We start from the raw sequence: 288,358 nt of genomic DNA, 5'->3' as shown, positions 1-288,358 counted from the left end.
ATCTCTATCACTATCACTATCACTATCTCTATCACTATCTCTATCACTATCTCTATCACTATCACCATCACTATCTCTATCACTATCTCTATCACTATCTCTATCACTATCACCATCTCTATCACCATCACCATCTCTATCACTATCTCTATCACTATCTCTATCCCCATCACCATCACCATCACCATCACCATCTCTATCACTATCTCTATCACTATCACTATCACTATCTCTATCACTATCTCTATCTCTATCACTATCTCTCACTATCTCTATCACTATCTCTATCACTATCACCATCACTATCTCTATCACTATCACTATCTCTATCACTATCTCTCACTATCTCTATCACTATCACTATCTCTATCACCATCACCATCTCTATCACTATCTCTATCACTATCACTATCTCTATCCCCATCACCATCACCATCACCATCACCATCTCTATCACTATCTCTATCCCCATCACCATCACCATCACCATCACCATCACCATCTCTATCACTATCTCTATCACTATCACTATCACTATCTCTATCACTATCTCTATCTCTATCACTATCTCTCACTATCTCTATCACTATCTCTATCACTATCACCATCACTATCTCTATCACTATCACTATCTCTATCACTATCTCTCACTATCTCTATCACTATCACTATCTCTATCACTATCACTATCTCTATCACTATCACCATCACCATCTCTATCACTATCACTATCTCTATCACTATCTCTCACTATCTCTATCACTATCACTATCTCTATCACTATCTCTATCACTATCACCATCACCATCTCTATCACCATCACTATCTCTATCACTATCACTATCTCTATCACTATCTCTCACTATCTCTATCACTATCACTATCTCTATCACTATCACTATCTCTATCACTATCACTATCACTATCACCATCACTATCTCTATCACTATCACTATCTCTATCACTATCTCCCACTATCTCTATCACTATCACTATCTCTATCACTATCACTATCACTATCTCTATCACTATCACTATCACTATCTCTATCACTATCACTATCTCTATCACCATCACTATCTCTATCTCTATCACCATCACCATCTCTATCACTATCACTATCACCATCTCTATCACTATCACTATCTCTATCACTATCACTATCACTATCTCTATCACCATCACTATCTCTATCTCTATCACCATCACCATCTCTATCACTATCTCTATCAATATCTCTCACTATCACTATCACTATCTCTATCACTATCACCATCTCTATCACCATCACCATCACCATCACCATCTCTATCACCATCACTATCTCTATCACTATCACTATCTCTATCACCATCACCATCTCTATCACCATCACCATCTCTATCACCATCACTATCTCTATCACTATCACTATCTCTATCACCATCACCATCTCTATCACCATCACCATCACTATCTCTATCAGAGATAGTGATAGAGATAGTGATAGTGATGGTGATAGAGATGGTGATGGTGATAGAGATTGTGATAGAGATGGTGATAGAGATGGTGATGGTGATAGAGATAGTGATAGTATCACCATCTCTATCACTATCTCTATCACCATCACCATCACTATCTCTATCACTATCTCTATCACTATCTCTATCACTATCTCTATCACTATCTCTATCACTATCTCTATCACCATCTCTATCACCATCTCTATCACCATCTCTATCACCATCACTATCTCTATCACTATCTCTCACTATCACTATCTCTATCACTATCACCATCACCATCTCTATCACTATCTCTATCACTATCACTATCTCTATCCCCATCACCATCACCATCACCATCACCATCTCTATCACTATCTCTATCACTATCACTATCACTATCTCTATCCCCATCACCATCACCATCACCATCTCTATCACTATCTCTATCACTATCACTATCTCTATCACTATCTCTATCTCTATCACTATCTCTATCTCTATCACTATCACTATCTCTATCACTATCACTATCTCTATCACTATCTCTATCACTATCACTATCACTATCTCTATCACTATCTCTATCACTATCTCTATCACTATCACCATCACTATCTCTATCACTATCTCTATCACTATCTCTATCACTATCACCATCTCTATCACCATCACCATCTCTATCACTATCTCTATCACTATCTCTATCCCCATCACCATCACCATCACCATCACCATCTCTATCACTATCTCTATCACTATCACTATCACTATCTCTATCACTATCTCTATCACTATCTCTATCACTATCACCATCACTATCTCTATCACTATCTCTATCACTATCTCTATCACTATCACCATCTCTATCACCATCACCATCTCTATCACTATCTCTATCACTATCTCTATCCCCATCACCATCACCATCACCATCACCATCTCTATCACTATCTCTATCACTATCACTATCACTATCTCTATCACTATCTCTATCTCTATCACTATCTCTCACTATCTCTATCACTATCTCTATCACTATCACCATCACTATCTCTATCACTATCACTATCTCTATCACTATCTCTCACTATCTCTATCACTATCACTATCTCTATCACCATCACCATCTCTATCACTATCTCTATCACTATCACTATCTCTATCCCCATCACCATCACCATCACCATCACCATCTCTATCACTATCTCTATCCCCATCACCATCACCATCACCATCACCATCACCATCTCTATCACTATCTCTATCACTATCACTATCACTATCTCTATCACTATCTCTATCTCTATCACTATCTCTCACTATCTCTATCACTATCTCTATCACTATCACCATCACTATCTCTATCACTATCACTATCTCTATCACTATCTCTCACTATCTCTATCACTATCACTATCTCTATCACTATCACTATCTCTATCACTATCACCATCACCATCTCTATCACTATCACTATCTCTATCACTATCTCTCACTATCTCTATCACTATCACTATCTCTATCACTATCTCTATCACTATCACCATCACCATCTCTATCACCATCACTATCTCTATCACTATCACTATCTCTATCACTATCTCTCACTATCTCTATCACTATCACTATCTCTATCACTATCACTATCTCTATCACTATCACTATCACTATCACCATCACTATCTCTATCACTATCACTATCTCTATCACTATCTCCCACTATCTCTATCACTATCACTATCTCTATCACTATCACTATCACTATCTCTATCACTATCACTATCACTATCTCTATCACTATCACTATCTCTATCACCATCACTATCTCTATCTCTATCACCATCACCATCTCTATCACTATCACTATCACCATCTCTATCACTATCACTATCTCTATCACTATCACTATCACTATCTCTATCACCATCACTATCTCTATCTCTATCACCATCACCATCTCTATCACTATCTCTATCAATATCTCTCACTATCACTATCACTATCTCTATCACTATCACCATCTCTATCACCATCACCATCACCATCACCATCTCTATCACCATCACTATCTCTATCACTATCACTATCTCTATCACCATCACCATCTCTATCACCATCACCATCTCTATCACCATCACTATCTCTATCACTATCACTATCTCTATCACCATCACCATCTCTATCACCATCACCATCACTATCTCTATCAGAGATAGTGATAGAGATAGTGATAGTGATGGTGATAGAGATGGTGATGGTGATAGAGATTGTGATAGAGATGGTGATAGAGATGGTGATGGTGATAGAGATAGTGATAGTATCACCATCTCTATCACTATCTCTATCACCATCACCATCACTATCTCTATCACTATCTCTATCACTATCTCTATCACTATCTCTATCACTATCTCTATCACTATCTCTATCACCATCTCTATCACCATCTCTATCACCATCTCTATCACCATCACTATCTCTATCACTATCTCTCACTATCACTATCTCTATCACTATCACCATCACCATCTCTATCACTATCTCTATCACTATCACTATCTCTATCCCCATCACCATCACCATCACCATCACCATCTCTATCACTATCTCTATCACTATCACTATCACTATCTCTATCCCCATCACCATCACCATCACCATCTCTATCACTATCTCTATCACTATCACTATCTCTATCACTATCTCTATCTCTATCACTATCTCTATCTCTATCTCTATCACTATCTCTATCACTATCTCTATCACTATCACTATCTCTCACTATCACTATCTCTATCACTATCTCTATCACTATCGATATCACTATCTCTATCACTATCTCTATCACTATCTCTATCACTATCACTATCTCTCACCATCACCATCTCTATCACTATCTCTATCACTATCTCTCACTATCACTATCACTATCTCTATCACTATCACCATCTCTATCACTATCACTATCACTATCTCTCACTATCACTATCACTATCTCTATCACTATCACTATCTCTATCACTATCTCTATCACTATCTCTATCACTATCTCTATCACTATCTCTATCACTATCTCTATCACTATCTCTATCACTATCTCTATCACTATCACTATCTCTATCACCATCACCATCTCTATCACTATCACTATCACTATCTCTATCACTATCACTATCTCTATCACTATCACTATCTCTATCACCATCACTATCTCTATCTCTATCACCATCACCATCTCTATCACTATCACCATCTCTATCACTATCACTATCACTATCTCTATCACTATCTCTATCACCATCACCATCACCATCACCATCTCTATCACCATCACCATCACTATCTCTATCACCATCACTATCTCTATCACCATCACTATCTCTATCACCATCACCATCTCTATCTCTATCTCTATCACTATCACTATCACCATCACCATCTCTATCACCATCACCATCTCTATCTCTATCTCTATCACTATCTCTATCACTATCACTATCTCTATCTCTATCTCTATCTCTATCACTATCTCTATCACTATCACTATCTCTATCTCTATCTCTATCTCTATCACTATCTCTATCACTATCACTATCTCTATCTCTATCTCTATCACTATCTCTATCACTATCTCTATCTCTATCTCTATCACTATCTCTATCACTATCTCTATCTCTATCTCTATCACTATCTCTATCACTATCACTATCTCTATCTCTATCTCTATCACTATCTCTATCACTATCTCTATCTCTATCTCTATCACTATCTCTATCTCTATCACTATCTCTATCACCATCACCATCTCTATCACCATCACCATCTCTATCACTATCACTATCTCTATCTCTATCACTATCTTTATCACTATCTCTATCACTATCTCTATCACCATCACCATCACCATCTCTATCACCATCACCATCTCTATCACCATCACCATCACCATCACCATCACCATAACCATCACTATCTCTATCACCATCACTATCTCTATCACCATCACCATCTCTATCACCATCACCATCACCATCTCTATCACCATCACCATCACTATCTCTATCACCATCACTATCTCTATCACCATCACTATCTCTATCACCATCACTATCTCTATCACCATCACTATCTCTATCACCATCACCATCTCTATCTCTATCTCTATCACTATCACCATCACCATCTCTATCTCTATCTCTATCACTATCTCTATCACTATCACTATCTCTATCTCTATCTCTATCACTATCTCTATCACTATCTCTATCTCTATCTCTATCACTATCTCTATCACTATCTCTATCTCTATCTCTATCACTATCTCTATCTCTATCACTATCTCTATCACCATCACCATCTCTATCACCATCACCATCTCTATCACTATCACTATCTCTATCTCTATCACTATCTTTATCACTATCTCTATCACTATCTCTATCACCATCACCATCTCTATCTCTATCTCTATCACTATCTCTATCACTATCTCTATCACTATCACTATCTCTATCTCTATCTCTATCACTATCTCTATCACTATCTCTATCTCTATCTCTATCACTATCTCTATCACTATCACTATCTCTATCTCTATCTCTATCACTATCTCTATCACTATCTCTATCACTATCTCTATCTCTATCTCTATCTCTATCACTATCTCTATCACTATCTCTATCTCTATCTCTATCACTATCTCTATCACTATCACCATCACCATCTCTATCTCTATCTCTATCTCTATCACTATCTCTATCACTATCACTATCTCTATCTCTATCTCTATCACTATCTCTATCACTATCTCTATCACTATCTCTATCACTATCTCTATCACCATCACCATCTCTATCACCATCACCATCTCTATCACTATCACCATCACCATCTCTATCTCTATCTCTATCACTATCTCTATCACTATCACTATCTCTATCTCTATCTCTATCACTATCTCTATCACTATCTCTATCTCTATCTCTATCACTATCTCTATCACTATCACTATCTCTATCTCTATCTCTATCACTATCTCTATCACTATCTCTATCACTATCTCTATCACTATCTCTATCACTATCACTATCTCTATCTCTATCTCTATCACTATCTCTATCACTATCTCTATCACTATCACTATCTCTATCTCTATCTCTATCACTATCTCTATCACTATCTCTATCACTATCACTATCTCTATCTCTATCTCTATCACTATCTCTATCTCTATCTCTATCACTATCTCTATCACTATCTCTATCACTATCTCTATCACTATCACCATCACCATCACCATCACCATCTCTATCACCATCACTATCTCTATCTCTATCTCTATCACTATCTCTATCACTATCACTATCTCTATCTCTATCTCTATCACTATCTCTATCACTATCTCTATCACTATCACTATCACTATCTCTATCTCTATCTCTATCACTATCTCTATCACTATCACTATCTCTATCTCTATCTCTATCACTATCTCTATCACTATCACTATCTCTATCACTATCTCTATCTCTATCTCTATCACTATCTCTATCACTATCTCTATCTCTATCACTATCTCTATCACTATCTCTATCACTATCTCTATCTCTATCTCTATCACTATCTCTATCACTATCTCTATCACCATCACCATCACCATCACCATCTCTATCTCTATCTCTATCTCTATCACTATCTCTATCACTATCACTATCTCTATCTCTATCTCTATCACTATCTCTATCACTATCTCTATCACTATCACTATCACTATCTCTATCTCTATCTCTATCACTATCTCTATCACTATCACTATCTCTATCTCTATCTCTATCACTATCTCTATCTCTATCACTATCTCTATCTCTATCACTATCTCTATCACTATCACTATCTCTATCACTATCACTATCTCTATCTCTATCTCTATCACTATCTCTATCACTATCACTATCTCTATCTCTATCTCTATCACTATCTCTATCTCTATCTCTATCACTATCACTATCACTATCTCTATCTCTATCACTATCTCTATCACTATCTCTATCACCATCACCATCACCATCTCTATCACTATCACTATCTCTATCTCTATCTCTATCACTATCTCTATCACTATCACTATCTCTATCTCTATCTCTATCACTATCTCTATCACTATCTCTATCACTATCACTATCTCTATCTCTATCTCTATCACTATCTCTATCACTATCTCTATCACTATCACTATCTCTATCTCTATCTCTATCACTATCTCTATCACTATCTCTATCACCATCACCATCACCATCACCATCTCTATCACTATCTCTATCTCTATCTCTATCACTATCTCTATCACTATCACTATCACTATCTCTATCACTATCACTATCTCTATCTCTATCACTATCTCTATCACTATCTCTATCTCTATCTCTATCACTATCTCTATCACTATCACTATCTCTATCACCATCACCATCTCTATCACTATCACCATCACCATCACCATCTCTATCACTATCACTATCTCTATCTCTATCTCTATCACTATCTCTATCACTATCTCTATCACTATCACTATCTCTATCTCTATCTCTATCACTATCTCTATCACTATCTCTATCACTATCACTATCTCTATCTCTATCTCTATCACTATCTCTATCACTATCACTATCTCTATCTCTATCACTATCTCTATCACTATCACTATCTCTATCACTATCACTATCACTATCTCTATCTCTATCTCTATCACTATCTCTATCACTATCACTATCACTATCTCTATCTCTATCTCTATCACTATCTCTATCACTATCTCTATCTCTATCTCTATCTCTATCACTATCTCTATCTCTATCACTATCTCTATCACTATCACTATCTCTATCTCTATCTCTATCACTATCTCTATCTCTATCTCTATCACTATCACTATCTCTATCTCTATCTCTATCACTATCTCTATCACTATCTCTATCACTATCTCTATCTCTATCTCTATCTCTATCTCTATCTCTATCACTATCTCTATCACTATCACTATCTCTATCTCTATCTCTATCACTATCTCTATCACTATCTCTATCTCTATCTCTATCACTATCTCTATCACTATCACTATCTCTATCACTATCTCTATCTCTATCACTATCTCTATCACTATCTCTATCACTATCACTATCACTATCACTATCTCTATCACTATCACTATCACTATCTCTATCTCTATCTCTATCACTATCTCTATCACTATCTCTATCACTATCACTATCTCTATCACTATCTCTATCACTATCACTATCTCTATCACTATCACTATCTCTATCTCTATCACTATCTCTATCACTATCACTATCTCTATCTCTATCTCTATCACTATCTCTATCTCTATCTCTATCTCTATCACTATCACTATCACTATCTCTATCACTATCTCTATCACTATCTCTATCACTATCTCTATCTCTATCTCTATCACTATCACTATCTCTATCTCCATCTCTATCACTATCACTATCACTATCTCTATCTCTATCACTATCTCTATCACTATCTCTATCACTATCACTATCTCTCTCTATCACTATCTCTATCACTATCTCTATCTCTATCACTATCTCTATCTCTATCACTATCTCTATCACCATCTCTATCACTATCTCTATCACTATCACTATCTCTATCACTATCTCTATCACTATCTCTATCACTATCTCTATCACTATCACTATCACTATCTCTATCTCTATCACTATCTCTATCACCATCACCATCTCTATCACTATCACTATCTCTATCTCTATCACTATCTCTATCACTATCTCTATCACTATCTCTATCTCTATCTCTATCTCTATCACTATCTCTATCACTATCTCTATCACTATCTCTATCACTATCTCTATCACCATCTCTATCACTATCTCTATCACTATCTCCATCTTCATCTCCATCTCCATCCCATTACCCCATATCCCACCGCTACACGGGAATGGGAAGAGAGTGGCCAAGTGCCAGAATAGGCGCATCTTACAGATGTGCCTTTTCTGGGGTGGCTGGGGGCAGGTGTTTTTAGCCAGGGGGGGGCAATAACCATGGACCCTCTCCAGGCTATTAATATCTGCCCTCAGTCACTGGCTTTACTACTCTGGTAGAGAAAATTGCTCGGGAGCCCACGCCAATTTTTTCCGCGATTTAACCCTTAAATTTAAGAGCTAGAGCGCTGAAATTTTGCACATACACACTGCTAACATTAGTAGTGTGGAATATGCAAAAAAAGGGGGATATGACATGGTTTACTGTATGTAAACCATGTCTCAAATCATGTTGGGTTTTGGCAGGAGAAATGAAAAGACGGTAATTGAATTACCGGCTTTTCTGCTATATCGCGCTGAAGTTAATATAAATATATATATATATATTGTAGCATGGCTAAAGGGTTTGTAGTCGATGGGAGGTATGTGCCACATAAGTGCCTGGTTGCTGTAATGTAGCCCGGAGTATTCCTTTCTTGCACATAATCTTGTATATGTGTTTCAGGACCTGTGGTAATGTCAGACCACATGGCTAATCATGTGATGGGTTACTGGGTGGGGTTAGCTCTTTATAAGACTGGCTAATCCTTTACACAGCAGAGATGTGTGGAGGTGAAACCCTCCTGAGTGTGTTACGGCTTCAGGACTGAGCCGGATGAACTGGACACTTGTTTTTCTTTACCTGAACCAAAGGCTATTTGTTTTCTGTTGTTTGCAACATGGTTTATGAAGCAATAAACCCAGTGAACTTTAAAGGAACACGTCTCCTGAGTGTCAGCCGTCGCAGCTGAGTGAGTGAAATCCCTACAATTGGTGGAGAATGCGGGCAGCATTCCCAGCGGAGACGTGAGTTTATTTTGAATGTCCTGGGTCAAGGCTGTTGCAAGCCAGCAAGCATTGCCGGAGAAAATGGAGGACCTGCTGAAACAATTGGTCCAGATGCAGTCACAGCAGGAGAAAAGGCAGCAAGAGACCAACAGGCTGTTGATGCAGCAGATACAACAGAGCCAGCAGGAACAACGGCAGCAGATGCAACAAAGCCAGCAGGAGCAACGGCAGCAGTTACAACAGAGCCAGCAGCAGATGCAGCAGAGCCAGCAGGAGCAACGGCAGCAGATGCAGCAGAGCCAGCAGGAGCATCAGCAGCAGATGCAGCTTCTGGCAACCGCCATCCAGGGCAAGGCGAGCGCCCCAACCCCAGGTTTGGCTGATGACACCCACGTCCGGAAAACGGTAAGACGCGCATTGCAGAAAATGACTCCCGGGGATGATGTTGAGGCCTTCCTGACGGTGTTTGAGAGGGTCGCTGAGAGGGAAAAACTTCCGCCAGAGCAGTGGGCAGAGGTACTTGCGCCATACCTGACGGGAGAACCCCAGAAGGCGTACTATGATTTGACCTTGCAGGATGCCAAAGAGTATCACAAATTGAAAGCCGAGATTCTCGCACGTTTGGGGGTGACACTGACTGTCAGGGCACAGCGAGTTCACTCCTGGGGCTATCACCGGGACAAACCACCTCGTTCCCAAATGTTTGATCTGTTGCACCTGGTCCAGAAATGGCTGCAGCCAGAGTCCTCTGCGCCTGCACAGATGGTAGAACGGGTGATGATGGATCGGTTTGTCCATTCCCTCCCGAGGCCTATACAGTCTTGGGTTGCCCAGGGTGATCCCCAGAATGCCGACGAGCTGATCGGACTGGTTGAGAGGTACCAAGGGTTGGAAGGCTCCTTCGGGAGGCAGCCCATGCCGTACTGGGGATCCCAGAAGGCAGCTGAGTCCCAAAAAGGGGTGGTGCGTCCAAGGTCACAAAGGGCGGGGGAGGTGGTGCCCAAGGTCCCCACGGGTGATATTATTTGTTGGAGGTGCCACAAGCCAGGACATATAGCTGCCCGTTGTTCCCAAACCACTGAGCAGATGGACTGCAGCATGGGACGCCGTTGTTCATACTATGCGTATCCAGCTTGCAGTGTGAACTCTCCGCCCAACGAGGGACCTCAAGCATGTCCCGTGAAGGTGAACGGTCAAGCAGTAACGGCACTGTTAGACTCGGGGAGCCTAGTGACCCTGGTGAGGGCCACTTTTCCTCTCCACCTGCTCCCGGGAAAGAAGGTCGGAGTGCGGTGCATACATGGTGATGCAAAGGACTACCCTGTGGCCAGTGTGAACATTGAAACGACATGTGGCACGGAGTCCCACATAGTCGGCGTCGTTCAGGACTTGTTGCACCCTATAATTATTGGCCGGGATTTCTGTTTGTTTTGGGATTTGTGGGGGAAAGGTTCTGAGCTCCCTAGCAAGAGTAGGGAACCAGTGAACCCGGGAAGGGTGGTGCCACACCCAGAGTCAGACAGATTTCCTTTTTGTGTCCTGGCTGGAGATGAGGAGGAAGTGTCCCCTGCATCTGACATTCTGGAGTTAGAGGTATCCGGTGAAAATTTTGGGACTGCCCAACATAGGGACCCCACTCTGAGGGAAGCCTTTAATAATGTCACAGTTATTGACGGGGTGGTACAGGAGCCGGGGGCAGACACAAGATTTCCCCATTTTCTAATGAGCAGGGAGTTGTTGTACTGGGTCACGAAAATAAGGGAGGAGTTGGTAGAGCAGTTGGTAGTGCCGGGTCCATATAGACAGAAGGTGTTGGACATGGCCCATTCACACATCTTGGGTGGACACCTAGGGGTGGAAAAAACGCAGGAACGGGTTGTGCAGAGGTTCTATTGGCCTGGGTGCCACCGGGAAATAGTGAACTATTGCAGGTCCTGCCCTACATGTCAGCTAACTGCTCCCACTCCTCATTTCCGGAACCCCCTTGTGCCACTGCCCATTATTGAGGTGCCATTCGAGAGAATTGCCATGGACTTGGTCGGTCCCTTAGTTAAATCAGCCCGGGGCCATCAGTATATATTAGTCATCCTGGACTACGCCACACGCTATCCTGAGGCAATTCCCTTGAGAAATTCTTCTTCAAAGAGTATAGCTCGCGAGTTGGTCCATGTCTTTTCCCGGACAGGTCTGCCGAAGGAGATCCTGACTGACCAGGGGACACCTTTCATGAGCAAGGTGATGAGGGAACTATGCAAAGCCCTGAAAATCTCCCAGTTGAGGACCTCGGTGTACCATCCCCAGTCAGATGGCCTTGTTGAGAGATTTAACAAGACACTGAAGAGCATGCTGAGAAAAGCTATAGAGAAAGACGGTAGAGACTGGGATTGTCTCTTACCCTATTTGATGTTTTCCATTCGTGAAGTTCCACAGGCCTCCACAGGTTTCTCACCGTTTGAGCTTCTGTATGGCCGACATCCACGAGGACTCCTGGATATAGCCAAGGAAACCTGGGAAGCCGAAGTCACGCCCCACAGAAGCGTCATTGAGCATGTGGCCCTGATGCAGCAGAGGATTGCAAAGGTGATGCCTATCGTGAAAGAACACCTTCTCCAAGCACAAGAAGCTCAGGCCAGGGTCTACAACCGGTCTGCAAGAGTGAGGCAATTCAATCCGGGAGACCGAGTTCTTGTGTTAGTTCCGACAGTGGAAAGCAAGTTCTTGGCCAAATGGCAAGGGCCATATGAGGTTGTCGAGAAACTTGGTGAAGTAAACTATAAAATTCACCAACCAGGAAGACGGAAACCATTCCAAGTATACCATGTCAACCTTATCAAGCCGTGGCAAGATAGAGAGCCGACAGTAACTCCATCGTTGTTAAGCAACCCAGAAGATGAGGTTGGAGCGGTTACTATAGCGGAGACGCTATCGGAGTCCCAGAAACAGCAATGCCGGGAGTTACTCCAGAAAAACAGGGACCTGTTTTCCGAGTTGCCTGGGTACACGAAGGTCATAGAGCATGAGGTCCTGACAGAGCCCCATGTGCGCGTGAACGTGAAGCCCTATAGAATTCCTGAGGCCCGTCGAGAAATAGTCTCCAAGGAAGTGGAGCGTATGTTGAAGCTTGGAGTCATTGAGGAATCCAAGAGCGGTTGGTCGAGCCCAATTGTCCTGGTCCCAAAACCTGATGGGGAGTGGAGATTTTGCAACGACTATAGGAAGTTGAATGAGGTCTCCAAGTTCGACGCATATCCCATGCCCCGAGTTGATGAGCTCATCGAAAGGCTTGGGCCCGCCAGGTACATAACCACCTTGGATTTGACGAAGGGGTATTGGCAGATCCCCATGGCACAGGAAGCCAAGGAGAAGACGGCGTTTTCTACACCAGATGGATGCTTCCAGTATGTCCGGATGCCATTTGGCCTACAGGGAGCTCCGGCCACCTTCCAAAGGGCTATGGATAGAGTCCTTGCACCCCACAAGGCATACGCTGCTGCGTACCTAGATGATATCGTCATCTTTAGCCCGGACTGGGAGAGTCATCTGGAGAAAGTCCAAGCGGTGTTTGATGCTATAAGAGAGGCAGGATTTACAATAAACCCGAAGAAGTGTGCATTGGGTAAAGAAGAAGCTAAGTACCTTGGATACATAGTGGGTCATGGAGAAATAAAACCCCAATTCAGTAAAGTGGAGGCAATTCAAACATGGCCAAAACCAGTTTCCAAGAAGCAAGTTAAAGCCTTCCTGGGAATCGTGGGATATTACAGGAGGTTCATCCCAAACTTCGCCACAATGGCGGCGCCTCTGACTGACCTGCTAAAAGGGACAAAATCAGTAATGGTTAAGTGGTCCGAAGAAACAGATTCAGCCTTCCAAGAAATGAAAGAGGCTTTATGTAAGCAACCCGTTCTGATGGCCCCAAACTTCAAGAAAGAGTTTATTCTTCAGACAGATGCCTCAGATGTTGGGGTGGGAGCAGTCCTTTCCCAAGAACTACATGGGGAGGAGCATCCTGTTCTCTATCTGAGTAGGAAGCTGTCCTCATCTGAAAAGAACTACTCAGTCGTTGAGAAGGAGTGCTTGGCCATAAAATGGGCAGTGGACACATTGCGGTACTATCTGCTGGGACGTAAATTTAGACTGGTGTCTGACCATGCCCCGCTTAGGTGGATGAGAGAAACGAAAGGAAGAAATGCTAGAGTCACCCGTTGGTTCTTAGCCCTGCAGGACTTCAGTTTCCATGTGGAACATAGGGCCGGAAAGCTGCACGGTAATGCGGATGCCCTATCGAGAATCCCTTGTTTAGTGGGGGAAAGTGCCAAGCCCCACGGCTTTAGGCAGAGGGGGGAGGTATGTAGCATGGCTAAAGGGTTTGTAGTCGATGGGAGGTATGTGCCACATAAGTGCCTGGTTGCTGTAATGTAGCCCGGAGTATTCCTTTCTTGCACATAATCTTGTATATGTGTTTCAGGACCTGTGGTAATGTCAGACCACATGGCTAATCATGTGATGGGTTACTGGGTGGGGTTAGCTCTTTATAAGACTGGCTAATCCTTTACACAGCAGAGATGTGTGGAGGTGAAACCCTCCTGAGTGTGTTACGGCTTCAGGACTGAGCCGGATGAACTGGACACTTGTTTTTCTTTACCTGAACCAAAGGCTATTTGTTTTCTGTTGTTTGCAACATGGTTTATGAAGCAATAAACCCAGTGAACTTTAAACTCCTGAGTGTCAGCCGTCGCAGCTGAGTGAGTGAAATCCCTACAATATATATATATATATATATATATATATATATATATATATATAACGAAACCCGACTTTTCACTTGAGATCGCCGACTGCCGACCCGATCAGAGTGGGATCGGGTTGGGTTTCACGGAACCCGACTTTGCAAAAAGTCGGCGACTTTTGAAAAGTGCCGATCTGTTTCGCTCAACCCTATTCATGGATAATAGCGCTCCTATGTTCTAATATGATCTGCTGATATCATTTCCATAATACTTGTAAATCCTCAGCCCTATTTCTCTCATCTGTTTAAAGCACTACTCCAACTTTTTTTGTACTCCTTTGTTAGGAATCACATTTAAGAGTTTAATGCATGTAGTTACTTACTCATCGGTAGCTGTCTTACCTGTTTTCAAGCCTGCTCTGGTATAACGTGGCTGCAGTTGTGACCTGTCAGATCACAAAGTAGTTGCTGTGTGAAGCAGAGTCACTTTTTAAAATCTTCTCAATACAAGTCTATGGGAATTCAGAACAAAGCTCTGTAGCCTTGTGCAGAGCCCCGTAGATAGTGATGAGCGAGTATACTTGTTGCTCGGGTTTTCCCGAGCACGCATGGGTGGTCTCCGAGTATTTGTAAGGGTATGTGCACACGTCCGGATTTCTTGCAGAAATTTCCTGAAGAAAACCGGAAATTTTCTACAAGAAATCCGCATTTTTTTTTTTGCGTTTTTTTCGTGGTTTTTTCGCGTTTTTCTTAGCATTTTGCAAGAGAAATTAGCTTGCAGAATGCTAAAGTTTTCCAAGCGATCTGCAGCATCGCTTGGAAAACTGACTGACAGGTTGGTCACACTTGTCAAACATAGTGTTTGACAAGTGTGACCAACTTTTTACTATAGATGCTGCCTATGCCGCATCTATAGTAAAAAATAGAATGTTTAAAAATAATTAAAAAAAAAAAAAAATGGTTATACTCACCCTGCAGACAGCCGATCTCCTCAGCGGCGTCCATTCCTATAGATGGTGTGTGTGTGCAGGACCTTCGATGACGTCGCGGTCACGTGAGCTGTCACGCGACCAATCACAGGACCACGACGTCATCGTAGGTCCTTCACACAGACCATCTATAGGAACAGAAGTGGCAGCATGCAGCGCAGAGAGGCGGGAAGACACCGGGGCCATCGGAGGGTAAGTATATGACTATTTTTTATTTTAATTCTTTTTTTTTTACTAATTATATGGTGCCCAGTCCGTGGAGGAGAGTCTCCTCTCCTCCACCCTGCAGGGGCGGACTGGGCCGGGTGGCAGGAATGCATCTGCCCCCCGGGCCGGTGCCTGAGCAGGTGCACAGGGCCGCTGGAGGATCGGCAGTGGCTTTAATGCATAGCGCGCTGCATCCCTCCAGCCGACCCTTTAGCCAGGTCCTGTGTGCGCACTTTGCCTCTCTGACAAGTGCCGCGGCGGCCCGCACTAGTGTGCGAGCACGGCCTCGGTCCTAGTTCCTGCGCGTGCTCGCTGGCCATGTCAGAGTGGGCAAGCAGGAGAGAGTAGACCATGCGCACACATATTTGAAAAAGTCGGCGCGGCGACGCGCATAGCCTGACTGGGTCTAACGCTGGCCAGCCTGCACCAGCGTCAGACAAGACTGCTCACCAATGCCTGAGAATAGACCATGTGCGCACATATTTGAAAAAGCCGGCGCGCAGCCTTACCCTGACTGTGTCTGACGCTGGCCGGCCTGCACCAGCGTCAGAGAAGACTGCTCACCAATGCCTGGGATCCTCTCCTCTTCACTGCCAACGCTGGCCAGGACCCGTCACCCGACCCACCTCAGCTCTTCATCCTCCCGACCTCCTCCCATCTCAGGGACCTGGGTGAGTCCCAAGATGATTTTTTTTTAATGTATATACAGCAGTTGCACCTATATAATGTGTATAGACTGCTATATATACAGTTAGGGCCAGAAATATTTGGACAGTGACACAAGTTTTGTTATTTTAGCTGTTTACAAAAACATGTTCAGAAATACAATTATATATATAATATGGGCTGAAAGTGCACACTCCCAGCTGCAATATGATAGTTTCCACATCCAAATCGGAGAAAGGGTTTAGGAATCATAGCTCTGTAATGCATAGCGTCCTCTTTTTCAAGGGACCAAAAGTAATTGGACAATGGACTCTAAGGGCTGCAATTAACTCTGAAGGCGTCTCCCTCGTTAACCTGTAATCAATGAAGTAGTTAAAAGGTCAGGGGTGGATTCCAGGTGTGTGGTTTTGCATTTGGAAGCTGTTGCTGTGAGCAGACAACATGCGGTCAAAGGAACTCTCAATTGAGGTGAAGCAGAACATCCTGAGGCTGAAAAAAAAGAAAAAAATCCATCAGAGAGATAGCAGACATGCTTGGAGTAGCAAAATCAACAGTTGGGTACATTCTGAGAAAAAAGGAATTGACTGGTGAGCTTGGGAACTCAAAAAGGCCTGGGCGTCCACGGATGACAACAGTGGTGGATGATCGCCGCATACTTAATTTGGTGAAGAAGAACCCGTTCACAACATCAACTGAAGTCCAGAACACTCTCAGTGAAGTAGGTGTATCTGTCTCTAAGTCAACAGTAAAGAGAAGACTCCATGACAGTAAATACAAAGGGTTCACATCTAGATGCAAACCATTCATCAATACCAAAAATAGACAGGCCAGAGTTAAATTTGCAGAAAAACACCTCAAGAAGCCAGCTCAGTTCTGGAAAAGTATTCTATGGACAGATGAGACAAAGATCAACCTGTACCAGAATGATGGGAAGAAAAAAGTTTGGAGAAGAAAGGGAACGGCACATGATCCAAGGCACACCACATCCTCTGTAAAACATGGTGGAGGCAACATGATGGCATGGGCATGCATGGCTTTCAATGGCACTGGGTCACTTGTGTTTATTGATGACATAAGAGCAGACAAGAGTAGCCGGATGAATTCTGAAGTGTACCGGGATATACTTTCAGCCCAGATTCAGCCAAATGCTGCAAAGTTGATTGGACGGCGCTTCATAGTACAGATGGACAATGACCCCAAGCATACATCCAAAGCTACCCAGGAGTTCATGAGTGCCAAAAAGTGGAACATTCTGCAATGGCCAAGTCAATCTCCAGATCTAAACCCAATTGAGCATGCATTTCACTTGCTCAAATCCAGACTTAAGACGGAAAGACCCACAAACAAGCAAGACCTGAAGGCTGCGGCTGTAAAGGCCTGGCAAAGCATTAAGAAGGAGGAAACCCAGCGTTTGGTGATGTCCATGGGTTCCAGACTTAAGGCAGTGATTGCCTCCAAAGGATTTGCAACAAAATATTGAAAATAAAAATATTTTGTTTGGGTTATGTTTATTTGTCCAATTACTTTTGACCTCCTAAAATGTGGAGTGTTTGTAAAGAAATGTGTACAATTCCTACATTTTCTATCAGATATTTTTGTTAAAACCTTCAAATTAAACGTTACAATCTGCACTTGAATTCTGTTGTAGAGGTTTCATTTCAAATCCAATGTGGTGGCATGCAGAGCCAAACCCGCGAAAATTGTGTCACTGTCCAAATATTTCTGGCCCTAACTGTACATTATATAGGTGATACTGCTGTATATAATCACTATACCACTATGATGTATGCATAGCAGTCTATATCCTATATAGGTGACACTGCTACTGATGCGTATATACCTTATATAGGTGATACCTAGGTGACACTGCGGTGTGTGTATGTTTATTATTATTATTATTATTATTATTTATTGTTATAGCGCCATTTATTCCATGGCGCTTTACATGTGAGGAGGGGTATACATAATGAAAACAAGTACAATAATCTTAAACAATACAAGTCATAACTGGTACAGGAGGAATGAGGACCCTGCCAGCGAGGGCTCACAATCTACAAGTTTATGTATGTATGTGTAATATATATATATATATATATATATATATATATATATATATATATATATATATATATATATATATATATATATATATATATATATATACACATACATATATGTCCATGTATACACAGCAGTATCACCTATATAAGGTATATACACATCAGTAGCAGTGTCACCTATATAGGATATAGACTGCTATACATACATTATATAGGTGGTATAATGATTATATTCAGCAGTATCGCCTATATAATGTATATACAGTGGGGCAAAAAAGTATTTAGTCAGTCAGCAATAGTGCAAGTTCCACCACTTAAAAAGATGAGAGGCGTCTGTAATTTGCATCATAGGTAGACCTCAACTATGGGAGACAAACTGAGAAAAAAAAATCCAGAAAAATCACATTGTCTGTTTTTTTAACATTTTATTTGCATATTGTGGTGGAAAATAAGTATTTGGTCAGAAACAAACAAACAAGATTTCTGGCTGTCACAGACCTGTAACTTCTTCTTTAAGAGTCTCCTCTTTCCTCCACTCATTACCTGTAGTAATGGCACCTGTTTAAACTTGTTATCAGTATAAAAAGACAACTGTGCACACCCTCAAACAGTCTGACTCCAAACTCCACTATGGTGAAGACCAAAGAGCTGTCAAAGGACACCAGAAACAAAATTGTAGCCCTGCACCAGGCTGGGAAGACTGAATCTGCAATAGCCAACCAGCTTGGAGTGAAGAAATCAACAGTGGGAGCAATAATTAGAAAATGGAAGACATACAAGACCACTGATTATCTCCCTCGATCTAGGGCTCCACGCAAAATCCCACCCCGTGGGGTCAGAATGATCACAAGAACGGTGAGCAAAAATCCCAGAACCACGGGGGGGGACCTAGTGAATGAACTGCAGAGAGCTGGGACCAATGTAACAAAGCCGACCATAAGTAACACACTACGCCACCATGGACTCAGATCCTGCAGTGCCAGACGTGTCCCACTGCTTAAGCCAGTACATGTCCGGGCCCGTCTGAAGTTTGCTAGAGAGCATTTGGATGATCCAGAGGAGTTTTGGGAGAATGTCCTATGGTCTGATGAAACCAAACTGGAACTGTTTGGTAGAAAGACAACTTGTCGTGTTTGGAGGAAAAAGAATACTGAGTTGCATCCATCAAACACCATACCTACTGTAAAGCATGGTGGTGGAAACATCATGCTTTGGGGCTGTTTCTCTGCAAAGGGGCCAGGACGACTGATCCGGGTACATGAAAGAATGAATGGGGCCATGTATCGTGAGATTTTGAGTGCAAACCTCCTTCCATCAGCAAGGGCATTGAAGATGAAACGTGGCTGGGTCTTTCAACATGACAATGATCCAAAGCACACCGCCAGGGCAACGAAGGAGTGGCTTCGTAAGAAGCATTTCAAGGTCCTGGAGTGGCCTAGCCAGTCTCCAGATCTTAACCCTATAGAAAACCTTTGGAGGGAGTTGAAAGTCCGTGTTGCCAAGCGAAAAGCCAAAAACATCACTGCTCTAGAGGAGATCTGCATGGAGGAATGGGCCAACATACCAACAACAGTGTGTGGCAACCTTGTGAAGACTTACAGAAAACGTTTGACCTCTGTCATTGCCAACAAAGGATATATTACAAAGTATTGAGATGAAATTTTGTTTCTGACCAAATACTTATTTTCCACCATAATATGCAAATAAAATGTTAAAAAAACAGACAATGTGATTTTTCTGGATTTTTTTTCTCAGTTTGTCTACCATAGTTGAGGTCTACCTATGATGTAAATTACAGACGCCTCTCATCTTTTTAAGTGGTGGAACTTGCACTATTGCTGACTGACTAAATACTTTTTTGCCCCACTGTATATACACAGCAGTAACACCTATATGTAACGTATATACACATCAGTAGCAGTATTGCCTATATAATGAATATAGACTGCTGTATATGTGATATATAGGTGATACTATCATTATATACAGCAGTAGCAGTATCGCCTATATAACGTGTATCCAACATTTGCAGTATCACCTGTATAATGTACAGACTAATGTATATACGTTATATAGGCAACACTGCTGTGTATAGTCGCACTATCTGTGTCTAATCTATATATATAATTGCCTAAGGGTTTTTCCGTCTTTCTGTCGGCAACTTCCGTAATGGAAATCCCGCATCGCTGATTGGTCTCGCCAGCTGCCTGTCATGGCTGCCGCGACCAATCAACAATGGGCACAGTCCGATTAGTCCCTCCCCTACTCCCCTGCAGTCACAGTGCCCACCGCCCGCTACATACTCCCCGCAGTCAGTGTCCCCGACACCTGCTCCATACTCCCCGCAATCAGTGTGCCCGGCGCCCGCTCCATACTCCCCGCAGTCAGTGTCCCCGGCGCCCACTCCATACTCCCCGCAGTCAGTGTCCCCGGCGCCCGCTCCATACTCGACGCAGTCAGTGTCCCCGGCGCCCGCTCCATACTCCCCACAGTCCGTGTGCCCGGCGCCCGCTCCATACTCCCTGCTCCATACTCCCCGCAGTCAGTGTCCCCGGCGCCCGCTCCATACTCCCCGTAGTCAGTGTGCCCGGGGCCCACTACATACTCCCCACAGTCAGTGTGCCTGGCGCCCGCTCCAAACTCCCGGCAGTCAGTGTCCCCGATGCCCACTCCATACTCCCCGCTGTCAGTGCCCGCTCCATAATCCCCTCCAGTCACCGCTCACACAGGGTTAATGCCAGCGGTAACAGACCGCAATATGGCACGGGTTCGCACTCCGTTACCGCCGCCATTAACCCTGTGTGACCAAGTTTTTACTGTTGATTCTGCCTATGCAGCATCAATAGTAAGATGTAATGTTAAAAATAATTTAAAAAAAAACCTGCTATTCTCACCTGTCGTCGGACGATGCGCTCGCGCCTGCCGCCATCTTCCGTTCCCAAAGATGCATTGCGTACTTACCCATAAGACTTAGCGGTCTCACGAGACCACTAAGTCATCTGGGTAATTTTGCAATGCATCCTGGGAATGGAAGATGGCGGCCGCATCACACAGCTTCGCTGGATCCCAGGGGTGAGTATATAACTATTTTTTATTTTAATTAATTTTTTTAACAGGGATATGGTGCACACACTGCTAAATACTGCGTAGGCAGTGTTATATACCTACCTGTCTTGGCAATATACTACATGACTGGGCAATATCCTACGTGGCTCTGTGCTGAATACTACGTGGCTGGGCAATATACTATGTCGCTGGGCAATATACTACGTGGCTCTGTGCTGAATATTATGTGACTGGGCAATATACTACGTGGCTGGGCAATATACTACGTGGCTGGGCAATATACTACGTGGCTGGGCAATATACTACGTAGCTGGGCAATATACTACGTAGCTGGGCAATATACTTCGTGGCTCTGTGCTGAATACTACGTCGCTGGGCAATATACTATGTGACTGGGCAATATACTACGTAGCTGGGCAATATACTACGTGGCTGGGCAATATACTACTTGGCTGGGCAATATACTACGTAGCTGGGCAATATACTACATAGCTGGGCAATATACTACGTGGCTGGGCAATATACTACGTGGCTGGGCAATATACTACGTGGCTGGGCAATATACTACGTGACTAGGCAATATACTACGTGGACATGCATATTCTAGAATACCCGATGCGTTAGAATCGGGCCACCATCTAGTATATATATAATGTGTGTACAGCAGTCACAGTATCACATACAATATAGAGGTGATACTACAACTATACACATCAGTCACAGTATCGACTATGTATTGTATATAGAGTACCGTATATACTCGAGTATAAGCCGAGATTTTCAGCCCAAATTTTTGGGCTGAAAGTGCCCCCCTCGGCTTATACTCGAGTCACGGTAGCGGTGGGGTCGGCGGGTGAGGGGCTGAGGGCGCTGAGGTATACTTACCTAGTCCCAGCGATCCTCGCGCTGTCCCTGCCGTCCCACGGGCTTCGGCGCTGCAGTTTCTTCCTCTCTTCAGCGGTCACGTGGGACCGCTCATTACAGAAATGAATAAGCGGCTCCACCTCCCATAGGGGCGGAGCCGCTTATTCATTTCTCTAATCAGCGGTGCCGGTGACCGCTGATAGAGAAAGAAGCTGCGGCACCGAAGACAGGAGGGGACAGCGCGAGGATCGCCAGGACTAGGTGAGTATAGCATATTCACCTGTCCTCGTTCCAGCCGCCGGGCGCCGATCCATCTTCCCGGCCGGCGCCTCCATCTTCCCGGCGTCTCTGCTCTCTGACTGTTCAGGCAGAGGGCGCGATGACGCATATAGTGTGCGCGGCGCCCTCTGCCTGATCAGTCAGAGCAGAGACGCCGGGAAGATGGAGGCGCCGGAACGAGACGCCGGGAGCTGCAATCAAGGGAGGTGAGTATGTGTTTTTTTTTCTTTATTGCGGCAGCGGCGGCACAAATTTATGTGGAACAGCTATGGGGCACAGTGAACGGTGCAGAGCACCGTATATGGCACAGCACAGCTATGGGGCACAGTGAACGGTGCAGAGCACCGTATATGGCACAGCACAGCTATGGGGCACAGTGAACGGTGCAGAGCACCGTATATGGCACAGCACAGCTATGGGGCACAGTGAACGGTGCAGAGCACCGTATATGGCACAGCACAGCTATGGGGCACAGTGAACGGTGCAGAGCACCGTATATGGCACAGCACAGCTATGGGGCACAGTGAACGGTGCAGAGCACCGTATATGGCACAGCACAGCTATGGGGCACAGTGAACGGTGCAGAGCACCGTATATGGCACAGCACAGCTATGGGGCACAGTGGACGGTGCAGAGCACCGTATATGGCACAGCACAGCTATGGGGCACAGTGAACGGTGCAGAGCACCGTATATGGCACAGCACAGCTATGGGGCACAGTGAACGGTGCAGAGCACCGTATATGGCACAGCACAGCTATGGGGCACAGTGAACGGTGCAGAGCACCGTATATGGCACAGCACAGCTATGTATGGGGCACAGTGAACGGTGCAGAGCACCGTATATGGCACAGCACAGCTATGTATGGGGCACAGTGAACGGTGCAGAGCACCGTATATGGCACAGCACAGCTGTGGGGCACAGTGAACGGTGCAGAGCACCGTATATGGCACAGCTAGGGGGCACAATGAACGGTGCAGAGCACCGTATATGGCACAGCACAGCTATGGGGCACAGTGAACGGTGCAGAGCACCGTATATGGCACAGCACAGCTATGGGGCACAGTGAACGGTGCAGAGCACCGTATATGGCACAGCTATGGGGCACAGTGAACGGTGCAGAGCACCGTATATGGCACATCTATGGGGCACAGTGAACGGTGCAGAGCACCATATATGGCACAGCTAGGGGGCACAATGAACGGTGCAGAGCACTATATGGTTCACACCTATGGGGAAATATGAACGGTGCAGAGCACTATATGGCACAGCTATGGGGAAATAATGATCTATTTTTATTTTTGAAATTCACCGGTAAATGCTGCATTTCCACCCTAGGCTTATACTCGAGTCAATAAGTTTTCCCAGTTTTTTGTGGCAAAATTAGGGGGGTCGGCTTATACTCGGGTCGGCTTATACTCGAGTATATACGGGTAGTTTCAATGTGATATATGTTCAGCAGTCGCAGTGTCTCCTATGTGATGTATGCATCATAATATAGTATAATGCTGTCTTAATTACCGTATATTGTAGAGATGTTTATATAGTGTAGAGATGTTTATATAGTATGGGGCTATGCATATAGTGTGGAATTCACACTATATACACTGCTGCCACATCTCTACACTATATAATATATGCACCGCTCTATATTCCTTAACACGGTATATAATATGCTGCTGTGTATATAATAGATTGTAGTATACCATATATACTCGTGTATAAGCCGAGTTTTTCAGCATATTTTTTTGTGCTGAAAACACTCCCCTCGGCTTATATACAAATCATTGTCCCAGAAAGATGGAGAAGGAGCAGCGGGTGACAGAGGCAGGAACCGGCGGCTGTGGCTAAAGCCTGTGCCGCTGCTAAAGAGAAATGAATATTCACTGCAATGGCAATGAATATTCATTTCTCTTATAGCGTTGACAGCCACAGCTTCAAGCACACATCATACTTACCTTCCCTGCGCACCCTCGCTGCATCTCGTTCCGGCGCTAGCAGCTCTTCAGGGCGACCGATCGCGTGTCTTCTGCTCATTAAGGTAATGAGTATTCACCCCTCTCCACTCCCATAGGTGTGGGTAAATATTCATTACCTTAATGAGCGGGGGACACGTGATCGCCCGGCCACAGGAGCTGCTGGCACCGGAACGAGATGCTGCGAGGGCATGCAGTGAAGGTAAGTAGGATGTTTTTTTTTATTTTTTGGGGGGAACCATGCATACATGAACAGGGATAAGGAGCCATGCACACAAAGACGGGGATAAGGAGCCATGCAGACAAGGATGGGGATGAGGAGCCATGCATACAGGGACAGGGGAGCCATGCATACAAGGACGGGGATGTGGGGACAATGCATACCCAGCTTATACTCTACTCAATACGTTTTCACAGTTTTTGCCTCGGCATATACTTGGGTCGACTTATACTCAAATATATACGGTATATTGTGGAGCTGTGTATACTTCTAATGTCCTGCACAAATGGTGTAATTCTCAGTATCTATTCTTATGTATGTGTGTATCTGTCTATTTATCACTCCGATTAATTATGAGAAAAGTAGTGGACTCTTTATTGGCCCATGTGGCAACGTTTCGGATCCATAACTGAACATTTCTCTGATATGGAAGTGAAATGTTGCCACATTGACTAATAAAGAGTATAAAAAAAAATTGGTTCCATTTTCTTCCACTTTTTTTGGTACAATCTTCTTCTCACTTGCTGTCCGTGTGCAGTCGTGTTTTTTTTTTTCTCAGCAGATGTTGCAGTCTGATACACAGCAAGTCAGACCATTGAGGAGATGGAGAAATTAATTTCTCCGTCTCCTCCACACCTGTGCGGCGAGAGCATTGGAGCACGGACACTCTGATCACGCTCACAGCAGAGCAAGAGCCGAGTATGATTGGCATATCACATCCGATGCCATATGCTAGTGTTATTCCACCCTAATGAGCACCTGTATTAAGCCCACGTTCACACGGTCAGTATTCAGTATTTTCATCAGTATTTGTAAGCCAAAACCAGGAGTGGGACAATCCAGAGGAAATGTACAGTAGAAACATATGCACCACTTCTGTATTTATCACCCACTCCTGGTTTTGGCTACAAATACTGAGGTCAAATACTGACCGTGTGAATGTGGCCTTATTCTGTATCTATACACTGCACAGTACCACTCCTCATTATAGAGTGGGGCTGTGTGTCTGTCACTATACAGTGGGGCTGTGTGTGTCATTAATTATACAGTGGGGCTGTGTGTGTGTGTGTGTGTGTGTGTGTGTGTGTGTGTGTGTGTGTCATGATACAGTAGGGTTGTGCGTGTCATTATACAGAGGGGCTGTGCCTCTGTATAATATCTCTATCTATCACATGCTTGCGGTCACCAGACCACCTGTTCCCGGCGCCGGCACCAGAGAATCATCACAGCACACAGTGCGCACGATATGAGGATTCACACATAGTGACTGTAGACATGTAGCTTAAGATCCGACAACTCCTTTAAGGATGGGCCGCTACTCATGGGCCACTGCTTGTGCTTGCCACCCGGGCTAAAATTTGCCAGCCAGCCCCTGCCACCCTGGGTACCAACCGCACATAATCTGCTTACTTCCCGCACGGTGTGCACAGCCCCATGTGGAAAGTAAGCAGATCAATGCACTCCTAGGTGTGCGGAATCCCCGCAATTCCGCATTTTTAATGAACATGTTGCTTTTTTTCCCGCAATGCGATTTTTTTCGCGGAAAAAATACCAACATTTGCACTAGAAATGTGGAATACACTGTAATTAATAGGAGGCATATGTAAGCGTTTTTTTTCACGTTTTTATAGGAAAAATCCTGAACGTGTGCACATGGCCTAAATGCTCGGAGATTTAATTTTCTTTGCCACAGCGGGATGATTTACGGCTGCTAGACAGGCTGAATGCATGTGAAGAATGTCTGTTTGTTAGGGAATTCCCACATGTATTCAGGCTGTCCAGCAGCCATAAATCATGCAGCTGAGGCGTCGAAAACTAAGTCTCCAAGCACTGAGAAATACTCAGAGATCACCCGAGTGTGCTCGGGAAACCTGAGCAACGAGTATACTCGCTCATCACTACGTAGACTTTTATTGAGAAAAGTTACTTCTGGAACACACAGTAATCTGATGGCTTAGAAAAGTCATTATGTGATACCGGAGCAATTGGAACAGGGCTGAAACTGATGTAGACACTTATCAGTGAGTATGTAACTACATGCATTACACTCACATACGTGATCCCTAACAAAGGGATACAAGAATAAAATAAAACAATGGAATGGTGCATTAAGATATTGTCACGGGGTTACCGCGACAGTGTAAAGCCAGAAGACCGCAGAGTCTGATTGCTCCTACTCCGGCGCTGAGAAGGCATACTTCATTTTAAATATGTTTATTTCTTCTGGCAGAACACTGGTTATTCAGCCATGTTGGAAATCCCTGTGCTCACAGCTGTGCTCGGTTAGACCCTCATTTTCCCTTTATATTCTGGGCTCTGTTTCTAATCTTCGTCAGAGCTAGCATTTGCTGCATGGCTAATGGTGGGAGCGGACCACATGTGAGAAGGATAGTTGAAGGAGTTATTAGTGACTTTTGCTTGGTTTGTGTGCGTGGTTACTCCTTATTCTTCACTGCTTTTGTTTATGCTCCTACCTTCACACCCCAGTGCATTCATCTGTTCCATGTGAGTGAATATTTTTTATGCTTGGAGCTTTGTATTAACCCTTGTCCGTGTTGTCTTGTTTGTCGGGTTGGTGTACTATGGTGCACTGTAGCACCCCCTCTGCCCTGGGTGAAGGAGGAGAACAGACAGAGGGATAACTTAGGAAATAAAGCATGGGCGGAGTCCCCAGCATCTTCGCCTTCTGAAGTATCACAGGGAGCAGGGCGAGCTAGGGCGCCACCTTGTGTTAGGGACAGGAAAGGAGCCCCTGGTCCCAGTGTAACAGGCCATATTAACCCCTCGCCCAGAATATACCCAGGGTTAAAGTGGCCTAGGCCAGATTATACCCCGGGTATATTAGGGCCTAGGCCAAACTATACCCCGGGGTATAAATTGACATAGGCCAGTTTATACCCCTCTGGACCAGAATATATCCCGGGTATATTATGGCCATATTCTGGCCCAGAGGGGTATAAACTGGCCTAGGCCAATTTATACTCCGGGGTATAGTTTGGCCTAGGCCAGAATATACCCAGGGTATAATCTGGCCTAGGCCACTTTAACCCCAGGTATATTCTGGGCTGGGGGTTAATCTGTCCTGTTACACTGGGGTATATTCTGGCCCAGAGGGGTATAAACTGGCCTAGGCCAATTTATACCCCGGGGTATAGTTTGGCCTAGGCCAGAATATACCGGGAGAATAATCTAGCCTAGGCCACTTTAACCCCAGGTATATTCTGGGCGGGGGGGGGGGTAATCTGGCCTTTTACACCGGGTCACCTGACAGCTGTGTCTTGACAGAAAGGATAAAACAATGTTAATGACTGTTCCATTAAGATTTACATAAACTATCAATTATAAAAAATGGTCACAGTAACCATAAAGCCTGATGATAAGGACACGTTCAGTATTTGGTCAGTATTTCATATCAGAATTTGTATGTCAAAACCAGGAGTGGGTGATAAATACAGAAGTGGCGACGTGTTTCTATTATACTTTTCCGCTGATTGTTCCACTCCTTATTTTGGTTTACAAATAGTGAGGAAAAATACTGACCACATACTGAATGTGTGAATATGACTTTATGGCTCCTTTTCTCATTGCTAAAATAGCTATAGTACTAATCACATGTAGTTATCAGTTTGTCTGATTCCCATTTCTAAGCACTGATCTCTGCATCACTTCCGATGTAACCATGAACCATCAATAAAGTTAAAAAAGATAATTTATTGAGACAATTCATAATAAAAAAATATTACCATCAGATGCAAAATGAGTCCACTAAGGTGTAAAGAAGATGGGGAGTTACATGAAAATCCTATGCATAAAGCAGCACACAATGTGCAAAACACAAAGACACCCAGTCTCAATAAGTCATAGAATGTGACATGGCCCAAATGGCCATAAACACAGAGTGAGACAAGGTTATTTAAATGAAGTGTTTCTTATCCATAGTGAGGGAGGATTAGTTAAGCCCACCAGCACTGCCCTGCTGAACGTTTCTCCTGTTACTTTCTCAAGGGGAGAAAGCAACGCCTTATCCTGCTGATGCACCCCAATTTTAGTGAAGCTGATCGGAACTCGAGGCCGGACTGGCCATCTGGCAATTCTGACAAATGCCAGAAGGGCCTATCTGGTCATGGGCTGCCTTGTCTGCTACTTTGTTAACAGAATCTGTGTTCTCAAGACTCCCATACTGTTAAGAGTTGTGATGGAGCACAAAGTTGCTGACTCCGTCACTTACCCCAGCAGGCCGTGGGTATCATTAGAAATATTGGTCTTGCAGTAAATTTTCCTTTCCTCCATCCAGGGTAATATTAGTAATATATCCCATCTAGTTCATGGGGACGGGGACAACATGGGCCTGTGTGATTTCAAGCCCCAGTCTGTACCTGCCGGAACTGGTTTAAATACTCCAAAAGTCGCAACATTTTTGTGCAATTTGGAGTTGGGCAAAAATTTTGCAGCATTTGAAGGTCTTTATAAATAGGCCTGTATAGCAGAGGTTCAGCTAAAAGTTCAGCTTCAGGTCAGTGGGGACAAGACATCTGAGCGACTTCCTTACCAGGTAACCATGTCTACAGCTAGGGTGGTAAACCCTAATCACAGGTATTGGGGAATATCAGCAGACAACCCTGTTGTTACTGAAAATAAATCTCTATACAGTGATCAACATCAATATTACCACCATACGGTGAACATATTGTACTGGATAACAGTCCTGCAGATCATATGAGAAATTACAGCACAGTTACAGATAATTTCTTACATAGTCTTTGGCCGTTTTTAGGATGGGCCCAATGAGGAACAATAGTGGGGGCTATAACAGAACAAGTACAATATTCCTGTAAAGAAGAAGGATACCAATTAGATGTTTAGGAACAGAAAAGCCTCCTATAACTAGCAGAGCAGCCTATGGCTCACTGCCATGTGTTTGTTTACCAGTGCATACTGGGTAAAAAATAACAGATATGCTCAAAAAATATGTATTAAAGGTGCAGATAATCACAGGGCTGCAGATAATAACAGACACCGGTAGTTGCGGTGGAGACCCAGCGCTGGACCCAGGCATGGTGACTGGTGAGTAAATGAGCAAAGCAAGCTGTTGTTGTTTTTTTTTTAAATAACAATAACAATATGGACAAAGATTTTCTGAAAGGGAACGTTCAGAACAAGTTTAAAGAACAACTTAACTAAACTTTTTTTCTCTTTTGGTTTTGCTTGTAATGTTTTGTATATACAGTAACACATGCGGACCTCTACAGACAGCTGGAATGAGCAGTTTGTGACAGTAATTTCTATACACATACTTGTTTACAGTGTTATATACAATCCCACTAAAAAGTGTTTTTCCTAAATACAAATAATATACGAATACACCCATATTCAGTGATAAGTCATGCATGACATTTAATATCAGATTAAAAATTAAGAGGAAGAAGACAACACTGGATTTCACAAATAGCCACAAGGTGGCAAGATAGGACCATTGGTATATTTAAATGAAACCTGACAGTTGATATACTATAGGATATCTGTGGATCAGGCAGGATGTATCAGACACTAGCTCTATGATTTCAGCCAGGCATATTTGACTCAGAAGCTTTTTTTCAGATATGTATGTGTGTATGCTGTTAAGAAAAAAATATTTAAACTTTCATACGAATACTTTTAACCCCCTTTGAGGCTAAGCCCTTTTTCGTTTTTGCATTTGTTTTTCGCTCCCCTTCTTCCCAGAGCCATATCTTTTTATTTTTCCGTCAATATGGCCATGTGAGGGCTTGTTTTTTGCGGGACAAGTTGTACTTTTGAGCAACACCATTTGTTTTACCCATTCGTGAACTCAAAAATGGGAAAAAAAATTCCAAGTGATGTGAAATTGCAAAAAAAGTGCAATTCTACAATGGTTTTTTGGATTTTTTTTACCATGTTCACCAAATGCTAAAACTGACCTAGCATTATGGTTCTCTGGGTCATTATGAGTTCAGAGACCCCAAACATGTCTAGGTTCTTTTTTATTTAAGTGGTGAAAAAAATTCCAAACTTTATAAAAAAAAAATTGCGGCATTTTCCGATACCTCTAGTGTACGTTTTTCGTGATCTCAGGTTGGGTAAGGGCTTATTTTTTGCGTGCCGAGCTGATGCTTTTAATGATACCATTTTAGTGTAGCCATGATATTTTGATCACCCGTTATTGCATTTTAATGCAATGTTGTGGCAACTAAAAAAAACGTAATTCTGGCATTTTGAATTTTTTTATCATTACGCCGCTTAGCAATCATGTTAATTCTTTTTTTATATTGATAGATCGGGTGATTCTGAACTTGGCGATACCAAATATGTGTATGTTTGATTTTTTTATTGTTTTATTTTGAATGGGGGCAAAAGAGGGTTGATTTAAACTTTTATTTATTTTTAGTTTTTTAATATTTTTAAAAACATTTTTTTTTTTACTTTTGGCAAGCTTCAATAGTCTCCATTGGAGACTAGGACTTGCCATAACCCGATCGGCTCTGCTACATACAGGCGATGATCAGATCACCCGTATGTAGCAGAATACCTCCCTTGCTATGAGCGCCGACCACCAGTCTCTGGTGGCCTCTGGTTGTCATGCCAACCCATCGGTGACCCGCGATCGGGGGTCACCGATGGGCGGATTTCCGGTGCAATGGCCGGAAGCGCACATTAAATGCTGCTGTCAACTTTTGACCACAACATTTAATGGGTTAATAGCCGTAGGTTGTGCAACAAAATATTAAATTAAGGGTAACATCATTTCCTTCCAGACCTATTTCATCAGTTTTTTTTTTTCTTTAATTCTGTGGAAGTATGATTGAAAAGCAATGTCTGACTTTCATTTGTTCATTTTTATAGATTTTTTTTTATTTATTATTACTTTTGTCAGATTGAAGTTATTTATGTCACCATTGTTGGTTTTTCTGTCATTAAATGAGGGGTACCAACAATTTTGACCACGTGTGTAACTTACTGTTACAATTGGATTAGCTCTGGTGCCCAGATACGCAGATAGGTGCATCATTCAGGGTCCCTGCCACCGAGCTTCTGCTCCTGTGCTTGGAAAGGACAGCACTACCTATGTCTGCATGTGACTGGAGTATTTTTGTGAGAGAACTGCTTTTTCAATAGAGTAAATGAACTTCAATAAGTCAAATTGTTTTAATAAACAAATCTATCTATAAGCAAAAGAATACAGCAGCACTCTGTACAAGTCACAATCAACCCTTTTACGAGTCTTGCAATATGACTTAGGATATTGCAAGACTCGTTAAAGGGTTGATTTTGACTTGTAGGATCGCTACTTCCAACAGGTGGCTCTATAGAGTTTAAGTCCTCTTTTTCTTTGAAGAGGCAATTTGCATATTAAATTTCCCAGAAGAGCATTGCACGGTGAATAAGCCTCCTTACCTTGACAAGCCAGAGCTGGTATGTCACTCTCCACAAGGAGAAACCTTACCCCTAGGATGTATGGAAACATTGAAAATGCGAAATTTAAAATGCATTACTGACATAAAATATACTTCTAAAATGAAGGTACTTAGAACCCAAATTTCCAAATCATGTGAGCCTCCCCCACCAAGCACAAAAAGGAGCATCTTTCTTTGACGGCACCCTAAACCTAATATTTATCAAATATGCCTTTCCCAAGTTAAAAGACTACAATTTTAATTCACAGGTAGGATCCAGCATTAAATAAAAACAGCCTTAGACCTGTTTCACGCGTCAAGGTGATTCCTGTGCAGGAAAAAAAAAGGATTGGCAGTCTGTGTCCATGTGCCATTGTAAGTATATACAGCTCTGGCAAAAATTAAGAGACCTCCACATCAAAACTCTGTCATGGGCAGCCCAATCTCCAGACCTGAACCCCATTGAAAACCTCTGGATTATAATCAAAAGGATGGTGGATAGTCACAAGCCATTAAACAAAGAATAACTGCTTAAATTATTGCGTCAGAAGCCGTATAAAAGACTGATGGAAAGCATGCCAAGACGTATGAAAGCTGTGATTAAAAATCATGGTTATTCCACAAAATATTGATTTCTGAACTCTTCCTGAGTGAAAACATTAGCATTGGTGTTTCTAAATGATTATGAACTTGTTTTCTTTGCATTATTTGAGGTCTGAAAGCACTGGGTTTTTTTTATTTTGACCATTTCTCCTTTTCAGATAAAAATACAAAATTTATTGCTTTGAAATTCATAGACATGTTGTCAGAAGTTTATAGAATAAAAGAACAATTTACATTTTACTCAAAAATATACCTATAAAGAGAAAAATCAGATAAACTGAACATTTTGCAGTAGTCTCTTAATTTTTGCCACTTGATGGACAAACATTCTTTCTCCACTATGGAGTAATTCTTCTCACAGGATGACAACTTCCAAGTCAGATACATTATGGGGTGCTCTTTTCCATTCACCTCTTGTGATAAGACAGCACCCAGCCCGACATCTGACGTGTCCATCTGGACCACAAATTCCTTGGAGAAATCCGGTCCTACCAGCACTGGCTGTTTTCACAGGGCTAGCTTCAGTTCCTGGAAGGCCATCTCTGGAGACCACTTAGCCACAATCGACATTGTCCCTTTAACCAGGTCTGTCAGAGAGGCAGCTATCATGGCAAAGTTAGGGATAAACCAGCCGTAATAACCCACAATGCACAGGCACGCTCTGACCTGCTTCTTTGAGAGCGATTGTGGCCAACTCTGGATCGCCTCAACTTTATTTATTTAGGGATTTATTTTGCCTCTGCCTATGACATAGCCCAAATATTTAGCTTCCACCATTCCCATGGCACATTTCTTCGGGTTTATGGAAAACCCCGCCTTCCATAGGTCATCCAGTATAGCCTGGACTTGGCTCAGATAGCTTCCCCAATGCTGGCTAAAGATCACATTGTCATCCAGTTAGGCCAGTTGCCAGTTAGGTAACTGATCTCATATTCAATTGATATTTTGATCAACACTCATGTTGTTTTGTCTTGATGATAAAAACTATCCATGTATGCAATACTCTCTGTATTAAAGGGTTGTCTGTTATGATCTGGTGGCCTTGGAGCAGCATGAGACGTACTCTGGAGAAGGTGGAACCTGTACTGACCGCAAACCCTGAACTTAACAGCGCAACTAGAAGTAGCCGTGGGGGGTACCTAACATTCCCTAGACCCCTCGACACAGCCTAAGATCTAACTACCCCTAAAGACAGAAACAGGAAACCTATCTTGCCTCAGAGAAATGTTATGATCTGGTGGTTTAGGAGCAACATGGAACGAGCTCTGAAGGAAGTGGTATCTGTACTGACCGCAGTCCCTAAGCTCAACACAACACTAGAAGTAGCCGTGGGATGCTTTTAACTCTCCCTAGGCATCTCGTCACAGCCTAAGAGCTAACTACCCCTAAAGATAGAAGCAGGAAAACTATCTTGCCTCAGAGAAAATCCCCAAAGGATAGATTAGCCCCCCACACATAATGACTGTGAGTGGAGAGGGAAAAGACATACACAGAATGAAACCAGGATGAGCACAGGAGGCCAGTCTAGCTAGATAGATAGGACAGGATGGAATACTGTGCGGTCAGTATAAAACACTACAAAAATCCACGCAGAGATTACAAAAATCTCCACACCTGACTAAAGGTGTGGAGGGTAAATCTGATTCCCAGAGCTTCCAGCAACACAGAGATAATTCATACTGATAAGCTGGACAAACATAAAAAGCACAGAACGGATAAGTCCACAATCTGTGGACAGAAAACAGCAAGCAAGAACTTAGCTTTGCTGAACTGGTCTGGATAACAGGGAAATCCAAAGAGACGTGAATCCAACCAGAAACCATTTACAAGTGTGTTGTGAATTCTGTTGTCGAACTCCCTCCTGTGGTCGTGAATGGTACTTCGGCGAGTTCTGTCCATGGACTCCCTCTGGTGGCTGTGAGTGAAGCTGCTGCTTCTGAGGTTCCTTACACAGGTGACGTGGTTTATCCTTTGGTTGGCTGCTCTATTTAACTCCACTCAGATCGTTACTCCTTGCCAGCTGTCAATGTTCCTGCATTTGTTCAGTTCGCTCTTGGATCTTTCTGGTGACCTGTCTTCTCCAGCAGAAGCTAAGTTCCTGATAGTTATTATTTGTTCATTGTTTCCTTGTTCAGCTGGTTATCATGATTTTGTCTTGCTAGCTGGAAGCTCTGGGATGCAGAGTGGCATCTCCGCACCGTTAGTCGGTGCAGAGGTCTTTTTGCACACTCTGCGTGGTCTTTTGTAGTTTTTGTGCTGACCGCAAAGATACCTTTCCTATCCTCTGTCTGTTTAGTAAGTCTGGCCTCCCTTTGCTGAAACCTGTTTCATTTCTGCATTTGTGACTTTCATCTTTACTCACAGTCAATATATGTGGGGGGCTGCCTTTTCCTTTGGGGAATTTCTCTGAGGCAAGGTAGGCTTTATTTTCTATCTCTAGGGCTAGCTAGCTCTTAGGCTGTGAAGAGGCATCTAGGGAGTGTCAGGAACGCTCCACGGCTATTTCTAGTTGTTGTGATTGGATTAGGGCCTGCGGTCAGCAGAGCTCCCACATCCCAGAGCTTGTCCTGTGTGAGTTTAACTATCAGGTCGTGCCGGGTGCTCGTAACCACCAGGTCCATAACACAAGTGGCACTGGCTGAAGGAAAGAGCCAGGCATAAATAGCCGAGCAGAAAAGACAATCAGTAGAAGCAGCTGCTGACAGCTAAATCCAAGGAGCAGCCATACCACTTGAAACCACAAGAGGGAGCCAAAGAGCAGAACTCACAAAAGTGCCACTTACAACCACCGGAGGGAGCCCAAGAGTGGAATTCACAACAGAGAAAATCCCCAAAGGAAAGACAACCCCCCAGAAATATTGACTATGAGAGGAGAGGGAAATAACATACGCAGAAATGAAATCAGGATTTAGCATAGGAGGCCATACTAGCTAAAAAGAAAGAATAGAACAGAGTACTATGCGGTCAGTATTAAAACACTAGAAAATATCCACCACAGAAAATACAAATCTCCACATCTGACTAAAGACATGGAGGGTATATCTGCATCTCCAGAGACACAGCTTGGCTGCAAAAAATCCTTCACAGACAAAGCTGGACAAGACAAAACATGAAAATGCACTGAACAATAAGGTCCATGTGGACAGCAAAAACAAAGCCAGAACTTCTTTGTTGAAATGAACAGCAAAACAGGAGAGACCAGGTATGGATGTGAATCCTCCAAAAACAATGGACAACTGGCACTGACTAAAGGATAAAGCAAGACTAAATAGCCCAGTCCAAATTGCAAAAAGTGGACACACCTGATAAATGCTGCGATCCAAAGACAGCAGCACTACCACTCATAACCACCGGAGGGAGCCCAAGAGCAGAATTCACAACACTCTCCTCAGTTCTTTGGTCAGGCTGGTGTGCCAGGGCTGTCTGTTGATTTTGTGTTTAAGATTTCTGCGAGGGTGTGCAAGTTTGTGGGTTGGGGATTGTAGACAAGGAGTGGAGAGGGAAGAAAATGTGAGTAGGTTGTGGTCAGTAAGAGGAAGAGGTGAGTTAGGTTAGATAGGGATCAGAGGTGGGTGAAGATGAGGTCCAGTGTGTGGCCATCTATGTGAGTGGCTGTAGAAGACCATTGAGTGAGGCTGAAGGAGGAAATGAGAGATAGAAGTTTAGTGGGGATAGTTTAGTTTAGCTGAGAGGGAAGTGTCAATGGGGATGTTGAAGTCACCCAAGATGATAATGGGGATGTCAGCGGAGAGGAAATGAAGTAGCCAGGCGGTGAAGTGGATAATGAAGGTGGTGGCTGGACCTGGGGGGCGGTAAATTACAGCCAGTTGTAGGTTGGAGGGGGAGTAGATGTGCACAGAGTGCACCTCAAAGGAAGGGAAGGTAATAGAGGGTGGTAATTGGATTGGGGTGAAGGAGCAGTTATCTGACAGGAGAAAACCAACTCCTCCACCATGCTTGCTGCTGGGGCAGGGTGTGTGAGAAAGGTGAAATCCACCACGTGAAAGTGCAGAAGGAGAGGCTGTGTCAGAAGGGGTGAGCCAGGTTTCAGTGATGGCGAAGAAGGAAAGTTTGGTAGAAACAAAAAGATCATGGATGTAGGAAAGCTTGTTGCAGACAGAGTGAGCATTCCACAGAGTTCCTGTTAGTGGGACTGGGGAAGTGGGGGCTCAGCGAATGGGTAAAAGTTTTGAGAGGTTATGGAAATTTGTGATGTAGCGTGGATGGGAGGTAGAAATGAGTGTGGGGATGTGGTGAGGAGGACAAAGATTTGGAGAGATATCACCAGTAGGGATGAGCGACCTTGACTTTTTTAGGGTCGAGTCGGGTTTCGCAAAACCCGACTATCTCAAAAGTCGGGTCGAGTGAAATCGGCCGATTATGACGTAAAGTCGGGATCGACCGAAACACGAAACCCAATGCAAGTCAATGGGGCAGCATAGTCGGCAGTGAGTGGGGGCCAGGAAAACACCTAAAGTGCCCATTTTAATGGCAACACCATCCATTCTTCTTAATGAAGCTTGTCAATCTTAATTTCCCTTATAATAATAGTTAGGCATTGGAAATTGGGGGTCATTTGGCTAAAGTTGTGGGGGGTAGGGCTGGTTCAAGTATTTAGTGGGCCCGGGTAATCTGGACCACCTCAGGGCAGTGGAGCAGGGAGAGGTAAGTATTTAAACTTTGCAAGTGGTGTGATCCTGAGCAAGCAGGGGGGGGCCCACTCGTTGGCATTGGCACTGGCACAGGGCCCCTCAAAGTACGGCGGTGTGTTTGCACGGCGGGGGCGCCTCCCACCGGCAGCGACACTTTTTGCGTACTATGAGGGGCCCTGTGCCAGTGACGTCGCCAACGAGTATTCCCCCCCCCACCTGATGAAGGAACCTGCACTTTCATCTGCACTTTCCTCTTTGTCCCCGTGTAAGGTGTTATGGTATGTGGGAAGGGGAACCTGACTTTCAGCAGGGTCACATTCTGGCTGTGTAGCGTGCACGGGGAATGTAGCGTTCTGGGTCAATGTACCAGCAGACTCATCTATCACTGGCTGGGCAATGGGCAGGATGAGGAGGAAACACAGATATAGGCCCAAAGAATAAAGTGGGTTAAATGCAGTTCAAAATTGGTAAGAGGACTAACCAGGGGGCATTGCTTTGTTAAATGGAGGACAACTGTAATGAGAGGCTGACACAGAGAGTAGGCCCAAATCAGTAAGTAGTCCAAATGCAGCTCAAAATTGGCAACAGTAGTAAACAGGCGGCACAGCTTTGTTCAGTGGAGGAGAACAGCAAGGAGCGGCAGACACCGATAGTAGGCCCCAACCCAACTAGTAGGCCAAATGCAGTCTAACATTAACAACTACTTAACGAGAGCCTGAAAATGGAATTTCAGGACAGGAAACCAGGAGAACAGCAAGGAGCGGCAGACACTGTTAGTAGGCCCCAACCCAACTAGTAGGCCAAATGCAGTCCATTTAACAACTATTTAACAAGAGCCTGAAGATAGAAGCTCAGGAAAGGCAACCTGGAGAACACCTTGGAGCGGAAGACACCGTCTCTACAACCCAGACCCAACTTGTAGGCATAATGCAGTGTTGTTTTCAACAACTACTAAACGAGAGCTAGAAGCTCGAAGCTATGGAGAGGAAACCTGGGAAACAACTTGGAGTGGAAGACACCGTCTCTACAACCCAGACCCAACTTGTAGGCCTAATGCAGTGTTGTTTTCAACAACTACTAAACGAGAGCTTTAAGATTGAAGCAATGGAGAGGAAACCTGGGGAACACCTTGGAGTGGAAGACACCATCTCTGTTATGATAAGGTAATTCAGTACCACAATGGACATAGAAGTCAGAGCACATACAGTGACCTGACAATAACCCAAAAACATAGAACGAGCTCTGAGACGTGGGAACTCTGCTGACCGCAATCCCTAATCCTCTCCAACCACACTAGAGGCAGCCGTGGATTGCGCCTAACGCTCCCTATGCAACTAGGCACAGCCTGAGAAACTAGCTAGCCTGAAGATAGAAAATAAGCCTACCTTGCCTCAGAGAAATACCCCAAAGGAAAAGGCAGCCCCCACATATAATGACTGTGAGTTAAGATGAAAAGACAAACGTAGAGATGAAATAGATTTAGCAAAGTGAGGCCCGACTTTCTGAACAGAGCGAGGATAGGAAAGGTAACTTTGCGGTCAACACAAAACCCTACAAAAAACCACGCAAAGGGGGCAAAAAGACCCTCCGTACCGAACTAACGGCACGGAGGTACACCCTCTGCGTCCCAGAGCTTCCAGCACGCAAGAAAAAACAAATAGCAAGCTGGACAGAAAAAAACAGCAATCAAAATAGCAAAAGCGGAACTTAGCTATGCAGAGCAGCAGGCCACAGGAACGATCCAGGAGGAAACAGGTCCAATACTAGAACATTGACTGGAGGCCAGGATCAGAGCACTAGGTGGAGTTAAATAGAGCAGCACCTAACGACATCACCACATCACCTGAGGAAGGAAACTCAGAAGCCGCAGTACCACTCTCCTCCACCAACCGAAGCTCACAGAGAGAATCAGCCGAAGTACCACTTGTGACCACAGGAGGGAGCTCTGCCACAGAATTCACAACAGTACCCCCCCCTTGAGGAGGGGTCACCAAACCCTCACCAGAGCCCCCAGGACGACCAGGATGAGCCATATGAAAGGCACGAACAAGATCGGGAGCATGGACATCAGAGGCAAAGACCCAGGAATTATCTTCCTGAGCATAACCCTTCCACTTAACCAGATACTGGAGTTTCCGTCTTGAAACACGAGAATCCAAAATCTTCTCCACAATATACTCCAACTCCCCCTCCACCAAAACCGGGGCAGGAGGATCAACAGATGGAACCATAGGTGCCACGTATCTCCGCAACAATGACCTATGGAATACGTTATGTATGGAAAAGGAATCTGGAAGGGTCAGACGAAAAGACACAGGATTAAGAACCTCAGAAATCCTATACGGACCAATGAAACGAGGTTTAAACTTAGGAGAGGAAACCTTCATAGGAATATGACGAGAAGATAACCAAACCAAATCCCCAACACGAAGTCGGGGACCCACACAGCATCTGCGATTAGCGAAACGTTGAGCCTTCTCCTGGGACAAGGTCAAATCGTCCACTACATGAGTCCAAATCTGCTGCAACCTGTCCACCACGCGATGCTTAGCTCCTTCAAGCCAATGACGCCACTCCTCGAATGCCCACTTCATGGCCAGCAACTCTCGATTGCCAACATCATAATTTCGCTCAGCAGGTGAAAACTTCCTGGAAAAGAAGGCGCATGGTTTCATCACCGAGCAATCAGAACTTCTCTGCGACAAAACAGCCCCTGCTCCAATCTCAGAAGCATCAACCTCGACCTGGAATGGAAGCGAAACATCTGGTTGACACAACACAGGGGCAGAAGAAAAACGACGCTTCAACTCTTGAAAAGCTTCCACAGCAGCAGAAGACCAATTGACCACATCAGCACCCTTCTTGGTCAAATCGGTCAATGGTTTAGCAATACTAGAAAAATTGCAGATGAAGCGACGATGAAAATTAGCAAAGCCCAGGAACTTTTGCAGACTTTTCAGAGATGTCGGCTGAGTCCAATCATGGATGGCTTGGACCTTAACAGGGTCCATCTCGATAGTAGAAGGGGAAAAGATGAACCCCAAAAATGAAACCTTCTGAACACCAAAGAGAGACTTTGATCCCTTCACAAACAAAGAATTAGCACGCAGGACCTGAAACACCGTTCTGACCTGCTTCACATGAGACTCCCAATCATCCGAGAAGATCAAAATGTCATCCAAGTACACAATCAGGAATTTATCCAGGTACTCTCGGAAGATGTCATGCATAAAGGACTGAAACACTGATGGAGCATTGGCAAGTCCGAATGGCATTACTAGATACTCAAAATGGCCCTCGGGCATATTAAATGCAGTTTTCCATTCATTGCCTCGCTTAATACGCACAAGATTATACACACCACGAAGATCTATCTTGGTGAACCAACTAGCCCCCTTAATCCGAGCAAACAAATCAGATAACAACGGCAAGGGGTACTGAAATTTAACAGTGATCTTATTTAGAAGGCGGTAATCTATACAAGGTCTCAGCGAACCATCCTTCTTGGCCACAAAAAAGAACCCTGCTCCTAATGGCGACGATGACGGGCGAATATGCCCCTTCTCCAGGGATTCCTTCACATAACTGCGCATAGCGGTGTGCTCAGGCACGGATAAATTAAACAGTCGACCTTTTGGGAATTTACCACCAGGAATCAAATTGATAGCACAATCACAATCCCTATGCGGAGGTAGGGCATCGGACTTGGGCTCATCAAATACATCCCGGTAATCAGACAAGAACTCTGGAACCTCAGAAGGGGTGGATGACGAAATGGACAGAAATGGGACATCACCATGTACCCCCTGACAACCCCAGCTGGACACAGACATTGATTTCCAATCTAATACTGGATTATGGACTTGTAGCCATGGCAACCCCAACACGACCACATCATGCAGATTATGCAACACCAGAAAGCGAATAACCTCCTGATGTGCAGGAGCCATGCACATGGTCAGCTGGGTCCAGTACTGAGGCTTATTCTTGGCCAAAGGCGTAGCATCAATTCCTCTCAATGGAATAGGACACTGCAAGGGCTCCAAGAAAAACCAACAACGCCTAGCATACTCCAAGTCCATCAAATTCAGGGCAGCGCCTGAATCCACAAATGCCATGACAGAATAAGATGACAAAGAGCAGATGAAGGTAACGGACAAAAGAAATTTTGACTGTACCGTACCAATGGTGGCAGACCTAGCGAACCGCTTAGTGCGTTTAGGACAATCAGAGATAGCATGAGTGGAATCACCACAGTAGAAACACAGCCCATTCAGACGTCTGTGTTCTTGCCGTTCAACTCTGGTCAAAGTCCTATCGCACTGCATAGGCTCAGGTTTATGCTCAGATAATACCGCCAAATGGTGCACAGATTTACGCTCACGCAAGCGTCGACCGATCTGAATGGCCAAAGACATAGACTCATTCAGACCAGCAGGCATAGGAAATCCCACCATGACATCCTTAAGGGCTTCAGAGAGACCCTTTCTGAAAATAGCTGCGAGCGCACCTTCATTCCATTGAGTGAGTACGGACCACTTTCTAAATTTCTGACAATATACCTCTATCTCATCCGGACCCTGACACAGAGCCAGCAAATTTTTCTCCGCCTGATCCACTGAATTAGGTTCATCGTTCTTCTCCTCTCGCTTCCTTTCTTCTCCTCTCGCTTCCTCAAACTCAATGTGGAAAAATCTGAACTCATCATCTTTCCTCCATCCCACAAATCTTCCTTACCTGACCTATCTATCGCAGTCAATGACATCATGCTTTCCCCTGTACCCGAAGTCCGCTGCCTCGGAGTAACCTTCGACTCTGCCCTGTCCTTCAAACCACACATCCAAGCTCTTTCCACCTCCTGTCGCCTCCAGCTCAAAAATATCTCCAGGATCCGTCCCTTCCTCAACCCCCAATCTACTAAAATGCTTGTGCACGCCCTCATCATTTCCCGCCTTGACTACTGCAACATCCTTTTCTGTGGCCTCCCTGCTTACACCCTTGCACCTCTCCAGTCCATCCTTAACTCTGCTGCCCGACTAATCCATCTCTCTCCTCGCTACTCCTCTGCTTCCCCCCTCTGCAAATCTCTTCACTGGCTCCCATTCCCTCAGCGTATCCAGTTCAAATTACTAATACTGACCTACAAAGCCATCCACAACCTGTCTCCTCCATATATCTCTGAACTAATCTCTCGATATCTTCCCTCACGTGATCTCCGGTCCTCCCAAGACCTCCTTCTCTCCTCCACACTTATTTGCTCCTCATCCAATCGCCTCCAAGACTTCTCACGAATATCCCCCATCCTCTGGAACTCTCTGCCCCAACACGTCCGACTATCAACCACAGTCGGATCCTTCAGACGGAACCTGAAAACTCATCTCTTCAGGAAAGCCTACAGCCTGCACTGACACCGCTGCTGCCTCACCAACACCGGAGCTACCGCCTCACCAACACCGGAGCTACCGCCTCACCAACACCGGAGCTCCTGCAACCCTCAACCTACTGTCTCCTTCCCCATAATCCTGTAGAATGTAAGCCCGCAAGGGCAGAGTCCTCGCCCCTCTGTATCAGTCCGTCATTGTTAGTTTGTTTACTGTATGTGATATTTGTAACTTGTATGTAACCCCTTCTCATGTACAGCACCATGGAATCAATGGTGCTATATAAATAAATAATAATAATAATAATAATCGTACAGCAATCCGAGCGCCAGGAAAAACGCATCGATATTACTTAATGCAGGATCTCCTGACGCAAGAGAAAATGCCCAGTCCTGAGGGTCGCCACGTAAAAAAGAAATAATGATCCTAACTTGTTGAACTGGGTCACCAGAGGAGCGAGGTTTCAAAGCCAGAAATAGTTTACAATTATTTTTGAAACTCAGAAATTTAGTTCTATCTCCAAAAAACAAATCAGGAATAGGAATTCTTGGTTCTAACATAGAATTCTGAACCACAAAGTCTTGAATATTTTGTACTCTTGCAGTGAGCTGATCCACACATGAAGACAGACCTTTAATGTCCATCGCTACACCTGTGTCCTGAACCACCCAAATGTCTAGGGGAAAAAAAGGCAAAACACAGTGCAGAGAAAAAAAAATGGTCTCAGAACTTCTTTTTTCCCTCTATTGAGAATCATTAGTACTTTGGGCCTCCAGTACTGTTATGATAAGGTAATTCAGTACCACAATGGACATAGAAGTCAGAGCACATACAGTGACCTGACAATAACCCAAAAACATAGAACGAGCTCTGAGACGTGGGAACTCTGCTGACCGCAATCCCTAATCCTCTCCAACCACACTAGAGGCAGCCGTGGATTGCGCCTAACGCTCCCTATGCAACTAGGCACAGCCTGAGAAACTAGCTAGCCTGAAGATAGAAAATAAGCCTACCTTGCCTCAGAGAAATACCCCAAAGGAAAAGGCAGCCCCCACATATAATGACTGTGAGTTAAGATGAAAAGACAAACGTAGAGATGAAATAGATTTAGCAAAGTGAGGCCCGACTTTCTGAACAGAGCGAGGATAGGAAAGGTAACTTTGCGGTCAACACAAAACCCTACAAAAAACCACGCAAAGGGGGCAAAAAGACCCTCCATACCGAACTAACGGCACGGAGGTACACCCTCTGCGTCCCAGAGCTTCCAGCACGCAAGAAAAAACAAATAGCAAGCTGGACAGAAAAAAACAGCAATCAAAATAGCAAAAGCGGAACTTAGCTATGCAGAGCAGCAGGCCACAGGAACGATCCAGGAGGAAACAGGTCCAATACTAGAACATTGACTGGAGGCCAGGATCAGAGCACTAGGTGGAGTTAAATAGAGCAGCACCTAACGACATCACCACATCACCTGAGGAAGGAAACTCAGAAGCCGCAGTACCACTCTCCTCCACCAACGGAAGCTCACAGAGAGAATCAGCCGAAGTACCACTTGTGACCACAGGAGGGAGCTCTGCCACAGAATTCACAACACGTCTCTACAACCCAGACCCAACTTGTAGGCCTAATGCAGTGTTGTTTTCAACAACTACTAAACGAGAGCTTTAAGATTGAAGCTATGGAGAGGAAACCTGGGGAACACCTTGGAGTGGAAGACACTGTCTCTACAACCCAGACCCAACTTGTAGGCCTAATGCAGTGTTGTTTTCAACAACTACTAAACGAGAGCTTTAAGATTGAAGCTATGGAGAGGAAACCTGGGGAACACCTTGGAGCGGAAGACACCGTCTCTACAACCCAGACCCAACTTGTAGGCCTAATGCAGTGTTGTTTTCAACAACTACTAAACAAGAGCTTTAAGATTGAAGCAATGGAGAGGAAACCTGGAGAACACCTTGTAGCGGAAGACACCGTCTCTGCAACCCAGACCCAACTTGTAGGCCTAATGCAGTGTTGTTTTCAACAACTACTTAAGAAGAGCTAGAAGATCGAAGCAATGGAGAGGCAACCGGGGAACACCTTGGAGTGGAACACACCGTCTCTACACCCCAGACCCAACTTGTAGGCCTAATGCAGTGTTGTTTTCAACAACTACTAAATGAGAGCCAGAAGATCGAAGCAATGGAGAGGCAACCTGGGGAACACCTTGGAGTGGAACACACCGTCTCTACACCCCAGACCCAACTTGTAGGCCTAATGCAGTGTTGTTTTCAACAAGTACTAAACGAGAGCCAGAAGATCGAAGCAATGGAGAGGAAACCTGGGGAACACCTTGGAGCGGAAGACACCGTTAGTAGGCCCTAGCGAAGTAGTAGCCCCAATGCAGTTTTCAAATTCCTATAGGCTGAAAACCAGACTATTGACGCTCAGCTTTTTTAAAAGGAGGACAGCTGTAATGAGTGGCGCACACAGACACAAGTAGTAGGCCTTAAACAAAAAATTTGGCTCAATGCAGTTTAAAAAAGGTTACAGGGGTACACGGGCAGCAGTGGTCTGGTCAGTGGAGGACTAGTGGAAGGAGGGACTGCAGACAGGCTTAGTAGGCCTAACATAACAAAAGTTGCCTGTAGGCACTTTAAAATTGGTTCCAGGGGTGCACGGGCAGCAGTGGTCTGGTCAGTGGAGGACTAGTGGAAGGATGGACCGCAGACAGGCGTAGTAGGCCTAACATAACAAAAGTTGCCTGTAGGCACTTTAAAATAGGTTCCAGGGGTACACGTGCAGCAGTGGTCTGGTCAGTGGAGGACTAGTGGAAGGAGGGACCACAGACAGGCGTAGTAGGCCTAACATAACAAAAGTTGGCTGTAGGCACTTTAAAATTGGTTTCAGGGGTACACGGGCAGCAGTGGTCTGGTCAGTGGAGGACTAGTGGAAGGATGGACCGCAGACAGGCGTAGTAGGCCTAACATAACAAAAGTTGCCTGTAGGCACTTTAAAATAGGTTCCAGGGGTACACGTGCAGCAGTGGTCTGGTCAGTGGAGGACTAGTGGAAGGAGGGACCGCAGACAGGCGTGGTAGGCCTAACATAACAAAAGTTGGCTGTAGGTACTTTAAAATTGGTTCCAGGGGTACACGGGCAGCAGTGGTCTGGTCAGTGGAGGACTAGTGGAAGGATGGACCGCAGACAGGCGTAGTAGGCCTAACATAACAAAAGTTGGCTGTAGGCACTTTAAAATTGGTTCCAGGGGTACACGGGCAGCAGTGGTGTGGTCAGTGGAGGACTATTGGAAGGAGTGACCACAGACAGGCTTTAGTAGGCCTAACATAACAAAAGTGGGCTGTAGACACTTGGAATTCTCTTGCAGGGGTACACAGGTAGCATTGGTGTTGTCAGCGGAGGCCGATTTTAATGAGTGTCTGCCAGTTAGTAGTCACAAAAAATAAATAGATGTTAATGTCTCACATTACACCAAAACCAAAACACAAAAGGGTGGAATACTTAGGTACAGGGGTGGGCTCCTCTGCTGAGTTTCAGACCTAGTAATTTGGCGCAAAGTATGTACTGGTGTAAATATAGGACACTGCCCCTGACTATGTTAAGTACCATCATACATGTCAACACAATGGTATTGTCAGTGCCAGGCATTGAAGGATGTCAGCGCATAGACTAATCATTGGTGGAACTGTGAGAGATAATTTTGCAAGTGGTAGAGCAATGTTTGAGCTGGGGGGGAACTCTCTTGTGGCCGGCGGTACAGGCCCAGGGCCCCTCATGTTACAACGGTGTGTCTGACGTTGGGTGCGCACCACCATCGCCAGAGACACTTTATTGTACTATGAGGGACCCAGTGGCAGTGCCGTCGACCAAATGCGGGCACACCCACCTCTTCAGACAAACAGCACTCTCACGGGTGCTTGCGCCAAGTGGCAAGACCACGGCCCCGTGGGGGGAGTTTGGCCATTTAGGGTGGTGTAAACATGTCGTATGCTGGACAAACAGCTGCTGCAAATTACGCGATTGGAAAAGTCAGTCAGAGTACTCCACAAGCAAGACCTATTCATAGGAAAGCTAGGTGTCAGCTGGGCAAGGTGGGGCAAAAGAATTCGAAATCCAGTTGTGTTTCATTTTAATGAAGGTAAGATCATCAACATTTTGGGTAGCCAGACGAGTCCTTTTTTCGGTTAATATTGAACCTGCAGCACTGAATACTCTTTCTGATTGGACACTAGCTGCCGGGCAAGCAAGCTCCTGCAATGCATATTCTGCCAATTCTGGCCAGGTGTCTAATTTGGATGCCCAGTAATCAAATGGGAATGACGGTTGAGGGAGAACATCGATAAGGGATGAAAATTAGTTTGTAACCATACTGGACAAATGTTGTCTCCTGTCACTTTGAATTGATGCTGCAGTACCTATCCTGTCTGCGGTCATAGCAAAATCACTCCACAACCTGGTCAGAAAACCCCTCTGTCCAACGCCACTTCTGATTTGTGCACCTCTAACACCTCTGGCCTGCTGACCCCTGCAGCTCGTGTGATAACGATCGCCAGTGCTGTGTGCTGGGAATGCCTGAATCAAACGGTCAACAAGAGTTGATTGTTTGGTTGCTAATATTTGTTCCAGGTTCTCATGTGGCATAATGTTTTGCAATTTGCTTTTATAACGAGGATCAAGGAGGCAGGCCAACCAGTAATCGTCATCGCCCATCATTTTACAAATGCGTGTGTCCCTTTTGAGGATACGTAAGGCATAATCCGCCACGTGGGCCAAAGTTCCAGTTGTCAAATCTGCGGTTGTGCTGGGTTGAAGTGCAGTTTCAGGGACTTCTAAGTCACTTGTCTCCCTAAAAAAACCTGACCCCGGCCTTGCAACGCCACCAGTTGCTATTGGCACCGTAGAAGCTTCCTCATTACAAAAATAATCATCCCCATCATCCTCCTCGTCCTCCTCCTGTTCGCCTGCTACCTCGTCCTGTACACTGCCCTGACCAGACAATGGCTGACTGTCATCAAGGCTTTCCTCTTCCTCTGCTGCAGACGCCTGCTCCTTTATGTGCGTCAAACTTTGCATCAGCAGATGCATTAGGGGGATGCTCATGCTTATTATGGCGTTGTCTGCACTAACCAGCCGTGTGCATTCCTCAAAACACTGAAGGACTTGACACATGTCTTGTATCTTCGACCACTGCACACCTGACAACTCCATGTCTGCCATCCTACTGCCTGCCCGTGTATGTGTATCCTCCCACAAATACATAACAGCACGTCTCTGTTCGCACAGTCTCTGTAGCATGTGCAGTGTTGAGTTCAACCTTGTTGCAACGTCGATGATTAGGCGATGCTGGGGAAGGTTCAAAGACCGCTGATAGGTCTGCATACGGCTGGAGTGTACGGGCGAACGGCGGATATGCGAGCAAAGTCCGCGCACTTTGAGGAGCAGGTCGGATAACCCCGGATAACTTTTCAGGGAGCACTGCACCACCAGGTTTAAGGTGTGAGCCAGGCAAGGAATGTGTTTCAGTTGGGAAAGGGAGATGGCAGCCATGAAATTCCTTCCGTTATCACTCACTACCTTGCCTGCCTCAAGATCTACAGTGCCCAGCCACGACTGCGTTTCTTTCTGCAAGAACTCGGACAGAACTTCCGCGGTGTGTCTGTTGTCGCCCAAACACTTCATAGCCAATACAGCCTGCTGACACTTGCCAGCAGCTGCCCCATAATGGGACACCTGGTGTGCAACAGTGGCAGCTGCGGATGGAGTGGTTGTGCGACTGCAGTCTGTGGACGAGCTCTCGCTTCTGCAGGAGGACGAGGAGGAGGAGGGGGTGCGAACGGCTACAGCCAACTGTTTCCTAGACAGTGGGCTAGGCAGAACTGTCCCAAAATTGCTGTCCCCTGTGGACCCTGCATCCACCACATTCACCCAGTGTGCCGTGATGGACACGTAACGTCCCTGGCCAATATTAATCTCCCACTGTTTATTTTTTTTTTCAGGGAGAATTTTAAAACCAAAAAAAAAAAAAAACAGACACTAGGCTTTCTGTGGCCCAATATTTGAGAGATGGCACACAGGACTGGCGCGCACACAAGCACAAAGGCCAATATTAATCTCCCACTGTTTATTTTTTTTTTTCAGGGAGAATTTAAAAACCAAAATCAGACACTAAGCTTTCTGTGGCCCAATATTTGAGAGATGGCACCCAGGACTGGCGCACACAAGCACAAAGGCCAATATTAATCTCCCACTGTTTATATTTTTTTTTTCAGGGAGAATTTTAAAACCAAAATCAGACACTAGGCTTTCTGTGGCCCAATATTTGAGAGATGGCACCCAGGACTGGCGCACACAAGCACAAAGGCCAATATTAATCTCCCACTGTTTATATTTTTTTTTTCAGGGAGAATTTTAAAACCAAAGTAAAAAAAAAAAAAAAAAGACACTAGGCTTTTTGTGGCCCAATATTTGAGAGATGGCACCCAGGACTGGCGCACACAAGCACAAAGGCCAATATTAATCTCCCACTGTTTATTTTTTTTTTTCAGGGAGAATTTTAAAACCAAAAAAAAAAAAACAGACAGTAGGCTTTCTGCGGCCCAATATTTGAGAGATGGCACACAGGACTGGCGCGCACACAAGCACAAAGGCCAATATTAATGTCCCACTGTTTATATTTTTTTTTTCAGGGAGAATTTAAAAACAAAAACAAAACAAAAAAAAACAGACACTAGGCTTTCTATGGCCCACTATTTGAGAGAGATGGCACATAGGACTGGCACACAAGCACAAAGGCCAATATTAATCTCCCACTGTTTATTTTTTTTTTTCAGGGAGAATTTAAAAACCAAAATCAGACACTAGGCTTTCTGTGGCCCAATATTTGAGAGATGGCACCCAGGACTGGCGCACACAAGCACAAAGGCCAATATTAATCTCCCACTGTTTATTTTTTTTTCAGGGAGAATTTAACCCCTTCATGACCCAGCCTATTTTGACCTTAAAGACCTTGCCGTTTTTTGCAATTCTGACCAGTGTCCCTTTATGAGGTAATAACTCAGGAACGCTTCAACGGATCCTAGCGGTTCTGAGATTGTTTTTTCGTGACATATTGGGCTTCATGTTAGTGGTAAATTTAGGTCAATAAATTCTGCGTTTATTTGTGATAAAGGAAATTTGGCGAAAATTTTGAAAATTTCGCAATTTTCAAATTTTGAATTTTTATTCTGTTAAACCAGAGAGATATGTGACACAAAATAGTTAATAAATAACATTTCCCACATGTTTACTTTACATCAGCACAATTTTGGAAACAAAATTTTTTTTTGTTAGGATGTTATAAGGGTTAAAATTTGACCAGCGATTTCTCATTTTTACAACGAAATTTACAAAACCATTTTTTTTAGAGACCACCTCACATTTGAAGTCAGTTTGAGGGGTCTATATGGCTGAAAATACCCAAAAGTGACACCATTCTAAAAACTGCACCCCTCAAGGTGCACAAAACCGCATTCAAGAAGTTTATTAACCCTTCAGGTGCTTCACAGCAGCAGAAGCAACATGGAAGGAAAAAATGAACATTTAACTTTTTAGTCACAAAAATTATCTTTTAGCAACAATTTTTTTATTTTCCCAATGGTAAAAGGAGAAACTGAACCACGAAATTTGTTGTCCAATTTGTCCTGAGTACGCTGATACCTCATATGTGGGGGTAAACCACTGTTTGGGCGCACGGCAGGGCTTGGAAGGGAAGGAGCGCCATTTGACTTTTTGAATCAAAAATTGGCTCCACTCTTTAGCGGACACCATGTCACGTTTGGAGAGCCCCCGTGTGCCTAAAAATTGGAGCTCCCCCACAAGTGACCCCATTTTGGAAACTAGACGCCCCAAGGAACTTATCTAGATGCATAGTGAGCACTTTGAACCCCCAGGTGCTTCACAAATTGATCCGTAAAAATGAAAAAGTACTTTTTTTTCACAAAAAAATTCTTTTTGCCTCAATTTTTTCATTTTCACATGGGCAACAGGATAAAATGGATCCTAAAATGTGTTGGGCAATTTCTCCTGAGTACACCAATACCTCACATGTGGGGGTAAACTACTGTTTGGGCACATGGTAAGGCTCGGAAGGGAAGGAGCGCCATTTGACTTTTTGAATGAAAAATTATTTCCATCGTTAGCGGACACCATGTCGCGTTTGGATAGCTCCTGCGTGCCTAAACATTGACGCTCCCCCACAAGTGACCCCATTTTGGAAACTAGACCCCCCAAGGAACTTATTTAGATGCCTAGTGAGCACTTTAAACCCTCAGGTGCTTCACAAATTGATCTGTAAAAATGAAAAAGTACTTTTTTTTCACAAAAAAATTCTTTTCGCCTCAATTTTTTCATTTTCACATGGGCAGTAGGATAAAATGGATCATAATATTTGTTGGGCAATTTCTCCCGAGTACGTCGATACCTCATATGTGGGGGTAAACCACTGTTTGGGCACTCGGCAGGGCTCAGAAGGGAAGGCGCGCCATTTGACTTTTTGAATGGAAAATTAGCTCCAATTGTTAGCGGACACCATGTCGCGTTTGGAGAGCCCCTGTGTGCCTAAACATTGGAGCAACCCCACAAGTGACCCCATTTTGGAAACTAGACCCCCCAAGGAACTTATCTAGATACATATTGAGCACTTTAAACCCCCAGGTGCTTCACAGAAGTTTATAACGCAGAGCCGTGAAAATAAAAAATAATTTTTCTTTCCTCAAAAATGATTTTTTAGCCTGGAATTTCCTATTTTGCCAAGGATAATAGGAGAAATTGGACCCCAAATATTGTTGTACAGTTTGTCCTGAGTACGCTGATACCCCATATGTGGGGGTAAACCACTGTTTGGGCGCACGGCAGGGCTCGGAAGGGATGGCACGCCATTTGGCTTTTTAAATGGAAAATTAGCTCCAATCATTAGCAGACACCATGTCACGTTTGGAGAGCCCCTGTGTGCCTAAACATTGGAGATCCCCTAGAAATGACCCCATTTTGGAAACTATTCCCCCAAAGGAACTAATCTAGATGTGTGGTGAGGACTTTGAACCCCCAAGTGCTTCACAGAAGTTTATAACGCAGAGCCATGAAAATACAAAAAAAAAATTATTTTCTCAAAAATGATCTTTTAGCCTGCAATTTTTTATTTTCCCAAGGGTAACAGGAGAAATTTGACCACAAAAGTTGTTGTCCAGTTTCTCCTGAGTACGCTGATATCCCATATGTGGGGGTAAATCACTGTTTGGGCACATGCCGGGGCTCGGAAGTGAAGTAGTGACGTTTTGAAATGCAGACTTTGATGGAATGCTCTGTGGGCGTCACGTTGCGTTTGCAGAGCCCCTGATGTGGCTTAACAGTAGAAACCCCCCACAAGTGACCCCATTTTGGAAACTAGACCCTGAAAGGAAGTTATCTAGATGTGTGGTGAGCACTTTGAACCCCCAAGCGCTTCATAGAAGTTTATAATGCAGAGCCGTGAAAATAATAAATACGTTTTCTTTCCTCAAAAATAATTATTTAGCCCAGAATTTTTTAATTTTCCCAAGGGTAATAGGTGAAATTTGACCCCAATATTTGTTGTCCAGTTTCTCCTGAGTACGGTGATACCCCATATGTGGGGGTAAACTACTGTTTGGGCACATGCCGGGGCTTGGAATTGAAGTAGTGACGTTTTGAAATGCAGACTTTGATGGAATGCTCTGCGGGCGTCACGTTGCGTTTGCAGAGCCCCTGATGTGCCTAAACAGTAGAAACCCCCCACAAGTGACCCCATTTTGGAAACTAGACCCTGAAAGGAACTTATCTAGATGTGTGGTGAGCACTTTGAACCCCCAAGTGCTTCATAGAAGTTTATAATGCAGAGCCGTGAAAATAATAAATACGTTTTCTTTCCTCAAAAATAATTATTTAGCCCAGAATTTTTTATTTTCCCAAGGGTTACAGGAGAAATTGGATCCCAAAAGTTGTTGTCCAGTTTCTCCTGAGTACGCTGATACCCCATGAGTGGGGGTAAACCACTGTTTGGGCACACGTCGGGGCTCAGAAGGGAAGTAGTGACTTTTGAAATGCAGACTTTGATGGAATGGTCTGCGGGTGTCACGTTGCGTTTGCAGAGCCCCTGATGTGCCTAAACAGTAGAAACCCCCACAAGTGACCCCATTTTAGAAACTAGACCCCCCAAGGAACTTATCTAGATATGTGGTGAGCACTTTGAACCCCCAAGTGCTTCACAGACGTTTACAACGCAGAGCCGTGAAAATAAAAAATCATTTTTCTTTCCTCAAAAATTATGTTTTAGCAAGCATTTTTTTAGATTCACAAGGGTAACAGGAGAAATTGGACCCCAGTGATTGTTGCGCAGTTTGTCCTGAGTATGCTGGTACCCCATATGTGGGGGTAAACCACTGTTTGGGCACACGTCAGGGCTCGGAAGTGAGGGAGCACCATTTGACTTTTTGAATACGAGATTGGCTGGAATCAATGGTGGCGCTATGTTGCGTTTGGAGACCCCTGATGTGCCTAAACAGTGGTAACCCCTCAATTCTAACTCCAACACTAACCCCCCCACACCCCTAACCCTAATCCCAACTGTAGCCACAACCCTAATTCCAACCCTAACCACAACCTAATTCCAACCCTAACCCTAAGGCTATGTGCCCACGTTGCGGATTCGTGTGAGATATTTCCGCACCATTTTTGAAAAATCCGCGGGTAAAAGGCACTGCGTTTTACCTGCGGATTTTCCGCGGATTTCCAGTGTTTTTTGTGCGGATTTCACCTGCGGATTCCTATTGAGGAACAGGTGTAAAATGCTGCGGAATCCGCACAAAGAATTGACATGCTGCGGAAAATACAACGCAGCGTTACCGCGCGGTATTTTCCGCACCATGGGCACAGCGGATTTGGTTTTTCATATGTTTACATGGTACTGTAAACCTGATGGAACACTGCTGCGAATCCGCAGCGGCCAATCCAATGCTGATCCACAGCCAAATCCGCACCGTGTGCACATAGCCTAATTCTAAAGGTATGTGCACACGCTGCGGAAAACGCTGCGGATCCGCAGCAGTTAGCCATGAGTTTACAGTTCAATGTAAACCTACGGGAAACAAAAATCGCTGTACACATGCTGCGGAAAAACTGCACGGAAACGCAGCGGTTTACATTCCGCAGCATGTCACTTCTTTGTGCGGATTCCACAGCGGTTTTACAACTGCTCCAATAGAAAATCGCAGTTGTAAAACCGCAGTGAAATGCGCAGAAAAAACGCGGTAAATCCGCCATAAATCCGCAGCGGTTTAGCACTGCGGATTTATCAAATCCGCAGCGGAAAAATCCGCAGAGGACCAGAATACGTGTGCACATACCAAAACCCTAACCCTAGCCCTAACCCTAGCCCTAACCCTACCCCTAACCCTAGCTCTAACCCTACCCCTAACCCTACCCCTAACCCTAACCCTATTCTAACATTAGTGGAAAAAAAAAATTTCTTTATTTTTTTATTGTCCCTACCTATGGGGGTGACAAAGGGGGGGGGTCATTTATTATTTTTTTTATTTTGATCACTGAGATATAATCTATCTCAGTGATCAAAATGCACTTTGGAACGAATCTGCCGGCCGGCAGATTCGGTGGGCGCACTGCGCATGCGCCCGCCATTTTGGAAGATGGCGGCGCCCAGGGAGAAGACGGACGGAACCCCGGCTGGATCGGTAAGTATGATGGGGTGGGGGGGGACCACGGGGAGGGGGGGGATCGGAGCACGGGGGGGGGAATCGGAGCGCGGGAGGGGTGGAACGGAGCACGGGGGCGTGGAACGGAGCACGGGGGGGCTGGAATGGAGCACAGGGGGGTGGAACGGAGCACCGGGGGGGTGGATCAGAGTGCAGGGGGGGTGATTGGAGCACGGGGGGGTGATTGGAGCACGGGGGGAGCGGACAAGAGCACGGGGGGAGCGGAGCCCTGTACTGAGGGAAGCCGGAGCAGTGTACCGGCCAGATCGGGCGGCTGGGGGGCGATCGGAGGGGTGGGGGCACATTAGTATTTCCAGCCATGGCCGATGATATTGCAGCATCGGCCATGGCTGGCTTGTAATATTTCACCCGTTATAATAGGTGAAATATTACAAATCGCTCTGATTGGCAGTTTCACTTTCAACAGCCAATCAGAGCGATCGTAGCCACGAGGGGGTGAAGCCACCCCCCCTGGGCTAAACTACCACTCCCCCTGTCCCTGCAGATCGGGTGAAATGGGAGTTAACCCTTTCACCCGGCCTGCAGGGACGCGATCTTTCCATGACGCCACATAGGCGTCATGGGTCGGATTGGCACCGACTTTCATGACGCCTACGTGGCGTCATGGGTCGGGAAGGGGTTAAAAACAAAAACAAAAAAATCAGACACTAGGCTTTCTATGGCCCACTATTTGAGAGAGATGGCACACAGGACTGGCACACAAGCACAAAGGCCAATATTAATCTCCCACTGTTTTTTTTTTTTTCAGGGAGAATTTTAAAACCCAAAACAGACACTAGGCTTTCTATGGCCCACTATTTGAGAGAGATGGCACACAGGACTGGCACACAAGCACAAAGGCCAATATTAATCTCCCACTGTTTATTTGTTTTTTTCAGGGAGAATTTTAAAACCAAAATCAGACACTAGGCTTTCTGTGGCCCAATATTTGAGAGATGGCACACAGAACTGGCGCGCACACAAGCACAAAGGCCAATATTAATCTCCCACGGTTTTTTTTTTTTTTTCAGGGAGAATTTTAAAACCAAAATCAGACACTAGGCTTTCTGTGGCCCAATATTTGAGAGATGGCACCCAGGACTGGCGCACACAAGCACAAAGGCCAATATTAATCTCCTACTGTTTTTTTTTTTTTCAGGGAGAATTTTAAAACCAAAATCAGACACTAGGCTTTCTTTTGCCCAATATTTGAGAGATGGCACCCAGGACTGGCGCACACAAGCACAAAGGCCAATATTAATCTCCCACTGTTTATATTTTTTTCTTCAGGGAGAATTTTAAAACCAAAAAAAAAAAAAAACAGACACTAGGCTTTCTGTGGCCCAATATTTGAGAGATGGCACACAGGACTGGCGCACACAAGCACAAAGGCCAATATTAATCTCCCACTGTTTTTTTTTTTTCAGGGAGAATTTAAAAACCAAAATCAGACACTAGGCTTTCTGTGGCCCAATATTTGAGAGATGGCACCCAGGACTGGCGCACACAAGCACAATGGCCAATATTAATCTCCCACTGTTTATATTTTTTTTTTCAGGGAGAATTTTAAAACCAAAATTAAAAAAAAAAAAAAAACAGACACAAGGCTTTCTGTGGCCCAATATTTGAGAGATGGCACCCAGGACTGGTGCACACAAGCACAAAGGCCAATATTAATCTCCCACTGTTTATTTTTTTTTTCAGGGAGAATTTTAAAACCAAAATCAGACACTACGCTTTCTGTGGCCCAATATTTGAGAGATGGCACCCAGGACTGGCGCACACAGGCACAAAGGCCAATATTAATCTCCCACTGTTTATTTGTTTTTTTCACGGAGAATTTAAAAACAAAAAAAAAAATAAAAAAATCAGACACTAGGCTTTCTATGGCCCACTATTTGAGAGAGATGGCACACAGGACTGGCACACAAGCACAACGGCCAATATTAATCTCCCACTGTTTATTTTTTTTTTTTCAGGGAGAATTTTAAAACCCAAAACAGACACTAGGCTTTCTATGGCCCACTATTTGAGAGAGATGGCACACAGGACTGGCACACAAGCACAAAGGCCAATATTAATCTCCCACTGTTTATTTGTTTTTTTTCAGGGAGAATTTTAAAACCAAAATCAGACACTAGGCTTTCTATGGCCCACTATTTAAGAGAGATGGCACACAGGACTGGCACACAAGCACAAAGGCCAATATTAATCTCCCACTGTTTATTTGTTTTTTTCAGGGAGAATTTTAAAACCAAAAATCAGACACTATGCTTTCTGTGGCCCAATATCTGAGAGATGGCACCCAGGACTGGCGCACACAAGCTCAAAGGCCAATATTAATCTCCCACTGTTTTTTTTTTTTTCAGGGAGAATTTTAAAACCAAAATCAGACACTAGGCTTTCTTTTGCCCAATATTTGAGAGATGGCACCCAGGACTGGCGCACACAACCACAAAGGCCAATATTAATCTCCCACTGTTTATTTGTTTTTTTCAGGGAGAATTTTAAAACCAAAATCAGACACTAGGCTTTCTGTGGCCCAATATTTGAGAGATGGCACCCAGGACTGGCGCACACAAGCACAAAGGCCAATATTAATCTCCCACTGTTTATTTTTTTTTTCAGGGAGAATTTAAAAACAAAAACAAAAAAAAAAAAAAATCAGACACTAGGCTTTCTATGGCCCACTATTTGAGAGAGATGGCACACAGGACTGGCACACAAGCACAAAGGCCAATATTAATCTCCCACTGTTTTTTTTTTTTTTTTTCAGGGAGAATTTTAAAACCCAAAACAGACACTAGGCTTTCTATGGCCCACTATTTGAGAGAGATGGCACACAGGACTGGCACACAAGCACAAAGGCCAATATTAATCTCCCACTGTTTTTTTTTTTTTTTTCAGGGAGAATTTTAAAACCCAAAACAGACACTAGGCTTTCTATGGCCCACTATTTGAGAGAGATGGCACACAGGACTGGCACACAAGCACAAAGGCCAATATTAATCTCCCACTGTTTATTTGTTTTTTTCAGGGAGAATTTTAAAACCAAAATCAGACATTAGGCTTTCTGTGGCCCAATATTTGAGAGATGGCACACAGGACTGGCGCGCACACAAGCACAAAGGCCAATATTAATCTCCCACGGTTTATTTTTTTTTTTCCAGGGAGAATTTTAAAACCAAAATCAGACACTAGGCTTTCTGTGGCCCAATATTTGAGAGATGGCACCCAGGACTGGCGCACACAAGCACAAAGGCCAATATTAATCTCCTACTGTTTTTTTTTTTTCAGGGAGAATTTTAAAACCAAAATCAGACACTAGGCTTTCTGTGGCCCAATATTTGAGAGATGGCACACAGGACTGGCGCACACAAGCACAAAGGCCAATATTAATCTCCCACTGTTTTTTTTTTTTTTCAGGGAGAATTTAAAAACAAAAACAAAAAAAAAAATCAGACACTAGGCTTTCTATGGCCCACTATTTGAGAGAGATGGCACACAGGACTGGCACACAAGCACAAAGGCCAATATTAATCTCCCACTGTTTATTTGTTTTTTTCAGGGAGAATTTTAAAACCAAAATCAGACATTAGGCTTTCTATGGCCCACTATTTGAGAGAGATGGCACACAGGACTGGCACACAAGCACAAAGGCCAATATTAATCTCCCACTGTTTTTTTTTTTTTTTCTTTCAGGGAGAATTTTAAAACCCAAAACAGACACTAGGCTTTCTATGGCCCACTATTTGAGAGAGATGGCACACAGGACTGGCACACAAGCACAAAGGCCAATATTAAGCTCCCACTGTTTTTTTTTTTTTTCAGGGAGAATTTTAAAACCCAAAACAGACACTAGGCTTTCTATGGCCCACTATTTGAGAGAGATGGCACACAGGACTGGCACACAAGCACAAAGGCCAATATTAATCTCCCACTGTTTTTTTTTTTTTCAGGGAGAATTTTAAAACCAAAATCAGACACTAGGCTTTCTATGGCCCACTATTTGAGAGAGATGGCACACAGGACTGGCACACAAGCACAAAGGCCAATATTAATCTCCCACTGTTTATTTGTTTTTTTCAGGGAGAATTTTAAAACCAAAATCAGACACTATGCTTTCTGTGGCCCAATATCTGAGAGATGGCACCCAGGACTGGCGCACACAAGCACAAAGGCCAATATTAATCTCCCACTGTTTATTTTTTTTTTTTCAGGGAGAATTTTAAAACCAAAATCAGACACTAGGCTTTCTTTTGCCCAATATTTGAGAGATGGCACCCAGGACTGGCGCACACAAGCACAAAGGCCAATATTAATCTCCCACTGTTTATAATTTTTTTTTCAGGGAGAATTTTAAAACAAAAAAAAAAAAAAAAGACACTAGGCTTTCTGTGGCCCAATATTTGAGAGATGGCACCCAGGACTGGCGCACACAAGCACAAAGGCCAATATTAATCTCCCACTGTTTATTTGTTTTTTTCAGGGAGAATTTTAAAACCAAAATCAGACACTAGGCTTTCTGTGGCCCAATATTTGAGAGATGGCACACAGGACTGGCGCACACAAGCACAAAGGCCAATATTAATCTCCCACTCTTTATTTTTTTTCAGGGAGAATTAAAAAAACAAAAAAAAAACAGGGACTGTCCTACAATTACTATCTCCCTGTAGTAATCTCAGCCAGGTATGGCAGGCAGCAATAACAAGGAGTGGACTGCTGCACAAATTAAATCAAAAGTGTTGTGGACAAACAAACAAGATAGCTGTGCAGAAAGGAAGGAACAACAGGATTTGTGCTTTGAAAAAAGCAGTTGGTTTGCACAGCGGCGTACACACAGCAATGCAGCTATCAGGGAGCCTTCTAGGGCAGCCCAATGAGCTACAGCGCTGAGGAAAAAAAATGCAGCTTCCACTGTTCCTGCAAACAAAAGGTGGTGTTGGACAGTGGAAATCGCTACAGCACAAGCGGTTTGGTGGTTAATGGACCCTGCCTAACATTATCCCTGCTTCTGACGAAGCGGCAGCAACCTCTCCCTATGTTCAGATCAGCAGCAGTAACATGGCGGTCGGCGGGAACGCCCCTTTATAGCCCCTGTGACGCCGCAGACAGCAAGCCAATCACTGCAATGCCCTTCTCTAAGATGGTGGGGACCAGGACCTATGTCATCACGCTGCCCACACTCTGCGTCCACCTTCATTGGCTGAGAAATGGCGCTTTTTGCGTCATTGAAACGCGACTTTGGCGCGAAAGTCGCGTACCGCATGGCCGACCCCACACAGGGATCGGGTCGGGTTTCATGAAACCCGACTGTGCCAAAAGTCTTCGACTTTTGAAAATGAACGATCCGTTTCGCTCAACCCTAATCACCAGCAGTGAGAAGGAGCAGAGAAAGTGTTAGCAGGTGAGAGCAGGAGAGGGTATGGGGTGCCTGTCTGTGTTTGGAGACAGAGGATTGTATGTTGAGGAACAGTTCAGAGGAGGAGTTGAGATGAATGGGGAAGATTGATGAAGAGATGAGCAGTACCTTACTAGGAGTAGGGATTAGGAGAGTTAGCAGAAAGTGAAGTATTATAGTAGTGAGAGTGAAAACACACAGAAACATTGTTCACAGTGACTGTGTCCAGTTACCTTCAGTTCCAATTCTGGATTTAATTCTGATCTTCACACTTGTATGATACACACTGCAGACTAAAGTCTTGGCAGACTTGTGCTTTGCAATATATGTGCTACAAAGTGCATTCAGGTGTGAAGCAGAGAGGAGTGGTCAGAGAATTAAGAGTGGACCAGATGCATATAATCAAGCCAAAGTAAACAAGGTCACAAATAACACTGGGGTAAAGCAAGGGTTAGTTGAAAGACATACCATGTCAATGCTAGGAGCAGAGGTAAGAGTCTGTGTGGAAAGTTGGGTGACGTACCAGGTGGGGATTATATGTACTTCATATAGACAGACAATGCAGGAAAGCTGGGTGGATGAGCATACTAGGTGGGGATTATATGCACTTCATATAGACAGACAAAGCAGGAAAGCTGGGTGGATCAGCATGCCAGGTGGGGATTATATGTATTTCATATAGACAGACAGCGCAGGAAAGCTGGGTGGATGAGGATACCAGGTGTGAGTTATATGCATTTCATATAGACAGACAAAGCAGGAAAGCTGGGTGGATGAGCATACTTGTAGGGAGAATATACATGCTGGTTAGAGTGCGATGGTGGCAGATAGCAGGGCATAGTCTGTATAAATGCTTCTGGAATTAATTCTGATCTTCACACTTGTATGATACACATGTATAGGATACTGACTGTAGACTAAAGTCTTGGCAGACTTACTAAATAGTGTATTCATTTAGTATGTTTAACATAGTCCCTTAGTATATAGTGTACTCACTTATTATGTATAGCACAGTCCCTTAGTATATAGTGTACTCACTTATTATGCATAGCATTGTCCTTAGTTACATAGTTTCCTCTTTTATTATGTATAACTGTCCATTATTACGTACCATCCTTTCTAGTTATATATGGTACCTGTTATGATCTGGTGGTTTAGGAACAACATGAGACAAGCTCTGAAGGAGGTGGTATCTGTACTGACCGCAAACCCTGAACCTAGCAGCGCAACTAAAAATAGCCGTGGGGGGTACCTGACGCTCCCTAGATCCCTCGGCACAGCCTAAGATCTAACTTCCCCTAAAGATGGAAACAGGAAACCTATCTTGCCTCAGACAAAATCCCCAAAGGAAAGATAGCCCCCCACAAATATTGACGGTGAGAGGAGGGGAAAATAACATACGCAGAAATGAAATCAGATTTTAGCATAGGAGGCCAGTCTAGCTTGATAGATAGGACAGGAAAGGATACTGTGCGGTCAGTATAAAAACTACAAAACAATCCACACAGAGTTTACAAAATCTCCACACCTGACTAAAGGTGTGGAGGGTAAATCTGCTTCCCAGAGCTTCCAGCTAACAGAAATAATCCATACTGACAAGCTGGACAAATATAGAATGCACAGAACAATAAGTCCACAACATGTGGACTGAAATGAGCAAAGCCAGAACTTATCTTTGCAGAACTGGTCAGGAAACCAGGAGAATCCAAGCAGAGATGTGAATCCAGCCAGGAAACATAGACAAGTGGCACAGGCTGAAGAAAGAGCCAGACTTAAATAGCGGAGCAGAAGAGACGATAAGTGGAGGCAGCTGATGACAGCTAACTCCAAGGAGCAGCCATACCACTAGAAACCACAAGAGGGAGCCCAAGAGCAGAACTCACAAAAGTGCCACTTACAACCACCGGAGGGAGCCCAAGAGCGGAATTCACAACAGGTACCGTCCCTTATTATGTAGCTTCCTTTGCTGTTATGTACAGCTGTCTCTTACATATATATTGTTATTTTTGTCATGCTCATTGCCCTCTCTTATTACATAGTCCCCTCTCTTGTTAGGATATAAAATGACTGCTGCTGATGGAGCAGTCAGTGACCAGAAGACCAGTCCATCAGCTACTCCATTAGAAAAGAAGCTTTACCATGCTCCATCAGCCATCATTGCATTATACAACTAACAAGACAGTATGTAACAAAGACAGGGCTCTACATAATCCGATATGTAAGTGACGGTGATGTACATAACAAGAGAGGGCACTGTGTAATAAGAGACAACAATATACATAAAAAAGGAGACTATGTACTATACAGCTCTGGCAAAAATTAAGAGACCACAACATCAAAACCCTGTCATGGGCAGCACAATCTCCACAACTGAACTCCATTGAAAACCTCTGGAATGTAATCAAGAGGATGATGGATAGTCACAAGCCATCAAACAAAGATGAACTTAAATTTTTGCACTGGAAGCAGTGTGAAAGACTGGTGGAAAGCATGCCAAAACGCATGAAAGCTGTGATGAAAAATCATGGTTATTCCACAAAATATCGATTTATGAACTCTTCTTGAGTTAAAACATCAGTATTGTTGTTCTAAATTATTATGAACTTGTTTTCTTTGCATTATTTGAGGTCTGAAAGCACTGTTTTTTTTATTTTGACAATTTTTCTTTGTCAGAAAAAAATACAAAATGTATTGCTTGGAAATTCGGAGGCATGTTGTCAGAAGTTTATACAATAAAAGAACAATTTACATTTTACTCAAAAATCTATAATATAACGCTGGGAGTGTCACTCTGTCCGAAGCCTTTATAGACTGCGCAAGCGCCGGCGCAGTCTGGCCCCCACAGAGTGACGCTCCCAGGAGATCGCGGTATGCGTAAACACTGAACGCACACCGCGTTCTCAAACAGAGAAGCAGGGACCGCCAGGAGGGTGAGTATCGGCTATATTCACCTGGCCCCGTTCCACCGCTGCGCGCCGCCATCTTCCGGGTCCTCTGCCTGTGACGTTCAGTTCAGAGGGCGCGATGACGCGCTTAATGCGCGCCGCCCTCTGACTGACCAGTCACAGCCAGAGGACCCGGAAGATGGCGGCGCGCAGCGGTGGAACGGGGCCAGGTGAATATAGCAAGTGCTGGGGGGCCTGAACTAGCGGCGATACCTGCACCTGACCCCCACAGCACGCCGGTGTCCCCGCCTGCTCAGGCCCCCCAGCACTCGGTGCCCAGCGACGATAGGTGAGTATGGTATTTTTTTTTTTTCACATATTGCAGCAGCATACAGGGCATATACCATGGAGCATCTTATGGGGCCATAAACCATAATGGAGCAGTGTACGGGGGCATATACCATGGAGCATCTTATGGGGCCATAAACCATAATGGAGCAGTGTACGGGGGCATATACAATGGAGCATCTTATGGGGCCATAAACCATAATGGAGCAGTGTACGGGGGCATACACACTGGAGCGTTTTATGGGGGCCATAAACCATAAAGGAGCAGTGTACGGGGGCATATACAATGGAGCATCTTATGGGGGCCATAAACCTTTATGGAGCAGTATACGGGGGCATATACAATGGAGCATCTTATGGGGGCCATAAACCTTTATGGAGCAGTGTACGGAGGCATATAATATGGAGCATCTTATGGGGCCATAAACCATAATGGAGCAGTGTATGGGGGCACATATAATGGAGCATCTTATGGGGCCATAAACCATAATGGAGCAGTGTACGGGGGCATATACCATGGAGCATCTTATGGGGGTCATAAACCATAATGGAGCAGTGTACGGGGGCATATACAATGGAGCATCTTATGGGGGCCATAAACCATAATGAAGCAGTGTACGGGGACATATACTATGGAGCATCTTATGGGGGCCATCAACCTTTATGGAGCAGTGTATGGGGCATATACTTTGGAGCATCTTATGGGGGCCATAAACCTTTATGGAGCAGCGTATGGGGCATATGGATGGGAGCAGCAAATTAAAGAACGGTGGCGCAGGATGGGAGCAGCACATGACAGAACGGGGCGCAGGATGGGTGCAGCACATAACAGGATGGGGCGCAGGATGGGTGCAGCACATGACAGAATGGGGGTGCAGGATGGGAGCAGCACATGACAGGATAGGGACGCAGGATGAAGCAGCACATGACAGGATGGGGGCGCAGGATGGGAGCAGCACATGACAGGATGGGGGCGCAGGATGGGTGCAGCACATGACAGGATGGGGCGCAGGATGGGTGCAGCACATGGCAGAATAGGGGTGCAGGATGGGAGCAGCACATGACAGGATAGGGACCCAGGATGAAGCAGCACATGACAGGATGGGGGCGCAGGATGGGTGCAGCACATGACAGAATGGGGGCGCAGGATGGGTGCAGCACATGACAGGATGGGGACGCAGGATGGAGCAGCACATACCAGGATGGAGACCATATACCAATATAAATGCTCACCACCCGGGCGTAGAACGGGTTCAATAGCTAGTATACCTATAAAGAGAAAAATCAGACATACTAAAAATTTTGCAGTGGTCTTTTTGCCAGAGCTTTATATAAATATACACTGCTCAAAAAAATAAAAGGAACACTTAAACAGAATATAACTCCAAGTAAATCAATCTTCTATGAAATCAAACTGTCCACTTAGGAAGCAACACTGTTTCACAATCAATTTCACATGCTGTTGTTCAAATGGAATAGACAACAGATGGAAATTATTGGCATTATCAAGACACACTCAATAAAGGAGTGGTTCTGCAGGTGGGGACCACAGGCCACATCTCAGTACCAATGCTTTCTGGCTGAGGTTTTGGTCACTTTTGAATGTTGGTAGTGCTTTCACACTTGTGGTAGCATAATATGGACTCTACAACCCACACAAGTGGCTCTGGTAGTGTAGCTCATCCAGGATGGCACATCAATGCGAGCTGTGGCAAGAAGGTTTGCTGTGTCAGTCAGCGTAGTGTCCATAGGCTGGAGGCGCTACCAGGTGACAGGCCAGTACACCAGGAGATGTGGAGGGGGCCGTAGGAGGGCAACAACCCAGCAGCAGGACCGCTACCTCCAACTTTGGGCAAGGAGGAACAGGAAGAGCACTGCCAGAGCCATGCAAAATGACCTCCAGCAGGCCACAAATGTGCATGTGTCTGCATAAACGGTTAGAAACCAACTCCATGAGGATGGGCTGAGTGCCCGACACCCACAGATGGGTGTTGTGCTCACAGTCCAACAATGTGCAGGACGCTTGGCATTTGCCACAGAACACCAGGATTGGCAAATTCGCCACTGGCACCCTGTGCTCTTCACAGATGAAAACAGGTTCACACTGAGCACATGTGACAGACGTGACAGAGTCTGGAGATGCCATGGAGAGCGATCTGCTGCCTGCAACATCTTTCAGCATGACCGGTTTGGCAGTGGATCAGTAATGTTGTGGGGTGGCATTTCTTTGGAGGGCCGCACAGCCCTCCATGTGCTCGCCAGAGGTAGCCTGACTGTCATTAGGTACCGAGATGAGATCCTCAGACCTCTTGTGAGACCATATGCTGGTGCCGTTGGCCCTGGGTTCCTCCTAATGCAGGACAATGCCAGACCTCATGTGGCTAGAGTGTGTCAGCAGTTCCTGCAAGATGAAGGCATTGAAGCTATGGACTGGCCCGCCCATTCCCCAGACCTGAATCTGATTGAGTACATCTGGGACATCATGTCTCGCTCCATCCACCAACGTCACATTGCACCACAGACTGTCCAGGAGTTGACGGATGCTGTAGTCCAGGTCTGGGAGGAGATCCCTCAGGAGACCATCCTCCACCTCATCAGGAGCATGCCCAGGCGTTGTATAGTAGGGAGGTCATACAGGCACGTGGAGGCACCACACAATACTGAGCATCTTTTCCTTATCATGAGGCATTTCCACTGAAGTTGGATCAGCCTGTAAATTTGATTTTAAACTTTGATTTTGAGTATCATTCAAAATACAGACCTCCATGGGATATTCATTTTGATTTACATTGATAATTGTTATGTTTTATTGTTCTGAACACATTCCACTATGCAATGAATAAATATTTGCAACTGGAATATTTCATTCAGAGATATCTAGGATGTGGTATTTTAGTGTTCCCTTTATTTTTTGGGCAGTGTAATTTTGCCGTGAGCACATTCCAATAAGAACTAGGAAAACCATTCCAAGAACAAGTTTGTCCAAACTTTTGACTGGTATTGAACATATAGAACCCAAATCCCAAAAAGTTGTGATGTTGTGTAAAATGTCAAAATAAGAATGCAATGATTTGCATATTTCTCATAGTTATATTTTATTCACTACAAGAACATAGAAAACATCAACATTTGAAAATTAAACATTTGTCCATTTTGTTTAAAAAAAAAAAAAAAAAACTTATTTAGAAGTAAGTGATAATAGAAATAAGTTAACTTACCGTATATTCTCGAGTATAAGCCGACCCGAGTATAAGCTGAGACCCCTAATTTTGCCACAAAAAACTGGGAAAACTTATTGACTCGAGTAGAAGTCTAGGGTGGGAAATGCAGCAGCTACTGGTAAATTTCAAAAATAAAAATAGATAACAACAAAGGTAAAATTAATTAAGACATCAGTTGGTTAAGTGTTTTTGAATATCCATATTGAATCAGGAGCCCCATATAATGCTCCATATTAAAATATGCCCCATATAATGCTGTGTAAAAGGTTAATGATGGCCCCATAAGATGCTCCATAGAATAATATGCCCCAGGTAATGCTGCACAAAGGTTGATTGCCCCATAAGATTCTCCATATAAAAATGTGCCACAAATAATGCTGCATACAGTTCATTATGGCCCCATAAGATGCTCCATATAGAAATATGCCCCATGTAATGCTGCATTACAAGATCATCATGGCCCTATAAGATGCTCCATATAAAAATATGCCCCATATGCTGCATTACAAGATCATTATGGCCCCATATGATGCTCCATATAAAAATATGCCCCATATGCTGCATTACAATTTCATTATGGCCCCATATGATGCTCCATATAAAATATGCCCCATATGCTCCATTACAATTTCATTATGACCCCATAAGATGCGCCATATAAAAATATGCCCCATATGCTGCATTACAATTTCATTATGACCCCATAAGATGCTCTATATAAAAATATGCCCCATATACTGCATTAAAACTTTATTATGGCCCCATATGATGCTCCATATAAAAATATGTCCCAGATGTTGCATTACAATTTCATTATGGCCCCATATAATGCTCCATATAAAAATATGCCCCATATGCTGCTGCTGCAATGAATAAAAATTACATACTCACCTCTCTTGCTGCTCTCCTCAGCGTCCCGTATCCAGGCAGTGATTGCTCAGGCAGAGGGTGGCGTGCACACTAACACATTATCATTCCCTCTGAGCTGAACAGTCACAGCAAAAGGACGGGAAGACGGAGTGGCGCCCAGCGGATGGAACGCGGACAAGTGAATATGAAATACTCACCTGCTCCCGGCGCGGTCCCTGGTAACTTCTCCCAGACAGATGGTCTCTGGCGCCCGCCGCTTCTTCCTCTGTTCAGTGGTCACTGGTAGCGCTCATTACAGTAATGAATATGCGGCTCCACCCCTATGGGAGTGAAGTCAATATTCATTACTTTAATGAGTGGTACCACGTGACCGCTGAAGAGAGGAAGAAGCGGCGGGCACCGGAGACCATGGGACATGCAGGGACCGCGCCAGGAGCGCCAGGAGCAGGTGAGTATGCTACAGTCATTGCTCCCCCTCAACCACCGACTCAGCAGCCGACCATGACTCGAGTATAAGCCGAGAGGTGCACTTTCAGCCCAAAAAATTGGGCTGAATATCTCAGCTTATACGTGAGTATATACGGTATTTGAGAGGTCTAGTTTGTAAATTATTGGGTTTCTTTGAGGTTCTGGCACCTCACGGGATCTCCCAGTGTGTCATGGCACCTGCAAACCATAACAGTAAAATTTGGCACTTCTTAACTTCTGAGCTTTGCACTGTGCCTGAAAAAAAAATTCCAATTACATGTAGGGTATTGGCACACACAGGAAAAAATGGACCTCAGTTTGTGGTAAAAAAAAAATCCTATTAGCCTTAGAAAAATTAAAAACTTTAGTCTAAAACAACATTTTAGTGGTAACAATGTAATTTATTTTTTCTTCACCGCTCAATGGTATAGAATTCTTTGAGGCACATGACATTGACATGTGGTGTCAATATGATCACTGCACTCCTAGATGAATTCATTGAGGTGTGTAGTCTGTCAAATGAGCTCACATATAGGGGGTTTCTGTTGTTCTGGCACCTCAAGGGCTTTGCCAATTTGACAAGGCACCTTCAAACCATTCCAGCAAAATCTGAACTCCAATATGGCGCCTCTTCCCTTCTGAGCTTTGCACTGTGCCTCAAAAGTAATATTTCCCCACATATGGGGTATTGGCGTACTCAAGAGAAATTGCACAACAAATTGTAAGGTGCAACTTCTCCTTTTACCCTTATGAAAATGCAAAACTTGGGGCCAAAATGACATTTTTTGTTTGGAAAATGTGATTTTTTTTTTAATATTGACGGCTCAAGCTTATAAACTTCTGTGAAGCACCTGATGGTTTCAAGGTTCTCACTACACATCTATCTGCATTCCTTAAGTGGTCTAATTTCCAAAACAGGGTCACTTATTGGGGGTTTCCACTGTTTGAGCACATCATGGGCTCTCCAAATTGGACATGACGTCCACTAATGATTCCAGGAAATTTTACATTCAAAAAGTCAAATGATGCTCCTTCCCTTCTGAGCCCTGCTGTGTTCCCAAACAGTAGTTTTCTCCCACATATGGAGTATCAGTGTACTCAGGAGAAATTGCACAACAAATTATATGGTGCAATTTCTTCTGTTACCCTTATGAAAATACAACATTTGGGCTAAAATCATATTTGTGGGGAAAATGTGATTTTTTTTTTTTATTTTCACGGCTCAAAGTTATAAACTTCTGTTAAAGAACCTGAGGGTTCAAATATGCTCACCACACATCTAGGTCATTTCCCTGAGGAGTGTAACTTCCAAAATGGTGTCACTTATGGGGAATTTTAATTGTTTAGGCACATCAGGGGCTCTCCAAACATAACATGGCGCCAGCCAATTGTTCTAGAAAATTTTGCATTCAAAAAGTCAAATGGCACTACTTCCCTTTTGAGCTCTGCCGTGAGCCCAAACAGTGGTGTTCTCCCTCATATGGGGTATCAGCATGCTCAGAAGAAATTACACAACAAATTTTGGGGTCCATTTATTCATGTCACCTGTCAACATGAAAAAAATTGCATCTGAAGTCAATTTTTTGTGAAAAAAGTTTAATGTTCATTTTTTTTCCACGTTCCAAAAATTCCTGTGAAGTACCTGAAGGGTTATTAAACCTCTTGAATGTGGTTATGAGCACCTTGATGAGTGCAGTTTTTAGAATGGGTAAAATCCTGGAGGGCATTCTAAGGGATGCTGTGGAGAAACGGGGTCGGTGGGTGCTCTCGTCCGCTGGCCCGGCTGTCTTTAGCAAGACCACATGGACCAGGGCTCATACCAGTGAACGCCCGCTCTATCTTCTGGTGGGAAATGCACTATAGAGACAACACAGGGTTAGGGTAAAACAATGTGGCAATACTTTATTGAACCACAACACACAATAGCAAACAGAACAATCTCAGCAATTACCCCAAGATGATGCACATTACAGGGCCTCACTGTTCCAATGTCTCGCCGAGATGATGGTAGATGTTATATCAGAGCACCCAGGGTCAGTATTCCACCTGTGATAAACACACAGAGAAGAGATATCAACAAGTGTAGGAAGATGACAGAGAACAGTCCATAGAGTCCTACAAGGTCAAAAGCCAGTTGACATGACGTCAGAGCTCCCACGGTCGCTATTCCACTTGTGATACACACACAGAGAAGAGGTAACGACAAGCGTAGGGAGATGACCAAGAACTGTCCATAGAGTCCATACAAGGTCCAAAGCCAGTTGACACGAGAGTCACCACCTGGCTTATCTGACCATCTCCACGGAACCAGGCGACCAGCGGGTCCCAAACCTGTCTTTCTCCAAACATATCCATGGTTCAGAGATGGTCACTGGATCAGATCTGTGTCCTTCCAACCGGAGCTGAAAATCTCTAGGTTGTTTCCTATAGAATCATAGATCAGTGTCCCTTGTGATGGTGCCATGATGAATTGGCTGCAGTCCTTTCTCTTGTCTGTTGGGTGGTTTGCAGAATCTCTGGCTGGTAGTTCTGTCTTACTACAGCTCCCATGATGTGATCTCTGAGTCTTTTTATACCCAAGACATGTAAGCTATTTTTAGAATTAACCAGGGTCCTTCAGTCCAACATCAAGATAAAGTAAACAATGGTGATGGGATCAAGAAGCACAATTAGCATATCAACACACATCAATAAACAAAGCTTAACACACCCTATTTACAGTCACTATTACAGACTTAAGGTACCTTCACACTAAGGGTACTGTCACACTAAGCGACGCTGCAGCGATACCGACAACGATGTCGATCGCTGCAGCGTCGCTGTTTGGTTGCTGGAGAGCTGTCACACAGACAGCTCTCCAGCGACCAACGATCCCGAGGTCCCCGGTAACCAGGGTAAACATCGGGTTACTAAGCGCAGGGCCGCGCTTAGTAACCCGATGTTTACCCTGGTTACCAGCGTAAATGTTAAAAAAACAAACACTACATACTTACCTTCAGCTCCGGCACTCTACTTTCCTCTGCACTGTCAGCGCCGGTCAGCCGGAAAGCAGAGTGGTGACATCACCGCTGTGCTTTCCGGCTGGCTGGCGCTGACACAGGATGCAGGAGGAGTGCAGAGAAGCACAGCGCCGGGGACAGACAGCTGAAGGTAAGTATGTAGTGTTTGTTTTTTTTAACGTTTACGCTGGTAACCAGGGTAAACATCGGGTTACTAAGCGCGGCACTGCGCTTAGTACCCCGATGTTTACCCTGGTTACCGGGGACCTCGGGATCGTTGGTCGCTGGAGAGCTGTCTGTGTGACAGCTCTCCAGCAACCAAACAGCGACGCTGCACCGATCGACATCGTTGTCGTTGTTTACCCTGGTTACCAGTGAAGACATCGCTGGATCGGCGTCACACACGCCGATCCAGTGATGTCAGCGGGAGATCCAGCGATGAAATAAAGTTCTGGCCTTTCCTCAGCGACCAACGATCTCCCAGCAGGGGCCTGATCGTTGGTCGCTGTCACACATAACGATTTCCTTAACGATATCGTTGCTACGTCACAAAAAGCAACGATATCGTTATGTGTGAAGGTACCTTTACACAGTATGTTAGATAGTATATCAGTTGGCAAGTCTGTCTGTCTTGACCGACCAGACATAAACACTTAAATTCACAAGCCAATATACAGGTAAAAAACCAGTTCTTTTGGTTTTCAGGGAATTTAAGATACAATCTGGTTTCTTCACAGATGCTATGCTGGAGTATCTGAAGAGGAATAACCTCATGACCCAATACCAACATGGGTTTACAAGGGACCGTTCCTGTCAGACTAATCTGATCAATTTCTATGAAGAGGTAAGTTCCGGACTGGACCAAGGGAACCCAGTGGACGTACTGTATATGGACTTTTCAAAAGCTTTTGATACGGTGCCACACAAAAGATTGATACATAAAATGAGAATAATGGGGATAGGGGAAAATATGTGTAAGTGGGTTAAGAGCTGGCTCAGGGATAGGAAGCAAAGGGTGGTTATTAATGGAGCACACTCGGACTGGGTCGCAGTTAGCAGTGGGGTACCACAGGGGTCAGAATTGGGCCCTCTTCTTTTTAACATATTAATGATCTTGTAGGGGGCATACAGAGTAGAATTTCAATATTTGCAGATGACACTAAACTCTGCAGGGTAATCAATACAGAGGAGGACAATTTTATATTACAGGATGATTTATGTAAACTAGAAGCTTGAGCTGATAAATGGCAAATGAGCTTTAACCCCTTTACCCCCAAGGGTGGTTTGCACGTCAATGACCAGGCCAATTTTTACAATTCTGACCACTGTCCCTTTATGAGGTTATAACTCCGAAACGCTTCAACGGATCCTGGTGATTCTGACATTGTTTTCTCGTGACATATTGTACTTCATGATAGTGGTAAAATTTCTTTGATAGTACCTGCGTTTATTTGTGAAAAAAACGGAAATTTGGCGAAAATTTTGAAAATTTCGCAATTTTCAAACTTTGAATTTTTATGCAATTAAATCACAGAGATATGTCACACAAAATACTTATAAGTAACATTTCCCACATGTCTCCTTTACATCAGCATAATTTTGGAACCAATTTTTTTTTTTGTTAGGGAGTTATAAGGGTTAAAAGTTGACCAGCAATTTCTCATTTTTACAACACCATTTTTTTTTAGGGACCACGTCTCATTTGAAGTCATTTTGAGGGGTCTATATGATAGAAAATGCCCAAGTGTGACACCATTCTAAAAACTGCACCCCTCAAGGTGCTCAAAACCACATTCAAGAAGTTTATTAACCCTTCAGGTGTTTAATAGGAATTTTTGGAATGTTTAAATAAAAATGAACATTTAACTTTTTTACACAAAAAATTTACTTCAGCTCCAATTTGTTTTATTTTACCAAGGGTAACAGGAGAAATTGGACCCAAAAAGTTGTTGTCCAATTTGTCCTGAGTACGCTGATACCCCATATGTGGCAGTAAACCACTGTTTGGGCGCATGGGAGAGCTTGGAAGGGAAGGAGCGCTATTTGACTTTTCAATGCAAAATTGACAGGAATTGAGATGGGACGCCATGTTGCGTTTGGAGAGCCACTGATGTGCCTAAACATTGAAACCCCCCACAAGTGACACCATTTTGGAAAGTAGACCCCCTAAGGAACTTATCTGGATGTGTGGTGAGCACTTTGACCCACCAAGTGCTTCACAGAAGTTTATAATGCAGAACCGTAAAAATAAAAAATCATATTTTTTCACAAAAATTATATTTTTGCCCCCAATTTTTTATTTTTCCAAGGGTAAGAGAAGAAATTGGACCTCAAAAGTTGTTGTCCAATTTGTCCTGAGTACGCTGATACCCCATATGTGGCAGTAAACCACTGTTTGGGCGCATGGGAGAGCTCGGAAGGGAAGGAGCGCAGTTTGACTTTTCAATGCAAAATTGACAGAAATTGAGATGGGACGCCATGTTGCGTTTGGAGAGCCACTGATGTGCCTAAACATTGAAACCCCCCACAAGTGACACCATTTTGGAAAGTAGACCCCCTAAGGAACTTATCTAGAGGTGTGGTGAGCACTTTGACCCACCAAGTGCTTCACAGAAGTTTATAATGCAGAACCGTAAAAATAAAAAATCATATTTTTTCACAAAAATTATATTTTTGCCCCCAATTTTTTATTTTTCCAAGGGTAAGAGAAGAAATTGGACCTCAAAAGTTGTTGTCCAATTTGTCCCAAGTACGCTGATACCCCATATGTGGCAGTAAACCACTGTTTGGGCGCATGGGAGAGCTCGGAAGGGAAGGAGCGCCGTTTGACTTTTCAATGCAAAATTGACAGGAATTGAGATGGGACGCCATGTTGCGTTTGGAGAGCCACTGATGTGCCTAAACATTGAAACCCCCCACAAGTGACACCATTTTGGAAAGTAGACCCCCTAAGGAACTTATCTGGATGTGTGGTGAGCACTTTGACCCACCAAGGGCTTCACAGAAGTTTATAATGCAGAGCCATAAAAATAAAACAAAATTTTTTTCCCACAAAAATTATTTTTTAGCCCCCAGTTTTGTATTTTCCCTAGGGTAACAGGAGAAATTGGACCCCAAAAGTTGTTGTCCAATTTGTCCTGAGTACGCTGATACCCCATATGTGGGGGGGGAACCACCGTTTGGGCGCATGGGAGGGCTCGGAAGGGAAGGAGCGCCATTTGGAATGCAGACTTAGATGGAATGGTCTGCAGGCGTCACATTGCGTTTGCAGAGCCCCTAATGTACCTAAACAGTAGAAACCCCCCACAAGTGACACCATTTTGGAAAGTAGACCCCCTAAGGAACTTATCTTGATGTGTTGTGAGAGCTTTAAACCCCCAAGTGTTTCACTACAGTTTATAACGCAGAGCCATGCAAATAAAAAATATTTTTTTTTCCACAAAAATTATATTTTAGCCCCCAGTTTTGTATTTTTCCAAGGTTAGCAGGAGAAATTGGACCCTAAATGTTGTTGTCCAATTTGTCCTGAGTACGCTGATACCCGATATGTGGGGGGGAACCACCGTTTGGGCGCATGGGAGGGCTCGGAAGGGAAGGAGCATCATTTGGAATGCAGACTTAGATGGATTGGTCTACAGGCGTCACATTGCGTTTGCAGAGCCCCTAATGTACCTAAACAGTAGAAACCCCCCACAAGTGACCCCATATTGGAAACTAGACCCCTCAATGAACTTATCTAGATGTGTTGTGAGAACTTTGAACCCCCAAGTGTTTCACTACAGTTTATAACGCAGAGCCGTGAAAATAAAAAATCTTTTTGTTTTCCCACAAAAATTATATTTTAGCCCCCAGTTTTGTATTTTCCCAAGGGTAACAGGAGAAATTGGTCCACAAAAGTTGTTGTCCAATTTGTCCTGAGTACGCTGATACCCCATATGTTGGGGTAAACCCCTGTTTGGGCACACAGGAGAGCTCGGAAGGGAAGGAGCACTGTTTTACTTTTTCAACGCAGAATTGGCTGGAATTGAGATCGGACGCCATGTCGTGTTTGGAGAGCCCCTGATGTGCCGAAACAGTGGAAACCCCCCAATTATAACTGAAACCCTAATCTAAACACACCCCTAACCCTAATTCCAATGGTAACCCTAACCACACCTCTAACCCTGACACACCCCTAACCCTAATCCCAACCCTATTCCCAACTGTAAATGTAATCTAAACCCTAACCCTAACTTTAGCCCCAACCCTAACTGTAGCCCCAACCCTAACCCTAACCCTAGCCCTAACCCTAGCCCTAACCCTAGCCCTAACCCTAGCCCTAACCCTAGCCCTAACCCTAGCCCTAGCCCTAACCCTAGCCCTAACCCTAGCCCTAACCCTAGCCCTAACCCTAGCCCTAACCCTAGCCCTAACCCTAGCCCTAACCCTAACCCTAGCCCTAACCCTAGCCCTAGCCCTAACCCTAGCCCTAACCCTAGCCCTAATGGGAAAATGGAAATAAATACATTTTTTTTTATTTTTCCCTAACTAAGGGGGTGATGAAGGGGGGTTTGATTTACTTTTATAGCGAGTTTTTTAGCGGATTTTTATGATTGGCAGCCGTCACACACTGAAAGACCCTTTTTGTTGCAAAAAATATTTTTTGCAATACCACATTTTGAGAGCTATAATTTTTCCATATTTTGGTCCACAGAGTCATGTGAGGTCTTGTTTTTTGCGGGACGAGTTGACGTTTTTATTGAAAACATTTTTGGGCACGTGACATTTTTTGATCGCTTTTTATTCCGATTTTTGTGAGGAAGAATGACCAAAAGCCAGCTATTCATGAATTTCTATTGGGGGAGGCGTTTATACCGTTCCGCGTTTGGTAAAATTGATAAATCAGTTTTATTCTTCGGGTCAGTACGATTACAGCGATACCTCATTTATATCATTTTTTTATGGTTTGGCGCTTTTATACGATAAAAACTATTTTACAGAAAAAATAATTATTTTTGCATCGCTTTATTCTCAGGACTATAACTTTTTTATTTTTTTGCTGATGATGCTGTATGGCGGCTCTTTTTTTGCGGGACAATATGACGCTTTCAGCGGTACCATGGTTATTTATATCTGTCCTTTTGATCGCGTGTTATTCCACTTTTTGTTCGGCGGTATGATAATAAAGCGTTGTTTTTTGCCTCGTTTTTTTCTTTTTTTTCTTACGGTGTTTACTGAAGGGGTTAACTAGTGGGACAGTTTTATAGGTCGGGTCGTTACGGACGCGGCGATACTAAATATGTGTACTTTTATTGGTTTTTTTTTTTTATTTAGATGAAGAAATGTATTTATGGGAATAATATTTTATTTTTTTTTTCATTATTTTGGAATATTTTTTTTTATTTTTTTTACACATTTGGAAATTTTTTTTTTAACTTTTTTACTTTGTCCCAGGGGGGGACATCACAGATCAGTGATCTGACAGTTTGCACAGCACTCTGTCAGATCACTGATCTGACATGCAGCGCTGCAGGCTTCACAGTGCCTGCTCTGGACCCGTAGAAGCGCGCAGGCGCGAAACGGCCGTCGTCCTTCACCTCCTTTCCGCACCCGATCTGTTACCAGCCAGCTCTCTGCCGTATGTTCATTCATTCATGTCCTGAATAAAGAACATCACCTTCAAGCAATTTTCGGGGTGAGTGCCGCCTTCTTTCTTTCGTTGTATGTGGATCACCATTATACTATATTCTATGGCAGAGCAACACCCATTCATTGCTGCTAGAAGCTACGCGCCGAATTATGTCCTGAATTGAATCCAGCTTGTGGAACGGAAAAGCCTGATATTCAGCCGTTCTAGTGCCTTCCTGATCTACGTTACTTTTGCTTTGCATAAACTTTTGTATGTAAGGTATTAGTTTATATTGGGGCCTCAATGCGTAAGCTGGCAACCCGCGTCAAGGGTCATTACATTTTGCCGGTCCTACGCTAAACATTGAGTAAAAGCTCACAGAGACAAAAAGAAGACTTAAAAATCCTCCAGAAAATTGAAAAAAAAAATCACAAAGAAAAAAACAGAGATGATTACCTGCTGAAGCCTCCAAACAAATGCATCGGACCCGATTAATGATGGCAAAAACACAGGTGCAAAAAATACCGATGAAACAACCACTTTCAATCCAGTGTTGGTGGATGACAAACTCACATTTAGTGGCCAGTGTCAGGCAGCTGCTACAAAGGCAAATAAAATAATGGGATGCATTAAAAGAGGCATAGATGCTCATGAGGAGAACATAATTTTACCTCTATACAAGTCACTAGTTCGACCACACTTAGAATACTGTGCACAGTTCTGGTCTCCGGTGTATAAGAAAGACATAGCTGAACTAGAGTGGGTGCAGAGAAGAGCGACCAAGGTTATTAGAGGACTGGGGGGTCTGCAATACCAAGATAGGTTATTACACTTGGGGCTATTTAGTTTGGAAAAACGAAGGCTAAAGGGTGATCTTATTTTAATGTATAAATATATGAGGGGACAGTACAAAGACCTTTCTGATGATCTTTTTAATCATAGACCTGAGACAGGGACAAGGGGGCATCCTCTACGTCTGGAGGAAAGAAGGTTTAAGCATAATAACAGACGCAGGTTCTTTCCTGTAAGAGCAGTGAGACTATGGAACTCTCTGCCGTATGATGTTGTAATGAGTGATTCATTACTTAAATTTAAGAGGGGACTGGATGCCTTTCTTGAAAAGTATAATGTTACAGGTTATATATACTAGATTCCTTGATAGGGTGTTGATCCCGGGAACTATAAAGGAGAATAATGGTATGCACTCAGATCAAAATAATTCGAGGTGCTGGTAAGACAGACCTGGAGGCCCGAAAAGTCATATATCAAAAAATTACTGCACACTCAGACTCGATGTGATGCAAAAAGTGTTCAACAAATTTATTACAACAGAAAGGGGTTGCCACAGAATAATAGGAGCAAAAACGTGTGCAATTTAGACCAAACCCAACGTTTCGACCCACCAGGGTCTTATTCATGGGGTTACTGGGGAGATAAAGAAACAGTATAAATAGCTAATAATAGCATGGCAATCTAATATATAAAGCTGAATGTGTGTATGTGTGTGTGTATGTGTGTGTGTGTGTGTGTATGTGTGTATGTCCAGGATTGGCATCTGCACCGTCGCAACTACAGCCACAAAATTTTGCACAGTCACACGTCTGGACCCCGAGAGCGTCATAGGCTATGTTGTGAGGCAAAATGTTAACCCCGCGCATTCCAATGCACCAAACAATTTTTCCCCTATCTACATAATGGGGAAAAAAGTGAAAGGAAAAGTGTTGGAGGCGTCGCAGCTACAGCCACAAAATTTTGCACAGTCACACGTCTGGACCCTGAGAGCGTCATAGGCTATGTTGTGAGGTGAAATTTTAACCCCGCGCTTTCCAATTCACCAAACAATTTTGCCTCTATCTACAAAATGGGGAAAAGGGAAAGGAAAAGTGTTGGAGGCAAATTAACAGCTGCCAGATGTGAACAAGGGGGACTTAAAGAGAGAGAGCGATGGCGCCAAAGAGTATATACCGTACAGTTGCTAAGTTGGGGCCCCGACATGGGATACTCACCACACATGGGGATATGAACACACACACAAAATGCGCCACACACTACCACGTGCTTGAACACATATTACCCTCAGCACACATTTCACCACACATACACCAACCTCGCCACATAAAAGTCGAAACACAAAAGTCGCCGCTCAAAACTCGCCACGCGCAAAACTCGCCACATCCAAAAACTAGGCTCACTCAAAACTCGCCACAAGTGCAAAACTCACCTCATGGAAAACTCACCACACGCAAAACTTGCACACGTGGAAAAATTGTCACATGCACAAAAGTTGCAACACATGCAAAAATTGCCTCACACAAAACTTGCACATACTCAAAACGCACCACACATAAAACTCACCACGCGCAAAACTCGCCATGCGCAAAACTTGCTGCACACAACTTGCTACACTAACCTGTCACATGCAACTCGACATACAAAAAGTTCCCACGCATGTTGCCGCACAAAACTCATCTCACAAAAGTCGCTACATGTATGTCGCCACACGCAACTCAACACACACAACTTGACAAACAAAACTCGCCCTAAAACACACACAAGTCTGGTATTATCCTTCAAAAATACAAATCTGATTAATAAGCAGACAAACTACAAGACCAACAAATGTACCATATAGGAAATACGGCAGCTGTCAGTCACATGACCTGTCTATTATGTGTATGTGGGAGCTAATATATACTGCCGGGGGAGGGCTTCCTGTTGGCTGGGGATTTATCAGGCTGCCAATTTAGCTTACAAATACTGAGGTAAAAATACTGAGCAAATAACATGTGAATGAGGTCTAATACAGGAGGAGATGACATACAGATATATACTATATACAGGGGAGATGACACACAGGTATATACTATATACAGGAGAGATGACACACAGGTATATACTATATAGGGGAGGAGATGACATACAGGTATATACTATATACAGGAGCAGATGACCTACAGGTATATACTATATACAGGAGGAGATAACATACAGGTATATGCTATATATAGAAGATGACATACAGGTATATACTATATACAGGAGGAGATGACACACAGATATATATTATATACAGGGGAGATGACACACAGGTATATACTATATACAGGAGGAGATGACATACAGGTATATACTATATATAGGAGATGACATACAGGTATATACTATATATAGGAGGAGATGACATACATGTATATACTATATCCAGGGGAGATGACACACAGCAGGTATATACTATATACAGGGGAGATGACATACAGGTATATACTATATACAGGGGAGATGACATACAGGTATATACTATATACAGGAGATGACATACAGGTGTATACTATATATAAGGGAGATGAAAAACATGTATATACTGTGGTGAAAATGAGAGGTGTAAGGTGAAAATGAAAAGGTGTGAGTGCAAAATGACAGGAGTGAGGGAAAATAGTGGAGTGATCGGAAAATGACAGATGTGAGGTCGAAATGACAAGTGTTAGGGGGGAATGAGAGGAGTGAGGGAGAAAATGAGAGGTGTGAGGGAGAAAATGAGAGATGTGAGGGGGAAAATGAAAGATGTGATTGGGAAAATGAGAGGCGTGATGGGGAAAATAAGAGACGTGAGGTGCTATAACTAACCACAGATATTTACAATGCCCAGGCAACGCCGGGCTCTTCAGCTAGTCTAATATATAAAGCTGAATGTGTGTGTGTGTGTGTGTGTGTGTATGTCCGGGATTGGCATCTGCACCGTCGCAGCTACAGCCACAAAATTTTGCACAGTCACACATCTGGACCCCGAGAGCGTCATAGGCTATGTTGTGAGGCAAAATTTTAACCCCGCGCGTTCCAATTCACCAAACAATTTTGCCCCTATCTACATAATGGGGAAAAAGTGAAAGGAAAAGTGTTGGAGGCAAATTGACAGCCAGGAAGAGATGGCATACAGGTATATACTATATACAGGGGAGATGATATACAGCTATATATTATATACAGGAGGAGCTGACATACAGGTATATACTATATACAGGGGAGATGACTTACAGGTATATCTAATATATAAAGCTGACTGTGTGTGTGTATGTCCGGGATTAGCATCTGCACCGTCGCAGCTACAGCCACAAAATTTTGCACAGTTGAAGCGATGGCCGGGGGACCACCACGGTGCAGGAAGACTACTGTACACAAGATGAGGTGCAAACCACAAAGGGTAGTTTTATTGGGAGACAGGGAATGGAAGGAACAAGGAAGATGCAAACAGGGGTTTACAATAACAAAAGATAATGCACATAAGTTATCTTGTCTGTAAAATAGCACAGTGCTTCAACAATTACAAACTCAGATTCTGTCTCACAAGCAACTTTAAACAATAAGACAAATATCGATGCTACTCTGCATATAACCTCCCTGGCCTTTACTACGCAGGCCACACGGCTACCGTGCTCTAACTCCTAAAGCCTGCACTAGGCCCTCACTGGTGCACCATACAGGAACAAACTCACGGTGATGTTGGGGACACAGGTCCAGTCCCAGGGGGCCCCCAGAAGTCCAACACGGCGGTGCGCATGGATTCCTGTCAGCTCTGCGAAGCGTGGTCTTCTCCTTGCTTCTGAATCCTAGGGATGCTCCTGGAAACTGTAAGTCCCTTTCTCAGTGTCTTCGTGGCTTCACAAACTAGCACAGAACAGCCACCTCTGCTGAAACCCGGAAAAGTCTCGCAAAGTTCACAAGTAAACTTTCGTCCCAAGCTGTAGGACCTTTCTTGTAGCAAAATAGCACAGTTCTCTCTCTCTCTTGCAGCTTCAGATCACACGCACAGTTCAGGCTCAACTCCTCCCCTCATCCTGGGGCAGTTTATCTTCACCGTCTAGCAGGGGGAAGCAGGACATTCCATCGTACCAGACAAGGGGGTGCTGTCTATTAAAGTGGCAGCATGTTACTGTCCATAACAGCAATACCCTCTTACACAGTCACACGTCTGGACCCTGAGAGCGTCATAGGCTATGTTGTGAGGCAAAATTTTAACCCCGCGCGTTCCAATTCACCAAACAATTTTGCCCCTATCTACATAATGGGGGAAAAAGTGAAAGGAAAAGTGTTGGAGGCAAATTGACAGCTGCCAGATGTGAACAAGGGGGACTTAAAGAGTGAGAGCGATGGCGCCAAAGAGTATATACCGTACAGTTGCTAAGGTGGGGCCCCGACATGGGATAAAAATTGCCACATGCACTAAAGTTTCAACACATGCAAAAGTTGCCTCACACAAAATTTGCACACACTCAAAACGCACCACACATAAAACTCGCCACGCGCAAAACTCGCAATGCGCAAAACTTGCTGCACACAACTTGCTACACTAACCTGTCACATGCAACTTGACACACAAAAAGTTGCTGCACGCATGTTGCCACTCAAAACTCATCTCGCAAAAGTCACTACATGTATGTCGCCACACGCAACTCAACACACACACAACTTGACAACTGAAACTCGCCCTAAAACACACACAAGTCTGGTATTATTCTTCAAAAATAAAAATCTGATTAATAAGCAGACAAACTACAAGAGCAACAACTGTACCATATAGGAAATACGGCAGCTGCCAGTCACATGACCTGTCTATTATGTGTATGTGTGAGCTAATATATACTGCCAGGGGGGAGGGCTTCCTGTTGGCTGGGGATTTATCAGGCTGCCAATTCAGCTTACAAATACTGAGCAGCAAGTTTTGCGCATAGCGAGTTTTGCGTGTGGCGAGTTTTATGTGTGGTGCGTTTTGAGTATGTGCAAGTTTTGTGTGAGGCAACTTTTGCATGTGTTGCAACTTTTGTGCATGTGGCAATTTTTCCACATGTGCAAGTTTTGTGTGTGGCGAGGTTTCCATGAGGTGAGTTTTGCAAGTGTGGCTAGTTTTGCGTGAGCCTAGTTTTGCACGTGGCGAGTTTTGCGTGCGGCGAGTTTTGAGCGGCGACTTTTGGGTTTCAACTTTTATGTGGTGAGGTTGGTGTATGTGTGGTGAAATGTGTGCTGAGGGTGATATGTGTTCAAGCACGTGGTAGTGTGTGGCGCATTTTGTGTGTGTGTGTTCATATCCCCGTATGTGGTGAGTATCCCATGTCGGGGCCACACCTTAGCAACTGTACGGTATATACTCTTTGGCGCCATCGCTCTCACTCTTTAAGTCCCCCTTGTTCACATCTGGCAACTGTCAATTTGCCTCCAACACTTTTCCTTTCACTTTTTCCCCATTATGTAGATAGGGGCAAAATTGTTTGGTGAATTGGAACGCGCGGGGTTAAAATTTCGCCTCACAACATAGGCTATGACGCTCTCAGGGTCCAGACGTGTGACTGTGCAAAATTTTGTGGCTGTAGCTGCGACGGTGCAGATGCTAATCCCGGACATACACACACACATTCAGCTTTATATTTTAAATATACCTGTAAGTCATCTCCCCTGTATATAGTATATACCTGTATGTCATCTCCTCCTGTATATAATATATAGCTGTGTATCATCTCCCCTGTATATAGTATATACCTGTATGCCATCTCCTGGCTGTCAATTTGCCTCCAACACTTTTCCTTTCACTTTTTCCCCATTATGTAGATAGGGGCAAAATTGTTTGGTGAATTGGAACGCGCGGGGTTAAAATTTTGCCTCACAACATAGCCTATGACGCTCTCGGGGTCCAGACGTGTGACTGTGCAAAATTTTGTGGCTGTAGCTGCGACGGTGCAGATGCCAATCCCGGACATACACACACACATACATACACACACACATTCAGCTTTATATATTAAACTAGCTGAAGAGCCCGGCGTTGCCTGGGCATAGTAAATATCTGTGGTTAGTTATAGCACGTCACTTCTCTTATTTTCCCATCACGCCTCTCGTTTTCCCAATCACATCTTTTATTTTCCCCCTCACATCTCTCATTTTCTCCCTCACACCTCTCATTTTCTCCCTCACTCCTCTCATTCCCGCCTAACACTTGTCTTTTCGACCTCACATCTGTCATTTTCCGATCACTACACTATTTTCCCTCACTCCTCTCATTTTGCACTCACACCTTTTCATTTTCACCTCACACCTCTCATTTTCACCTCAGTATATACATGTTTGTCATCTCCCTTATATATAGTATACACCTGTATGTCATCTCCTGTATATAGTATATACCAGTATGTCATCTCCCCTGTATATAGTATATACCTGCTGTGTGTCATCTCCCCTGTATATAGTATATACCTGTATGTCATCTCCTCCTATATATAGTATATACCTGTATGTCATCTCCTCCTATATATAGTATATACCTGTATGTCATCTCCTCCTATATATAGTATATACCTGTATGTCATCTCCTTCTATATATTGTATATACCTGTATGTCATCTCCTCCTGTATATAGTATATACCGGTGTGTCATCTCCCCTGTATATAGTATATATCTGTGTGTCATCTCCTCCTGTTTATAGTATATACCTGTATGTCATCTTCTATATATAGCATATACCTGTATGTCATCTCCTCCTGTATATAGTATATACCTGTAGGTAATCTGCTCCTGTATATAGTATATACCTGTGTGTCATCTCCTCCTGTATATAGTATATACCTGTATGTCATCTCCTCCTGTATATAGTATGTACCTGTATGTCATCTCCTCCTTTATATAGTATATACCTGTATGTCATCTCCTCCTTTATATAGTATATACCTGTGTCATCTCTCCTGTATATAGTATATATCTGTGTGTCATCTCCCCTGTATATAGTATATACCTGTGTGATCTCCTGTATTAGACCTCGTTAACACGTTATTTGCTCAGTATTTTTACCTCAGTATTTGTAAGCTAAATTGGCAGCCTGATAAATCCCCAGCCAACAGGAAGCCCTCCCCCTGGCAGTATATATTAGCTCACACATACACATAATAGACAGGTCATGTGACTGACAGCTGCCGTATTTCCTATATGGTACATTTGTTGCTCTTGTAGTTTGTCTGCTTATTAATCAGATTTTTATTTTTGAAGGCTAATACCAGACTTGTGTGTGTTTTAGGGCGAGTTTCGTTTGTCAAGTTGTGTGTGTTGAGTTGTGTGTGGCGACATGCATGTAGCGACTTTTGTGAGATGAGTTTTGTGTGGCAACATGCGTGTAGCAACTTTTTGTGTGTCGAGTTGCATGTGACATGTTAGTGTAGCAAGTTGTGTGCAGCAAGTTTTGCGCATGGCGAGTTTTGCGCGTGGTGAGTTTTGCGCGTGGTGAGCTTTATGTCTGGTGCCTTTTGAGTATGTGCAAGTTTTGTGCGAGGCAACTTTTGCATGTGTTGCAAATTTTGTGCATGTGGCAATTTTTCCGCATGTGCAAGTTTTGCGTGTGGCGAGTTTTCCATGAGGTGAGTTTTGCACTTGTGGCGAGTTTTGCGTGAGCCTATTTTTTGCATGTGGCGAGTTTTGCGCGTGGTGAGTTTTGAGCGGCGACTTTTGTGTTTCGACTTTTATGTGGCGAGGTTGGTGTATGTGTGGTGAAATGTGTGCTGAGGGTGGTATATGTGTTCAAGCACATGGTAGTGTGGGGCGCATTTTGTGTGTGTGTTCATATCCCCGTGTGTGGTGAGTATCCCATGTCGGGGTCCCACCTTAGCAACTGTACGGTATATACTCTTTGGCGCCATCGCTCTCACTTTTTAAGTCCCCCTTGTTCACATTTGGCAGCTGCCAATTTGCCTCCAACACTTTTCCTTTCACTTTTCCCCATTATGTAGATAGGGGAAAAAAATAGTTTGGTGAATTGGAAAGCGCGGAGTTAAAATTTCACCTCACAACATAGCCTATGACGCTCTCAGGGTCCAGACGTGTGACTGTGCAAAATTTTGTGGCTGTAGCTGCGATGCCTCCAACACTTTTCATTTCACTTTTTCCCCATTATGTAGATAGGGGCAAAATTGTTTGGTAAATTGGAAAGCGCAGGGTTAAAATTTCACCTCACAACGTAGCCTATGATGCTCTCAGGGTCCAGACGTGTGACTGTGCAAAATTTTGTTTATGTAGCTGCGACGCCTCCAACACTTTTCCTTTCACTTTTTTCCCCATTATGTAGATAGGGGCAAAATTGTTTGGTGAATTGGAACGCGCGGGGTTAAAATTTCGCCTCACAATATAGCCTATGACACTCTCGGGGTCCAGACGTGTGACTGTGCAAAATTTTGTGGCTGTAGCTGCGACGGTGCAGATGCCAATCCCGGACATACACATACATACATACACACATTCAGCTTTATATAGTAGATAGAAACAATCATGGTAGTTGCTAATGAAGTTCAAGCAAGATGTAAATTAACTTCATAAAATATCTCTGAGAGGAGAGCAATAGGAAGGAAGGGAAATGTAGGGAGCGACAGATGCAGTGTAGGATGATTAACTTGGCTTCCAGAAATGCGTACACTTATGGCAGAAAAGGAAGGCAGGAGGGCAATCTTTCTAATGTAAATCCTGTCACTGTGATAAATAGAGCAGCGTTATTATAAAGAATAAAGAATAAAGGTTGTCAGTGCCTAAGGGTCCCGAGCATAGGTAACTGAAAATGAGATGTCCAATGGGGGGCAGCGTATGACAGGTACAAATAACAGCCCATGTATCGTTACTACTATGTAAGGAGGAGGGGAGGGTGGAAGTACCCTAATGGATGGTATTAGTTGTGTACCAATTCTGTAATATAATGGACATCATGTGTTAGGGGAGGCAGTAGTAGTATACTGTAGGTAGATGTCTGAAGTACCTGTGATGTCCTAAGAGGGCGCTCCAGTATCAGAATGATAGAATGCCTAATACTGAGGTAGACGGTAGATAAATTAATTGCCAAGGGTAACGTTGTACCACATACAGTGGGCCTGAAAATGAAGAAGCCATGTAAAGTTGCGGGGATAGAATCGATACATTAGTAGCGCAGTGGGAACAGAAATGTGGGGGATACCTGTGGTGTCTTGGAGCAGTGGTACCGTGTTCGGTCCAATGGGGTGTAATAGGAAAGAGGGAGGTGGCAGGTCCACATGCCCTCGATGGAATGGCAGGACTGAACGTGCTGGACCTATACGTCATATAATAAAAGGGAAGGAAGGCCTGTATAAGTGGCTAAAGTGGAGTTAAGGATGCTATGTATAATAGGAATGGTGCGACATAAAGTACCTGTAGAGTCCTGGACTTGCGGAAAGATTGGATGGTGGAGCGGCACTCCCGTGCCTTGCTAAAGGTAGTGTACTAAATGGGGACCTGCCACCTCCCTCTCTCCTATTACACCCCATTGGACCGAACACGCAGGCGTGTACTTCGTAGGACACAGCATGAACTTCAACCCAATATTGTGGCCAGCATGCAGCCAGCGGGTAAGGAAAGGGTGAATCAAACACCCAAAAACCCTGCCCATATGACCGCAAACCTGTCCCGCCAAATTCAGGTGACAGCTTCCCTTTAATAACTATCTTACTATGTTACATTTGGATATTTTCTATCATATAGAACCCTCAAAGTGACTTCAAATGTGATGTGGTCCCTAAAAAAATTAATTTGTAAATTTTGCTGGAAAAATGAAAAATCACTGGTCAACTTTTAACCCTTATAACATCCTAACAAAAAAAAATTGTGGTTCCAAAATTGTGCTGATGTAAAGTAGACATGTGGGAAATGTTATTTATTAAAGGGACCCTGTCACCTAAATTTGGCGGGCTATGTAAATGCTCTGTGTCCGGTCCAATGGGCGGTGATTCTTCTTTTTTCCTCCACCCCATCCTTCCCCGCTGTCCGCAATATTTTCTGGAATTTGAGTAGGTGTCCTCCATAGTTCGCTTGTGCGCAATGTAATCTTGTCTCGCGCACATGCAGTATGCGAATACAGAGAAATACTTCCGGAACATAGTGCACCATCGCATGCACAGTAATGCTTTTCAGCTTTGCCCGCAGATGGGCAAAGCATACTGCGCGTACGCGAGGCAGGATTGCATTGCACACACGCCAACTATGGAGGACACCTACTCCAATTCCAGAAAATATTGCGGACAGCGGGGAAGGATGGGGTGGAGGAAAAAAGAAAAAACACCGCCCATCGGACTGGACACAGGGCATTTACATAGACCGCCAAATTCAGGTGACAGAGTCCCTTTAACTATTGTATGCTATCTCTGTGATTTAAGGGCATACAAATTCAAAGCTTGAAAATTGCAAAAAAATTCTACATTTTTGCAACATTTCTGTTTTTTTCCACAAATAAACGCAAACCATATTGAAGAAATTTTACCACTTTCATGAAGTACAATATGTCACGAAAAAACAATCTCAGAATCATCAGGATCTGTTGAATCGCTCCACGGTTATAACCACATAAATTGACAGTGGTCAGAATTGTAAAAATTGGTCTGGTCATTAACGGGCAAACCACCTTTGGGGGTAAAGTGGTGAAATATCAAGTTGATAAAAAATCAGGACATACTTGATACCTCCATAATCAATGGCATGTACAATAAAGAGTATTGTGCAAAAGTCATAACCCAGATAGAGACTGTGCTGAGATCACTTAGTTTACAAGTTGGCCTAAAAAAAAGAAAAAAAAATGTTGTAGTCATTGAAATTTAAATAGGAAAAAAATGAAATAATGATTTAGTTCCCAAAGCCACAATTATCTAAGTGATGGAATGTTATCAACTATTTCTAAGTATTAAGGCCCCTTCACATTAAGCGACGCTGCAGCGATACCGACAACGATCCGGATTGCTGCAGCGTCGCTGTTTGGTCGCTGGAGAGCTGTCACACAGACCGCTCTCCAGCGACCAACGATGCCGGTAACCAGGGTAAACATCGGGTAACTAAGCGCAGGGCCGCGCTTAGTAACCCGATGTTTACCCTGGTTACCATCCTAAAACTAAAAAAAACAAACACTACATACTTACCTAACGCTGTCTGTCCTCCAGCGCTGTGCTCTGCACTCCTCCTGTACTGTCTGTGTGAGCACAGCGGCCGGAAAGCAGAGCGGTGACGTCACCGCTCTGCTTTCCGGCTGACCGACGCTCACAGCCAGTACAGGAGGAGTGCAGAGCATAGCGCTGGAGGACAGACAGCGTTAGGTAAGTATGTACTGTTTGTTTTTTTTTTACTTTTACGCTGGTAACCAGGGTAAACATCGGGTTACTAAGCGCGGCCCTGCGCTTATTGTTGAATAAAAAACTTTACACTGAAATTGGATTAAATGGCCACAGCAGCCTTTTATTAACATTTAACAAAATGATTTAACAATAAAGTCCAAAAGGGGTGTGTGGTCCTCGAAGCCCCAAACGCCTAATCGTAAGTATCCAACAGCCCACCGTGGCCTCAGGTCAAGTCTTACCCCCAGCTGCTAAGCACCAGCTCGGGGGCAGATGATAACCAACCTGTCCGAACCACTAAACAGTTGATGGGTCCCTTGATTAACCCTTCCATAGGATTGAACAGACCCCGTCCAACCGAAATTCCTTAGGGGAGTGCAGGACCTCGTGAGATCCCCCCCTACCAATCCACCATTTCCATTTCCACCAACTTCGAGGACCTTCCCCCCACGCCACGCTGCCATGACATGATAACGAAATTTGCTAGCAAAGTGTGCATACCCAACCAAATCGACTCTACTCATCTCAACCTCCACACCAGCATGATCTAAACTATAACTAAAAAAGACAGGGAGGGTGGGTGGTAGCTGTTTCTGTCTGGTGAGTACCTGACTGGTTGACTCACCGATATGGCTACCCCCCTTTAAAAGCCCGCCTTTTTCAAATCCCTCTGTCCCCTCCCCATCCTCATCCTCATCACCCCTGCTTTCACATTAACCCCCTATTTACCCTCTGCACAAAACGCTCCTTATTATCCCACGTCTCTTTGTCATATCGGCCTCCCCTTGAAGGGCCGGTGGCCCAGTACGGCCTCACTTCTGTTTGCTAATTGCATACTCCCTTGCACTGTCTGTTGATTGTATATAACTATTCCATTAACCATTTGTTTGCTGTAAGTTCTAGACTGACTACACATCTACTCTGCCTGTGTATGTTATTACTCCTATGTCTGTGTCTTCCAGGGTTTTCTGCTCCGCTTGTCTACCTGCTGTGATGTATATCCTGCTATCTTGGTCTTTGCTGATCAATCGTGTTCCATCCAGAAAAGACTGCCTACTATGCCATCACCTTTAGTCCAGGTTACTCACAATGCCCTATGTCCTATGGCATAGATGACTCAACGCAGGAGATCAAATCATAACACATTTATTTGCTTAACAGAACTGTGGTCTTAGGTTACGACTTTCATGTGTTTCACCTGAATAAATTAACATAGGAAACACTGAACTTGTATACACAGTACCACGTCAAGCAATCCTTTGAAAACCTTGTTCCTATGTGTGTGTACCACTAGACTACGTTACCACAATGAGTTTTTGGTGAATTTCTGATGCTGAAGATTTTCTGCAGTATTTCTGCACCTAGTAAGTAAATTAGGTTACTTGTGTTTTTTTTTCATTGCATTTTTCAGCACGTTAGGGTACATGCTTTTTTATCACGTTTTTGAGTATGCGGTTCTAGTCTCTTGTTGGTATGTTTTCGCAGCAGAAATGCACTAAAAACTTATGCAGAGTTTCCGCATCTAATGCAAGCCTATGGGAAAAATCAGCTCATAAAACTCAATGTACTTGCAAGAGAAATTGTCATGCTGCAGATTAGAAAGATGTACTGCAGGTCAGTTTACGCTGAGTAAAAGATAAGCACAGTAAGCATGAGATTTCTATAAATCCCATTCACTTTGCTGGAACTGTAAGACATTGTGTTTTTGATGCAGTGAAAATACACAACATCAAAAACTCACCAAAAACTTATTGTGAGCACAGAGCCTTAAAAGATGTGGTTTATTATGCCCTGTGAAGGAATATAGATGTTATAGAGTGGGGTTTCCATGCTTGGTGGCACCATTCAAAGTCACCCTTTCTGTTGTAGAGGTGTAATTGAGTCATCCACATGGAAGGTCCAACAACTGAGTTACCAAATTGTACATTTCACACACATATAGTCTACTCACTACAGAGAAAATGACTGACTAGCCATAGCTGCAATAGTCTAAAGAAATTATTTTCTTCGTTGACACAACTCATTAATATAGAGATGCTGAGAATTACATTTTTAACGAGTTGCATTTTGGTGCGGTTGCCGAACCATCAAAACGACGCATGTGGAGGAATCTGCATACATTGGTATGGCCTGCGTACCTAATGGTAAACATAGGGTACGCACGCCGCATGCTGATGTAGGCGGAGCTGACCGGAGGAGGTGCGGCTGTGTGCAGAGCTTCACGGAGGACGTAAACAGCCCTCCGCAACACCTCCATCCTCAAATGTGAAACCAGCCTAAAACTTCTATGTAAAGTAGTGTAGCAATATGGCTAAAACTTCTTCAAATTAAGTCATATAGAGGATGAAGACTTTCACATGACAAGATAATTTAGTTACAAAACATATGTTTATGATGTACTAAACTGGTGAGACCTATTTAAGTGATTTTGCTAAATATAATGAAAACAGGAAATGATGGTAGAGGGAGGTCATTTTCATATTTCCGGTGCATTCTGGGAAGAGTAAAGAGTCACCGCGAGTCTGAAGATTTTAGAATATAACTTGATCAAGCTGATTGAAGGAAATCATCAAACCTTGCGCAGTCCAACAACAATTCCTTTTGTTCAACATAGTCAAGGAAAATACCCATATGGTGTTATACAATGTGTGCTATTACAAAATTATACACCAGAAATGCAAGCGTATGGCTCTGTTAGAGGAAAATGTGTAAGGTCTTCAAGAGAGACTAGCTATACTGAAGCTCAACAAAGAAGATGAGTATTTCCTTGACAGAGCAAAAGAATCTCTTCAGAGTGTTGCAAGAGAAGAAATTTTTAGCATTCCTGCAGAAGGTGACAGAGTAGAAATAACTATTCAGAATGTTCAAAGATAATGACCTTTCAATGTACCTGCAGAAGAAGAGAAATGGAAATATGTGTCCCAAAGAAGCAGGAGGATGAGGAGGCAGTCAGCACCCATACCGCCGAAGAACTGCTACTAAGTTCTCAATCAGAACAATTACAAAGATGAACATAAAAAAGTGCTTTGCCCACAAAGAACGCTCCAGTAAGCAATCAGAAGGGAGGGGAAAAAAGCGCTGTGGTGAAGAAGAAAAGGAAAATGGTAGAGGGGGATTCCCTACTGAGAGGAACAGAAGCCACTATCACCTCACAAGAAGTGTGTTGTCTTCTAGGTGTCTAAATTAAAGATGTATCCAACCAGAGAGATGAAGATGAAGAGGTGGCATTCCATGTACTGCTAAAAACTCTTTTTTTTAGGAGATTAAAACATGGATACAGGGGAGTGGGTCAATGTGATAAAGAAGAGTTTTTGCCAGTACACAGAGTGCCACCTCTTCATTTTCATCTCTTTGGTTGGATTTATCATGATGCTTTTCGTTCAAGGTGATGCACCTGTGTCTGTGAAGTTAGTCAGCTACCTGGTCATTCTTGGCTTACTTTGATTAATGCTAGTGCCCTCATTTTCCTTGCCAAATCAAAGATGTGTCGGAAAGGGTATCAAGACGCTTCAGTGTTACAGACAACTATCAATATCTACTAATACACGAAAGAATAAATGGCACAGCAAAAAAGGACCTGGAAACTATACACACAGACTTTGTAGACCTAGGCTGGAAAGTGACGGAACTGGGAGTGCAGGTAGTCTTCTCATCCATCCTCCCAGTGGATGGACATTGAACAAGGACATTGAACAGAATTCTACTGGTTAACAACTGGCTACGTTGATGGTACCATCAGCAACGTTTTGGGTTTCTTGATCATGGATTACTTGAATGATGGGCTCCTTGCTAGAGATGGGTTGCATCTTACGAAAACAGAAAAGCACATATTTTGTAGATGCCTCGTTACACTCTTCAGGAGAGCTTTAAACTAGAGTATTATGAGATGTGAAATATATGCCCAGGAAAAGTATGCAATGAATGAATTCTTTACAGAACACTGCTATTAGAAGTGGAAATAAAGAACAAAGACATCAAATTCTGAATGAAAATAGAGGAGCAAGAGAAACCGACTACAAACTAAAATGTGCTATACAAATTCACAGAGTGTGGGAAGCAAACAAGGAGAATTAGAGCTGCTAACAAAGGAAGAAAGATATATCATAGGCATCACTGAAACTTGGTGGGATGATACACATGATTGGAATACAAACCTTGAAGACTACAACTTATTTATGGGAAACAGGCTTAACAAGAGGGGAGGAGGTGTTGCACTGTATGCTAAGAAAGTGTATATCTCCACAGAGATCCAAGCTTCAGAGAATGGTAAATCTATAGAAACTGGGTAAGAATACAAGGAGAGGAACAGAAAGGACACTATTGTAGGTGTTTAGTATAGGCCACTTGGAAAGACTGAAGATACAGTGCCTTGCAAAAATATTCGGCTCCCTGGAACTTTTCAACCTTTTCCCACATATCATGCTTCAAACATAAAGATACCAAATGTAAATTTTTGGTGAAGAATCAACAACAAGTGGAACACAATTGTGAAGTTGAACTAAATTTATTGGTTATTTTTAATTTTTGTGGAAATTCAAAAACTGAAAAGTGGGACGTGCAATATTATTCGGCCCCTTTACTATCAGTGCAGCAAACTCACTCCAGAAGTTGATTGTGGATCTCTGAATGATCCAATGTTGTCCTAAATGCCTAATGATTTTAAATATAATCCTCTTGTGTGTAATCAATTCTCCATATAAATGTAACTGCTCTGTGATAGTCTCAGGGTCCAGTTTGAAGCACAGAGAGCATCGTGAAGACCAAGGAACACAAAAGGCAGGTCTGTGATACTGTTGTGGAGAAGTTTAAAGCTGGATTTGGATACAAAATGGTTTCCAAAACTTTAAACATCCCAAGGAGCACTGTACAAGCGATCATATTGAAATAAAGGAATATCATACCACTGCAAATCTACCAAGACCCGGCCGTCCATCTAAGCTTTTATCTCAAACAAGGCGAAGACTGATCAGAGATGCAGCGAAGAGGCCCATGATCACTCTGGATGAACTGCAGAGATCTACAGCTGAGGTGGGACAGTCTGTCCATACGACAACAATCAGTCGTACACTGCACAAATCTGGCCTTTATGAAAGAGTTGCAAGAAGAAAGCCATTTCTCAAAGATATCCATGAAAAGTGTTGTTTAACCCCTTAGTGACAGAGCCAATTTGGTACTTAATGACCAGGCCAATTTTTGCAATTCTGACCACTGTCACTTTATGAGGTTATAACTCTGGAACGCTTCAACGGATCCCGCTGATTCTGAGATTGTTTTTTCGTGACATATTGTACTTCATGTTAGTGGTAACATTTCTTCGATATTACTTGCGATTATTTATGAAAAAAACGGAAATATGGCGAAAATTTTTAAAATTTTGCAGTTTTCAAACTTTGTATTTTTATGCCCTTAAATCAGAGAGATATGTCATAAAAAATAGTTAATAAATAACATTTCCCACATGTCTACTTTACATCAGCACAATTTTGGAAACAAAATTTTTTTTTGTTAGGGAGTTATAAGGGTTAAAAGTTGACCAGCAATTTCTCATTTTTACAACACCATTTTTTTTTAGGGACCACATCACATTTGAAGTCATTTTGAGGGGTCTATATGATAGAAAATAATGAAGTGTGACACCATTCTAAAAACTACACCCATCAAGGTTCTCAAAACCACATTCAAGAAGTTTATTAACCCTTTACGTGCTTCACAGGAACTGAAAAAAAGTGGAAGGAAAAAATGAACATTTAACTTTTTTTTGCAAACATCTTAATTCAGAACCATTTTTTTTATTTTCACAAGTGTAAAAACAGAAATGTAACCATAAATTTTGTTATGCAATTTCTCCTGAATACGCCAATACCCCATATGTGGGGGTAAACCACTGTTAGGGCGCACCGCAGAACTTAGAAGTGAAGGAGCGCCGTTTGACTTTTTCAATGCAGAATTGGCTGGAATTGAGATCGGACGCCATGTCACGTTTAGAGAGCCCCTGATGTACCTAAACAGTGGAAACCCCCCACAAGTGACACCATTTTGGAAACTAGACCCCTTAAGGAACTTATCTAGATGTGTGGCGAGCACTTTGAACCCCCAAGTGCTTCACAGAAGTTTATAACGTAGAGCCGTGAAAATAAAAAATCGCTTTTGTTTACACAAAAATGATCTTTTTGCCCACAAATTCTTATTTTCACAAGGGTAACAGGAGAAATTAGACCACAAAAGTTGTTGTGCAATTTCTCCTGAGTACGCTGATACCCAATATGTGGGGGTAAACAACTGTTAGGGCGCACCGCAGAGCTTGGAAGAGAAGGAGTGCCGTTTTACTTTTTCAATGTAGAATTGGCTGGAATTGAGATTGGACGCCATGTCGCGTTTGGAGAGCCCCTGATGTGCCTAAACAGTGGAAACCCCCCACAAGTGACACCATTTTGGAAACTAGACCCCTTAAGGAACTTATCTAGATGTGTGGCGAGCACTTTGAACCCCCATGTGCTTCACAGAAGTTTATAACGTAGAGCCGTGAAAAAAAAAAATTGCATTTTTTCTACAAAATGATCTTTTTGCCCACAAATTTTTATTTTCACAAGGGTAACAGGAGAAATTAGACCACAAAAGTTGTTGTGCAATTTCTCCTGAGTACGTCGATACCCAATATGTGGGGGTAAACCACTGTTTGGGCGCACCGCAGAGCTTGGAAGAGAAAGAGTGCCGTTTTACTTTTTCAATGTAGAATTGGCTGGAATTGAGATCGGACGCCATGTCGCGTTTGGAGAGCCCCTGATGTGCCTAAACAGTAGAAATCCCCCACAAGTGACCCCATTTTGGAAACTAGACCCCCCATGGAACTTATCTAGATGTGTGGTGAGAACCTTGAATGCCCAAGTGCTTCACAGAAGTTTATAATGCAGAGCCGTGAAAATAAAAAATATTTTTTTTTCCACAAAAAATATTTTTTAGCCACCAAATTTTTATTTTCACAAGGGTAACAAGAGAAACTGGACCCCAAAAGTTGTTGTCCAATTTGTCCTGAGTATGCTGGTACCCCATATGTGGGGGTAAACCACTGTTTGGGCGCACGGCAGAGCTCGGAAGGAAGGAGCGCCGTTTTGGAATGCAGACTTTGATAGAATGGTCTGCGGGTATTATGTTGCATTTGCAGAGCCCCTGATGTACCTAACCAGTAGAAACCCTCCACAAGTGACCCCATTTTGGAAACTAGACCCCCCAAGGAACTTATCTAGATGTGTGGTGAGAACTTTGAATGCCCAAGTGCTTCACAGAAGTTTAGAATGCAGAGTCGTGAAAATAAAAAATATTTTTTTTTCCACAAAAAAGATTTTGTAGCCCCCAAGTTTTTATTTTCACAAGGGTAACAGGAGAAATTGGACTGCAATAGTTGTTGTCCAATTTATCCCGAGTACGCTGATGCGCCATATGTGGCGGTAAACCACTGTTTGGGCGCACGGCAGAGCTCGGAAGGGAAGGAGCGCCTTTTTGGAATGCAGACTTTGATAGAATGGTCTGTGGGCATTATGTTGCGATTGCAGAGCCCCTGATGTACCTAAACTGTAGTAACCCCCCACAAGTGACCCCATTTTGGAAACTAGACCCCCCAAGGAACTTATCTAGATGTGTGGTGAGAACTTTGAATGCCCAAGTGCTTCACAGAAGTTTAGAATGCAGAGTCGTGAAAATAAAAAATATTTTTTTTTCACAAAAAAGATTTTGTAGCCCCCAAGTTTTTATTTTCACAAGGGTAACAAGAGAAATTGGACCCCAGAAGTTGTTGTCCAATTTATCCCGAGTACGCTGATGCCCCATATGTGGGGGTAACCCACTGTTTGGGCGCACGGCAGAGCTCAGAAGGGAGGGAGCACCATTTGACTTTTTGAGCGCAAAATTGGCTGTCGTGTTTGGAGACCCCCTGATGTACCTAAACAGTGGAAACCCCCCAATTCTAGCTCCAACCCTAACCCCAACACACCCCTAACCCTAATCCCAACCTCATCCATAATCCTAATCACTAACCCTAACCATAATCACAACCCTTACCCCAAGTCAACCCTAACCATAACCCTAATCAAAACCCTAAATCCAACACACCCCTAATCCTAATCTCAACCCTAACCTCAAACCTAACCCTAATCCCAATACACCCCTAATCACAACCCTAACCTTAACCCTAATCCCAAACCTAACCCTAATCCCAAGCGTAACCCTAATGCCAACCCTAACCCTAATACGAACCCTAATCCAAACCCTAACCCTAATCCCAGCTCTAACCCTAACTTTAGCCCCAACCCTAGCCCTAACTTTAGCCCCAACCCTAACCCTAGCCCTAGGGCTACTTTCACACTTGCGTCGTTTGGCATTCCGTCGCAATCCGTCGTTTTGGACAAGAAACGGATCCTGCAAATGTGCCCGCAGGATGCGTTTTTTGCCCATAGACTTGTATTGCCGACGGATCGTGACGGATGGCCACACGTCGCGTCCGTCGTTCACTGGATCAGTTGTGTTTTGGCGGAGCGTCGGCACAAAAAACGTTCAATGAAACGTTTTTTTGTACGTCGCATCCGCCATTTCTGACCGCGCATGCGTGGCCGTAACTCCGCCCCCTCCTCCCCAGGACATAGATTGGGCAGCGGATGTGTTGAAAAACTACAGCTGCTGCCCACGTTGTGCACAATTTTCACAACGTGCGTCGGTATGTCGGGCCGACGCATTGCGACGGCCCCGTACCGACGTAAGTGTGAAAGAAGCCTAACCCTAAGTTTAGCCCCAACCCTAACCCTAAATTTAGCCCCAACCCTAACCCTAAATTTAGCCCCAACCCTAGCCCTACCCCTAACCTAACCCTACCCCACCCCTAACCCTACCCCTAACCTAACCCTACCCCTAACCCTACCCCTAACCTAACCCTACCCCTAACCCTACCCCTAACCTAACCCTACCCCTAACCCTACCCCTAACCTAACCCTAACCCTACCCCTAACCCTACCCCTAACCCTAACCTAACCCTACCCCTAACCCTACCCCTAACCCTACCCCTAACCCTACCCCTAACCTAACCCTACCCCTAACCCTACCCCTACCCCTAACCTAACCCTACCCCTAACCCTACCCCTAACCCTACCCCTAACCCTAACCTAACCCTACCCCTAACCTAACCCTACCCCTAACCCTACCCCTAACCCTACCCTAACCCTACCCTTAACCCTACCCCTAATTTTAGCCCCAACTGCTGTTCTCCTGCCGGCCGGCAGATGGAGACAGATGGCGGGCGCACTGGGCATGCGTCCGCCATGTTCTGCTGCCGGCGGCCAGGAGGAGCAGCAAGAGGATCCAGGGACCTAGGTGAGTATGCTAGGGTCCCCGAATCCCCCTATTTCTCTGTCCTCTGATGTGCGATCACATCAGAGGACAGAGAATTACACTTTACTTTTTTTTTTTTTTTTGCGGTCGCCGGTAATTAGTTAATTACCGGCGATCGCAAAACAGGGGTCGGTAATACCGACCCCGATCCTGCTCTTTGGGGTCTCGGCTACCCCCGGCAGCCGAGACCCCAAAGATTCTCCCGGTGCCGGCCGGCGGGCGCACTGCGCATGCGCCCGCTATTTTGAAGATGGCGGCGCCCACCGGGAGACACGAGGAGCATCGGGGGAGCTAGGTGAGTATTGGGGGGCCACCTGGGACCCCTTTTCTCTGTCCTCCGATGTGCGATCACATCGGAGGACAGAGAAATTAAAAAGAGATCGCTTTTTTTTTTTGCGATCGCCGGTAAACGGTTAATTACCGGCGATCGCAAATGCGGGGTGGGTTAAAAACCCCCCGAATCATGTTCTCTGGGGTCTCGGCTACCCTCGGCAGCCGAGACCCCGGAGAAAATCGGCCTCTGGGGGGCGCTATGGACTTTTTCCACAGCGCCGTTAATTAACGGCGCTGTGGTTTAAGTACCCTTAGCGGCCGCCGTTAAAAGGCGTATCGGCGGTCGCTAAGGGGTTAAAGTTTGCAACAAGCCACCTGGGAGACACACCAAACATGTGGAAGAAGGTGCTCTGGTCAGATGAAACCAAAATCTAACTTTTTGTCAACAATGCCAAATTATATGTTTGGCGTAAAGGCAAGCAACACAGCTCATCACCCTGAACACACCATCCCCACTGTCAAACATGGTGGTGGCAGCATCATGGTTTGGGCCTGCTTTTCTTCAGCAGGGACAGGGAAGATGGTTAAAATTGATGGGAAGATGGATGGAGCCAAATACTGGACCATTCTTGAAGAAAACCTATTGGAGTCTGCAAAAGACCTGAGATTGGGACGGAGATTTGTCTTCCAACAAGACAATGATCCTAAACATAAAGCAAAATCTACAATGGAATGGTTCACAAATAAATGTATCCAGGTGTTAGAATGGCCAAGTCAAAGTCCAGACCTCAATCCAATCGAGAATCTGTGGAAAGAGCTGAAAACTGCTGTTCACAAACAATCTCCATCAAACCTCACTGAGCTCAAGCTGTTTGCCATGGACGAATGGGCAAGAATTTCAGTCGATGTAAAAAACTGATAGAGACATATCCCAAGCGATTTGCAGCTGTAATCGTAGCAAAAGGTGGCACAACAAAGTATTAAGGGAACCTGTCATCCCAAAATTTGAGTATGAGCTGCCGACACCGGCATCATCTATAGCATTCTGTAATGCTGTAGATTAGCCCCCGATGTACCCTGAAAGATAAGAAAAACGAGTTAGATTATACTCACCCAGGGGCGGTCCTGGTTCGGGTCCGATGGGTGTCGCGGTCCGGGTCCGGCCACTCCCATCTTCATGCAATGACATCCTCTTCATTTTCCTGCTGCGGCTCCTGCGCAGGCATACTTTGTCTGCCCTGTTGAGGGCAGAGCAAAGTACTGCAGTGCGCAGGTGCCGGGAATGGTCAGAGAGGCCCGGCACCTGCGCACTGCAGTACTTTGCACTGCCCTCAACAGGGCAGACAAAGTACACCTGCGCAGCAGCCGCAGTAGCAAGAAAAGAAGAGGACATCATGACATGAAGATGGGAGGTGCTGGACCTGGACCGCGACACCCATCGGAACCCGAACCGGGACCGTCCCTGGGTGAGTATAATCTAACTCCTTTTTCTTATCTTTCAGAGTACATTAGGGGGCTTATCTGTTATGAAAAGGTGATTCAAAACCACAATGGACCCAGTGGTTAAGAGCACACAAAGTGACCTGATAGTTACTAACATAGGACGAGCTCTGAGACGTGGGAACTCTGCTGACCGCAATCCCTAATCCTATCATACCACACTAGAGGTAGCCGTGGATTGCGCCTAACGCTCCCTATGCAACTCGGCACAGCCTGAGAAACTAACTAAACCTGAAGATAGAAAAATAAGCCTACCTTGCCTCAGAGAAATTCCCCAAAGGAAAAGGCAGCCCCCCACATATAATGACTGTGAGATAAGATAAAAATACAAACACAGAGATGAAATAGATTTTAGCAAAGTGAGGCCCGACTTGCTGAATAGACCGAGGATAGGAAAGATAGCTTTGCGGTCAGCACAAAAACCTACAAACAACCACGCAGAGGGGGCAAAAAGACCCTCCGCACCGACTAACGGTACGGAGGTGCTCCCTCTGCGTCTCAGAGCTTCCAGCAAGCAAGAAAAACCAATATAGCAAGCTGGACAGAAAATATAGCAAACAAAAGTAACACAAGCAGAACTTAGCTTATGCAGGGCAAACAGGCCACAAGAACGATCCAGGAAAGAGCCAGACCAATACTGGAACATTGACTGGAGGCCAGGAACACAGAACTAGGTGGAGTTAAATAGAGCAGCACCTAATGACTTAACCTCGTCACCTGAGGAAGGAAACTCAGAAGCCGCAGCCCCACTCACATCCACCAGCGGAAGCTCATAGACAGAACCAGCCGAAGTACCACTCATGACCACAGGAGGGAGCTTGACCACAGAATTCACAACAGTACCCCCCCCTTGAGGAGGGGTCACCGAACCCTCACCAGAGCCCCCAGGCCAACCAGGATGAGCCAAATGAAAGGCACGAACCAGATCGGCAGCATGAACATCAGAGGCAAAGACCCAGGAATTATCTTCCTGACCATAACCCTTCCACTTAACCAGGTACTGAAGTTTCCGTCTCGGAATACGAGAATCCAAAATCTTCTCCACTATATACTCCAACTCCCCCTCAACCAAAACCGGGGCAGGAGGATCAACGGATGGAACCACAGGTGCCACGTATCTCCGCAACAATGACCTATGGAATACGTTATGGATGGAAAAAGAAGCTGGAAGGGTCAAACGAAAAGACACAGGATTAAGAACCTCAGAAATCCTATACGGACCAATGAAACGAGGCTTAAACTTAGGAGAGGAAACTTTCATAGGAATATAACGAGATGACAACCAAACCAAATCCCCAACACGAAGTCGGGGACCCACACAGCGCCTGCGGTTAGCGAAACGTTGAGCCTTCTCCAGAGACAATGTCAAATTGTCCACCACATGAGTCCAAATCTGCTGCAACCTATCCACCACAGTATCCACACCAGGACAGTCAGAAGACTCAACCTGCCCTGAAGAGAAACGAGGATGGAAACCAGAATTGCAGAAAAACGGCGAAACCAAAGTAGCCGAGCTGGCCCGATTATTAAGGGCGAACTCAGCCAAAGGCAAAAAAGACACCCAATCATCCTGATCGGCAGAAACAAAACATCTCAGATATGTTTCCAAGGTCTGATTGGTTCGTTCAGTCTGGCCATTTGTCTGAGGATGGAAAGCCGAGGAAAAAGACAAATCAATGCCCATCCTAGCACAAAAGGCTCGCCAAAACCTCGAAACAAGCTGGGAACCTCTGTCAGAAACGATGTTCTCCGGAATGCCATGTAAACGAACCACATGCTGGAAGAACAATGGTACCAAATCAGAGGAGGAAGGCAATTTAGACAAGGGTACCAAATGGACCATCTTCGAGAAGCGATCACAAACAACCCAAATGACCGACATTTTTTGAGAGACGGGGAGATCCGAGATATGTGTCCAGGGCCTCTTCGGGACTGGCAAGGGCAAAAGCAACCCACTGGCACGAGAACAGCAGGGCTTAGCCCGAGCACAAATCCCACAGGACTGCACAAACGAACGCACATCCCGTGACAGAGACGGCCACCAAAAGGATCTAGCCACCAAATCTCTGGTACCAAAGATTCCAGGATGACCAGCCAACACCGAACAATGAACCTCAGAAATAACTCTACTCGTCCATTTATCAGGGACAAACAGTTTCTCCGCTGGGCAACAGTCAGGTCTATTAGCCTGAAATTTTTGCAGCACCCGCCGCAAATCAGGGGAGATGGCAGACAAAATTACCCCCTCTTTGAGAATACCCGCCGGCTCAGACAAACCCGGAGAGTCGGGCACAAAACTCCTAGACAGGGCATCCGCCTTCACATTTTTAGAGCCCGGAAGGTACGAAACCACAAAGTCAAAACGGGAGAAAAACAGCGACCAACGAGCCTGTCTAGGATTCAACCGTTTGGCAGACTCGAGATAAGTCAAGTTCTTGTGATCAGTCAAGACCACCACGCGATGCTTAGCTCCTTCAAGCCAATGACGCCACTCCTCGAATGCCCACTTCATGGCCAGCAACTCTCGATTGCCAACATCATAATTACGCTCAGCAGGCGAAAACTTCCTGGAAAAGAAGGCGCATGGTTTCATCACCGAGCCATCAGAACTTCTTTGCGACAAAACAGCCCCTGCTCCAATCTCAGAAGCATCAACCTCGACCTGGAACGGGAGCGAAACATCTGGTTGACACAACACAGGGGCAGAAGAAAAACGACGCTTCAACTCTTGAAAAGCTTCCACAGCAGCAGAAGACCAATTGACCACATCAGCACCCTTCTTGGTTAAATCAGTCAACGGTTTAGCAATACTAGAAAAATTATTGATGAAGCGACGATAAAAATTAGCAAAGAGTAGGAACTTTTGCAGACTCTTCAGAGATGTCGGCTGAGTCCAATCATAAATGGCCTTTAACAGGGTCCATCTCGATAGTAGAAGGGGAAAAAATGAAACCCAAAAATGAAACCTTCTGAACACCAAAGAGACACTTTGATCCCTTCACAAACAAAGAATTAGCACGCAGGACCTGGAACACCATTCTGACCTGCTTCACGTGAGACTCCCAATCATCCGAGAAGACCAAAATATCATCCAAGTATACAATCAGGAATTTATCCAGGTACTCTCGGAAGATGTCATGCATAAAGGACTGAAACACTGATGGAGCATTAGAAAGCCCGAATGGCATAACCAGGTACTCAAAATGGCCCTCGGGCGTATTAAATGCTGTTTTCCATTCATCGCCCTGTTTAATGCGCACAAGATTATACGCACCACGAAGATCTATCTTGGTGAACCAACTAGCCCCCTTAATCCGAGCAAACAAATCAGACAGCAGCGGCAAGGGGTACTGAAATTTGACCGTGATTTTATTTGGAAGGCGGTAATCAATACAAGGTCTCAGCAAACCATCCTTCTTGGCCACAAAAAAGAACCCCGCTCCCAATGGCGACGACGACGGGCGAATATGACCCTTCTCCAAGGATTCCTTTACGTAACTCCGCATAGCGGCGTGCTCAGGCACAGACAAATTAAACAGTCGACCTTTAGGAAACTTACTACCAGGAATCAAATCGATAGCACAATCACAATCCCTATGCGGAGGTAGGGCACTGGACTTGGGCTCATCAAATACATCCCGGTAATCCGACAAGAACTCTTGGACCTCAGAAGGGGTGGATGATGAAATAGACAGAAATGGAACATCACCATGTACCCCCTGACAACCCCAGCTGGACACAGACATTGATTTCCAATCCTATACTGGGTTATGGACTTGTAGCCATGGCAACCCCAACACGACCACATCATGCAGATTATGCAACACCAAAAAGCGAATATCCTCCTGATGCGCAGGAGCCATGCACATGGTCAGCTGGGTCCAGTACTGATGCTTATTCTTGGCCAAAGGCGTAGCATCAATTCCTCTCAATGGAATAGGATACTGCAAGCGCTCCAAGAAAAACCCACAGCGCCTAGCATACTCCAAGTCCATCAAATTCAGGGCAGCGCCTGAATCCACAAATGCCATGACAGAATAGGATGACAAAGAGCAGATCAAAGTAACGGACAAAAGAAATTTCGACTGTACCGTACCAATGGTGGCAGACCTAGCGAACCGCTTAGTGCGCTTAGAACAATCGGAGATAGCATGAGTGGAATCACCACAGTAAAAACACAGCCCATTCCGTCGTCTGTGTTCTTGTCTTTCAGTTCTGGTCAAAGTCCTATTGCATTGCATAGGCTCAGGTTTATGCTCAGATAATACCGCCAAATGGTGCACAGTTTTATGCTCACGTAAGCGTCGATCGATCTGAATGGCCAAAGACATAGACTCATTCAGACCAGCAGGCATAGGAAATCCCACCATGACATCCTTAAGGGCTTCAGAGAGACCCTTTCTGAAAATTGCTGCCAGAGCACATTCATTCCATTGAGTGAGCACAGACCACTTCCTAAATTTCTGACAATATATCTCTACCTCATCCTGACCCTGACACAGAGCCAGCAAGATTTTCTCTGCCTGATCCACTGAATTAGGTTCATCATAAAGCAACCCGAGCGCCAGAAAAAACGCATCAATATCACATAATGCAGGATCTCCTGGCGCAAGGGAAAATGCCCAGTCTTGAGGATCGCCACGTAATAAAGAAATAATGATCTTTACTTGTTGAACTGGGTCACCAGAGGAGCGGGGTTTCAAAGCCAGAAATAGTTTACAATTATTTTTAAAATTCAGAAACTTAGCTCTATCTCCAGAAAATAACTCAGGAGTAGGAATTTTAGGTTCTAACATATGATTCTGAACCACTAAATCTTGAATGTTCTGAACACTTATAGCGAGATTATCCATCAAAGAGGACAGACCTTGAATGTCCATGTCTACACCTGTGTTCTGAACCACCCTGATGTAAAGGGGAAAAGAAAGACAAAACACAGTGCAAAGAAAAAAAAATGGTCTCAGAACTTCTCTTTTCCCTCTATTGAGAAGCATTAGTACTTTGGGCCTCCAGTACTGTTATGAAAAGGTGATTCAGAACCACAATGGACCTAGTGGTTAAGACCACACAAAGTGACCTGATAGTTACTAACATAGGACGAGCTCTGAGACGTGGGAACTCTGCTGACCGCAATCCCTAATCCTATCATACCACACTAGAGGTAGCCGTGGATTGCGCCTAATGCTCCCTATGCAACTTGGCACAGCCTGAGAAACTAACTAAACCTGAAGATAGAAAAATAAGCCTACCTTGCCTCAGAGAAATTCCCCAAAGGAAAAGGCAGCCCCCCACATATAATGACTGTGAGTTAAGATGAAAATACAAACACAGAGATGAAATAGATTTTAGCAAAGTGAGGCCCGACTTACTGAATAGACCGAGGATAGGAAAGTTAGCTTTGCGGTCAGCACAAAAACCTACAAACAACCACGCAGAGGGGGCAAAAAGACCCTCCGCACGGACTAACGGTACGGAGGTGCTCCCTCTGCGTCTCAGAGCTTCCAGCAAGCAAGAAAAACCAATATAGCAAGCTGGACAGAAAATATAGCAAACAAAAGTAACACAAGCAGAACTTAGCTTATGCAGGGCAAACAGGCCACAAGAACGATCCAGGAGAGAGCCAGACCAATACTGGAACATTGACTGGAGGCCAGGAACAAAGAACTAGGTGGAGTTAAATAGAGCAGCACCTAACGACTTAACCTCGTCACCTGAGGAAGGAAACTCAGAAGCCGCAGCCCCACTCGCATCCACCAGCGGAAGCTAATAGACAGAACCAGCCGAAGTACCACTCATGACCACAGGAGGCAGCTTGACCACAGAATTCACAACACTTATCTACAGCATTACAGAATTCTGTAGATAAACCCCTGATGCTGGTGGCCGCAGCTCATTCTCGAATTTTGGGGTGACAGGTTCCCTTTAAGTTAAAGGGGCAGAATAATATTGCACGCCCCACTTTTCAGTTTTTGAATTTCCACAAAAATTAAAAATAACCAATAAATTTCGTTCAACTTCAGAATTGTGTTCCACTTGTTCATTCTTCACCAAAAATTTACATTTGGTATCTTTATGTTTGAAGCATGATATGTGGGAAAAGGTTGAAAAGTTCCAGGGAGCCGAATACTTTTGCAAGGCACTGTATGTATGAGATGTCTTTGTTCCCAAAAAAGTATGACATAGTGATCATGGGAGATTTTAACTGTCCAGATATTTGTTGATAATCTCTCTCAGGCAAAAGTGATAGGTCCAGAAAATTCTTCTTTCGCTGACAACTTTGTCTTTCAAAAGATAGACGAAAGAACAAAAAGATGTGCCATCTAGGACCTAATAGGAAATTTAGGAAGCAGCAATCAAGCTATCTTCAAATTTTGGATTACAAGAGGAGAAAGACCTGCAAGTATTCAGACTTTAGGATTGGACTTCAGAAAGGCAGATTTTAATGAACTCAGAGAAAGGGTACGAAAGGTCCAATAGTTGCATATTCTAAAGGGCAGAAATGTCCAAGAAGGATGGGAGATTTTGTGAAATGAAATTCTCACTGCACAATCAGTAACAATCCAAAAAAGGAAGAATTGGAAGCATTTAAAGAGACAAGGATGGATGAACACAGAGCTTAAATATTTGCTAAAAAGGAAAAAAGAAATGTACCGTATATACTCGAGTATAAGCCGAGATTTTCAGCCCAAATTTTTGGGCTGAAAGTGCCCCTCTCGGCTTATACTCGAGTCAAGGTAGCGGTGGGGTCCGCAGGTGAGGGGGTGAGGGCGCTGAGGCATACTTACCTAGTCCCAGCGATCCTCGCGCTGTCTCTGCCTTCCTCCCCGTCTTCTGTGCTGCAGCTCTTCAGCGGTCACGTGGGACCGCTCATTACAGAAATGAATAGGCGGCTCCACCTCCCATAGGGGTGGAGCCGCCTATTCATTTCTCTAATCAGCGGTGCCGGTGACCGCTGACAGGAAGAGGCTGCAGCACAGAAGACGGGGAGGAAGGCAGGGACAGCGTGAGGATCGCTGGGACTAGGTGAGTATGTTATATTTACCTGTCCACGTTCCAGCCGCCGGGCGTCGCTCCATCTTCCCGGCGCCTCCATCTTCCCGGCGTCTGCACTCTGACTGTTCAGGTCAGAGGGCGCGATGACGCATATAGTGTGCGCGGCGCCCTCTGCCTGATCAGTCAGAGCAGAGACGCCGGGAAGATGGAGGCGCCGGGACCGGACGCTGGGAGCTGCAATCAAGAGAGGTGAGTATGTGGTTTTTTTTTTTTTTATTGCAGCAGCAGCAGCGGCCATGGCACAGATATATGTGCAGCATCTATGGGGCAGTATGAACGGCACACAGCACTATATGGGGCATCTGTGCAGCATCTATGGGGCAGTATGAACGGCACACAGCACTATATGGGGCATCTGTGCAGCATCTATGGGGCAGTATGAACGGCACACAGCACTATATGGGGCATCTGTGCAGCATCTATGAGGCAATATGAACGGTGCAGAGCACTATATGGGGCATCTGTGCAGCATCTATGGGGCAGTATGAATGGCACACAGCACTATATGGGGCATCTGTGCAGCATCTATGGGGCAGTATGAACGGCACACAGCACTATATGGGGCATCTGTGCAGCATCTATGGGGCAGTATGAACGGCACACAGCACTATATGGGGCATCTGTGCAGCATCTATGGGGCAGTATGAACGGCACACAGCACTATATGGGGCATCTGTGCAGCATCTATGAGGCAATATGAACGGTGCAGAGCACTATATGGGGCATCTGTGCAGCATCTATGGGGCAGTGTGAATGGCACACAGCACTATATGGGGCATCTGTGCAGCATCTATGGGGCAATATGAATGGTGCAGAGCACTATATGGGGCATCTGTGCAGCATCTATGGGGCAGTATGAATGGCACACAGCACTATATGGGGCATCTGTGCAGCATCTATGAGGCAGTATGAACGGCACACAGCACTATATGGGGCATCTGTGCAGCATCTATGGGGCAATATGAACGGCACACAGCACTATATGGGGCATCTGTGCAGCATCTATGGGGCAATATGAACGGTGCAGAGCAATATATGGCACAGCTATGGGGAAATAATGATCTATTTTTATTTTTGAAATTCACCGGTAAATGCTGCATTTCCACCCTAGGCTTATACTCGAGTTAATAAGTTTTCCCAGTTTTTTGTGGCAAAATTAGGGGGTCGGCTTATACTCGGGTCGGCTTATACTCGAGTATATACGGTATATCAACTGGAAAGAGGAGGGCATATCTAAAGAAGAATATAATACTGTCTGCACGGAATGCAGGACAAGCATTAAAAGAGCTAAGGCTAGTAATGAAGTGTGGCTTGCAAGGGAGATCAAAGCAATAAAAAATATTTTGGTGGTATGCCAAAAGCAAAAGAAAAGTCAAAGATGCTATAGAATTTTTACATTATGAAAAGGGTGAAGTGGTGAAAAATTGTGCTGAAAAGGTCGAACATTTAAATTTCTATTTTTAACCATGTTCTCGAAGAAAGCAAATGTAACATCAACTGATCTTCACTGTGCTATTGAAGTTATAAAATAATTCACACTTTCAGTAAACAGAGAGATGGTGAGAAAACACTTAGCTAATTTAAATTAAATCTCCAGGTCTAGATGAATTACTTTCCAGGGTACTGATAGAGATAGCAGAGGAAATTACAGAACAACCAGCCAGAATCTTTGAAAAGTCCTGGAAAACAGGAGAAGTCCCAGACGATGGGAGAAGGGCAAATGTTGTCCCTATGTACAAAAAAGGAAAGAAGATGGAGCCAGGAAACTACAGGCTAGTGAGCCTTACTTCTATACCATGAAACATCTTTGACCAAATTATTAAACAGCATCTATGTAGGTACTTGGATAAAAATACAGTAATTAACCAGAGCCAGCATGGGTTTACAGCAAACAAGTCATGCCAGACTAATCTAATTTCCTCCTATGATGGAATCACTGACTGGGTGGATCAGGGAAATGTGGTAGTTTTAGTATAACTTGAGTTCAGCAAAGCATTTGATAAAGTAGCTCATACTATCCTTAGTGAAAAAAATGTCCAAGTATGGGATTGACAAGTTGAGATGAGCGAATATGTTCGAAAAACGTTCGCCATACATAAATTCGTCACGAATATGGCATATTCTGATTTGTAATCGGAAACATGAGCAAATTTTTATAAAATCAGTAATGATGAAGGGAAGGGGTGGGGAGATCCCAGAGGAGTGGCGTGCTTGTAATTTTTTTTTAACTTTGTGTGCACATTGTGGCTAGCCAATCAGGGTGCAGGAAAGATCCACAATGTTCAGCCACAACGGCTTGGGTTATTGGCTGCTGAAATCACATGTCCCTCTCTATGTAAAGAGCAGACATCTTGTTTTAGAGCCATTTTGTCAATATAACAGAGAGGCTGCTCCTGACACTGGGCCTGGGTGCTGATAGATTTTAGCTAGTTAACTGGGCGGTTGTGTGTAAGTCAAATAGTTTAGATAGCTAGTGTCCTGTGTGGTTGTGAAATCAACCTTTCAGAATTTTTTTTTTGGCCATTACTGAGGTCCACAGACAAAGACAGCAGGGCACATTTCATAGAAGTGTGTTGTACACTGTTTCTATTGTGCTTCATGCACAAGTAGACCTTTCTAAATCTTATTTTTTCACCTGCTAAATGTGATACAGCAAGGCATATGTCACTTTGTCATCAGTTCTCTGATTTGAGCTGTTGGCAAGTAAAAAAATTTGGGGGGGCAATTGCTAACGTGATTCAGCACACCATATCTAATCCTGTCATTTAGAAGCTGGGAAATTCAGCTTTCTGCATAGCTGTTACAGAATAAAAAAAAACTATTTTTTTCTGTTGCTAAATGTGATACAGCGATCTATATCTCACCTTATCATTTAGTGGCAGTGAAATTCATCCTTCTGCACAGCTGTTGCACAGTAGAAAAAAAATCAGTAGCTAGTCACACACATATCCCACCTTGTCATTTAGTGGCAGAGAAATTCATCATTCTGCACAGCTGTTGCACAGTAAAAAAACATTTTTTTTCTGTTTGCTATATGTGATACAGCTCGCCATATCCCACATTGTCATTTTGTGCCTGTGAAATTGTTCTGTGTGCAGAGCTGTTGAACAGTAAAAACTTTTTGTTTTGGCAGAACCAGAAACACATGGGCTACTTGCACAATGAACAAGTCTGTAGGAACCTGTTCACACACCACCAAGAAACTTGAAGACACAAAAGATCACAGTGAGGTCAAAAATACTGTTGTAAAAAAAAATCACAGTAATAAGCAAGTGCTAGTCAAAAGATGAAAAAAACAGGGTATTTAGTTGATACTTTTTTTTGCAAAAAAATGTATACTAAGCTGCTCAACCAATCGTCAAGGTATACCCATACAGAGCACTCCTACCTAATGTATATAATCCCTATCTGATGTATTTAAAAACCTGATCATCTGTATAGTACCTGTATAAACAGGGTTCAGAGAGGGAATTTTCAAGTGGACATGCTGGATGGAACAGCTTTAATGCAAATGACCCATAAGAAGTGGTGGACTCCCTAGTCTTGTAGAAACAAGAGATCAATTACAGAACCAGAACACATGGGCTACTTGCACAATGAACAAGTCTGTAGGAACCTGTTCACACACAGTGTGCAAGTTTAAATTTTTTTTAAATTCAACACTCATTAAGGCTACTTTCACACTTGCGTCGGTATGAGTCCGTCGCAAAGCGTCGGGCCGATGTACCGACGCACGTTGTGAAATTAGTGCACGACGTGGGCAGCGGATGCAGTTTTTCAATGCATCCGCTGCCCATTCTGAAGTCCGGGGAGGAGGGGGCGGAGTTTGAGTGGCGCATGCGCGGTAGAAAATGGCGGATACGACGGACAAAAAAGCGCTCACTTGAACGTTTTTTCATGCCAACAGTCCGCCAAAACACGACGGATCCGTTGCATGATGGACGCGACGTGGGGCCATCCGTCGCGATCCATCGCTAATACAAGTCTATGGGTAAAAAAACGCATCCTGCGAGCACATTTGCAGGATCTGTTTTTTTTCCCCAAAATGACGGATTGTGACGGATTCCTAAAAACGCAAGTGTGAAAGTAGCCTTAGAAACATCGGCCTTTCTATTATATACAGTGGGGCAAAAAAGTATTTAGTCAGTCAGCAATAGTGCAAGTTCCACCACTTAAAAAGATGAGAGGCGTCTGTAATTTACATCATAGGTAGACCTCAACTATGGGAGACAAACTGAGAAAAAAAAATCCAGAAAATCACATTGTCTGTTTTTTTATCATTTTTTTTGCATATTATGGTGGAAAATAAGTATTTGGTCAGAAACAAACAATCAAGATTTCTGGCTCTCACAGACCTGTAACTTCTTCTTTAAGAGTCTCCTCTTTCCTCCACTCATTACCTGTAGTAATGGCACCTGTTTAAACTTGTTATCAGTATAAAAAGACACCTGTGCACACCCTCAAACAGTCTGACTCCAAACTCCACTATGGTGAAGACCAAAGAGCTGTCAAAGGACACCAGAAAAAAAATTGTAGCCCTGCACCAGGCTGGGAAGACTGAATCTGCAATAGCCAACCAGCTTGGAGTGAAGAAATCAACAGTGGGAGCAATAATTAGAAAATGGAAGACATACAAGACCACTGATAATCTCCCTCGATCTGGGGCTCCACGCAAAATCCCACCCCGTGGGGTCAGAATGATCACAAGAACGGTGAGCAAAAATCCCAGAACCACGCGGGGGGACCTAATGAATGAACTGCAGAGAGCTGGGACCAATGTAACAAGGCCTACCATAAGTAACACACTACGCCACCATGGACTCAGATCCTGCAGTGCCAGACGTGTCCCACTGCTTAAGCCAGTACATGTCCGGGCCCGTCTGAAGTTTGCTAGAGAGCATTTGGATGATCCAGAGGAGTTTTGGGAGAATGTCCTATGGTCTGATGAAACCAAACTGTAACTGTTTGGTAGAAACACAACTTGTCGTGTTTGGAGGAAAAAGAATACTGAGTTGCATCCATCAAACACCATACCTACTGTAAAGCATGGTGGTGGAAACCTTATGCTTTGGGGCTGTTTCTCTGCAAAGGGGCCGGGACGACTGATCCGGGTACATGAAAGAATGAATGGGGCCATGTATCGTGAGATTTTGAGTGCAAACCTCCTTCCATCAGCAAGGGCATTGAAGATGAAACGTGGCTGGGTCTTTCAACATGACAATGATCCAAAGCACACCGCCAGGGCAACGAAGGAGTGGCTTCGTAAGAAGCATTTCAAGGTTCTGGAGTGGCCTAGCCAGTCTCCAGATCTCTACCCTGTAGAAAACCTTTGGAGGGAGTTGAAAGTCCGTGTTACCAAGCAAAAAGCCAAAAACATCACTGCTCTAGAGGAGATCTGCATGGAGAAATGGGCCAACATACCAACAACAGTGTGTGGCAACCTTGTGAAGACTTAAAGAAAACGTTTGACCTCTGTCATTGCCAACAAAGGATATATTACAAAGTATTGAGATGAAATTTTGTTTCTGACCAAATACTTATTTTCCACCATAATATGCAAATTAAATGATAAAAAAACAGACAATGTGATTTTCTGGATTTTTTTTTCTTAGTTTGTCTCCCATAGTTGAGGTCTACCTATGATGTAAATTACAGACGCCTCTCATCTTTTTAAGTGGTGGAACTTGCACTATTGCTGACTGACTAAATACTTTTTTGCCCCACTGTATATATGGATATATCTATCTATAGATATATTTATAGATAGGAGTCCAAGAAGTCAAAGGTAGCACACCATTGCAAATGAGTTCAAAAAGCGTTCAATTTTAAAGGGACTCTGTCACCTGAATTTGGAGGGATCAATCTTCAGCCATAGGGAACTGTACCAAAACCTGCATCAAAAACGGCTCCAAAAACAGCATAAAAAACGCATCAAAAACCACACCAAAAACCTGCATCAAAAACTGCACCAAAAACTGCCCCAAAAACAGCATAAAAAACGCATCAAAAACCACACCAAAAACCTGCATCAAAAACTGCACCAAAAACAGCATAAAAAACGCATCAAAAACAACACCAAAAACCTGCATCAAAAACTGCACCAAAAACAGCATCAAAAACCACACCAAAAACAGCATCAAAAACCACACCAAAAACCTGCATCAAAAACTGCACCAAAAACTGCACCAAAACCTGCATCAAAAACTGCACCAAAAATGCATCAAAAACCACACCAAAAACCTGAATCAAAAACCTGCATCAAAAACAGCACCAAAAACTGCACCAAAACTGCACCAAAAACTGCATCAAAAACCGCATCAAAAACCACACCAAAAACCTGCATCAAAAACTGCACCAAAAACAGCATCAAAAACCACATCAAAAACCACATTAAAAACCGCACCAAAACTGCATAAAAAACTGCACCAAAACCTGCATCAAAATCGGCACCCAAAACAGCATTAAAACAATCAAAAACCACACCAAAAACCTGCATCAAAAACTGCACCAAAAACAGCATCAAAAAACGCATGAAAAACCACACCAAAAACCTAAATCAAAAACCTGCATCAAAAACCTGCATCAAAAACTGCACCAAAAGCTGCATCAAAACCTGCATCAAAACTGCACCAAAAGCTGCATCAAAAACCACACAAAAAACCTGCATCAAAAACTGCACCAAAAACTGCATCAAAACTGCACCAAAAACTACTGTTAGGACTGGCGGAATGCACCAAGAGAGATGTAATGGATGCGTTCGCAGTCCGGGGTCCACCGTGCAGGTGAAACCTGCTGCTAGGACATGACAGACGATATGGCGGTACTCATAAGTATACGCGCGTGGGTTAAACCTCACCCAGCGTGAAGAAAGCGATCCTGTTGCGTCACAGGATCGCTGTACCGCACATAGAGCGCGAGCAAGTGGTCAGCGAACTAGACCCCAACAGGGATAGTAGTCCGATTAGACCCTTGCTGGCACTACACCACAACTGGGTGTGAAAAGTATATACAATAGAGGCACCGAAGTGCAAACTGTGCCGTGCTGGCAGGCACCACTAAGTACCCAGACATGGGTCAGGAAGCGCACACAGGCGCGTGGCGCCGCACTGGCGGTCACAGCAGAGGACGCTGACACGTGTGTGACACGTTGAGTGTTAAGTCGGGCGCTAGATAGCAGCCATACACCATACGCGAACAATCATACAGTAGGGTAGGGGTATTTAAAGGACGACTTGCACTCACAACAAACACACGTATAAAGTTGTACACTAGCGCATGGCCGTGCGGTCATGCGCAGTTTATATAGCTGCAGGACAGGAAGCGGCCACAGAAACTTTGCCCTTCCAAGACCTGCCAAGAGGACCAATAGAATGCGCTGCAGAGTCTGAGCACATGACCCTCGATCTCCAACGGGAGATCTTGCCCTGGGCATGCTCAGTGTGCGCAGACAAGGACTTAGTCCCAGAGAAGTCCACTCGCTGCTGACCAGTATTGGCTTTAAAGGCAGAAGCTGGAGAAGCAGCAGTAACTCTTCTCACAGAGTCAGACTGAGCGAGACGCTGGGATCGACGTCCCTGCTGAGCAGGCTCCACTGCGGCTGGAGGAGAATGGGAGACCGCAGCGGAGACGGATCGAGATTCCCCCTGTGCAGCAGAGGAAACTCGACTCCTAACAACTACATCGAAAATCGCATAAAAAAGCTCCAAAAACTGCATCAAAACTGCACCATTTTTTGGTGCGATTTTTGATGCAGTTTTTGGTGCAGTTTTTGATGCAGTTTTTGGTGCAGTTTTGATGCCGTTTTTGATGCAGGTATTGATGCAGTTTTTGGTGTGGTTTTTGATGCAGTTTTTGGAAATAAATAAATAAACGGAAAATGTGCATTATTTGAATGGAAACATGCATGAAAAAATGGATTCGGAAGCCGGATTCATCATTTCACATCTCCGTTTCATCCATTTTTTGCCGGATCCTTCGCTGTGCTTTTTTTACCGGACAGAAAATCCGTTCCTCTGTATGCATTTTCCGTCCGGCGGAAACAGGTTTTTTGACAGATCTGGCAAGAAACGGATGAAACGTGTGGCCATCAGGCGCAATCCGGCGCTAATACAAATCTATGTGAAAAAATGGATCCGGCAGAAAAAACGGATCCTGCAAATGTGCTCGCAGGATGCGTTTTTTACCCATAGACTTGTATTATCGTGCAACAGATCCATCGTGTTTTCGCGGACCGTCGGCATGAAAAAACGTTCAAGTGAGCGTTTTTTTGTCCGTCGCATCCGCCATTTTCTACCGCACATGCGACGCTGAAACTCCGCCCCCTCTTCCCCGGACTTCAGAATGGGCAGCAGATGCGTTGAAAAACTGGCGCATAGCGACGGATCCGTACCAACGCAAGTGTGAAAGAGGCCTTAATGAGCATTGAATTTAAAAAAAGGAAAAAAACAGTGTGGGCTCCCGCACAATTTTCTGCGCCAGAGGGGGAAAGCCAACGGCCGGGGGCCAATATTTGTAGCCTGCTATGAATATCAGCCCACAGCTGTCTGCATAGCCTTTACTGGCTATTAAAATAGGGGGACCCCCCAAAAAATAACGTGGAGTCCCCCTATATTTTATAGCCAGAAAGGCTACGCAGACAGCTGCGGGCTGATATTCATAGCTAGGGTTGAGCGACTTTTAATTTTTAGGATTGAGTCGGGTTTCACGAAACCCGACTTTGTCAAAAGTCGGGTCGGGTGAAATCGGCCGAATATTGCGAAAAGTCGTGGGTCGACCGAAACACGAATCCCAATGTAAGTCAATGGGGAATCAAAGTCGGCAGTGAGTGGAGGACAGGAAAGCACCTACAGTGCCCATTGTAATGTCAAAAACATCAATTCTTGTCACTTAAGCTTGTGAATCTTAATTTACCTTATAATAGATAGGCATTGAAAATTGGGGGTCATTTGGCTAAAGTTGTGGGGGGGTAGGGCTGGCTCAAGTTTTTCGTGGACCCAGGAAACGCAGACTACGTCACAGCGGTGGAGCAGGGAGTGGTAAGTATTAAAACTTTGCAAGTGCTGTGATCCCGAGCAAGCAGGGGGGACCCACTTGTTCGCATTGGCACTGGCACAGGGCCCCTCAAAGTACGGCGGTGTGTTTGACGGCGGTGCCTCCCACCGGCAGAGACACTTTTGTGTACTATGCGGGTCCCTGTGCCAGTGATGTTGCCAACGAGTATGTCCCCCCCACCTGATGAAGGAACCTGCACTTTTATCTGCACATTCCTCTTTGTCCCCGTGTTAGGTGGTATAGTATGTGGGAAGGGGAACCTGACTTTCAGCAGGGTCAGATTCTGGCTGTGTAGAGTGCAAGGAGAATGTAGTGGTCTGGGTCAATGTACCAGCAGACTCATCTAGCAGTGGCTGGGCAATGGGCAGGATGAGGAGGAAACACAGATATAGTCCCAAATAATAAAGTAGGCTAAATGCAGTTCAAAATTGGTAACAGGACTAAACAGGCGGCATAGCTTTGTTCAGTGGAGGAAAACTGTAATGAGTGGCAGACACAGTGAGTAGGCCCAAGTAATAAAGTGAGCCAAATGAAGTTCAAAATTGGTGACAGGAGTAAACAGGCGGCACTGTTTTGTTCAGTGGAGGAGAACAACAAGCAGCGGCAGACACCATTAGTCCGCCCAACCAAACAAGTATTCCAAATGCAGTTTAATATCTGATATCGGCTGAAAGCCTGAAGATTGAAGCTCAGCTTTGTTCAGTCGAGGATAACACCAAGCAGCGGCAGACACTGTTAGTAGGCCCAACCAAACAAGTAGGCCAAATGCAGTTTGTCACGATATGGTATGAAATATCATATAAGTAGTTTCTCTTGTTAGCAGGCTGCGGGCTAAAAAAGCCCCCCCCCTTCCCTTTTCCCTTTCACTCAGCCAAGAGCTGCCGTGTCAATGTACTGGGGGGAGTTTTATGGCCGAAAGGTATTTACGACTAGGCTCAAATCTTCCTCTAGCAGAGAACTGTTTAGAAGTGTCTAGAAGTTTCCAGAAATCCATGGAAGTTCTTTGTTCTGGTTTTGTAAGATATTATACAAACCGTTTAAGTTAAGAACACGAAAATATATATTCTTACTCTCCCTCGGTGGATCTGCCCATTCCTCTAAACACAGGCTTCTAACTCCATCTGGTAAAGAAGTAGGGATTTCTCTGTAAATATGTATCCCAGATAGGACATATTTGATCTCATTAGAATGCCCACGTTAATCTGAGATGAATGCTGTGTTTGTTATGACTATGACATGTTTTGTAGCGAAGTTATAGAAATTAGAGAAAATAGTTTAAAGTTTAGTTAGACTGAAGAGGTAGGAGGGACGAGGTGATCCAACCCCTTTCTGGGATGTCACAGGCTGAAGCTATAACTGTCTGCCAAGATCCCCAGCTCAGTCTTCTTCTTGACTTCTTGTCTTCTCCTGAGAGAGCCCTGAGCACGTCCAATGAACTGGGACGTATGGTTGCCTGCAATGCAATGAACTGAGAACATGTGAGTGTTATCTTTTCTCCTTTAATCCCCTTTATGTTATAATTACCTTGTACATATTTGCAATTGTCTCATTTGTAACATCTTTGTAAAATATTTTGATAAAACACTGCCAGAAACTTTTGATGGGGTATATTATTTAATACTAGTTTGTTCTCCTGTTCTAAACCTTACCCTAAGTCTCCTGAAGGGAAATACGCTACTGTTGTTGTTGGGTTAGCTTCGGACCCGTTTAATCGAAGCTGGTGGCAGCGATACCGTGCAGGCTTTTGGGGTGATGTTGTAGCGACTGCGGCGTTGATAATTATTGATCCTGCCTGAGTGAGAGTAGTTTATCGCGTCGCTGCAGCGTGCCCAATAGCCAGTACATAGCAGGCAGCCTGTCTGGCGACTAATTACCCCAGGTGCAGTACCAAATCTGACCTGAGAGTAAGGGGGGCGCCAGAGAGCTGCAAGTGTTGAGTGGAACTGTAAGCGGGATATACATAAATCCCTGCAGTTCGTGGTATATTGAAAAGCAGTGGGATACCTAAGATAAGCCCCTGTTGTAAACTAAGAGGTCAATAGCCTTGTGTGTGTTTTTTCATCACATTGTTAGCAGTGGAGGGGTAACTAAGATAAGCCCCCCTGCACATGTGATAGCCATCTGTTGGCCCAAAGTCACCCCGATCCGTGACGTAGGGGTGACGGTCAGGGTGTGAATCGTGACAAATTGGTGGCAGCGGTCAGGGATTCCTGACAAATTGGTGGCAGCGGTCAGGGAATCCTGACAAATTGGTGGCAAGGCGGTGGGATATTAGAGCATTAGTGATTTGGTTTGAGCAATCATTCCCCTCACTAAAAACTTGCAGAAAGTTCTTGCGAGGACTCTGCGCAAATAAGTTTGGAGAACGAACTCAGTGTTTTATTAGTCTTGAGACAATTGAGTACTGGTAATTATCCCCTCCCTTTCTCTTTGTTTTTCTATCCTATCTTTTATTTGGCAACCATGGCTGCGAAAGTAGAAGCCTGGTATGCACAGCAGAAGAGGAACATTCTGGCTGGGATATGCATGTACCATGGCCTGAACTCCCAGGGCAAGACCAAGATTCAAATGGTCGCTGAACTGGTGCAATTTGAAGCAGACCAAGCCAGGTCACAGAGCCCAGAGGCCGCAGAAGCCAGCACAAGTGAACATGGTGCTGCAGCAGAGGTCAAACCACTGAATACGGGCCCTACTGGCAACCAGGGGGGCGCAGACCTCCTCCTGCAGCTGGCTCTGCATCAAGGCTCCACAGATGACCTAGAGAGACGTCTGCAGCTGATCCAGCAATACTAGCAAGCCGAGCTGGAGGCTGAGAGAGCCGAGCGCCAAGCCCAGCGAGAACACGAACTGGAGATGCTCTGGCAGGGGGGGATGCCCTCCACCACCCAGAGCTGTGAGCCCAGCAGCGCTCAGATACCTAAGCCTCGGCCCGATCACTTTCCTGTTATGGAGAAGGACGGAGACTTGGACACTTTTCTGCGGGCCTTTGAGAAAGCCTGCAGACAGTACCGGCTGCCTACAGATGAATGGGCACGATACCTGACACCAGGGCTGCGAGGCAAAGCTCTGGAGGAGTTTGCTACCCTCCCTCAAGAACAAGATGGAGACTATGAGGCCATCAAGCAGGCTCTGATAGCCAAGTACCAGCTTACACCTGAGGTGTACCGTAGAAAGTTCCGGACCCTCCAACGTGGCCCACACGCCAGTTACAGTGATGTGGTGCATGGACTGGGGACCCACTTTGACCAGTGGACCCAAGAACTGTCAGTGACCACCTTTGCACAGCTGCGAGACCTGATGATCAAAGACAATTTCTTCCATCTTTGCCCAGCTGAGGTGCGACAGTTCGTGATGGACAGAGAACCCAAAGACGTGACGAAAGCAGCGCAGATTGCCGACGCCTATGAGGCCAACCGTAGATTGGAAGTACGGAAGCCAGTCACCACCAGCTGGAGAGGGGGTAAGCCTGCAACCAACACCAGTACCCCTGCCAGCCAACACACCAAAGGTCCTGCCCCCGTGGCCAAAAACAACACCAGACCTACCACTGACCCTCGCCTGTGTTTCCACTGCAATCAGCCTGGTCATATCAGTACCTACTGTCCAGCCCCTCATCCAAGGCCCCAGGGCCTAATGCAGCAGTTCTTTTGGTGGGTGGTGTGGTTGGGAGGGTGTGTGACAACGTACAGCACGTTACGGTGGGAGGCCATGTTGCTACAGGCCTCAAGGACACCAGGGCTGAACGAACCCTCATCCAACCTGAACTGGCGGTCCCTGAAGAAATCATTCCGGGGAAAACCCTAACTGTCACGGGGATTGGGGGCATCAGCTGTCCCTTACCAATGGCCCGGGTTTATCTTGATTGGGGTGCTGGGAGCGGGGTGAAGGAAGTGGGGCTGTCTGATAATTTGCCCACTGATGTTTTGTTGAGGACTGATTTGGGGAGGATGGTTGCATACTACGTTCCTGACACCCTCCCCAATCTGCTAATAAGGGTAACGTTAACCCTGATGATGATGATGATGATGATAAGAAATCGCATGTGTTACCTGACCATGCCTTATCTTGTAATGATGCATCTAATAACCATTTTTTCCCTAGGAGTGATGGTGAAAATGTTGTACCTGTGCCAACTGAACCTGATAATGATGTTTCTGTGAAGGTTAATGTGTCTATAGGTACAGGCGTGCCCAGCCACGTCGCTCTGCAGAGTGAGACGGCTGAGGAACCCCTAACAGGGGCAAGTGTCGGTGCTACAGGAAATGGGGAGATGCATGGGAACTGTGAGGAAGGTGATGCCATGAAAGTGACCAGTGCCACCGAGGAAGGTAACTGGTCCATAAGTAGCACTGCCCCTGAAGTTTTGGGGGTGGATGGGGAGCTAGAGCCCATAGCAGCGCCGGCTGATGGGTCTGTAGAAAACCCCGGGGAGACAGCCTACGTAGCTGCTGTCACCCGCAGTCTGAGTGCCCGGAACGCAGATAACTGTCTGCCTTCCGGACCCTCCTCAGTCATCACTGTGACTGAACCAGAGGTGGACCCAGAGCAGGTCCAAGAGGGTTCCCGTGGGGAAGGGACCCTGACATCGCTTCTGGCTTCCGCTAGCCAGGAATTTCAGGCCGCTCTGCACACAGATGCGAGCCTAGAGAGTTTGAGACAACTTGCCGGGACGCTCTTCTCCGAGACTGATAAGGAGAAGGTGTTCTGGGAACGAGGAAGGTTGTACCGGGAGACAGTACCCGGAGAATCACAAAAGGAGTGGTTGAGGGAAAGACAGCTGGTTGTCCCGCACAATTCTGGGGTGAGTTGTTGCGGATTGCCCATGAGATCCCGCTAGCTGGACACTTGGGGATCAGCAAAACTAAGGCCCGGCTTTCTCAACACTTCTATTGGCCTAAGATGGGGACAGATGTGTCAAACTACTGCCGCTCCTGTATCACTTGTCAAAGAGTGGGGAAGGCGGGGCCTGCTCTTAAGGCTCCCCTGATTCCTTTACCAGTGATAGAGGAGCCTTTCCAGAGGATCACGGTGGACATTGTAGGCCCGCTGGCCATCCCCAGCAGCTATGGAAAGCGATATATCCTTACTGTGGTAGACTACGCTACCCGGTACCCAGAGGCACTAGCTCTGTCATCAACTAGCAGATAAGGTGGCGGATGCCCTGTTGGCCATCTTTTCACATGTAGGATTTCCCAGGGAAATCCTTACTGATCAAGGGACCCAATTTATGTCTCGCCTAATGGAGGCTCTCTGTAAGAGAATGCAGGTGAAGCACCTGGTATCGAGTGCGTATCACCCACAGACCAATGGCTTGTGTGAACGCTTCAATGGTACCCTCAAACAGATGCTACGCATGCTGGTTGAGACTCAAGGGCGCGACTGGGAGCAGTACCTCCCACACCTGCTGTTCGCTTACCGAGAGGTTCCGCAGGCCTCGACGGGGATCTCTCCCTTCGAGCTCCTGTATGGCAGGCGAGCCCGGGGACCCCTTGGGTTGGTAAGAGAATCCTGGGAAGAGGAGCCGAACCCTTCTGAAGTGTCCATAGTGGAGGATGTCATGCGCTTCCATGACAAGATGCAGACCTTGACGCAGTTGGTGCATGACAACATGACGCAGGCTCAGGCTGACCAGAAGCACTGGTACGACCAGAACGCCCGAGAGCGGACCTACCACGTGGGTCAAAAGGTGTGGGTGCTGGTCCCCGTACCAACGGATAAGCTTCAGGCAGCCTGGGAGGGCCCATACATCGTCCACCAACAGCTCAACCCGGTCACTTACGTGGTCATGCTTGACCACGCTCGGGGTAGGCGAAAGGCCTTTCACGTCAACATGATGGAGGCTCATCACGAACGTGAACCTTTCGTCCTACCGGTCTGCAGCGTGCCCGAAGACGGGGAAGAAGACACCCTCCTGGACATGCTGGCCCAAGCCAAGGCCAATGAGTCCAATCCATCGAGGACGTGGAGGTAAGCGCCTCGTTAACTGAACCCCAGCGGTTGCAGTTGCAAACCACACTGGAACCCTTCCGGGTCATGTTCTCCAACTGACCTGGGAGGACTAAGTTAGCAGTCCATGAGGTGGACACCGAGAATCACGCCCCACTACGGCGAACACCCTATCGAGTCTCTGACCAGGTGCAGCAGATTATGCACCAAGAGATCGATGAGATGTTACAGCTGGGGGTGATTCGATGGTCAAAGAGCACGTGGGCATCACCTGTAGTTCTCGTGCCAAAGAAGGACCGGACCACCCGTGTTGTGAGTTCTGTTTTTGGGCTCCCTCTGGTGGTTACTGATGGTACTGGGTTACTTGTCTTTCCTGGGTTTCTGGGTTCCACCTGTTCCATCAGCATATGGGAGTTTCCTATTTAACCTGGCTTTGCTGGCATTTCCTCGCCGGTTATCAATGTATCCAGTGTGTCTTGTTACCTCTGCTCCCTGCTCCTAGAACCTTCTGGACAAGCTAAGTTTGGATTTTCCTGTTTTGTGTTTTGCTTAATTTGGTTTTTAGTCCAGCCTGCAGATATGTGATTCTCTGCTGCTGGTTGCTCTAGTGGGCTGAAATTGCTTTTCATGTACCATGAGTTGGCACATGAGTTCAAGTAATTTCAGGATGGTTTTTTGAAGGGTTTTTCGCTGACCGCGCAGTTCACTTTTGTATCCTCTGCTATCTAGCTTTAGCGGGCCTCATTTTGCTGAAACTGTTTTCATACTACGTATGTGCTTTCCTCTCATTTCACCGTCATTATATGTGGGGGGCTGCTATTTGCTGTGGGGTATTTCTCTGGAGGCAAGATGAAGCAGAAATTTATTGTCAAAAATTTCGGAAGTGGTCGGTACTTACTCAGTGGAATGAGTGCGCTCTGGCTGCAAAGTTTAGAGATGGCCTTTCTGAGGCCATTAAAGATGTTATGGTGGGGTTCCCTGCGCCTGCTGGTCTGAATGAGTCTATGACTATGGCTGTTCAGATTGATCGGCGTTTACGGGAGCGCAAACCTGTGCATCATTTGGCGGTGTCGTCTGAACCATCACCTGAGATAATGCAATGTGATAGAATTCAGTCCAGAAGTGAACGGCAAAAGTATAGGCGGAAAAAAGGGTTGTGCTTTTATTGTGGTGATTCAGCTCATGTTATATCAGCATGCTCTAAACGCACAAAAAAGGTTGATAAGTCTGTTGCCATTAGTACTTTACAGTCTAAGTTCATTCTGTCTGTGACTCTGATTTGTTCATTATCATCCATTTCCGTCGATGCCTATGTGGATTCAGGCGCTGCCCTGAGTCTTATGGATTGGTCATTTGCCAATCGCTGTGGGTTTAGTCTGGAGCCTCTGGAAGTCCCTATTCCTTTGAAGGGAATTGACTCTACACCTTTGGCTATGAATAAACCTCAGTACTGGACACAAGTGACCATGCGTATGACTCCCGTTCATCAGGAGGTGATTCGCTTCCTGGTACTGTATAATTTGCATGATGTTCTAGTACTTGGTCTGCCATGGTTACAAACTCATAATCCAGTCCTTGACTGGAAATCAATGTCTGTGTTAAGCTGGGGTTGTCAGGGGGTTCATGATGATGCACCTCCGATTTCTATCGCTTCATCTACTCCTTCTGAGATTCCTGTGTTTTTGTCTGACTATCGGGATGTTTTTGAGGAGCCTAAGCTCAGTTCGCTTCCTCCTCACAGGGATTGCGATTGTGCTATAAATTTAATTCCAGGCAGTAAATTTCCTAAAGGTCGTTTGTTCAATCTGTCAGTGCCAGAGCATACTGCTATGCGGGATTATGTTAAGGAGTCCTTGGAAAAGGGACATATCCGTCCATCTTTGTCCCCTTTGGGAGCAGGTTTTTTTTTCGTGGCCAAAAAAGATGGTTCCTTGAGGCCTTGTATAGATTATCGTCTTTTGAATAAGATTACCGTAAAATATCAGTATCCTTTGCCATTGTTGACTGATTTGTTTGCTCGCATTAAGGGGGCTAAATGGTTCACTAAGATTGATCTTCGGGGTGCGTATAATCTTATACGAATAAAGCAAGGTGATGAGTGGAAAACCGCATTTAATACGCCTGAGGGCCATTTTGAGTATTTGGTAATGCCTTTTGGACTTTCTAATGCTCCTTCAGTCTTCCAGTCCTTTATGCACGATATTTTCCGTGAATATCTGGATAAATTTATGATTGTGTATTTGGATGATATTTTGGTTTTTTCTGATGACTGGGAGTCTCATGTTCAGCAGGTCAGGAAGGTGTTTCAGGTCCTGCGGGCCAATTCCTTGTTTGTAAAGGGCTCAAAGTGTCTCTTTGGAGTCCAGAAGATTTCTTTCTTGGGGTATATTTTTTCCCCTTCTACTATTGAGATGGATCCCGTCAAGGTTCAGGCTATTTGTGACTGGACGCAGCCTACATCTCTTAAGAGTCTACAGAAGTTCTTGGGCTTTGCTAATTTCTATCGTCGTTTTATAACTAATTTTTCTAGTGTTGTTAAGCCTTTGATGGATTTGACTAAGAAGGGTGCTGATGTTGCTAATTGGTCTCCTGCGGCTGTGGAGGCCTTTCAGGAACTTAAGCGCCGGTTTTCTTCTGCTCCTGTGTTGCATCAGCCAGATGTTTCGCTCCCTTTTCAGGTTGAGGTTGATGCTTCCGAGATTGGAGCGGGGGCGGTTTTGTCACAGAGAAGCTCCGATGGCTCAGTGATGAAGCCATGCGCGTTTTTTTCTAGAAAGTTTTCGCCGGCTGAGCGGAATTATGATGTTGGTAATCGGGAACTTTTGGCCATGAAGTGGGCATTTGAGGAGTGGCGTCATTGGCTAGAGGGTGCTAGACATCGTGTGGTGGTCTTGACTGATCACAAAAATTTGATTTACCTTGAGTCTGCCAGGCGTCTGAATCCTAGACCGGCTCGTTGGTCACTGTTTTTCTCTCGTTTCAATTTTGTGGTTTCATACCTGCCAGGTTCAAAGAATGTGAAGGCGGATGCTCTTTCTAGGAGTTTTGTGCCTGACTCCCTTGGAAATTCTGAGCCCTCTGGTATCCTTAGGGATGGGGTGATTTTGTCTGCTGTCTCCCCAGACTTGCGACGTGCTTTGCAGGAGTTTCAGGCGGGTAAACCTGATCGTTGTCCGCCTGAGAGACTGTTTGTTCTGGATAATTGGACCAGTAGAGTCATCTCCGAGGTCCATTCTTCTGCGTTGGCAGGTCATCCTGGAATATTTGGTACTAGAGACTTGGTGGCCAGGTCTTTTTGGTGGCCTTCCTTGTCGAGGGATGTGCGTTCTTTTGTGCAGTCTTGTGAGGTTTGCGCTCGGGCTAAGCCTTGCTGTTCTCGGGCCAGTGGATTGTTGTCACCTTTGCCTATCCCGAAGAGGCCTTGGACGCACATTTCCATGGACTTTATTTCGGATCTCCCTGTCTCTCAAAAAATGTCCGTCATCTGGGTTGTGTGTGATCGATTTTCTAAAATGGTTCATCTGGTACCCTTGCCTAAGTTGCCTTCCTCCTCTGAGTTGGTCCCTCTGTTTTTTCAGAATGTGGTTCGTTTGCATGGGATTCCTGAGAACATCGTTTCTGACAGGGGATCCCAGTTTGTGTCTAGATTTTGGCGGACGTTCTGTGCTAAGATGGGCATTGATTTGTCCTTTTCGTCTGCATTCCATCCTCAGACGAATGGCCAGACTGAACGAACTAATCAGACCTTGGAAACTTATTTAAGGTGTTTTGTTTCTGCTGATCAGGATGACTGGGTTACCTTTTTGCCGCTGGCCGAGTTTGCCCTTAATAATCGGGCTAGTTCTGCTACCTTGGTTTCTCCTTTCTTTTGTAATTCGGGGTTTCATCCTCGTTTTTCCTCTGGTCAGGTGGAACCTTCTGATTGTCCTGGAGTGGACATGGTGGTGGATAGGTTGCATCGGATTTGGAGTCATGTGGTGGACAATTTGAAGTTGTCCCAGGAGAAGGCTCAGCAGTTTGCTAATCGCCGTCGCTGCGTGGGTCCTCGACTTCTTGTTGGTGACTTGGTGTGGTTGTCTTCTCGTTTTGTTCCTATGAAGGTCTCTTCTCCTAAGTTCAAGCCTCGGTTCATCGGTCCCTATAGGATCTTGGAAATTCTTAACCCTGTGTCGTTTCGTTTGGATCTCCCGGCATCGTTTGCTATTCATAATGTGTTCCATCGGTCGTTGTTGCGGAAGTATGAGGTACCTGTTGTTCCTTCGCTTGAGCCTCCTGCTCCTGTGCTGGTGGAGGGAGAATTGGAGTATGTTGTGGAGAAGATCTTGGATTCTCGTGTTTCCAGACGGAAACTCCAGTATTTGGTCAAGTGGAAGGGTTATGGTCAGGAGGATAATTCTTGGGTGGTTGCCTCGGATGTTCATGCTGATGATTTGGTTCGCGCTTTTCATAGGGCTCATCCTGGTCGCCCTGGTGGTTCTCGTGAGGGTTCGGTGACCCCTCCTCAAGGGGGGTGTACTGTTGTGAGTTCTGTTTTTGGGCTCCCTCTGGTGGTTACTGATGGTACTGGGTTACTTGTCTTTCCTGGGTTTCTGGGTTCCACCTGTTCCATCAGCATATGGGAGTTTCCTATTTAACCTGGCTTTGCTGGCATTTCCTCGCCGGTTATCAATGTATCCAGTGTGTCTTGTTACCTCTGCTCCCTGCTCCTAGAACCTTCTGGACAAGCTAAGTTTGGATTTTCCTGTTTTGTGTTTTGCTTAATTTGGTTTTTAGTCCAGCCTGCAGATATGTGATTCTCTGCTGCTGGTTGCTCTAGTGGGCTGAAATTGCTTTTCATGTACCATGAGTTGGCACATGAGTTCAAGTAATTTCAGGATGGTTTTTTGAAGGGTTTTTCGCTGACCGCGCAGTTCACTTTTGTATCCTCTGCTATCTAGCTTTAGCGGGCCTCATTTTGCTGAAACTGTTTTCATACTACGTATGTGCTTTCCTCTCATTTCACCGTCATTATATGTGGGGGGCTGCTATTTGCTGTGGGGTATTTCTCTGGAGGCAAGAGAGGTCTGTGTTTCTTCTGATAGGGGAAGTTAGATCTTCGGCTGGAGCGAGACGTCTAGGATCATCGTAGGCACGTTCCCCGGCTACTTTTATTTGTGTGTTAGGTTTAGGGTCGCGGTCAGCTCAGGTTCCATCGCCCTAGAGCTTGTTTGTATCTGTGCTTGTCATTTTTGTGATCCCCTGCCATTGGGATCATGACACACCCAGTTCTGCATGGACTATAGGGGGCTCGACGCCATCACAGCCTCTGATGCGCACCCAATGCCGCGCATCGAGGAGCTGCTGGATAAGTTGGCTGGCGCAGATTACCTAACAATAATGGATCTGAGTAGAGGATACTGGCAGATTCCCCTGAGCCCCGAGGTGCAGGAGAAGTCCGCCTTTATCACGCCCTTCGGACTGTACGAGTCCACTGTCATGCCCTTCGGCATGAAGAATGCCCCTGCCACTTTCCAGGGGATGGTCAACCTCCTGCTTCAGGGACTGGAGAAGTACGCCGTGGCGTACTTGGATGACATTGCCATCTTCAGTTCTTCCTGGGAGGAACACCTGCAGCATCTCGAGGAGGTGCTCAGGCGAATTCACCAAGCAGGACTGACTATCAAGCCGGGAAAGTGCCAGATGGGCATGAGGGAGGTTCACTACCTGGGGCACCGGGTAGGTGGGAACACCCTAAAGCCAGAGCCTGAGAAAGTGGGCGCGATCGTGAACTGGCCCACTCCCGTGACCAAGAAACAGGTGAAGTCCTTCCTGGGCACTGCAGGGTACTATAGGCGCTTCATACAGCACTATAGTAGCCTGGCAAAACCTTTGACGGACCTCACCAAGGAAGAAGCTACCCCACATCGTCAACTGGACAGATGGCTCTGAGGGGGCCTTCCAGGCGTTGAAAACCGCACTGTGCAACGCCCCTGTGTTGAAAGCAGTCGACAGCAGTCGACCGTTCTTGGTGCAGACCGATGCCAGCGAGTTTGGCCTTGGTGCTGTGCTCAGCCAGGTTGACTCGGAGGACCAAGAGAACCCCGTGTTATACCTCAGCCGGAAACTTTTGCCGAGGGAAGTGGCCTACTCCACCATCGAGAAGGAGTGCCTGGCCATAGTCTGGGCCCTGCAGCGCTTGCAGCCCTACTTGTACGGTCGCCCCTTTACTGTGGTGACCGACCACAACCCTCTGCGCTGGCTAAACGCCATGGGTGGAACCAACGGCAGGTTGCTACGCTGGAGCCTTGCCCTTCAGCAGTTTAACTTCACCATTGAACACAAAACGGGCAAAGAGCATGGGAATGCAGATGGACTGTCCCGCCAGGGTGAACACCCTGAGGTGCGCATGGAGGCATACCGTCGGGTTCAACCTCCCTAGCGCACAACAAAAGGAGGCGGTGTCACAATATGGTATGAAATATCATATAACTAGTTTCTCTTGTTAGCAGGCTGCGGGCTAAAAATGCCCCCCCTTCCCTTTTCCCTTTCACTCAGCCAAGAGCTGCCGTGTCAATGTAATGGGGGAAGTTTTATGGCCGAAAGGTATTTACGACTAGGCTCAAATCTTCCTCTAGCAGAGAACTGTTTAGAAGTGTCTAGAAGTTTCCAGAAATCCATGGAAGTTCTTTGTTCTGTTTTTGTAAGATATTATACAAACCGTTTAAGTTAAGAACACGAAAATATATATTTTTACTCTCCCTCGGCGGATCTGTCCATCCCTCTAAACACGGGCTTCTAACTCCATCTGGTAAAGAAGTAGGGATTTCTCTGTAAATATGTATCCCAGATAGGACATATTTGATCTCATTAGAATGCCCACATTAATCCGAGATGAATGCTGGGTTTGTTATGACTATGACATGTTTTGTAGCGAAGTTATAGAAATTAGAGAAAATAGTTTAAAGTTTAGTTAGACTGAAGAGGTAGGAGGGACGAGGTGATCCAACCCCTTTCTGGGATGTCACAGGCTGAAGCTATAACTGTCTGCCAAGATCCCCAGCTCAGTCTTCTTCTTGACTTCTTGTCTTCTCCTGAGAGAGCCCTGAGCACGTCCAATGAACTGGGACGTATGGTTGCCTGCAATGCAATGAACTGAGAACATGTGAGTGTTATCTTTTCTCCTTTAATCCCCTTTATGTTATAATTACCTTGTACATATTTGCAATTGTCTCATTTGTAACATCTTTGTAAAATATTTTGATAAAACACTGCCAGAAACTTTTGATGGGGTATATTATTTAATACTAGTTTGTTCTCCTGTTCTAAACCGTACCCTAAGTCTCCTGAAGGGAAATATGATACTGTTGTTTTTGGGTTAGCTTCGGACCCGTTTAATCGAAGCTGGTGGCAGCGATAACGTGCAGGCTTTTGGGGTGATGTTGTAGCGACTGCGGCGTTGATAATTATTGTTCCTGCCTGAGTGGGAGTAGTTTATTGCGTCGCTGCAGCGTGCCCAATAGCCAGTACATAGCAGGCAGCCTGTCTGGCGACTAATTACCCCAGGTGCAGTACCAAATCTGACCTGAGCGTAAGGGGGGCGCCAGAGAGCTGCAAGTGTTGAGTGGAACTGTAAGCGGGATATACATAAATCCCTGCAGTTCATGGTATATTGAAAAGCAGTGGGATACCTAAGATAAGCCCCTGCTATAAACTAAGAGGTCAATAGCCTTGTGTGTGTTTTTTCATCACATTGTTAGCAGTGGAGGGGTAACTAAGATAAGCCCCCCTGCACATGTGATAGCCGTCTGTTGGCCCAAAGTCACCCTGATCCGTGACATAGGGGTGACGGTCAGGGTGTGAATCGTGACAAATTGGTGGCAACGGTCAGGGAATCCTGACAAATTGGTGGCAGCGGTCAGGGATTCCTGACAAATTGGTGGCAGCGGTCAGGGAATCCTGACACAGTTTAATATCTGATATAGTCTGAAAGCCTGAAGATTGAAGCTCACTTTGTTCAGTCGAGAATAACACCAAGCAGCGGCAGACACTGTTAGTAGGCCCAACCAAAGAAGTAGTCCAAATGCAGTTTAATATCTGATATAGGCCGAAAGCTTGAAGATTCAAGCTCAGCTTTGTTCAGTCGAGGATAACACCAAGCAGCGGCAGACACCGTTAGTAGGCCCAACCAAACAAGTAGGCCAAATGCAGTTTAATATCTGATGTAGGTCGAAAGCCTGAAGATTGAAGCTCAGCTTGGTTCAGTCGAGGATAACACCAAGCAGCGGCAGACACCGTTAGTAGGCCCAACCAAAGAAGTAGTCCAAATGCAGTTTAATATCTGATATAGGCCGAAAGCCTGAAGATTGAAGCTGAGCTTTGTTCAGTCGAGGATAACACCAAGTAGCGGCAGAGACCGTTAGTAAGCCCAACCATACAAGTAGGCCAAATGCAGTTTAATATCTGATATAGGCCGAAAGCCTGAAGATTGAAGCTCAGCTTTGTTCATTCGAGGATAACACCAAGCAGCGGCAGACACCGTTAGTAGGCCCAACCAAACAAGTAGGCCAAATGCAGTTTAATAACTGATATAGGCCGAAAGCCTGAAGATTGAAGCTCAGCTTTGTTCAGTGGAGGATAACACCAAGCAGCGGCAGACACTGTTAGTAGGCCCAACTGTTGTGAATTCTGTTGTCGAACTCCCTCCTGTTGTCGTGAATGGTACTTCGGCGAGTTCTGTCTATGGGCTCTCTCTGGTGGCTATGAGTGAAGCTGCTGCTTCTGAGGTTCCTTACACAGGTGACGTGGTTTATCCTTTGGTTGGCTTCTCTATTTAACTCCACTCAGATCGTTACTCCATGCCAGCTGTCAATGTTTTAGCATTGGTTCAGTTCGCTCCTGGATCTGCCTGGTGACCTGTCTTCTCCTGCAGAAGCTAAGTTCCTTATTGTTATTTTTGCTCATTGTTTCTTTGTCCAGCTGGTTATCCTGATTTTGTCTTGCTAGCTGGAAGCTCTGGGATGCAGAGTGGCCCCCCCCCGCACCGTGAGTCGGTGCGGAGGTCTTTCTTGCACACTCTGCGTGGTCTTTTGTAGGTTTTTGTGCTGACCGCAAAGATTCCTTTCCTATCCTCTGTCTATTTAGTAAGTCTGGCCTCTCTTTGCTGAAACCTATTTCATTTCTGCGTTCGTGACTTTCATCTTTTCTCACAGTCATTTTATGTGGGGGGCTGCCTATTCCTTTGGGGAATTTCTCTGAGGCAAGGTAGGCTTTATTTTCTATCTCTAGGGCTAGCTAGCTCTGAGGCTGTGACGAGGCGCCTTGGGAGCGTCAGGAGCGCTCCACGGCTATTTTTAGTGTGTGTGATAGGATTAGGGCTTGCGGTCAGCAGAGCTCCCACATCCCAGAGCTCGTCCTGTATGAGTTTAACTATCAGGTCGGGTGCTCCTAACCACTAGGTCATAACACCCAACCAAAAAAGTAGTCCAAATGCAGTTTAATATCTGATATAGGCCGAAAGCCTGGAGATTGAAGCTCAGCTTTGTTCAGTGGAGGATAACACCAAGCAGCGGCAGACACCGTTAGTAGGCCCAACCAAAGAAGTAGTCCAAATGCAGTTTAATATCTGATATAGGCCGAAAGCCTGAAGATTGAAACTGAGCTTTGTTCAGTCGAGGATAACACCAAGCAGCGGCAGACACCGTTAGTAGGCCCAACCAAACAAGTAGGCCAAATGCAGTCTAATATCTGATATAGGCCAAAAGCCTGAAGATTGAAGGTCAGCTTTGTTCAGTTGAGAAAAGCAAGCAGCCGCAGACACCGTTAGTAGGCCCAACCAAAGAAGTAGGCCAAATGCAGTTTAATATCTGACACCGGATGATAATTGAGGCTCAGCTTTTTTCAGTGGAGGACAACTGTAATGGGAGGCAGACACAGTTAGTAGGCCTAAATAAGTAAGTAGGCAAAATGCAATTCAAAATTGGTAAGTGGAGTACACATGCGGCATAGCTTTGTTCAGCGGAGGACAACTGTAATAAGTGGCTCAGACAGACAGAGTAGACCCACAATTAAAAAAGGTGGCTAATTGCAGTTCAAAATTGGTAAGAGGAGTACACAGGCGGCATAGCGTGGTTCAGCGGAGGAGGACAAGTGTAATTAGTGGCTCTGACACACTGAGTAGGCCTAAAATAAAAAAAGAAGGCTATATTCAGTTCACAATTGATAAGAGGACTACAGAGGCGGCATAGCTTGGTTCAGCGGAGGAGGACAACTGTAATAAGTGGCTCAGACAGACTGAGTAATCCTAAAATAAAACAGTTGGCTGAATGCAGTTCCAAATTGGTAAGAGGAGTACACAGGCGGCATAGATTGGTTCAGCGGAGGACAACTGTAATAAGTGGCTCAGACAGACAGAGTAGGCCTAAAATATAAAAAGTAGGCTAATGTCAGTTCAAAATTTGTTTGAGTAGTACACAGGCGGCATAGCTTTGTTCAGCGGAGGACAGTTGTAATGTGTGGCGCAGACAGACAGACAAACAGTCAGAGGCCTAAAATAAAAAAAGGTGGCTTCATGCAGTTCAAAACTGCTAGAAGGACTAACCAGGTGGCCTAGCTTGTTTCAGGGGGGGACAGTTGTAATGTGTGGCGCAGACAGACAGACATACAGACAGACAGAGGCCTAAAATAAAAAAAGGTGGTTTCATGCAGTTCAAAACTGCTAGCAGGACTAACCAGGCGGCCTAGCTTGTTTCAGGGGGGGACAGTTGTAATGTGTGGCACAGACAGACAGACATACAGACAGACAGAGGCCTAAAATAAAAAAAGGTGGTTTCATGCAGTTCAAAACTGCTAGCAGGACTAACCAGGCGGCCTAGCTGGCTTCAGGGGGGGACAGTTGTAATGTGTGGCGCAGACAGACAGACAGACAGAGGCCTAAAATAAAAAAGGTGGCTTCATGCAGTTCAAAACTGCTAGCAGGACTAACCAGGCGGCCTAGCTTGTTTCAGGGGGGGGGGGGCAGTTGTAATGTGTGGCACAGACAGACAGACAGACATACAGACAGACAGAGGCCTAAAATAAAAAAGGTGGTTTTATGCAGTTTAAAACTGCTAGCAGGACTAATCAGGTGGCCTAGCTTGTTTCGGGGGAGGGGGGGGGGGGACAGATGTAATGTGTGGCACAGACATACAGACAGATAGAGGCCTAATATAAAAAAAAGGTGGCTTCATGCAGTTCAAAACTGCTAGCAGGACTAACCAGGTGGCCTAGCTGGTTTCGGGGGGGGGGGCAGTTGTAATGTGTGGCACAGACAGACAGACAGACAGAGGCCTAAAATAAAAAAAGGTGGCTTCATGCAGTTCAAAACTGCTAGCAGGACTAACCAGGCGGCCTAGCTTGTTTCAGGGGGGGGGGGGGGGCAGTTGTAATGTGTGGCACAGACAGACAGACATACAGACAGACAAAGGCCTAAAATAAAAAAGGTGGCTTCATGCAGTTCAAAACTGCTAGCAGGACTAACCAGGTGGCCTAGCTTGTTTCGGGGGGGACAGTTGTAATGTGTGGCGCAGACAGACAGACATACAGACAGACAGAGGCCTAAAATAAAAAAAGGTGGTTTCATGCAGTTCAAAACTGCTAGCAGGACTAACCAGGCGGCCTAGCTTGTTTCAGGGGGGGACAGTTGTAATGTGTGGCACAGACAGACAGACATACAGACAGACAGAGGCCTAAAATAAAAAAGGTGGTTTCATGCAGTTCAAAACTGCTAGCAGGACTAACCAGGCGGCCTAGCTGGCTTCAGGGGGGGACAGTTGTAATGTGTGGCGCAGACAGACAGACAGACAGAGGCCTAAAATAAAAAAGGTGGCTTCATGCAGTTCAAAACTGCTAGCAGGACTAACCAGGTGGCCTAGCTTGTTTCAGGGGGGGGGGGGGCAGTTGTAATGTGTGGCACAGACAGACAGACAGACATACAGACAGACAGAGGCCTAAAATAAAAAAGGTGGTTTTATGCAGTTTAAAACTGCTAGCAGGACTAATCAGGTGGCCTAGCTTGTTTCGGGGGGGGGGGGGAACAGTTGTAATGTGTGGCACAGACATACAGACAGACAGAGGCCTAAAATAAAAAAAAGGTGGCTTCATGCAGTTCAAAACTGCTAGCAGAACTAACCAGGTGGCCTAGCTGGTTTCGGGGGGGGGGGGGGGGGGGCAGTTGTAATGTGTGGCACAGACAGACAGACAGATAGAGGCCTAAAATAAAAAAAGGTGGCTTCATGCAGTTCAAAACTGCTAGCAGGACTAACCAGGCGGCCTAGCTTGTTTCAGGGGGGGGGGGGGAGGAGGCAGTTGTAATGTGTGGCACAGACAGACAGACAGACAGAGGCCTAAAATGAAAAAGGTGGTTTTATGCAGTTCAAGACTGCTAGCAGGACTAACCAGGTGGCCTAGCTTGTTTCGGGGGGGACAGTTGTAATGTGTGGCACAGACAGACAGATATACAGACAGACAGAGGCCTAAAATAAAAAAAGGTGGCTCCATGCAGTTCAAAACTGTTAGCAGGACTAACCAGGTGGCCTAGCTGGTTTCAGGGGGGGCAGTTGTAATGTGTGGCACAGACAGACAGACAGACAGACAGAGGCCTAAAATAAAAAATAAAAAAAGGTGGCTTCATGCAGTTCAAAACTGCTAGCAGGACTAACCAGGCGGCCTAGCTTGTTTCAGGGGGGGACAGTTGTAATGTGTGGCACAGACAGACAGACATACAGACAGACAGAGGCCTAAAATTAAAAAAAAGGTGGTTTCATGCAGTTCAAAACTGCTAGCAGGACTAACCAGGCGGCCTAGCTTGTTTCGGGGGGGGGGGGGGGGGCAGTTCTAATGTGTGGCACAGACAGACAGACATACAGACAGACAGAGGCCTAAAATAAAAAAAGGTGGCTACATGCAGTTCAAAACTGCTAGCAGGACTAACCAGGCGGCCTAGCTGGTTTCAGGGGGGGGGCAGTTGCAATGTGTGGCACAGACAGACAGACAGACAGAGGCCTAAAATAAAAAAAGGTGACTTCATGCAGTTCAAAACTGCTAGCAGGACTAACCAGGAGGCCTACCTTGGTTCAGTGTGGGAGGACAACTGTTATAAGTGGCTGACACAGTTACTAGGCACAAAAAAGTAAGTAGGCTACATGCAGTTCACAATTGGTAACAGGAGTACACAGGTGGCATAGCTTTGTTCAGCGGAGGAAAAATGTTATAAGTGGCTGACACAGTTAGTAGGCCAAAATACTAAAGTGGGCTAAATGTCAGCCAAGGAATTGGTCATAAATAAACTGGTGGCATAGTGAGGTACCGGGGTGGGCTCCTCTGCAGAGTTGCAGACAGTGGTAGTTGGCGCAAAGTATTAAGGGGTCTAAATGGAGGCCAGGGCCCCTGTATATTTTAATATCATCTATCATTGCAACAAATTTTTAATGGCAGTGCCATTTAAGGATTTAACAGCACAGACTACACAGTGGTGGGGCAGGGAGAGGTAAGTTTTGCAAGTGGTAAAGCACAGTTCGAGCTGGGGGGGGAACACTCTCTCGTGGGTGGCGGTACTGGCACAGGGCCCCTCATATTACGACGGTGTGTCTGAAGTTGGTTGTGCATCACCACCATGAGAGACACTTCATTGTACTATGCGGGACCCTGTGCCAGTGCCGTAGCCCAAGAGTGGGCACACCCACCTGTCCAGGCAAACGGCATTCGCACGGGTGCTTGCGCCAGATGGTGACCACGGCCCTGTGGGGGGAGTCAGCCCATTTAGGGAGGTATAAAAATGACCTATGGTAGACATTCAGCAGCTGCAAATGGAGGAATTCGAGAAGTCAGTAAGAGGAGGCCAAAATCAAGACATTTTTCAGGCAAGCTATGTGTCAGCAGAGGAAGGTGGGGCAAAATAATTCGAAATCCATGATTGGTTCATTTTAATGAAGGTTAGATCATCAACATTTCGGGGAGCCAGACGTGTCCTTTTTTCGGTCAGTATTGAACCAGTAGCATTGAAGACTCTTTCTGAGAGTACACTAGCAGCTGGGAGAGCGAGCTCCTGTAGTGCATATTCTGCCAATTCGGGCCAGGTGTCTAGTTTAGATGCCCAGTAATCAAAGGGGAATGACCTGTGAGGGAGAACATCGATAATGGCGGAAAAATAGTTGGCAACCATACTGGACAAATGCTGTCTCCTGTCACTTTGAATCGATGCAGCAGTACCTGTCGTGTCTACGGTCATTGCGAAATCACTCCACAACCTGGTCATAAATCCCCTCTGTCCAACGCCACTTCAGCTTTGTGAACCTCTAACACCTCTGCCATGTTGCACCCTATAGCTCGTGTGAGAACCATCGCCTCCACTGTGTGCTGGGAATGCCTGAACCAAACGGTCTACAAGAGTTGCTTGTTTGGTAGCCAATATTTGCTCAAGGTTCTCATGTGGCATGATAGTTTGTAATTTTCCTTTGTATCGTGGATCCAGGAGGCAGGCCAACCAGTAATCGTCATCGGTCATCATTTTGATAATGCGGGGATCCCATTTTAGGATACGCAAGGCATACTCTGCCATGTGGGCCAAAGTTCCAGGTGTCAATTCACTGCTTGTACTGGGTTGAGGAGCACTTTCTTGAAAATCCACATCACTTGTGGCCCGCAAAAACCCTGTACCTGACCTTGCAATGCCACCAGTTTCTATTGCCCCCTGAGAAGCATCCTCCTCTCATAAATATTCATCCCCATCATCCTCCTCCTCCTCTTCATCCGCCACCTCGTCCCGGAGACTTCCCTGAGCAGACAATGGCTGACTGTCATCAAGGCTTCTCTCCTCCTCGGCTGCAGACGCCTGCTCCTTGATGTGTGTCAAACTTTGCATCAGCAGACGCATTAGTGGGATGCTCATGCTTATGATGGCATCGTCTGCACTGACCAGCCGTGTTCATTCCTCAAAACACTGAAGGACTTGACAGAGGTCTTGGAGCTTCGACCACTGCACACCAGACAACTCCATGTCTGCCATCCAACTGCCTGCCCGTGTATGTGTATCCTCCCACAAATACATGACAGCACGCGTCTGTTCGCACAGCCTCTGAAGCATGTGCAGTGTAGAGTTCCACCTTGTTGCAACGTCAATTATTAGGCGGTGCTGGGGAAGATTCAGCGATCGCTGATGGTTCAGCATACGGCTGGAGTGTACGGGCGACCGGCGGATGTGCGAGCAAAGTCTGCGCACCTTCAGGAACAGGGCTGGTAAATCAGGGTAATTTTTGAGGAAGCACTGCACTACCAGGTCCAAGGTGTGAGCCAGGCAAGGTATGTGTTTCAGTTCTGAAAGAGCTATGGCAGCCATAAAATTCCTTCCGTTATCACTGACTACCTTGCCTGCCTCAAGATGTACACTGCCCAGCCATGACTGAGTTTCTTGCTGCAAGTACTCAGCCAGTACTTCCGCGGTGTGTCTGTTGTCGCCCAAACACTTAATTTGCAGCACAGCCTGCTGACGGTTAACACAAGCTGCTGGATAATGGGACACCTCGGGTGCAACACTGGCAGCTGCGGATGGAGTGGTCGTGCGACTGCGCTCTGTGGACGAGCTTTCGCTTCTGGAGGAGGAGGAGGAGGAGGGGGGGTGCGAACGCCAACAGCCAACTGTTTCCTAGACGTGGGCTAGGCAGAACTGTGCCACTGTGGCTGTCCGCTGTGGACCCTGCATCCACCACATTAACCCAGTGTGCCGTGATGGACACGTAACGTCCCTGGCCATGCCTACTGGTCCATGCATCTGTTGTGAGGTACACCTTTCTACTGACCGATTGCCTCAGTGCATGGACAATGCATTCTTTTACATGTTGGTGGAGTGCTGGGATGGCTTTTCTCGCAAAGAAGTGTCGACTGGGTAGGTCATAGCATGGTACTGCGTAGGCCATCAGGGCTTTGAAAGCTTCGCTTTCAACCAACCAGTAGGGCATCATCTCTAACGAGATTAGTCGAGCAATGTAGCCGTTCAAACCCTGTGTACGCGGATGAGAGGAAGAGTACTTTCTTTTCCTATCGAGAGTCTCTAGTAGGCTGAGCTGGACTGGAGAGCTGCATATGGTGGAACTACCGGGGGTGGCGGTGGACATGGCAGATTGAGAGAGGCTTGGTGATGGTATTCTTGATGTGGGCCTACCTACAGTGTTTCCAACCAAGAACCTTGTGATTCCCTGACTGCTTTGGCCTTGCGACAATACCTCCACATTAGCTACTGGCGGTGTCATAATCGGTGGGCTTCCAGTGAGGGAAGCAATGTTGCGTTGCTGACTAGCTTCAATATGAGCAAGTGCACCAACAATACAGGACGTTTGATAGTTAGTCCATGCTTCCAAGTGCCTGCTGGTTAAATGTCTACACATGCACGTTGTATTTAAATTTTGAAGATTCTTCCCTCTGCTAAAGGTCTTGGAGCATTTCTTACATATAACTTTGGACTGATCATTAGGATCTTGGTTAAAAAATTGCCACACTGCACTCGTCCTACTATGGAATACCTTTTCAGGCTTTGCACGCTGTGCTACTGTCACCGGATGGCCACGCTGTCCTACACCTGTTGTGGTTTTTGACACACGTTTTTGGCCTGATACGGGCCTGCCAGATGACAGCTTTTGCGATGTAGATGGCTGCTGCAGATTATCCTCCTCCGCTTCTGAGCTACAGGCAGTGGCACCCTCTTCCCCCAATGGCTGCCAATCTGGGTCAACAACTGGGTCATCTATCACCTCCTCTTCAATGTCATGTGCACCGTCCTCTGTGTCACCGTGTAAGGTGCTATAGCGTTCGGGACTGGGCACCATAGTCTCATCAGGGTCAGATTCTGGCTCAGTACACAGCGAGGGCAATGTAGTGATCTGAATCAATGGAACAGCATAATAATCTAGCTGTGGCTGTGCATCTGTGCACTCCATGTCTGATTCATCTTGTAATGGACTTTTATCAATTTCCCTCTCTAACCCAGGCACGGTATGTGTAAAGAGCTCCATGGAGTAAAGTGTAGTGTTGCCTTCCGCATCCTTCACTTTTGTTTTGGGTGAAGGACACAAGGAAGCTACTTTTCCGGACCAGGAGCAGCCACTGACAACTCGCTGCTTTTAGATTTCGAACCTTCTGAAGAGGAGGCAAAAGAGCTAGAGGCTGAGTCAGCAAGGAAAGCCAAAACTTGTTCCTGCTGCTCTGGCTTTAAAAGCTGTTTTCCAACTCCAAGATAAGGGAGCCTTCGAGGCCTTGTGTAGCCAGACGATGATGCTGGCTCAACACCTCGAGCCTTTGGTGCTATCTTGCTTTTCCCAGTACCACCAGATGCTCCACTACCACCACCACCATCAGTACCAGCTGGCAACGACCGCCCACGGCCACTTCCACCAGACTTCCTCATTTTTAGGGAAATGTTTCCAAAATAACAACCATTATATGGTACTGTTAAACAAGGTAGAAGGTGTACATTAACTTTTGGAGAATTTATATCTCCCTTTTTTTGGCGGGAAGACTGCAGCCAAAAACAGGCCCTCTGTATTACACTACACAATATCAGTGGCAGAACGTGGCTGCCAGATATACAACCAACAGAACAGATGTATAGAAACTTGTGGGCAATTTAAATCTCCCTTTTTTGGGGGGGAGAATGCAGCAATAAAACAAGCCCTGTGTATTACACTACACAATGTAAGTGTCAGAACGTGGCTGGCAGATATACGACCAACAGAACTGATGTATAGAAACTTGTGGGCAATTTAACTGTCCCTTTTTTGGGGGGAGAATGCAGCAATAAAACAAGCCCTGTGTACACTACACAATATCAGTGGCAGAACGTGGCTGCCAGATATACGACCAACAGAACAGACGTATAGAAACTTGTGGGCAATTTAAAACTCCCTTTTTTTTTGGGGGGGGGGGGGGAAGAATGCAGCAATAAAACAAGCCCTGTGTACGCTACAAAATGTCAGTGGCAGAACGTGGCTGGCCGATATACGACCAACAGAACTGACGTATAGAAACTTGTGGGCAATTTAAAACTCCCTTTTTTGGGGGGGAGAATGCAGCAAAAAAACAAGCCCTGTGCACACTACACAATGTCAGTGGCAGAACGTGGCTGGCAGATATATGACAAACAGAACTGACGTATAGAAACTTGTGGGCAATTTACCTCCCCTTTTTTGGGGGGGAGAATGCAGCAATAAAACAGGCCCTGTGTATTACACTACACAATGTAAGTGTCAGAACGTGGCTGGCAGATATACGACCAACAGAACTGATGTATAAGAACTTGTGGGCAATTTAACTCTCCCTTTTTTGGGGGGGAGAATGCAGCAATAAATCAAGCCCTGTGTACACTACACAATGTCAGTAGCAGAACGTGGCTGGCAGATATACGACCAACAGAACTGATGTATAGAAACTTGTGGGCAAGTTAAAACTCCCTTTTTTTGGGGGGGGGGGGGGAGAATGCAGCAAAAAAACAAGCCCTGTGTATACTACACAAAGTCAGTGGCAGAACGTGGCTGGCAGATACAGTGGGGCAAAAAAGTATTTAGTCAGTCAGCAATAGTGCAAGTTCCACCACTTAAAAAGATGAGAGGCGTCTGTAATTTACATCATAGGTAGACCTCAACTATGGGAGACAAACTGAGAAAAAAAAATCCAGAAAATCACATTGTCTGTTTTTTGAACATTTTATTTGCATATTATGGTGGAAAATAAGTATTTGGTCAGAAACAAAATTTCATCTCAATACTTTGTAATATATCCTTTGTTGGCAATGACAGAGGTCAAACGTTTTCTGTAAGTCTTCACAAGGTTGCCACACACTGTTGTTGGTATGTTGGCCCATTCCTCCATGCAGATCTCCTCTAGAGCAGTGATGTTTTTGGCTTTTCGCTTGGCAACACGGACTTTCAACTAACTCCAAAGGTTTTCTATAGGGTTGAGATCTGGAGACTGGCTAGGCCACTCCAGGACCTTGAAATGCTTCTTATGAAGCCACTTCTTTGTTGCCCTGGCGGTGTGCTTTGGATCATTGTCATGTTGAAAGACCCAGCCACGTTTCATCTTCAATGCCCTTGCTGATGGAAGGAGGTTTGCACTCAAAATCTCACGATACATGGCCCCATTCATTCTTTCATGTACCCGGATCAGTTGTCCTGGCCCCTTTGCAGAGAAACAGCCCCAAAGCATGATGTTTCCACCACCATGCTTTGCAGTAGGTATGGTGTTTGATGGATGCAACTCAGTATTCTTTTTCCTCCAAACACGACAAGTTGTGTTTCTACCAAACAGTTCCAGTTTGGTTTCATCAGACCATAGGACATTCTCCCAAAACTCCTCTGGATCATCCAAATGCTCTCTAGCAAACTTCAGACGGGCCCGGACATGTACTGGCTTAAGCAGTGGGACACGTCTGGCACTGCAGGATCTGAGTCCATGGTGGCGTAGTGTGTTACTTATGGTAGGCCTTGTTACATTGGTCCCAGCTCTCTGCAGTTCATTCACTAGGTCCCCCCGCGTGGTTCTGGGATTTTTGCTCACCGTTCTTGTGATCATTCTGACCCCACGGGGTGGGATTTTGCGTGGAGCCCCAGATCGAGGGAGATTATCAGTGGTCTTGTATGTCTTCCATTTTCTAATTATTGCTCCCACTGTTGATTTCTTCACTCCAAGCTGGTTGGCTATTGCAGATTCAGTCTTCCCAGCCTGGTGCAGGGCTACAATTTTTTTTCTGGTGTCCTTTGACAGCTCTTTGGTCTTCACCATAGTGGAGTTTGGAGTCAGACTGTTTGAGGGTGTGCACAGGTGTCTTTTTATACTGATAACAAGTTTAAACAGGTGCCATTACTACAGGTAATGAGTGGAGGAAAGAGGAGACTCTTAAAGAAGAAGTTACAGGTCTGTGAGAGCCAGAAATCTTGATTGTTTGTTTCTGACCAAATACTTATTTTCCACCATAAAATGCAAAAAAAATGATAAAAAAACAGACAATGTGATTTTCTGGATTTTTTTTTCTCAGTTTGTCTCCCATAGTTGAGGTCTACCTATGATGTAAATTACAGACGCCTCTCATCTTTTTAAGTGGTGGAACTTGCACTATTGCTGACTGACTAAATACTTTTTTGCCCCACTGTATATCAAAAAATACAAGGGCTGTAGTACAATTTCAATCTCCCTACAATAATCAAAGGACAAGTATGGCAGCAATAAAATGGACTGCTGCACACAAAAGAGTGTGGACAAAGAAACAAGAGAACTGTGCAGAAAGGAGCAACAGGATTTTTGCTTTTAAAAAAGCAGTTGCTTTGCACAGCGGCGTACAAACAGCAATGCAGCTATCAGGGAGCCTTAGAATGCAGCTTAATAAGCTACAGAGCTGATGCACCAAAAAAAAAACTCCACTGTCCCTGCAAAGAAAAGGTGGTGTTGGACAGTGGAAATCGGTACAGCACAAGCAGTTTCGGGGTTAATCTTCCCTCCCTAACTATATCCCTTCTTCTGATGAAGCTGCAGCAACCTCTCCCTATGCTAAGATCGGCAGAAGTAAGATGGCGGTCGGTGTGCACGCCCCTTTATAGCCCCTGTGACGCCGTAGAAAGCAAGCCAATCACTGCCATGCCCTTCTCTAAGATGGTGGGGACCGAGAACTATGTCATCACGCTGCTCACACTCTGCGTGCTCCTTCATTGGCTGAGAAATGGCGCTTAAAGCATCATACAAAATACGACTTTGGCGCGCAGATCGCCGACCTTATGGCCGATCCCACAGTGGGATCGGGTCGGGTTTCATGAAACCTGACTTTGCCAAAAGTCGGCGATTTTTGAAATTGTCCGATCCGTTTCACTCAACCCTATTCATAGCCTAGAGAGGGCCCCCCCCCGGCTACAAATACCAGTCCGCAGCCGCCCCAGAAATGGCGCATCTGTAAGATGCGCCAATTCCAGCACTTAGCTCCTCCAGCACAGAGCCCCGGCAAGCCCGCACAGAGCCCCGGCAAGCCCGCACAGAGCCCCCGCAAGCCTACACAGAGCCCCCGCAAGCTGCACAGAGCCCCCACGGTCACGCACAGACCCCACCCGCACACACACGCAGTCTCCTCCCACGCACCGCCCACACTCCATTATAGTGCATCATTGCACTATGGGAACTTCCGATTCCGGTATCCGATATCGCAAAAATATCGGAACTCAGTATCAGAATTCCGATACAGCGAATATCGGCCGATACCCGATATTTGCAGTATCGGAATGCTCAACCCTAGTCACTGCTACATTGCACTAAAATGCAATAACGGGCGATCAAAAGATCGTATCTGCACCAAAATTGTATTGACTGTATAATTGTCAGCTCGGCGCTCAAAAAGTAAGCCCTCACCCAGCCCCAGATCATGAAAAAATTGTAGACGCTATGGGTCTCGGAAAAAGGTACCATTTTTTTTACCAAACTTTGGATTTTTTTTCACCACTTTTTTGACCTGGCACTCAGCAGTGAGCACAGGACCTGGCACTGAGCAGTTAAGTGACCAGGGGCGGAGTCACCACACATAAGTGCAGGGAAGGTAACTGAGTGCACAGAGTGCAAGGCACAGACAGTAAAACATGGTCAAGGAAAGCCGAGGGTCAAAAGCTAGACGAGAGTGTAGTACCTAGGGATAAGACAAAGAGTAAATGGAGACAATCCAAGGGGTCAGATAACCGGAAAGGACTGAGCAGTACAAAGCAGGATACAGAGGCAAAAGTAAGGGGACAAACCGGGTCATACACAGAAAAGCACACAAGCACAGAGGAACGACATTTATGAACAAGTAACCTGGGTCAGCAACCGCAAACTGAGAATACAGAAGTATCTCTGACACCAAATCGAGGAACGGCCAACATTAAATAGCTGCCCAAGAACCAAAGAGAGGCGAACTAAAATTAACCTTGACCTGAAAAAGATGGAGGTGGAACCATCCTGTCCAGAGTCATGACAAAAACCAATGGTGTCATTCAAAACTTGTCCAGCAAAAAATAAGCCTTCACATGGCCATATTGAAAAAGTTATCATTCTGGGAAGAAGTGGAGCAAAAAATGAAAATACCTCCGGTTAGGAAGGAGTTAAAAAAAACCTTTTTTTCTGTTACAAATGTATTTCAGCACGCCAAATCCCACCTTGTCATTTAGTGGTGACGAAATTGTTCTGATTTGACCTGTTCAACAGTGAAAAAAGATATTTTTGCCAGTTGCTAACATGATTCAGCACACCATATCCAACCTTGTCATTTAGTGGCAGTGAAATTCAGTTGTCTGCAGAGCTCATGCAGATTAAAAAGAAAAAAAATCTGTTACAAATGTGATACATCATGCCATATCCCATCTTGTCATTTAGTGGCGGTGAAATTATTCTGTGATTTGACCTGTTGCACAGTAATAAAAAATATTTTTGTCAGTTGCTAGGGCTACTTTCACATTTCCATCGGTAGTCGCCCGTCACAAAGCGTCGGCGCGACGTACTGACGGAAGATTGTTCTTTCACATTTCCGTCTGTATTCTGGGTGAGGGAAGAGTGAGAGTGAAATTTCCTGCTGGGCATGCGCAGTCTGAAACACTGGATACAACATACAGAAAAACATTCCCTTGAAAGTTTTTTGCAAAAGACGGCCCGTCACATTCCACAGGATCCAGTGCACGACGGACGAAACGTGTGTCCATCCGTCGCGATGCGTCGCTAATACAAGTCTATGGGAAAATGCAGGATCCTGCAAATATTTTTGCAGGATCCTGCATTTTCAAAAATCGACATATTGCGATGGCAGAGGAATGACGGAAATGTGAAAGTAGCCTAATGTGATTCAGCACGCCATATCTCACCTTGTCATTTAGTGGCAGTGAAATTCAGCTGTCTTCAGAGCTCATGCAGATTAAAAAAACAACATTTTTTCTATTACAAATGTGATGCAGCATGCCATATCCCAACTTGTTGTTTAGTGGCGGTAAAATTCAGCTGTGTGCAGAGTTCATGCATAGTAAAAAATATATATACTTTTTCTGTGATACAGCCAGCTAGATCTGAGTTTGAAATTGTTTTGAGCATATATTCCTTGGTATACAGGCCTCCTCCACAATAAAAAAATACTTTATTCTGTGAGTAACATTATACAGCAGGCTAGATGTCATTTAGAAATTTGTGGGTGCTGATATTGTTCTCCATACAGGGGTACACACGATAAAATCAATATTAGTTTTCTTACTATCGTGCTACCTAAAACAGGTTACATTTCATCTTTTCATTCTTTGGCGCAGATATTGTTCTCCATACAGGGGTACCCATGATAAAATATAAATTTGTTCTTTTACTACTGTGCTCCAAAAATGTGGCCACATGTGAGGTTGTAATTTTTCGTGCTCGGATTCTGCTGTATCCAAGGCTCATTCACAGCAAAAAAATCTAATTTTTTTTCTGTTACTACTGTGCTACCTAAAGCAGGCCACATTTTATCTTTTAATTGTTTTGGGCTGGTATTGTGCTCCAGCCAGGAGGCCACATTTCACAATATAAATTCTTCGTGCTGATAGCGTGGTCCTGAAACCATGCCACATTTAAGCATTGGACAGGGCTTGGAGCAGTATTTCTTTCTTAAAGTTTGATCAGTAACTGGCGGATGAGTGACAACTGTAGGCCTGGTCCTCTTAGCGCTGTGCCGAATTCAGGCAATACAAATGAAGGAGACCAACCATTTTAAAAAATTATGGGTAGATGCAACTAAAAAGTGTAATCAATTTCTATTTATTTATTTTCTCACTTTTATAGCGCCAATAATTCTACCGACATTTACAGACATTAGTGGCACTGTCCCCATTGGGACTTACAATCTACATTTCCTATCAGTATGTCTTTGAAGTATGTAAAGAAAAATGAGGAGGAAACCCTTGTAAACACAGGGAGAACATACAAACTCTTTGCAGATGCTGTCCTAGGTGGGATTGGAACTCAGAACTCCTACACTTCAGTGCTGCTAATGTATTTGCATTGACTACGCAATGTACCTAGTGTTTTAAGCCTATCAATGCACACTGTGTGAATCACTACTCTCTTGGGGAAAACCACTGTCAAGATTGTCTTCAAGCATGTTTTGATACTTTAGCATGAGCGCGCCCATTTCCAGGGGAAGAAGAAACTGGCAAAATTTACTTTTGCATTGTGGATCGAACAGACTGGCAACCCAGTAGTCAGCACTATTTAGAATCCTAACAATATCGGCAATAATCATGTTGCAGATAGTGCTGCAAGAAGGCACTCATGGGCCAGTCTCTTTCATGAGCTGCAAGTCCATAGTGTGTTGGTTGCGGGAAAACACTCAAGCTTGTTTCCTCCTTACCCTCCTGGCAACCATTGACAACAGAGAGGGAATCATTATCCTCTTTGTCTCCTAACTGTTGCATGCCCATCACCTATTTCTCCTCATCCTTCTCCATGTGTTACTCCCATGGCAACTGCCATGACAGAGAGGAACTTAGAGGTATTGTTAACCTTTCTGCATACTCCTCTGCTTCCTCCTCTTCCCCTGGGACCACCACCTCCTCCCGAAAGACTATTCAAAGTGTTCTCCAGTATGTAGATGACTGGAATAGTGATGCTGATAACTGCATCATAAGTGCTTACCATCTTAGTTGCCATTTTGAAAATGTGCAGAAGATGCAGAGGTCCTTCATCTGTGTCCACTCCGCAAGTGTGAATTGCACCACGTCTGCACTGTGTTGGGGCAGGCAATGCAAAATGTCATACTGAACCAATTCTTGGTGCTGCTGAAACAGTTGCTGCAACATGTGCAAAGTTGAATACCAGGGTGTTGTCACATCACATATCTACCAGTTAACTGGTAGGCCGAAAGAGCTCTATATCAACTTAAGTGGAATGGTTTAAGTGAGCACACAACAACAGTGGTTTCTGCATAAGCACATCCAGCCTGGGACAGTGGCAGAGGAATTGCTGTACTATCAGGTTCAGGATGCGAGCCAGGCAAGGCACATGTGTAAGGTTACCTCAGCGTAGGGCCGCCACGAGGTTTGCACCGTTATCACACATGCCCTTCCCTGGCTCCAGGTTGAGTTTAGACAGCCATTGCTCAGACTCAGCAAGGATAGCTGTCCACAACTCTTGATCTGTATGACTGCGATCTCCAAGGCATATTCATTTAAACACTGCCTGATTGCGGTGAGCCCTGACTGCACAGTACGTATGTGGAGGGGATTCTCTCTGCAGCGTTGGAAAGTGTGTCTCATTGAGTTGGAGGATGAGGGTGCAGGTGGAGACCCTAGAGGAGGTGGAGGAGGCAGAAGCACTGGAGGAATTGTTAGATGGCCTTCCCCTCACTTGACTTTCCCCTCTCCAGTCCACCCTTAATGCAGCAGCCAGGGTCATCTATCTGGCTAATCAGTACCTGGCCACCTCCGCTCTGACCCAGTCATTGCACTGGCTGCCCATACATTATAGGATCCTATTTAAACTGCTTATTCTCACCCACAAAGCTCTCCACAGTGCAGCATATCCCTACATCTCCTCCCTCATTTCTGTTTATCAGCCTATCCACTCATTATGCTCCACAAGTGACTTTCGACTAACATCCACACTAATCAGTAACTCCCACTCCCGGATCCAAGACGCCTCACGAGTTGCACCAATCCTCTAGAATGCTCTACCGCAAGAAATTAGATCTAACCACAACTTACACAGTTTTAGGCTCTCCCTAAAAACACATCTGTTTACGGCAGCCTATTACGTTCCCTACTCTAGTCCTTTTACGGTATATATAGTCCATTCTCTATTTCTTGGATCATAATCCTCCATCAAACGCCATAGCTCCCAAAAGCACTAAAAATATTGTCCAGTGACCAGCTCATGCAGCCTTTATCTACCCCCCATTTCCTCAAGATGGCTGGACCATCATCTACTATATAACTGTCTAAGGGTCACTTCCGTCTGTCCTTCTGTCTGTCTGTCTGTCACGGATATTCATTGGTCGCGGCATCTGTCTGTCATGGAATCCAAGTCGCTGATTGGTCGTGGCAAAACGCCCATGATCATTGCCACAACCAATCAGCGACGGCCACAGTCCGGCGGCAATGTGGCCGCTCTTTCCTCCCCGCAGTCAGTGCCCGCTCCATACTCTCATCCAGTCAGCCCTCACACAGGGTTTATGCCAGCGTTACCGGAGCATGGTGTAACGCACTCCGGTTACGCAGCTATTAACCCTGTGTGACCAACTTTTTACTATTGATGCTGCGTATGCAGCATCAATAGTAAAAAGATCTAATGTTACAAATAATAATAATAATTAAAAAAATCGTTATTCTCACCCTCCGACGTCCCGCCCTGTCCTCGGCAGTGCAAGCGGCAGGTTCCGGTGCTAAGGATGCTATGCGAGAAGGACCTGCCATGACATCACGGTCATTTGACCACGATGTCATCACAGGTCCTGCACTCATACCAACCCTGGGACCGGAAGCTGCCGCGAGCACCGCACACAGGTGACAGGACTACAAGGGGCCCTCGGAAGGTGAGTATATGTTTCTTTTTTCTTTTTTAACCTGTTACATATGTGGCTGGGCAATATACTACGTAGCTGGGCAATATACTACGTGACTGGCCAATATACTACGTGACTGGGCAGTATAATACGTGTCTGTGCTGTATACTAGGTCGCTGTGCAATATACTACGTGGCTGGGCAATATACTACGTCACTGGGCAATATACTATGTGACTGGGCAATATACTACGTGACTGGGCAATATACTATGTGACTGGGCAATATACTATGTGGCTGGGCAATATACTACGTGGCTGGGCAATATACTACGTAACTGGGCAATATACTACGTAACTGGGCAATATACTACATGCCTGGGCAATATACTACGTGGCTGGGCAATATACTATGTGGCTGGACAATATACTACGTGGCTGGGCAATATACTACGTGGCTGGGCAATATACTACGTAGCTGGGCAATATACTACGTAGCTGGGCAATATGCTACGTGGCTGGGCAATATACTACGTGGCTGGGCAATATACTACGTGGACATGCATATTCTAGATTACCCGATGCGTTAGAATCGGGCCACCATCTAGTTGTAAATAAGCACCTGTACTTTGTCAGGCCCACCTCATTGCAGATTATAAGCTCTTACTGGCGGGGTCATCATTATCTTTGCATTAATTATTGTATTATCGTTAACTTTGCTATGACAGTTGTATATGAACTGTTGAATTGTAAAGTGCTGCGGAATATGCTGGCGCTAAATAAAGTTTATTATCGTTATTATTATTACATACAAAGGTTTGTCCTGCAAGCCATGGAGATTCCAGAACATGGTGTCTAGTGACGTCTAGTGCTTTAGTTCTCTATCCCCTGGTGTGTAGTAGTTTAGTTCTACAACCACTGTTGTCTATTACTTTAGTAGTCCATGCTCTGGTGTGTATTTATTTCATTCTCCAACCCTAGCTGTTTAGTAATCTAGTTCTCCAACCCCTGTTGTCTCATAGTTTAGTTCTCCATCTTATGGTGTGTAGTGCTTTAGTTAACCAACTTTAGGTATTTAATAGTTTATTTCACCAAGCCCTGTTGTCTAGTAGTTTAGTTCTCCTTCTTATGTTGTGTTGTGGTTTAGTTCTCCATCCCCAAGTTCCCTGTAAACCTTGGGATTCCAAGACTTGTGGATCAGCCCCTTCCCCGACTGTCATCAAAGCCAGGAGAGTCACCCAGTGCCCAGTCAGTGAGATGTAACACCCCTGTCCATGTTTGCTCATCCAGTAGTCAGTGTAGAAATGCACCCTGGCAGACATAGAAATTTTCAGGGAACGGGTGATGCCTGCGACATGCTGATGTAGTGTACGCACATCTGTCTTAGAGAAGTTATGGTGACTGGGCAACTGGTATTGGAACCCTGTGACGGCCATCAGCTTTCGGAAACGTCTGTATCCACAAGACAGAAAGGCTGCATTTCCATGGCCAACAGATTGGATTGGACATCCAATAATTACAGAGATCACAGGTCATGAGTCACGTAGAACCACCTGCTGTGATCTTTGGAGCAAAGAGCTCTCAGCTGGCCCCTATCGTCCAGACAATTGCACGATTGGGTGATGATCAACAAAGGAGGCTGCAGGCTGTTCACAATAATTAGTTCTCGGAAAACTTATAGTGAGTGTACGGCATATCCACCTCCAGATTACAATGCATGAAATATGTGTATATACCACCATACGATCATTGCTAACGCCATGATAACCTTACACTCCTCACTGCCAACACCAATCCTGTTTTTTTTATAAATGAAATAAATACAGGCCCATTGGATGCCATTCTTCGTTGGAGGTTCACACCATCAGCGTCTTCCATCCCCTCTCCCTCAGAGTAGATGTTATATACCATCCACCAGGCTCACCCACTCAATTCCTTGACCATTTTTCTGCCTTGCTGCCACACTTCATGTCCTTATAATTGCAACCCTTATCCTGGGAGACTGTAGCAGCCCCACCTCCTCAACTGCATCAAAGCTTCTATCTCTAACCACTTCTCGTGGCCTCTCACAACTTTCAACCTATGAAAGACCTGTGTGACAACACATGCTACGATGAGGGAGGAGGAAGAATCAGAAGATGCAGTTGACGGGGTGGACGGTGGTTGGCAAAGCCCGCTTGTCTGCATTTTAGCACAATGAGATTCCCAGATTAATGCATGTTGATCGCGCATGTGCCAGTTCATGCATGTAGTAGAAGAATTATTGCATTTTTTTTAACCCTACTCTGTCATTTTTATCAAAGTTTGCAGATAACATGATTTGAGCCATTTTTGGTAGTCTGCAAAATAGACCCAAGCTAGGCAACAGCAGACCCACGAATGCTGCTGGCCACTGACAGAGTGTTGGGGCTGAGGATGCATTGCTTGTCATGGTAGCATAACTCTGTGCCTGTGGGAAGCCGCAACATAACCTCATCTTTCTCCTCCTCCTCTGCTGAGCTACTCAGCTGCATGCCTGTGGGTTTGCACCAAGTGGTTTTTACTACTTAATCGTCATCCTCTCTGTTCTTCCACTCCTCATCCTCAGAGTCACCCTCCTCATATTCCTACCATGATAGCACAGTACAGACTACATGTGCCTAAAGTATAAGAGTCTCATGAGGATTACCTCCACCCCCCGGGGCTAACATCAGCTGATGAAGGTTTGGATCCTGCTTGGACCCTACTTTGTCTTGCCCTCCTAATTCAAACTGAAAAGAAAATTTGGGTATTGGTGCAGATGATTTCCTCCTATTTGTGAATCTTTGGAGTACAGTCCCCATGCCCATAGCATAGAATGTGTGAATAGATCTGCAGACTCGGACATCTGTGCCTCCCTACAGTCAGTTGGGTGGATGGAGAGTTGTGACATGGGGGAAAACAAATTAATGGGGGTCTCACCTATGATAACTGTACTGTGTGTGATGTTAAGGTGGAAGAAGAGGAGCAGAGGACACTTGATGCAGCGCTTGCTATCTATAGGAGCACATGCTCTTTCTGGCCCTCATCTACAAAACGTACCGCTATGCGGCTGCCAAAGAAAGGGAGTGGAGTAACCCATTCAGTAACAGAAGTTGTAAAAATGCTGCACAATTGCTCACTGCAGCAAAACAAACCTACTTCTCTCATATCATACCTGTCTCACAACCCTAAACAGCTATTTGGTACTTACAATTCTCTCCTCCATCCACCAGGTCCCCCTCCCTCTCCTCTCATGTCATCTGATGACTTTGCCTTATTCTTGAAGCAGAAGATTGACAACATAAGGCAAAGCTTTTGCTTAAAGTCCCCACAGACCCTCCTCATAAGTACTCAACTCTCCTTCTCCAAAACAAACTTCACCATCACGGGAGATCAATTTTCCTCTTTATACTCTAAATCACTTCTCATCTCATCACCTATGAGCTTGACCCAATAACATCCCACCTCATTCCAAACCGTACCACAGTCTTCATCTCAAGCCTGACTGTTATGATCAGGTGACCTTGGAGCAGCATGAAAACTTTCACTGGAGTAGGTGGTAACTATACTGACCGCAAACCCTGATCTTAACACCGCAACTAGAAGTAGCCGTGGGGTGTGCCTAACAAAACCTAGACACCTCGACACAGCCGGAGGACTAAATACCCCTATAGATGGAAATAGGAATTCTACCTTGCCTCAGAGCAGAACCCCAAAGAATAGACAGTCCCCCAAAAATAATGACTGTGAGTAGTAGAGGAAAAGACACACAGGCAGAAAACAGGATTTAGCAAATGAGGTCACAATAGCTAAATAGGAAAGGATAGGACAGGATACTAAGCGGTCAGTATTAAAAATCCTTCCAAAAATATCCACAGCAGAAAATACACAAACTCCACCATCTAACTAAAGATGGGGAGCGTATATCTGCAACTCCAGAGAATCCAACAAGACTGAGAAAACACTGACACAGTCTAAGCTGGACAAGAGAAAAACAAATGAATAGCACAGAATATAAGCACACTGCATGCGTGCCACAGAAAAAGAAACAGACACTTATCTTTGCTGAATTGGCAGCTAAGCAGGAGAAGCCAGAAAGTGATCCAACACTTCCCAAGAAACATTGACAACTGGAAAGGACTAATGAATCCTGCACACCTAAATATCCCAGTCAGAACTGCAATCAGCAGAAACACCTGGCCAGGACTGCGACTCAGAGACAACTGCATTCCCACCTACAATCACTGGGGGGAACCCAAAAGCAGAATTCACAACACCTAACCCACCTCTTCAACCTGTCACTAACAACTGGTGTCTTCCTCTCATGATTCAAACATACCTCGATTACACTCTTCCTCAAAAAGCCCTCCCTTGACCCATCCTCTGTGTCTTACTATCGCCCTATCTCACTTCTCCTGTATGCCTCCAAACTGCTGAAACAACATTTTGAACTGTGCTCCCACTTCTCCTCTTGCTTAGTGATGAGCGAATATACTCGTTACTCGAGATTTCCCGAGCACGTTCGGGTGTCCTCCGAGTATTTTTTAGTGCTTGGAGATTTAGTTTTTATTGTCACAGCTGAATGTTTTACATCTGTTAGCCAGCATAAGTACATGTGGGGATTCCCTAGCAACCAGGCAACCCCCACATGTACTTATGCTGGCTAACAGATGTAAAACATTCAGTTGCGGCAATAAAAACTAATTCTCCGAGCACTAAAAAATACTCGGAGGACACCCGAGCATGCTCGGAAAATCTCGAGTAACAAGTATATTCACTCATCACTACTCTTGCTCCCTCTTTGACCGCTTACAATCTGGCATCCGACTGCACCATTCCACTGAAACTACCCTGACTAAAGTCACCAGTGATCTACTAACTGCCAAATCCAAGTGATGCTAGTTTGTCCTCTCCTGAACCTGACATCTTCCTTTGACAGTGGACCATTCACTCTTACTACAGACTTTCTAATCTCTTGGCATTACAGACTTGACCCTTTGTTGAATCTCCTCATACCTAACAGAGAGAACATTCAATGTCTCCCACTCACACACCACCTCATCATCTCGTCCCCATGTGTCGATGTTACGCAAGGTTCAGTTGTAGGCCAGGGCACTATGCTTAGGGCACGCACGCATGCTCCCTCTCTCTTAAAGTGACCGTGCGCATCGCCCTAAACTATCTCCAGCCAATAGCTAGGTGACACCTTCTATTTAAGGCTCCTCCTCCAATATGGAGGTGCCTGAGCAATGTTGTTAGTTTGCCTTGCATACTTGCTAGTTGTCAGGTTCCCCAGGTCCGTCCGTCTGCTTGTCTACCCTGTACCTGTGTGCTCATACCTGTCTGTGCTCTTCTGTCCATCAGCCGGTCCAGTCCGTACCTGCCAGTGCTCATCTGTTTAACTGCCGGTCCAGATTGCATCAGCCAGTGCCCATTTGTCTAACACCTGATCCAATCTGTACCTGCCAGTGCCCATCTGTCTAACACCTGGTCAAGCCCGCACCTGCCAGTACACATCTGAGTAACCCTGGGTCCAGTCCGCACTTACCAGTGCCCATCTGTGTAACCCTCGGTCCAGTCCTCACTTGCCAGTGCCCATCTGTGTAACACCCAGTCCAACCCGCCCCTGCTTTTCTGGTTCTCAGCCGGTCCCATCTGCACCCATGGTTCCAGTGTCCCTACAGTGCCTGTCTGCATTCTTCATCCCTCATTCGGGTTGTACTAATGTACCCCCTCTAGGGGTCAGCTGCCACTCTCTGTAGGTCAGCACTGGAGTAGCACCCAGTGCCACCTCCTTGTCCCTCCTTGGGGCTAAGGCACAGTGGTTTCACAATCTTGTCCATTACAGTCTTTATCTTCTGGGTTGGCAGTAGTGGAAGATACCCATTATACTATTTCTACTTTGGTGAACTTGATGCCACTTTGTTGTTATCTGCCACAAATTTTGGGGAATGTATAGACTCCTGGTTGGGTCTCCTTCATATGTGTAGGCTGTAACAGAAGACCTACGAGACCGGCAGGCCTCTACTCCTTTTGAGTCAACTACCCGTGATACTATCCTTTTTTTTTTTATGACATTAGTAGTCTTCAAAACTGATATTTGTGTTGCCTAAGTGTGGTTGAGCATCAAAGCAGGTTAAGCTGTTGCATGTGGTTTCAGGACTCCCAGCACAGCAGGTCTACACATATGCCTCACCCACCACATCTTAATTTTAATTAAATTAAAATATTTAAATGCTGGCTCAGACCCTGCATGGCATGATTGCTGCCTTGCCATTCTAAAATTTGTACTGTGGGTGAATTGAGGCCACTTTCCTGATGTCTGCCACTAATTTGATGTGTTTTGCCAGCTTTGGGGAACATTTGAAGGTGTTGTGTATGCGTTTGTGTTTGCCTCCCATTAACTCCAATGGTGTGTGGCTGTATTCGGCGAATATTCGACAAATAATTTGGTGAATATTGTAAATTTGGCGATTGTGATCCAAACCGAATATTTACAAGGCTACGGCTAGGTGGATTCATAACTGGCTCAGTGACCGTACTCAAAAAATAATAAATAGTTGCACATCCAATTGGAAGAGTGTTTCAAGTGGGGAACCACAAGGCTCTGTCCTGGCCCCAGTGTCGTTCAACATTTTTATAAATGATCTAGAAAAGAGAACTGATGGTTTGCTAATCAGTTTTGCAGACGATGCAAAGCTAAAGGTACCTTCACACTGAGCGACTTTAGAACGATAACGATAGCGATCCGTGACATTGCAGCGTCCTGGATAGCGATATCGTTGTTTGGCATGCAGCAGCGATCAGGATCCTGCTGTGAGATCGCTGGTCGGAGCTAGAAGGCTGGATCGCTGGATCACCCGCTGACATCGCTGAATCGGCGTGTGTGACGTCACCGCTGTGCTCTGCTTTACGGCCGGCGCTCACAGTCAGTGCGGGAAGCTGACTGCGAGGGACGCGACAGACACCGGAATGTAAGTATGTAGTGTTTTTCTTTTTTTAGGTAACCAGGGTAAATATCGGGTTACTAAGCGCGGCCCTGCGCTTAGTAACCCGATGTTTACCCTGGTTACCCGGGGACCTCGGCATCGTTGGTCGCTGGAGAGCTGTCTGTGTGACAGCTCTCTAAGAGGGATGGCTAATACTAGAGATGGCAGAGAAATTATTCAGGAGGTTCTAGATAAGCATGAACAATGGGAAGTCACTAATATAAAGATATTCGACAGGGAGGATTGCAAGATTCCACATGTGGGCAAAAAATAACAAAAACTACATCTACAGAATGGGAAGAATAGAACTAAGCAACATTACTTGTTAAAAAGACTTGGGTATGCTAATAGATTAGAGACTGCATGTGAGTCAACAGTGTGATGCAGCAGCAAAAAAGTAAATAAACACAGTTCTATGATATAGAAGAGAAGCGTAGAATCTAGATTATCCCCCTCTACTCCTCCTTGATCAGACCTCATCTGGAATGCGGTGTCCAGTTCTGGACATTTTGAAAAAGACACTGAAAAACTGGAGCAAGTTTAGAGAAGAGCTACCAGGATGGTGAGCGGTATTTTACCTATGTCTACGAGGAATGGTTAATGGAGCTCACAATGTTTAGCTTGCAAAAAAGATAAGAAGAAACTTAATATCTGTCTACAAATATATTAAGGGATGTCACATTATAGAGTGATCATCTTTTTTCTCATTTGCACTTGGAAACATGAGAAGCAATGGAATTAACCTGAAAAGGAAAAGATACAGATTAGATATTAGAAAAAACTTTTTGACAGTGAGTAGTTTTGATCGGATTGGATCGGCCGATATTCAAAAAATATCGGATATCGCCGATACCGATACCCGAACCCAATACAAGTCAATGGGACCAAAATATCGGAATTAAAATAAACCCTTTCTTTCCTTGTAGGTTCATTCTACATGAAGGAAAACAACTAAGAATAATGCAGGATGTATTTGGGGAGGTGGCGGAGACATTATAGGCATAGAGGTTTAGCCCAATCAAATAGAATAGCATGATTTTTTTTTTTTTTAAAGACGTTCGGAGTGACAAAGATATTGACTATGTAAATTTTTTTTTTATTTTGTCAGATATTGATGTTTCACTATTCCACGCCCTTCCCCTTCTTTTTTTTTACTTTTCCCACACTTTCATCTTCATCATCATCATCAGCATCTTTGACATCAACTTCTTCTTCACCTTATTCATCTTCTTCTTCATCTTCTACCTATTTTTTTTTTATTACATTCTTCATATTCATTTTATTCAACTATTATTATTCTTCCTATTCTACTTCTTCATCATATTCTCATTTGTGACAGGTATTCCCGTAGTTGTTATCTATAAAAGTTTGAAGATTACACCTTCCGTTCTGCCTGTCACAAAAGTTACATTTGTCCACGTTCAGTTTGGCCTGCAGCATCAGGCTTTATCCAGGGGCACCATGAGGAGGAACAGACTCACCCCCATACACTGCTTAGTCTTCTTCTGCATATAATTTAGATAATATCTTTTGCTCTGATATTAAGTGTTATGCTTAATGTTCTTCTGCTCTTTGTTCTGCAGCCTCTTGTTCTTCTGCTTCTCGGTCTTCCATGTCATCGTCTCCAGGGTCGTCGTCTCCAGGGTCGTCGTCTCCGCCGCCGTCGTCGTCTCCGCCGTCGTCGTCGTCATCGGGGTGGTCTTCAGGGTCGTCATCTCCAGGGTCATCGCCATCTCAGTGGTTGTCGTCTCTGGTGTCGTCGTCATCTTAGGGGTGATCTTCCGGGTCGTCGTCTTTAGGGTCTTCAACTTGGAAATGTAGCAGAAGGTACAAGAAGGCTAAGAAAATGCCGAGAACCAGCTGATGTAACTGGAACTCAGATGGCTACCCGAAGGTTCAAGAGCCAATGGAACTACCGAGGACCAGCTGACATTACTGGAACCCGGTTACTAAGCAGGAGGTACCCGTGCTAAAAAGCACTACCAAGGACCGCCTGACGTTGGCGGAACTCGGATACCCAGAAGGAGGCACCTAAGCCAAAGGCTCTGCCCGGAACCAGCTGACGTTACTGGAACCAGGATGGGGAGTAGAAGGTACAAGAGCAAAAGACACTGCCGAGAACCAGCTGACGGTACTGGAACCCGGATGGGTAGCCGAGGGTCCAAGAGCCAATGGAACTACCGAGGACCAGCTGACGTTACTGGAACCCGGTTACTGAGCAGGAGGTACCCGTGCCTGAAAGCATTACCAAGGACCACCTGACGTTGGTGGAACTCGGATACCCAGAAGAAGGCACCTAAGCCAAAGGCTCTGCCCGGAACCAGCTGACGGTACTGGAACCAGGATGGGGAGCAGAAGGTACAAGAGCAAAAGACACTGCCGAGAACCAGCTGACGGTGCTGGAACCAGGATGTGGACCAGACGGTCCACAGGAGAGGAGAGAACAGCTAGGCCGCGAGGCTGCCGCAGTTACCGAACACCAACAGTCCTACAGGGGGAGCTTGGCCTACTGGCACTACAGAACCAGCCTTGATTGCCAATTCACGCAGCCCACATAGGAAGCTCCTAAACTGGAGGCACCATGGAGTTGGCTAACCTGACCGCAACATGACGGGGCAACGCATAGGCGTCTCAGTGAGCTTGACACTACCCAGAACCAGCTGACGGTGCTGGAACCAGGCTGGGCATGAGGGAGTACCCGTGACAAAAACACTGCCGAGAACCAGCTGACGGTGCTGGAACCCGGATGCATTGCCCAAGTGTGCAAGAGCCAATGGCACCGAGGACCAGCTGACGGTGCTGGAACCCGGTTACTAAGCTGCAGGTACCCGCGCTTAAAAGCACTACCAAGGACCGCCTGGCGTTGGCGGAACTCAGATACCCAGAAGGAGGCACCTAAGCCAAAGGCTCTGCCTGGAGCCAGCTGACGGTGCTGGAACCAGGATGTGGACCAGAAGGTCCACAGGAGAGGAGAGAACAGCTAGGCCGCGAGGCTGCCGCAGTTACCGAACCCCAACAGTCCTACAGGGGGAGCTTGGCCTACTGGCACTACAGAACCAGCCTTGATTGCCAATTCCCGCAGCCCACATAGGAAGCTCCTAAACTGGAGGCACCATGGAGTTGGCTAACCCGACCGCAACACGACGGGGCAACGCATAGGCGTCTCAGTGAGCTTGACACTACCCGGAACCAGCTGACGGTGCTGGAACCAGGCTGGGCACGAGGGAGTACCAATGACAAAAACACTGCCGAGAACCAGCTGACGGTGCTGGAACACGGATGCGTTGCCCAAGTGTGCAAGAGCCAATGGCACCGAGGACCAGCTGACGGTGCTGGAACCCGATTACAAAGCTGTAGGTACCCGCGCTTAAAAGCACTACGAAGGACCGCCTGGCGTTGGCAGAACTCGGATACCCAGAAGGAGGCACCTAAGCCAAAGGCTCTGCCCGGAACCAGCTGACGGTGCTGGAACCAGGATGTGGACCAAAAGGTCCACAGGAGATGAGAGAACAGCTAGGCCGCGAGGCTGCCGCAGTTACCGAACACCAACAGTCCTACAGGGGGAGCTTGGCCTACTGGCACTACAGAACCAGCCTTGATTGCCAATTCCCGCAGCCCACATAGGAAGCTCCTAAACTGGAGGCACCATGGAGTTGGCTAACCCGACCGCAACATGACGGGGCAACGCATAGGCGTCTCAGTGAGCTTGACACTACCCGGAACCAGCTGACGGTGCTGGAACCAGGCTGGGCACGAGGGAGTACCCGTGACAAAAACACTGCCGAGAACCAGCTGACGGTGCTGGAACCCGGATGCGTTGCCCAAGTGTGCAAGAGCCAATGGCACCGAGGACCAGCTGACGGTGCCGGAACCCGGTTACTAAGCTGTAGGTACCCGCGCTTAAAAGCACTACCAAGGACCGCCTGGCGTTGGCAGAACTCGGATACCCAGAAGGAGGCACCTAAGCCAAAGGCTCTGCCCGGAACCAGCTGACGGTGCTGGAACCAGGATGTGGACCAGAAGGTCCACAGGAGAGGAGAGAACAGCTAGGCTGCGAGGCTGCCGCAGTTACCGAACACCAACAGTCCTACAGGGGGAGCTTGGCCTACTGGCACTACAGAACCAGCCTTGATTGCCAATTCCCGCAGCCCACATAGGAAGCTCCTAAACTGGAGGCACCATGGAGTTGGCTAACCCGACCACAACTCGACGGGGCAACGTATAGGCGTGTAAGTGACCTTGACACTAGCCGGAACCAGCTGACGGTGCTGGAACCAGGCTGGGCAGGAGGGAGTACCCGTGACAAAGACACTGCCGAGAACCAGCTGACGGTGCTGGAACCCGGATGCGTTGCCTATTCAAGATTGTCTTCCTAGAGCCCCAACTAGCGGTGTTGGAGCAAAGGGTAAACAGGGGGAGCAGAGTGTAGGCCGAAGCCTGCACTGGAGGCAGCTTTGTGTCTGCGTTGCGTTTGCAGGACACGTTGCCGGCTACACAGCGGGGAAACAGCTGGCGTTGCTGAACCCCAGTGACACATTGGCTGGTGTTTTTCTCTGTGCAGCTAGCACTTCCGGGCAAAAACTAGCGGTGTTAGAGCCCAGGGTTTGCAGGAGGAGCAGAGTGTATGCCGAAGCCTAATTGAACCAATTTCAAAGGTAACCTTTAACCCACCCTCAGGTGTTACAATTTAAAAGAGCCACACCTTGTGCAGCAGTAATGCTCCACAAGTGAAAGGTTGCTCTTTAAATTTTGCTCATTGCACATGCTGAATGAAACACGTACACAATTTTGCCCATTATACAGAAAGACTGTATTGGAGGCGTGACTTGTCTTTTTAAGGAGACGCAGCACAGGTGTCCAAAAATAACGCCTTGGTGCTGGGCGCAGCCTCCTGAGCGTTGTTATTTGCTGTACAGGAGTCTGCGCTCTTGTTATCCCTTGGCCATGCCCTGTTAGCGCTGCCCGTCTTATGACCTCATTTCATGTTGGCCGGTGCGGTTATCGATGGCCATGAATCCCAGACCCACAGTGTCTTTTCATAAAGTCACAGTGCGGGGCTGGGATTCGTGGCCTTGCGCAGTAAATATCTTCGCCGCTCACACATGTCCTTACACCTGCTTCAGACTGGGCGGCCTCAGCTGATCCCTTATTGCATGCCGCGGCCATGAGGCCGCACAGTCTGAAGAAGGCGGAAGGAGGGGAGTGAAGACAGGCGAAGATATCCACTGCTCGTGCCCATCAATCACACCCTCGCAGTCAAAATATATCAGACAACGAGGAGCGTTGTGTCGGGCAGGGCGGACGCACAGGCACAGGCAGCCAACCAACGATGTCAGAAGATGGCCAGTGTTACCAATGGGGGTGCTGTGTGTCATTAAAAAGGAAAGTCACACCTCAGGGACATTTTTATGGTCTCTAATGAGACACATTTTGTACGTGTTGAGTTCGACGTGGGCAAGGAGAAAAAGTTAGCCACCTTGTACAAATTCAGCATTACTGCTGTACAAGGTGGCTGTTATACATAGAAACACCTTGGGGGGGGCAGGGTCCCTTTAATTTCAGTTCAGGTGCCTGCGTGGCATTTGCAGGACACGTTGCCGGCTACACAGCAGGGGAACAGCTGGCGGTGCTGAACCCCACTGACACATTGGCTGGTGTTTTTCTCTGTGCAGCTAGCACGTCCGGGCAAAAACTGGCGGTGTTAGAGCCCAGGGTCAGCAGGAGGAGGAGAGGAGCAGAGTGTAGGCCGAAGCCTGCACTGGTGGCAGCTTTTGTTCTGTTGTGCCAGCGTGGCTTGTGCTGGACACGTTGCCGACTACACAGCAGGGGAACAGCTGGCGGTGCTGAACCCCACTGACACATTGGCGGGTGTTTTTCTCTGTGCAGCTAGCACTTCCGGGCAAAAACTGGCGATGTTAGAGCCCAGTGTCAGCAAGAGGAGGAGAGGAGCAGAGTGTAGGCCGAAGCTTAATTGAACTAATTTCAAAGGTAACCTTTAACCCACCCTCAGGTGTTACAATGTAGAAGAGCCACACCTTGTGCAGCAGTAATGCTCCACAAGTGAAAGGTTGCTCTTTAAATTTTGCTCATTGCACACGCAGAATGAAAGACGTACACAATTTTGCCCATTATACAGTAAGACTGTATTGGAGGCGTGACTTGTCTTTTTAAAGGGAACCTGTCACCCCGTTTTTTGAGATTGAGCTATAAATACTGTTAAATAGGGCCTGCGCTGTGTGTTCCTATAGTGTATGTAGTGTACCCTGATTCCCCACCTATGCTGAGATATAACTTACCAAAGTCGCCGTTTTCGCCTGTCAATCAGGCTGGTCAGGTCGGGAGGGCGTGGTGACATCGCTGGTTCTTCCTCAGCTTTACGTTGGTGGCGTAGTGGCGTAGTGGTGAACAAGCAGCGCGCGATCAGCGCTGTAATCCCTTGCATCGGTGGGGGCGGCCATCTTCCTGGGGCCGCGCGTGCGCAGATCGAGTGCTCTGCTGCACGGGGCTTCAGGAAAATGGCCGCGGGATGCCGCGCGTGCGCATTAGAGATCGCGGCGGCCATTTTCCCAAAGCCGAGATGCAAACTCGGCTTTGGGAAAATGGCCGCCACGATCTCTAATGCGCACGCGCGGCATCCCGCGGCCATTTTCCTGAAGCCCCGTGCAGCAGAGCACTCGATCTGCGCACGCGCGGCCCCAGGAAGATGGCCGCCCCCACCGATGCAAGGGATTACAGCGCTGATCGCGCGCTGCTTGTTCACCACTACGCCACTACGCCACCAACGTAAAGCTGAGGAAGAACCAGCGATGTCACCACGCCCTCCCGACCTGACCAGCCTGATTGACAGGCGAAAACGGCGACTTTGGTAAGTTATATCTCAGCATAGGTGGGGAATCGGGGTACACTACATACACTATAGGAACACACAGCGCAGGCCCTATTTAACAGTATTTATAGCTCAATCTCAAAAAACGGGGGTGACAGGTTCCCTTTAAGGAGACGCAGCACAGGTGTCCAAAAATAACGCCTTGGTGCTGGGCGCAGCCTCCTGAGCGTTGTTATTTGCTGTACAGGAGTCTGCACTCTTGTTATCCCTTGGCCATGCCCTGCTAGCGCTGCCCGTCTTATGACCTCATTTCATGTTGGCCGGTGCGGTTATCGATGGCCATGAATCCCAGACCCACAGTGTCTTTTCATAAAGTCACAGTGCGGGGCTGGGATTCGTGGCCTTGGGCAGTAAATATCTTTGCCGCTCACACATGTCCTTACACATGCTTCTGACTGGGCGGCTTCAGCTGATCCCTTATCGCATGCCGCGGCCATGAGGCCGCACAGTCTGAAGAAGGCGGAAGGAGGGGAGTGAAGACAGGCGAAGATATGCACTGCTCGTGTCCATCAATCACACCCTCGCAGTCAAAATAAGTAAGACAACGAGCGGCATTGTGTCGGGCAGGGCGGACGCACAGGCACAAGCAGCCAACCAACGATGTCAGAAGACGGCCAGTGTTACCAATGAGGGGGGGGCTGCGTGTCATTAAAAAGGAAAGTCACACCTCAGGGACAATGTAATGGTCTCTAATGAGTAGTGTTGAGCGATACCTTCCGATATCGGAAATATCGGTATCGGATTGGATCGGCCGATATTCAAAAAATATCGTATATCACCGATACCGATACCCGATCCCAATACAAGTCAATGGGACCAAAATATCGGAATTAAAATAAACCCTTTCTTTCCTTGTAGGTTCATTCTACATGAAGGAAAACAACTAAGAATAATGCAGGATGTATTTGGGGAGGTGGCGGAGACATTAAAGGCATAGAGGTTTAGCCCAATCAAATAGAATAGCATGATTTTTTTTTTAAAGACGTTCGGAGTGACAAAGATATTGACTATGTAAATTTTTTTTTATTTTGTCAGATATTGATGTTTCACTATTCCACGCCCTTCCCCTTCTTTTTTTTAACTTTTCCCACACTTTCATCTTCATCATCATCAGCATCTTTGACATCAACTTCTTCTTCACCTTATTCATCTTCTTCTTCATCTTCTACATTTTTTTTATTACATTCTTCATATTCATTTTATTCAAATATTATTATTCTTCCTATTCTACTTCTTCATCATATTCTCATTTGTGACAGGCATTCCTGTAGTTGTTATCTATAAAAGTTTGAAGATTACACCTTCCGTTCTGCCTGTCACAAAAGTTACATTTGTCCGCGTTCAGTTTGGCCTGCAGCATCAGGCTTTATCCAGGGGCACCACGAGGAGGAACGGACTCACCACCATACACTGCTTAGTCTTCTTCTGCATATAATTTAGATAATATCTTTTGCTCTGATATTAAGTGTTATGCTTAATGTTCTTCTGCTCTTTGTTCTGCAGCCTCTTGTTCTTCTGCTTCTCGGTCTTCCATGTAGTCGTCTCCAGGGTCGTCGTTTCCGGGGTCGTCGTCTCCGCCGTCGTCGTCTCTGCTGTCGTCGTCTCCGCCGTCGTCGTCGTCATCGGGGTGGTCTTCAGGGTCGTCATCTCCAGGGTCTTCATCATCTCACTGGTTGTCGTCTCTGGTGTCGTCGTCATCTTAGGGGTGATCTTCCGTGTCGTCGTCTTTAGGGTCTTCAACTTGGAAATGTAGCAGAAGGTACAAGAAGGCTGAGAAAATGCCAAGAACCAGCTGATGGAACTGGAACTCGGATGGCTACCCGAAGGTTCAAGAGCCTATGGAACTACCGAGGACCAGCTGACGTTACTGGAACCGGGTTACTAAAGCAGGAGGTACCCATGCTAAAAAGCACTACCAAGGACCGCCTGACGTTGGTGGAACTCGGATACCCAGAAGGAGGCACCTAAGCCAAAGGCTCTGCCCGGAACCAGCTGACGTTACTGGAACCAGGATGGGGAGCAGAAGGTACAAGAGCAAAAGACACTGCCGAGAACCAGCTGACGGTGCTGGAACCAGGATGTGGACCAGAAGGTCCACAGGAGAGGAGAGAACAGCTAGGCCGCGAGGCAGCCGCAGTTACCGAACCCCAACAGTCCTACAAGGGGAGCTTGGCCTACTGGCACTACAGAACCAGCCTTGACTGCCAATTCACGCAGCCCACATAGGAAGCTCCTAAACTGGAGGCACCCTGGAGTTGGCTAACCCGACCGCAACACGACGGGGCAACGCATAGGCATCTCAGTGAGCTTGACACTACCCGGAAACAGCTGACGGTGCTGGAACCAGGCTGGGCACCACGGAGTACCCGTGACAAAAACACTGCCGAGAACCAGCTGGCGGTGCTGGAACACGGATGCGTTGCCCAAGTGTGCAAGAGCCAATGGCACCAAGGACCAGCTGACGGTGCTGGAACACGGTTGCTAAGCTGTAGGTGCCCGCGCTTAAAAGCACTACCAAGGACCGCCTGGCGTTGGCGGAACTCGGATACCCAGAAGGAGGCACCTAAGCCAAAGGCTCTGCCTGGAACCAGCTGACGGTGCTGGAACCAGGATGTGGACCAGAAGGTCCACAGGAGAGGAGAGAACAGCTAGGCCACGAGGCAGCCGCAGTTACCGAACCCCAACAGTCCTACAGGGGGAGCTTGGCCTACTGGCACTACAGAACCAGCCTTGACTGCCAATTCACGCAGCCCACATAGGAAGCTCCTAAACTGGAGGCACCCTGGAGTTGGCTAACCCGACCGCAACACGACGGGGCAACGCATAGGCGTCTCAGTGAGCTTGACACTACCCGGAAACAGCTGACGGTGCTGGAACCAGGCTGGGCACGAGGGAGTACCCGTGACAAAAACACTGCCGAGAACCAGCTGGCGGTGCTGGAACACGGATGCGTTGCCCAAGTGTGCAAGAGCCAATGGCACCGAGGACCAGCTGACGGTGCTGGAACACGGTTACTAAGCTGTAGGTGCCCGCGCTTCAAAGCACTACCAAGGACCGCCTGGCGTTGGCGGAACTCGGACACCCAGAAGGAGGCACCTAATCTAAAGGCTCTGGCCGGAACCAGCTGACGGTGCTGGAACCAGGATGTGGACCAGAAGGTCCACAGGAGAGGAGAGAACAGCTAGGCCGCAAGGCAGCCGCAGTTACCGAACCCCAACAGTCCTACAGCGGGAGCTTGGCCTACTGGCACTACAGAACCAGCCTTGACTGCCAATTCACGCAGCCCACATAGGAAGCTCCTAAACTGGAGGCACCCTGGAGTTGGCTAACCCGACCGCAACACGACGGGGCAACGCATAGGCGTCTCAGTGAGCTTGACACTACCCGGAAACAGCTGACGGTGCTGGAACCAGGCTGGGCACGAGGGAGTACCCGTGACAAAAACACTGCCGAGAACCAGCTGGCGGTGCTGGAACACGGATGCGTTGCCCAAGTGTGCAAGAGCCAATGGCACCGAGGACCAGCTGACGGTGCTGGAACACGGTTACTAAGCTGTAGGTGCCCGCGCTTAACAGCACTACCAAGGACCGCCTGGCGTTGGCGGAACTCGGATACCCAGAAGGAGGCACCTAAGCCAAAGGCTCTGCCCGGAACCAGCTGACGGTGCTGGAACCAGGATGTGGTTCAGAAGGTCCACAGGAGAGGAGAGAACAGCTAGGCTGCGAGGCAGCCGCAGTTACCGAACCCCAACAGTCCTACAGGGGGAGCTTGGCCTACTGGCACTACAGAACCAGCCTTGACTGCCAATTCACGCAGCCCACATAGGAAGCTCCTAAACTGGAGGCACCCTGGAGTTGGCTAACCCGACCGCAACACGACGGGGCAACGCATAGGCGTCTCAGTGAGCTTGACACTACCCGGAAACAGCTGACGGTGCTGTAACCAGGCTGGGCACGAGGGAGTACCCGTGACAAAAACACTGCCGAGAACCAGCTGGCGGTGCTGGAACACGGATGCGTTGCCCAAGTGTGCAAGAGCCAATGGCACCGAGGACCAGCTGACGGTGCTGGAACACGGTTACTAAGCTGTAGGTGCCCGTGCTTAAAAGCACTACCAAGGACCGCCTGGCGTTGGCGGAACTCGGATACCCAGAAGGAGGCACCTAAGCCAAAGGCTCTGCCCGGAACCAGCTGACGGTGCTGGAACCAGGATGTGGACCAGAAGGTCCACAGGAGAGGAGAGAACACCTAGGTCGCGAGGCAGCCGCAGTTACCGAACCCCAACTGTCCTACAGGGGGAGCTTGGCCTACTGGCACTACAGAACCAGCCTTGACTGCCAATTCACGCACCCCACATAGGAAGCTCCTAAACTGGAGGCACCCTGGAGTTGGCTAACCCGACGGGGCAATGCATAGGCGTCTCAGTGAGCTTGACACTACCCGGAAACAGCTGACGGTGCTGGAACCAGGCTGGGCACGAGGGAGTACCCGTGACAAAAACACTGCCGAGAACCAGCTGGCGGTGCTGGAACACGGATGCGTTGCCCAAGTGTGCAAGAGCCAATGGCACCGATGACCAGCTGACGGTGCTGGAACACGGTTACTAAGCTGTAGGTGCCCGCGCTTCAAAGCACTACCAAGGACCGCCTGGCGTTGGCGGAACTCGGATACCCAGAAGGAGGCACCTAAGCCAAAGGCTCTGCCCGGAACCAGCTGACGGTGCTGGAACCAGGATGTGGACCAGCAGGTCCACAGGAGAGGAGAGAACAGCTAGGCCGCGAGGCAGCCGCAGTAACCGAACCCCAACAGTCCTACAGCGGGAGCTTGGCCTACTGGCACTACAGAACCAGCCTTGACTGCCAATTCACGCAGCCCACATAGGAAGCTCCTAAACTGGAGGCACCTTGGAGTTGGCTAACCCGACCGCAACACGACGAGGCAACGCATAGGCGTCTCAGTGAGCTTGACACTACCCGGAAACAGCTGACGGTGCTGGAACCAGTTTGGGCACGAGAAAGTACCCGTGACAAAAACACTGCCGAGAACCAGCTGGCGGTGCTGGAACACGGATGCGTTGCCTATTCAAGATTGTCTTCCTAGAGCCCCAACTAGCGGTGTTGGAGCAAAGGGTAATCAGGGGGAGCATAGTGTGGGCCAAAGCCTGCACTGCGTTGCGTTTGCAGGACACGTTGCCGGCTACACAGCGGGGGAACAGCTGGCGTTGCTGAACCCCACTGACACATTGGCTGGTGTTTTTCTCTGTGCAGCTAGCACTTCCGGGCAAAAACTGGCAGTGTTAGAGCCCAGGGTCTGCAGGAGGAGCAGAGTGTAGGCTGAAGCCTAGTAGAACCAATTTCAAAGGTAACCTTTAACCCACCCTCAGGTGTTACAAAGTAGAAGAGCCACACCTTGTGCAGCAGTAATGCTCTTAAAATTGTGCTCATTGCACACGCTGAATGAAACACGTACATAATTTTGCCCATTATACAGTAAGACTGTATTGGAGGCGTGACTTGTCTTTTTAAGGAGACGCAGCACAGGTGTCCAAAAATAACGCCTTGGTGCTGGGCGCAGCGTTGTTGTTTGCTGTACAGGAGTCTGCGCTCTTGTTAGCCCTTGCCCATGCCCTGTTAGCGCTGCCCGTCTTATGACCTCATTTCATGTTGACCGGTGCGGTTAACGATGGCCATGAATCTCAGACCCACAGTGTCTTTTCATAAAGTCACAGTGCGGGGCTGGGATTCGTGGCCTTGCGCAGTAAATATCTTCGCCGCTCACACATGTCCTTACACCTGCTTCAGACTGGGCGGCCTCAGCTGATCCCGTATTGCCTTCCGCGGCCATGAGGCCGCACAGTCTGAAGAAGGCGGAAGGAGGGGAGTGGAGTGAAGACAGGCAAAGATATGCACTGCTAGTGCCCATCAATCACACCCTTGCAGTCAAAATATATCAGACAACGAGGGGCGTTGTGTTGTGCAGGGTGGACGCACAGGCACAGGCAGCCAACCAATGATGTCAGAAGATGGCCAGTGTTACCTAGGGGGGTGCTGCGTGTCATTGAAAAAGGAGAATCACACCTCAGGGACAGTGTAATGGTCTCTAATGAGACACATTTTGTACGTGTTGAGTTCGACGTGGGCAAGGAGAAAAAGTCAGCCACCTTGTACAAATGCAGCATTACTGCTGTACAAGGTGGCTGTTATACATACAAACACCTGGGGGGGCAGGATCCCTTTAATTTCAGTTCAGGTGCCTGCGTGGTGTTTGCAGGACACGTTGCCGGCTACACAGCAGGGGAACAGCTGGCGGTGCTGAACCCCACTAACACATTGGCTGGTGTTTTTCTCTGTGCAGCTAGCACGTCCGGGCAGAAACTGGCGGTGATAGAGCCCAGGGTCAGCAGGAGGAGGAGAGGAGCAGAGTGTAGGCCGAAGCCTGCACTGGTGGCAGCTTTTGTTCTGTTGTGCCAGCGTGGCTTGTGCTGGACACGTTGCCGGCTACACAGCAGGGGAACAGCTGGCGGTGCTGAACCCCACTAACACATTGGCTGGTGTTTTTCTCTGTGCAGCTAGCACGTCCGGGCAGAAACTGGCGGTGATAGAGCCCAGGGTCAGCAGGAGGAGGAGAGGAGCAGAGTGTAGGCCGAAGCCTGCCCTGGTGGCAGCTTTAGGTCTGTTGTGCCAGCATGGCTTGTGCTGGACACGTTGCCGGCTACACAGCAGGGGAACAGCTGGCGTTGCTGAACCCCACTGACACAATGGCAGGTGTTTTTCTCTGTGCAGCCAGCTCTTCTGGGCCCCAACTGGCATTGTTAGAGCCCAGGGTCTGCAGGAGGAGCAGAGTGTAGGCCTAAGCCTAGTAGAACCAATTTCAAAGGTAACCTTTAACCCCCCCTTCAGGTGTTGCAAAGTACAAGAGCCACACCTTGTGCAGCATTAATGCTGCACAAGTCAGAGGTTGATCTATCAATTTTTCTACTTGCACATGCTGAATGAAACACGTACACAATTTTGCCCATTATACAGTCAAACTGTATTGGAGGTGTGATTGACTTGCCTTTTTAAGGAGACGCAGCACAGGTGTCCAAAATAACGCCTTGGTGCTGGGCGCAGCCTCCTGAGCGCTGTTATTTGCTGTACAGGAGTCTGCGCTCTTGTTATCCATTGGCCATGCGCTGTGAGCGCTGCCTGTCTTCTCACCTCATTTCATGTTGGCCGGTGCGGTTATCGATGGCCAGGAATCCCAGACCCGCAGTGTCTTTTCATAAAGTCACACTGCCGGGCTGGGATTCATGGCCTTGCGCAGTAAATATGTTTGCCGCTCACTCATGTCCTTACACCTGCTCCAGACTGGGCGGCCTCAGCTGATCCCTTATCGCATGCCGCGGCCATGAGGCCGCACAGTCTGAAGAAGGCGGAAGGAAATGAGTGAAGACAGGCGAACATATGCACTGCACATGCCCATCAATCACACCCTCGCAGTCAAAATAGATCAGACAACGAGAGGCGTTGTGTCGGGCATGGCGGACGCACAGGCACAGCCAGCCAACCAATGATGTCAGAAGACGGGCAGCGCTACCAAGGGTGGTGCTGCATGTCATTAAAAAGGAAAGTCACACCTCAGGGACAATGTAATGGTCTCCAATGAGACACATTTTGTACGTGTTGAGTTCGACGTGGGCAAGGAGAAAAAGTCAGCCACCTTGTACAAATGCAGCATTACTGCTGTACAAGGTGGATGTTATACATAGAAACACCTGGGGTGGGGGGCAGGATCCCATTAATTTCAGTTCAGGTGCCTGCGTGGTGTTTGCAGGACACGTTGCCGGCTATACAGCAGGGGAACAGCTGGCGGTGCTGAACCCCACTGACACATTGGCGGGTGTTTTTCTCTGTGCAGCTAGCACTTCCGGGTAACAACTGGCGGTGTTAGAGCCCAGGGTCAGCAGGAGGAGGAGAGGAGCAGAGTGTAGGCCGAAGCCTGCACTGGTGTCAGCTTTAGGTCTGTTATGTCTGCGTGGCGTTTGCAGGACACGTTGATGGCTACACAGCAGGGGAACAGCTGGCGTTGCGGAACCCCACTGACACATCAGCGAGTGTTTTTTCTGTGTAGACAACACTTCCAGGTGACAACTGAACTGACAGTGTTGAAACCCAGGGAATCAAAGAGGAGCAAAGTGTAAGCCGAAGCCTGCACTGGAGGCAGGAAAATGTCTGTTATTGTGCCAGCGTGGCTTGTGCTGGACACGTTGCCGGCTACACAGCAGAGGAACAGCTGGCGTTGCTGAACCCCACTGACACATTGGCGGGTGTTTTTCTCTGTGCAGCTAGCACTTCCGGGCAACAACTGGCGGTGTTAGAGCCCAGGGTCTGCAGTAGGAGCAGAGTGTAAGCCGAAGCCTGCAGTGGAGCAAGTTGAAAGGGAACCTTTAACCCGCCCCCCCCCCAGGCATTTGTTGCTGAAAGAGCCATCTTGTACAGCAGTAATACTGCACATGGAAAATGGTGGCTCTTAAAATTATGCTCCTTGAAAACACTGAAGTACACACTCATATAATGTGTCCCCTCACACCGTTAAACCGTCCCGGAGGTGGGACTTTCCTTTGTAATGTGACACAGCACAGCCGTTATTCCAACCCCCTTGGTGCCGTGCGGCTCCTCCTCAACGTTGTTTGATTCTGTCACTGAGCCCGCGCTGTAATGTTATCCCTTGGCCATGCACAGTTAGCGGTGCCCGTCTTCTGACATCATTTAGGTGTCAGGCTGGCAGTGCCAGTGCGTCCAAGCTGCCCGAGATCCAACCTCGCAGTGTCATCTAATATAATCCCACTGCAGGCCTGGGATCCATGGGCATGCGCAGTGCATATCATCGACTCTCACTCCCCTCCTTCCTGCTTCTTCAGACTGTGCGGCGTCACGGCTGTGGCATGCTATTAGGGATCAGCTGACGCCGCCTAGTCTGAAGAAGCGTGAAGAAGGGGAGTGAGAGGCTAGTGTATGCACTGCGCATGGCCATGGATACCAGGCCCACTGTGGGATCACATTAGACGACACTGCGAGGTGGGATTTCGGGCAGCGGGGACGCACAGGCGCAGCCAGGACGACAACAAATGATGTCAGAGGACGGGCAGCACAAACTGTGCATGGCCAAGGGATAACATAACAGCGCAGGGTCCGTGACAGAATCAAACAACGCTAAGGAGGCAGCACACGGAGCCAAGGGGGTAGGAATGACGGCTGTGCTGCATCACATTACAAAGGAAAGTCCCACCTGCGGGACGGTTTGTCGGTGTGAGAGGATACATTACATGAGTGTGTAGTTCAGCGTTTCCAAGGAGCATAATTTAAAGAGCGACCTTTTCCTTGTGCAGTATTAGTGCTGCACAAGGTGGCTCTTTCAGTAACAAACGCCTGGGGGGGGGACAGGTCCCCTTACATTTTAGTTGTGCCAGCGTGGCGGTCGCATGACACGTTGCCGGATACACAGCTGGGGATCAGCTGACGTTACTGAACCCCAATAACAGAGGAGCGACTGTTGACTGTGCATACAGACAGTACTTCCAGGCACCAACTGGCGGTGTTAGAGCCCAGGGACAGCAGGAGGAGCAGATTGGAGGTATTGCCGCACACACAGCTAGGGATCAGCTGATGTTTCTGAACCCCAATAACAGAGGAGCGACTGTTGACTGTGCAGACAGCACTTCCAGGCACCAACTGGCAGTGTTAGAGCCCAGGGACAGCAGGAGGAGTAGATTGGAGGTATTGCCGCACACACAGCTGGGGATCAGCTGACGTTACTGAACCCCAATAACAGAGGAGCGACTGTTGACTGTGCAGACAGCACTTCCAGGCACCAACTGGCGGTGTTAGAGCCCAGGGACAGCAGGAGGAGCAGATTGGAGATATTGCCGCACACACAGCTGGGGATCAGCTGACGTTACTGAACCCCAATAACAGAGGAGCGACTGTTGACTGTGCAGACAGCACTTCCAGGCACCAACTGGCGGTGTTAGAGCCCAGGGACAGCAGGAGGAGCAGATTGGAGGTATTGCCGCACACACAGCTGGGGATCAGCTGACGTTACTGAACTCCAATAACAGAGGAGCAACTGTTGACTGTGCAGACAGCACTTCCAGGCACCAACCGGCGGTGTTAGAGCCCAGGGACAGCAGGAGGAGCAGATTGGAGGTATTGCCGCACACACAGCTGGGGATCAGCTGACGTTACTGAACCCCAATAACAGAGGAGCGACTGTTGACTGTGCAGACAGCACTTCCAGGCACCAACTGGCGGTGTTAGAGCCCAGGGACAGCAGGAGGAGCAGATTGGAGGTATTGCCGCACACACAGCTGGGGATCAGCTGACGTTACTGAACCCCAATAACAGAGGAGCGACTGTTGACCGTGCGGACAGCACTTCCAGGCACCAACTGGCAGTGTTTGTTATGACCTGGTGGTTAGGAGCACCCGGAATGACCAGATAGTTAAACCTCATACAGGACGAGCTCTGGGATGTGGGAGCTCTGCTGACCGCAAGTCCTAATCCTATCACACACACTAAAAATAGCCGTGGAGCGCTCCTGACCAGACCTAGGCGCCTCGTCACAGCCTAAGAACTATCTAGCCCTAGAGATAGAAAATAAAGCCTACCTTGCCTCAGAGAAATTCCCCAAAGGTAAAGGAAGCCCCCCACATATATTGACTGTGAGTAAATATGAAAGTCACAAACGCAGAAATGAAACAGGTTTCAGCAATGGGAGGCCAGACTTACTAAATAGACAGAGGATAGGAAAGGTAACTTTGCGATCAGCACAAAAACCTACAAAAGACCACGCAGAGTGTGCAAAAAAGACCTCCGCACCGACTCACGGTGCGGAGGGGCCACTTTGCATCCCAGAGCTTCCAGCTAGCAAGACAAAATCATGAAAACCAGCTGGACAAGAAAACAATGAACAAATAATCACTATCAGGAACTTAGCTTCTGCAGGAGAAGGCAGGTAACCAGAGAGATCCAGGAGCGAACTGAACGAATGCAAAAACATTGACAGCTGGCATGGAGTAACGATCTGAGGGGAGTTAAATAGAGCAGTCAACCAAAGGATAAACCACGTCACCTGTGTAAGCAACCTCAGAAGCAGCAGCTTCACTCACAGCCACCAGAGGGAGCCCATAGACAGAACTCGCCGAAGTACCATTCACGACCACAGGAGGGAGTTCGACAACAGAATTCACAACAGGTATTAGAGCCCAGGGACAGCACGAGTAGCAGAGGAACAGAGTGTAGGCCGAAGCCTGATTGGAGCAAGTTGAAAGGGAACCTTTAACCCCCCTTCCCAAGACGTTTGTAGCTGAAAGAGCCATCTTGTGCAGCACTAAGGATGCAAAAGGAAAAGGTTGCTCTTTTAATTATGCTCCTTGCAAACACAGAAGTAAACACTAAAAATGTGTCCCCTTATACCGTAAAACCGTCCCGGAGGTGCGAATTTCCTTCGTAATGGGACGCAGCACAGCTGTCATTCCTATCCCCTTGGTGCCGTGCGCTGTCTCCTCAGCGTTGTTTTAAGCTGTCACGGACCCTGCGCTGTTCTGTTATCCCTTGGCCATGCCCAATTTGTGCTGCCTGTCTTCTGACATAATTTGGTGTCAGGCTGTCAGTGCCTGTGTGTCCACGCTGCCCCAGATCCCACCTCGCAGTGTTGTCTAATGTAATCCCACTGCGGGCCTTGGATTCATGGGCATGCACAGTGCATATCCTCGACTCTCACTCCCCTCCTTCCCTCTTCTTCAGACTGTGCGGCGTCACGGCCGTGGCATGCTATTAGGGATCAGCTGACGGCGCACAGTCTGAAGAAGGCGGAGGGAGATGAGCGAGAGCCTGAGGGGAAGATATGCACTGCGCATGCCCATGGATCCCAGGCTCGCAGTGTGATTCAATCAGAAGACACTGCGAGGCGGGATCTCGGGCAGCGCGGCCGCACAGGCACAGCCAGCCTGACACCAAATTATGTCAGAAGACAGGCAGCGCAAATTGGGCATGGCCAAGGTATAACAGAACAGAGCAGGGTCCGTGACAGCTTAAAACAATGCTGAGGAGGCAGCGCACGGCACCAAGGGGGTAGGAATGACGGCTGTGCTCCGTCACATTATGAAGGAAAGTCCCAGCTCCAGGACGGTATAACAGTATCAGTGAACACATTTTATAAGTGTTAAGATCTGCGTGTGCAAGGAGCTAAACTAAAAGAGCTACCTTTTCCTTGTGCAGCATTACTGCTGCACAAGGTGGCTCTTTCAGTAACAAACGCCGGGGGGGGGGGGGACAGGTTCCCTTACATTTAGGTTGTTGTGCCAGCGTGGCGGTCGCAGGACACATTGCCGGCTACACAGCTGGGGATCAGCTGACGTTACTGAAACCCAATAACACTGGGTCGTATGTTTTGACTGTGCAGCCTGCACTTCTGAGCCGCAACTGGCGGTGTTGGAGCCCAGGAATAGCAGTTCAGGTGGTAGAAAGATGAACACATCAGGAGACCTGGATGACACCCAATTACTTAATCAGGCAGAGGAGTGGCAAATTCCTGCAAGATCCAGGCCTGGTTCATTTTCAGAAAAGTAAGCCGGTCAACGTTATCGGAGGATAGTCGCATGCGACGGTCTGTTAGTACACCACCTGCGGCACTAAAGACACGTTCCGATAAGACACTAGCCGCAGGGCAAGCCAGCACCTCCAATGCATACTGGCTTAGCTCTGGCCATGTATCCAGCTTAGAGACCCAAAACTTGAAAGGGGAAGAGCTGTCTGGGAGTACAGTAAGAGGGCAAGACATATTGTCTGTCACCATCTGACGGAACCGTTGCCTCCTGCTGACTGGAGCCGCCGGTGATGATGTAGACATTTGGGGCGGGCACACAAAAGTTTGCCACAGTTGTGCCATACTGGTCTTGCCTTGGGCAGAGGCACTGCTTCTGCTCCCTCTTTGTGCAGAGCCTCCTCCACTGCCTCGACGCACTGAGCTGCTTTGTAAAGCACTAGCAGCACTCCTCTCAGTTGGACTGGAGAAGATAATGGAATTCACCAGTGTGTCGTGGTACTCCCGCATTTTACGCTCCCGGGTCAATGCTGGGATGAGGTTTTGGACGTTGTCCCGGTAGCGAGGATCGAGGAGGGTGAACACCCAATAATCAGGCATGTTGAGAATGTGGTCGATGCGGCGGTCGTTTCTCAGGCACTGCAGCATGAAATCAACCATGTGCTGCAGACTGCCAACTGCCCCAGAAACGCTGTCCCCTGCTTGAGACATGATCTCTGCCCGCTCGTCATCACCCCACTCTCGCTGTACACACTGACAATTGTGTAACTCCCTCCTCTGGACGGAGCTCTTCCTCCTCCATTGACTCCTCCTCATCCTCCTCACAAAGTGGCCCCTGCGTACCCCTTTGTGAGGAACCACGTGGCGCTGACTCTCCAGAAGCTGATGGAAAAGGTGACTCCTCATCCTCCACCTCTTCCACAACATCATCCCTTAACGCTTGCAAAGTTTGTTGAAGCAGGCAGATAAGGGGGACAGTCATGCTGACTAGTGCATCATCTGCACTTGCCATCCGCGTGGAATAATTGAAAGGACGCAAAACCTGGCAGACGTCCTTCATAGTGGCCCACTCTGTGGTTGTGAAGTCTGATCGGCGATGACTGCGACTTTTTTGCGCCTGATGCAGCTGGTACTCCATTACTGCTTGCTGCTGCTCACACAACCGCTCCAACATATGTAACGTGGAATTCCACCTGGTAGGTAGGTCACATATGATGCGGTGTTCCGGAAGGCGGAATCGGCGCTGCAGAGCAGCAATGCGGGATCTTGCCAAGCTGGAACGCCGCAAGTGAGCACACTCTAGGCGGACCTTGTGCAGCAGTGCATCAAGATCCGGATAGTCCCTCAGAAAACTCTGCACAACCAAATTGAGCACATGTGCCAGACATGGGATGTGAGTGAGGTTGCCAATGGCCAAAGCTGCCACCAGATTTCGGCCATTGTCACACACTACCATGCCTGGCTGGAGATTCGCTGGCACAAACCACACATCGCTCTCCTGCTTGATGGCATTCCAGAGCTCCTGCGCTGTGTGGCTTCGATTCCCCAAAGAAACTAGTTTCAAGACGGCCTGTTGACGTTTGGCCACGGCTGTGCTCATGTCGGTCGTAACAGGTAAACGTTCACGGGTCCATGTGGAGGTGGACTGTGACGGCTCCTGCAGCGATGATTCTGAGGAACTTGTGTATGAGGAGGAGTCAATGCGTACAGACTGGATTCCTGCAATTTTGGAGTGGGCAGGACACGTCCTGCGCCACTCGCACGATCTGTACCTGGCTCAACAACATTAACCCAATGGCCAGTGAGGGAAATGTATCGCCCCTGTCCATGTTGACTGGTCCACGCATCGGTGGTGAGGTGGACCTTGCTACTGACGGCGTTCAGTAGCGCGTGTTTTATGTGTCCCTCCACATGCTTGTGCAGGGCAGGGACAGCTTGCCTGCTGAAGTAAAAGCGGCTGGGCACCTTGAACTGTGGGACTGCCAATGCCATCAAGTCACGGAAGCTGTCAGTCTCCACCAGCCTTAATGAGAGCATTTCCAGTGACAGAAGTTTGGCAATGCCTGCATTCAGAGCCTGTGCTCGGGGGTGGTTGGCCGAGAATGCCCGCCTTTTCTCCCATGCCTGTACTACTGATGGCTGTAGAGTAGACTGGGAGTATGAGGATGACTGGGAATGTGGTGCTGTGGGTGGAATTACACTAGGTCTCTGGACAACAGTGCCAGAGGTTCTTCCATGACGATCCTGGGAGGAAGCCGAACTAGCTGTGCGTGAGCTGGAGGAAGAGGCAACACGAGCTGAAGAGGTGGTAGCTGCCGCTGTTGGTTGGCCTACATCTTCAGTGTGTTTTTGTAACTTCACTGCGTGCCTGGTCCGCACATGTTTCCACATATTTGTGGTATTGAGGTTGCTGACATTTTTCCCTCTTTTGACTTTCTGATGACACAGCTTGCATTTGACAAAACAAATGTCATCTGCAACTGTGTCAAAAAAGGACCAGGCACTGCAAGTCTTGGGAGCGCCCTTTTTGGCTTTTGAAAGAGACAGGTTCCTAACGGGTGCCAAAGTGGAGGCTACAGGCTCCGCAGTCTTCCCCCTCCCTCTCCCTCTTTGACCCGTTAGGGGAATCTCTTCCTCAGAGCTGCTCCCTGTTCCTCATGCCACGATGGGTCAACGACCTCATCATCTCCACTACCCTCTGCCACCAACTGCTCCTCCTGGGTAGTCTCGGCAGCACAGTACGCACCAGAAAGCGGCACCTGAGTTTCATCATCAGATGCGTACTGCGCTGTGGTCACCGCAGGCACTGGCCCACCCCCCTATTCAGAGTCAGAGAGACAAAGCTGTTGGGCATCACTGCACACTGCCTCTTCTTCCATTTCTCCAGTGCTGCTTGGCTGGCCCCCTGTTTCCAAGCCAAGAGATTCAGAGAACAGAAGTAGAGAAGTCTCCTGTCCTGGGCTCTCTGACTGCATGGCCAATTTGGCAGGTGGTGAAGAGACAGATGGCTGCTCTCCAGTGGTCTGTGCCTGAGAGGATGTGGCACTAATTGAAGTCGATGCCGATGCGTTAGCTGCCATCCATCCGACAACGGCTTCAATTTGATCTTCACGCAGCAGCGGTGCACGGCGCTCTCCGACAAAGCTGCGCATGAAGGACTGTTCCCTGCTGAAACTGAGTGATGATGAGTCACCGGTGCCCACAGCAGGCACAGGATCACCACGTCCTCTCCCTGCTCCTCTCCCTGCTCCGCGCCCACGCCCACGTGCCTTACTCCCTGCCCTCTTCATCTTGGTTGACAGATAAAGATAAGCAGAAAAGTACTAAGGCCTTAGTGTGCTTATTCCTGAAATGCTCCTCCTAACAGGTGTAAGAAACACTAATGTTGTAAAGTGTGGACTAGACTTTATTATTGATAAAATGTGGCCTACACAAGTGTTAAGTGGTGTTTGGTGAAATTTACTTTTTTTTTTCTGCAGATCGGGCTATAGATAGAATTTAACTCACACGGGGACCGTGCAGACAGCCGTAAACGGCGCTGCAAGGCCCAAAAACACTCCTCTAGGTTATCCTATGTAGTGTTTTTCCACAATTTAGCTGGAGACGGGTGGAAAGACACTAATAGGAAATTTTAGAAAAAATGTGCAGCAGGCTGCACTATTTGCAAAAAAGGACAAGTTATTTAACGGTATGAGGCAGTGACGCACCCTGAGCTGAACACAACCCGCTGTGGCTGCACACAGACTACAGGGCGAGCTGCGCTCACACGGAGACCATGCAGACAGCCGTAAACGGCGCTGCAAGGCCCAAAAACCCTCCTCTAGGTTATACTATGTAGTGTTTTTCCACAATTTAGCTGGAGATGGGTGGAAAGACACTAATAGGAAATTTTTGAAAAAATTTGCAGCAGGCTGCACTATGTGCAAAAAAGGAAAAGTTATTTAACGGTATGAGGCAGTGACGCACCCTGAGCTGAATACAACCGGCTGTGGCTGCACACAGATTACAGGGCGAGCTGCGCTCACACGGAGACCGTGCAGACAGCCGTAAACGGCGCCGCAAGGCCCAAAAACCCTCCTCCAGGTTATCCTATGTAGTGTTTTTCCACAATTTAGCTGGAGACGGGTGGAAAGACACTAATAGGAAATTTTAGAAAAAAATTTGCAGCAGGCTGCACTATTTGAAAAAAAGGAAAAGTTCTTTAACGGTATGAGGCAGTGACGCACCCTGAGCTGAATACAACCGGCTGTGGCTGCACACAGACTACATGGCGAGCTGCGCTCACACGGAGACCGTGTAGACAGCCGTAAACGGTGCCGCAAGGCCCAAAAACCCTCCTCTAGGTTATCCTATGTAGTGTTTTTCCACAATTTAGCTGGAGACGGGTGGGAAGACACTGATAGGAAATTTTAGAAAAAAATTTGCAGCAGGCTGCACTATTTGAAAAAAAGCAAAAGTTCTTTAACGGTATGAGGCAGTGACGCACCCTGAGCTGAATATAACCGGCTGTGGCTGCACACAGACTACAGGGCGAGCTGCGCTCACACGGAGACCGTGCAGACAGCCGTAAACGGCGCTGCAAGGCCCAAAAACCCTCCTATAGGTTATCCTATGTAGTGTTTTTCCACAATTTAGCTGGAGACGGGTGGAAAGACACTAATAGGAAATTTTAGAAAAAATGTGCAGAAGGCTGCACTATGAGCAATAAAGGACAATGGATAGCACAGTATGAGGCAGTGTGAACCCCCCCTGAGCTGAATACAACCGGGTATATGGCTGCACACAGACTACAGAGTGAGCTGCACACACACACACACTGAGAGAGACCTTGCAGAACGCTGTTAAAACAGCGCTGCAAGGCAAGAGCAAGGTGAACACACAGCATTTGCTAAATTAGCCTGGGAAAAGCGCAATGAAGCAATTCGCTATCTCAAATGACCCTCAGTTAGAACACAGCGTCCTGTCCCTAACTGAAATCACAGCAGAGTGAGCGCAAAATGGCGGCAGCGTTTTTTATAGTGCATAGTGACATCATTTCAGCAGCCAATCACAGCCTTGCCAGTAGTTACATGCCCACCATGCTAAACAGGATGTGCCCACACTTCCATTCATTCCTCATTGGCTGCTGCGTGCAGTTTGAATTCTGGGAACTTCCGATTCCGGTATCCGATATGCGGGAAATATCGGAATTCGGTATCGGAATTCCGATACCGCAAATATCGGCCGATACCCGATACTTGCGGTATCGGAATGCTCAACACTAACAGTGAGGGTAATCAATGAGTGGAACAGGCTGCCACAAGATGTGACGAGTTCTTGAAATCTTCAGAGGCTGGACAGACATCTGTCTGAGATGGTTTAGTGATTCCTGCATTGAGCAGGGGGTTGTATACTATGGAGGTCCATTAAAACTTTTCCTATGCAGATTTTGGATCCATTAAAAACATGGCTTTGATTTACCACTCATTTTAAGTAAAGCCTTATATGGAATGGCCATCTATGATCTGTTGTGGATAAAAACAGCATGAAACAACACATCCAAATGAAAAGGTCATTCTGATTATATGAAGCTTAAAGGGTTTTTCCCATGCAAAGTACCTTTTAATTAATAAATATTGGCATAATAATTAGTTCCACAATTGGATGTGCTAAAAAATGTTCCTGTGCTGAGATAATTTTATAAATGTGCCCCTGCTGTGTACTGTGTAATTGGCCGTGTCTGACCATGCAGGGACATGATCTGAATGTACCACATCTCCTAGTTAGGGGAGGAAGCAAAATACTGTACAATCAGGACAGTACGGGATCGCAAATGGTTCCTTTAGTGAGGTTAAACATTTCACTGTCTGTTTTAAAGCTATGTTTTGCCTGAAGTAAAGAATCATTTGCGATTCAATGCTTAGCTGTCTGCATACTCTTTTGCTTCCTCTCCTGCCCAGGATCTGTGGTATGATTAGATCATATTCCTGCACAGCCAGACACAGTCAAGGCGGGGCCATATTTATAAGACCATCTCAGCACAGGAACTTTTTTTTAAACACATCCAATTGTTAAACTTATTATTATTCAAAGATCTATTGATTAAAATGTTGGTTAAAATTTATTTTGTTAGTGGGAAAACCCCTTTAAGCATGGCTGCTACAAATAATGTGACCTATATGTCACCTTACACGTACAAGACATGCACAGCTCCATCAGATAAGAACAGTTTATGTAGCAGTTTTTCTTTACAATTGTTTTTAAGCAGATTATGCAAAGTATTTCTTAAGAATTTTCTATTTTTTTTGATACAAGAAGAATAAATGTTTACTTTTGTTTAGGTTTAAGGAACAAGACCAGAAAAAAGAATGACATTGATTACAACAAAATAAACACACGGATCCATTAAAAAAATGGATCGGTGAATAATTTCATTAAAATCTGTGAGAGAAGAGGAATTTCAGAAGAGGAATTTTTCCAGTCAGTTTTGCTTGTAGTTGCCTTACAGATATTTGTGTCAGATTGATCTCAATGACGTATGGTATTTGACAAATTTGGCGTATCTTAAGATTTCTAGAAATGTTACCGTTTTTTAAGCCTGGACTCAGTTTGTAACTTTTTATGCAACATTGTAATAAAGTTACAAGTTATAAAAATGACTAGAACACAGAAATTGCAGGGACCCTCTGTTTTTTTGGATGAGCTCAAAATAAAAATGACGTTCTTGCATTTAAAATGGGGCAACACAATTATAAATTTGTTTAAAGCGAACCTGTGAGCAGGATTTTGCTCAGTAACCTGCAGACAATGTCAAAATCAGACGCAGCGTATGAAAAATTGGTACATTTCTCTTGCCCAAGAATCGCAATAATGTTCTCCTTATGCTGATCCGTTTGCAATGCGATGATGCGATTTGTTCGTATCTAGTATCCGTAAGACATCCGTGTGCAATCCGTATGCAATGCGATTTTAACATGAGCTTTTACATACAGCAGTTCTCTGTCATTGACACATCATTTTAAAACAAAATATTCTTCAATATAGCACAGCCAAGTAGCGTAAAACACACGTAGCATATAACACAGCCTACGTACAATATAGCACAGCCATGTAGCATATAACACAGGCCACGTAGTATATAACACAGCCCACGTAGCATATAGCACAGCCCACATAGTATATAACACAGCCCACGTAGTATATAACACAGCCCACGTAGTATATAACACAGCCCACGTCGTATATAGCACAGCCACGTCGTATATAGCACAGCCACGTAGTATAAAACACAGCCACGTAGTATATAGCACAGCCACATAGTATACAACACAGCCCACATAGTATATTGCCCAGCAATGTAGTATATTGTCCAGCCACGTAGTATATTGTTATGAGGGCAATCCAGTAACACAGTGTGCCAGTAATCAGAGCACATACAGTGATCTGATAAAACCCCAAAAACAATAGAACGAGCTCTGAGACGTGGAATCTCTGTAGACCGCAATACCTGAACCTATCCTACACACAACTAAAGGCAGCTGTGGATTGCGCCTGACACTACCTATGCAACTCGGCACAGCCTGAGGAACTGACTAGCCTGAAGATAGAAATACAAGCCTGACTTGCCTCAGAGAAACACCCCAAAGGAAAAGGCAGCCCCCCACATATAATGACTGTTAGCAAGGAGAAAAGACAAAACGTAGGGATGAAATAGATTCAGCAAAGTGAGGCCCGATATTCTAGATAGAGCGAGGATAGCAAAGAGAACTTTGCAGTCTACAAAAAACCCTAAAGCAAAAAACCACGCAAAGGGGGCAAAAAGACCCACCGTGCCGAACTAACGGCACGGCGGTACACCCTTTGCGTCTCAGAGCTTCCAGCAAAAACGAATAGACAAGCTGGACAGAAAAAACAGCAACAAAAGCAAAGAAGCACTTATCTAAGCAGAGCAGCAGGCCACAGGAAAGATCCAGAAGCTCAGATCCAACACTGGAACATTGACAAGGAGCAAGGAAGACAGAATCAGGTGGAGTTAAATAACAAGGCAGCCAACGAGCTCACCAGAACACCTGAGGGAGGAAGCCCAGAAGCTGCAGTACCACTTGTGACCACAGGAGTGAATTCAGCCACAGAATTCACAACAGAACCCCCCCCTTGAGGAGGGGTCACCGAACCCTCACCAGAGCCCCCAGGCCGACCAGGATGAGCCACATGAAAGGCACGAACAAGATCTGGAGCATGGACATCAGAGGCAAAAACCCAGGAATTATCTTCCTGAGCATAACCCTTCCATTTAACCAGATACTGGAGTTTCCGTCTAGAGACACGAGAATCCAAAATTTTCTCCACAATATACTCCAATTCCCCCTCCACCAAAACAGGGGCAGGAGGCTCAACAGATGGAACCATAGGTGCCACGTATCTCCGCAACAACGACCTATGGAATACATTATGTATGGAAAAGGAGTCCGGGAGGGTCAGACGAAAGGACACAGGATTGAGAATCTCAGAAATCCTATACGGACCAATAAAACGAGGTTTAAATTTAGGAGAGGAAACCTTCATAGGAATATGACGAGAAGATAACCAAACCAGATCCCCAACACGAAGTCGGGGACCCACACGGCGTCTGCGATTAGCGAAAAGTTGAGCCTTCTCCTGGGACAAGGTCAAATTGTCCACTACCTGAGTCCAGATCTGCTGCAACCTGTCCACCACAGAATCCACACCAGGACAGTCCGAAGACTCAACCTGTCCTGAAGAGAAACGAGGATGGAACCCAGAATTGCAGAAAAATGGAGAGACCAAGGTAGCCGAGCTGGCCCGATTATTAAGGGCGAACTCAGCCAACGGCAAAAAGGACACCCAATCATCCTGGTCTGCAGAAACAAAACATCTCAGATATGTTTCCAAGGTCTGATTGGTTTGTTCGGTCTGGCCATTAGTCTGAGGATGGAAAGCCGAGGAAAAAGATAGGTCAATGCCCATCCTACCACAAAAGGCTCACCAGAACCTTGAAACAAACTGGGAATCTCTGTCAGAAACAATATTCTCAGGAATGCCATGCAAACGAACCACATGCTGGAAGAACAAAGGCACCAAATCAGAGGAGGAAGGCAATTTAACCAAGGGCACCAGATGGACCATTTTAGAAAAGCGATCACAGACCACCCAAATGACTGACATCTTTTGAGAAACGGGAAGGTCAGAAATGAAATCCATCGAAATATGTGTCCAAGGCCTCTTCGGGACCGGCAAGGGCAAAAGCAACCCACTGGCACGTGAACAGCAGGGCTTAGCCCTAGCACAAATCCCACAGGACTGCACAAAAGTACGCACATCCCGTGACAGAGATGGCCACCAGAAGGATCTAGCCACTAACTCTCTGGTACCAAAGATTCCTGGATGACCAGCCAACACCGAACAATGAAGTTCAGAGATAACTTTACTAGTCCACCTATCAGGGACGAACAGTTTCTCGGCCGGACAACGATCAGGTTTATTAGCCTGAAATTTTTGCAACACTCGCCGCAAATCAGGGGAGATGGCCGACACAATGACTCCTTCCTTGAGGATACTCGCCGGCTCAGATAAACCCGGAGAGTCGGGCACAAAACTCCTAGACAGAGCATCCGCCTTCACATTTTTAGAGCCCAGAAGGTACGAAATCACAAAATCGAAGCGAGCAAAAAATAACGACCAACGGGCCTGTCTAGGATTCAAGCGCTTGGCAGACTCGAGATAAGTAAGGTTCTTATGATCAGTCAATACCACCACGCGATGCTTAGCTCCTTCAAGCCAATGACGCCACTCCTCGAATGCCCACTTCATGGCCAGCAACTCTCGGTTGCCCACATCATAATTACGCTCAGCAGCAGAAAACTTCCTGGAAAAGAACGCACATGGTTTCAACACTGAGCAACCAGAACCTCTCTGTGATAAAACCGCCCCTGCTCCAATCTCAGAAGCATCAACCTCGACCTGGAACGGAAGAGAAACATCTGGTTGACACAACACAGGGGCAGAACAAAAACGACGCTTCAATTCCTGAAAAGCTTCCACAGCAGCAGAAGACCAATTAACCAAATCAGCACCCTTCTTGGTCAAATCGGTCAATGGTTTGGCAATGCTAGAAAAATTACAGATGAAGCGACGATAAAAATTAGCAAAGCCCAGGAACTTTTGCAGACTTTTCAGAGATGTCGGCTGAGTCCAATCCTGGATGGCTTGGACCTTAACCGGATCCATTTCGATAGTAGAAGGGGAAAAGATGAACCCCAAAAATGAAACTTTCTGCACACCGAAGAGACACTTAGATCCCTTCACGAACAAAGAATTAGCACGCAGGACCTGGAAAACCATTCTGACCTGCTTCACATGAGACTCCCAATCATCTGAGAAGATCAAAATGTCATCCAAGTAAACAATCAGGAATTTATCCAGATACTCACGGAAGATGTCATGCATAAAAGACTGAAAAACAGATGGAGCATTGGCAAGTCCGAACGGCATCACTAGATACTCAAAATGACCCTCGGGCGTATTAAATGCCGTTTTCCATTCATCTCCTTGCCTGATTCTCACCAGATTATACGCACCACGAAGATCTATCTTAGTGAACCAACTAGCCCCCTTAATCTGAGCAAACAAGTCAGATAACAATGGCAAGGGATACTGAAACTTAACAGTGATCTTATTAAGAAGGCGGTAATCAATACACGGTCTCAGCGAACCATCCTTCTTGGCTACAAAAAAGAACCCTGCTCCCAGTGGTGATGACGATGGGCGAATATGTCCCTTCTCCAGGGATTCCTTCACATAACTGCGCATAGCGGTGTGTTCAGGCACGGATAAATTAAATAAACGACCTTTAGGGAATTTACTACCAGGAATCAAATTGATAGCACAATCACAATCCCTATGCGGAGGTAGGGCATCGGACTTGGGCTCTTCAAATACATCCTGATAATCAGACAAGAACTCTGGGACCTCAGAAGGAGTGGATGACGAAATAGAGAAAAATGGAACATCACCATGTACCCCCTGACAACCCCAGCTGGATACCGACATAGAGTTCCAATCCAATACTGGATTATGGGTTTGTAGCCATGGCAACCCCAACACGACCACATCATGCAGATTATGTAGCACCAGAAAGCGAATAACTTCCTGATGTGCAGGAGCCATGCACATAGTCAGCTGGGCCCAGTACTGAGGTTTATTCTTGGCCAAAGGTGTAGCATCAATTCCTCTCAATGGAATAGGACACCGCAAAGGCTCCAAGAAAAACCCACAACGTTTAGCATAATCCAAATCCATCAGATTCAGGGCAGCGCCTGAATCCACAAACGCCATGACAGAATACGATGACAAAGAGCATAACAAGGTAATGGACAGAAGGAATTTGGATTGTACAGTACCAATGACGGCAGACCTATCGAACCGCTTAGTGCGCTTAGGACAATCAGAAATAGCATGAGTGGAATCACCACAGTAGAAACACAGACCATTCAGACGTCTGTGTTCTTGCCGTTCAACTCTGGTCATAGTCCTATCGCACTGCATAGGCTCAGGTTTAATCTCAGACAATACCGCCAGATGGTGCACAGATTTACGCTCGCGCAAGCGACGACCGATCTGAATGGCCAAAGACATAGACTCATTCAAACCAGCAGTCATAGGAAAACCCACCATGACATCCTTAAGAGCCTCAGAGAGACCATTTCTGAACAAAGCTGCCAGCGCAGATTCATTCCACAGAGTGAGTACTGACCACTTCCTAAATTTCTGACAATATACTTCTATATCATCCTGACCCTGGCACAAAGCCAGCAAATTTTTCTCAGCCTGATCCACTGAATTAGGCTCATCGTACAGCAATTCGAGCGCCAGGAAAAACGCATCGACACCACTCAATGCAGGGTCTCCTGGCGCAAGAGAAAATGCCCAGTCCTGAGGGTCGCCGCGCAAAAAAGAAATAATAATCAAAACCTGTTGAACTGAATTACCAGAAGAATGAGGTTTCAAGGCCAGAAATAGCTTACAATTATTTTTGAAGCTCAGAAACTTAGTTCTATCACCAAAAAACAAATCAGGAATAGGAATTCTTAGTTCTAGCATAGATTTCTGATCAATTGTATCTTGAACCTTTTGTACATTTATAACGAGATTATCCATTGAAGAGCACAGAGCCTGAATATCCATGTCCACAGCTGTGTCCTAAAGCACCCTAATGTCTAGGGGAAAAAAAAGACTGAACACAGAGCTGAGAAAAAAAAATGATGTCAGAACTTCTTTTTTCCCTCTATTGAGAATCATTAGTTTTGGCTCCTTGTACTGTTATGAAGGCAATCCAGTAACACAGTGTGCCAGTAATCAGAGCACATACAGTGATCTGACAAAACCCCAAAAACAATAGAACGAGCTCTGAGACGTGGAATCTCTGTAGACCGCAATACCTGAACCTATCCTACACACAACTAAAGGCAGCTGTGGATTGCGCCTGACACTACCTATGCAACTCGGCACAGCCTGAGGAACTGACTAGCCTGAAGATAGAAATACAAGCCTGACTTGCCTCAGAGAAATACCCCAAAGGAAAAGGCAGCCCCCCACATATAATGACTGTTAGCAAGATGAAAAGACAAAACGTAAAGATGAAATAGATTCAGCAAAGTGAGGCCCGATATTCTAGATAGAGCGAGGATAGCAAAGAGAACTTTGCAGTCTACAAAAAACCCTAAAGCAAAAAACCACGCAAAGGGGGCAAAAAGACCCACCGTGCCGAACTAACGGCACGGCGGTACACCCTTTGCGTCTCAGAGCTTCCAGCAAAAACGAATAGACAAGTTGGACAGAAAAAACAGCAACAAAAGCAAAGAAGCACTTATCTAAGCAGAGCAGCAGGCCGCAGGAAAGATCCAGAAGCTCAGATCCAACACTGGAACATTGACAAGGAGCAAGGAAGACAGAATCAGGTGGAGTTAAATAACAAGGCAGCCAACGAGCTCACCAGAACACCTGAGGGAGGAAGCCCAGAAGCTGCAGTACCACTTGTGACCACAGGAGTGAATTCAGCCACAGAATTCACAACAGTATATTGCCCAGCCACGTAGTATATTGCCCAGCCATGTAGTATATTGCCCAGCCATGTAGTATACAGCACACACGTAGAATATAGCACAGACACATAGTATATTGCCCAGCCACGTAGTATATTGCCCAGCCACGTAGTATATAGCACAGCCATGTAGTATATAGCACAGACACATGGTATATAGCACAGACACATAGTGTATAGCACAGACACGTAGTATATAGCACAGCCACGTAATATATTGCACAGCCACGTAGTATATAGCACAGCCACGTAGTATATAGCACAGATATGTAGTATATAACACTGCCCATGCAGTATATAACACAGGCCACATAGTATAGAGCACAGCAATGTAGTACATTGCCCAGCCAGCGTAATATATACCACAGCCACATAGTATATAGCACAGCCCATATAGTATATAGCACAGAGATGTAGTATATAACACTGCCCACACAGTATCTAACACAGCCCACTTAGTATATAGTAATGTGGGCACCATAGAATTAAAACAAAAAATAGTTATATACTCACCCTCCGTCGGCCCCCCGGATCCAGACGAGGCGTTTACCAATGCTCCTCGTGACACTCCGGTCTCAAGAGTGCATTGCGGTCTCGCGAGATGGCAATGCATGGACCGGCCACTGGAGCGTCGCGAGGAGCAGGAAAGGCCTCATCTGGATCCAGGGGCGAGGGGGGGTGTGACGGAGGGTGAGTATATAATGATTTTTTATTTTTTTAATTATTTTTAACATTAGATCTTTTTACTATTGATGCTGCATAGGCAGCATCAATAGTAAAAAGTTGGTCACACAGTGATAATAGCAGCTTTAACGGACTGCGTTACACCGCGGCATAATGCAGTCCGTTAATGCTGCCATTAACCCTGTGTGAGCGCTGACTGTAGGGGAGTATGGAGCGGGCACTGACTGCGGGGAGTAAGGAGCGGCCATTTTGATGCCGGACTGTGCCTGTCGCTGATTGGTCGTGGCCGTTCTGCCGCGACCAATCAGCAACTTGGGATTTCTGTGTTAGAAAGAAAGACAGAAGGGCAGACAAAAAGACGGAAGTGACCCTTAGAGAATTATATAGTAGATATATATGATACAGGATGGGCCATGTATATGGATACACCTAAATGAAATGGGAATGGTTGGTGATATCAACTTCCTGTTTGTGGCACATTAGTATATGGGAGGGGCAAAACAAAAATAGGCGACACTGCACTGCTGAATATGTATCACATTGAGACTAATGTATATACATTTTATGTATGCATTATATACTGTAGGTGATACTGCATCTGCTATGTATAGTCGCAGTATCACTTATATAATGTATATACAGCAGTATCACCTATATAATGTATATAGATTGGTGTATATACATTAAATAGGTGATACTGCAACTGCTGCTTCACCTTCAGAATTATCCCAGGGAATAGGGCGAGCTAGGGCGCTCCCCCATGGTAGGGACAGTGAAGGAATCCCGGGTCACCCGACAAGAGAGTCGTGACAAAGACTCAAAACAAAAGCATAAAAATAGATATTGGCATTTGGCATTACAAAAATAATACATTTTTTCTTCAGTCTTGCTGTAACTTGAATAGAAAACAAATAGTAAATAGATATATTTCCTTGTGTCACACAGTTCACAGTGTTTGCTCATTTCAAAATTAACCACAATTGTACACGAAGACATCCATATTCTGAGGTACTAAAAAGCCAAAGGAAGGAGATAGAGAAATTAGGGATTTTTTTATAATGAATTTGAGACTTTGGGATTTACCAACCTAGTACATTATCATTTAATAGGATCTTATATGCAGGCCCATGCATGCACAGCAACCAATGTCAAGGTGATCTGCGGTTTGCTGGGAACCTACATGTCTAGTGTGAATACTTCTCTTAAGCTAAAGCCTGAATTTATGGGTAGGTAGGGTCCTGCTGCAAATAAAGCCACAGGCTGGAGGACTGAGTGCTTGGTGAGAGAGCTAATATACAAAACAAAAAAATGACTGGCACTTCCAAATCATAAAATTGGTGTGTACAGGTGCGAACTAGTAGTAGTCATCTCTATTTATAACAAACAAAGTTGCACTCTGTAGTGCTAAAGCAAGTAAATATGAAATATGAATAGCATTACTGCTCTAGATAATAAGAAAAAATGTAGATATTTAGCATAGAATTTGGCTACACTTTAGCCTAAGAGATGTATTCACACCACACACGTAGATTCCTAGCAAATCGAAGATCACCTTGTCGTTGGCTAATGGGCATGCATGAGTTGGCCAAATTATGTGCGACGTATCTCCATTTTTTTATCATCTAGAGCTGTAATTCTATTTATATTTCATGTATTTCATATTTACATGCTTTAGCACTACAGTGTGGCTTTATTTGCTTGTTATATATAGCGATGGCTACTCCTAGCTTGTACCAGTACACACTAGTTTTCTGATTTGGAAGTGCTAGTCAGTTTTTTGTTATTTGTATATTAGCTCTCTGACCAAGCACTCCGCCCACCAGCCTGTGGCAGTTTTAATTGCAGCAGGATCCCACTGATCCATAAATTCAGGCTTTAGCCTAAGGCCGGTTTCACATTTGCGTTTGTGTCCGCAGCATTTCTACCGCATATATCCGCATGCGTTGTGTATTCCTATATTTAACATTAGGAACACATGCGTTTGTGATTGTTTGCGTTTTACCGCGTTTGACGACGCATGCGTTGTTTCGTCGTTTGCGGTTTGGCACAGAAATGCAACATGTAGTAATTTTTAGAGGCGTCAATTTTCCGCCTGGTAACGCATGCGGTTGATTGCGCAAGGTTTGCGCAAAAAAACCACATTGCTGTCTATATGAACGCATGCGTTCACAAGCACATGCTTTCGGTTGCGTTTGCGGATGCATGCGTTTCAATTGAAAACAACATGTCTAGACACTGATAAGCCACCCCCCCCACATAGTAGGTGATAAAGGGAGGTAGTGGACATTTGCAGGTCACTATTCAGCAGACACTGAAGCAGAGCAGACAGATGCAAGCACCTTGGAGGAAACCAGACTCTGAACAATGTGAGTATATCCTAGCCAATACCTTTATTTTCAATTTTCTGTCTCTACATGTCCTAATTTCTTGCTTTTCTTTCTTTCTACATGCATCAGAATGTCTTCTTCTTCATCATCTCATGAGGAGTTTCTACCTGGGCCGTCAGAAGTCAAGCATGTGAGTGAGGTGAGTACTTGCCTCGTCCGATTGGTAAGTATTCATTGTCACATCCACACATGGGGCAATTTTTGTTTTTCATTTTTTAAGAGCTCTTCTTCATCTGCGGCAGAGACTGGCCAGTAGCAGCAGAGTCAAGGTCAGGTGGAAAGACGGCAGCGGGTACGTATACAAGGCTGACTGTTTTTTATGTATCCTCAGTGTCATACTCTTGAATCTTCCTTTCTTTCCATTCGTATTTCTTTACTTTTTTCTTCTGGAATGCTTTTGTATGTTTACTTTCCTATTCATGCAATTTCTCTGTATCTTTTTTCTTTCTTTTCCTTATGTTAATTGACCAAACTTTAATGACTTTATTTATTTTTTAGGTTTCACAATGGGAGGACGATCTGATAGAGAATGAACTCCTCATCGCCCTGGTCCAGGAGAGAGTCCCGTTGTGGGACACCCGGGATCCACTGCACTCAAACAACGTCACATTGCGGCGCCTATGGAATGAGGTGGCCAAAGAGCTGTGGGATGGCTGGGACAACGCCCCGACTCGGGTCCGAAGTGCATTTGGTAAGTATTGCACTGCAGTGTGAAGCAGCAGAGACCTTGGCCGTGCTCACTCAACTGTGTGTGATGAAAGAAACTCAGGAGTTTCTCTCATCACACATAGTTGTGTGAGCATGGCCCAAAGTCCTTTTTCTGACCCCAATTTTTTTTTTTTGTAACAGTGGGCAAAGTCAAAACATGTTGGCGTTCGCTTAAGGACCACTTCAACAAGGACCTGCGTCAAGAGAGCCGTGTTCCCAGTGGTTCAGGAGCAAGGATCCGAACGTACAAATACCATCGCGTTCTGGCATTTTTAAGACCGGTCCTTGCCGAGAGAGCGTAAGTATTTATCACGTGCATTTGGTTGTATTGCATTGCCATACTATGTATGTTTATATTCCACAGGATTTGGCGTCTTGTTAATATTTGGTAGTAATTTTCTTTTTCCTTTTTTCACAGCACATGGAGCACTACCATTGGCCCAGGTTCTGGAGCGGTCCTTCATCCGACAGCCGTGGACCCGTCCCAGCCATCCAGCAGCACAGCAGCAAGTGGGCCTTCCACACTAACTGGAGATCAGGGAGCTGGTCCATCAAGTCTTCTCCTTTCACAGTCCTCTTCCACTGCCCCTTTTTTTTGGGCTCCTCCCGGCAGCAGCAGAGGGCTTCGGACAGGTCACTCATGCCCGAGTTTTTGCACTTGAGCTCGGTTTTACACGAAGCAATCAAGGCTTTAGGTGACCGAATGGATGTTTCACATAACCTCTTGAATGCACGTATCCAGGAGGTCACCAAAAGCCTTGATCAAGTGAAAGCAGACCTCCAGAGGCCAGCTCATCATTTTTTTAACCAAATTGAGCAGGGCATGTCAGAGCACCTTACTCCTGATCTCCAGCTGAGTGTCATGCAGGCCTGCAATGCTGCTTACGTGCAGGCTATGCAGCAGAGTCGGTATTTCCAGCAGACAGTGGTGACATATCCAACTGTGCCTTCACTGTCACGATTAACTTCAATGCCGACCTCTGCTGCATACCACTGCACGGCCACCTCAATTCCTTCCACAGGTGGACACCACTACAGCGCCAGCACCATGACGAGTGCAGTTGGACATCCCACCGCCACCACCGTGACAACCGCTGCTCCTGCTTGGAGCTCCTCCGGCCCCACCACGATGCAGCTGGACCCTGGCATGGCTTTCCGTACCGGCCCCACCACGATGCAGCAGGACCCTGGCATGGCTTTCCGTACCGGCCCCACCACGATGCAGCAGGACCCTGGCATGGCTTTCTGTACCGCCTCCACCACGATGCAGCAGGGCCCTGGCAGGGGTTTCCGTACCGCCCCCACCATGATGTAGCAGGACCCTGGCATGGCCTTCCGTACCACCACCATGATGCAGCAGGACCCTGGCATGGCCTTCCGCTCTACAAGTGCTATGGACTCTGGCATGGCTGCACGCTCTATGAGCACTATGGACTCTGGCATGGCTGCACCCTCTACAAGCACAATGGATTATGGCATGGCTGCACGCTCTACGAGCACTATGGACTTTGGCATGGCTGCACGCTCTATGAGCACTATGGACTCTGGCATGGCTGCAGGCTCTACGAGCACTATGGACTCTGGCATGGCTGCACGCTCTACGAGCACTATGGACTCTGGCATGGCTGCACGCTCTACGAGCACTGTGGACTCTGGCATGGCTGCATGCTCTACAAGCGCTATGGACTCTGACATGGTGCAGCCGGACCCTGACAGGTCACCCACCAGCACGCCATGCCATATGAGCCCACCAGTGCCTCCCAGAACCCGTCAAACTAAAAAAAACACAACAAAAAAAAAAAACAGAGAACTCTTAGCATTCCTCCCCCTTCACCTCCCATTGTGTCTGTAATGTTAGGTTTGTCTCACCCTTCCAGTGCGTCTCAAGCCTCTCATGTGTCAAGCCCCATCCCCAGCCTACCAGACCCCACTAGTTTCATTGCCCCTTCTCCTGTCACCTCTGCGTCGTCCACAGTTAGCCAGGCCTCAGTGCTTCACACCCCCCGTTTACATCACTCTACCCCAAGTCGGCGCAGATAAATAAATTTTTTTGGTTGTTAAAAAAATAAATACAATTTGATTTGCCACAATTATGTTTGGTTTATTGTGTCTATCGCCGCCGGCAACACACACCGTGCGCCAAGAAACTTCCCACACACTTAATTTTTGGGCCATATCATATCTCCAGTAGTTAATAGAAAAAAAATGCACCTTTGTGTGTCTTTAGTATAAAGATATGAAGTGGGCCCAAAAATAATAGATGTATTATCTCCATAATCTCTTCTTTCTGCTGTGACTTCAGTTGCAGTCTGAAGAGAAAATGGCGGAAATACAGTGCAGAACTCTACTGAACTGGTCAGGTGTCATTAAAAAAAAAATTAGTTCTGAAACCTGACCTGGTGAGTAGAGAACTGCCTTGTATAACCTCCATTTTCTCTTCTGTGTACATAATCTATTACACACAAATAGAAGGGACAATGGTGGTCACACGGCATATCTATGCTCACCTGCATAGGTGACAGAAATAGTGAATTCATGAGGCTGTTATATGAGCATCATGAATTCATTATTTCTGACATCTTACTTGATGAGTATAGATCTCTTGAATGTGACAGTCATTGTCTCTTCAGTCTGTGTCCAATGGATACTGCTGAACAGAATCAGGACGCAATGACGTCAACAAGTGTAAAGCAACATGGCTGCCATAACACAAGCAGTATGTGGTCAGTGTTTTATATCAGTATTTGTAAGCCAAAACAAGGAGTAGAGCAATTAGAGGTAAATTATGATATTAACATAACAACTAGCACCTCTGCCTTTAACACCCACTCCTGGTTTTGCATTACAAATACTGGTACAGATATAATTACAACAGGATATTTACACAACATTATCCTGCCATGACACTAGTCCAATATCTGAATAAAAAAAGGCAGCAAATTGGTCCCGCATGTGACCAACTGCTGCAGTTGACTGCAGCGGGTGATGATGGAAATTGGGCAGTGGGTGTGCAACTGGTTCATCCAGTTCAATGTTGGGTTACTCCCTAGCCATTATTGTTGTGAATTCCGCTCTTGGGCTCCCTCCGGTGGTTGTAAGTGGCACTTTTGTGAGTTCTGCTCTTGGGCTCCCTCTTGTGGTTTCAAGTGGTATGGCTGTGCCTTGGAGTTAGCTGTCATCAGCTGCCTCCACTTATCGTCTCTTCTTCTCGGCTACTTAGGCCTGGCTCTTTCCTTCAGCCAGTGCCACTTGTAAATGGTTCCTGGTTGGATTCACATCTCTTTGGATTTCCCTGTTATCCTGACCAGTTCAGCAAAGCTAAGTTTTTGCTTGCTCTTTTCTGTCCATAGATTGTGGACTTATCCATTCTGTGCTTTCTATGTTTGTCCAGCTTATCAGTATGAATTAATTCTGTCTTGCTGGAAGCTCTGGGAAACAGATTTACCCTCCACACCTTTAGTCAGGTGTGGAGATTTTTTTGTAAACTCTGCGTGGATTTTTGTAGTGTTTTATACTGACCGCACAGTATTCCATCCTGTCCTATCTATTTAGCTAGACTGGCCTCCTGTGCTCATCCTGGTTTCATTCTGTGTATGTCTTTTCCCTCTCCACTCACAGTCATTATTTGTGGGGGCTAATCTATCCTTTGGGGATTTTCTCTGAGGCAAGATAGCTTTCCTGCTTCTATCCTTAGGGGTAGTTAGCTCTTAGGCTGTGACGAGATGCCTAGGGAGAGTTAGGAGCATTCCACGGCTACTTCTAGTGTTGTGTTGAGCTTAGGGACTGCGGTCAGTACAGTTACCACTTCCTTCGGAGCTCGTTCCATGTTGCTCCTAGACCACCGTATCATAACAGTACAAGTGGCCAAAAATGAATTAAATGCATCTCAAAAGAAGGAAAAGAAAGTTCTGAACCATTTTTTTTTCTGTGCTCTGGTTTGTCTTTTTTTTTTTTTTCCTCTTGATATCTGGGTGGTTCAGGATATATGCTTTGGCATGGATGTTCAGGGTTTGTTTTCTTGTGTGGATCAACTTGCTGCAAGAGTACAGAGTATCCAGAACTATGTTGTCCAGACTCCGGCTTTAGAGCCTAGAATTCCTACTCCTGATTTGTTTTTTGGAGACAGATCCAAGTTTTTGAACTTTAAAAATAACTGCAAATTGTTTTTGCTTTGAAACCCCGTTCTTCTGGTGATCCCATTCAGCAAGTAAAAATCATCATATCCTTGCTGCGTGGTATCCCTCAAGACTGGGCTTTTTCTCTTGAAACAGGGGATCCGGCATTATTGAATGTAGATGCATTTTTTCAAGCGCTCGGATTATTGTATGACGAACCTAATTCTGTGGATCATGCAGAAAAAACCCTGTTGGCCTTGTGTCAAGGTCAGGAAGCGGCAGAGTTATACTGCCAGAAATTTAGAAAATGGTCTGTGCTCACTAAATGGAATGAAGAGGCTCTGGCTGCTATTTTCAGAAAAGGTCTTTCTGAAGCCCTTAAAGATGTTATGGTGGGCTTTCCTACGCCTGCCGGTTTGAGCGAATCTATGTCTCTAGCCATTCAGATTGATCGGCCTCTGCGCGAGCGCAAAGCTGTGCACCATATGGCAGTATCCTCTGAGCAGAGTCCTGAACCTATGCAATGTGATAGGATTTTGACTAGAACAGAACGGCAGGAATTCAGACGTCAGAATAGGCTGTGTTTTTACTGTGGTGATTCGGCTCATGTTACCTCTGATTGCCCTAAGCATACTAAGAGAGTTGCTAGGTCTGTTACCATTAGTACTATACAGCCTAAATTTCCCTTATCTGTTACCCTGATTTGCTCATTGTTGTCCTTTTCTGTCATGGCATTTGTGGATTCAGGCGCTGCCCTGAACTTAATGGACTTCGCCAGGCGCTGTGGTTTTTCCTTGCAGCCTTTGCAGAGCCCTATTCCTTTGTGGGGTATTGATGCTACACCCTTGGCCAAGGATAAACCTCGGTACTGGACACAGATGACTATGTACATGGCTCCAGCACATCAGGAAGATTGCTGTTTTCTGGTGTTGCATAGCCTGCATGATGTTGTTGTACTGGGTTTTCCATGGTTACAGGAACATAATCCGGTGCTGGATTGGAAAACTATGTCGGTGTCTAGTTGGGGTTGTCGAGGGGTACATAGTGACATTCCTTTGATGTCAATTTCCTCTTCCCCCTCTTCTGAGGTCCCTGAGTTTTTGTCGGATTTCCAGGATGTATTTGATGAGCCCAAGTCCAGTTCTCTTCCTCCGCACAGGGACTGTGATTGTGCTATTAACTTGATTCCTGGTTGCAAGTTCCCTAAGGGCCGACTTTTCAATCTGTCTGTGCCAGAGCATGCCGCCATGCGGAGTTATGTTAAGGAGTCTTTGGAGAAGGGGCATATTCGGCCCTCTTCGTCACCATTGGGAGCGGGTTTCTTTTTTGTTGCTAAGAAGGATGGCTCCTTGAGACCCTGTATTGATTATCGTCTTCTTAATAAGATCACGGTCAAATTCCAATACCCCTTGCCTTTGCTTACTGATTTGTTTGTTCAGATTAAGGGGGCTAGTTGGTTTACTAAGATTGACCTCCGAGGGGCATATAATCTTGTTCGTATTAAACAGGGTGACGAATGGAAAACTGCATTTAATACGCCCGAAGGCCATTTTGAATACCTTGTGATGCCATTTGGGCTCTCTAATGCTCCATCTGTGTTCCAGTCTTTCATGCATGATATTTTCCGCAATTATCTTGATAAATTCGTGGTCGTATATTTGGATGATATTTTGATTTTATCCGATGATTGGGAGTCTCATGTGAAGCAGGTCAGGATGGTGTTCCAGATCCTTCGTGATAATGCTTTGTTTGTGAACGGGTCTAAGTGCCTATTCAGAGTTCAGAAGGTCTCTTTTTTGGGTTTTATTTTTTCTCCCTCGTCTATAGAAATGGATCCTGTTAAGGTCCAAGCTATTCATGACTGGATCCAACCCACATCTGTGAAGGGCCTTCAAAAATTTTTGGGCTTTGCTAATTTCTATCGCCGTTTCATTGCCAACTTTTCCAGTGTGGTTAAGCCCCTTACTGATTTGACGAAGAAAGGCGCTGATGTGACTAATTGGTCCTCTGAGGCTGTTGAGGCCTTTCAGGAGCTTAACCCCTTCCCGACCTGTGACACAGCGTATGCGTCATGAAAGTCGGTGCCAATCCGACCTGTGACGCATATGCTGTGTCACAGAAAGATCGCGTCCCTGCAGATCGGGTGAAAGGGTTAACTCCCATTTCACCCACTCTGCAGGGACAGGGGGAGTGGTAGTTTAGCCCAGGGGGGGTGGCTTCACCCCCTCGTGGCTACAATCGCTCTGATTGGCTGTTGAAAGTGAAACTGTCAATCAGAGCGATTTGTAATATTTCACCCATTATAACGGGTGAAATATTACAATCCAGCCATGGCCGATGCTGCTGGAAATACTAGTGTGCCCCCACCCCACCCCACCGATCGCCCCCCAGCCCCCCGATCTGGCCGGTACACTGCTCCGGCTCCCCTCCATCCAGTGCTCCGCTCCCCCCCGTGCTCTTGTCCGCTCCCCCCGTGCTCCAATCACCCCCCCGTGCTCCAATCACCTCCCCTGCATTCAGATCCACCCCCCCGTGCTCCGTTCCAGCCCCCCGTGCTCCGTTCCACGCCCCCCGTTCTCCGTTCCACGCCTGCCGCGCTCCGATTCCCCCCCGTGCTCCGATCCCCCCCCGTGCTCCGATCCCCCCCCGTGCTCCGATCCCCCCCCGTGGTCCCCCCCCCACCCCATCATACTTACCGATCCAGCCGGGGTCCCGTCCATCTTCTCCCTGGGCGCCGCCATCTTCCAAAATGGCGGGCGCATGCGCAGTGCGCCCGCCGAATCTGCCGGCCGGCAGATTCATTCCAAAGTGCATTTTGATCACTGAGATAGATTATATTTCAGTGATCAAAATAAAAAAAATAATACATGACCCCCCCCTTTGTCACCCCCATAGGTAGGGACAATAAAAAAATAAAGAAAATTTTTTTTTTCCACTAATGTTAGAATAGGGTTAGGGTTAGGGGTAGGGTTAGGGTTAGGGCTAGGGTTAGGGTTAGGGTTAGGGGTAGGGTTAGGGTTAGGGCTAGGGTTAGGGTTAGGGCTAGGGGTAGGGTTATGGGTAGGGCTAGGGTTAGGGCTAGGGCTAGGGTTAGGGGTAGGGTGTTGTGAATTCTGTGGCTGAATTCACTCCTGTGGTCACAAGTGGTATTGCAGCCTCTGGGCTTCCTTCCTCAGGTGTTTTGGTGAGCTCGTTGGCTGCCTTGCTATTTAACTCCACCTGAGTCTGTCTTCCTTGCTCCTTGTCAATGTTCCAGTGTTGGATCTGAGCTCTGCATCTTCCCTGCGGCCTGCTGCTCTGCTAGATAAGTGCTACTTTGTTTTTGTTTCTGTTTTTTCTGTCCAGCTGTGCTATTCTTTTTTGCTGGAAGCTCTGAGACGCAAAGGGTGCACCGCCGTGCCGTTAGTTCGGCACAGTGGGTCTTTTTGCCCCCCTTTGCGTGGTTTTTTGTTTTAGGGTTTTTTGTAGACTGCATAGTTCTTTGCTATCCTCGCTCTGTCTAGAATATCGGGCCTCACTTTGCTGAATCTATTTCATTCCTACGTTTTGTCTTTTCATCTTGCTAACAGTCATTATATGTGGGGGGCTGCCTATTCCTTTGGGGTATTTCTCTGAGGCAAGTCAGGCTTGTATTTCTATCTTCAGGCTAGTCAGCTCCTCAGGCAGTGCCGAGTTGCATAGGTAGTGATAGGCGCAATCCACTGCTGCTTTTAGTTGTGTGAGGATAGATCAGGTATTGCAGTCTACATAGATTCCACGTCTCAGAGCTCGTCCTATGATTTTGGGTTATTGTCAGATCACTGTATGTGCTCTGACCGCTATGTCCATTGTGGAACTGAATTGCCTTTCATAACAGTACAAGGAGCCAAACCAATGATTCTCATTAGAGGGAAAAAAGAAATCCTGACATCATTTTTTTTCCTCAGCTCTGTCTTCAGTTTTTTTTTTCCCCTAGACATTAGAGTGCTTCAGGACACAGCTGTGGACATGGATATTCAGGCTCTGTGCTCCTCAATGGATAATCTCATTGTAAATGTACAAAAGATTCAAGATACTATTGATCAGAAATCTATGCTAGAACCAAGAATTCCTATTCCTGATTTGTTTTTTGGTGACAGAACTAAGTTCCTGAGCTTCAAAAATAATTGTAAGCTATTTTTGGCCTTGAAACCTCATTCTTCTGGTAATCCTATTCAACAGGTTTTGATTATTATTTCTTTTTTGCGCGGCGACCCACAGGACTGGGCGTTTTCTCTTGCGCCAGGAGACCCTGCATTGAGTAATGTTGATGCGTTTTTCCAGGCGCTTGGATTGCTTTACGATGAGCCTAATTCAGTGGATCAGGCTGAGAAAAATTTGCTGGCTTTATGCCAGGGTCAGGATGATGTAGAAGTATATTGTCAGAAATTTAGGAAGTGGTCAGTGCTCACTCTGTGGAATGAATCTGCACTAGCTGCTTTGTTCAGAAAGGGTCTCTCTGAAGCTCTTAAGGATGTCATGGTGGGATTTCCTATGCCTGCTGGTTTGAATGAGTCTATGTCCTTGGCCATTCAGATCGGTCGTCGCTTGCGCGAGCGTAAATCTGTGCACCATCTGGCGGTATTGTCTGAGAGTAAACCTGAGCCTATGCAGTGCGACAGGACTATGACTAAAGTTGAACGGCAAGAACACAGACGTCTGAACAGGCTGTGTTTCTACTGTGGTGATTCCACTCATGCTATTTCTAATTGTCCTAAGCGCACTAGGCGGTTCGATAGCTCTGCCGTTATTGGTACTGTACAGTCCAAATTCCTTCTGTCCATTACCTTAATATGCTCTTTGTCATCGTATTCTGTCATGGCGTTTGTGGATTCAGGCGCTGCCCTGAATCTGATGGATTTGGATTATGCTAAACGTTGTGGATTTTTCTTGGAGCCTTTGCGGTGTCCTATTCCGTTGAGAGGAATTGATGCTACACCTTTGGCCAAGAATAAGCCTCAGTACTGGGCCCAGCTGACCATGTGCATGGCTCCTGCACATCAGGAAGTTATTCGCTTTCTGGTACTGCATAATTTGCATGATGTGGTCGTGTTGGGGTTGCCATGGCTACAAACCCATAATCCAGTATTGGATTGGAACTCTATGTCGGTAACCAGCTGGGGTTGTCAGGGAGTACATGGTGATGTTCCATTTTTGTCTATTTCGTCATCCATTCCTTCTGACATCCCAGAGTTCTTGTCGGACTTTCAGGATGTATTTGAAGAGCCCAAGTCTGATGCCCTACCTCCGCATAGGAATTGTGATTGTGCTATCAATTTGATTCCTGGTAGTAAATTCCCTAAGGGTCGTTTATTTAATTTGTCCGTGCCTGAACACACCGCTATGCGCAGTTATGTGAAAGAATCCCTGGAGAAGGGACATATTCGCCCATCGTCATCACCATTGGGAGCAGGGTTCTTTTTTGTAGCCAAAAAGGATGGTTCGCTAAGACCGTGTATTGATTACCGCCTTCTTAATAAGATCACTGTTAAGTTTCAGTATCCCTTGCCATTGATATCTGACTTGTTTGCTCGGATTAAGGGGGCTAGTTGGTTAACTAAGATTGATCTTCGTGGTGCGTATAATCTGGTGAGAATCAGGCAGGGAGATGAATGGAAAACGGCATTTAATACGCCCGAGGGTCATTTTGAGTATCTGGTGATGCCGTTCGGACTTGCCAATGCTCCATCTGTTTTTCAGTCTTTTATGCATGACATTTTCCGTGAGTATCTGGATAAATTCTTGATTGTTTACTTGGATGACATTTTGATCTTCTCAGATGATTGGGAGTCTCATGTGAAGCAAGTCAGAATGGTTTTCCAGGTACTGCGTACTAATTCCTTGTTCGTGAAGGGATCAAAGTGTCTCTTCGGTGTGCAGAAAGTTTCATTTTTGGGGTTCATCTTTTCCCCTTCTACTATCGAGATGGATCCGGTTAAGGTCCAGGCCATCCAGGATTGGACTCAGCCGACATCTCTAAAAAGTCTGCAGAAATTCCTGGGCTTTGCTAATTTTTATCGTCGCTTCATCTGTAATTTTTCTAGCATTGCCAGACCATTGACCGATTTGACCAAGAAGGGTGCTGATTTGGTTAATTGGTCTTCTGCTGCCGTGGAAGCTTTTCAGGAGTTGAAGCGTCATTTTTGCTGTGCCCCTGTGTTGTGTCAACCAGATGTTTCTCTTCCGTTCCAGGTCGAGGTTGATGCTTCTGAGATTGGTGCAGGGGCGGTTTTGTCACAGAGAGGTTCTGGTTGCTCAGTGTTGAAACCATGTGCTTTCTTTTCCAGGAAATTTTCTGCGGCTGAGCGTAATTATGATGTGGGCAACCGAGAGTTGCTGGCCATGAAGTGGGCATTCGAGGAGTGGCGTCATTGGCTTGAGGGAGCTAAGCATCGCGTGGTGGTATTGACTGATCATAAGAACCTTACTTATCTCGAGTCTGCCAAGCGCTTGAATCCTAGACAGGCCCGTTGGTCGTTATTTTTTGCTCGTTTTGATTTTGTGATTTCGTACCTTCCGGGCTCTAAAAATGTGAAGGCGGATGCTCTGTCTAGGAGTTTTGTGCCCGACTCTCCGGGGTTATCTGAGCCGGCGAGTATCCTCAAGGAAGGAGTCATTGTGTCTGCCATCTCCCCTGATTTGCGGAGAGTGTTGCAGAAATTTCAGGCTAATAAACCTGATCGTTGTCCGGCCGAGAAACTGTTCGTCCCTGATAGGTGGACTAGTAAAGTTATCTCTGAACTTCATTGTTCGGTGCTGGCTGGTCATCCAGGAATCTTTGGTACCAGAGAGTTAGTTGCTAGATCCTTCTGGTGGTCATCTCTGTCACGGGATGTGCGTGCTTTTGTGCAGTCCTGTGGGATTTGTGCTAGGGCTAAGCCCTGCTGTTCACGTGCCAGTGGGTTGCTTTTGCCCTTGCCGGTCCCGAAGAGGCCTTGGACACATATTTCGATGGATTTCATTTCTGACCTTCCCGTTTCTCAAAAGATGTCGGTCATTTGGGTGGTCTGTGATCGCTTTTCTAAAATGGTCCATCTGGTGCCCTTGGTTAAATTGCCTTCCTCCTCTGATTTGGTGCCTTTGTTCTTCCAGCATGTGGTTCGTTTGCATGGCATTCCTGAGAATATTGTTTCTGACAGAGGTTCCCAGTTTGTCTCGAGGTTCTGGCGAGCCTTTTGTGGTAGGATGGGCATTGACCTATCTTTTTCCTCGGCCTTCCATCCTCAGACTAATGGCCAGACCGAACGAACCAATCAGACCTTGGAAACATATCTGAGATGTTTTGTTTCCGCTGACCAGGATGATTGGGTGTCATTTTTGCCGTTGGCTGAGTTCGCCCTTAATAATCGGGCCAGCTCGGCTACCTTGGTCTCTCCATTTTTCTGCAATTCTGGGTTCCATCCTCGTTTCTCTTCAGGACAGGTTGAGTCTTCGGACTGTCCTGGTGTGGATTCTGTGGTGGACAGGTTGCAGCAGATCTGGACTCAGGTAGTGGACAATTTGACCTTGTCCCAGGAGAAGGCTCAGCTTTTCGCTAATCGCAGACGCCGTGTGGGACCCCGACTTCGTGTTGGGGATCTGGTTTGGTTATCTTCTCGTCATATTCCTATGAAGGTTTCCTCTCCTAAATTTAAACCTCGTTTTATTGGTCCGTATAGGATTTCTGAGATTCTCAATCCGGTGTCTTTTCGTCTGACCCTCCCAGACTCCTTTTCCATACATAATGTATTCCATAGGTCGTTGTTGAGGAGATACGTGGCACCTATGGTTCCATCTGTGGAGCCTCCTGCCCCTGTTTTGGTGGAGGGGGAATTGGAGTATATTGTGGAGAAAATTTTGGATTCTCGTGTCTCTAGACGGAAACTCCAGTATCTGGTCAAATGGAAGGGTTATGCTCAGGAAGATAATTCCTGGGTTTTTGCCTCTGATGTCCATGCCCCAGATCTTGTTCGTGCCTTTCATGTGGCTCATCCTGGTCGGCCTGGGGGTTCTGGTGAGGGTTCGGTGACCCCTCCTCAAGGGGGGGGTACTGTTGTGAATTCTGTGGCTGAATTCACTCCTGTGGTCACAAGTGGTATTGCAGCCTCTGGGCTTCCTTCCTCAGGTGTTTTGGTGAGCTCGTTGGCTGCCTTGCTATTTAACTCCACCTGAGTCTGTCTTCCTTGCTCCTTGTCAATGTTCCAGTGTTGGATCTGAGCTCTGCATCTTCCCTGCGGCCTGCTGCTCTGCTAGATAAGTGCTACTTTGTTTTTGTTTCTGTTTTTTCTGTCCAGCTGTGCTATTCTTTTTTGCTGGAAGCTCTGAGACGCAAAGGGTGCACCGCCGTGCCGTTAGTTCGGCACAGTGGGTCTTTTTGCCCCCCTTTGCGTGGTTTTTTGTTTTAGGGTTTTTTGTAGACTGCATAGTTCTTTGCTATCCTCGCTCTGTCTAGAATATCGGGCCTGACTTTGCTGAATCTATTTCATTCCTACGTTTTGTCTTTTCATCTTGCTAACAGTCATTATATGTGGGGGGCTGCCTATTCCTTTGGGGTATTTCTCTGAGGCAAGTCAGGCTTGTATTTCTATCTTCAGGCTAGTCAGCTCCTCAGGCAGTGCCGAGTTGCATAGGTAGTGATAGGCGCAATCCACTGCTGCTTTTAGTTGTGTGAGGATAGATCAGGTATTGCAGTCTACATAGATTCCACGTCTCAGAGCTCGTCCTATGATTTTGGGTTATTGTCAGATCACTGTATGTGCTCTGACCGCTATGTCCATTGTGGAACTGAATTGCCTTTCATAACAGTAGGGCTAGGGTTAGGGCTAGGGTTAGGGTTTCGGTATGTGCACACGTATTCTGGTCCTCTGCGGATTTTTCCGCTGCGGATTTGATAAATCCGCAGTGCTAAACCGCTGCGGATTTATGGCGGATTTACCGCGTTTTTTTCTGCGCATTTCACTGCGGTTTTACAATTGCGATTTTCTATTTGAGCAGTTGTAAAACCGCTGCGGAATCCGCACAAAGAAGTGACATGCTGCGGAATGTAAACCGCTGCGTTTCCGTGCAGTTTTTCCGCAGCATGTGTACAGCGATTTTTGTTTCCCGTAGGTTTACATTGAACTGTAAACTCATGGGAAACTGCTGCGGATCTGCAGCGTTTTCCGCAGCGTGTGCACATACCTTTAGAATTAGGCTATGTTCACACGGTGCGGATTTGGCTGCGGATTGGCCGCTGCGGATTCGCAGCAGTATTCCATCAGGTTTACAGTACCATGTAAACATATGAAAAACTAAATCCGCTGTGCCCATGGTGCAGAAAATACCGTGCGGAAACGCTGCGTTGTATTTTCCGCAGCATGTCAATTCTTTGTGCGGATTCCGCGGCTTTTTACACCTGTTCCTCAATAGGAATCCGCAGGTGAAATCCGCACAAAAAACACTGGAAATCCGCGGAAAATCCGCAGGTAAAACGCAGTGCCTTTTACCCGCGGATTTTTCAAAAATGGTGCGGAAATATCTCACACGAATCCGCAACGTGGGCACATAGCCTTAGGGTTAGGGTTGGAATTAGGGTTGTGGTTAGGGTTGTGATTAGGGTTATGGCTACAGTTGGGATTAGGGTTAGGGGTGTGGGGGGGTTAGTGTTGGAGGTAGAATTGAGGGGTTACCACATCCCTCAATGTTTAGGCACATCAGGGGTCTCCAAACGCAACATGGCGCCACCATTGATTCCAGCCAATCTCGTATTCAAAAAGTCAAATGGTGCTCCCTCACTTCCGAGCCCCGACGTGTGCCCAAACAGTGGTTTACCCCCACATATGGGGTATCAGTGTACTCAGGATAAACTGCGCAACAATTACTGGGGTCCAATTTCTCCTGTTACCCTTGTGAATCTAAAAAAATGCTTGCTAAAACATCATTTTTGAGGAAAGAAAAATGATTTTTTATTTTCACGGCTCTGCGTTGTAAACGTCTGTGAAGCACTTGGGGGTTCAAAGTGCTCACCACATATCTAGATAAGTTCCCTGGGGGGTCTAGTTTCTAAAATGGGGTCACTTGTGGGGGGTTTCTACTGTTTAGGCACACCAGGGGCTCTGCAAACGCAATGTGACGCCCGCAGACCATTCCATCAAAGTCTGCATTTCAAAAGTCACTACTTCCCTTCTGAGCCCCGACGTGTGCCCAAACAGTGGTTTACCCCCACACATGGGGTATTAGCGTACTCAGGAGAAACTGGACAACAACTATTGGGGTCCAATTTCTCCTGTTACCCTTGGGAAAATAAAAAATTCTGGGCTAAATAATTATTTTTGAGGAAAGAAAACGTATTTATTATTTTCACGGCTCTGCATTATAAACTTCTATGAAGCACTTGGGGGTTCAAAGTGCTCACCACACATCTAGATAAGTTCCTTTGGGGGTCTAGTTTCCAAAATGGGGTCACTTGTGGGGGGTTTCTACTGTTAAGCCACATCAGGGGCTCTGCAAACGCAACGTGACGCCCACAGAGCATTCCATCAAAGTCTGCATTTCAAAACGTCACTACTTCACTTCCGAGCCCCGGCATGTGCCCAAACAGTGATTTACCCCCACATATGGGGTATCAGCGTACTCAGGAGAAACTGGACAACAACTTTTGGGGTCAAATTTCTCCTGTTACCCTTGGGAAAATAAAAAATTGCAGGCTAAAAGATCATTTTTGAGAAAATAATTTTTTCTTTTATTTTCATGGCTCTGCGTTATAAACTTCTGTGAAGCACTTGGGGGTTCAAAGTCCTCACCACACATCTAGATTAGTTCCTTTGGGGGTCTAGTTTCCAAAATTGGGTCATTTCTGGGGGATCTCCAATGTTTAGGCACACAGGGGCTCTCCAAACGTGACATGGTGTCCGCTAATGATTGGAGCTAATTTTCCATTTAAAAAGCCAAATGGCATGCCATCCCTTCCGAGCCCTGCCGTGCGCCCAAACAGTGGTTTACCCCCACATATGGGGTATCAGCGTACTCAGGACAAACTGGACAACAATATTTGGGGTCCAATTTCTCCTATTATCCTTGGCAAAATAGGAAATTCCAGGCTAAAAAATCATTTTTGAGGAAAGAAAAATTATTTTTTATTTTCATGGCTCTGCGTTATAAACTTCTGTGAAGCACCTGGGGGTTTAAAGTGCTCAATGTGCATCTAGATAAGTTCCTTGGGGGGTCTAGTTTCCAAAATGGGGTCACTTGTGGGGGGTTTCTACTGTTAAGCCACATCAGGGGCTCTGCAAACGCAACGTGACGCCCACAGAGCATTCCATCAAAGTCTGCATTTCAAAACGTCACTACTTCACTTCCGAGCCCCGGCATGTGCCCAAACAGTGATTTACCCCCACATATGGGGTATCAGCGTACTCAGGAGAAACTGGACAACAACTTCTGGGGTCAAATTTCTCCTGTTACCCTTGGGAAAATAAAAAATTGCAGGCTAAAAGATCATTTTTGAGAAAATAATTTTTATTTTATTTTCATGGCTCTGCGTTATAAACTTCTGTGAAGCACTTGGGGGTTCAAAGTCCTCACCACACATCTAGATTAGTTCCTTTGGGGGTCTAGTTTCCAAAATTGGGTCATTTCTGGGGGATCTCCAATGTTTAGGCACACAGGGGCTCTCCAAACGTGACATGGTGTCCGCTAATGATTGGATCTAATTTTCCATTTAAAAAGCCAAATGGCATGCCATCCCTTCCGAGCCCTGCCGTGCGCCCAAACAGTGGTTTACCCCCACATATGGGGTATCAGTGTACTCAGGACAAACTGGACAACAATATTTGGGGTCCAATTTCTCCTTTTATCCTTGGCAAAATAGGAAATTCCAGGCTAAAAAATCATTTTTGAGGAAAGAAAAATTATTTTTTATTTTCATGGCTCTGCGTTATAAACTTCTGTGAAGCACCTGGGGGTTTAAAGTGCTCAATGTGCATCTAGATAAGTTCCTTGGGGGGTCTAGTTTCCAAAATGGGGTCACTTGTGGGGGAGCTCCAATGTTTAGGCACACAGGGGCTCTCCAAACGCGACATGGTGTCCGCTAACAATTGGAGCTAATTTTCCATTCAAAAAGTCAAATGGCGCGCCTTCTCTTCCGAGCCCTGCCGAGTGCCCAAACAGTGGTTTACCCCCACATATGAGGTATCGGCGTACTCGGGAGAAATTGCCCAACAAATTTTATGATCCATTTTATCCTACTGCCCATGTGAAAATGAAAAAATTGAGGCGAAAAGAATTTTTTTGTGAAAAAAAAGTACTTTTTCATTTTTACAGATCAATTTGTGAAGCATCTGAGGGTTCAAAGTGCTCACTATGCATCTAGATAAGTTCCTTGGGGCGTCTAGTTTCCAAAATGGAGTCACTTGTGGGGGAGCTCCAATTTTTAGGCACACGGGTGCTCTCCAAACGTGACATGGTGTCCGCTAAAGAGTGGAGCCAATTTTTGATTCAAAAAGTCAAATGGCGCTCCTTCCCTTCCAAGCCCTGCCGTGCGCCCAAACAGTGGTTTACCCCAACATATGAGGTATCAGCGTACTCAGGACAAATTGGACAACAACTTTCGTGGTTCAGTTTCTCCTTTTACCATTGGGAAAATAAAAAAATTGTTGCTAAAATATAATTTTTGTGACTAAAAAGTTAAATGTTCATTTTTTCCTTCCTTGTTGCTTCTGCTGCTGTGAAGCACCTGAAGGGTTAATAAACTTCTTGAATGTGGTTTTGAGTACCTTGAGGGGTGCAGTTTTTAGAATGGTGTCACTTTTGGGTATTTTCAGCCATATAGACCCCTCAAACTGACTTCAAATGTGAGGTGGTCCCTAAAAAAAATGGTTTTGTAAATTTCGTTGTAAAAATGACAAATCGCTGGTCAAATTTTAACCCTTATAACTTCCTAACAAAAAAAAATTTTGTTTCCAAAATTGTGCTGATGTAAAGTAAACATGTGGGAAATGTTATTTATTAACTATTTTGTGTCACATATCTCTCTGGTTTAACAGAATAAAAATTCAAAATGTGAAAATTGCGAAATTTTCAAAATTTTCGCCAAATTTCCGTTTTTATCACAAATAAACGCAGAATTTATTGACCTAAATTTACCACTAACATGAAGCCCAATATGTCACGAAAAAACATTCTCAGAACCGCTAGGATCCGTTGAAGCGTTCCTGAGTTATTACCTCATAAAGGGACACTGGTCAGAATTGCAAAAAACGGCAAGGTCTTTAAGGTCAAAATAGGCTGGGTCATGAAGGGGTTAAACGCTGATTTACCGCTGCCCCTGTGTTGCGTCAGCCGGATGTTTCTCTTCCTTTTCAGGTTGAGGTCGACACTTCTAAGATTGGGGCAGGGGCCGTTTTGTCTCAGAGGGAGTCTGATGGTTCTTTGATGAAACCGTGTGCTTTTTTTTCCAGAAAGTTTTCGCCTTCGGAACGCAATTATGATGTCGGCAATCGGGAGTTGTTGGCTATGAAGTGGGCGTTTGAGGAGTGGCGACATTGGCTTGAGGGAGCTAAACACCGCGTTGTGGTCCTGACCGATCATAAGAATCTGATTTACCTCGAGTCGGCCAAGCAGCTGAATCCTAGACATGCTCGATGGTCCCTGTTTTTCTCCCGTTTTGATTTTGTGGTCTCGTATCTTCCGTGATCTAAGAATGTTAAGGCTGATGCCCTCTCTAGGAGTTTTTCGCCTGATTCTCCTGGAGTCCTTGAGCCGGTTGGCATTCTTAAGGAGGGGGTGATTCTTTCTGCTATCTCCCCTGATTTGCGGCGGGTGCTTCAGAAATTTCAGGCTGATAGGCCTGACCGCTGTCCTGTGGGGAAGCTGTTTGTTCCTGATAGATGGACGAGTAAGGTGATTTCTGAGGTTCATTGTTCAGTGTTGGCTGGTCATCATGGGATTTTTGGTACCAGAGATTTGGTTGCTAGGTCCTTTTGGTGGCCTTCCTTGTCGCGCGATGTGCGTGCGTTTGTGCAGTCCTGTGGGACTTGCGCCCTGGCCAAGCCTTGCTGTTTCCGCGCTAGTGGGTTGCTTTTGCCTTTGCCGGTCCCTGAGAGGCCCTGGACGCATATTTCCATGGATTTTATTTCGGATCTTCCTGTTTCCCAGAAGATGTCTGTTATCTGGGTTGTTTGTGACCGGTTCTCTAAAATGGTCCATCTGGTACCTTTGCCTAAGTTGCCTTCCTCCTCAGATCTGGTTCCATTATTTTTTCAGCATGTGGTTCGTTTGCATGGCATTCCGGAGAATATTGTGTCTGACAGAGGTTCTCAGTTTGTCTCTAGATTTTGGCGGGCCTTTTGTGCTAGGATGGGCATTGATTTGTCTTTTTCTTCGGCGTTTCATCCTCAGACTAATGGCCAAACTGAGCGAACTAATCAGACCTTGGAGACCTATTTGAGATGCTTTGTGTCTGCTGATCAGGATGATTGGGTGTCTTTCTTGCCGTTGGCCAAGTTTGCCCTTAATAATCGGGCTAGTTCGGCTACTTTGGTTTCACCTTTCTTTTGTAATTTTGGTTTTCATCCTCGTTTTTCTTCTGGGCAGGTTGAGCCTTCTGATTGTCCTGGTGTTGATTCTGTGGTGGACAGGCTGCAGCAGATTTGGACTCATGTGGTGGACAATTTGACGTTGTCTCAGGAAAGGGCTCAACGTTTTGCTAACCGCCGTCGGTGTGGGGGATTTGGTTTGGTTGTCCTCTCGTCATGTTACTATGAAGGTTTCTTCCCCTAAGTTTAAGCCTCGGTGTATTGGTCCTTATAAAATTTCTGAAATTATTAATCCAGTGTCTTTTCGTTTGGCTCTTCCAGCCTCTTTTGCCATTCATAATGTTTTCCATAGATCTTTGTTGCGGAGATATGTGGTGCCCGTTGTTCCCTCGGTTGACCCTCCTGCCCCGGTGTTGGTTGAGGGAGAGTTGGAATATGAGGTTGAGAAGATTTTGGATTCTCGTTTTTCAAGGCGGAGGCTTCAGTATCTTGTCAAGTGGAAGGGTTATGGCCAGGAGGATAATTCTTGGGTTGTTGCCTCCGATGTCCATGCCACCGATTTGGTTCGTGTTTTCACTTGGCTCGTCCTGATCGGCCTGGGGGCTCTGGTGAGGGTTCGGTGACCCCTCCTCAAGGGGGGGTACTGTTGTGAATTCCGCTCTTGGGCTCCCTCTGGTGGTTGTAAGTTTCACTTTTGTGAGTTCTGCTCTTGGGCTCCCTCTTGTGGTTTCAAGTGGTATGGCTGTGCCTTGGAGTTAGCTGTCATCAGCTGCCTCCACTTATCGTCTCTTCTTCTCGGCTATTTAGGCCTGGCTCTTTCCTTCAGCCAGTGCCACTTGTAAATGGTTCCTGGTTGGATTCACATCTCTTTGGATTTCCCTGTTATCCTGACCAGTTCAGCAAAGCTAAGTTTTTGCTTGCTCTTTTCTGTCCATAGATTGTGGACTTATCCATTCTGTGCTTTCTATGTTTGTCCAGCTTATCAGTATGAATTAATTTTGTCTTGCTGGAAGCTCTGGGAAGCAGATTTACCCTCAACACCTTTAGTCAGGTGTGGAGATTTTTTGGTAAACTCTGCATGGATTTTTGTAGTGTTTTATACTGACCGCACAGTATTCCATCCTGTCCTATCTATTTAGCTAGACTGGCCTCCTGTGCTCATCCTGGTTTCATTCTGTGTATGTCTTTTCCCTCTCCACTCACAGTCATTATTTGTGGGGGGCTAATCTATCCTTTGGGGATTTTCTCTGAGGCAAGATAGCTTTCCTGCTTCTATCTTTAGGGGTAGTTAGCCCTTAGGCTGTGACAAGATGCCTAGGGAGAGTTAGGAGCATTCCACGGCTACTTCTAGTGTTGTGTTGAGCTTAGGGACTGCGGTCAGTACAGTTACCACTTCCTTCAGAGCTCGTTCCATGTTGCTCCTAGACCACCGTATCATAACACATTATATAATTGCGAAGAACCACACAGGCTTTGACCACTTCGTCGACTGTTTCCACTTTTAGATTTGTGGCTGATGCAAGAATGCGCCATTTTGAGACCAGAATGCCAAAGGAACACTCCACTGTTCTTCGGGCCCTGGTCAGTCTGTAGTTAAAGATCCTTCTAGTGTGGTTCAAGTCCCGACTGGAATAGGGCTTCAGTAGGTTTTCACACATCTGGAAGGCCTCATCCCCAACCATAACAAATGGCAGCGGTGGACCTTGATTGTTGGGGAGAGGCTGTGGCGGGGGAAAATTGAAATTTTTGCCATACACACGCCGGCCCATATCCGAGTTCTTGAAAGTCTGGGAATCGTTGCCATGGCCAAAAGCTCCAATGTCCACGGTGATGAAGCGACAGTTCGCATCAGCTATTGCCATGAGTAGTGTTGAGCATTCCGATACCGCAAGTATCGGGTATCGGCCGATACTTGCGGTATCAGAATTCCGATACCGAATTCCGATACTTCCCGCGTACCGGATACCGGAATCAGAAGTTCCCAGAATTCAAACTGAACGCAGCAGAAAATGAGGAATGATTGGAAGTGTGGGCACATCCTGTTTAGCATGGTGGGCATGTAAGTACTGGCAAGGCTGTGATTGGCTGCTGAAATGATGTCACTCAGCACTATAAAAAACGCTGCCGCCATTTTGCGCTCACTCTGCTGTGATTTCAGTTAGGGACAGGACGCTGTGTTCTAACTGAGGGCCAGTTGAGATAGCTAATTGCTTTATTTTCCTTTCCCAAGGCTAATTTAGCAAAACGCTGTGTGTTCTTCACTGTTCACCTTGCTCTTGCCTTGCAGCGCTGTTTTAACAGCGTTCTGCAAGGTCTCTCTGTGTGTGTGTGTGTGTGTGCAGCTCACTCTGTAGTCTGTGTGCAGCCATATACCCGGTTGTATTCAGCTCAGGGGGGGTTCACACTGCCTCACACAGTTGTCCTTTTTTGCTCATAGTGCAGCCTTCTGCACATTTTTTCTCAAATTTCCTATTAGTGTTTTTCCACCCGTCTCCAGCTAAATTGTGGAAAAACACTACATAGGATAACCTAGAGGAGGGTTTTTGGGCCTTGCGGCGCCGTTTACGGCTGTCTGCACGGTCTCCGTGTGAGCGCAGCTCGCCCTGTAGTCTGTGTGCAGCCATAGCCGGTTGGAATCAGCTCAGGGTTCATTACTGCCTCATACCTTGAAAAAATGTTTCCTTTTTTTCAAATAGTGCAGCCTGTTTAAAATTTAAAAAAAAATTTCCTATTAGTGTTTTTCCACCCGTCTCCAGCTAAATTGTGGAAAAACACTACATAGGATAACCTAGAGGGGTTTTTTGGGGCCTTGCAGCGCCGTTTACGGCTGTCTGCATGGTCTCCGTGTGAGCGCAGCTCGCCCTGTAGTCTGTGTGCAGCCATAGCCGGTTGGATTCAGCTCAGGGTTCGTTACTGCTTCATACCTTGAAAAAAAATTTCCTTTTTTTCAAATAGTGCAGCCTGTTTAAAATGTTTAAAAAAATTTCCTATTAATGTCTTTCCACCCGTCTCCAGCTAAATAGTGGAAAAACACTACATAGGATAACCTAGAGGAGGGTTTTTGGGCCTTGCAGCGCCGTTTACGTCTGTCTGCACGGTCTCCGTGTGAGCGCAGCTCGCCCTGTAGTCTGTGTGCAGCCATAGCTGGTTGGATTCAGCTCAGGTTGCGTTACTGCCTCATACCTTGAAAAAAAATTTCCTTTTTTTCAAATAGTGCAGCCTGTTTAAAATTTTTAAAAAAATTTCCTATTAGTGTCTTTCCACCCGTCTCCAACTAAATAGTGGAAAAACACTACATAGGATAACCTAGAGGAGGGTTTTTGGGCCTTGCAGCGCCGTTTACGGCTGTCTGCACGGTCCCCGTGTGAGTTAAACTTGCTCTGTAGTCCGAGCTGCAGAAAAAAAAAAAAGTAAAGTTCACCAAACACCACTTAACACTTGTGTAGGCCACATTTGAAAAATAATAAAGTTTAGTCCACACTTTACAACATTAGTGTTTCTTACACCTGTTAGGAGGAGCATTTCAGGAATAAGCACACTAAGGCCTTAGTACTTTTCTGCTTATCTTTATCTGTCAACCAAGATGAAGAGGGCAGGGAGTAAGGCACGTGGGCGTGGGCGCGGAGCAGGGAGAGGAGCAGGGAGAGGACGTGGTGATTCTGTGCCTGCTGCGGGCACCGGTGACTCGTCGTCACTCAGTTTCAGCAGGGAACAGTCCTTCATGCGCAGCTTTGTCGGAGAGCGCCGTGCACCGCTGCTGCGTGAAGATCAAATTGAAGCCGTTGTCGGGTGGATGGCAGCTAACGCCTCGGCATCGACTTCAGTTAGTGCCACATCCTCTCAGGCACAGAGCCCTGGAGAGCAGCCATCTGTCTCTTCACCACCTGCCAAATTGGCCAGGCAGTCAGAGAGCCCAGGACAGGAGACTTCTCTACTTCTGTTCTCTGAATCTCTTGGCTTGGAAACAGGGGGCCAGCCAAGCAGCATTGGAGAAATGGAAGAAGAGGCAGTGTGCAGTGATGCCCAACAGCTTTGTCTCTCTGACTCTGAAGAGGCGGGTGGGCCAGTGCCTGCGGTGACCACAGCGCAGTACGCATCTGATGATGAAACTCAGGTGCCGCTTTCTGGTGCGTACTGTGCTGCCGAGACTACCCAGGAGGAGCAGTTGGTGGCAGAGGGTAGTGGAGATGATGAGGTCGTTGACCCATCGTGGCGTGAGGAACAGGAAGGTGGTGGGAGCAGCTCTGAGGAAGAGATTCCCCTTACGGGCCAAAGAGGGAGAGGGAGGGGGAAGACTGCGGAGCCTGTAGCCTCCACTTTGGCACCCGTTAGGAGCCTGTCTCTTTCCAAAGCCAAAAAGGGCGCTCCCAAGACTTGCAGTGCCTGGTCCTTTTTCGACACAGTTGCAGATGACATTTGTTTTGTCAAATGCAAGCTGTGTCATCAGAAAGTCAAAAAAGGGAAAAATGTCAGCAACCTCAATACCACAAATATGTGGAAACATGTGCGGACCAGGCACGCGGTGGAGTTACAGAAACACACTGAAGATGTAGGCCAACCAACAGCGGCAGCTACCACCTCTTCAGCTCGTGTTGCCTCTTCCTCCAGCTCACGCACAGCTGGTTTGGCTTCCTCCCAGGATCGCCATGGAAGAACCTCTGGCACTGTTGTCCAGAGACCTTGTGTAATTCCACCCACAGCACCACCTTCCCAGTCATCCTCACACTCCCAGTCTACTCTACAGCCATCGGTAGTACAGGCATGGGAGAAAAGGCGGGCATTCTCGGCCAACCACCCCCGAGCACAGGCTCTGAATGCAGGCATTGCCAAACTGTTGTCCCTGGAAATGCTCTCATTAAGGCTGGTGGAGACTGACAGCTTCCGTGACTTGATGGCATTGGCAGTCCCACAGTACAAGGTGCCCAGCCGCTTTTACTTCAGCAGGCAAGCTGTCCCTGCCCTGCACAGGCATGTTGAGGGAAACATAAAACATGCGCTACTGAACGCCGTCAGTAGCAAGGTCCACCTCACCACCGATGCGTGGACCAGTCAGCATGGACAGGGGCGATACGTTTCCCTCACTGCCCATTGGGTTAATGTTGTTGAGCCAGGTACAGATCGTGCGAGTGGTGCAGGACGTGTCCTGCCCACTCCAAGGATTGCAGGAATCCAGTCTGTACGCATTGACTCCTCCTCTTACACAAGTTCCTCAGAATCATCTCTGCAGGAGCCGTCACAGTCCACCTCCACATGGACCCGTGAACGTTTACCTATGACCGACATGAGCACAGCCGTGGCCAAACGTCAGCAGGCCGTCTTGAAACTAGTTTCATTGGGGAATCGAAGCCACACAGCGCAGGAGCTCTGGAATGCCATCAAGCAGGAGAGCGATGTGTGGTTACTGCCAGCGAATCTCCAGCCAGGCATGGTAGTGTGTGACAATGGCCGAAATCTGGTGGCAGCTTTGGCCCTTGGCAACCTCACTCACATCCCATGTCTGGCACATGTGCTCAATTTGGTTGTGCAGAGCTTTCTGAGGGACTATCCGGATCTTGATGCACTGCTGCACAAGGTCCGCCTAGAGTGTGCTCACTTGCGGCGTTCCAGCTTGGCAAGATCCCGCATTGCTGCTCTGCAGCGCCGATTCCGCCTTCCGGAACACCGCATCATATGTGACCTACCTACCCGGTGGAATTCCACGTTACATATGTTGGAGCGGTTGTGTGAGCAGCAGCAAGCAGTTATGGAGTACCAGCTGCATCAGGCGCAAAGAAGTCGCAGTCAGCGCCGATCAGACTTCACAACCACAGAGTGGGCCACTATGAAGGACGTCTGCCAGGTTTTGCGTCCTTTTGATTATTCCACACGGATGGCAAGTGCAGATGATGCACTAGTCAGCATGACTGTCCCCCTTATCTGCCTGCTTCAGCAAACTTTGCAAGGGTTAAGGGATGATGTTGTGGAAGAGGTGGAGGATGAGGAGTCACCTTTTCCATCAGCTTCTGGAGAGTCAGCGCCACGTGGTTCCTCACAAAGGGGTACGCAGGGGCCACTTTGTGAGGAGGATGAGGAGGAGTCAATGGAGGAGGAAGAGCTCCGTCCAGAGGAGGGAGCGACACAATTGTCCAGTGGTCAGTGTGTACAGCGAGGGTGGGGTGATGACGAGCGGGCAGAGATCATGTCTCAAGCAGGGGACAGCGTTTCTGGGCCAGTTGGCAGTCTGCAGCACATGGTGGATTTCATGCTGCAGTGCCTGAGAAACGACCGCCGCATCGACCACATTCTCAACATGCCTGATTATTGGGTGTTCACCCTCCTCGATCCTCGCTACCGGGACAACGTCCAAAACCTCATCCCAGCGTTGACCCGGGAGCGTAAATTGCGGGAGTACCACGACACACTGGTGAATTCTATCATCTTCTCCAGTCCAACTGAGAGGAGTGCTGCTAGTGCTTTACAAAGCAGCTCAGTGCGTCGAGGCAGTGGGGGAGGCTCTGCCCAAAGAGGGAGCAGAAGCAGTGCCTCTGCCCAAGGCAAGCCCAGTATGGCACAACTCTGGCACACTTTTGTGTGCCCGCCCCAAATGACTACACCATCACCGGCGGCTCCAGTCAGCAGAAGGCAACGGTTCCATCAGATGGTGACAGACTACATGGCTTGCCCTCTTACTGTACTCCCAGACGGCTCTTCCCTGTTCAAGTTTTGGGTCTCTAAGCTGGATACATGGCCAGAGCTAAGCCAGTATGCATTGGAGGTGCTGGCTTGCCCTGCGGCTAGTGTCTTATCGGAACGTGTCTTTAGTGCCGCAGGTGGTGTACTAACAGACCGTCGCATGCGACTATCCTCCGATAACTTTGACCGGCTTACTTTCCTGAAAATGAACCAGGCCTGGATCTCGCAGGAATTTGCCACTCCTCTGCCTGATTAAGTAATTGGGTGTCATCCAGGTCTCCTGCTGTGTTCATCTTTCTACCACCTGAACTGCTATTCCTGGGCTCCAACACCGCCAGTTGCGGCTCAGAAGTGCAGGCTGCACAGTCAAAAAATACGACCCAGTGTTATTGGGTTTCAGTAACGTCAGCTGATCCCCAGCTGTGTAGCCGGCAATGTGTCCTGCGACCGCCACGCTGGCACAACAACCTAAATGTAAGGGAACCTGTCCCCCCCCCCCGTCGTTTGTTACTGAAAGAGCCATCTTGTGCAGCAGTAATGCTGCACAAGGAAAAGGTAGCTCTTTTAGTTTAGCTCCTTGCACACGCAGAACTTAACACTTATAAAATGTGTTCACTGATACCGTTATACCGTCCTGGAGCTGGGACTTTCCTTCGTAATGTGACGCAGCACAGCCGTCATTCCTACCCCCTTGGTGCCCTGCGCTGCCTCCTCAGCGTTGTTTTAAGCTGTCACGGAGCCTGCGCTGTTCTGTTATCCCTTGGCCATGCCCTATTTGCGCTGCCTGTCTTCTGACATAATTTGGTGTCAGGCTGGCTGCGCCTGTGCGGCCGCGCTGCCCGAGATCCCGCCTCGCAGTGTCTTCTGATTGAATCACACTGCGGGCCTGGGATCCATGGGCATGCGCAGTGCATATCTTCCCCTCGGGCTCTCGCTCATCTCCCTCCGCCGTCAGCTGATCCCTAATAGCATGCCACGGCCGTGACACCTCACAGTCTGAAGAAGAGGGAAGGAGGGGAGTGAGAGTTGAGGATATGCACTGTGCATGCCCATGGATCCAAGGCCCGCAGTGGGATTACGTTAGACGACACTGCGAGGTGGGATCTGGAGTAGCGTGGACGCACAGGCACTGACAGCCTGACACCAAATTATGTCAGAAGACAGGCAGCGCTAATTGGGCATGGCCAAGGGATAACAGAACAGTGCAGGCTCCGTGACAGCTTAAAACAACGCTGAGGAGGCAGCGCACGGCACCAAGGGGATAGGAATGACAGCTGTGCTGTGTCCCATTACGAAGGAAATTTGCACCTCCGGGACGGTTTTACGGTATAAGGGGACACATTTTTAGTGTTTACTTCTGTGTTTGCAAGGAGCATAATTAAAAGAGCAACCTTTTCCTTTTGCATCCTTAGTGCTGCACAAGATGGCTCTTTCAGCTACAAATGTCTTGGGGGGGGAGAGGTTAAAGGTTCCCTTTCAACTTGCTCCAATCAGGCTTCGGCCTACACTCTGTTCCTCTGCTCCTCCTGCTGTCCCTGGGCTCTAACACCGCCAGTTGGTGCCTGGAAGTGCTGTCTGCACAGTCAACAGTCGCTCCTCTGTTATTGGGGTTCAGTAACGTCAGCTGATCCCCAGCTGTGTGTGCGGCAATACCTCCAATCTGCTCCTCCTGCTGTCCCTGGGCTCTAACACCGCCAGTTCGTGCCTGGAAGTGCTGTCTGCACAGTCAACAGTCGCTCCTCTGTTATTGGGGTTCAGTAACGTCAGCTGATCCCCAGCTGTGTGTGCGGCAATACCTCCAATCTGCTCCTCCTGCTGTCCCTGGGCTCTAACACCGCCAGTTGGTGCCTGGAAGTGCTGTCTGCACAGTCAACAGTCGCTCCTCTGTTATTGGGGTTCAGTAACGTCAGCTGATCCCCAGCTGTGTGTGCGGCAATACCTCCAATCTGCTCCTCCTGCTGTCCCTGGGCTCTAACACCGCCAGTTGGTGCCTGGAAGTGCTGTCTGCACAGTCAACAGTCGCTCCTCTGTTATTGGGGTTCAGTAACGTCAGCTGATCCCCAGCTGTGTATCCGGCAACGTGTCATGCCACCGCCACGCTGGCACAACTAAAATGTAAGGGGACCTGTCCCCCCCCCCCCCTAGGCGTTTGTTACTGAAAGAGCCACCTTGTGCAGCACTAATACTGCACAAGGAAAAGGTCGCTCTTGAAATTATGCTCCTTGCAAACACTGAACTACACACTCATGTAATGTGTCCCCTCACACCGTCCAACCGTCCCGGAGGTGGGACTTTCCTTTGTAATGTGACGCAGCACAGCCGTCATTGCTACCCGCTTGGCACCGTGCGCTGCCTCCTTAGCGTTGTTTGATTCCGTCATGGACCCTGCGCTGTTATGTTATCCCTTGGCCATGCACAGTTTGCGCTGCCCGTCCTCTCACATCATTTGTTGTCGTCCTGGCTGTGCCTGTGCGTCCACGCTGCCCGAAATCCCACCTCGCAGTGTCGTCTAATGTGATCCCACAGTGGGCCTGGTATCCATGGCCATGCGCAGTGCATAAACTAGCCTTTCACTCCCCTTCTTCACGCTTCTTCAGACTAGGCGGCGTCAGCTGATCCCTAATAGCATGCCACGGCCGTGACGCCGCACAGTCTGAAGAAGCAGGAAGGAGGTGAGTGAGAGGCGATGATATGCACTGCGCATGCCCATGGATCCCTGGCCCGCAGTGGGATTACATTAGATGACACTGCGAGGTTGGATCTCGGGCAGCTTGGACGCACAGGCACTGCCAGCCTGACACCTAAATGATGTCAGAAGACGGGCACTGCTAACTGTGCATGGCCAAGGGATAACATTACAGCACGGGCTCCGTGACAGAACCAAACAACGTTGAGGAGGTGGCGCACGGCACCAAGGGGGTTGGAATGACGGCTGTGCTGTGTCACATTACAAAGGAAAGACCCACTTCCGGGAAGGTTTGACTGTGTGAGGGGACACATTATATGAGTGTGTACTTCAGCGTTTGCAAGGAGCATAATTTTCGGAGCCACCATTTTCCATGTGCAGTATTACTGCTGTACAAGATGGCTCTTTCAGCAACAAATGCCTGGGGGGGGGGGGTTTAAAGGTTCCCTTTCAACTTGCTCCACTGCAGGCTTCGGCCTACACTCTGCTCCTCTTTGATTCCCTGGGTTTCAACACTGTCAGTTGCCACCTGGAAGTGTTGTCTACACAGAAAAAACACCAGCTGATGTGTCAGTGGGGTTCAGCACCGCCAGCTGTTCCCCTGCTGTGTAGTCGGCAATGTGTCCAGCACAAGCCACGCTGGCACAACAGAACAAAAGCTGCCACCAGTGCAGGCTTCGGCCTACACTCTGCTCCTCTCCTCCTCCTGCTGCCCCTGGGCTCAAACACCGCTAGTTTTTGCCCGGAAGTGCTAGCTGCACAGAGAAAAACACCAGCCAATGTGTTAGTGGGGTTCAGCAACGCCAGCTGTTCCCCTGCTGTGTAGCCGGCAACGTGACGTGCAAACGCCACGCAGGCACATGAACTGAAATTAAAGGGACCCTGCCACCCACCTCAAGGTGTTTCTATGTATAACAGCTACCTTGAACAGCAGTAATGCTGCATTTGTACAAGGTGGCTGACTTTTTATCCTTGCCAACGTGGAACTCAACATGTACAAAATGTGTCTCATTGAGACCATTCCACTGTCCCTGAGGTGTGACTTTCCTTTCTAATGACACGCACCACCCCTCTTGGTAGCGCTGCCCGTCTTCTGACATAATTGGTTGGCTGCCTGTGCCTGTGCGTCCGCCCTGCCCGACACAACCCCCCTCGTTGTCTCATATATTTTGGCTGCGAGGGTGTGATTGATGGGCATGTGCAGTGCATATGTTCGCCTGTCTTAACTCATCTCCTTCCGCCTTCTTCAGACTGTGCGGCCTCATGGCCGTGGTAGGCGATAAGGGATCAGCTGAGGCCGCCCAGTCTGAAGCAGGTGTAAGGACATGTGTGAGCGGCAAACATATTTACTGCACAAGGCCACGAATCCCAGCCACGCAGTGTGATTTTTTGAAAACACACTGCGGGTCTGGGATTCATGGCCACTGCTAACCGCACCGGCCAACATGAAATGAGGTGAGAAGACAGGCAGCGCTCACAGTGCATGGCCAAGGGATCACAATAGCGCAGACTCCTGTACAGCAAATAACAACGCTCGGGAGGCTGCGCCCAGCACCAAGGCGTTATTTATGTGCACCTGTGCTGCGTCTCCTTAAAAAGACAAGTCACGCCTCCAATACAGAACTGAACTTCTGTTCAATGGGCTAAATTGTGTACGTCTTTCATTCTGCGTGTGCAATGAGCACAACTTAAAGGGCAACCTTTAACTTGTGGAGCTTTACTGCTGCACAAGGTGTGGCTCTTCAACATTGTAACACCTGAGGGTGGGTTAAAGGTTACCTTTGAAATTGGTTCAAGTAGCCTTCCGCCTACACTCTGCTCCTCCTGCAGACCCTGGGCTCTAACTACGCCAGTTGGGGCCCGGAAGTGCTGGCTGCACAGAGAAAAACACCCACCATTGTGTCAGTGGGGTTCAGCACCGCCAGCTGTTCCCCTGCTGTGTAGCCGGCATCGTGTCCAGCACAAGCCTCGCTGGCACAACAGACCAAAAGCTGCCACCAGTGCAGGCTTCGGCCTACACTCTGCTCCTCTCCTCCTCCTGCTACCCCTGGGCTATAACACCGCTAGTTCTTGCCCGGAAGTGCTAGCTGCACAGAGAAAAACACCAGCCAATGTGTTAGTGGGGTTCAGCAACGCCAGCTGTTCCCCTGCTGTGTAGCTGGCAACGTGTCCTGCAAACGCCATGCAGGCACCTGAACTGAAATTAAAGGGAACCTGGCCCCACCCCCCCAGGTCTTTCTATGTATAACAGCCACCTAGTACAGCAGTACTGCTGCATTTGTACAAGGTGGCTGATTTTTTCTCATTGCCCACGTTGAATTAAACACGTAAAATATGTGTCTCATTACAGACCATTACAATGTCCCTGAGGTATGACTTTCCTTTTTAATGACACGCCCCCTTGGTAGCGCTGCCCGTCTTCTGACATCATTGGTTGGCTGCCTGTGCCTGTGCGTCCGCCATGCCCGACACAACCCCCCTCGTTGTCTCATATATTTTGGCTGCGAGGGTGTGATTGATGGGCATGTGCAGTACATATGTTCGCCTGTCTTAACTCATCTCCTTCCGCCTTCTTCAGACTGTGCGGCCTCATGGCCGTGGTAGGCGATAAGGGATCAGCTGAGGCCGCCCAGTCTGAAGCAGGTGTAAGGACATGTGTGAGTGGCAAACATATTTACTGCACAAGGCCACGAATCCCAGCCACGCAGTGTGATTTTTTGAAAACCCACTGCGGGCCTGGGATTCATGGCCATTGCTAACCCTACCGGCCAACATGAAATGAGATGAGAAGACAGGCAGCGCTCACAGCGCATGGCCAAGGGATCACAATAGCGCAGACTCCTGTACAGCAAATAACAACGCTCAGGAATCTGCGCCCAGCACCTAGGTGTAAATTTTGACACCTGTGCTGCGTCTCCTTAAAAAGAAAAGTCACGCCTCCACTACTGTTTGACAGTATAATGTGCTAAATAGTGTACGTGTTCTATTCAGCGTGTGCAAGAAGCAAAATTAATAGAGGAACCTTTGACTTGTGCAGCATTAATGCTGCACAAGGTGTGGCTCTTGTACCTTGCAACACCTGAGGGGGGGTTAAAGGTAACTTTTGAAATTGGTTCAACTAGGCTTCGGCCTACACTCTGCTCCGCTCCTCCTCCTGCTGACCCTGGGCTCTAACACCGCTAGTTTTTGCCCTGAAGTGCTAGCTGCACAGAGAAAAACACCAGCCAATGTGTTAGTGGGGTTCAGCACCGCCAGCTGTTCCCCTGCTGTGTAGCCGGCATCGTGTCCAGCACAAGCCACGCTGGCACAACAGACCAAAAGCTGCCACCAGTGCAGGCTTCGGCCTACACTTTGCTCCTCTCCTCCTCCTGCTGACCCTGGGCTCTAACACCGCCAGTTTTTGCCCGGACGTGCTAGCTGCACAGAGAAAAACACCAGTCAATGTGTCAGTGGGGTTCAGCACCGCCAGCTGTTCCCCTGCTGTGTAGCTGGCAACGTGTCCTGCAAACGCCATGCAGGCACCTGAACTGAAATTAAAGGGAACCAGCCCCCACCCCCCCAGGTGTTTCTATGTATAACAGCCACCTTGTACAGCAGTACTGCTGCATTTGTACAAGGTGGCTGACTTTTTCTCCTTGCCCACGTTTAATTAAACACGTACAAAATGTGTCTCATTGAGACCATTCCACTGTCCCTGAGGTGTGACTTTCCTTTCTAATGATACGCAGCACCACCCTTGGTAGCGCTTCCCGTCTTTTGACATCATTGGTTAGCTGGCTGCGCCTGTGCGTCTGCCCTGCTCGAAACAACGCCCCTCGGTGTCTTATTTTTTTGGACAGCGAGGGTGTGATTGATGGGCATGTGCAGTGCATATGTTTGCCTGTGTTCACTCATCTCCTTCCGCCTTCTTCAGACTGGGTGGCCTCATGGCCGCGGCATGCGATAAAGGATCAGATGAGGCCGCCCAGTCTGAAGCAGGTGTAAGGACATGTGTGAGCGGCAAACATATTTACTGCACAAGGCCACGAATCCCAGCCACGCAGTGTGATTTTTTGAAAACACACTGTGGGTCTGGGATTCATGTCCATCGCTAACCGCAACGGCCGACATGAAATGAGGTCAGAAGACAGGAACCGCTCACAGCGCATGGCCAAGGGATAACAATAGCGCAGTCTCCTGTACAGCAAATAACAACGCTCAGGAAGCTGCGCCCATGCACCAAGGTGTTATTTTGGACACCTGTGCTGCGTCTCCTTAAAAAGACAAGTCACGCCTCCACTACTGTTTGACAGTATAATGGACTAAATAGTGTACGTGTTTTATTCAGCGTGTGCAACGAGCAAAATTAATAGAGCAACCTTTTACTTGTGCAGCATTAATGCTGCACAAGGTGTGGCTCTTGTACCTTGCAACACCTGAGGGGGGGGGTTAAAGGTTACCTTTGAAATTGGTTCAACTAGGCTTCGGCCTACACTCTGCTCCTCTCCTCCTCCTGCTGACCCTGGGCTCTAACACCGCTAGTTTTTGCCCTGAAGTGCCAGCTGCACAGAGAAAAACACCAGCCAATGTGTTAGTGGGGTTCAGCACCGCCAGCTGTTCCCCTGCTGTGTAGCCGGCATCGTGTTCAGCACAAGCCACGCTGGCACAACTGACCAAAAGCTGCCACCAGTGCAGGCTTCGGCCTACACTCTGCTACTATCCTCCTCCTGCTGACCCTGGGCTCAAACACCGCCAGTTTTTGCCCAGACATGCTAGCTGCACAGAGAAGAACACCAGCCAATGTGTTAGTGGGGTTCAGCACCGCCAGCTGTTCCCCTGCTGTGTAGCCGGCAACATGACCTGCAAACGCCACGCAGGCACATGAACTGAAATTGAAGGGAGCCTGCCCCCCACCACCAGGTGTTTCTATGTATAACAGCCACCTTGTACAGCAGTACTGCTGCATCTGTACAAGGTGGCTGACTTTTTCTACTTGCCCACGTGGAACTCAACACGTACAAAATGTGTCTCATTGAGACCATTCCACTGTCCCTGAGGTGTGACTTTCCTTTCTAATGATACGCAGCACCAACCTTGGTAGCGCTTCCCGTCTTCTGACATCATTGGTTGGCTGGCTGCGCCTGTGCGTCCGCCCTGCCTGAAACAATGCTCCTCGTTGTCTTACTTATTTTGACTGCGAGGGTGTGATTGATGGGCACGAGCAGTGCATATCTTCGCCTGTCTTAACTCATCTCCTTCCGCCTTCTTCAGACTGTGCGGCCTCATGGCCGCGGCATGCGAGAAGGGATCAGCTGTGGCCGCCCAGTCTGATGCAGGTGTAAGGACATGAGTGACAGGCAAAAAAATTTACTGCGCAAGGTCACGAATCCCAGCCCCGTAGTGTGACTTAAAGATAAGACACTGCGGGTCTGGGTTTCATGGCCATCGCTAACCGCACCGGCCAACATGAAATGAGGTCAGAAGACAGGCAGCGCTCACAGCGCATGGCCAAGGGATAACAAGAGCGCAGACTCCTGTACAGCAAATAACAACGCTCAGGAATCTGCGCCCAGCACCTAGGTGTAAATTTTGACACCTGTGCTGTGTCTCCTTAAAAAGACAAATCACGCCTCCACTACTGTTTGACAGTATAATGGGCTAAATAGTGTACGTGTTTTATTCAGCGTGTGCAAGGAGCAAAATTAATAGAGCAACCTTTGACTTGTGCAGCATTAATGCTGCACAAGGTGTGGCTCTTGTACCATGCAACACCTGAGGGGGGGTTAAAGGTAACTTTTGAAATTGGTTCAACTAGGCTTCGGCCTACACTCTGCTCCTCTCCTCCTCCTGCTGCCCCTGGGCTCAAACACCGCTAGTTTTTGCCCGGAAGTGCTAGCTGCACAGAGAAAAACACCAGCCAATGTGTTAGTGGGGTTCAGCACCGCCAGCTGTTCCCCTGCTGTGTAGCCTGCATCGTGTCCAGCACAAGCCACGCTGGCACAACAGACCAAAAGCTGCCACCAGTGCAGGCCTCGGCCTACACTCTGCTCCTCTCCTCCTCCTGCTGCCCCTGGGCTCAAACACCGCTAGTTTTTGCCCGGAAGTGCTAGCTGCACAGAGAAAAACACCAGCCAATGTGTTAGTGGGGTTCAGCACCGCCAGCTGTTCCCCTGCTGTGTAGCCGGCATCGTGTCCAGCACAAGCCACGCTGGCACAACTGACCAAAAGCTGCCACCAGTGCAGGCTTCGGCCTACACTCTGCTCCTCTCCTCCTCCTGCTCACCCTGGGCTCAAACACCGCCAGTTTTTGCCCAGACATGCTAGCTGCACAGAGAAGAACACCAGCCAATGTGTTAGTGGGGTTCAGCACCGCCAGGTTTTCCCCTGCTGTGTAGCCGGCAACGTGACCTGCAAACGCCACGCAGGCACATGAACTGAAATTGAAGGGAGCCTGCCCCCCACCCCCAGGTGTTTCTATGTATAATAGCCACCTTGCACAGCAGTACTGCTGCATTTGTACAAGGTGGCTGACTTTTTCTCCTTGCCCACGTTTAATTAAACACGTACTAAATGTGTCTCATTGAGACCATTCCACTGTCCCTGAGGTGTGACTTTCCTTTTTAATGACACGCATCACCCCCATTGTTAGCGCTGCCCGTCTTCTGACATCATTGGTTGGCTGGCTGTGCCTGTGCGTCCGCCCTGCCCGACACAACGCCCCTCGTTGTCTCATATACTATGACTGCGAGGGTGTGATTGATGGGCACGAGCAGTGCATATCTTCGCCTGTCTTCACTCCTCTCCTTCCGCCTTCTTCAGACTGTGCGGCCTCATGGCCGTGGCAGGCGATAAGGGATCAGCTGAGGCCGCCCAGTCTGAAGCAGGTGTAAGGACATGTGTGAGCGGCGAACATATTTACTGCACAAGGCCACGAATCCCAGCACCGCAGTGTGACTTTATGAAAAGGCACTGTGGTTCTGGGATTTATGGCCATCGTTAACCGCACCGGCCAACATGAAATGAGGTCATAAGACGGCCTGCACTAACAGGGTATTGCCAAGGGATAACACAAGAGCGCAGTCTTCTGTACTGTAAATAACAACGCTCAGGAATCTGCGCCCAGCACCTAGGTGTAAATTTTGACACCTGTGCTGCGTCTTCTTAAAAAGAAATGTCACGCCTCCACTACTGTTTGACAGTATAATGGGCTAAATAGTGTACGTGTTTTATTAAGCGTGTGCAAGAAGCAAAATTAAGAAAGCAACCTTTGACTTGTGCAGCATTAATGCTGTTCAAGGTGTGGCTCTTGTACCTTGCAACACCTGAGGGAGGGTTAAAGGTAACTTTTGAAATTGGTTCAACTAGGCTTCGGCCTACACTCTGCTCCTCTCCTCCTCCTGCTGACCCTGGGCTCTAACACCGGTAGTTTTTGCCCTGAAGTGCTAGCTGCACAGAGAAAACCACCAGCCAATGTGTTAGTGGGGTTCAGCACCGCCAGCTGTTCCCCTGCTGTGTAGCCGGCATCGTGTCCAGCACAAGCCACGCTGGCACAACTGACCAACAGCTGCCACCAGTGCAGGCTTCGGCCTACACTCTGCTACTCTCCTCCTCCTGCTGACCCTGGGCTCAAACACCGCCAGTTTTTGCCCGGACATGCTAGCTGCACAGAGAAGAACACCAGCCAATGTGTTAGTGGGGTTCAGCACCGCCAGCTGTTCCCCTGCTGTGTAGCCGGCAACGTGACCAGCAAACGCCACGCAGGCACATGAACTGAAATTGAAGGAAGCCTGCCCCCCACCCCCAGGTGTTTCTATGTATAACAGCCACCTTGTACAGCAGTACTGCTGCATTTGTACAAGGTGGCTGACTTTTTCTACTTGCCCACGTGGAACTCAACACGTACAAAATGTGTCTCATTGAGACCATTCCACTGTCCCTGAGGTGTGACTTTCCTTTCTAATGATACGCAGCACCATCCTTGGTAGCGCTTCCCGTCTTTTGACATCATTGGTTAGCTGGCTGCGCCTGTGCGTCCGCCCTGCTCGAAACAACGCCCCTCGGTTTCTTATTTATTTTGTCAGCGAGGGTGTGGTTTATGGGCACGAGCAGTGCATATGTTCGCCTGTCGTCACTCATCTCCTTCCGCCTTCTTCAGACTGTGCAGCCTCATGGCCGTGGCATGCGAGAAGGGATCAGCAGAGGCCGCCCAGTCTGAAGCAGGTGTAAGGACGTGTGTGAGCGGCAAAAATATTTACTGCTCAAGGCCACAAATCCCAGCACCGCAGTGTGACTTTATGAAAAGGCACTGTGGGTCTGGGATTTATGGCCATCGTTAACCGCACCGGCCAACATGAAATGAGGTCATAAGACGGGCAGTGCTTACAGGGCATTGCCAAGGGATAACACAAGAGCGCAGACTCCTGTACAGCAAATAACAACGCTCAGGAAGCTGCGCCAAGCACCAAGGCGTTATTTGGGACACCTGTGCTGCGTCTCCTTAAAAAGCCAAGTCACGCCTCCACTACAGTTTGACTGTAGAATGGGCTAAATTGTGTACGTCTTTCATTCAGCGTGTGCAAGTAGACAAATTAATAGAGCAACCTTTCACTTGTGCAGCATTAATACTGCACAAGGTGTGTCTCTTGTACTTTGTAACACCTGAGGGGGGGTTAAAGGTTTCCTTTGAAATTGGTTCAACTAGGCTTCGGCCTACACTCTGCTCCTCTCCTCCTCCTGCTGCCCCCGGACCCTGGAGACGATGACATGGAAGACCGAGAAGCAGAAGAACAAGAGGCTGCAGAACAAAGAGCAGAAGAACATTAAGCATAACACTTAATATCAGAGCAAAAGATATTATCTAAATTATATGCAGAAGAAGACTAAGCAGTGTATGGGGGTGAGTCCGTTCCTCCTCGTGGTGCCCCTAGATAAAGCCTGATGCTGCAGGCCAAACTGAACGCGGACAAATGTAAATTTTGTGACTGGCAGAACGAAAGGTGTAATCTTCAAACTTTTATAGATAACAACTATGGGAATGCCTGTCACAAATGAGAATATGATGAAGAAGTAGAATAGGAAGAATAATAATAGTTGAAGAAAATGAATATGTAGAATAGGAAGAATAATAATAGTTGAATAAAATGAATATGAAGAATGTAATAAAAAAAAATAGGTAGAAGATGAAGAAGAAGATGAATAAGGTGAAGAAGTTGATGTCAAAGATGCTGATGATGATGATGATGATGAAGATGAAAGTGTGGGAAAAGTAAAAAAAAAAAGGGGAAGGGCGTGGAATAGTGAAACATCAATATCTGACAAAATAAAAAAAAGTTACATGGTCAATATCTTAGTCACTACGAACGTCTTTAAAAAAAAAAAAAGGCTATTCTATTTGATTGCGCTAAACCTCTATGACTTTAATGTCTCCGCCACCTCCCCAAATACATCCTGCATTATTCTTTGTTGTTTTCCTTCATGTAGAATGAACCTACAAGGAAAGAAAGGGTTTATTTTAATTCCGATATTTTGGTCCCATTGACTTGCATTGGGATCGGGTATCGGTATCGGCGATATCCGATATTTTTTGAATATCGGCCGATCCTATCCGATACCGATACTTTCCGATATCGGAAGGTATCGCTCAACACTAGCCATGAGCACAACAGAAAAATATTTTTTATAGTTAAAAAACTCCGATCCTGTTCTGGCAGGTTTGATAATGCGGATGTGCTTTCCATCCACTGCTCCTAAACAGTTGGGGAAATCACACACACTCCAGAATTTTGGTGTGTTTACGCTAAAGATAGTTAAATAGCCAAAACATACATGTCTGAAAACACAAAATTTGGACTGTCATTGGTTTAGATTTGTAACGTACCTTAACCCCTTCATGACCTTGGGATTTTTCGTTTTTTCGTGTTCATTTTTCACTCCCCTCCTTCCCAGAGCCATAACTTTTTTATTTTTCCGTCAATTTGGCCATGTGAGGGCTTATTTTTTGCGGGACGAGTTGTACTTTTGAACGACATCATTGGTTTTAGCATGACATGTACTAGAAAACAGGAAAAAAATTCCAAGTGAAGTGAAATTGCAAAAAAAGTGCAATCCCACACTTGTTTTTTGTTTGGCTTTTTTGCTAGGTTCACTAAATGCTAAAACTGACCTGATATTACGATTCTCCAGGTCATTACGAGTCCATAGACACCTAACATGACTAGGTTATTTTTTATCTAAGTGGTGAAAAAAAATTCCAAACTTTGCTAAAAAAAAAATAAAAAGTTGCGCCATATTCCGATACTCGTAGCGTCTCCACTTTTCGTGATCTGGGGTCGGTTGAGGGCTTATTTTTAGCGTGCCGAGATGATGTTTTTAATGATAGCATTTTGGTGCAGATACGTTCTTTTGATCGCCCGTTATTGCATTTTAATGCAATGTCACGGCGACCTAAAAAATTGATAGATCGGGCGATTCTGAGCGCGGCGATACCAAATATGTGTAGATTTGATTTTTTTTATTGATTTATTTTGATTGGGGCGAAAGGGGGGTGATTTAAACTTTTATATTTTTTTTATTTTTTTCACATTTTTTTTAACTTTTTTTTTTTACTTTTGCCATGCTTCAATAGCCTCCATGGGAGGCTAGGAGCAGGCACAACTCGATCGCCTCTGCTACATAGCAGTGATCTGCTGATCGCTGCTATGTAGCAGAAATGGAGGTGTGCTGTGAGCGCCGACCACAGGGTGGCGCTCACAGCCACCGGTGATCAGTAACCATAGAGGTCTCTAGGACCTCTATGGTTACCATCCTGACGCATCGCCGACCCCCGATCATGTGACGGGGGTCGGCAATGACGTCATTTCCGGCCGCCCGGCCGGAAGCGGTAGTTAAATGCCGCTGTCTGCGTTTGACAGCGGCATTTAACTAGTTAATAGGTGCGGGCAGATCGCGATTCTGCCCGCGCCTATTACGGGCACATGCCAGCTGTTCAAAACAGCTGACATGTCCCGGCTTTGATGCGGGCTCACCGCGGAGCGCTGCATCAAAGCGGGGCTTCTGACCTCGGACGTACTATCCCGTCCGAGGTCAGAAAGGGGTTAATGTAACCAGCAGACATTCCTCCGGTGGAATCGCTCTACAGAGCTGGGTGTCCTGTCTCCGTATGGTTCCTTGGACACGAGCAAGCAAATCCCGGAATGAGTCTTGCGACATCCTTACATATTCATGGAATTTCTCCGGGTTGACATTAAGCTCGCCATACAGTGTGTGATAGGCTCCCTGGCTCTCACGTAGTTCGATTATGGGATGTCTCCAAAAACGCCGACGTTGTCTCCTTCTCCATCTTTCATGATTTCTGTCTTGCTCCCAAGCAAAAGCACAGGCAAGAAACAGCTTGATGCTTAAATCCAGGTTGAAATAAAAGCTCTCCATGCGAAGATCCATCATGACACTGGATACAGGAGCAAAATTGAAGATTACAGCTGTCAAGGGGTCTATATAAAGAAAGACCATAATACACGCCCTCTGTAGTCCCATTGGCGGTGTCTGGTTATCTAGATTTTTCTCTTGGGAAATTTCTCATCATGTGTACAAAAAACGCAAACGCAATAAAAAACGCATATAAACGCGTACAAACGCGGCGTTTTTTTAACCACATGCGTTACCGCATGCGTTGCCCATAGTGAAAATACCGCACAGAAATGCTGCATTGTATTTTCCGCAGCATGTCAATTCTTTGTGCGGATTCCACAGCGTTTTACACCGGTTCCTCATTAGGAATCCGCAGGTGAAATCTGCACAAAAATCACTGTAAATCCACAGGTAAAACGCAGTGCCTTTTACCTGCGGATTTTTCAAAAATGGTGCGGAAAAATCTCACACGAATCCGCAATGTGGGCACATAGCGTTAGGGTTAGGGTTGGAATTAGGGCTAGGGTTCGAAATATGGTTAAGATTAGGCTTGTGGTTAGGGTTGTGGTTAGGGGTGTTTTGGGGTTCGGGTTGTAATTAGGGTTATGGCTAGAGTTGGGATTAGGGTTAGGGGTGTGTTGGGGTTAGTGTTGGAGTTAGAATTGAGGGGTTTCCACCATTGATTCCAGCCAATCTTGCATTCAACAAGTCAAATGGTGCTCCCTCCCTTCCGAGCCCCGACGTGCGCCCAAACAGTGGTTTACCCCCACATATTGGGTACTAGCATACTCAGCACAAACTGTGCAACAACTATTGGTGTCCAATTTCTCCTGTTACCCTTGCGAAAATAAAAAATTGCTTGCTAAACCATAATTTTTGAGGAAAGAAAAATGATTTTTTATTTTTTGCGTTATAAACTTCTGTGAAGCACTTGGGGGTTCAAAGTGCTCACCACACATCTAGATAAGTTCCTTGGGGGGGTCTAGTTTCCAAAATGAGGTCACTTGTGGGGGTTTCTACTGTTTAGGCACATCAGGAGCTCTGCAAACGTGACATGATGCCCGCAGACCATTCCATCAAATTCTGCATTCCAAAATATCACTACTTCCCTTCCGAGCCCCGACGTGTGCCCAAACAGTGGTTCCCCCCCATATATGGGGTATCAGCATACTCAGGAGAAACTGGACAATAACTTTTGGGGTAAAATTTCTCCTGTTACTCTTGTGACAATAAAAAATTGCTTACTAAAAAATAATTTTTGAGGAAAGAAAAATTATTTTTTATTTTCACGGCTCTGCGTTATAAACTTTTGTGAAGCTCTTGGGGGTTTAAAGTGGTCACCACACATCTAGGTTAGTTCCATGGGAGGTCTAGTTTCAAAAATGGGGTCACATGTGGGAGAGCTCTAATGTTTAGGCACACAGGGGCTCTCCGCTTACGATTGGAGCTAATTTTTCATTCAAAAAGTCAAATGACGCTCCTTCCCTTCCGAGCTCTGCCGTGTGCCCAAACAGTGGTTTACCCCCACATTTGAGGTATCAATGTACTCAGGAGAAATTGTCCAATAAATTTTAGGATCCATTTTATCCTGTTGCCCATGTGGAAATGAACAAATTGAGGCTAAAATAAATTTTTTGTGAAAAAAAGTACTTTTTCATTTTTACGGATCAATTTGTGAAGCACCTAGGGGTTCAAAGTGCTCACTATGCATCTCGATAAGTTCCTTGGGGGGTCTAGTTTCTAAAATGGTGTCAATTGTGGGGGATCTCCAGTGTTTAGGCACACAGGGGCTCTCCAAATGCGACATGGTGTCCGCTTACGATTGGAGCTAATTTTTCATTCAAAAAGTCAAGTGGCGCTCCTTCCCTTCCGAGCCTTGCCGTGTGCACAAACAGTGGTTTGTGACCACATATGAGGTATTGTTGTACTCAGGAGTAATTGCTCAACACATTTTAGATTCCATTTTATCCTGTTGCTCATGTGAAAATGAAAGAATTGAGGCTATAAGAAATTTTTTGTGAAAAAATAGTACTTTTTCATTTTACGGATCAATGTGTGATGCACCTGCGGGTTCAAAGTACTCACTATGCATCTAGATAAGCTCCTTGGGGGGTCTAGTTTCCAAAATGGGGTCTTTCATTGGGGATCTCCAATGTTTAGGCACACAGGGGCTCTCCAAACGCAACATGGTGTAGGCTAAAGATTGGAGCCAATTTTTCATTGAAAAAGTTAAATGGCGGTCCTTCCCTTCCGAGCCTTGTCGTGCACCCAAACAGTGGTTCCTCCCCAGATATGGGGTATCGGCGTACTTAGAACAAATTGTACAATAACTTTTGGTGTCCAGTTTCTCCTTTTACCCTTGGAAAAATAGAAAAAATTGTTGCTGAAAGATCATTTTTGTGACTAAAAAGTTAAATGTTAATTTTTTCCTTCCATGTTGCTTCTGCGGCTGTGAAGCACCTGAAGGGTTAATAAACTTCTTGAATGTGGTTTTGAGCACCTTGAGGGGTGCAGTTTTTACAATGGTGTCACTTTTGGGTATTTTCAGCCATATAGACCCCTCAAACTGACATTAAATGTGAGATGGTCCCTAAAAAAATGGCTTTGTAAATTTCGTTGTAAAAATGAGAAATCGCTGGTCAAATTTTAACCCTTATAACTTCCTAGCAAAAAAAAAAATTTAGTTTCCAAAATTGTGCTGATGTAAAGTAGACATGTGGGTAATGCTATTTATTAACTATTAACTATTTGTGTCACATAGCGCTCACGTTTAACAGAATAAAAATTCAAAATTTGAAAATTGCAAAATTTTAGCCAAATTTCCATTTTTTCACAAATAAACGCAAAAATTATCGACCTAAATTTACCACTAACATGAAGCTCAATATGTCATGAAAAAACAGTCTCAGAACCGCTAGGATCCTTTGAAGCGTTCCTGAGTTATTACCTCATAAAGGGAAACTGGTCAGAATTGCAAAAAATGGCCAGGTCATTAAGGTCAAAATAGGCTGGGTCATGAAGGGGTTAACCTGTCCAGCTCGCGGACAGGCACAGACAAAGAGACTAGTACAAATGCTTTACCAGTCACCGCTCTCAGGAGTGTGCGGGTTGGATAGCAATGCAGCGTGTAGTGAGGAGTTTGAGGACGGTGGAGAGGAGGCGGAACGACCACGGTGCGGCTAGCTTGAGGATTTAAAGGAGGGAGGAGAGGATGCAGAGCCGCCATGGTGCGGCCAGCATAAGGATTCAGAGGATGGCGGTGAGGAGGCAGAGCAGCCGTGGTGTAGCCAGCATAAAGATTCTGAGGAGGGAGTAGAGGACGCAGAGCAGCAGGTAGTACTATCCAAGGTCCTGTGTGCATCTGACCTGTGTAGAAATACGTAGAGATGCAGGTCAGATGACCACAGCATGCTGCCTTGACTCTTTCTCCGAGTCCTGACAGTGAGCATGCCAGTCTCAGTACACCCCCACTACATAAATCTGTAGTTTATTTAAGGCATGTCCCAGGTAAGACTAGAGCAAGATATTGGGCTTCATACACGAAATATGTAGAATGCACGGATCCACATTATTATTATTATTATTATACATTTTTATAGCGCCATTTATTCCATGGCACTTTACATGTGAATACGGGGCAAATATAGACAAGTACATTAAACATGAGCAAATAAGGCACACGGGTATATAAGGAAGGAGGACCATGCCCGCGAGGGCTCACAGTCTGCAGGGGATGGGTGATGAAACACTAGGCGATCATGTGCATGATCCCCTATATATTTTATTTCAAGTTAAAGAGGTTGTCACACACGCCGATTCAGCGAAGTCAGCGGGTGATCCAGCGACGAAATAAAGTTCTGGCCTTCTAGCTCCGACCAGCGATCTCACAGCAGGATCCTGATCGCTGCTGCGTGTCAAACACAACGATATCGCTATCCAGAACGCTGCAACATCAAGGATCGCTATCGTTATCGTTCTAAAGTCGCTCAGTGTGAAGGTACCTTAAGTGTATTGATCGAGGTCAGACACGTCTAGCCATAATGTGATCGGAGGTTTGCAAATCACAAACTTGCGGTCACACAACTGCCTGCTTGCAGAGAATCCTGACAATGAACACTCTGCACACTGTGAGGATTTACAAGTCTGCCGTTGTATAGAGTAGCTGCAGACTTGAGCCCCAAGCCTTGACAACTCCTTTTAATAAGTCACATGTATATAAATGACTTTCAGAATGTGTAAACGCTGTTAACCTGCAGATAAAGCTTTAATCTGAATGTTAATAGCGTTCTAAAGCTGTGCAGCCATATTGAAAGCTCAGCTATGGGAAGAAATTAACTTTAATCCTCCCGGCAGCCTCAGGCTGTGACACGGCTACAGTTAGGCCCCAGTACATAGTGAGTGTCGGCTGTAAGTGCAGTGACAACGGGGGAACTAGATGTTATAGGTGCCAGGGCTGAACAATAATAAAGAAATTAGGAATGTCACAAGTGGCGTTGTGGCGTGCTAGCCCTGTGTCCCTCAAATTGAGCCCTTACAGGCTCTTAGGCCAGTCTCACACGTCCAGATAATTCCGGTACCGGAAAAATCGGTACCGGAATTATCCGTGTCCGTGTGTCCGTGAGCTCACGTAGGCCATCCGTGTGGCACACGTGCGGCACACGTGTGCCGCCCGTGTGCCAACTGGGTACCACATGGAGCGTGCAGGAGACAGCGCTAGAGATAAGCTCTGTCCCCTGCATCTGGTGCTGAAACCGCCATTCATATCTTCTCTCCAGCAGCGTTCGCTGGATAGAAGATATGAAAAATCCTTTTTTCTTTTTTTTTTCGCGTTTAAAATAAAGATCTGTGTCCCCACCCCCCTCCCACCCCCTGTGCGCCTGCCCGCTGTTAATAATATTCTCACCCGGCTCCCTCGAAGCGTCCTGTCCTCGCCGCACCTTCTCCTGTATGAGCGGTCATGTGGTGCCGCCCATTACAGTGATGAATATACGGCTCCACCCCTATGGGTATTAATCGGATTAATGCTGACAAGGGTATTAATGTAATCAAAAGGGAGTCTTTACTGTATTCACTTCACAATACATAGACAATAGCGATGCTATCGCGGTCCTTCATACAAGCTGGAAATTTTAGGTAGCAAGAGAGATGGTCTCCATCCTGTTTAAGATTGAATCTTCACAGTCAATGGCTTAAATAAAGTGATCGGCTGACTGCCGGTTATAATGCATAACACACTGCGGGGCTGGGATTCACAAGGTGGGTGGCCGCACAGGCGCAGTCTGCGAGACTGCATCTGAGGTCAGACGGGCAGCGCTCACTGCGCCTGCCCCAGGCAGAACTAAACAGCGCAGGCGCCGGATTTGACTGGAAAACAGCCCGGAGGGAGCGGGGCCCGGCGCCGCAGATGCCTTGAGTGACGGCAGTGTGGTGGTTGCAGCAGGGGGGTTAAGACCTGCCTCCATGACTAAAGAGAGGTATTTTTGAGAAATTATAAAATGCTTTATTTCTGCTTTGAGTGCACCAATAACCAAAAGAGCCACCTTATCAGAATGCCGCATTACTGCTGCACAAGTTGGCTCTTTTAGTTTCTAACAGCTGGAGGGGGTGACACAGTCGCTTTAAAGGCGTGGAGTGTAGCAGAAGAGCCCTCTGTACAGCTCTATCTCTTCTGTCTCTATGAAGATTGGCCAGGCCCTACTCTACTCTAACCAATTAAATACAAATATACCTAAATTGTATTGGATATTTTAAGAAATGTTTATTTTTCAATTTTTAAAAATGACCAATAATATCACATACAAGGGATAAATACCACCACACCATGACCAAATCACATATTACCACCACATGGTGACCAAAAATACCATATACTGTACAAGGAACAAATACCACCACACCATGACCAGACCACATTTTACCACCACTTAGTGACCGAATACTACAATGCTGAGTATTAATAAAGAAAAACAAAAAACACAATACTAATGCCATTATACACAGGAGATCTGTACTTAGTATACAATGTTCTTGTACAGGTAATACAGTGATCACCAGTGACATTATATACAGGAGCTCTGTATATAGTGTCAGTGTACAGATAATACAGTGATCACCAGTGACATTACATATAGGAGTTCTGTGTATAGTGTCGGTGTACAGATAATACAGTGATCACCGGTGACATTATACTGTATATAGGAGCTCTGTATACACTATATAGTGTATAGTGTCAGTGTGCAGGTAATACAGGGCTCTCCAGTGACATTATACACACGAACGCTTTATATAGTGTACCAGTAAACAGTACAGTGATCTCCAGTGACATTATACACAGGAGCTCTGTATATAGTATGCAGTATATAACGTAAGTGTACAGGTAACACACTGACTCACCAGTGACGTCTGTAGTTGAATTCCTTCATCTTCGCTTTTCTTCTTCATCTAGTTCAGACCACCATCACTTCTTCCAGCCAGGACTCCTCTCTGCAAAAAATAACACAGTTATCTGGAGCACATTCCCCAATTTTTCCCCAACCTCTACACTACGTCAGATGAAGAAAACAGTGACCGTGTCGCCCTGCACAATAGCAGGACCTCTCCTCCCACACTCTGAAGACAGTATCCTCAAAAATATAATCCTTTAATTATCCCCTATAGTAATAATATCCCACATACTGGACCACATGTGTCCTCCCATTCTAGACCCCATGTGTCCACCCATTGTGCCTCATGTCTCTCCATACTGCCCCATGTCTCTCCATTTTGCCCCCCTAGTCATCCACAGGGCTGTATTTGCCACTAGGCACGTGAGGGCACGTGCCTAGGGCACCAGGATGCGGGGGGCACACTTAAGCAAGGTTTTTTTTATTATTATAAGGTCAACATGCATACAGGGTGGGAGGATGGGGGAGCCATGCATACAGGGTGTGAGGATGGGGGAGCCATGCATACAGGATAGGAGGATGGGGGAGCCATGCATACAGGATGGGGAGCCATGCATACAGGATGGGGAGCCATGCATACAGGATGGGAGGATGGGGGAGCCATGCATACAGGATGGGGGAGCCATGCATACAGGGTGAGAGAATGGGGGAGCCATGCATACAGAGTGGGAGGATGGGGGAGCCATGCATACAGGATGAGAGGTTGGGGGAGTCATGCATACAGGATGGGGGAGCCATGCATACAGGATGGGGGAGCCATGCATACCGGATGGGGGAGCCATGCATACAGGATGGGGGAGCCATGCATACAGGATGGGGGAGCCATGCACACAGGATGGGAGGATGGGGGAGCCATGCATACAGTATGGGGAAGCCATGTATACAGGATGGGAGGATGGGGGAGCCATGCATACAGGATGGGGGAGCCATGCATACAGGATGGGAGGATGGGAGGATGGGGGAGCCATGCATACAGGATGGAAGGATGGGGGAGCCATGCATACAGGGTGGGAGGATGGGGGAGCCGAGCTATGCATACATGATGGGAGGATGGGGGAGCCATGCATACATGGTGGGAGCATGGGGGAGCCATGCATACAGGGTGGGAGGATGGGGGAGCCATGAATACAGCGTTGGAGGATGGGGGAGCCATGCATACAGGATGGGAGGATGGGGGAGCCATGCATACAGGATAGGGGAGCCATGCATACAGGATGGGGAGCCATGCATACAGGATGGGAGGATGGGGGAGCCATGCATACAGGATGGGGAGCCATGCATGCAGGATGGGGAGCCATGCATACAGGATGGGGAGCCATGCATACAGGATGGGAGGATGGGAGGATGGGGGAGCCATGCATACAGGATGGGAGGATGGGGGAGCCATGCATACAGGGTGGGAGGATGGGGGAGCCGAGCTATGCATACATGATGGGAGGATGGGGGAGCCATGCATACATGGTGGGAGCATGGGGGAGCCATGCATACAGGGTGGGAGGATGGGGGAGCCATGAATACAGCGTGGGAGGATGGGGGAGCCATGCATACAGGATGGGAGGATGGGGGAGCCATGCATACAGGATAGGGGAGCCATGCATACAGGATGGGGAGCCATGCATACAGGATGGGAGGATGGGAGAGCCATGCATACAGGATGGGGGAGCCATGCATACAGGGTGGGAGGATGGGGGAGCCATGCATTCAGGGTGGGAGGATGGGGGAGCAATGCATGCAGGGTGGGAGGATGGGGGAGCCGAGCCATGCATACAGGATGGGAGGATGGAGGAGCCATGCATACAAGATGGGAGGATGAGGGAGCCGAGCTATGCATACAGGATGGGAGGATGAGGAGCACATATGAGAAAACAGTACTGGGGAATGGGGGACATGTATGAGGAAACAGTATGGGGGAATGGGGGGCATATATGAGGAAATAATATGGGGGTATGGGTGCAGACAGTCTGGGGAGCGAACGGGGGAATGTATGCGGACACAGTATGAGTAGCGATGTGAAAAATCTATGTGCACAGAGTACGGGGAGTGAGGGTGATGGGATGTGTGCAGACACAGTATAGGGAGTCAGGTGAGCAGGCAGTATAGAAAGTGAAGGGGTAAATATATGAGGAGAAAGTATGGTGAACAGGGGGGATGTGAGAGGAGACAGTATGAGGAGGGAGGGGAATAGTGTGAAGAGACAGTATGGGGGCAGAAAAGTGAGTGGGCACAGAATAGAAACTGAGTAGTGGGGACATAGCATGGAGGGACAGTGTAAGGGCACAGCCAGGAGGGGACAGTATACCAAGGAGGGGGAGTGTGATGAGAGAGTACAGTGTAAATACTGGGCCCTATAGGGGAACACAGTGGGAGAGGACAGTGTGAAGAGGGGGCCAGTATGGAAAGGAGAGGTCAGTGTGAAGAGCATGTACCATAAGAGGGACAGTGTGGGGGTCATATTTTGTGCAGACAATATAGTGAGGGGCAATTTTTTATTCAGGAGCATTATAATGACACTTATATCTTTAAGGGCATCATGTGGAGATTTTCTGCAAAAGAGCGGAAAAGGTGGAAGTCTGCAGAGACGAGCTGTGGATGAGAAAACACATCATGGGGTCAGGACAAGATGAAGAAAAGAAGAACGGCTCCAGAGACGATGTCATTTATAAGGTACCTGGATGTAAATGTTATTTGTAATACTAACTATCGTGTTTTTATTTATGTTGGGAGCATTAAAGGGGATATCCAGGTTTGTAATGAGTCTGCTGTCATTCTTTGTGACTGCAGACTTCTGAATTCTCACAGTGCGCACTGCATGCTGTCAGGATTCTCTCATGCTGGCGATTTACATTTATGCGGTCACGTGCTGACTAGACATGTGTGGCCTCACTCAATGAAAATTAAGGCTGGCACATCTAGTTGGAATGTGGTCAGAAGTATACAAATCACATGCTTGTGCTGACATGACTGTCCACCGGCAAGGGAGAATTCTAAAAGTGTTCAGTGCATTAGTTGTGAGAATTCAGAAGCCTGCGATGTCAGGATTCAGCTCTGCAGGTTCCAGTAGTCGTCACATGGACACTTCACTCATATGTGATTTTCATACTTGTGGTCCTGTGACAATGAGCTTCTCTTCTGCTTCTCTGTTTTTCACTGAACATTGAGAGCTTCTCTGTTTTTCACTGAACATTGAGAGCATTAGTGAGAGAAGCTCGTGGGTACATGGCTAAGTGTGAAAATCGCATATGTCGGGGGGGGCAAAATGAATTCTCTCCCCGGGTGCCAGAAAACCTAGGTAGACCTCTGCCGGTATGCCACTGCGAGCGGCGATTACCGGGTCCGGTGGAGGGATGTCTGTGCACAGTGCAGCACAGGCAGTGAGGCAGGGACTGAGGGTGTGCCCAGAGAGAGACCCGGAGACTGCCCGTCCCAGTCTACGCCATAGCCTGGAGCCCTCATTATCATAGGAATATGACAGTTAATAAATTTGTTTTTCTAAAGCTTTATAGTGTAGTTTTAGGTCAGAGAGATGATTAGGGATGAGCTAGCAAGGTGCAGGGACAGGTAGTGATGGCTACTTGCGGACATGTGCGGCACTTGTGGTTTTGCACTTGCGGTGAGACAAAAAACACTGCTAGCAGTGTTTTTTCCATTGCTGCAAGTACCGCATTTGCCGGATCGCGGCAAAACCGCAAGTGCCGCACATGTCCTCAAGTTCCATAGGGAATGAATGAGGTCGAACGCAGTGTTGCCGTAAGTGATCTGTTACGCGGCAGTTGTGGAAAAACTGCCTGATCTGCTGCAAAAGGCTACTTTCACATCACCGATTTTTGCCAAAGTCACTGCCGGTAGTGTCATACTCACCAATGGGGGAGGCAGCACTAAAAGTGCCTAGGGCAACAGAAACTCTAAATACGGCCCTGGTAATCCATAATAGTATAATGCATCCCATAGTCATATATAGTGGTATAATGCACCCAGATAGAGGGATAATGCACCCAGATAGAGGGATTATGCACCCCCATAGTGGTATAATGCACCCCATAGTGTATAATGCCCCATACCGCAGCTTTGCAAAAAAATAAAAAAGTTTCTCCTTATCTGGCCGAGATCCAGCAGTGTCTTCCACTCAATGCATATGAGACGCGGACCTTTGATTCGGCATAAGACAGCAACGTCATACACTGGCGATGTGCCCGCTGACATCAGCTGCCGGCCTGTGATTGGCTGGCTTCTGTTAACTGTTGCCGTGCGCAAGGAATCTCCCGCACAGCAACACATTTTAACTGCCCCCTACATCTGAATGGGCAGCTACAGAGGTGGCAGGATCCTGCCACTGGGGCCCGCTGAGCAGAGAGGGGGCCCGCTGTGGTCAGTGGGTTTGGGGCCCGCTGTGGTCGGTGGGTTTGGGGAGAATGCTTATATTATAAAGTCTTCAGGAATATTAGGGCTAAATAAGGTATAGAAAAGAATTGTCCAGCTGCAAAAAGTGTAAGGTTGGGGTCACACGAGTGATGATTCTCTCATGCGAGAGAATCTGCTCAATTATTCTACTGACACTCGGTTCAAACTCTCATCCAAGTGTCATATGATTCTCTTGCATGAGATAATCGGAGCACATTGAGAAGACATGGAAATTAATTTCTCCATCTCCTCCATTAATGGTCTGTGGCTGTGGATGTCTGATTGCACACAGATAATAGCTGAGTGCAGCCTGATGTTTCACACCCATCCATAGATATTCAGTGGGTGCATGTGATCCGAATGCCAGAGACACTCACAGCATGCTGCAGATTATTTTTCCGCAGACCAATTCAGTCTGTAGAAAAAATCACACATCTGCGCTGCCCCATAGTATAAACATCACTCAGCCATGTTATAGGCCAGCGTGAGCGACGACTAAGAGCCTTTATTCCCCCTGCAGTATACTGTGCTTGTGACATATGTATAATATATAGTGTGAGGTTAGGTGACATCTCTGGGAGGTGAGCCTATTCGACAGCTATAAATCCTGATGCACAGTGTCCTGCCCCCTGCAGAGAAGGATGAGGCTGCTGTGCCCCATCTGTCCCCTGACAAGACTCAGCAGCTCAAATCTGAAGACTGAAGTTTTTTAGAGCAGTTTGGAGAGTAAATGCCACCTGTGGGAATCTTCAGAGAGGGCTGAAGTGTCCTGTGAGGGGCAGATTGGGCTCAGCAGCTTTATGCTTCTCTGCAGGAGGTGAGGGGGGACAGGGGGGACAGGGGTGACTGCGCTCTGCTTGTTATCACGATCTATAGCTGATACAGATGGGTCAGGACATAGGAACGTCCTCAGTGAGCGGCTGCTGTGCTGACACTGGCCGGCTCACTGACGCTGCGTCTGCTGCAGGGACTGGAGTCTGTCATCACACCGTCCATACACCCCACACAGGCTCAGTCACACTCACTGGGGGCTGCGCTGCTCCTGACTGTGACTGTCTAAGGAGAAAATGTCTGAGCTCGCGCTCAGCAGGGATTGGATGGTCTAGTCCCTCCCTCCTATAGCCCCGCCCTCCTGTGCTCAGCACTGGCTGCCTCAGCCCAGCCTCTGTCACAGTGACGCTCCTCCTCCTGCTCCCTCCTCACCTGCTTATGAAAACTGAATGCGGGGCCTGTTGTGAATTCTGTTGTCGGGCTCCCTCCTGTGGTCATGAATGGTACTTCGGCTGGTTCTGTCCATGGACTTCCTCTGGTGGGCGTTTCTGAGTTTCCTTTCACAGGTGACGAGGTTAATTCGTTAGCTGCTGCTCTATTTGACTCCACTTAGATCTTTGCTCCACGCCACCTGTCAATGTTTCAGTATTGGTCTAGTTCACTCCTGGATCGTTCTTGTGACCTGTCTTCCCATCAGAAGCTAAGTTCCAGCTTGTATTTCTTTGGTTTGCTATTTTTCTGTCCAGCTTGCTATTTAATTTGTTGTCTTGCTTGCTGGAAGCTCTGGGACGCAGAGGGAGCGCCTCCACACCGTGAGTCGGTGCGGAGGGTCTTTTTGCGCTCTCTGCGTGGTCTTTTGTAGGTTTTTGTGCTGACCGCAAAGTAACCTTTCCTATCCTCGGTCTGTTCAGTAAGTCGGGCCTCACTTTGCTATATCTATTTCATCTCTGTGTTTGTATTTTCATCTTTACTCACAGTCATTATATGTGGGGGTCTGCCTTTTCCTTTGGGGAAATTCTCTGAGGCAAGGTAGGCTTTATTTTCCTATCTTCAGGGCTAGCTAGTTTCTTAGGCTGTGCCGAGTTGCATAGGGAGCGTTAGGCGCAATCCACGGCTATTTCTAGTGTGGTTGATAGGTTTAGGAATTGCGGTCAGCAGAGTTCTCACGTCCCAGAGCTCGTCCTTTATTATCAGTAACTATCAGGTCATTCCGTGTGCTCTTAACCACCAGGTCCATTATTGTCTTGACCACCAGGTCATAACAGTACAGGTGGCCCAAAGTACTAATGCATCTCAATAGAGGGATAAGTGAAGTTCTGAGACCATTTTTTTTTCTTTGCAGTGTGTTTTGTCTCAATTTTCCCCTTTACCTCTGGGTGGTTCAGGACACTGGTGTAAACATGATATATTATATTGCGATAAATGAGGTGCTCACTGTAATTAGAGGTGCTCAGGAGAAAATCAATATGTATAGATGAAAAAACTCCGGCACACTATGAGGTCCAAATGAGATTATGGTTTATTTTCCAGCAAATTTCAGCAATATATGCTATAACATAAGATTTCCAAAAAAAGGACGTTTTCTGTACACTTTAATGGACATACACTTTCTTTCTCAACGTTTCGGCTAAGGAAGCCTTCCTCAAGAGATTAAATGTCCTTCTGAAAAATACATAAGGATAACATAAGTCACTAATATAAAAATAAAATAAAGGCAAGAGCTGGAGAACATTACATCATGTCTCCCCTGAATAGAGATTAACCCCTTTACCCCCAAGGGTGGTCTGCACGTTATGGACCAGGCCAATTTTTACATTTCTGACCACTGTCTCTTTATGAGGTTATAACTCCGAAACGCTTCAACGGATCTTAGCGATTCTGAGATTGTTTTCTTGTAACATATTGTACTTCATGATAGTGCTAAAATTTCTTCGATATAACTTGCGTTTATTTGTGAAAAAAACGGAAATTTGGCGAAAATTTTGAAAATTTCACAATTTTCCAACTTTGAATTTTTATTCTGTTAAACCAGAGAGTTATGTGACACAATATAGTTAATAAATAACATTTCCCACATGTCTACTTTACATCAGCACAATTTTGGAAACAAACATTTTTTTTTCAAGGAAGTTATAAGGGTTAAAATTTGACCAGCAATTTCTAATTTTTACAACAAAATTTACAAATCCATTTTTTTTAGGGACCACCTCACATTTGAAGTCATTTTGAGGGGTCTATATGGCAGAAAATACCCAAAAGCGACACCATTCTAAAAACTGCACCCCTCAAGGTGCTCAAAACCACATTCAAGAAGTTTATTAACCCTTCAGGTGATTCACAGCAGCAGAAGCAACATGGAAGGAAAAAATTAACATTTTACTTTTTAGTCACAAAAATGATCTTTCAGCAATAATCTTTTTAATTTCCCAAGGGTAAAAAGAGAAAATGGACCTCAAAAGTTGTTGTCCAATTTATCCTGAGTACGCTGATACCCCACATGTGAGGGGGAACCACTTTTTGGGCGCATGGCAGGGCTCAGAAGGAAAGGAGCGCCGTTTGACTTTTTCAAGCTAAATTTGGCTGGAATTGAGATCGGACGCCATGTCGCGTTTGGCGACCCCCTGATGTGCCTAAACAGTGGAAACCCCCCACAAATGACCCCATTTTGGAAACTAGACCCCCTAAGGAACTTATCTAGATGTGTCATGAGCACTTTTATCCCCCAAGTGCTTCACGAAAGTTTATAACACCCGGGCGTGAAAAAAAAAATTCCTATTTTTTCCACAAACATGATCGTTTAGTCCCCAATTTTTTATTTTCTCAAGGGTAAAAGGAGAAATTGGACCCCAAAAGTTGTTGTCCAATTTGTCCTGAGTACGCTGATACCCCATATGTGGGGGGGACCACTGTTTGGGCGCATGGCAGGGCTCAGAAGGAAAGGAGCGCCGTTTGACTTTTTCAAGCTAAATTTGGCTGGAATTGAGATCGGACGCCATGTCACGTTTGGCGACCCCCTGATGTGCCTAAACAGTGGAAACCCCCCACAAGTGACCCCATTTTGGAAACTAGACCCTCTAAGGAACTTATCTAGGTGTGTGGTGAGAATTTTGAACCCCCATGTGCTTCACTAAAGTTTATAATGCCCAGGCGTGAAAATAAAAAATCCTATTTTTTCCCACAAAAATGATATTTTAGTCCCCAATTTTTTATTTTCTCAAGGGTAAAAGGAGAAATTGGACCCCAAAAGTTGTTGTCCAATTTGTCCTGAGTACGCTGATACCCCATATGTGGGGGGGACCACTGATTGGGCGCATGGCAGGGCTCAGAAGGAAAGGAGCGCCGTTTGACTTTTTCAAGCTAAATTTGGCTGGAATTGAGATCGGACGCCATGTCGCGTTTGGCGACCCCCTGATGTGCCTAAACAGTGGAAACCCCCCACAAGTGACCCCATTTTGGAAACTAGACCCCCTAAGGAACTTATCTAGATGTGTCATGAGCACTTTTATCCCCCAAGTGCTTCACGAAAGTTTATAACGCCCGGGCGTGAAAAAAAAAATTCCTATTTTTTCCACAAACATGATCGTTTAGTCCCCAATTTTTTATTTTCTCAAGGGTAAAAGGAGAAATTGGACCCCAAAAGTTGTTGTCCAATTTGTCCTGAGTATGCTCTTACCCCATATGTGGGGGGGGGGACCACTGTTTGGGCGCATGGCAGGGCTCAGAAGGAAAGGAGCGCCGTTTGACTTTTTCAAGCTAAATTTGGCTGGAATTGAGATCGGACGCCATGTCGCGTTTGGCGACCCCCTGATGTGCCTAAACAGTGGAAACCCCCCACAAGTGACCCCATTTTGGAAACTAGACCCCCCTAAGGAACTTATCTAGATGTGTCATGAGCACTTTTATCCCCCAAGTGCTTCACGAAAGTTTATAACACCCGGGCGTGAAAAAAAAAATTCCTATTTTTTCCACAAACATGATCGTTTAGTCCCCAATTTTTTATTTTCTCAAGGGTAAAAGGAGAAATTGGACCCCAAAAGTTGTTGTCCAATTTGTCCTGAGTACGCTGATACCCCATATGTGGGGGGGACCACTGTTTGGGCGCATGGCAGGGCTCAGAAGGAAAGGAGCGCCGTTTGACTTTTTCAAGCTAAATTTGGCTGGAATTGAGATCGGACGCCATGTCGCGTTTGGCGACCCCCTGATGTGCCTAAACAGTGGAAACCCCCCACAAGTGACCCCATTTTGGAAACTAGACCCTCTAAGGAACTTATCTAGGTGTGTGGTGAGAATTTTGAACCCCCATGTGCTTCACTAAAGTTTATAATGCCCAGGCGTGAAAATAAAAAATCCTATTTTTTCCCACAAAAATGATATTTTAGTCCCCAATTTTTAATTTTCCCAAGGGTACCAGGAGAAATTGGACCCCAAAAGTTGTTGTCAAATTTGTCCTGAGTACGCTGATACCCCATATGTGGGGGGGACCACTGATTGGGCGCATGGCAGGGCTCAGAAGGAAAGGAGCGCCGTTTGACTTTTTCAAGCTAAATTTGGCTGGAATTGAGATCGGACGCTATGTCGCGTTTGGCGACCCCCTGATGTGCCTAAACAGTGGAAACCCCCCACAAGTGACCCCATTTTGGAAACTAGACCCCCTAAGGAACTTATCTAGGTGTGTCATGAGCACTTTTATCCCCCAAGTGCTTCACGAAAGTTTATAACGCCCGGGCGTGAAAAAAAAAAATTCCTATTTTTTCCACAAACATGATCGTTTAGTCCCCAATTTTTTATTTTCTCAAGGGTAAAAGGAGAAATTGGACCCCAAAAGTTGTTGTCCAATTTGTCCTGAGTATGCGCTTACCCCATATGTGGGGGGGGGACCACTGTTTGGGCGCATGGCAGGGCTCAGAAGGAAAGGAGCGCCGTTTGACTTTTTCAAGCTAAATTTGGCTGGAATTGAGATCGGACGCCATGTCGCGTTTGGCGACCCCCTGATGTGCCTAAACAGTGGAAACCCCCCACAAGTGACCCCATTTTGGAAACTAGACCCCCCTAAGGAACTTATCTAGATGTGTCATGAGCACTTTTATCCCCCAAGTGCTTCACGAAAGTTTATAACACCCGGGCGTGAAAAAAAAAATTCCTATTTTTTCCACAAACATGATCGTTTAGTCCCCAATTTTTTATTTTCTCAAGGGTAAAAGGAGAAATTGGACCCCAAAAGTTGTTGTCCAATTTGTCCTGAGTACGCTGATACCCCATATGTGGGGGGGACCACTGTTTGGGCGCATGGCAGGGCTCAGAAGGAAAGGAGCGCCGTTTGACTTTTTCAAGCTAAATTTGGCTGGAATTGAGATCGGACGCCATGTCGCGTTTGGCGACCCCCTGATGTGCCTAAACAGTGGAAACCCCCCACAAGTGACCCCATTTTGGAAACTAGACCCTCTAAGGAACTTATCTAGGTGTGTGGTGAGAATTTTGAACCCCCATGTGCTTCACTAAAGTTTATAATGCCCAGGCGTGAAAATAAAAAATCCTATTTTTTCCCACAAAAATGATATTTTAGTCCCCAATTTTTAATTTTCCCAAGGGTACCAGGAGAAATTGGACCCCAAAAGTTGTTGTCAAATTTGTCCTGAGTACGCTGATACCCCATATGTGGGGAGGAACTACTGTTTGGGCACACGTTGGGGCTCAAAACGGAAGTAGTGACGTTTTGGAATGCAGACTTTGATGGAATGTTCTGCTGGCATCATGTTCCATTTGCAGAGCCCCTGATGTGACTAAACAGTAGAAACCCCCCACAAGTGACCCCATTTTGGAAACTGTACCCCCTAAGGAACTTATCTAGGTGTGTGGTGAGAATTTTGAACCCCCATGTGCTTCACTAAAGTTTATAATGCCCAGGCGTGAAAATAAAAAATCCTATTTTTTTCCACAAAAATGATATTTTAGTCCCCAATTTTTAATTTTCCCAAAGGTAACAGGAGAAATTGGACATCAAAAGTTGTTGTCCAAATTGTCCTGATTACGCTGGTACGCCATATGTGGGAATAAACTGTTTAGGCACACGTTGGGGCTCGAAAGGGAAGTAGTGACGTTTTGGAATGCAGACTTTGATGAAATGGTCTGCGGTCGTCATGCTCCGTTTGCAGAGCCCCTGATGTGCCTAAACAGTAAAAAAAAACCACAAGTGACATCATTTTGGAACCTAGACCCCCCCCCCCCAAGGAACTTATCTAGATGTGCCCCCTTTTTGGAACTAATGTACGCTTTCTTGTAAAGTAAATTAGTAGTGCATGGAGGTGTGGTACAATCTGAAGCAATCCTTCATACACAGGCCAGGTTTTTCGGGGCAGGTGTCGCATTGATAAATGGTGTCCTTGCGTATTCCCCTTTTGTAACACACTCGGCACCTTTTTTGCGGCTTACCTTTTCTGCCGGAAAATGCTGGCCTGGTACGATACGAGCACCTTCAGTTCCGGAAGTACTGGGGCCCTCTCCTTCCGGAGTACCAAATATCAGGGCCTTAACCACTACCTCCTGGAACTGAAGGTACGACGTATCGGTGTGGCATGCACATTGTAACAGCAGGAAAGCGTTGAGCATTGCCATTTGTACAATGTGCACGGCCAGCTTTTTGTACCACACCTTGGCCTTTCTCAAAGCACTGTATGGTTGGAGGAGTTGATCAGAGAGATCAACCCCCCCATGCTTTTGTTGTAGCCCAGTACACAGTCCGGTTTGCAGACCTGTGTAGAGGTACCCCGTACAGTGCTGAGGGCTCGGCCATCACCATGTATGGTGGTCAAGAGAAGGACATCCCTCTTGTCCTTGTACTTGACCACCAGCAGGTGGTCGCTACATTGAGCCTTGCTCTCACCTTTTCTGAGCATCTGCCCAAGTAGCGTCTTTGGGAGGCCTCTCTGATTTTTGCGGACAGTACTGCAGGCTGCGGTACCTCGTGCAGAGAGGGATCTGTAGAGTGGGATGCTGGTATAAAAGTTATCAGTATAGAGGTGATAACCTTTATCCAGCAGTGGGTGCACCAAATCCCACACGATCTTCCCACTCACTCCCAGGTCAGGAGGACGCTCAGGGGGTTCAATCCTGGTGTCCTTCCCTTCATACACTCTAAACCTGTGGATGTACCCTGAGGCACTCTCACACAGCTTGTAGAGTTTGATTCCGTACCTGGCCCTTTTGTTGGGCAGGTATTGACGGAATCCGAGCCGCCCCTTAAAATGGACCAAGGACTCATCCACGCAGATGTCCCTTTTGGGCACGTACACTTCAGAAAACTTTTTGTTGAAGTGTTCGATGACCGGCCGAACTTTGAACAGACGGTCAAAGTTGGGGTCATCTCGTGCGGGACACTGTGCATTATCGGAATAATGCAGGAATTTATGGATGGCCTCAAAACGTCTCCGAACCATGGCCATTCGGAACACTGGAGTGTTATATAAAACATCTACACTCCAATATTGCCGAATTTCTGGCTTCTTCACGATCCCCATGTGGAGGACCAGGCCCCAAAACTGCATCATTTCAACTGCGTCTACAGGAGACCAGTTGGAAAATGATGTACCGGGGTTTTGCTCCAAAAATTGACGAGCATACAAATTAGTTTGCTCCACCATGAGGTTAATAAAATCCTCAGAGAAAAAGACTTTGAAAAAGTCTGTTTCTGTGAGGCCCGTGGTGTCAAACTTGATTCCTGATTCTGCCACAAAATCAGGAATCCGTGGCTCGTAATTTTCGGGGGGCGAGGTCCATGTGGGTTCCGCAGTGGGGAGCGCTGGTTCAGGAGTCGTGGGGGCTGCCTCATCTTCTGTCCTGGGGCGTCTGCGTGGCGGTTCCGCAGGGCCCGAGGAGGAAGATGAGGAGGAAGAGGAGGAGGAAGAAGAAGAGGATGAAGAATCAGAAAAGTAAAGAAAAGTGGGATCCTCTCCCTCGCTATCAGTGTCGGAGGCAAGGAAAGCATATGCCTCCTCCAATGAATAGCGCTGTTGGGACGAACGGGACGAGCGGGACATTTTTGTGTGAATATGGTGATTGGGTGCACTTTATTGATAACTGTATGTGTATGTGTGGGGGGATAGTGATTTGTGCAAACTTATCTGAAAAGAAAATGCTCAAAGGAGAAGAAAAACCTGTAAAAAGAAAAGTCTAAAACAGCAGGCCCAGCTCTGATCAGTGAACTGTTTCACTTATCAAAATTTGGCCGCTGCTTGATGTGCGCACGAGGGTCGGGCAAGGGAGGGGGGGGAAACGGCAGGCACAAACTCTGATAAGAGAACTGCGTCACTTATCAAACTTTGGCGGCTGCGGGATGTGTGTACAGAGTTGGCGCAATGGGGGTGAGGGAAAAAAAGCGAGCACGAGCGTTGATCGGTGAACTGCGTCACCAATCAACGCTCGGCGGCTGTTAAATGGGCGCACGGAAAAAGGTGCAAAGGGGGGTAAAAAGAGGGGGAAGGGAGATGGGGGTAGAAGTGAGGATTGGGCAGGGATAAGTGATCAAAATGTACGGTTGTAGTCAGGTGGCGCAAAGGGGGGGTGAAAAAAAAAAGGAAAACGGCATGCACAAACTCTGATAAGTGAACTGCGTCACTTATCAAACTTTGGCGGCTGCGGGTTGTGTGTACGGAGTTGGCGCAACGGGGGTGAGGGAAAAAAAGCGAGCGCGAGCATTGATCGGTGAACTGCGTCACCAATCAACGCTCGGCGGCTGTTAAATGGGCGCACGGAAGGAGGTGCAAAGGGGGGTAAAAAGAGGGGGAAGGGAGATGGGGGTGGAAGTGAGGATTGGGCAGGGATAAGTGATCAAAATGTACGGTTGTAGTCAGGTGGCGCAAAGGGGGGGGTGAAAAAAAAAAAAAAGGGAAAACGGCAGGCACAAACTCTGATAAGTGAACTGCGTCACTTATCAAACTTTGGCGGCTGTGGGATGTGTGTACGGAGTTGGCGCAACGGGGGTGAGGGAAAAAAAGCGAGCGCGAGCGTTGATCGGTGAACTGCGTCACCAATCAACGCTCGGCGGCTGTTAAATGGGCGCACGGAAGGAGGTGCAAAGGGGGGTAAAAAGAGGGGGAAGGGAGATGGGGGTGGAAGTGAGGATTGGGCAGGGATAAGTGATCAAAATGTACCGTTGTAGTCAAGTGGCGCAAAGGGGGGGTGAAAAAAAAAAAAAAAAAAAGGAAAACGGCAGGCACAAACTCTGATAAGTGAACTGCGTCACTTATCAAACTTTGGCGGCTGCGGGATGTGTGTACAGAGTTGGCGCAACGGGGGTGAGGGAAAAAAAGCAAGCGCAAGCGTTGATCGGTGAACTGCGTCACCAATCAACGCTCGGCGGCTGTTAAATGGGCGCACGGAGGCGGCACAAATGGGGGTGGAGGGGGTAAAAAGAGGGGGAAGGGGGGATTGGGGTGGATGAACAGGGATTGGGGTGGATGAACGGGGATTGGGCACGGATGAACGGGGATTGGGCACGGATGAATGGGGATTGGGCACGGATGAATGGGGATTGGGCACGGATAAAACTTACGTTTAGTTGTCTTCTTCTTTAGCAGGGATTGTGGTGCTACAGGCTGTGGCACCACAATACCCAGCACGGCAGGGAGATCCAGGCAAAAAATCCAACAGGGAGATCCAGCAGTATGACCGCTCTGTAGGAATCCTCAGCTAGAATGAGGACCCTGCAGAGCGGTCATACACAGGTCAGGCAGGTGACACAGACAGGTCACAGAGCGGTCATGCTGCTGCTGTGACCTGTCATTGGTGGGATCGACCATAACATCGATCCCACCAATCAGAGCTTTCCTGGTGACCTGGCTGTGACCTGCCTAGGATCGAGCTGTTCGCGCCGTTCCTAGGCAGGTCACAGCCAGGTCACCTGCAGGGCACAGAGCGGTCACAGCGTGATCGCCGCTGCGCCCTGTGATTGGCGCGATCGACGATGACATCGGCTCCTGCAGGCCCTGCTGGGCCTGCACTGTGTCCGATCCTAGGATCGGTGCTATTAGAGCACCGATCCACGCAGGTTCTGGCAGGGCACAGCGCGGTAATACTTCCGGAAGTGATCACACCGGACAAGGTAAATACCGGCCGCACGCCAGCTCATATGCACACATGCTTCCTGGACGGCGGTCAAAGCTCCTTGGCCCTCCGCACTTTATGCGACGCTCATCTGTGACGTATAATAAGGTATTTATGCAGATGCACTTCCAGCCTTTATATTAGACAATGCCCTCCTTTCGTCTTATTTTGCTTTATTTTCCCTTATAGTAGATTTCCTTGCCCGGCTCCCTGTACCCGCAAGTATGTTTCCTCCCACATATACACACGTGGTGGTGGTAGATTTCCAGCGCTGATTTATTTGCACATTTTGGTGTAACCTATATGGCGGTTTGTAAGAATTATCTTATATAGGGTACTCAATCTGATTATATATCATGACATACAATTTTTCATATATATGGTGGCTTACCTGAATATTCCGTCTTTTCCATAGATGGATTATTTTGCACTCTATTTAGAAGAGCCTCTATGGTTTATAAAAAAAAAAAAAAAAAAATTTCTGGGTCTCATGACATTTAATCTCTATTCAGGGGAGACATGATGTAATGTTCTCCAGCTCTCTCCTTTATTTTATTTTTATATTAGTGACTTATGTTATCCTTATGTATTTTTCAGAAGGACATTTAATCTCTTGAGGAAGGCTTCCTTAGCCGAAACGTTGAGAAAGAAAGTGTATGTCCATTAAAGTGTACAGAAAACGTCCTTTTTTTTGGAAATCTTATGTTATAGCATATATTGCTGAAATTTGCTGGAAAATAAACCATAATCTCATTTGGACCTCATAGTGTGCCAGAGTTTTTTCATCTATATTGGTGTAAACATGGACATTCAAGGTCTGTCCTCTTGGATGGATAATCTCACTACAAGGATACAAAGCATTCAAGATTTTGTGGTTCAGAATCCGATGTCAGAGCCTAAGTTCCTATTCCTGATTTGTTTTTTGGTGATAGATCTAAGTTCTTGAATTTCAAAAATAATTGTAAATTGTTTCTTGCCTTGAAACCTCGCTCCTCAGGTGACCCTGTTCAACAAGTAAAGATCATTATTTCTTTGTTACGTGGGGACCCTCAAGACTGGGCATTTTCCCTTGCGCCAGGAGATCCGGCATTGCGTGATGTTGATGCGTTTTTCCTGGCGCTTGGATTGCTTTATGACGAACCTAATTCAGTGGATCAGGCAGAGAAAATCTTGCAGGCTCTGTGTCAGGGTCAGGATGAAGCGGAGATATATTGTCAGAAGTTTAGAAAGTGGTCTGTGCTCACTCAGTGGAATGAATGCGCCCTGGCAGCAATCTTCAGAAAGGGTCTCTCTGAAGCCCTTAAGGATGTCATGGTGGGGTTTCCCATGCCTGCTGGTCTGAATGAGTCTATGTCCTTGGCCATTCAGATCGATCGACGCTTGCGTGAGCGTAAAGCTGTGCACCATTTGGCGGTAGTATCTGAGCATGGGCCTGAAACTATGCAATGTGATAGGACTTTGACCAGAGCTGAACGGCAAGAACACAGACGTCGGAATGGGCTGTGTTTTTACTGTGGTGAATCCACTCATGCTATCTCCGATTGTCATAAGCGCACTAAGCCGTTCGCTAGGTCTGCCACCATTGGTACGGTACAGTCTAAATTTCTTTTGTCTGTTACTCTGATTTGCTCTTTGTCATCCTATTCTGTTATGGCATTTGTGGATTCAGGCGCTGCCCTGAATTTGATGGACTTGGAGTATGCTAGGCGCTGTGGTTTTTTCTTGGAGCCCTTGCAGTATCCTATTCCATTGAGAGGAATTGATGCTACGCCTTTGGCCAAGAATAAGCCTCAGTATTGGACCCAATTGACCATGTGCATGGCTCCTGCACATCAGGAGGATATCCGCTTTCTGGTGTTGCATAATCTGCATGATGTGGTCGTTTTGGGGTTGCCATGGCTACAGGTTCATAATCCAGTATTGGACTGGAAATCTATGTCTGTGTCCAGCTGGGGTTGCCAGGGGGTACATGCTGATGTTCCATTTTTGTCTATTTCGTCTTCCACTCCTTCTGAAGTTCCAGAGTTTTTGTCGGATTATCGGGATGTATTTGATGAGCCCAAAGCCAGTGCCCTACCTCCTCATAGGGATTGCGATTGTGCAATTAATTTGATTCCTGGTAGTAAGTTTCCTAAGGGCCGATTGTTCAATTTATCTGTGCCAGAACACGCCGCTATGTGGAGTTATATAAAGGAATCCTTGGAGAAATGCCATATTCGCCCGTCGTCATCACCGTTAGGAGCAGGGTTCTTTTTTGTGGCCAAGAAGGATGGTTCTTTGAGACCTTGCATTGATTACCGCCTTCTTAATAAAATTACAGTCAAATTTCAGTATCCTTTGCCGTTGCTGTCTGATTTGTTGGCTCGTATTAAAGGGGCTAGTTGGTTCACCAAGATAGATCTTCGAGGGGTGTATAATCTTGTGCGTATTAAACAAGGCGATGAATGGAAAACAGTATTTAATACGCCCGAGGGCCATTTTGAGTGCCTGGTTATGCCATTCGGGCTTTCCAATGCTCCATCAGTATTTCAGTCCTTTATGCATGACATCTTCCGAGAGTACCTGGATAAATTCCTGATTGTGTATTTGGATGATATTTTGGTCTTTTCGGATGATTGGGAGTCTCATGTGAAGCAGGTCAGAATGGTGTTCCAGGTCCTTCGTGCGAATTCCTTGTTTGTGAAGGGGTCAAAGTGTCTCTTTGGAGTTCAGAAGGTTTCATTTTTGGGGTTCATTTTTTCCCCTTCTACTATCGAGATGGACCCTGTTAAAGTCCAGGCCATTTACGATTGGACTCAGCCGACATCTGTGAAGAGCCTGCAAAAGTTCCTGGGCTTTGCTAATTTTTATCGGCGCTTCATCGCTAATTTTTCTACTGTTGCTAAACCGTTGACTGATTTGACCAAGAAGGGTGCTGATGTGGTCAATTGGTCTTCTGCGGCTGTAGAGGCTTTTCAGGAGTTGAAGCGTCGTTTTTCTTCTGCCCCTGTGTTCTGCCAGCCAGATGTTTCGCTTCCGTTTCAGGTTGAGGTTGATGCTTCTGAGATTGGAGCAGGGGCTGTTTTGTCACAAAGAAGTTCTGATGGCTCGGTGATGAAGCCATGTGCTTTCTTTTCTAGAAAGTTTTCGCCTGCTGAGCGTAACTATGATGTTGGTAATCGTGAATTGTTGGCCATGAAGTGGGCATTCGAGGAGTGGCGTCATTGGCTGGAAGGAGCCAAGTATCGCGTGGTGGTCTTGACAGATCACAAGAATTTGACTTATCTTGAGTCTGCCAAACGGTTGAATCCGAGACAGGCTCGATGGTCGTTGTTTTTCTCCCGTTTTGATTTTGTGGTTTCGTACCTTCCGGGCTCTAAGAATGTGAAGGCTGATGCCCTGTCAAGGAGTTTTGTGCCTGACTCTCCGGGTGTTCCTGAGCCGGTGGGTATTCTCAAAGAGGGAGTAATTTTGTCTGCCATCTCCCCTGATTTGCGGCGGGTGCTGCAAAAATTTCAGGCTGATAGACCTGACCGTTGCCCAGCGGAGAAACTGTTTGTCCCTGATAGATGGACTAGTAGAGTTATCTCTGAGATTCATTGTTCTGTGTTGGCTGGGAATCCTGGAATCTTTGGTACCAGAGATTTGGTGGCTAGATCCTTCTGGTGGCCGTCTTTGTCACGGGATATGCATTCTTTTGTGCAGTCCTGTGGGACTTGTGCTCGGGCTAAGCCCTGCTGTTCTCGTGCCAGTGGGTTGCTTTTGCCCTTGCCGGTCCCGAAGAGGCCCTGGACGAATATTTCTATGGATTTTATTTCGGATCTCCCCGTCTCTCAAAAGATGTCGGTCATTTGGGTGGTTTGTGATTGCTTTTCTAAGATGGTCCATTTGGTACCTTTGTCTAAATTGCCTTCCTCCTCTGATTTGGTGCCATTATTTTTCCAGCATGTGCTTCGTTTACATGGTATCCCGGAGAACATAGTTTCTGACAGAGGTTCCCAGTTTGTTTCAAGGTTTTGGCGATCCTTTTGTGCTAGGATGGGCATTGATTTGTCTTTTTCCTCGGCTTTCCATCCTCAGACAAATGGCCAAACCGATCGAACTAATCAAACTTTGGAAACATATCTGAGATGCTTTGTTTCTGCTGATCAGGATGATTGGGTGTCCTTTTTGCCGTTGGCTGAGTTCGCCCTTAATAATCGGGCCAGCTCGGCTACTTTTGTTTCTCCGTTTTTCTGCAATTCTGGTTTCCATCCTCGTTTCTCTTCAGGGCAGGTTGAGTCTTCAGACTGTCCTGGTGTAGATACTGTGGTGGATAGGTTGCAGCAGATTTGGACTCATGTGGTGGACAATTTGACATTGTCCCAGGAGAAGGCTCAACGTTTCGCTAACCGCCGGCGCTGTGTGGGTCCCCGACTTCGTGTTGGGGATTTGGTTTGGTTGTCATCTCGTTATGTTCCTATGAAGGTTTCCTCTCCTAAGTTTAAGCCTCGTTTCATTGGTCCGTATAAGATTTCTGAGGTTATCAATCCTGTGTCATTTCGTTTGGCCCTTCCTGCTTCTTTTGCCATCCATAATGTGTTCCATAGGTCGTTGTTGCGGAGATACGTGGCGCCTGTGGTTCCATCCGTTGAGCCTCCTGCCCCGGTGTTAGTTGAGGGGGAGTTGGAGTATGTGGTGGAGAAGATTTTGGATTCTCGTGTTTCGAGACGGAAACTCCAGTACCTGGTCAAGTGGAAGGGTTATGGTCAGGAAGACAATTCCTGGGTTTTTGCCTCTGATGTTCATGCTGCCGATCTGGTTCGTGCCTTTCATTTGGCTCATCCTGGTCGGCCTGGGGGCTCTGGTGAGGGTTCGGTGACCCCTCCTCAAGGGGGGGTACTGTTGTGAATTCTGTTGTCGGGCTCCCTCCTGTGGTCATGAATGGTACTTCGGCTGGTTCTGTCCATGGACTTCCTCTGGTGGGTGTTTCTGAGTTTCCTTTCACAGGTGACGAGCTTAATTCGTTAGCTGCTGCTCTATTTGACTCCACTTAGATCTTTGCTCCACGCCACCTGTCAATGTTTCAGTATTGGTCTAGTTCACTCCTGGATCGTTCTTGTGACCTGTCTTCCCATCAGAAGCTAAGTTCCAGCTTGTATTTCTTTGGTTTGCTATTTTTCTGTCCAGCTTGCTATTTAATTTGTTGTCTTGCTTGCTGGAAGCTCTGGGACGCAGAGGGAGCGCCTCCGCACCGTGAGTCGGTGCGGAGGGTCTTTTTGCACCCTCTGCGTGGTCTTTTGTAGGTTTTTGTGCTGACCGCAAAGTAACCTTTCCTATCCTCGGTCTGTTCAGTAAGTCGGGCCTCACTTTGCTTAATCTATTTCATCTCTGTGTTTGTATTTTCATCTTTACTCACAGTCATTATATGTGGGGGGCTGCCTTTTCCTTTGGGGAATTTCTCTGAGGCAAGGTAGGCTTTATTTTCCTATCTTCAGGGCTAGCTAGTTTCTTAGGCAGTGCCGAGTTGCATAGGGAGCGTTAGGCGCAATCCACGGCTATTTCTAGTGTGGTTGATAGGTTTAGAAATTGCGGTCAGCAGAGTTCCCACGTCCCAGAGCTCGTCCTTTATTATCAGTAACTATCAGGTCATTCCGTGTGCTCTTAACCACCAGGTCCATTATTGTCTTGACCACAAGGTCATAACAGCAGAGGGAGCGCCTCCGCACCGTGAGTCAGTGCGGAGGGTCTTTTTGCGCCCTCTGTGTGGTCTTTTTGTAGGTTTTTGTGCTGACCGCAAAGTAACCTTTCCTATCCTCGGTCTGTTTAGTAAGTCGGGCCTCACTTTGCTATATCTATTTCATCTCTGTGTTTGTATTTTCATCTTTACTCACAGTCATTATATGTGGGGGGCTGCCTTTTCCTTTGGGGAATTTCTTTGAGGCAAGGTAGGCTTTATTTTTCTATCTTCAAGGCTAGCTAGTTTCTTAGGCTGTGCCAAGTTGCATAGGGAGCGTTAGGCGCAATCCACAGCTATTTCTAGTGTGTTTGATAGGATTAGGGATTGCGGTCAGCAGAGTTCCCACGTCCCAGAGCTCGTCCTTTATTATCAGTAACTATCAGGTCATTCCGTGTGCTCTTAACCACCATGTCCATTGTTGTCCTGACCACCAGGTCATAACAGGGGCCCCCCAGCTCAGGGGCCCCATGCACCAGTAAGGGTAATAATGACCTGATGGCGGCCCTACCTGGCTGTACTGCTTACATCTGTACTGAGCAGTTACTGAAGCCATGTCTTTGACTGAATGTCATATGCTGTCGATAGGAATAAAGTCCAGGTTGCTGGACTGTTAGCATAGCAGCTGAATGACTTTCTAAGGGTACTTGCAGATAATCAGTAATAGCTGCGGGTTTGAATCTTGCATATTTATGCAGCATCAAAACCATAGCAGCCAGATATTACAGCACAGTAGATGGGATTTCAAGAAATCCAATGTTTACTATGCATCCACAGACACCCGTGGATCAACCACTGACATGGACATGTGGTGCCTCTTTCAAGACCACAATATGTCAATTTGTCTTGCACAGATGCTAGTCTCCATAACAGAAATTACATCAATAGTATGCAATGGACGTGGTCAATCCGTATTGTTCAGTGAGCACATGCCGATTTACCTGCATTCAATAGACAAAGTGCTTTGGACGCAGTGTCCAAAGTGCTGCTACGTCCGATCATGGGCACATAGCCTAAAGCTATTTACCAGCAAACTAACCACATACAGCTCTGGCAAAAATTAAGAGACCACTGCAAAATTTTCAGATTTTTTTCTTTATAGGTTTACTTTTGAGTAAAATGTAAAAATTGTTCTTTTATTCTATAAACTACTGACAACATATCTCCGAACTTCCAAGCAATAAATCTTGTATTTATTTTCTGAAAATGAGAAATGGTCAAAATAACAAAAAAATGCATTGCTGGCAGACCTCAAATAATGCAAAAAAAAACTAATTTCATAATCATTTAGAAACAACAATACTAATGTTTTAACTCAGGAATAGTTCAGAAATCAATATTTTGTGCAATAACCATGATTTTTAATCACTGCTTTCATGCGTCTTGGCATGCTTTCCACCAGTCTTTCACACTGCTTTTGGGTGACCTTATGCCACTCCTGGTACAAAAATGTAAGCAGTTCTTTGTTTGATGGCTTGACTACATTCCAGAGGTTTTCAATGGGGTTCAGGTCTGGAGATTGGGCTGGCCATGACAGGGATTTGATGTGGTAGTCCTTGAAAAACACATTGATTGACCTAGCTGTGTGGCATGGCGTGTTGTCCTGCTAGAAAAAACAGTCCTCAGAGTCGGGGAACATTGCCTGAGCAGAAGGAATCAACTGTTTTTCTAGGAAAACCTTGTATGAGGCTTGATTCATAAGTCCTTCACATAGATTAACCTGGATAATTTCAGCCTTGCTGAAGCATCCCCAGATCATCACCACTCCTCCACCAAATTTCACAGTGGGTGCAAGACACTGTGGCTTGTATGCCTCTCCAGGTCTCCATCTAACCATTAGAGGATCAGGTGATAGGCAAAGCTGAAAGTTAGACTCATCAGTGAAGATTACCTTACTCCAGTCCTCTATGATCCAATCCTTATGGTTTTTGGCAAACTTCAGCTTGGCTCTCCTTTGCTTCTCATTGATGAAAGACTTATTTCTAGCTTTACATGATTTGAGTCCTGCCTCTAGGTGCCTGTTACGAACTGTTCTTGCCATGCACTTCACCCCAGCTCCCATTTACCATTGCTTTTGTAAGGTCACTTGATGTCATCCTGCAGTTGCTGAGTGACATTTAAATAAGATGACGGTCATCCCGGTCAGTGGAGAGTCGTTTTCATCCTCTGCCGGTTTGTAGCTTTGTTGTCCCGAATGTCTGCTGCTTGACCTCGTTGTAATGGACTGCCGTCTTAGAAATTTTAAGGATGGAGGCAACATGATGCTCATTGTGTCCCTCTGCTAGTAAAGCCTTTCTTTTCCTTAATCAAGACTTTTCAACTTCTTTGGCATGGTTAAAAGTTATTTGTTCATTCCTATTACTTTTAGGGTATTACTAGCACTTGTTTTGCCATCCAGCTTGTCCTATTGAAAGAGGATTGTGAACACAACAGCAGGGTTTTTTATACTTTCCTTCGATAAATAAGATTTGGTTCATGTGATCACCTAATCAGAAGCACATTAAGTAGAAGGAGGTGTACTCTGGTTGGAATTCAACTGACACTGGAATGGAATGGCTGTCAGACATGTAGAGAAGCTAATTTTTTTATAAAATTGTGCAGTGGTCTCTTAATTTTTTGCCAGAGCTGTATTTGCAAATAGCATTATCTGGCATGACAGGTTCCCATAATCATTTTAGGATCTTAGTTAAAATGCAAACAATAAATACTCCCAGGGCTGGCTCAAGGTTTTCGTGGGCCCCGGATGAAAGAGTCTCAGTTTAACAAATACCACAATTCATGATGCACAGATATGGCAGAGAAATATAGGTATAGTACAATGGCAAGGATTTCACTTACTTCTTACATTTCATGAGTGACATCTTTTGTAAATTCTACAGTAGATCAGAAACCGGACAGTATAGTCCTCCATACAGTGTTATGGGCACCACATAGTCCTCCATACAGTATTATGGGCACCCCATAGTGCTCCATACAGAATAATGAGCCCCATGTATTGCTCCACACAGTATTATGGGCACCACATTTTGCTCCATACAGTATAATAAGCCCCATATATTGCTCCATACAGAATAGTAACCATATAATGCTCCATATATAATGGGCCCCATATGATGCTCCATATATAATGGGTCTCATATGATGCTCCATATATAATGGGCCCAATATGATGCTCCATACATAAAGGGCCCCATACGATGCTCCATATATAATGGGCCCCATATCATTCTCCATATATAATGGGCCCCATATGATGTGCTTCATATAATGCTCCATATACACTGCTCAAAAAAATAAAGGGAACACTTAAACAACAGAATATAGCTCCAAGTAAATCAAACTTCTGTGAAATCAAACTGTCCACTTAGGAAGCAACACTATTTCACAATCAATTTCACATGCTGTTGTGCAAATGGAATAGACAACAGATGGAAATTTTTGGCAATTATCAAGACATGCTCAATAAAGGAGTGGCTCTGCAGGTAGGGACCACAGACCACATCTCAGTACCAATGCTTTCTGGCTGATGTTTTGGTCACTTTTGAATGTTGGTTGTGCTTTCACACTCATGATAACATGAGATGGACTCTACAACCCACACAAGTGGTAGTGCAGCTCATCCAGGATGGCACATCAATGCGAGCTATGGCAAGAAGGTTTGCTGTGTCTGTCAGTGTAGTGTCCAGAGGCTGGAGGCGCTACCATGAGACAGGCCAGTACACCAGGAGACGTGGAGGGGGCCGTAGGAGGGCAACAACACAGCAGCAGGACCGCTATCTCTGCCTTTGGGCAAGGAGGAACAGGAGGAGCACTGCCCGAGCCCTGCAAAATGACCTCCAACAGGCCACAAATGTGCATGTGTGCACAAATGGTTAGAAACCGACTCCATGAGGATGGTTTGACTGCCCAAAATCCACAGATGAGGGTTGTGCTCACAGCCCAACACCGTGCAGGACACTTGGCATTTGCCACAGAACACCAGGATTGGCAAATTCGCCACTGGCGCCCTGTGTTTTTCACAGATGAAAGCAGGTTCACACTGATAACATGTGACAGATGTGACACAGTCTGGAGACGCCGTGGGGAGCGATCTGCTGCCTGCAGCATCCTTCAGCATGACCAGTTTGGCAGTGGGTCAGTAATCGTGTGGGGTGGCATTTTTTTGGAGGGCCGCACAGCCCTCCATGTGCTCGCTAGAGGTAGCCTGACTGCCATTAGGTACCGAGATGAGATCCTTAGACCCTTTGTGAGACCATATGCTGGTGCGGTTGGCCCTGGGTTCCTCCTAATGCAGGAAAATGCCAGACCTCATGTGGCTAGAGTGTGTCAGCAGTTCCTGCAAGATGAAGACATTGAAGCTATGGACTTTACTGTTAGGGCAGTGAGAATCTGGAATTGCTTGCCTGAGGAGGTGGTGATGGCGAACTCAGTCGAGGGGTTCAAGAGAGGCCTGGATGTCTTCCTGGAGCAGAACAATATTGTATCATACAATTAGGTTCTGTAGAAGGACGTAGATCTGGGGATTTATTATGATGGAATATAGGCTGAACTGGATGGACAAATGTCTTTTTTCGGCCTTACTAACTATGTTACTATGTTACTATGTTCTCCAGACCTGAGTCCGATTGAACACATTTGGGACATCATGTCTCACACCATCCACTGTGATGGAAATATATATTATATAGATCTCACTTGCGTATATACTCCTATATACTCATGTATACTCATATACCCACAGCTAATATATACACTATAATCAATTGCTTAAAATGGCTGACAGAAACTGATATAAGCCAGACAGACTGTTTGGGGCTTTCCAGAGAAAAGCGGAACAGTACCAAATGTATTAAGTGATGATCAGATGTCTCAACTTTGTCCTAGATGCATACAGCTACACTTTAGTTGCTTAATCAGCATTCATATGTGCATTAATCACAATATTCCATATATATTTAGATAACCAATAACAGAGGAGCTAGACAATATGGTAATTAACTAACCACCTCCTTTCTGTATGCAATTATAAAACCATGTATGTACAATAAATCATCAGTATTGGTGGAATGTTATTGTCACAATGGTCTGCAGTCTCATTCTTGAGCGCTCAAAATACTCAGTCTAATTGGGAATGGCCACAGCACACACAGGGATAGATTTATCCAAACCAAATTTTCATAACATCTGGCGCCCAACGTGGGGCAATGGATGAAACACACGAGGACCCTGCTGACTGGAGAGTTGGAGGTGTTGGCCATGGCCTTGGCTCACTGGATGGAGATTGCACAGCTCCATAAGTAAGGTAAGAAAATGTTATCATCTTACTTGAAAGTGCTCTGTGCTCAGTCTGGGTCTATACCTCTTGCCGGTCAGGTGTGGTCACCACAATAGTGTAAAAAGTCCAAGCCCACATCCAAACCCTGGGATATAAGTCAAGGTGTCTGCTGTGTGCCGTGTATGTGTTCCATGTTTGTGTAGAGCTTGTTGTACTTCTCACTCAGGCGGCCTGGGTATATGCGTGTCCATTGCGATTGATAGTTGTCTGTTCCCAGAGCAGCCTGCAAATGTCACAGAATAATAAAGAGGGCATCGGTTCTCCCGGATATCTGTATCTGTTTTTGTTCATGTCATGTACTGTTGCTTTAAGTGCGTACAGTTGTAAAAGAAAGTTTTACTTTTCCACACCTCCCCTTCTGCTGTTAGCGAGGATATATCCATTGTAAATCACACTGTCACATCTGTTTTTACAAAGTTTCCTGTTTCTGCATTTTGAGATAAGTGCTAGCTACAGTGTAGCAATTTTTGAAGAAGTGAAACTAAGTGGTATCTGTAACTTGCTGTGAGCTACTTGTTTTTAAATACGTGATTTTAGTGACTTTGGATACAGCAGCATAAGAAAAGGGGAAGTGTGTGTGTCTAACTACATTTGAGCACAGACAAAGTGTAAGAAACGCCATTTAAACTTTTTATCCTTTAAAGTTTTTCCTTCTGTATCAAAATTTTAAGTTTTTTGGTTGTGTACCAAGTTTTTGACGGTTTTCTTTTCCTTTTAATTTCAACTTCTTGAACCAACTTTTTGAAGGTTTTTTTTTTTCTTTTTTGTGTTTTTATATACCAATCTTTTTGAAGCTTTTGTTGCTGTTTTTTCCATTTTTGTTTGTTTTTGTTTTTGCCAATGGAAATTAAGTGGCCATGCAACAGGAGGGTCTTTTACTCCCTGATGAGAAAACGGCCCCCCAGATAGTGGCTGTTATGAACAGGTAATTCAGAACCACAATGGACATTGAAGTTCAGAGCACACAAAGTGACCTGACAATTACCAAAAACAAAGGACGAGCTCTGAGACGTGGGAACTCTGCTGACCGCAATCCCTAATCCTAACACACCACACTAGAGGTAGCCGTGGATTGCGCCTAACGCTCCCTATGCAACTCGGCACAGCCTGAGAAACTAACTAGCCCTGAAGATAGAAAAATAAGCCTACCTTGCCTCAGAGAAATTCCCCAAAGGAAAAGGCAGCCCCCCACATATAATGACTGTGAGTAAGATGAAAATACAAACACAGAGATGAAATAGATTTAGCAAAGTGAGGCCCGACTTACTGAATAGACCGAGGATAGGGAAGATAGCTTTGCGGTCAACACAAAAATCTGCAAACAACCACGCAGAGGGGCAAAAAGACCCTCCGCACCGACTAACGGTACGGAGGTGCTCCCTCTGCGTCTCAGAGCTTCCAGCAAGCAAGAAAAACCAATAAAGCAAGCTGGACAGAAAAAATAGCAAGCAAAAATAACACAAGCAAAACTTAGCTTATGCAGGATAGACAGGCCACAGGAACGATCCAGGAGGAAGCAAGACCAATACTAGAACATTGACTGGAGGCCAGGATCAAAGCACCAGGTGGAGTTAAATAGAGCAGCACCTAACGACTTAACCTCATCACCTGAGGAAGGAAACTCAGAAGCCGCAGTACCACTCTCATCCACCAAAGGAAGCTCATAGACAGAACCAGCCGAAGTACCACTCTCGACCACAGGAGGGAGCTTGGCCACAGAATTCACAACAGTACCCCCCCCTTGAGGAGGGGTCACCGAACCCTCACCAGAGCCCCCAGGCCGACCAGGATGAGCCACATGAAAGGCACGAACCAGATCGGCAGCATGGACATCAGAGGCAAAGACCCAGGAATTATCTTCCTGACCATAACCTTTCCACTTAACCAGATACTGGAGTTTCCGTCTCGAAACACGAGAATCCAAAATCTTCTCCACTATATACTCCAATTCCCCTTCAACCAAAACCGGAGCAGGAGGATCAATAGATGGAACCACAGGTGCCACGTATCTCCTCAACAATGACCTATGGAACACGTTATGGATGGAAAAAGAAGCTGGAAGAGTCAAACGAAAAGACACAGGATTAAGGACCTCAGAAATCCTATATGGACCAATGAAACGAGGCTTAAATTTAGGAGAGGAAACCTTCATAGGAATATAACGAGATGACAACCAAACCAAATCCCCAACACAAAGTCAGGGACCCACACAGCGCCTGCGGTTAGCGAAACGTTGAGCCTTCTCCTGGGACAAAGTCAGATTGTCCACTACATGAGTCCAAATCTGCTGCAACCTATCCACCACAGTATCCACACCAGGACAGTCCGAAGACTCAACCTGCCCTGAAGAGAAACGAGGGTGGAACCCAGAATTGCAGAAAAACGGCGAAACCAAAGTAGCTGAGCTGGCCCGATTATTAAAGGCGAACTCAGCCAAAGGCAAAAAGGACACCCAATCATCCTGATCAGCAGAAACAAAACATCTCAGATATGTTTCCAAGGTCTGATTGGTTCGTTCAGTCTGGCCATTTGTCTGAGGATGGAAAGCCGAGGAAAAAGACAAATCAATGCCCATCCTAGCACAAAAGGCTCGCCAAAACCTCGAAACAAACTGGGAACCTCTGTCAGAAATGTTCTCTGGAATGCCATGTAAACGAACCACATGCTGGAAAAACAACGGCACCAAATCAGAGGAGGAAGGCAATTTAGACAAGGGCACCAAATGGACCATCTTAGAGAAGCGATCACAAACCACCCAAATGACCGACATTCTTTGAGAGACGGGGAGATCCTAAATAAAATCCATAGAAATATGTGTCCAAGGCCTCTTCGGGACCGGCAAGGGCAAAAGCAACCCACTGGCACGAGAACAGCAGGGCTTAGCCCGAGCACAAATCCCACAGAACTGCACAAAAGAACGCACATCCCGCGACAGAGACGGCCACCAAAAGGATCTAGCCACCAAATCTCTAGTACCAAAGATTCCAGGATGACCAGCCAACACCGAACAATGAACCTCAGAGATAACTTTATTCGTCCACCTATCAGAGACAAACAGTTTCTCTGCTGGGCAACGGTTAGATCTATTAGCCTGAAATTTTTGCAGCACCCGCCGCAAATCAGGGGAGATGGCAGACAAAATTACCCCCTCTTTGAGAATACCCGCCGGCTCAGACAAACCCGGAGAATCGGGCACAAAACTCCTAGACAGGGCATCCGCCTTCACATTTTTAGAGCCCGGAAGGTACGAAACCACAAAGTCAAAACGGGAGAAAAACAGCGACCAACGAGCCTGTCTAGGATTCAACCGTTTGGCAGACTCAAGATAAGTCAAGTTTTTGTGATCAGTCAAGACCACCACGCGATGCTTAGCTCCTTCAAGCCAATGACGCCACTCCTCGAATGCCCACTTCATGGCTAGCAACTCTCGATTGCCAACATCATAATTTCGCTCAGCAGGCGAAAATTTCCTGGAAAAGAAAGCGCATAGTTTCATCACCGAGCAATCAGAACTTCTCTGCGACAAAACAGCCCCTGCTCCAATTTCGGAAGCATCAACCTCGACCTGGAACGGAAGCGAAACATCTGGTTGGTACAACACAGGGGCAGAAGGAAAACGATGCTTCAACTCCTGAAAAGCTTCCACAGCAGCAGAATACCAATTGACCACATCAGCACCCTTCCTGGTCAAATCAGTCAACGGTTTAGTAATGCTAGAAAAATTAGCGATGAAGCGACGATAAAAATTAGCAAAGCCCAGGAACTTCTGCAGACTCTTCAGAGATGTTGGCTGAGTCCAATCATAAATGGCCTGAACTTTAACAGGGTCCATCTCGATAGTAGAAGGAGAAAAAATGAACCCCAAAAATGAAATCTTCTGAACACCAAAGAGACACTTTGACCCCTTCACAAACAAAGAATTAGCACGCAGGACCTGGAACACCATTCTGACCTGCTTCACATGAGACTCCCAATCATCCGAGAAGACCAAAATATCATCCAAGTATACAATCAGGAATTTATCCAGGTACTCTCGGAAGATGTCATGCATAAAGGACTGAAACACTGATGGAGCATTAGAAAGTCCAAATGGCATAACCAGGTACTCAAAATGGCAATCGGACGTATTAAATGCTGTTTTCCATTCGTCGCCCCGTTTAATACGCACAAGATTATACGCACCACGAAGATCTATCTTGGTGAACCAACTAGCCCCCTTAATCCAAGCAAACAAATCAGACAGCAGCGGCAAGGGGTACTGAAATTTGACCGTAATTTTATTTAGAAGGCGGTAATCAATACAAGGTCTCAGCGAACCATCCTTCTTGGCCACAAAAAAGAACCCTGCTCCCAATGGCGACGATGACGGGCGAATATGACCCTTCTCCAAAGACTCCTTCACGTAACTCCGCATAGCGGCGTGCTCAGGTACAGATAAATTAAACAGTCGACCCTTAGGAAACTTACTACCAGGAATCAAATCGATAGCACAATCACAATCCCTATGCGGAGGTAGGGCATTGGACTTGGGCTCATCGAATACATCCCGGTAATCAGACAAGAACTCTGGGACCTCAGAAGGGGTGGATGATAAGATAGACAGAGATGGAACATCACCATGTACCCCCTGACAACCCCAGCTGGACACAGACATTGATTTGAAATCTAATACTGGGTTATGGACTTGTAGCCATGGCAACCCCAACACGACCACATCATGCAGATTATGCAACACCAGAAAGCGAATATCCTCCAGGTGCGCAGGAGCCATGCACATGGTCAGCTGGGTCCAATACTGAGGCTTATTCTTGGCCAAAGGCGTAGCATCAATTCCTCTCAATGGAGTAGGACACTGCAAGGGCTCCAAGACAAACCCACAGCGCCTAGCAAACTCCAAGTCCATCAAATTCAGGGCAGCGCCTGAATCCACAAATGCCATGACAGAATAGGAAGACAAAGAGCAGATCAAAGTAACGGACAAAAGAAATTTCGACTGTACCGTACCAATGGTGGCAGACCTAGCGAACCGCTTAGTGCACTTAGGACAATCGGAGATAGCATGAGTGGAATCACCACAGTAGAAACACAGCCCATTCTGACGTCTGTGTTCTTGCCTTTCAGCTCTGGTCAAAGTCCTATCGCACTGCATAGGCTCAGGTTCATGCTCAGATAATACCTCCAAATGGTGCACAGATTTACGCTCGCGCAAGCGTCGACCGATCTGAATGGCCAAAGACATAGACTCATTCAGACCAGCAGGCATAGGAAATCCCACCATGACATCCTTAAGGGCTTCAGAGAGACCCTTTCTGAAAATAGCTGCCAGCGCACATTCATTCCATTGAGTGAGCACGGACCACTTTCTAAACTTCTGACAATAAATCTCTATCTCATCCTGACCCTGGCACAGAGCCAGCAAATTTTTCTCTGCCTGATCCACTGAATTAGGTTCGTCGTACAGCAATCCGAGCGCCAGAAAAACGCATCAATATTACATAATGCAGGATCTCCTGGCGCAAGGGAAAATGCCCAGTCTTGAGGGTCGCCACGTAATAAAGAAATAATGATCTTAACTTGTTGTACTGGGTCACCAGAGGAGCGGGGTTTCAAAGCCAGAAATAGTTTACAATTATTTTTAAAATTCAAAAACTTTGCTCTATCTCCAGAAAATAACTCAGGAATAGGAATCTTAGGTTCTAACATAGGATTCTGAACCACTAAATCTTGAATATTCTGTACATTTATAGCGAGATTATCCATCAAAGAGAACAGACCTTGAATGTCCATGTCCACACCTGTGTTCTGAATCACCCTGATGTAAAGGGGAAAAGAAAGACAGAACACAGTGCAAAGAAAAAAAAATGGTCTCAGAACTTCTCTTTTCCCTCTATTGAGAAGAATTAGTACTTTGGGCCTCCAGTACTGTTATGAACGGGTAATTCAGAACCACAATGGACATTGAAGTTCAGAGCACACAAAGTGACCTGACAATTACCAAAAACAAAGGACGAGCTCTGAGACGTGGGAACTCTGCTGACCGCAATCCCTAATCCTAACACACCACACTAGAGGTAGCCGTGGATTGCGCCTAACGCTTCCTATGCAACTCGGCACAGCCTGAGAAACTAACTAGCCCTGAAGATAGAAAAATAAGCCTACCTTGCCTCAGAGAAATTCCCCAAAGGAAAAGGCAGCCCCCCACATATAATGACTGTGAGTAAGATGAAAATACAAACACAGAGATGAAATAGATTTAGCAAAGTGAGGCCCGACTTACTGAATAGACCGAGGATAGGGAAGATAGCTTTGCGGTCAACACAAAAACCTGCAAACAACCACGCAGAGGGGCAAAAAGACCCTCCGCACCGACTAACGGTACGGAGGTGCTCCCTCTGCGTCTCAGAGCTTCCAGCAAGCAAGAAAAACCAATAAAGCAAGCTGGACAGAAAAAATAGCAAGCAAAAATAACACAAGCAAAACTTAGCTTATGCAGGATAGACAGGCCACAGAAACGATCAAGGAGGAAGCAAGACCAATACTAGAACATTGACTGGAGGCCAGGATCAAAGCACCAGGTTGAGTTAAATAGAGCAGCACCTAACGACTTAACCTCATCACCTGAGGAAGGAAACTCAGTAGCCGCAGTACCACTCTCATCCACCAAAGGAAGCTCATAGACAGAACCAGCCGAAGTACCACTCTCGACCACAGGAGGGAGCTTGGCCACAGAATTCACAACAAGTGGCAGAACACGAAGCCATGTATGTACAATAAATCATCAGTATTGGTGGAATGTTATTGTCACAATGGTGTGCAGTCTCATTCTTGAGCGCTCAAAATACTCAGTCTAATTCGGAACGGCTGCAGCACACACAGGGATAGATTTACCCAAACCAAATTTCCATAACACCACCAACGTCACGTTGCACCACAGACTGTCCAGGAGTTGGCGGATGCTTTAGTCCAGGTCTGGGAGGAGATCCCTCAGGAGACCATCCGGAGCATGCCCAGGCATTGTAGGGAGATCATACAGGCACGTGGAGGCCACATGCACTACTGAGCATCATTTCCTTGTCTTGAGGCATTCCACTGAAGTTGGATCAGCCTGTAACTTCATTTTCCACTTTGATTTTGAGCATCATTCCAACTCCAATCCTCCGTGGGATATTAGTTGTGATTTACGTTGATCATTTTTAGGATTTATTATCCTCCACTATGTAATGAATAAAGATTTGCAACTGGAATATTTCATTCAGTGATATCTAGGATGTGGGATTTTTGTGCTCCCTTTATTTTTTGGAGCAGTGTATAATGGGCCCCATAAATGATGCTCCAGTATATGATGGGTCCATATAATGCTGCATATAAAATGGGCCCCATATATGATGCTTCAGGGTATGATAGGCCCATATAATGCTCCATTTATAATGGGCCCCATATATGATACTCCAGTGCATAATGGGCCCCATATATGATGATCCAGTGTATGATGGGTTCCATATATGTTGCTCCAGTGTATAATAGGCCCCATATATGATGCTACAGTGTATGATGGGCCCCATATATGATGCTTCCGAGTATGATGAGCCCCATATATAGTGCTACAAAGTATGATGGTCCCCATATATAATGCTCCAAGCAAAATAAACATCAAACAAAAAAATAGTACTCACCTCTTGTCGCTAGCCGCTGCTCTGCTCTGTACTCCTCAGCTTCACCGTCTTCTGGCTCTCTGCACTGTGACTGCTCAGGCAGAGGGTGCACAGACATGACAACATTGCGCCCTCTACCCTGAACATCACAGTCAGAAGATGCGGAAAAAGGCGCGGAAGCAGTGGTGGAAAATTGCAGCCTTCATGTGTCAATTACATGCGTACACTGGACTCAGAGTGGAAGAACAGTGCCAGTGAAGGAAGTATAAGTGTACTTTATTATTTAATGATATTTTCCAGTTATAAGTTTTTGGCCTCTAATAGCTAGTAGTAGGTTGCAATACTAAAATGGGATGTTATGCACCTTCCCCTCTTTCATGGCTACCATTCTGCCTCTGTTATTGTCTCTGTTTACTGACTGCAGTTTTAAGGTCATGAGTGCAGCAGACATCACCTCCACACACAGCCAATGAGCTCAGCGACTCTGCTCAATGTAGACAGCATGAGCTGTTGAGCTCTGTGAGTGGCAGCAGCAGTGATGTGAACTGTAGTTGGGATGCCACTGCTGCAGCCAGTAAATAGAGATCAGTGAAGTGGCCAAATGGTAGAGCTAAATTTGGGTGAGTAACATCAGATTTTATTATTTTAATCCAGCGCTGGCCATTAAATACTAGAAACTTATAACTGGTAAGACATTATAAAAGGAGTTGTCTGGCCTCTTGGTCACAAATCTGCCAACACTCTATGTGACTGCAGACTTGTGAATCCTCACAGCATGTGCACTACGAGCTGTGAGGATTTTCCGGTGTCGGCGGCGGGCAGACACATGACCGCAAGTATGCAATTTGCTTTCAACCACATTCCTCTACATGTGTCCCGCATCGCTCAATTCACTTGTATTAAGAGAGGCAGCAGACGTCTAGTTAGCACCTGACTGCATATACATTACTGAGTGACTAGAGTGCATTCATAAAATGCATAGGTGATATAACTGCAATAACTGTATAAAGATACACATAAAGTGATGTCAGTGCTAAAATGAGAGTGTAAAGGATACATGTGTACATAATACATAAATATGTAGCTGCTTGAAAAGCACCATAAACATGAAATATAAAAACAAAAAATAAAATGTAATAAAGTGCATATACAGTACAAACCAAAAGTTTGGACACACCTTCTCATTTAAAGATTTTTCTGTATTTTCATGACTATGAAAATTTTACATTCACACTGAAGGCATCAAAACTATGAATTAACACATGTGGAATTATATACTTAACAAAGAAGTGTGAAACAGCTGAAATTATGTCTTATATTCTAGGCTCTTCAAAGTAGCCACCTTTTGCTTTGATGACTGCTTTGCACACTCTTTGCATTCTCTTGATGAGCATCAAGAGGTAGTCACCGGGAATGGTCTTCCAACAATCTTGAAGGAGTTCCCAGAGATGCTTAGCACTTGTTGGCCCTTTTGCCTTCACTCTGCGGTCCAGCTCAAACCAAACCATCTCGATTGGGTTCAGGTCTGGTGACTGTGGAGGCCAGGTCATCTGGTGTAGCACCCCATCACTCTCCTTCTTGGTCAAATAGCCCTTACACAGCCTGGAGGTGTGTTTGGGGTCATTGTCCTGTTGAAAAATAAATGATGGTCCAAATAAACGCAAACCGGATGGAATAGCATGTCGCTGCAAGATGCTGTGGTAGCCATGCTGGTTCAGTATGACTTCAATTTTGAATAAATCCCCAACAGTGTCACCAGCAAAGCACCCCCACACCATCACACTTCCTCCTTCATGCTTCACCGTGGGAACCTGGCATGTAGAGTCCATCCGTTCACCTTTTCTACGTCGCAAAAAGACACGGTGGTTGGAACCAAAGATGTCAAATTTAGACTCCTCAGACCAAAGCACAGATTTCCACTGGTCTGATTTCCATTCCTTGTGTTCTTTAGCCCAAACAAGTTTCCTAGCAGCTTTTTTACCATGAAGGCCTGCTGCACAAAGTCTCCTCTTAACAGTTCTTGTAGAGATGTGTCTGCTGCTAGAACTCTGTGTGGCATTGACCTGGTCTCTAATCTGAGCTGCTGTTAACCTGCGATTTCTGAGGCTGGTGACTCGGATAAACCTTAGCTTTTATTAATACTAAGAATAAAATATGAATGACCGCTAAAAAAACACAAAATACAAAAAACCAGGGATCTGTGATACATGTGCCCTGAACCAAACACAGCAAGGGGAAAACAAATAGACGTAGACATACAACAAACGATTGACTGTAGTTATTGGTCCTATTGTATAGATCAAAGACCAAAAATAGATAGCGTATAGTACCAAAAAGAACTGGGAAGTACTAGTCAATGTATACCTCTCGTTATGTTAATGTGGTAATGTGGTGTCACTTATATTGTCACCAAGGACCATATCCACCTCATGGCTAATGCATACCACAGCCATAGATTGAGAGTGTCACCTAGAGCATTCCCTTGGTTGCTATACCAATGTTGCTACCAGGCGCGTATAGCGCTAACACCCTAAGCTAGTTGTATAAAACAACGACAAATGTGCTTGGTGTATAAAGACAGTCAATAACAAAGCAGTAAGTCACAAAAGCCTCATGAGAAATCTGTAATGCACTAGATACTTGTATAGCGCACCTATATCTCACCCATAGGATAGCTAATGAGCGTTATAACGGTGCTCAGTGCAGACCATGTACCTTTAGTGTGGATACAACATTATATCTGCATGCAACCCAATTACTGTACAGACATATAGGATTGCACAGACAGATCCCGCCTGCTGTTGCGGGTTGGGATCACCACACATATAGCCCACTGTTGTGGGTGGATCTCACCAGAGTCCGTCGGTTTCGTTTGCCGTGGTAAGGTAATGGTGAGGCCGTGACATAAGACAGCGTCTCCCGACGCGTTTCATCCTACCGGAATCATCAGGGGAGCGAGGTATGACTGAACCGCCTTACCGGTCTCCCTCACTACTGTGTCATTTGTATGTTCGGACCAACCGCGCGTGAGCAATGCTCCGCCCATGGCGTGTGACGCGTCTGAGGTCGTATGGAGTACTTCCGGTATGATGAGTCAGTCATCTGGAATGCTTGGGACGCACGCAATGCATCTCAGTGGGACGCATAGCTCCCACAAGGTGCGCCTGCGCCGTAGACCAAGAACAATTGCTGACCATCCTACCGTACTCATAATATGGAACCCTATAGAGTATAAAGGATCCCTGATGGGGCTGCACCAAATAAGGATGAAACAGTCAATATATACAGACACCCTCTATGGGCAGACCCTAGAAAGGGGCGGGCACACAAAATTCTAGCGCCGACCCATACCCAAAACGGCATGATACAGAATAAACCTGTACTAATAATGGTATGACACACCATAAGGAAAAACAAATGGCCTAAGAAGATGACCAAAAAGGAAAATAAATAGAACGGAAGTATATATAAGGCCCAAGAAATAACACGGCCAAAAAAAAAAAAAAAACGGCCAAAAAAAAGGGGTTATGCTACAAATGTGGCGCTTGCAAGGCCTGTGCCTCGATTACATCAACAAAAACTTTCCAGAGCAATGTTACTGCCACGTCATACTCCATACGACACTTTATTAATTGTCGCACTAAAGGAGTGATTTACAAAGCCACTTGTGGGTGTGGTTTGGAGTATGTGGGCAAAACAAAGAGAGAGTTTCGGAAAAGGGTTGGGGAACATCTCCGGGACATCGCCAATAGAAGAGAAACTCCAGTGGCAACCCACATGAATAATTTCCACCGTGGTAATCTCAAATAAATCTCTTTTATTGGGATCGATAAAATAACTCCTCCAGTAAGAGGAGGAGATTGGGATAAATTGATCCTACAAAATGAGAGCAGGTGGATATTTACCCTGAGAACCGTGCAGCCAGCTGGCCTGAATGAGGTACAATCTTACAGTTGCTTTTTATAATACCCCTCTCCATTACACTCCATTGTTTGAGGGTTTTGCAATGAGGGAAAGCCGCCGTGGAGTGGGGGCGCCATTTGCGGAGGTTTTTAGGGTGCCAACCCCCGCGCTAGGTAGGCCATAATCGATAGGGAAAGATGTCCCCACCCTCTATATTGATTCCTCTTTTAATCAACCAATGTATCCCTTTCTATCTCCCATGCACAATTTAGGGACAAAATAGGGCTATGCAGTTAGGGATAGCCGCCGTTGAGTGGGGGCGCCATTTCTTTGCGTTTCTCTCTTGTAGGGTGCCAACCTCCGCGATAGGTAGGGTACAGATAGAATAAGAGGGTTTAGTTCCACATAGGGCCTGCAGGTTCCCCGGCACCACCCCGTCACTCTCTGTTTCCTATTGGCACTTGGGTCCGTGGTGTCACGTCCAAATAAATGAATTCATAGCCAATTTACCCCTTTTTTTTGGCCGTTTTTTTTTTTTGGCCGTGTTTTTTCTTGGGCCTTATATATACTTCCGTTCTATTTATTTTCCTTTTTGGTCATCTTCTTAGGCCATTTGTTTTTCCTTATGGTGTGTCATACCATTATTAGTACAGGTTTATTCTGTATCATGCCGTTTTGGGTATGGGTCGGCGCTAGAATTTTGTGTGCCCGCCCCTTTCTAGGGTCTGCCCATAGAGGGTGTCTGTATATATTGACTGTTTCATCCTTATTTGGTGCAGCCCCATCAGGGATCCTTTATACTCTATAGGGTTCCATATTATGAGTACGGTAGGATGGTCAGCAATTGTTCTTGGTCTACGGCGCAGGCGCACCTTGTGGGAGCTATGCGTCCCACTGAGATGCATTGCGTGCGTCCCAAGCATTCCAGACGACTGACTCATCATACCGGAAGTACTCCATACGACCTCAGACGCGTCACACGCCATGGGCGGAGCATTGCTCACGCGCGGTTGGTCCGAACATACAAATGACACAGTAGTGAGGGAGACCGGTAAGGCGGTTCAGTCATACCTCGCTCCCCTGATGATTCCGGTAGGATGAAATGCGTCGGGAGACGCTGTCTTATGTCACGGCCTCACCATTACCTTACCACGGCAAACGAAACCGACGGACTCTGGTGAGATCCACCCACAACAGTGGGCTATATGTGTGGTGATCCCAACCCGCAACAGCAGGCGGGATCTGTCTGTGCAATCCTATATGTCTGTACAGTAATTGGGTTGCATGCAGATATAATGTTGTATCCACACTAAAGGTACATGGTCTGCACTGAGCACCGTTATAACGCTCATTAGCTATCCTATGGGTGAGATATAGGTGCGCTATACAAGTATCTAGTGCATTACAGATTTCTCATGAGGCTTTTGTGACTTACTGCTTTGTTATTGACTGTCTTTATACACCCAGCACATTTGTCGTTGTTTTATACAACTAGCTTAGGGTGTTAGCGCTATACGCACCTGGTAGCAACATTGGTATAGCAACCAAGGGAATGCTCTAGGTGACACTCTCAATCTATAGATAAAAAGAACCCGGCACTCAACTTTAGTCAAATTGGTGGTTTTTTATTTCGTAGTACGAAAAACGTTTCGGCCTGGTCTGGCCTTCGTCAGTTACGTACTGAGAGGTGTCTGGGAGAATGTATGAGGGAATGCTCCAAAGGCGTGGTGAACTCCAAGGAGATCCCTTGAAAAATGTAAGCCTCCGGTCAAAAGACGCAGCTAAAGATACTGCTGCAGGCTGAGGGAGAAGAGGGTCCGGACGCGGTGTCCACCGCTGTCAGAGGGACTTGCCCACCGTTGTCAGAGGCACGTCCCTCTGACAGCGGTGGACACCGCGTCCGGACCCTCTTCTCCCTCAGCCTGCAGCAGTATCTGCAGCCGCGTCTTTTGACCGGAGGCTTACATTTTTCAAGGGATCTCCTTGGAGTTCACCACGCCTTTGGAGCATTCCCTCATACATTCTCCCAGACACCTCTCAGTACATAACTGATGAAGGCCAGACCAGGCCGAAACGTTTTTCGTACTACGAAATAAAAAACCACCAATTTGACTAAAGTTGAGTGCCGGGTTCTTTTTATCTATATATATGGCTTGGGAACCTACCCGTGCACCTTAGTAGCTGTGCCCACGTCTTTTGATTCACTCTCAATCTATGGCTGTGGTATGCATTAGCCATGAGGTGGAAATGGTCCTTGGTGACAATATAAGTGACACCACATTACTACATTAACATAACGAGAGGTATACATTGACTAGTACTTCCCAGTTCTTTTTGGTACTATACGCTATCTATTTTTGGTCTTTGATCTATACAATAGGACCAATAACTACAGTCAATCGTTTGTTGTATGTCTACGTCTATTTGTTTTCCCCTTGCTGTGTTTGGTTCAGGGCACATGTATCACAGATCCCTGGTTTTTTGTATTTTGTGTTTTTTTAGCGGTCATTCATATTTTATTCTTAGTATTAATAAAAGCTAAGTTTTATCCAGTATCCAACCGCTATTGCTTCTGCATTTTTCTTGTTTGGATTACTACCCAGCTATAGTATATGACTCGGATAAACGTATCCTCGGAAGCAGAGCTGACTCTTGGTCTTCCTTTCCTGGGGCGATCCTCATGTGAGCCAGTTTCTTTGTAGCGCTTGATGGTTTTTGCAACTGCAGTTGGGGACACTTTCAAAGTTTTCCCAATTTTTCGGACTGACTGACCTTCATTTCTTAAAGTAATGATGGCCACTCGTTTTTCTTTACTTAGCTGCTTTTTTCTTGCCATAATACAAATTCTAACAGTCTATTCAGTAGGACTATCAGCTGTGTATCCACCTGACTTCTGCTCAACACAACTGATGGTCCCAACCCCATTCATAAGGCAAGAAATCCCAATTTTTAAACCTGGCAGGGCACACCTGTGAAGTGAAAGCCATTTCCGTTGACTACCTCTTGAAGCTCATCAAGAGAATGACAAGAGTGTGCAAAGTAGTCATCAAAGCAAAAGGTGGCTACTTTGAAGAACCTAGAATATAAGACATATTTTCAGTTGTTTCACACTTTTTTGTTAAGTATATAATTCCACATGTGTTAATTCATAGTTTTGATGCTTTCAGTGTGAATTTGCAATTTTCATAGTCATGAAAATACAGAAAAATCTGTAATTGAGAAGGTGTGTCCAAACTTTTGGTCTGTACTGTACCTGGAAAGGGGATCCCACCTTGCTTTCAGGCATGACATCACCCCCTGTGAAGGAGGCAATGCCACTGTGGCAACCGGACTTCTGGGGTGCCACATTCCCCCATAGTGGCATTCAGTACTCCCAGACTAAAAAAAAAACATAAACAAGTAACATGTGAACAATTATAACAGTTTACAGGATTTCAAAAATAAAAATTACAAAAACCACAACTGAAAAAATAGTCCTGGTGACAATTAGTCCATTCGTCATTCCTGAGCCAAATTGGTAACTATGTACAATTAAGGTTTTGGCCACACATAGTCCTGTGGCCCAACTGTCCTTCAACAGGTAAAATAGTGTGCTCCAAAAGTTCTTACAGAGTCTATGTAGGCTCATACGCTTGGTGGTTGCAATCATATACATTTCAACTTATTTACATTATTAATACATTGACATTTTAGTCCCTATACCATGCTGGGATCTGACCTCTGGTACTATGGGTGGATCTACGCAGTACAGGTACCTCTGATGACCTAGCCTGGTTTGATGTGTATGCTGCTACTGTTGTGGACCCACTAGTGTTTGTGCAACTTGTAGGCCTGCAACCTACAGGTAAAGTAGGCAGCTGTCTGTGACTTCTTTGACTCATCATGGGTCTGACAGATTCACTGCTAACAGGGAGTAGATTTTCACGTTCCACTGTGGATGTGGCATCTGTTACTGGAGCCAACTGGTCTAGAGTCTCTTCTGCTTCAGGTGCAGCAGACTGGGGAAAGATCAGGACAGGTAAAACGATGGCTTGGTTCACCTGTGTCCATGACTGGGGAAAGTCTCCAAGAACTGTATGGATTTTGTCTTCCACCTCTTCTATGGGTTGAAGGGCATCTTGGTCTTCCTCTTTGTTTCTCAATTGGTCAGGGCATACTTTCAGATGATCCCTCAACTCTGTTGCTGAGGTTTCTCCTCCATCTTTACTGATGAGGCATATCTTGGTATTATCAAAGTTTGAAGACATGGCGGTGTATGGTTCAGCCTCCCACTGATCATCTAGTTTGTACATCTTCTTCTTTCTTTTGAGAACCTGTTTTCCCAGTACTAAAGGAGTAGCTGGAACTTATTGGTTGCAGTTCTTTTCCTGTCTCTGTCTTGCCTGGGACAAACTTTTCTCTGCACATTCTTGCACTTTGTGGTACTGCTGCTGCCTCTCTGTATCCCAATCTGCATCTGGTGATGTTGTTAATACAAGGGGCGTCTTTAATAGGTTGCATACCAGACACTGTGCACCACACTTATCAGTGTGACTGGCGTCCTATGTGAGTTATATCAATGTGCATTTTTTCTGCTAGGCAGCCAAACCCTGCAATGGTTGGTTGGGGTGGCTGTTTTTATCAAGTAGTTTGCACCTGTGCCGCTCGTAGCCTTTATCAGTGGAGGCCTGCTGCATCCTGCTATGTGTGCATTTGTCATCAGACAGGGTTTTGGGTAGGCAGTATCTCATGGTATGTATTTTTTCTGAGTTTTTTCTATGTTAGCTGTTTTTTGATATTAGTGGTAGGACCCGCAATATTATGGGGACCCTTGACGTTGGGTTGCGGGCTTACTTTATTTTGGCCAAAATATTAAACCAATACCTCATATAGTGTATGTGTTTATCATACGCATGCATTTTTTTGCACTATATCATATCCTTTTTTGCACGATGTGGCCAGGCCTCTTTATGTTGGCTAGGTTTTTCTGGGGCGTCTGTCACTGTGTTCTGCATATTATAGTGCTGGGCAGCCCGCCTGTTAATACAAGGGGCGTCATTAATAGGATGCATACCAGACACTGTGCACCACACCTATCAGTGTGACTGGCATCCTATGTGAGTTATATCAATGTGCATTTTTTCTGCTAGGCAGCCAAACCCTGCAATGGTTGGTTGGGGTGGCTGTTTTTATCAAGTAGTTTGCACCTGTGCCACTCCTAGCCTTTATCAGTGGAGGCCTGCTGCATCCTGCTATGTGTGCGTTTGTCATCAGACAGGGTTTTGGGTAGGCAGTATCTCATGGTATGTATTTTTTCTGAGTTTTTTCTATGTTAGCTAACCATGCGGTGTTAGGGCTAGCGGAACGCACCAAATAATACGACAGATAGAGTATGGTGCGTTCGCAGCCCGGGGTCCACCGTGCAGAGATGGAACCTGCTGCCAAGTAATGACGGACTATATGGCGGTACTCATAAGTATACACACGTGGGTTAAACTTCACCCAGCGTGAAGGAAGCGATCCTGTTGCGTCACAGGACCGCGGTACCGCACATAGAGCGCGAGCAAGTAGTCAGCGAACTCAACCCCAACTAGGATTGAAGTCCGATTAGACCCTTGCTGGCACAACACCGCAACTGGGTGTGTAAGGAAACTGTATAACAATATTAAGGCACAAGAGTTCATGCGGTGCCGCACTGACGAACGCCACTAACCACCCAGGCTTGGGTAAGGAAAGCACAGAGGAAGTGCACGGCGCCGTACTGGCTGTCACAGCAACTGGACGCTGTAATGTGTGATTCGTGCAGTAGGATAAGTCAGGCGCTAGATAGCAGCCATACACCTTCCGCGAACAGACATTCAATAGGGTAGGGGTATCCAAGGACGACTTGCACTCACAACATACACACATTAACAATTGTACACTAGCGCATGGCCGTGCGGTCATGCGCAGTTTATATAGCTGCAGCACAGGAAGTGGCCACAGAAACTTTGCCCTTCCAAGACCTGCCAAGAGGACCAATGGAATGTGCTGCAGAGCCTGAGCACATGACCCTCGATCTCCAACGGGAGATCTTGCCCTGGGCATGCTCAGTGTGTGCAGACAAGGACTTAGTCCCAGAGAAGTCCGCTCGCTGCTGACCAGCACTGGCTTTAATGGCAGAAGCTGAAGAAGCAGCAGTAACTCTCTGTACAGAGTGAGACTGAGCAAGACGCTGGGACCGACGTCCCTGCTGAGCAGGCTCCACTGCGGCTACATAAGAATGGGAGACCGCAGCGGAGATGGCTCGAGATTCCCCTTGTGCAGAAGCGGGAACTCGAGACCTAATATTACCCCCCCTCCTAGGCCCCCCCCCTCCTTGGGCCTCGCTACGCTCGAAGGCAGCAATTAGCTGCGGGGACCGAATGTTTTCAGCAGGCTCCCATGACCTGTCCTCTGGGCCATAACCCTTCCAATCCACCAGATAGAACTTTTTGCCGCGTACCACCTTGCACCCCAAAATAGCGTTCACCTCGTAATCGTCCGTAGACGAACCCGATGTCCCGGCAGATGACTCGGAAAACCGGGACATGTACACGGGTTTCAAGAGGGACACATGAAAGGTGTTGGTGATACCCAAGCGTGGAGGAAGAACCAAACGGTAGACCACAGGATTAACCCGTTCGAGAACCTTGAAGGGACCCAAGTAGCGAGGAGCAAACTTAGTGGACTCAACTCGCAGCCTGATGTTACGGGCGGAGAGCCACACCAAGTCACCAGGAGCAAAGGTCGGAGCGGGGCGCCGATGAACATCGGCGGAGGACCTCATTCTCTCCTTGGAGGCCCGAATGGCATCCTGCGTGCGGTCCCAAATGTCCCGTGCCTACACAGCCCAGTCTGCCACCCTGGAGTCAGCAGAAGACACAGGCATGGGCACAGGAACACGCGGATGCTGGCAGTAATTTAGGAGGAATGGAGTCTGACCGGTGGAGTCGGCTACGGCATTGTTAAGTGCAAACTCTGCCCACGGTCGCAAGGATGCCCAGTCATCCTGCCTGGCAGAAACAAAATGTCGTAAATATGTGACCATGGTCTGGTTGGCCCTCTCTACCAACCCATTCGTCTCGGGATGATATGCCGAAGAGAGATTCAACTCAATACTGAGTAGACGACAAAGCTCTCTCCAGAATCGAGACGCAAACTGGGGACCCCGGTCACTAACAATTTTGTCTGGCATACCGTGTAGGCGAAAGATATGCTTAACGAACAAGACAGCCAACGCCCGTGCAGAAGGTAGCCGTGGAAGAGGCACCAAGTGCACCATTTTGGAAAAATGGTCGGTGATCACCCAGATAATGGTGCAATTACGAGACTTGGGTAAGCCCACCACAAAGTCCATCCCGACCATCTCCCAGGGCCTGTCCGCCACCGGCAGAGGATAAAGCAAACCAGCTGGCCGTTGCCGAGGAGTCTTGTTCTTGGTGCAAGAAACACACGCCCGAACATACTCTGCGACATCACGAGCCATATGCGGCCACCAGTATGTCCTCGCCAGTAACTCAGATGTCCTTTTGGTACCAAAATGTCCACCCACCCTGGACGAGTGTGCCCAAGAGAGAACCTCCGGTCGCAAACTGGATGGAACAAAAGTCTTGCCCGGGGGCACAGACTCTAGCGAAACCGGGGCCACAGTTCTCAAGCTCTCGGTGGGGACAATAAGCCGAGGCTCCTCCTCCTCCTCCGCAGATGACACAACGGAGCGAGAGAGAGCGTCGGCCCGAATGTTCTTCTCCCCAGAAAGAAAATGGAGGGTGAAATGAAACCGGGAGAAGAATAAGGACCATCTGGCCTGGCGAGAATTCAACCGCTGGGCTGTCTGCAGGTACACCAAATTTTTATGGTCTGTGAAGACTTGGAAGGGAAAACGTGCTCCATCCAAGAGATGTCTCCACTCCGAGAAAGCCAACTTCATGGCTAGCACCTCCCTGTCCCCGATGGAATAATTCCTCTCTGCTGGTGAGAAGGTCTTGGAGAAAAAGAAGCAGGGATGCTTCCGACCTTGAGCATCCTTTTGGAAGAGGACTGCTCCAGCACCAACAGAAGAGGCATCCACCTCCATGATAAATGGCTTATCAACATCGGGGCGATGTAGGATGGGAGCGCTAGCGAAGTGTGACTTTATAGAGTTAAAGGCCTTGGAGACCTCCTCAGACCACAATTTGGGATTTGCCCCCTTCTTGGTGAGGGCAACCAAGGGAGCTACCAAAGTTGAGAAGTGCGGAATGAACTGGCGATAATAATTAATGAACCCCATAAAACGCTGCACCGCTTTAAGAGAATGGGGTTCCTGCCAGTCCATCACAGCCTGTAGTTTGGCAGAATCCATAGCCAGTCCCTGGGCAGAGATGATGTAGCCTAGGAAAGGTAAGGACTCCTGCTCAAACATACACTTCTCCAACTTGGCATAGAGGGAGTTTGCCCGTAGGAGGTCGAAGACTTTGCAAACATCTCTCCGGTGGGAGTCAATATCTGGAGAGTAGATGAGAATATCATCCAGATAGACTACGACCGAGGTGGAAAGCATATCCCGGAAGATATCGTTCACAAAGTCTTGGAAAACGGCTGGGGCATTACAGAGCCCGAAGGGCATCACCAGATATTCATAGTGCCCATCCCTGGTGTTAAAAGCCGTCTTCCATTCGTCCCCCTCACGGATGCGAATCAGGTTGTAAGCACCCCGCAGATCTAGTTTAGTAAATACCCTTGCCTATCGAAGAGCTCAGATATCAAGGGCAAAGGATACTTATTTTTAACGGTGATGGCATTAAGACCCCTGTAGTCTATGCATGGACGCAATTCCCCATTCTTCTTCTGCACGAAGAAGAACCCTGCCCCAGCAGGTGACACTGACTTCCTAATGAATCCTCTTGCCAGATTTTCCTGGATGTTCTGTGACATTGCCTCCGTCTCTGGGAGAGATAGCGGATAGACTCGACCCCGGGGAGGCTCAGCACCAGGCAAGAGATCAATAGGACAGTCATAGGGGCGATGGGGCGGAAGGATCTCCGCCGCCTTTTTGGAGAACACGTCTGCATAAGACCAATACTGCTTGGGGAGAGAGGAAAGATCTGCGGGTACCTCAGTAGTAGCTACCTGAATGCACTCCCTCTGACACCTACCCCCACAAGATTCGCCCCATCCCAGGATTCTGCCAGAGGACCACTCGATATGAGGAGAGTGGTACCGTAGCCAAGGTATGCCCAACAGGACCTCATCAATTCCCTCAGGAATGACGAGCAGAGATATACTCTCCTGATGAGATGGCGACATGGACAGAGTAAAAGGGATGGTCTGGTGTGTTATCTGTGAGGGCAGTGTCGACCCATTCACCACTCGTACCGTTACTGGTTGAGCTAGCATAACCAGGGGTATTGCGTGACGTTGGGCGAAGGCAGAAGACATAAAATTGCCCTCCGGCCCAGAATCCACGCAGAGCTCTACCGAGTGGGAGAATGAGCCTATAGTAATTGTCCCCTTAAAGGACAATTTAGAGGCAAACGTCGCCGTGTCTAGTGTACCTCCACCTACTACCACTAGACGCTGACGTTTCCTCGACCGCTGAGAACATCTGGTGGCTAGATATCCTGACTGCTGGCAAACATGACAGACCTTGAGTGCACAAGCGGTCCGGGACTTAGATCACGCTTGTGACACTTCCCTGGCCTCATGTGACTCAGGAACCAGGACCGGAGATTCCAGAGGTTTGGCGAAGGTAGGAGCCAGCCGAAACCTCTGCCTACACTGGGCTCGCTCTAACCTCCGCTCGTTAAAACGGAGGTCAATTCAAGTGGAGACAGTTATTAACTCCTCCAGTGTGGCAGGAACCTCCCTAGTGGCCAGAGCGTCCTTAACGTGGTCAGCCAGGCCCCTCCAAAATATGGGGATAAGAGCTTTATCCGACCAATCCAGCTCAGAAGCTAAAGTGCGGAATTGGACGGCAAAATGACTGACCAAGGACTCACCCTGAGTTAATGCCAGCAGTTGGAGCGCAGTATCATGGGTGACTTGAGGTCCTAAAAAGACCTGTTTCAGAGTGCTCAGAAACAGCGGAGCACTCTGCACCACATGATCGTCACGATCCCACAGCGGCGTAGCCCATTCCAACGCCCTGTCCGACAAGAGAGACACTATAAATCCCACCTTAGCCCGCTCTGTGGGAAAACGTGCAGCCAGGAGCTCGAGGTGAATAGAGCACTGACTCACAAATCCCCTACAAAATTTGCTATCACCAGAAAATTTTTCTGGCAGCGGGAGGCGAGAAAATGTCGGAGCAGGGGTGGCAATGGACAGGGTTGCTGCAGCCACGCTAGCAGCCTGTACAGCAACTGCGGTAACATCCACAGCTGAGGTTGCGCTCTCAAGAGCCGCCAACCTACCCTCCAGCTGCTGGATATACCGCAAGGATTGCTGTTTGTCCGTCATTACTAGCCAGACCCTGGTGCTAGTGTAATGTTAGGGCTAGCGGAACGCACCAAATATTAAGACAGATAGAGTATGGTGCGTTCGCAGCCCGGGGTCCACCGTGCAGAGATGGAACCTGCTGCCAAGTAATGACAGACTATATGGCGGTACTCATAAGTATACACCCGTGGGTTAAACTTCACCCAGCGTGAAGGAAGCGATCCTGTTGCGTCACAGGACCGCGGTACCGCACATAGAGCGCGAGCAAGTAGTCAGCGAACTCAACCCCAACTAGGATTGAAGTCCGATTAGACCCTTGCTGGCACAACACCGCAACTGGGTGTGTAAGGAAACTGTATAACAATATTAAGGCACAAGAGTGCATGCGGTGCCGCACTGACGAACGCCACTAACCACCCAGGCTTGGGTAAGGAAAGCACAGAGGAAGTGCACGGCGCCGTACTGACTGTCAAAGCAACTGGACGCTGTAATGTGTGATTCGTGCTGTAGGATAAGTCGGGCGCTAGATAGCAGCCATACACCTTCCGCGAACAGACATTCAATAGGGTAGGGGTATCCAAGGACGACTTGCACTCACAACATACACACATTAACAATTGTACACTAGCGCATGGCCGTGCGGTCATGCGCAGTTTATATAGCTGCAGCACAGGAAGTGGCCACAGAAACTTTGCCCTTCCAAGACCTGCCAAGAGGACCAATGGAATGTGCTGCAGAGCCTGAGCACATGACCCTCGATCTCCAACGGGAGATCTTGCCCTGGGCATGCTCAGTGTGTGCAGACAAGGACTTAGTCCCAGAGAAGTCCGCTCGCTGCTGACCAGCACTGGCTTTAATGGCAGAAGCTGAAGAGGCAGCAGTAACTCTCTGTACAGAGTGAGACTGAGCAAGACGCTGGGACCGACGTCCCTGCTGAGCAGGCTCCACTGCGGCTGGATAAGAATGGGAGACCGCAGCGGAGATGGCTCGAGATTCCCCCTGTGCAGAAGCGGGAACTCGAGACCTAACATGCGGTCTGCAAAAAATGTTCTTGAAATGCTTTGGCTGCTGTCTTCGCTGTTTGGTCTTTGACAGGCACGACTACTACTTTAAGGATATAATGGAACTAGAGAGAGTACAAAGGAGGGCAACAAAATTAATAAAGGGGATGGGAGAACTACAATACCCAGATAGATTAGCGAAATTAGGATTATTTAGTCTAGAAAAAAGACGACTGAGGGGCGATCTAATAACCATGTATAAGTATATAAGGGGACAATACAAATATCTCGCTGAGGATCTGTTTATACCAAGGAAGGTGACGGGCACAAGGGGGCATTCTTTGCGTCTGGAGGAGAGAAGGTTTTTCCACCAACATAGAAGAGGATTCTTTACTGTTAGGGCAGTGAGAATCTGGAATTGCTTGCCTGAGGAGGTGGTGATGGCGAACTCAGTCGAGGGGTTCAAGAGAGGCCTGGATGTCTTCCTGGAGCAGAACAATATTGTATCATACAATTATTAGGTTCTGTAGAAGGACGTAGATCTGGGTATTTATTATGATGGAATATAGGCTGAACTGGATGGACAAATGTCTTTTTTCGGCCTTACTAACTGTGTTACTATGTTACTATGTTACTAGGAACCTTGAGTAATGGTCCACTATGGTGAGGGCGTAGACATAGCCTGACCGGCTTGGGGCCAGCTTCACATGGACCAAGGCTACCAGTTCGAGCGGTTGTTTGGTGATTATTGGCTGTAATGGGGCTCGCTGGCTGTTGCGGTCTTTCCTGCGCAAGTTACATGGGCCACACTCTCGGCACCTCTTCTCAATGGCTCTTCTCATGCCAACCCAGTAGAATCCTTCGCAAAGTAAGACCTCCAACCTCTTCCACCCTAAATGTCCTTCTCCATCGTGATACGCTTCCAAGATAATTGGCGCATCCCGCTTCAGGACTACCATCTGCCAGATCAGCTCATGAGTGCGTGAGTTGATGTTTCTCTGACACAACATACACTCATAGATGAACAGCTTGCCCTTTTCCTTCCACAACTGCTGCACTTCCTGTGGAGCATCTGGACCAGGGTGTGA

The sequence above is a fragment of the Ranitomeya imitator genome, chromosome 3 (genome assembly GCF_032444005.1).
Source record: "Ranitomeya imitator isolate aRanImi1 chromosome 3, aRanImi1.pri, whole genome shotgun sequence".
NCBI lineage: Eukaryota > Metazoa > Chordata > Amphibia > Anura > Dendrobatidae > Ranitomeya > Ranitomeya imitator.
This window is presented reverse-complemented; position numbering follows the sequence as displayed.